At 45.3% G+C, this 285887-nt stretch overlaps 18 protein-coding genes across 32 annotated transcripts; 6 read left to right on the top strand and 12 right to left on the bottom strand.

Annotated features, from left to right (window-relative positions):
* Positions 1–46045: 46045 nt before the first annotated feature.
* On the bottom strand, positions 46046–102200 carry LOC118502528 (protein Optix). The gene is made up of 5 exons (XM_036034793.1): positions 100472–102200; positions 98070–98188; positions 95826–96075; positions 49367–49650; positions 46046–49228 (listed from the first exon to the last, which is right to left on the bottom strand). The coding sequence occupies exons 1-5, from the start codon at positions 100762–100764 to the stop codon at positions 48357–48359; spliced, it is 1818 nt and encodes a 605-aa protein (XP_035890686.1). The 5' UTR covers positions 100765–102200; the 3' UTR covers positions 46046–48356.
* A 4576-nt stretch (positions 102201–106776) lies between these two features.
* On the bottom strand, positions 106777–107922 carry LOC118502527 (THO complex subunit 7 homolog). Its single transcript, XM_036034791.1, has 3 exons — positions 107769–107922; positions 107578–107698; positions 106777–107502 (listed from the first exon to the last, which is right to left on the bottom strand). The coding sequence occupies exons 1-3, from the start codon at positions 107776–107778 to the stop codon at positions 106911–106913; spliced, it is 723 nt and encodes a 240-aa protein (XP_035890684.1). The 5' UTR covers positions 107779–107922; the 3' UTR covers positions 106777–106910.
* Positions 107923–108141: 219 nt separating this feature from the next.
* Positions 108142–110445, top strand: LOC118502526 (mediator of RNA polymerase II transcription subunit 28-like). Its single transcript, XM_036034790.1, has 4 exons — positions 108142–108352; positions 108437–108847; positions 108932–109172; positions 109268–110445. The coding sequence occupies exons 1-4, from the start codon at positions 108293–108295 to the stop codon at positions 109297–109299; spliced, it is 744 nt and encodes a 247-aa protein (XP_035890683.1). The 5' UTR covers positions 108142–108292; the 3' UTR covers positions 109300–110445.
* On the bottom strand, positions 110197–112551 carry LOC118502525 (centriolar coiled-coil protein of 110 kDa-like). Its single transcript, XM_036034789.1, has 2 exons — positions 112317–112551; positions 110197–112244 (listed from the first exon to the last, which is right to left on the bottom strand). The coding sequence occupies exons 1-2, from the start codon at positions 112374–112376 to the stop codon at positions 110583–110585; spliced, it is 1722 nt and encodes a 573-aa protein (XP_035890682.1). The 5' UTR covers positions 112377–112551; the 3' UTR covers positions 110197–110582.
* Positions 112552–124793: 12242 nt separating this feature from the next.
* On the bottom strand, positions 124794–128648 carry LOC118502407 (cytosol aminopeptidase-like). The gene is made up of 4 exons (XM_036034630.1): positions 128599–128648; positions 125900–126286; positions 125295–125819; positions 124794–125214 (listed from the first exon to the last, which is right to left on the bottom strand). Exons 1-4 carry the CDS (start codon positions 128646–128648, stop codon positions 124794–124796), a joined length of 1383 nt encoding a protein of 460 aa, XP_035890523.1.
* On the bottom strand, positions 126410–136308 carry LOC118502523 (E3 ubiquitin-protein ligase COP1-like). Of its 2 annotated transcripts, none has more exons than XM_036034786.1 (4): positions 136170–136308; positions 135825–136073; positions 135415–135530; positions 126410–131632 (listed from the first exon to the last, which is right to left on the bottom strand). In XM_036034786.1, the coding sequence occupies exon 4, from the start codon at positions 131137–131139 to the stop codon at positions 128704–128706; it is 2436 nt and encodes an 811-aa protein (XP_035890679.1). In that variant the 5' UTR covers positions 131140–131632; positions 135415–135530; positions 135825–136073; positions 136170–136308; the 3' UTR covers positions 126410–128703. The 2 variants fall into 2 exon arrangements, with proteins under 2 accessions (XP_035890679.1, XP_035890680.1); XM_036034787.1 differs by having other exon boundaries at positions 135415–135527.
* A 119-nt stretch (positions 136309–136427) lies between these two features.
* On the bottom strand, positions 136428–137410 carry LOC118502524 (alpha-ketoglutarate-dependent dioxygenase alkB homolog 6-like). The gene is made up of 2 exons (XM_036034788.1): positions 137245–137410; positions 136428–137181 (listed from the first exon to the last, which is right to left on the bottom strand). The coding sequence occupies exons 1-2, from the start codon at positions 137272–137274 to the stop codon at positions 136531–136533; spliced, it is 681 nt and encodes a 226-aa protein (XP_035890681.1). The 5' UTR covers positions 137275–137410; the 3' UTR covers positions 136428–136530.
* A 227-nt stretch (positions 137411–137637) lies between these two features.
* On the top strand, positions 137638–140831 carry LOC118502521 (gamma-tubulin complex component 3). The gene is made up of 3 exons (XM_036034782.1): positions 137638–137801; positions 137951–138135; positions 138206–140831. The coding sequence occupies exons 1-3, from the start codon at positions 137717–137719 to the stop codon at positions 140495–140497; spliced, it is 2562 nt and encodes an 853-aa protein (XP_035890675.1). The 5' UTR covers positions 137638–137716; the 3' UTR covers positions 140498–140831.
* Positions 140832–140952: 121 nt separating this feature from the next.
* On the top strand, positions 140953–141463 carry LOC118502522. Of its 2 annotated transcripts, none has more exons than XM_036034784.1 (2): positions 140953–141041; positions 141124–141463. In XM_036034784.1, the coding sequence occupies exon 2, from the start codon at positions 141150–141152 to the stop codon at positions 141378–141380; it is 231 nt and encodes a 76-aa protein (XP_035890677.1). In that variant the 5' UTR covers positions 140953–141041; positions 141124–141149; the 3' UTR covers positions 141381–141463. The 2 variants fall into 2 exon arrangements, with proteins under 2 accessions (XP_035890677.1, XP_035890676.1); XM_036034783.1 differs by having other exon boundaries at positions 140954–141041; positions 141096–141463.
* Positions 141464–142270: 807 nt separating this feature from the next.
* LOC118502519 (SH2B adapter protein 2) lies at positions 142271–157918 on the top strand. 2 transcript variants are annotated; one of them, XM_036034779.1, is made up of 5 exons: positions 142271–143604; positions 153169–153300; positions 153389–153622; positions 153696–154904; positions 157156–157918. In XM_036034779.1, the coding sequence occupies exons 1-5, from the start codon at positions 143077–143079 to the stop codon at positions 157438–157440; spliced, it is 2388 nt and encodes a 795-aa protein (XP_035890672.1). In that variant the 5' UTR covers positions 142271–143076; the 3' UTR covers positions 157441–157918. The 2 variants fall into 2 exon arrangements, with proteins under 2 accessions (XP_035890672.1, XP_035890673.1); XM_036034780.1 differs by lacking the exon at positions 157156–157918 and having other exon boundaries at positions 142272–143604; positions 153696–155337.
* LOC118502520 (peptide deformylase, mitochondrial-like) lies at positions 157586–158880 on the bottom strand. Its single transcript, XM_036034781.1, has 2 exons — positions 158324–158880; positions 157586–158261 (listed from the first exon to the last, which is right to left on the bottom strand). The coding sequence occupies exons 1-2, from the start codon at positions 158702–158704 to the stop codon at positions 157947–157949; spliced, it is 696 nt and encodes a 231-aa protein (XP_035890674.1). The 5' UTR covers positions 158705–158880; the 3' UTR covers positions 157586–157946.
* A 4323-nt stretch (positions 158881–163203) lies between these two features.
* On the bottom strand, positions 163204–178412 carry LOC118502517 (proline dehydrogenase 1, mitochondrial). 9 transcript variants are annotated; one of them, XM_036034774.1, is made up of 12 exons: positions 178262–178412; positions 176191–177346; positions 170795–170916; positions 168247–168333; positions 167975–168165; positions 166133–166197; positions 165886–166064; positions 165651–165825; positions 165403–165564; positions 165123–165314; positions 164863–165040; positions 163204–164788 (listed from the first exon to the last, which is right to left on the bottom strand). In XM_036034774.1, exons 2-12 carry the CDS (start codon positions 176641–176643, stop codon positions 164583–164585), a joined length of 2010 nt encoding a protein of 669 aa, XP_035890667.1. In that variant the 5' UTR covers positions 176644–177346; positions 178262–178412; the 3' UTR covers positions 163204–164582. The 9 variants fall into 9 exon arrangements, with proteins under 9 accessions (XP_035890667.1, XP_035890661.1, XP_035890662.1 ...); XM_036034768.1 differs by lacking the exon at positions 170795–170916 and adding an exon at positions 170191–170312 and having other exon boundaries at positions 178253–178410; XM_036034769.1 differs by having other exon boundaries at positions 178253–178408.
* On the bottom strand, positions 177231–181279 carry LOC118502518 (beclin-1-like protein). Its single transcript, XM_036034778.1, has 3 exons — positions 179959–181279; positions 179697–179892; positions 177231–177346 (listed from the first exon to the last, which is right to left on the bottom strand). The coding sequence occupies exons 1-2, from the start codon at positions 181116–181118 to the stop codon at positions 179781–179783; spliced, it is 1272 nt and encodes a 423-aa protein (XP_035890671.1). The 5' UTR covers positions 181119–181279; the 3' UTR covers positions 177231–177346; positions 179697–179780.
* A 186-nt stretch (positions 181280–181465) lies between these two features.
* On the bottom strand, positions 181466–188744 carry LOC118506263 (ubiquitin-conjugating enzyme E2-17 kDa). Of its 3 annotated transcripts, XR_004905495.1 has the most exons (4): positions 187717–188735; positions 183875–184160; positions 183510–183798; positions 181466–183407 (listed from the first exon to the last, which is right to left on the bottom strand). XR_004905495.1 is itself a non-coding variant. In XM_036043164.1 (3 exons), the coding sequence occupies exons 1-3, from the start codon at positions 187758–187760 to the stop codon at positions 183673–183675; spliced, it is 456 nt and encodes a 151-aa protein (XP_035899057.1). In that variant the 5' UTR covers positions 187761–188744; the 3' UTR covers positions 181466–183672. The 3 variants fall into 3 exon arrangements, 2 of the variants coding, with proteins under 2 accessions (XP_035899057.1, XP_035899058.1); XM_036043164.1 differs by having other exon boundaries at positions 181466–183798; positions 187717–188744; XM_036043165.1 differs by lacking the exon at positions 187717–188735 and adding an exon at positions 184485–184647 and having other exon boundaries at positions 181466–183798.
* Positions 188745–189233: 489 nt separating this feature from the next.
* LOC118503324 lies at positions 189234–190760 on the bottom strand. Its single transcript, XM_036036467.1, has 5 exons — positions 190567–190760; positions 190279–190427; positions 189954–190214; positions 189838–189888; positions 189234–189655 (listed from the first exon to the last, which is right to left on the bottom strand). Exons 2-5 carry the CDS (start codon positions 190390–190392, stop codon positions 189572–189574), a joined length of 510 nt encoding a protein of 169 aa, XP_035892360.1. The 5' UTR covers positions 190393–190427; positions 190567–190760; the 3' UTR covers positions 189234–189571.
* A 3844-nt stretch (positions 190761–194604) lies between these two features.
* LOC118504868 lies at positions 194605–273317 on the top strand. The gene is made up of 19 exons (XM_036039912.1): positions 194605–195117; positions 199216–199891; positions 249812–249965; positions 250445–250755; positions 252174–255115; positions 255493–257882; positions 257955–258612; positions 264852–264929; positions 264999–265181; positions 265258–265448; positions 265534–265884; positions 265949–266040; positions 269637–269859; positions 269935–270282; positions 270349–270881; positions 270957–271096; positions 271181–271302; positions 271369–271583; positions 271660–273317. The coding sequence occupies exons 3-19, from the start codon at positions 249895–249897 to the stop codon at positions 271941–271943; spliced, it is 9132 nt and encodes a 3043-aa protein (XP_035895805.1). The 5' UTR covers positions 194605–195117; positions 199216–199891; positions 249812–249894; the 3' UTR covers positions 271944–273317.
* LOC118504869 lies at positions 266046–268232 on the bottom strand. The gene is made up of 4 exons (XM_036039913.1): positions 267918–268232; positions 267652–267846; positions 266641–267100; positions 266046–266575 (listed from the first exon to the last, which is right to left on the bottom strand). The coding sequence occupies exons 1-4, from the start codon at positions 268085–268087 to the stop codon at positions 266123–266125; spliced, it is 1278 nt and encodes a 425-aa protein (XP_035895806.1). The 5' UTR covers positions 268088–268232; the 3' UTR covers positions 266046–266122.
* A 3522-nt stretch (positions 273318–276839) lies between the features above and the next one.
* LOC118504867 (keratin-associated protein 19-2-like) lies at positions 276840–285288 on the top strand. 2 transcript variants are annotated; one of them, XM_036039910.1, is made up of 5 exons: positions 276840–277006; positions 284360–284435; positions 284611–284643; positions 284787–284897; positions 284966–285288. In XM_036039910.1, exons 1-5 carry the CDS (start codon positions 276992–276994, stop codon positions 285112–285114), a joined length of 384 nt encoding a protein of 127 aa, XP_035895803.1. In that variant the 5' UTR covers positions 276840–276991; the 3' UTR covers positions 285115–285288. The 2 variants fall into 2 exon arrangements, with proteins under 2 accessions (XP_035895803.1, XP_035895804.1); XM_036039911.1 differs by lacking the exon at positions 284611–284643.
* Positions 285289–285887: the final 599 nt, after the last annotated feature.

Below are 285887 nucleotides of genomic sequence, written 5' to 3'. Positions count from 1 at the left end.
TCCACCTGAGAACAAATCCTTAGATATTTTTGCTGTTTTAGATGCAAGTTTCGGAAAATTGGTTACGACGCTATTTTTTTTATTCGTTTATTTATAGAGGCTTTGGGTCTCAGAAATCTAATTCGCCTCTCTTTAGGATAGTCAGAAGCCCAACGAAATGTACAGTCTTTATCCAGAATAATTTCTTGTTTTTTTTTGGCTTTGAATCCTCGAGAGGTCTCAGTCTCATTTCTGGCTGCCTTGAATTAATTTTGCGGCTCTAGACTAGACTCAGATTCGATATTGAGATTGGGTGGATTTTAAGCTTGAGAACTACTAAGATCTTGTAAACCTCGGGGGGGATTATAAAAGACAGAATATGCCTCACTATTTCTCACTTCTTTGTTCAGGGATAAAGATCCGAGTACAAACAAATCTTCGTGATCCCTTAATCAATCCTTAACAGCTCAATCGAATGAAGAAACTGAAAAACCCATCTTTCAGAATTATTATTGATATCAAAATAATACACAAAACATTCTCCTCACGATTTCCGATAGGTTTTCGCTCAATTCTACACACCGAGTATGTTAACCATTAAGAAGGATACGTTGTTTAAAATCTCCAACACCCAACCAACACGCACCGGATCACGTATTGCGCCATTGCTTCCATTCAATCCTGGCATTATCTCATTATTCGATTTACTTTTCTTTCTGTTGCGCTTACGCAAAGAACATTAGCGTTAATTTGGTAGCGTCTGCCGAATAAGGACGAAGGAATAAGTCACAAGCAAACAGCCCTTTTGCAAACCGTCGGCAGACAGTTGCCAAGCCACACAACAACCAAAACCGTTTCCCGCAGTGGAGGTTTAATTCAATCACATCCCAAATTTGGCACTCGTATTTCAAGGTGCACTCGCCTGGTGAAAGCAAAAGCTTTTCATTCTCGATGATACGATACAATGCGACCGTGTAACATGATTATCGGTATGGAATCTGTGGACCAAAAAAAAAAATGCGGCCGAGAATCCGGGAGGCCGGCCATACTTAAAATCCCAAACTTCTATTGCAAAACCACAGAGAATGCCTCGAGGCAGCTTGTGCTCCGGCCTGGTACACAATGGACTGCAAGAAGAATGACGCCGTTCGTCGGTTTCGGTAGCGAGAAACGTATTTCATATTTTAGAGTGTCGTCGAGTTCACACGTCCTGTGAAGGTGTGCGGGTTGTTTCTTTCTTTCCGAACTAAAGTCCCTGGTGCCTGTGGGTGGAAGCGATCGCCTATCGAGAGGATTATCCCGTTAAGAGGGACAGAAAAAAAAGATTGAGACGATACACGAGGGCAGCGATCTTTTGTTGTTTCTGCTGTGAGCTCTATTTCAGGATGTACTTTTGAACAAAACAGAATTCAGTTGGACATCCGAACGAAAGCTTCCCCGGTGGTTGTGTAATGGAAGCGTGAATTTGATTCTTGGTATTGGAACTCGCCGTTGACCATTTAAGCGCCCATTCTATCCATCGAGTCACATTAAGGCCCGAGGATTTTCTTTCACACCAATTAAGCATTTCTTGGAAGTAAGCACACCTCACCAGAATCAATTCAATCCCAATATGCGTAATGCTCCCGTTGCATTGTCCTCGCACCGCACAACGGATCGCCATCGCCCATTGCGCGTTCAATATTTTGAATGAGGGCACTCTGACTTCATTTTGTAAATGGAAACCATTTCCGACCGGCCGAAGTAATTCACTGCCGTTACGTACCGAACAAAGTCAGGAAGTTTCCTAAACCATTTGGCTCCTAATCGTATCACAGGACTCGGGCACAGGAATGGCTTGCCGGCAGGGAACGCAAATATCAATGGCACAGCCAACAGTTGGCGGACACGAAGGGTTCGGGACGTTGTTCAGTCGGGTGCTGTCCGTGCACTATCCATTCGAGCCCCGGGACTCACTTTATCCACTAACCCGCACCTCCCGGTCGACTGACAGCCCCCGCCCCAGTGAAGGCGTCCCGCGATAAAACGCCGTCGCGCAGACTGATTTCGGTGTATGAATTCGGTAATTCAATTTACGGTCCAACAAAAGCCCTGCCGAAGGGCTGGCATTGCGAGACGATGGCCGTTGATATCGGGCGGGGCCTGTATGGATGGCGCAGAAACGACTTGGATAATTGACATTCGTTTTCCGGTAGCGTTTCCTATTACATAAATTTGATCCATTTTCTTTCCTAACACGCGGGTCCCGGGCCCCGCTGACTAGGGGCGATGTCGGGTGACGCTGGGAAGGGGCGGTGGTAATCGTTACGCGTCGTGTCGAGGTAACGCCGAGGTTTTTTTTTTCGGGTCCTGACATAACGGGCGCACGAGAACGTTGGTGATGGCGGCCAGGATTTTCGGGATGGAAATGGTTTCCTGTCGGGCGCTTGTGGTGCTGCTACCGGCTCTCCATAATATCCTACTCCCGGAGAGAGGTGCCTTTACACACACACACACACACGTACACTCCACATCCTTCATGTGTCCCGGCGCCGGGAGTGGGAATCGTTATGGTTTAGATAACGAAATTATCCTTCGCAATCGCTCGCAGCGTTCGGCCTTTTTTTTTTTGGTGTATTAGATCAACGCCCCGGAACGGGTACGGAATTCCCCGCGGGACAGTTCACTGACAACGTGCCGGTTTTCTTCCTTTTTTTTTTGCGCCACCGGGAGAGAGAGTTCGTTAAGCTGCTGGTGTAATTAGACTACTTTTTTTGTGTTTCTCCAGTATGGCACATCCAGTAACGGGCGTTCATGTTGTGCAGTAATCGATGAGAGATTGCGAGGCAACTGTTAAGATTAGAAGCGGAACTCGCTCATTGGTTGCTATTTAATATCCTTGCCACCAAGCACCACAATACTTGCAATAAATATCTTTTTTTTATTTTATACGTTTATGCTTAAATTTAAATTGATTTTTTTTATTGTGATACTGTTTCATTTTTGGAGCGAAAATATAAGTTCAACTTCCGTTCAAAAAACCTATTTGATAACCTTTACCACCTACTCAAATCTTGGAGTACTTTTGTTATTTCAATTTGATTTTATAGGAACTAAATTATCTAACAAATAAGATTGGATAATGCTTCATCGAATGCTACTACTAAAATACTTAAACAAACTGGTTTCAAAGAACCGGGAAAACAGAACAGTGACCAAGGAATGGAACAGCCATTTTGGGCCAATAAAATATAATAAGCCATATCAAAAATAAAATCATATTATATTTTCTCCTACTTTATTTAAATGTTTATTTCATGAATAAGTATTGTCATGTTTTTTTATAATAAAAGAATAAAATATAAAACAGTTTTCTACGATATTTTTTTATGAATCTAGAATTGGTTCTCGAGACCTTTGTAGAATTCAAAATGCTTCAAATTTTAATCTTTGATTGAGGTACAATTATTTTTTAAATATAAACCTGTTTTAGTTATGCTGATTGATTCCAACGTAGTAGTTATGGAAGCCGAAGTATAGTTGCTAATTTTATTTATTTATTATTTTATTTTCCCAGGATGACAGTGTGTCGCTGAACTGTCAACACCGCATGTGCTGAAGATTACAAAGTTCAAAAAAATTAAAAAGACCATAGTAAGGATATAAATAAATGAATAAAATGTTATTTTAAATTGTCAAACTATTCTAAATTACCTCGAAAGGTCCTACGATCATTTAAGCTTAAACAAAAATCAACATTGAGCTGATAAGGAAGAAGAGCTGATTATACTTTTTCGATTAATAGGTGTTGTCGTGCCGAGGGTTCAGTTACCACTGTTTATATCAGCACTTATACTATAATACTATAATTCAATTCTTATACTATGATTCAAAGTAATTCATTGTGCCGTTGATTGCATTCATTTTGGCGCATACAGTGCTGTAGATTTTAAACTTTTTCATCAGTGGATCATTTTGGGCAGGAAATTTGTCATTTTAAAGTTTAATAAAATACCCTAGGTTTTAATTTATTAATAATCTGATCTTTATGTCGTTTGCATAACATTTTTATGTTTAGAAATATTTTCAAAGCTTTTGGTTTTTCAATTTTAACGTAGAAAGACTCAACAGGCCCAGGCTGTTATCGAGACGAGGAACCTTGATAATTTAATGATTTTGGCAACTAACACTAACCCTAAAGATAAAATCTGATGCAAAATAAAGCTAAACAATAAACAAACCAATACAAAAACATATCCACTAATATTAAATGCTTTTAATAGCAATAAAGTAAGAAGGGAAATTAATTGATTGATTTTGATTTTTAATACCAATTTTCGGGAATCTGAGTATTGTATAGTTTAAAGTCTTCATACGGTTTTCTTATTTTGAAATGTTTATTTTTAGATTATAACTTCCATAGCTCTATTCATAGTTCTGTATTAGCCTATTTAAAATAAATAAAAGAACAGGGTAAATGTTATTCATGTCTATTCTAACATAGGATATAATAAAATTGTAAGGGTTTGGCTTGTTTTGGAGTTGAACTGGCATAAAGTACTGGCATAAACGATTTCGGTTCTAGAGCTGACAGTAGCTGACAATACGCCGATAAGTAGCAACCATTACTGATCAATAAATGCTTAATTTGATGAGTACAGCTTGTTCTCCTCATAAGGCATATTTTCATGTAATTTAGGAATTAGCTTCAAGAAACATCACACCTAGAATGTTTCAGCTAAAAGTTAATTCGCTTCATTACCCTCAATTCATGAGAAAAATGTACTGATGTATTGCTTTTTGCTCTCATCTAGTTTACCCAACAGAAAAAAAAACAAAATCCCCCAGATACACTAAAACATGTCGAGGTTGCATTTTAACGTCACGGCAACCATAACGTAATATCCGATCACTTGCTCCACAGATCGCTTGCCTGTGCACAGCGACGTACACAGGCCGTCGTAAGAAAACATTCCGCGAGAGGTAAGAAAAAATGAAACAACGCTGCTACTCTTTGACTTCTAGCTTCACGGTACAACATTCTGACGTTTTAATTTAGCCCAACTGCTACCGACGCTCGAGTACTCTCGTACAAGGTCCTTACACACCCGTACGCTACCCTGAAGGACGCGGGTAGTAGGGTCCTTGAACATGTCTGCCATACTGACGAGTGGATTAACGTACTGGAGGCAAGCACCGGTAGCTGAAGTTGCAAAAGGGATTGGGTGATACGGGAAGCTGGCGAACCTACTTCAGAACGATACGGATGCTCAATTACTGGTCCCTGCCCGACGGACGGGTGAAGTTTTGCTACCGTTGACTTACACTTGACTTGAACCATGATTATTTTCATTAATTATTCGTGTGACGGTTCAATCGGTTTGAATGTTCTTACAACTTTATTTTAGCAAATGAATAAGAAACTGTGGTGTAAATTTTTGCTTTTGGGTTGTAAAAAACTTTTCAAAAAGAATTTTTCAAGTATTGAAACAATGAGGCTTAAGACTAACGCTTAAAAGGATGCTCAAATCGGTTCTCAAATTGGGTCTAGTAAGCTCCTCACCGTTGGCTTAATTTAACTAATAATTTCTTATCGCACCGGCACCATCAACGTCCCTCGCGAGTTGCCGAAAGAAGACGATAATTAGAGCCACGACTCTGGCGACGATGAAGTGCCATCGTCGGCTTTCACGTGAACGATGAGCTCGTGACCGTGATGCTACCAGCTGGAGTGACACTAAATCAATCATTTTTAATTGTCGTCAAGACACACGCTGAGATGCTCTTCATCTCGGTTTTCTGCAAACTGCTAACGAGCCGTTAATTTACGCGAGAACGTACCGAAGAAACGTTCAGTTGGGTCTTGAATCTTTTTTGCTTGCCTTCTGTCTCAAAAACCCTGAGTGATGGAGAGACACTTTGATATATTCAAGATTCGTGGTCGTACATAGCTAAAACCAAATGAGACTCTGAATCTAATACACCGGGGACCATTTTTTATTCCTTCCACACAATAACGAACATATCATTGTAAAACTAGTTTCGTTCCTATTCTTGTACAACAGTATCAAATTGTCTATATCATGTTACAATATTACAATAGCATGTGTCAATATTAATACCGATAGCTAGGTGTGAAGGTCATACTGTGGAAACGAATGGAAAAACGACGGCCATTACAGTCCCGCTACGATGGGTGAGAAAAAAACGGTGAGAGTAAATATGTGTAAGAGAGAGAATGCAAAAGGTTAACGAAAATGGCGACATGGCGATAAATGGGCGTGGTCTAACACGAACGAACAATTTGCCTTGGGAACAAGTAAACGCTACCGAGAGTGAAGATTCAAAGAATAGTATTGAAAATAGCCGCTAGAGTGCGCAAGCATCCTTACAGAGAGTGCGGATTCAACATAGGTCTAGATGGCGCTACTCTGCTTTAAAAGAGTTTAGAGTTGATGCTTTTTACTCTAGATTCATATTTGATCCTTTTAGTATCATAAAATACTCTTTTTTACTATTTTTTTTTACAATTTACTTGCTCCAAGTGAAGTTCAAAATATGATTTATTCCATCTTATAAATGAAGTTTAGTGTTGCACATCATTTCAGGACAGATTTCAAATGCTATCCGGATGGTATCGTCATGTGTACTCATTTGTTTTCAAATGCTAGCCGAATCATCTGATGTCTTGGACTCCAATTTATGGCTTCCTTGATCTAGTTCTATCCACGATTAGAAGGTCAGTCATGCGTATGAGAAGGCGATCCGGACTTAATTCAATATGCGGTTCTGGCTTGTTTAGGCCGGCGACTGAACAGATCTTTGAGCCATGAATCACTCAGTGAAATGTTTGAAAAGCACAGTACTTCCCTGTCAAACTTTTTATTCATACAGTGGAATTAAGCTATGAATTAGGGACGATTTATTTTGACCAAACCCATCCCAAACCAAAACTGAAAAATTGCAAAATGTCTTTGCATGATTTTTTTTTTACCTGATAACGCCCTGTCATCATGACATATTCAAACGAAATTGATGGACAGACTATCCAGCTACTATCTAGCTAAATCATGTCACAGGATGCCAGAAATGACAGGCCAAGACCTTTCGAGGTTGTAGCACAAAGGAAGAAGATCACATTCTTAATCCATAGCCTTTTGCAAAATTACACAGCTGTTTTGCAAGTTTCCCTTACTGCCAACAAAACTCCACTGTATGATTGCAAAGTTCCTCAGTAGACCTTGCAATATTCCTCTATTCATATGAAACATTTTTCTGAGTGATTTAAAAAAAAAACAATAATTGGATTGGATAGCCTATAACGCTTTGATTTCAGAGTATCCATGAACAGATCAAAAAAGTCACGGGTTCTGGAACTGGCCGGATACTCCAGCCAGAAGATGTAACAGTCTTAGTCTGTCTGCTACTTCAACTATATTTTCAACGATGGTTAGTTAATTTATATCCCTTCCGCACAGTGGCGGATCAACCTAGGAGTAGAGGCGGATCAACCTAGGATTGAAAGGAGCGGCCGCTCGGGGCCTCGTAGATTAAGAGGGCCTCGTTCGCGAGGGAATTCTTGCTTTTTCTCTCTAATATCAAATTAAAGAAGCCTCAACTACCAATCCGCTCGGGGCCTCCGAATATCTTGACTCACCACTGCTTCCGCATGGCTGAGAATTGAAGTAAGAGAAATCTTTTACTTGAGGCCAATACTTCTCGAGGTTTTAGTGCCAAAGAAGTAGGAGTAGCTTTAATCACCATTCAAGGCTTTACTTCAAGATTTTGGAGTGAGAATAGCAATAAAGAGTAAAATGTCCTTTATCCTCATGTTAATTCTGTGTCCATTACACAAAGTGTGAAAATTGGAACAAATAACGACATTCCAAGACCTCAAGAGGTTGTACAGTCAAAGTCAAAGCAGAAGAAGAGGAATATCATGAGAATATGACATGGTATAAATTTACGAAATATGCAACGTTTCCCTTCTCTCTCTCTCTCTGCTAACTCCTGTAACGACAATCAAAATATACAATACAGTAGCAATTTACAACCACTTTTTTCTCTTCCTGTTATCTTTGATCATACCTGCACTTGAAGCTCAAAACAGGCATCGGACAAATTACCCACAAACAATCGTATTAAAATTCGTACAAATAAACACCACGAAATGAACGTATCGAAATAAGACCACAGACTGTTTGCCTGTCCAGCAAAAAAGTGCATAGTCACATAGTTTGACGTGTGTACCCAATACGATCATTAGGTAACGTAAACAACACCTGCCCGACGTGGAGAGACGCATTCGGAAACGAACCCCGGGGACAGGTGAAATTCACTTTAAACACTTCAGAGCAGACAGATCTCCGCAATGGTTCTAACCTTTTCCAACTTCCGGAAGCATGTCCAAACATCAGGAAGTCATGATCGCGCAAACGATCGCATCCAGGATGCGTTGCCCCGTTTTCACAACACAATTCGTCACGGAGTTTTAAGAAGAAAGGCGTAGCTAATCGGATGAACGATTGTGTTTTTGAACTAGGCTGACTAGAAGAAGAAAAAAACCTTCATCATGTCTAATTTAATTGTCTCGTAGCTCGGAAGAAAAGGCAACTCCGGGGAACCGGCTTTTCACACATCGCAGCGCACTTGAAACAATCCGACTAATGCGACACTCCTGTCTTCTGCTGTTGCCCCCTACGCTACCTTAATTATTGTCGGCTCGTGCAGCCCCCAATGGCGGGTGCAAAAGTGGCGACATAAAAGAAACGACCGACAAAAAGAAGACACATAAGCAAAAAAAAAGCATAGAATCAAAACGAACAACAGAGCAGGTTGTATGATATACAGAGCTTTTTCTGTTGGTGTGCGTTTGTACCGCTGCCTGCCGGTTCACTTTGACAAATAACGATAAATATTTCCACCTTCATTCCATTCATCTCACTGGACGACCGTCCATTAATCATTTTGTCCACTACCGGTACGGGGGAGTCCTTTTTCGTCGGCACCACTGCTTCTTCTCACGATTCCTACCTCATCCTGCCGCCCGGAAAGCTCGGTGTGCCAGAGCAGAAGCAGATACACGGAATCACACCAACTCCTCAATGAACGGCGCACCTCGATGCACAAGGATAATGGTGGCGTGCAACGGGTTGCTCGATTGAGACAAAAGCCGACAATATTAGTCCGGCAAATGACATAATAAAACATACGGCACGGTGTCGCGTACGGCAGCATAAGACCAGTATTAAACAGTGTAATGTGCCACAGGCCAGGGTGAAGAAGTAAGCGAAAGAAACGAGCTGCTTTCTCGGGTGAAACAATAAAAAAAGAACATCCCCCCCGAGCACGTTGATGTATTAATAAATAATGAATCATCGGGACCGGGTCCCGGACATCCACCGAGAAGTTTCTGGTGGGTAGTTTTAAAATAATAAACACTGGAAGGCAAAAGCTTAGTCAACTCGGCTCATGGTTTGGTTAATTGCGCGATGTTTTTGAATTCCGGACAACTTCATTTCGTACGGCAGCTGGGAGTCTTGGGAGGATCCATTGGTCCCTTGGCGTATACGAAGACACGAAGAAACAAAACACCTCCAGCGCTGGAACTCTGGCGCAAGAGTCTTTTTCTCCTCGGATCGGATTCGTTTCCAGCCTACCATTGCCTCGAAAGCAGATGTCGAAAGGCGTGGAGCCCGTGAGTGAGTGAGTTCGCTCACCGTAGACTACCGGATGATGAAAATGAGCCATCGTACTTCTTCGTACGCCGCTTCATTGTACTACGGCAGCCCATACATATGGCTCTCGATCTTTCGACATACGGCTACACCTAATGCATAACTTATGATGATTATTTGACCCCGGTGGCCAATGGTAATTAGTTTTTCTTTCCCAGAGCGGCACAAACAACACGCGAGACATTCTGACGGGCGCTTAAAGTTCAGCACCGGCTCCATTTGTTCTTTTAAAGTTTTACCGCCATACTAACACGTTTACACCCGCGGTCAGTTTCATGTGTTCAATATGAGGTACCGATGGGTCGCTTTTTGGAGCTTCCCCATCTCGTCCACAGGCTAAACGAAACAATCGCACCACGAAACACCATCGATTTCCTCCTTGGTTGGTGGCAACCGGTGGGCGAACTTTTACCCGTCCGTTTCGGCGTAAACACAGATGCTCTTACCGGGCAAGGAGAAAAATGTGGCACTCTCGGCAGGAAGGTTAATTTGACAGAATGATAAACTGATATGGATGGGCATCATTAGGATGACGTATGGAATCGGTTACCGGGTGCCGGTTCTGTTATGAGCAAGAGTCGGGGTTTTATGTGCTTTTCGCGCTTCGCCCAATCGTAACTCATGCGCCGGTGCGTCGGATGGGTCGGCAAATTTTTGCACTATTTGCCACCGGGGAGGAACATGGAACAGGCAATGAACGGATATATGGGGGACCGTCGATTGATGGTCAAGATGAATCGTACTGAGAGCTTTTCGGAGATAAATAAGTACATTTTTAGATTGAAAGGATACAGTTTTATTATTATATACAGATCTAGATTCTGCTTTATTAGTATAATGTGTGGTCCAGTAAGTTAAGTAATACTTGCTTTTAAACTATAAGTCCAAGCTTCGAGATAGTCCTAATCTCCATCGAATCTGTGCAGGATTATACAAAGCAAAGACTCAGACCAATAGCAATTAAATGTGAATCGACCACAGAAAGGTGAATATTTGGAGCTGATATAATGCAATCGAGCGTCATCGCTGTTTAAGTGCTGCTTAATCAAATGTCGTGCCTAGACAAAAGCTTTGAATGCTGGAAGCGCACATTACGCTCGATTGTATATCATATAACTCTAGGTTAAGTGATCGCATTACCTTCCAATATAACTACAGGCTTGTAATGATTGATCCTCTGAGAAACTAGTTACAGCAACGAAATCAGGGCATCAGGCTTCAGATCATGATTTTCATTCCCAAATCGATTAGAATACATGTATAAAGCCTGTTAGCCAGGGTTAAAAACATTCTCAATTTTTCCTAATCGTATAGAGTTGATAAAGCTCGATCAGTTATCGAGAGGATCATGCACTGCATAACGAAACTGATTAAGAACTTGCGGATATCACCAGAATATGCAATTAATATCATAAATAGCTTAAAGTAAAATGAATCTAAAAATATTCTCGGTAGTTTAGATGGCTTTAGCTAAAACACTAGAAAATTTAGGCGATCCCTGTCAAATATTCTAGCAACTTTAACACAGACCAGGTAATCTAATTTCCAATGAACTTTTCCCTCCCTGTACGTGGTAAAAACTTGATATTTATTTACTTTTTTTAATAATTCATTTAATATAATTAAATATCATTTATTCATTTATTTATTGATTAGGAGCAGCCGCATTAAAAGGATTAACAAAGTTAGATTTTTAAAATCAGACTGAAGATATACTTATCTCTACCAATAACTAAGCCCTAGTTATCGCATCAAAATCTGAAGGAGATCGAAATAAACAAAATCGAAGCACATCACAAAGCGCTTAGGTAAACATTCATCGAACGGATTCTTTTGCTAATAACATTGATTGTTGTGTTGAAATGAAAGTGTTGATAAAGATTATTAAACTGTTTGGACATGACTATCATTGGATTATTCTCTGTTGATAGTTCTCTGTAAATAGCATCTAAGATGATCAATTGTTGTACCTTGTCGAAAAACCGAGGCTCTAATAAAGAAACTCAGATCAACAATTTTGGTGTATCTATTTCACCTTATTAAAGTGTTGCCATGAACAGAACCTGATAATAACATCTTCAATCAAGTTGGGATCCTTAGTAAAAGAATGCGCATATTCAGTTTTTGACAATTGGGCCAGTGTTGTCGAACTAATCGGTGACGAGTCACTGTACGTTGGATTGTTTTAAGCCGTTTGATCCAGTAATTGACACCCATACTGCTCCCTAAAAAAATAGCAGATATTTTCTAGTGCTGTTAGCATTGTTTCCCAGTATGCATGACAGTATTTCAACCGTCAGGGATCAACACACAAAGAAAAACTAAAAAGTTTAATTAACATAGACCCATCAGTTATGGCGAAAAGAAACAGTTTACAGAGACAGGCTGTAGTATAAGACCATCTTTATTTTTGAACCAGTTAAATTGAGGTAACCATTTCATTAAATTTTTTTACGACGCCAATTTGCAACGAATTAAATTAGTATTTTTCTACAAATAAGTTGAAGTTGTTGTGAAAACCATTCTATCTTTGGATCAACTAAGAAATCGAATCTGAGTTCTTTTTATTCTTTTTGAAGAATATGTGATCAAAACAAGTAATTCTATAAAACAGTTTGATGAATAACCATCAAGTTTGAAGATTGAACTATTTTTTTCCTTCTTCAAACTATTCCGAACCTTCTTTATCTATTTTTTGGTTATTAAAAAAGTTTGATAATTTAATAAGCCTCTTTCCTGTTTATTTTCCTTTTTTTATTTTTACGCAAGGATTTGGACATTTTTGAACGAAAACAAAATTTAAATAGAAAATAAAAATAGGGATGATGCTTCTTCCAAATTTTGATATTTATAGGTAGTAGAAGTATCGAAAGCAATTATTAAAAAGTGGTCTTATTGTGTATAAATGGTGTATAAATGACACAACTGCTCCCAACCTTACTTAACAGTACAACTTTATCTAAGAAAAGTGATTGAGTGATTTAACAAATTCCGAATTTTGCATACGTGAACAATCTCCTTTTTCTTTCGCTTTAACCATTGTTTGTTTGGTTTAGCTCAAATTTATCTCATTGCCGTTGCAGAAGGTTAACACAAACACACAATAGGACTCCCGATCAGACCAGGGACCCCTTTCCAATGGCTGATCCTTTGCCAAAATGGGTGAACCATCGATGGCCAGAGCGGCTATTAGTCGGATAATGATGCAGAAATAGCAACACGCTCAGGACGAATGTTTTGCTATCGGTATACTGATCGGTGAAGTGTACGATGCTTTCTCTCTATCTCTCTTTCCCTGTTTGTATTGGTCAACAACTGGCCGCCTCATCAATGCTGCAGACGACCTTTTTTCCCGTAGCGTATCGAAACGCACATTTGTCAACAGTGCGATCGGTGACGACCAGAAGCAATCCTACATTATTGACTGTATGATGAGGGTGAAGCAGGGAAGTTTTGAAATATTTTAACAGATTTAAAAACTTCCCGATGAACTTACCGGTCACAGATATTCAGCCAGCACTCACACAGCATCGGTTTTTGACAACAATCTGCGCCCAAAAAGGAAACAAAGGAGAGCGAGAAAGCGAGAGATTGAGGCTGGTTAAGACAACAAGACGAACGAACGAACGAAAAAAAAACCCTCCCGAAGCCCGAACCAAAATAACAAACCTTTGGGATATTTTACTGCTTAAGAGATAATCCGGCTCAAAGTAGCACCTTTGCTTTGTCATATATGTTTTTAATAGAGTGATTTTTGTGGCTTAGGCCCGGGCCCCGTCAGCCCGTCAGCCAGCCCGCGTTTCCCCGATCTGCGCCCGAGGATTTTCGTTGGGTAGGTTTCGGAATCTGGATCAGCCTGCTGACGCGGTCCGAATGCATCCGACGTCCGGTATGCGCATTGGTAATAGATACAGACCGAGCGAGCGAGATGCACCGGTGACGGAGCCGTTCTTCAACGGAAGAAGAACTGTTTTGGTCCTCCGTCCGACATCCGACAACGGCGACTGTTGGTCAGCTTTTTTAAAAAAAAGGTAAATGTTTTGCTTTCTCTGTCCGAACTGTGCACAGGCTGGTCGTCTTAGGGTAATGCAGAGGCTTTCCATTCAATGCAGCACACACACACACACACACACACACACTGACGGGGATTGTTTTGGTTTCGCCTTAACACGTTAACACGCTTTTAGGCTCATCGGCTAGCGTTACTCGGCGGGCTGGAAGGGATGCAGACGACCGACTGAGTGTGTTGCAGTTGGAGAGATAATCTGTGAAACGTTTCCGGTCCAAATAACCTGGTGACATGGATTGAATGGAGTTTTTGTTGCTTCTCCTGATGCACTGTTTTAAATATTCATGCCACTATCGTATGATCAACTGTCTCGTGCCTATAATTATTTACTTTATTGTAGTGAACGTCTCGATCGAAATTTACAAAAATCTTCATTTCGAACATAAGTTCTACATTTTGGAAAATGTTGGCATTCTAAGAAAAGGATTATTGTACAGTTTATTTTAAATAATTAGCTCGCATAAGACATTTCGTAGTCACAAACCAAAATAACTGCTTAAAATTAAGGCACTCAGCTTTAGATTTCAGATGACAAATATAATCAGATTCCAGTAGTGTTTGCGCCTGTCAGCCCAAATCTAGAGTCAACGAATGGAAACATTTCAGCGGAAGGCTAGACGAACTGCAAACAGATTCCTCCAATGGACATACAACGACGTACCTCCAGATTATGCCACTCAATGTCTACTATTTAGACTGTATTATAGCACTACTTCGGGGCTGGTTTAAATAGTAACTAAATTGATGAACCGGCTCTCCTTAAATCCTTGTTTTGTTTGATTGCGCCGTCCAGGAGTTTAAGGCCACGGGAAATATTTCGGAAGATCATTTCAAAACATTCTAAAGTTTCTAATTCAAAAACTTTTTAACATCAACACATTATAATAGTCCCAATACTAGAAAAGAGAATAGAACAGCTCATAGTGCAAAACTCAAACTGGAGAAACAAGATTCAATTTAAAAACTCCTCAACGGTTAGGTTCTGTCTTCAGCCACGCATTAATGCTTCTACCGCTTACATTTCCGGATAAAATTCCTTAAAGACCGTGTTGAGGCGATGACATGCGTGGATCATAGAATCACGTGAGCCAAATGAAGTTCGACGGTTCCGTGACTGAGAGCATTGTCTGAGACTGGAGCGATCTAGCGGAGCAAATATAGGCCCACCATCGAGAGGAGCGCTGGACAATCGATGATACTGTTGAGGATTCAAGCAGTCAAGGCGGGGCAAATTGAATCCGTTCGTCAAGCTCCCGAAAAAGTTTGGCAGGCAAACCCAAGCAGCAGACACCTGGTGCTATGGTCCAGGCTACGATCCCAGCAGCGTAGGGCAAAGCACGTAGTTCTACGTTGAATGAGCTCGAGCAGCGTCAAGGATCGGGCCGAGGAAGGCCACCACAATGTGCTCGCATACTCCATACTTGGTGCGGAGTGGACCTTGGAACTCCACCAGCAATTGTTCATGTCCGTCACCATATTGATATACAGTGTAATCAATTGAATTCGAAAAGCCATAATCGACGCATTTGAAGTTTTATTGCTAGTATCGGAATTTTAATCCAGGGTGTAAAATAATGAAATTGTGGCAAATCCTGACAACAGAGTAGGAAAACATTGAAACAATATCTTCTCCTGTCTAGAGAAAAGAAAAGGAAAGGAACGAGGACTGTGGGCCAAAGGCTCGAACATCTGGCAACATGATAGGTCCAATAGGGCACTAGAACCTGATGAGGGAAACCCACAGGTCTGGTGACTTTATCAATCCGTATCTTTAGGCCACAAAGACAGAGAACCTTTTCATGTGTCAAATCAAGATCAGACGTGTTGAAAATAAATAAGATGCAGATGAATAGAAGCACGTGAAACCTATGAGTAATAGAAGATACTCCCCCCTCAGTAGCGATCAATACAATTGGCAGGGTTTTACTTCCTGTTCTTTGGCTCAAAGACCTCTGAAGCTCATTCCTGCCATTTCTTGTTAACTAGACTTAATGATACCACGTCGTTGGATAGTGAGTCCTAACTATGGGAGAACGGCCCAGATGGGATTTGAGCCCCGGTTCTGGTGTCATTATTGCCTCTAACACCGGGCCACCTTTTCTGACAACTCTATGGGCATTACCGACGAGTTCAACTGATTAATGAGGGCTCTAACATGTTTAAGAAATGCTAATTTTATTTAAAAATAACCTACCCACCACTTGGACATATCACATCTGACTCGCTGTTCGTTCGGGTTCCTTGTGAGCTTGTGGAAAATAGCTATGACTTATGCAGGAGGTAACTGCCAGATGATCACCCTCAAAAAGAAGTCACACTATTTGTTCGAGAATGTTGATAAAACGTCAAACTCGAGAAGCATTTTTGTCCCTTAAGTAAGGGTTTCGTTTAAAACTATCTATTATAAAAAAAAGAAAATTTTAATTTCCAAGGTCGCCTTTCATTTTCTATGAACCTATTTGCCTGAAAAGCTCGAAAGAAAGTTCAATAATTTAGCAGCTCAAATTTTAAAACGAATAATAACACTCACAAAACATTGAAAAATAAATTAATTGCGGTGCTGTTTCATCACAGCCAAACCGCCGATCGCTGCTTTCTCAATTAAAATTTCCAAAAAACCGTGCAGCGCTCACAAAGGTAGACCAAAGTTCAAGCCAGCATACACACACTCTCACACAACACTTTCACAGGAGCCCGCCGGATTCATTTACCAGGTGGCAAAGGTCGTAAAAATGTCGCGCTAAATATGATACTTAAAAATGAAGAACAAATTTTGAGTTCCCTCCCCGACATTCCGACAGTCGCTTCGCAAAAAGGACATTAAAATCCCAAACCAGCTTAAAGCTCCACAATGAAATGAAAGGAAAGTGTGCTGGATTTTAGTACATCGTTCGGTGTTTGTGCGATGAGCGGTTTCGCTTAAATGGTACTAAACCTTTCGGAAAGGAACGAACGAACCGGATGGTGCGGCAGCGACGAAGCAGAAAGAAAATACCGGCAGCCACAAAAGTATTACATTCCGGAATAACTTCTCGTTTTACGGCAAGCGTATAATTTACTGCACTTTTATAGCCCTTATTAACACCCATTTCGCGGTCCGGATTTGCACTCGACGTGGCCGATATCCGTCGAACCGATATCTGGCCGGCAGCAGCAGCGGTGTACTGTTGCAGTTGCAGATAATTAAAGGCTACAACCGCAACACAAAGTTGGCTCGAGAATGGATCAGGGGGCGGCATTCATATTTTATGAGCGTAGCGTCCTCAACCAAAACAAGGAAGAAGATGAGGAAAGTGCATTCCCCCAAAAAAAGGTTCTTGAATCTCTAAGACAAAGATTTGGTTACATTTGCTTTGAATTTAATGGTGGCCCTTTTTTTCTTTGCTGGAAAGATGAAACGAGATGTCGTTAATCATTCGGTACGTGCCAAAACTGATGCTGCTCCTGCCCTCTACAAACCTGGTGTAGATATCACGGCCTCCATCCTTTACTCTCAACCCGAAGTCCATCTGGTCCGGGAAGCACACAACCACAAACCAGCTCCACCTTCAGCTAACCCCCTGCGGTGCTTCGATTGTGTCTCAAATGGTGGCACGATCGCGCCGATTATGATGTTACCGAAAACATGTCCGCCCAGGTCGCCACCGCAAACCGGCGCCGTCCCTAGAGATCAAGAAATGTTCGAGTGGCGTCGCTACTTGCCGGAGGTACCAGCCCGGCACAAAACGCATAAATTATCTTAACGCACATAAACCGAGTGTCCGAATAGGGGCAAATTAGGGGTGCAACGAATGCATTCAACTAAATATTACAATCCAGCGCACGGAAAACAAACCGAACCCGAATGTGCGTAGTATCGATTCCGGCAAAAGTAACAAGATTAAGGAGCCCCGAGGGAACGAACCGGCTCAGATTTGCTGGCCATCGATCGATCGCCATATCGTATGCCGGTAAGGTGTGGTATTTCTGGGGTACTTTCTGGCTAATAAGTAGGTAACAGTAACCAACTTGTCGGCCCTCTTGCTCGGTCTCGCTCGCGAAACGCTTCCAACGCTGGTCAGTGTGAAATCATTTGTCTCGGTAATTAATGGTGGAATATCTCAATTAAGCCAACGGATTGGTACTGTGCGGTGAAGCCGGGTCCTACCTATCTTTTGAGATGTTTATGAGCCTGAGTCGTGGCTTCACCGAGGTGGCTGACAGTGAGCGTGTTTCTTACACGTGTACTTAATCGGTTACGCGTCTGGTGAGTTTGGCGAAATTATGCAGATAAACGGTGACGTACCAAAAGCGGGTATACTGGTTGAAAGATTTAATTTATAAAACAGTGTTGATCGTCATTGGACTTCGGAAGCTTGAATGGCATATTTTAGTTTATAAATCGGGCTGATTATTATTAACAAAATTATAACGTACTGGAAAATCTTGTAGAAATTTGTAAATTATATAAATGTAATCATTTATATTCATTAAAGATCATCTCTTCAGGAAAGTAGCCTTCGATAACGAACAGAACCGCAAAATTAAGCTCGAACTATTTTTTGATGGCTCTTTCTACTTCCTCTTTTGTAACTTAAATCTGATAATTATCCTGAGAACGTTCCGGATCGAGTTCCATATCCGTTCAAGTGGTATTCCAACGAAAAACTGGTCCCACAACAATCAACAGCCTCCGGACACCCTCAATCCGTAATATTAAGTTTGAGAGCCAACTAAGATGTAGATTCAACAGCAAGAAAAGCTAAGACGATTCATCCATGTTCGTTGTTGATATTTATTTATTTATTGTCACTATCAATAATAACGGTGGCCAAGGCGACTGTAGCGTCGGTCTTCTCACGCCAGCACCGGGTTTCAAATCCCATCCAGACCACCTCCCGGTACGCAGGTCTGACTACATTGCTACAAGTATAATCAAGTCACAGAAGGCCACAAATGGCAGGTGGTGGGCCTTTCAAGGTTGTTAGTGCCTTGATAAATAAGGATCTTTGCACCATCTCTAAGTGTTTGCCTGTTTTATAGCAATGCAGTATTCTAATTACTGTAGGGTTGAAAATTGGCATTTCGAATATGGCATTTCTTGAATTCATTCTATATGCGTTAAGAATTCGATGTTGCTGTTTAGAACAAAAATGTCCTCTCTGGTGCACATTGAATCTTAAGTTACAGGAAATATTTTTCTTAAATTTTATTCTAAGAATTTGTTTTTCAAACTCTGTTTGAGATTCATGTATTATCTATTTTATTTCACGATCATCAACGTTCAGACCCACACATTTGAACCCAAACTGTAGATTGAAACTGATCATTTTCTCCCGTAAGCCTATTTTTTATGCGTGCGTGTATCTTGCCTTTTTGCTGCGTCTGCCGACCCTCTAAGGATCTTCGGTGTCTCGTGACGCACTCATTGCTTAAGTTTCATCCTTATTGCTTAACTCCTTTGATATCTTAAAACGTGATCTTGCGAACTGTAGTTTCGGTTTTTAAATTAGTAATCATGGAAGATCAAGTTATATGAATGTTAATGGATAGTAATAGTCTCGTGTATTACGACGTTCATAAGCGAAAGGATACGATGGCTGGAGCGCGTGAATGCACCCACCAGGAAGATGCTCGGTAGCGATCCGTTCAGAACGACGCGTGGAGAAGTACAGAGAGCTCTTTGGCTGAATCAGGTGAACCCTGAGTAGGCAGCAGCATACTTAGAAGAAGACAAATCTCGTCTATCAATAAGTTCCACTTTGACAGGACATTCCTGAAGAGTAAAACAATCCTGTCTCAATATAATTTCTCTATATTATTATGATGCTTTGTAATGGTATAATATTAAGCATATTTCCTGTATTACAGCCTAGAAGTCTCACTAACCTACAGGCTCCATCTATTGGTTATATTGCAAATGTATCTTGTAAATTCGACAGTCTAAACAAACAATCAAATTCATCTTTGACATAATAACAATTTCAAAGAATTTCTCTCAGCGAACAAAAACAATCCAACGAAATTAAATATCCATGCCTAGCTCAACAACCTAAAAACTAGAACACATTTCAATACCACATCGGAAGGAAGTGCCCAACCTAAGTCCAGGCGCAAATGAACCAGACTTAGGAAACAACCCAAAAACCCCGCAAAGAATCATCAGCAACCCCACGCGGATACCCGACAGGGGGAAAAAACCAAACACACCACAAAAACATATCGCATAGCACAATGGGGCGGAAATTAATAAGGGTTAATAAAGTCCTTTTGATTGCGGATTAACTGGCACGCTGGTGTGTGTGTGTGTGTGTGTGTGTGGAGATTGCGAATGTTTTGTTTTACAATTCCTACGCATTGTGTGACCATCGACGCACATTGCAAAACATATCCGCCCGGGGGACGCGTAACCTGACATCCTCGGTCTCGGAGGCTTGGAGAAACAAAACGGAGGAGTTTTTCCTTGCATGCGCTTCTTCTCGATGTGTGTTGGTGTGCTCAATTCATTCAAGCATATGCTCAGTTGGAGCCTTTGTGTGCTAGCCTCAGCCAAATTGAAATGACACTTGAGAGCACTTGAACGGTGCCTAATTCATTTATGGACCGGTTACCATAAATGAGCTAATGTGGCGCGTTCGCGATCGGCGGGAGTGTGTGTGTGTTTTCCCCCTTCTTTGACTAACTCAAGCAGATATGCAACGCTTTCCCGGGGTGGATTTTCCACGTTGCTTTGCATATCATTCCGCTAACACATGCAGATATAATTGCAGCGCTTTTTGCACGGTGTGAAATGGTTGCACTGGTTAGTGGTCAAATTAGATCAAATTCAAATTCAATCTTTAGTAAGATTAGCATTTTTATGTTTATAAAAGTTATTTATAAAAACCACTCTTTATTGCTAGCATTTTTCACACGTTATACAGTGCTTAGCAAAACCATAAAAAAAACAGCAGTATTTCTAAGAATCAAGGAAGAAGCTATTTCTTCTTTCTTTCCTTTCCATGCGGCACCCTTCTGGTAGTACTTCTAGAAGCTGTTTTTGAAGAGGACCTAGCCGAATTCAACTATGTTATTAATTGTTATGCATGCTTCCAATATTCTTGACCTTTCTGGAAATATAGATTGCCTTATTTTTACATTAGGTTTTCGATTGTATCTATCAACGCAAAGCGAAGTTTGTCCGACAACTACCATCGTTTCTCTCAATTTCTTGCACTACTTGTAGGTGTCACTACTTCAATATAAATGCATATTTCGAGAAATTATTTAAAAAGGCTTCAAGCCGTTAAAAAGAGGAAACTTTTCCCCTCCAAATGCCAATCCCCATAGACAAAACTGGAACTGCAAAGAATATTTATAGTCCCAATTCCCTCGTTCTCCTGTGAGACATGGTGCAAAACTGACAAAACCCTGTTAGCCGCGTGGAAGATTGCAGTGGAATGGTAATGTCTTGAGAATGGGACCGAACGATCCAGCTCATAAAGTCCTTTTACACCATCCACAGAAGCAACGAGGTAAGCCCATATTGACATGGAGTAATGACATTGATGCGTCCCCCAGAACGGCCAGTCAGATGACGGCGCAAGGCCGTGAGCGGAACCGAGGATTGTTGCACCAGGAAGCGTATAAAGCCTTATAAATAATAAAGTAAGTAAGTCGTAGCAAATTTGAATGAACACAGCACATATCAAAAGTACTAGAAATGTAAATACGAAAAAAAACATAAGTTGCCAATAAAAACTGTATGACAGTTTTGACAGTTGACAGTTCTGTTGAGGACTCTTCTATTGAATTCTCCGACAGCAGACAGCAGGTAGTAGTACCGTCAATGGACAATGTTGAGGAAGTAATTTTAAAACTTAGGACAAGAAAATAATCCACCAATTTTCAGTATCCTTTTGATTTTCTTTTTTTGCCATTAAAGTACCCATTTTCCCCTGTATCCGTTCACCGTTCGCGACGGCTCTTCACGACCAATTACTTCACAGGAGACATTCATTGTTTTGTTTGGCTCTCCAAGTGTGCCGAGAATTACCAGGGCCGGGGCAAGCGTTTTTTGTTTTGTTTTTTTGCCCAATTGAGTATGATATTACCAAGACAATGGATGGTGTAAATCTTTCTGAGAACACAAAACAAACCCCTTTTTTGATGCTCCTCACACACATACACACCTCACCTCACCACGGCTCAGTCACCTTCCAACACCTCATCAACGGTGCAAACACATTCCGATTCCATACCGGATGCCAGCGGCAATGAAGATGATGATGATCGCGTCAGCTGAAGGGATGCTCGGGTAAAACGTAAATCCGATCGGAGAGGATTCAATGTCACTAGGTAGGAAACGTCCGACAAAAAGAAAAACTGCGATAGTACGATTTTGATAGCCGATTCTCATACGGTTCTGGACAACAAACAAAAAAGTACGCAAATACTTCCTCCGGCGTGGTCGGCGTGCTGCCGTACTTGCCCGGACGCGACTTCCACTGGTCCAACTAGGGACGGAAATAACGTCCATGTGTGTGTGTAGGGGTCGTTGCATATTATTTTCCCATTAGGCAAATTTATCGCCTTCGCGATCCAGAGACCACAAGCAGGCAGTTGGTAGTTCCGGCATTATTGGGCTGGAAGGCGCATGCCGACTGCTCGCTGCGCCCGATGAATGAAGGAAATTTAAGCATCACTGATATTTGATCTGATCCTTGTTTTGCTCAATGCTGGAAGCGATGTATCGTACGCGGTCGTATCTTGTTCTCGGTGCTGTGGCCGTGGACCATTGGATTTAATGAATTAATTTGACCGAACAAAGGATTTGTTAATTCTACTCAATTAGAAGTGACTGTCGTTCGTTTCCTTGGCGGATTCGTGCTCCCGCGCAAACGAGGAAATCCCACGATCTGCGTGCCGAACTGCGCGCGCTTGTCTATGCGAGAGCTGTGAGTGCGTTATTTGAGACATTTCTGGGAATAGGTAGGTTAATTTGATGCTATTACGCTGCGAGCTGGCGTACCCAGTGTTTGCCCTCATCTTTTTGACTTAATTTAGAAATGTTTAAAAAAGTGCAGTACGATGCTTTCACATTGATCTGAGACGAAGTAACGGTGACAGTACGCGATCATAGAATTACACAAACGGATTGATTAACTCGTTAATTGATTAAATTGCTTCAGAGATGTTTGTACAATTATCTTTCAAACATAATAGTAATTTAATCTACTTATTTACTCAACAATGTTACTTGTGATCCAATTGTTGATTGCTTTCTCAACCCCTAAACACCGGTTGATTTTCCCTCAGTACAGTAGATCAACGATAAAAGAAACGCCATAAAAACCTACGATCAAGATGAAATTAACATTTCATTTTCAGCGGTCCTATTTACGCGCCAAACTGCTGTGTGCCCATTTCAAAAGCGAGCGCGTGACTTACTCTCAAGGATACCATCCATCGACATCAGACAGACAGACAGTTACTCGAATGAAATCAATTTTAAAGCTGATGGCGGTGATGGTAGTTGCAATCTCTCTAAACCCTATTAAGCTATTAGCAGCACAAAATGCACAAACAAAAAAGGGTAATTGGGTCCGGGTAATTGGCTCGCGCCCAGATGCTCTCGGTACGCGGGCCGGGGCAAACATGTTCGAAATTCGGTACAAAGCTTGGACCGTAAATCAGAAAGTATGATAATCCAAATCGATCGACATCGATCACCAAGCGAGGTTGAAAGTCGTTCGGCGTTACTACCGTTACTAACATCTTCCAGGAGATGTCCGATCGCGGAGCGCCCGTTTTTTTTTTATCGTCCGTCCCGGTGATGATAATCGAACTGAGAAAGCTTCCAGCTGCTGATCTACAGCAACAAAACAAAACGCACCACCACACTCTGGACCCTGAAACCCGGAATGTCCAGCAGGCAAGAATAAACCCACACCCTAACGCTCTTCGCATGCTCCACCAACGCTCGCAATCGGTGGATCGCAAAAGAAATTGATTCCCATCACAATCGTTCGCCATTCCCGCGAGGTGGTCCGCGAAAAGACCTGAGGTAAGCGTGTGTGTGTGTGGCAGTCCCGGAGAAGGGAAATCAATAACGACACAGAAAACATTTCATAAATTGCTACTGCCACAACGCCATTCCTTCTTTCCCTGGTCAGCCAGTGTCACGAAATGGGATAGGCTTTAGAGAGAGAGAAAAAAAGGACAGGAAGGTCCCGTCGATTGAGAAATTAGAGTCAATTTTCTAGCTGCTTTTATAAATTAAAATTCCAATCGGTAATACTTTCTAATAAGCACACCACCACAAAAAACACGTCGATAGGTGAGAGGATCGATCGGTGTACAGCACGTTACGATCCCATACGCTACGGTCGGGTAGTCCACCATTCGTAAGAGCCACCGTTCCTCGCTGTCGACGGACGGGCGATCCTCCGACACGAAATGGTTGAACACTCAGCAAGTGAAGATCGCTCGGATCCGTTAGCTCGGTGGGATGCAAAAGGGGATTATTTGCCTTGGACACAGCTGAGGCAATCAACGACTCACAAAACCTCGATCGATTGCAGTAATGAGACGTTCGAGGGACGATGGTGGGGTTTTGGGCGATGGTTCCCCCGTCTCGCCCGCCAGCGTACTGCGCGAGAAGAAAATTCATCGTTCGATTTAAATTCCAGTAGCTGAACAAAAAACCGAATCAGCTAAATTGAGAGCTAAATGATTTTTAACTAATAATTTGTCTGTTGTGATGTTTTGACTCGGGGTTTCTCCCGCTGGTCCATCCCATACTTCAAGATGCCCTAAGCGATCGCCAACATCCATCCACCGTTCTTTTCTTGCTTTGGCATTGCTTCTCCTTTTTTTTTGTTGGCCACGGTTTCTGAAGATGTTTCCCCTACTCCCAGGGAATCGTTTTGGTAGTGTGGGATGAGCCTGATGCTCCGAACGCTCAATATGGAACGCGAGCTGGCTGGTGCCACCACCGCCGTGTAAGCAGCAAGTGAGCTACGGGAGGAGCACGTTTATTGCACGTTTCTTCTTATGCCAGTCTTCCAGCGCGCACAACCACCGTGGCACTAAGCGGAATCGAAGTGATCGAACATCGTTGCCTCGAGCCTTAAAATATCATAATCATCTCGCGCGATTAGGTCGAACGGCTGGTTGGCGGGCAGCTGGTTTTTTGGCTGGCAGGGCATCTGGGATGGCCGAAGCGCACTCAGCAAATATCCAACGGGTGTAGCTAGCAAAAATAGTTAGTAGTGAATTATTGGCCCCTCGACTGTAATTATACTGCACACGAACGATGGAGGTCGAAACAACGTTTAGCCTCGATTGGAGCTTCGTTTATTACGGATAGGGTCCTGCGCTACGCGGTGTGGCTGCATACAACATTTAGCCTCTTGCAGGGGGGGATTGAGACTGTGTGCACTCTCGATGCGGCGAGTGGGGATTGCGTAGAAAAGTCGTGTACCTAGCCAGTAAAATTAGGTGATCCTAAAATCGCTCTCGTGTGGAGATGTGCTAGAGAAACTATTTCGTTTGGCGATCGACGTCAAAACTAATTATGTTTATGGTGTGAAATTTTTGGCGGATGTTGGGAAGTTTCGCAATGTTCACCTCTTCAACTACCCGGCGATGTGCCAGTAGAAAGGAAAGGAAAAGGATATTTCAAATGTCAAATGATGGTGGGAAAATTACATTGTTCCCGAGCAATCCAAGGAGCAGTAGCAGTGGCGGGTCAACCTAGGTGCGGAAGGAGCGGCCGCTCGGGGCCTAATCGGTTAGGGGGGCCTCGTCGGCCAGGAAAATCCTTTTGTTTCCAAATAATTTTAAAATTAGAGGGGCCTCAACTACTATTCCGTTCGGATGGATTAGAAAGCTCAAATATAGACGATGTTGTAAGTCGTTCAATAATGAGGAGGACCTTTACCTGAGGTATATCCAAACGGTCAAAAAGTCCGCCTAAGTCACAGAGAACCAGCCATTAGACAAGGTAGACGGACTATAATTGTTTTATGAGCATTTTAGTCAGGTTAAATTGTAAAATTCATAGAAAAAATCTAAAAAACAACAGCAAAAGAGGTCCTAGTTCATACTATACAACTGAAGCTAACATAAAAGATAATATATTAATAGAGTTTATAGTGACTGATTCAAAACTGGGACGGCTCGATGGTGGAGGAGACAGAGAGGCTGGTCTTCACTCTTCAGGTATGGGGTTCAAATCCCATGCAAAACTCCTAGTGGAGGCTGACTTTCAATTCCGTGGTATCATCAAGTCTACCAGAAATGGCAGGCACATCACCAACGAGGTAACTGGGACAAGAAGAAGAAGAAGAATAAGAAGAAGATTTTAGGATTAGAATCCGCTAGCTATTATTCGGTAGTACAGACATGTTGTTGAATAGAATGTTTTGAAGACTAGTATCTCCACAATACTATTTCTAAGACATACACATACAGTCTCAGAACTTCTTCTTCTTCTTCCTTGGCACTACAACCTCGAGAGATCTCGGCCTGCCATTGCAGACTTTTTATGTCTTAATTTTACCCGTAGTAAAGTAATCAGCCTTACGTACGGGGAGGCGGTCTGGGTGGGATTTGAACCCCGGCCCTGCCATGTGAAGACCGGCGCCGCAGTCGCCTCGGCCACCGGACCACCCTCAGAACAGTCTCCGACAGTCGGACAGTCTCAAAACACCAGGTCCAGAAAACGTCCACCAGATAAAATGACTTGTTGGGACCCCTGAGTCGGGAACTTCATGCTAATCTGCAGAGTTTTTGTGATCCGAATGAGGTGATGGAGTTTCCGCGGTTACGGAACTAACTCGTACTGCTCCAGAACCATCCGAAAGTGATGAACCAGTCATAAGCAGGATCTTCGCAAGGACTATTTAACGCTCTGTTCCTGAGATCGCCTTCTCACATATAGGGCTAGGTGTCTAATGCTTGGATTGTCTGTTCTTGATAAGGGCCTAGAGCAGGCAAGGCTGTCTATTATCGCTGAGCTCCTCAACTCTCTTCTATCAACTGGTACGTGGCTGCCAGGTCGCTTCTCACTCGAACAACGCTGGTATGCGCCGAGCCACCGACTTCTTTTAGCACCCGTGAACCAACATCAAAGTTTGTGTCGAGAATGTAATGATGTCTGTGATGTCTTTGAGCCTGATATTCTCTCTGCTGAATTTGTCAATTGCGTCAATGTACAACGTTCAACACTGAACGTTACAACAGAAAACACCGCTAGCGTTGTTTTCTGTTGTAATCCCATATCAAATGCGTCACAACTTAATAAAACTAGGCTGTCGAGAGGGCTAAGCAGTGCTACGGGTAGTAATAAATACAATAATAATTCTATGCCTCTCAAGAACAACCTTAAACATAAGTCACACATTAGGCCCAGGTTACAAGGTTCAAAGGCATATCTTCTATATGAAGTTGAGATAACTCACCACTATAGCAGATACCAAAATCTATGAAAAGAATGAGATATGTAAAATTTAACTTGAAATTGCTTCTTTCTCTTCACTTTCTTTAAGTAGCCGGAAGCCTTTTAATGAAACAATTTTTTATTTATATTAAATAGACAACCAGTATAATATTTTATAGCAATTTTATGAAAGAAAAACTCCAAATTTTCTAAATATTTTCATAAAATCATCTTAACACAACCGAACGAAAATGTTTCCTGAGCTGTAAAACAATACAAATTTTACATGAGTTTTATTTTACACACAGCAGATTCTTCATCCAGATCCTTTGTACCCCTTCCGATTTGAATGTGCTCAAGTTTTGCGGTTTACGGATCATTTGGGATGGTAATGTATTCTGTACAGTTAGCACTCGCCAAACATCATTATTGTAAGTCACTGCGTAAACAATCAAAACCGACGGTGGAACTGTTTCGACCGCACAACTCTTCTCCACGCGACATTGGATTGAAGAGTGCGGAGGTTTTGCTAATCTTTTATCATATCTTTGTCCCGGGTGTGTCGGGGTAACGCTTGATACTCCCGCAAGGACCGTTTGTGTTGAAGGGTGGAAGATGTCTCAATTGAGAGTTTTGAGTCCCAGATGTTCACAGAGGTAATCTTTATCTGCAGTAAAAAAAATTAACTCCAAATGAGTAAAACAGGACGCTTAAGGGTACAACAAATTGATGTAGTTGTAATTGAGTAATATCCAATAATCTCTCCTGCAAACTTATAAAAAAGTAGACTGACGGACGTATAGCGTACGTAGAGCTATTGCACTCACTGTACACAGTCTCACAAAATAAACACACACTTTACAATTCAAATGTATGCACCCCAACAAACATACCGAGCACGGGAATAGAATCCCCTGTTAGAAGGATAAGAAGCTGGCTCTAACCCCCGACACCGTAAACCACAAACGTAAATCGACCGAATCAGAGTCGAATGCTGATCCGGTTTAGTTCTTCACACCCTCGCCATCAAGGGCAGGAAACCTTTCTCCCTAAGCCCCTAGCGATGCCCTGGCACAGTACAATCTACTCTTCCTCCGATGCGCGATACGATCGATGATCGGAACGGAACCACCGGAAGAAGGCAAGGCTTCATCAAGGCTTTCTTCGGTGATGCGGTGGCTGCGACGGCTGGTTTGTTTATCGCCACCGAGCGGACCCCGGGAAGTTGGAAGTTTTGTTTGGCTTGTCTCTGTTGGCCTGTCGGCTTGTGTTTCTAGCGCGAAATCGTGACAGCACTCGGCGACTGCGGCGGCAGGAGCCACACCCGGAGCTTGATGAATATTAAACGCGACCAAATCTTAAAATCAACAAACATATTGAAAGTCTGCTATCTCGCGCTAGATGCGCCAGCTACGGCTCGCTGCAACTACAAGGACTTTGTCGCTGGGTACATCGTACAGCGGATTGTTGTGTACTTAACAGCTGCCCGGGTTCTCTCAACCCGCTCATACCGACACCAATCAGAATCCGGACAGCGTTCAATCCTTTACCCTTCGACTGACGGGGTATAGTAGTAGCAGGAGTATTTTTCCACCGAGGACCTTTCCCGAACCCCGAGGACGCAAGTAACCGTTTCCTGCAACAAAATTTGCTATGTAAATGCGATGGAGGTACGAGACGATGATTTGCGCTTAGATAAAACTCTTTCAAAAACCGCATGCTCAATATCCTCATGCCCGGAGTTGGAGTTGGAGGAGCAGAGATAAAAAAATCGAACTCCATTTTTTTATTTGGCTTTCACTACTGTGTATTGGGAGGGATTTGCGGCTGCGTTGGCTGGATTAAGGATAATGCACTCTGAGTGCTTTTTCTAGTGTTTCTTTTGCTCCGCTTTTATGCATGGGTTTGTGTGGAGAAATGTTGGCTTCCAGGCGCAGGCAGGGACTCGACGAGGCACAACCGGTAACTTTGGAAGCTTATTAAATTAAAGTTCATCAATCCACTACGTAGGAGATTTTCTTGCACAGCTCAACAATCAAAGGAGAGCTTATGGTTCAAAGTAGAGTTAAAACAAAACTTGTTGGTCAACCTTAATTATGAAGTAAAAATTTGATTTATTGATGATTGTTGCAAATTTATTTTACCCTGTTTGGCTGAATAGTTATACTTCCATGTAAAGGTTCACATATAGTTCAGTTCCCTGCGAGAATTTAAATGGAGATGAGAAGACACCAGACACTTGTTTTGTCGTCTAAGGCCAAGTCGATCGTCCGATCTTCGGTTGCCTTCGAGATCCTCTGGCAGTCTTTCTTCAACTCATTGTTTTATCTAGTTTTATCTGGAAGAGACAAACTCTTGCTGTTATTTTGATATGCTGATTTATATTCCTTGATCTGGAATAAGTTTCAGGAATCAAGTTTTGTCATTACTCGTCAAGCTTCGAAAACCATCAGATTTCATTAATTCCTTCAGTTATACATAATCTTATACACACAGAATTCGAGGTATTAGCAGGAAGCGAGCGATTTGCGATTCGCTTGCAAAATTCAAACATGACCCAAGTCCCTCAAGAGACTGGAACGACAGCCGATCTTCATATACCCTTAACTGTGTCCAACACTTCTGGTCAATAGTAGACGATCTATGTTGTGGAATCCGACGCTAAAAGTATTTACTGTTTAGTCAACCTATCATATCAACTAGGGGCTGTCTAGTCTTCACGCGACAGGACCATGGTTCAAACCCCATTCAGACCACCTCCCCGTACGCAGAAATAACAGGCCGAGACTCTTAGCAGTTGTAGTGCCAGGGAAGAAGCGATAATAGACACTGGATATCCACATCCAATTCGAACTAATTGGTTTAAATCCTAGGCATAATTCGAATGCACATGTGATCTCCTGAGATGCAATGGAACCAAGTATCTTGAGGATACTTGGAGAGATCGACAATACCCAAACTCTGACCACGAGCCGTGCAGAAATATATTGGCGCCCGCTAGAGCTCGTCACATAAGATAAGCCTATGGAAAAGGAATCATTGAATTGATTGTTTGTCATTCGTAGCTGTCAATTTAACGATGTGGAGAAACGTTTGCATTAAAAAATCAGGAACCAACTTTAGGCACCTTTGAAAGAGAGTCTTTAACATATAACTCAACGGTTTAAATTGTGTTCGAAGTTTTCCTCTGAGATAACAAAAAACAATATGCCTTACTACCAAAAAATTGCCTCTCAACTCTCAACGGCCTAACTGCAACTAGCCCGGCTTCTTAGCTTTCATTTGTACTAGAATTAAATGATTGTGTTTTTCAACTATTTCTGATCCTTAAAAATCGGCTGCTTTTCCATCTTGGATAATGAATAATTGGATACAGTCCTTCGATGGAAGTTTGCCCAAATAATCGTTTTAGTCGCTGCTGAGATCAGTTCTGAGGCTCTCCAAATTTCAACTGCTCAATCTGAGTGATTATCACATAACTAGCATCGTATAGCAGATCCATCCATCGGATAGCAAAGTCCATCTCTTTCAAGATATTCTTCAAAGTTAGAACGTACTCTCTGACAGAGGTCCTGCTCATTTCTCGATCGTTTTGGCGATAGCTCCTTCATATCTGCTGATAACGCCTTTATGCTTTGGCTGTACATAAAAGACATGATAAAATATGGTTTAGTGGAATGTTAGGACACAAAGTCATCACTAGGAAGTCTTTTAAATCAACCTTATTTAAAATGCAAACATTAATAATCAAACATCAGATATGGAAGGTAAGGCCGGTTATCGAATCTCATCCGTACCGTTTCCTCCAAATCAAGAACTGACTATCCGGTTGCGTAAAGTGAGTAAGCCTAGTAACTTATATTGTCTAAGGTATATAATTCCCTTTGTCATAAAATCGCTTTGCTTGTAACATTGGAAGCTAACAGGCTTCCGATCGATACAGACACATTCAAAAGCTTATAATTTATTCACTTAATTCTTTGTTTAGTTGCTTGCACAAAACAAAAAACCGCTTGCTCATCAAATTATAAATCTTACCCCCATCGTCCCGTTGTCACCCGCGTCCCTCTTCGCTTCCCTCACACACACACACACACTGCCAGTTCCGCACACGGATCACACCATTCGATTTTGATCGCGCTCGCGCGTCTCTGCGCTCGGATCATTTTAATGCGCTGGAATGCTCCTTCCCAAAACATATCATAAATGAAATTATCAGCCTGGGCAGCAGCTCGAAGGCAAAACAAAATAAAACAGACATTATGTTGATTGATTGATCATGTTACCGATATGCTCAGGGTATAGCGCGAATGGCGGTGGCAGGAGTCGAGTCGAGGGTGCCGCGAACGTTCCCCCAATCGGGCAGGACGAGGCACCAAGAACCAAGGGAAAGGTGCGGTGCGGTGGCCAAATGATGTTTCAATTCTTTCAGCTGGCTGGGCGCTGGCAGGCGAACGAGCACAGCACCATGAGCTGGTCAAAATTCGAATTTTCGGACCATCACCGGGCGTCCGAGCGCATTTCTGCTACATCACGATCGTCAGCCTAGAAGCTGGAGGAGAGGAGGACCTGTAAGGGAGGTTCCATGCACCAACCCCACCGAGCGCACTCTCGACAGCTCGCGCTCGACAACTCAATATCCAAAATGGACCTCCACAATCAGTAAAACAAATCTCCACACGCACACACACACACACACAACACAAACTCCCCAAGAAACCCACCCCGGGAACGGTGCTGTGATCCACACCCCACCCGCTCCACCCACTCCCCCAGGGAGCCGAGGAGCCGAGGAGGTTGAAGGACGCCCTCGATAATCTTCATCGAAATTGCGACCGATTCCGGGCGGATTTCGTGATTGTTTTAAACGTAAAACCTCTTGGCGACTGGCGACGATTGTCCGTTTCCTGCGCTCAGAGAGATAAAGAGAGAGGAGAGAGAGAGAGAGAGAGAGAGAGAGAGAGAGAGAGAGGGAGGACGAAAATATACAAATCACTGTCCCTCTACTGTCATTTTAGTTGTGTTTGTTTCCGTGCCTAAGACTGTGGTGTGTTTGAGAAATTAATTTCTTTCCTTCGCTCACTGTCCCCCCCCCCCCCCCAAACCAAGTCCGTTGATTGCCCCGTTCCGACTATTCTTAGATGCTGATGATGATCGATCTGAATTGGAATGAATGTTCAAAATCACGACCCTCCGGGTGATTATCCAACGTGAACTGCTTGATCGGGGAGAAAACGATCGAGGGTAAGCGGGTCGCGACACCTCTGGACATGCTACGGCGCGAGATGGCGCCACGATCGATCTCGGCCGATATCACTCCACCGATCGACGCATCGATGCTGCTGAGTAAGCCTCAGAACTTGGAAGGCTTTCACTGCACAGGGAACGGTTCCAGAGTTCCAGACCGGGAATGGAAAAATCAATTCTTCTGAATCCTAAATCGTCTTCCATCACCATCTTCTCAGGTCCCAGTAGGCTGAAGACCGGAGGAGACCCAAGCAAATGGGAATGAAATACCTTACCCGTTCAGCTTCCATTACGCCTTTTGTCTGACGAAACAGGGACGCAACGCAGCAGACAAACAAAAAAACAACTCTGAGCTGAGCTGAGCTCAATCCTAACACTTTGCAGTCGCTCGGCGTCTCGGGATTGGGAGGGACCCGGGTGCAATTATTATTTACATTGCTTCTTCCACTGGAAATTACCGAGTATAAATAACATATCAATTATTCCATTGAGCAGAATTATTAAACATCTATTTTGTGTGTGTGAGTGTGTGTGTGTGAGACTGGCTACCCCTGGCCAGTCTGGGATCGAAGCGCTCGTTAGGCGCGCTATTTCGAACGTGTGGTACGGTGGTTGCGGTTTTTCGTCCTCTTCGCCACAATTTTTCCCCCGTCCATACTCCCTCCCAGGGATCGAACGAACGATCGATCCATCGTTTGGGTAAATGTAGTTTTGACCGATCACGACCGATCGCGACGTTCCGACGAGGGTTTCGGTTGGGGTTTTGGTATGCTAACGCCAAGCAGCGCAGAATGCAGAGTCGAGCGACCCGGTCTGAACGGTTGCTCGTGACGCCATCACGCTTACGACGCCATGTGTTTTGGCCCATAATGGAATGGAAAAGAGTGCATTAAACTTAAAATGTAACTCTGGTGTTTTTTTTCTCCTTTATGTTTCGTTTGCAAACCACTCGATCACATTACGCTGATCCGAACTGAATGATATGTAAGTTAATTTTCAATACAATCCACTAGCTAGTTATGATTAACTAGTTATGTTACATCTTGAACGAGGCTTAATTTTTTTATTCGGTTGCAATGGCCATAAAGCCTTAAATGACATAAAGCTTTTTATGTAAAAAATAGACTTCAATTGAATTGAAGTTATTATTCTAAAGTTACAAAAACTCTTAACGAATAATACCACAGCTAAGAACAGTAGAGGACGGACTGACGGCCGAGGCGATACTGACGTCTGTCATTCCACGGTAGGCCCGGAGATTGAACCATTCAACTACGTGGAATCAGTAAGCAGAGGCGGATGATAGTAAAAGCAATATATGCAGATGTTTTGGACCTCGAGGTTTCAAGACAAAGGCGTATCTTCCTATAAGCGGACTATGAGGTCCTCTGAGCTTCAATCATTCAAAGGACCCGAACTCCATATGGGACCTCGTATAATTTATTCGTTTAGCCTCTGACTTTGGCCCATTTTATTGGCTGAAATTTCATATAGTAGGGGCCCCCCATTTTCATTCTACTTAAAGTCTTCATAGGCTTCATACTTTATCCGCCACTGTCGATAAGTCTAGTAAGCCATGACTAGTCATATTGCCGGCATAACCATATGACTCTATGAGGTGATAATTAATATTGGTTATGACTATATGAGGTGGCCTATTTTCATGGTATTGATAGGAAAAGGATACGATCCATCCAGATAGCCTACCCGTACACTGGAATGACAATTAAGTCACAGAAAGCCAGAAATAGCAGGCGCAGCCAATAACTTCTATTTACTCCTCGTTATATATGTTTTTGAGACATTGCAGTTGTGAAATAGTAGGTCAACTTCAAGAGAAAAAATAAATAACATATTTTAATCAGAACTTGGGCGGTCCGGTATGGCGCAGGCCTTCACACGACAGGACTGGGGTTCAAATCCCATCTGGGCCGTTCTTCCATTGTGAGAGCTGACTATCCAACTAAGCGGTATCAATGAGTCTAGTAAGTCAGAAATAGCAGCCATGACCTAAGACATCGTTAGACCAAGAAAGAAGAAGAAAATCACTCATTAAAATGTTGTACTTCATTCAGGATATGTCAGTTTCAGAGCCGATATTCTGCACACGATGAGACAAGATACAGATCTCGTAGAAGATAAGAATCAGACTTCAAATCGGAAGTCTTTATAAGTTCAATAATGAACTAGGGTTCAAATTGTAGGGAACTCTGGTTGTATGTCTTAACGGCTAAGATGTCAGCTACGAAAAATCACTAGTCCTTGAACTACCTCAACATGTTTTTGTGTAGCCAATATCAAATACTTTTGTTCAAAATCATTTTGCTTAAAACCAAACATGGCGAAAGCTCGATCATACCGATGCTAGAAATGTGTTTTGGCATAAACTTACTTTGCCAGTAAGGAATCAGGATCAGGACGATCTGTGTTGCTTTGGAGGCTTCCAGTCGATATTTATCGGTTTTATACTGTACAATGGCACGTTTTCCTGAACTCAAATTTTTAAGATTTTTTTTAAAGAATTAAAAGAACCCCTTCACCATGCTTGCAACAGTAAGCCCGAAAAATAAAGAAAAATACTCTCTCTCTCTCTCTCTCTCTCTCTCTCCATATTGATCCTCTTTTCGTACCGTCTCTACACTAATCAGCAAGCAGCTGAGCCCGGCATCCAACCAAACCTAAACCAAACCGTCTCGCACGTATTCATGTCCCGGAGGGTACGGTCGGGTCGCGAACCCTTTCCCAGCAACAACATCCCAGCTACGGTCCCTCGAGGTGTGCTTGCAATAAACAGATTTTACGGATATCTTTCGATCTAATTTAATAAAGCGACAGCGCGACGGTCGGCCACTATGCCCCGGGAATCTGTACCAAGCTCGGTTCGGGCTGAACGCAAACGCATTCGAACGCAACGCGCAACGACCGCCAGGAATGCAGATGGTGTGAAGTCTGTGGTTTGCGGAGTGTCCTGGTTTTTACCTCGCACACACACGCACCCTTCTGTCGCCCTTTATGCCGTGCCTCCGTACCACACAATTGCTTCGTTCTTTATTTATCTTTCAATCAGTGATGCTGGTGGCGTTTTCGCTGTGGTTCGCTGTGGTCCTTCCCCGTGTGTCTCGAATTCATCAACGAGCGTCAGAAAACGAGCATCCGGGGTGGTTCGGTGCCACCGACCCTGTTGGGTGCACAGCTACACATAGATGTCTCATTATTTACGACCCCGGTACGATACCGTTTCCTGTTTGGCATTCGTCACCGAGCATCCGACATGATTGGCTCGGATTGGTTTTTTTTTACGGCTCGCATCACCGTATCACCCGACAAAATGGCCTACCGGGCGAGGTTCATCAGGAAAACTATATGCTTCGGGTAGCATCGTATGATATCGATCAGACGGTAAATTCCACTAAAACTCACACCACCAGCGCTTTTGTTGTGACACACACACACACACACTCGTGTGACGAGACAGCTGGGCCAAAAATTAGGCACAACAGAATTATAGTGGGAACAACGAAAAAAACTCATCCGCTTGGCCGCTTTTTCGACACATCCTTGCGCCAACGGTTTGTTTGCAGTGGATATTTGACATTATTTACCGTGGCCCGTGTTACCTGTTACCCGGCGATGGTTTACCGGTATGGATGGTCATTTGAAGATGGAACGGTGCCAACGTAAGTGTTTAATATGGATGAGCGTAGGACTAAGCAGGTCTAATTTTTGGGGGCTTGTACCACATTTGAATAATTAACTCCCTAGAGCAAGCTGTTTGTTTGATGCATAGTTTAACGTATATTTTGATTACAAAACGAACCAAAAAAACTTCCATTGTTTATGTTGTTTATTAATTTTATATTAAATTAAAGGGAGAAAATTAGTCGAAGACGAAGATGATGATTTCCAACACTCACTGCTACGTTCAATTCAATTATTTATGAAATATAATGAAGCTTGGACAAAGACCTCCTCACAGTTGTGTTGTGTTCAGATGGCTATTTGAGCATAGAGTGCACCTGAATTCATATAAATTCCCGTTTTTTCGCTTAAATATGCCTGTTAGCTTGTATCAATTAATATTTATTTTTGCGAATCGCTAAGGTGTGCTAACTAGCGTCTACAAATATAAGACGTAGAATGTCAATTAATTTGGTACATTTTGGAAAAGTCTTCATGAATAGTTTTGATGCACATCTCGTCCACCGATCTATGTTTTTTCTCAAGTATCCTGATAGATAGCCATTTTCAAGTTTACTTACTTACTTACTTACTTATCAGGCGCTACAACCGCTTTGCGGTCTTGGACTGCTGCAACAATCCTCGATACCACTCACGGTTTAGCGCCGTCGTCTGCCAATCCGTTATCCCGGCCGTTCTGGCGGACGCATCAACGCCATCACTCCATCTCAATTTGGGCCTGCCACGCCTCCTCTGTCCGTGTGGACGGCCTAAAAGGACTTTACGGGCTGGGTCGTCCGGTGTCATTCTCATGACGTGACCAGCCCACCGGAGCCTGGCGAGTCTAATGCGCTGTACGATTGTGAGATCATCGTACAGCTCGTAGAGCTCGTCGTTGTAGCGGCTCCTCCATTGTCCTTCCACATATACCGGGGCCAAAAATCCTTCTGAGCATCTTCCTCTCGAACGCGGCTAAGAGGGCTTCGTCAGTTTTGGACAGAGTCCATGTCTCAGAAGCGTATGTGAGTACTGGGACTATAAATGTTCTGTACAATCCCAGCTTCGTCCGTCGCGACAGGTATTTAGAGTGGACAAGTTTCCTCAGGCTGTAGTATGACCGGTTGGCAGCCAGCACCCTTGCGCGCAACTCAACATCAATGTTGTTGTCGGTGCTGACTTTTGACCCAAGATAGGTGAAGTTTTGGACGACTTTGGACGACATCTGTACTCCTGCGTAAATCAGTGTTTCCATCCTCCTTCACCTGGCATGTGATGTTGGCCATTGTCATTCGTACAAGCCTGGTAAGCTTGGCCAGGATTCCAAAAGAGCTCATTGCGTCGTACAGTTTTACCCTGGCTATGCTGTCATAGGCGGCTTTAAAATCAATGAAGAGATGGTAGGAGTGGATATGCTGCTCTGCCACCTTCTTCAAGATTTGCCGCATCGTGAAGATCTTTTCCAAGTTTATATATTAGTATTATAGAAAGATACACCGTAGATTCATATCAAAGTTAAACAAATTTTCAAATAAGTAAACCTGTGAGTTTGTATTGATTTCTTAATTCGCGTATTTGGCAGGACGAATTGATAAACTCTAATAACCTTTTGATTGAATTCCCTAACTTAATGTAAACATTAATGTAAAAGCTCTTTCACACAAAACACCCGATATGATTGATAAACATAAGAGTGGTAAGCTATTATATTGTCAGCTTGACCTAGCAGAGTCATCGCCTAGAGGAGTGACACTTAAGTTAACCTAAAGAATGTAGAGTTAAGTTCACCTAAAGAATAAAGGGACACCATGGAGATTTAAGAAGATTTTTTTAACATTTAAGAACCCATTTAGAGCCCTGCAAACATCCAACAAGAGTCCTAAATTTAGTCCAGCAAACGAGAGCTTAGAGTAGCCAATCGCCATATTAGGTGGACTGAATGGATAAATAATGACAACAAGTTGAACAAGGTTGCTAACTTTGCTTAAACAGTACAGTAAACGATTTTGCAAACAAAACAGCCGATATCATTTGGATGACGAAGAATTTCCTTTTCTTCGACTTGGTGTACTTAATACTGGTAAGGAGCGACCCGGTGGTACATGCGACAAAGGCGCCAGTCTTCATACGGCAGGACCAGGGTTCAAATCTCATCCGGACGAATAATTATGCCTAGTAAGCCAGAAATGACAGGTATGTCCTAAGAGGTCGTTAGGCAAAAAGAAAGAAGATGTAGAAGTCTGGTAAGCGAAGATATAGTCGACATAACCTAGCAAAGTCATCATGCAATAGAGAGACAGTAAGTTCACTTATTGAGTGTAGAGTTTATGAAGAGACGAAAAGCAGATTTTTCTATTGACATTTAAAAATGTCTACTACATTCGAGGTCTTGAAACTGACAATTGAAGGGTCTTGAAAAGAACGCACATAAGGAACATGCTCCGAACAACTTCAACACCTGGACACACACGCAGACCTGAACCTACACAACCGAGCGTTGACAAAACATGGTTTGTTTAATATGCTTTAATTAAATTTTAATTTTAGTTTAAATAAATTAGAATAGATATCACTTCACGGACCTCATTGAACTCTAGTCTTTGTATTTCTCTTTCTAATTTTTCCTAATATTTTTTAAACCTCTAAATATTTTCTATGCATCCTGCTTGCCTGCTTTAACCAGATTTTCATTACAAAGAATCAACGGCGATGGAACGATATCTGATCGGTCTGTGGTTTCCGTACAAAGCTGCAACTGTGGTTTGCATTTATACGTGTGCTCCAGTTCGCCAGGATATCAATAGTTTCAGCTCGATCTAATCTGCCCGGTCTCCGAGAAGGAAGAACGTTCCAACCGATCCCAGATCTATCTTTCGCACCATCGCACCTTTTCGCACAGCTTTGCGTGCGTGTCATTTTCATCCACAGCTTCCACCGCTCTCCCAGTCTATTATCCGTTCGGATACGCCAAACGGTCCTGCAGGAACGAGGAACGCTCTACACCATCACTGATCGTTATCAGCCATTTTGGGAAAATATGTCCAGAACTTGACACCTTTTCCTTCCTTCGTTGTTCCTTCTTGTTGTTGTTGGTACTCCGATCGTTCATTCAACCATTCGTTCGATTGGATCGTGCTGGATAAGGGTATTAGTTTAATGTTTCCGTCTATTTATCCTTGACTCTTCCCTCCGGCGTTTTCTTTCCCCATGCGGTGCGTTTCTTTCCTTTTGTTCGTAATCTCATATTGTACACCAGGAATCAACGACCCGGTTTCAACTGTGGTTTCTCCCCTATAAGAAGGGATTGTGTTCCGAGGACTCTTTCACTTTATATTACTATCTCTTATTGATTATTTATGGTGTTACAAATTGAATAGCACAAACTGTTCGACAAAGTTTTTAAACATTTTAACAAACGTTTTACAGATCTTCTGGCTTTAAATCGTTACATTTTAAATTATATCTTCTTTATTAAAAAATTCCCAATGCAGCAAATAAACAACAAAGCTTTATTTATTACTTTCGAATTATTACTTCTCATCTAAATGAAATTCAGTCAGCTGCAACCATGGATCGCTAGAGAAAACGACCATTGCGTGGAAACCGTTGGCCGTACACAGCCTGCCACAGAAAACCATTTGTCATTACGATTGTCGTGAACGTGACTCGGCTACAACAAGGATGAGTGAACATTCGGTTGACATTCCCTACCCGTTTTGGGTCACAGTTTTTCCCCCCACACACACAAGTTTTCGCGCTTCGCTTACTTGTGCTTCCCCGTGTTGTGTGGCGATACAAACCGAACGATACCAATCTGAGCCCCGTCTCCTCGAAAATGGAACGAAAAGTCTCGTACGAACAAACGAATAAAATAAATGATAAAAAATCACTCCCATCACAAGACACACACACACAGAAACGGATGGGCTAATTTAGATTGCTACCGGTGCGATTACGGCTCTCGCGGAAGGACGATTTGTAATCTAAGTGATGACGGGAAAATATCTCCCGCCATTGCTGGTGCTGCTACTGAACGCTTGTTACGCTTTCCCGACCGACACGGCCGCTTCCCACCAGTGAGCATCGCTGCCATAAAAGCTTCACCGCACCACCGTGAGCCGGTGAGTGATGATGGTGGAGATTTTTGTCACGCTCCATGTCACACGCGGTAACAAAATGGATCTCGCGCGTTGTATGTTTGTCCACGGGGGGAGGGACGGGGGTGGAGAGGGGGGTCGATTGTTTTCCCGCTTCCAGTCCAGCTTTTCTGGGTGTGTACACACAATGCTTTCCCCGCTGAATGCACACAATAGCACTCAAACGTTGGCGGTGAAGCCATACCTACTACCACTCGGGTTCAGGTGCTTCGGGTGGACCAAATGAATGAATACGGAGTGAGCCTCCAACGGGTCTCCTCCCCCCCCCCCTCCCCTTCCAAATAGGGAGGGTGGAGGGATGATGATGGAAAAGTTTTTCCCGGAAAGCATCGTACCACTCACACCTCAACCACCCTCGAGGTTCGTTTCAACGTCGTGTTGTAAGCATGTTTCACAAGAACCTTTAGATTTGTAGCAATTAAGATTATACGCGTTACGAGGTGCGAGGTTTTTTGGATGGATGATAGATCTGATGGTGGCTGGTGTGAGGGTTGAACTTTCCCAATTTTAGGTTAGAACGGAACTTCTCGGAAGCCAAAGAGTTCCGAGCTTAGAAATGATTCAGCCAATGGTGATAGCTTATTTTATTCTGATTTCAACTAGATCTAACATGAAATTCTAACACACGACAGAACTGGAATATTAAGCTACAAGTAAGCAAAAAGTTGGGACATCCAGAAAAGGGGAGATCAGGACCTGTCAAATAAGTACAGTGATGGACAAAATATTGTGCAAATTATAGTTTATTTAACGTTTATTTTAAGATTCAATTGCAACTATGAGATTTTTAAACGAGGTATGAGTACCTTGAATATCTCCTTTTTTTAGTAAGAATACAAAATAAACTACAATCTATTTTAAATAAACTACAACATGAGCCAAATACAGAACACTGCTATTTAAAATCTTCTTCTTCTTCATTGGCACTACAACCTCAAAAGGTCTCGGCCAGCCATTTCTGACTTTCTATGACTTGATTTTACCCGTAGCAAGGTAGTCACCCTGCGTACGGGGAGACGGTCTGGATGGGATTTGAACCCCGATCCTGCCGTGTGAAGACCGGCGCCGTTATTGCCTCGGCCACCGGACCACCCCGTATTTAGCTCATAATAATTGCTATTTTTTACAGTAAACTTATTGATCTAACAACCAGAAGCCAATCTTACATCCAAAACATAACATAAAACAAACTGGCCTAAAGCACATTTTGATTGACTGATTTAATATTCGATATGCCATTTTTAAATTCACGATGCCGAATTGAGGGTTTACGATGGCAATGTAACAGTGCGCGAAAAGTGTGCTTAACGATTAGCTGATTGACTGTGTAAACTCTGTAAGACCAACCTAATATTTGTTTTTCAATACACTGCTGCCGATATTACTGTTAGATCGAGCTAATAGAAAATATGCAGAAGACATCATCAATTTTTCCTTAAAGTGCTGTACTTTCGTCATAAATCAACTTTTATAGTAATTAAACTCCTCCTTTTCTTCTGCTTTAAGCTCAATAACCTCCGAAGGTATTAGTATCTACAATAACTGTCGCTTTTGATTTAGTTTTACACAAGCCTAAATTGCGAGTCCTTCGAAAAGGCCTTACTAGCCCTGTGAAGACCGGAGTCGCTGCTACCTTTCTAATATTTTTCTTCCTTGGCACTACAACCTCGAAGCGTCTCGGCCAGCCATTTCTGGCTTTCTTTGACTTGATTTTACCCATTACTACGAAGTCCTGTGTATAGCGAGGTGGTCTGGATGAGGTTTGAACCCCGGTCCTGCCATTTGACAACCTTATGTTAAAGCTGGAAAATTGAAAATTCAAAAAAACACATTAAATCTGACATTGATTGAAATTGTAAAACCATCTATTGATCCTATTTTATTGTGTTATGCAGGGGTCGGCAAAATATGACCCGTCAAGAAATTTTATCTGGCTCGTGAGAAAATATTGGTAGGTCCCACAAAGCTCAAAAGATCGCTTACACCAAGACAACAGCTACTGTTCCTATAAATCCTTGGGCGAATCAGCCTGATTGAGACGTATAAGTTGAGCCCAGAGAGCAGTGTTGGGGAGTCGATCCGGTAGTCCAAAAGTCCCGCAACAAATATTCTCTAGGCGTTGCAATTTCGCTGCTTCAGCGACTCGATATCCAAAAGCGCACAGCGAGCGTTGTAGTCCACTTGAACTCTCCAGAAGCGCAAAGCGAACCGGACGAATTTGCGATGGACGGATTCCAAGCTGGCCAGAGGCCGAGCAGCAGATGGCCACCATGAAATGGAGGCATACTCCAGCACCGATCGAACTAAGAAACAGTAGAGCGTTTTTATGGAGACCGGGACCGTGAAGTCGCGCAATCTATTGCAGGTCTACTCAGTCACTGCGACGTATTTTCATAGTTTTGATGCGATCAAGTGACTTCTTCTTCCTCTTCTCGGCTTAACGGCCTTGCCAGACTATTAATACCACGTTGGATAGTCAGTCCTCACTATGGGTGAGTCCTCTCCTCGACCACTGACTCCTGGTAGAGCTCAAGTTAGAAATGTTAAAAATTTGGAACAGCTGGCCCATCGTGTCTGACCCTTGCAGAGAAAACCTTGCCGATCCCTGGCCCTACGTAATTGGGCTGTGTTTTTAATTAAAGAAATAAAAAGCTAATCAGAGTTTATCTCCTATATGATATCACGCGATCTCCGACTAACTTTAAAAAAATCTATCTCAATCTTTACCACAACCTTAAAATTATTTGGTCTTATTTTTTTTGCCCCTCACTGTATGCTCATGTGTTGGGGCTATGTGTTGGGGCGGTCCGGTGGCCGAGGCGACAGCGGCGCCGGTCTTCACACGGCAGGGCCGGGGTTCAAATCCCATCCAGACCGCCTCCCCGTACGAAAGGCTGACTTCTTTTCTACGGGTAAAATTAAGTCACAGAAAGCCAGAAATGGCAGGCCGAGACCTCTCGAGGTTGTAGTGCCACAGAAGAAGAAGAAGAAGTATGCTCAGTGTATAATATTTAGCTCTCGCTTTTACCAAAACTTTTATTTAAACATTGCAAAAATTCGTTTTAAAATGCAGCTTTACTGTATATTTCACTACAAAACCACCGCTTATACACCTCCAAAACGCGAAGCTGTTTAACGTTTGCACGCCTTTTGTGCTCCGTCAGATGTGTGTAATATCACACACGAAACGCAAATAAACGCCCATGCCAAACGTTTGCAAACAAACTTCTTTCAACCCACCCAAAAACCCTGCGTTTCCTCAGTAACCCCCCTCCGGTCACGGGCTTTACAGCGGCCATGTTCGTGTTCGTGCAAAAAAAAAGCCAACAACCCATCAACCCTTTGCTCATTATCTCCGTTCGTATGCACCTTCGCTTCCATCTGTCTGTTATTCTTTCATTTTATTTACCTTTTTTTTCATCCGCTCGCAACCATACACCATCGCTACATGATCTCTCGCCCATCGGTCGTCGAGCCATGAGCTTTTAGAGTGTGTGTGTGTGCGGAGCATCATCTCGTCAAACAACAAACCACGACGACGACGACAACGACTCTCTCGGTGTTGTGACGTTCGGGGCAGCATCATGCACCAGGAAACCCACGGCCCCCACCCAGCGCGAAACAACCCTTCGCGCTACATCCCGCGCCCAACTTTATTGGCCTAATCTAGCTCCGCCCAGAAACGGCGCGCTGCGTATGCTGCTGCCTATGTATTCCGCGGTATGTATTTACAGCGCTCGGCTCGGTACATGCTCCGATACAGTGTTACAACGCAGCACACAAACCCCCACAATCCGCTGGGTGGATAGACACACTTGGCAAGTGATATTTTTACATGCTGTCCTGGTTTGGGTCATTCGGACGGGCTGTGAAGGGCTTTGGCGACGGTTGGAAGTGCTTGGAGGTGATTGCGGAACTGTCCCATACGTTTGTCGTACTGTTAATCATTAACAATATGTTACAGATACTGGCAACGCATACGCACCGCTCGGTGTATGTATGTGTCCTTGAATCCACGTTTCTGTAATGCAATATGTGTATCGATAATCAAAGTCTTGTACAAGCTTTAGGGTTTTTTTAGACAGAATACCTGATATGAGAGCGTTTTTTTAGTAGGCAAAGATCATTTTAAAATACTTAGCTAGAAGTAAATATCTTTTCAAAAATTATGTTTGCAATAGAAAAAGTATTTTCAATTACGTTTCTAAATTATTTAAAACATAACACTGCGAATAGATTACAGCCAGAGTCAAATTCGTAAGCTATGACATATTCCCACAGCCGACGGCATTTCGGTTAGGATCGTCACTTTCTCATGTATCATTTCAATATTCCTATTTTGTATGTTCCTGGACAGTAATCTTTTAGTTTTTAGTGGAGATACCTTTTTTAATGTTAAAACGGTTGTCCAGTATGACAAATAAATTGCCTAACCGATCTTGAGCAATGTCGTGAAGGTGCGTCAGAGTACAATTCTATCTGTAAAATCCCAGTCCAGCAATGGGTTAAACATTAATAGCTCACCTCGCAACCTCTGTAATTATTTTTCCAAGTTTCAAAGTTAGGTTAGGGTAGCAATATTTAAGGCCTCTATTTAGTTGGTTTATTAATATACGAAGAAAATGAATATATTTTGGCGCTGTTCACAAAATTGACTCTTAATCAATTTTTGACTTTCTGGTTACACCATGACCAAAATATGTTAAACCATTACAATACACATTAAAACTTCAAACTATTTTTGTGAGTATTATTGATAATACGCACTCGAGTTATTACAGGGGTTAGATTCATATAATAGAACGATTGAATCACTCGGTGAAATGTTTCAAAAGAACATTGCAATCCCACTGTGGAGAGTGGCAATCGTACAATGGAATCAAGTCTATCAACTGAATACAAGTTGTATTCAATTCAACGCGATTGCAAAATTAGACATCTAGCTTAGGATTTAAAAAGTGATAATTAAAGCAATATTTCTCTTAAATTTTGGCTTTAAACCTGGTCGAATGAGCATGACGGGGTGTGAAAGCTTGACAGAATTGGGCTCGGAACGCTCGGCAGAAATTCCACAGCTGATTGCAAAGGTCCATAGCCGAGTAACAAATTTCACCCCAGCTGAAAGCAACAATCCATCATATGATTGCTTTTTTCTACCATTAAATTTCTACAATCTGTTCTGTTCTGTTCTGTTCTGTTGTAGATGCAACAGCGGCGCCAGTCTTCACACGGCAGGACCGGGGTTCAAATAACATCTAGGCCATTCCTCCATAGTGAGGACTGACTTTCAAACAATGCGGTATCAATAAGACTAGTATGCCAAAAATGGAAGAAGAAGAAGAAGAAAAAAGAAGAAGAAGTTTGTATCTGATTCAAAACCTTAATATTACCCTGGCCACATTTTTTGATCCCGTACGTAAGGCTGACTACTTTACTACGGGTAAAATTAAGTCACAGAAAGCCAGAAATGGCAGACCGAGACCTCTCGAGGTTGTAGTGCCAGAGAAGAAGAAGAAGACATTTTGACGCCGGTCTTCACACGGAAGGACTGGCAGATTCAAATCCCATCCAGACCGCCCAAAGGTATATAATGGTTTCATCTAATAAAAATAAAGAAAACGATAATTTTGAAAAATAAATATTCCAGTGATATAATTGTGTTTTCTGTCACTCTGTATTCATTACATCACAACCACAGTCGAAGCTTCTGCAACGAGTCGCCACACATACAACACGCGATACCAGTACTTAATGCACATCAATCAAATCACTGATCAATCATCTACATAAAAAAACAAAATTGTTTCAATTTAATTATTAAATTTATTTTTGTCATAATTAATATAATTTGATTGCAGCAATGTATATGTACACAGGGTTTTTGTTAGCTTGTTTATTTTAGAGTTTGTTTTTTTTTTTGTTTACCTCCCACTTTATTCTGCCGGCCCATTTTGTTCGGCCACTATTATTACAGCTTGCTGGTTTTGTGTAACTTTATGTTCACAATCTCTAACTGTCACCATTGGTTTCTCCTGCATCGTTTATGTTGTGCAATTTCATTACGTCTTAAATTGTTGTTTAACTGTAGTTCTAGTGCTTACAAAGCAGCCTTATTGATCGCACAAACATATTGGTTTTGGTTTCATTTTTTGCTAGCTTTGTTTTTCGTAACGCATTGGCGTAACGTGTTAGCCTGCTTGCTGATTTTGCTCCAAAATATTGCCATAATTTTCCAACGTGAGTTCTTTGTATTTTGATATTTCACTTGCTATGAGTGAACTTAACAGAACCATTTCTGTATTGCTCAAATCCAAATTTAAAGGTGAACTAGACAGTCGCACCTAGCAAAAAGAAGGTAATATAAAGAAAACAACCCTCCATTTGCGTTTCTGCCATTGTTGCAGTTTTATTGTTTCCATTCGAGCGGGTTTTCCCTCTACATAGCAATCAATCGATGTACGTTGCGTTCCACTAAGTTTGTTTTTTCTTCCCACTAGTCTGTGTGCGCTATAATTCATGCTGCCTGCACGTACTAATAATAATGATATATTACACAATATTTTAGTTTAATTTATTTATGTCTTAGTTTGGGGGTTTTTTTGTTTGCTCTCCCATTATTTATATTTGTTCAATTTCCTCTAAGTATTCTACAGTGTCCCTCAAAAAGCCTGCCAGCGTGAGTGGTTCCTTAATTATGGTTTGCCGTCTTGTAGATTAGGGCCTCCCGCTTCACACTATTTTACCAAGCAGCGAAGCTATGATTGTTGATAGTATAGTGCTACGTTTATACTGCTTTTAGTTTCCCAAACAACACCACATCCGAGTTCTCCATCGTCCTGAGGCTTCCTTGATCGTTTATTTTGCTGATTTAGTAGCCGATTGAGATCCCTTGCTCAATTTGACGTTCTGCAGAATTTATAAACTTAATGACTTTTAGCTCAAGCTACGAGTTATCCCAAGTTCCAAGAATTTTTCCAGTTGAAGCATCAACGACCCATTTCCACGAATAGCCGATAGCACCAATAAAATTCATATAAATCTATATTACGAGGCATTCGCAAAAACACATCGCCTCATTGTAGCCGCCAAACCGACAATGGTGTGCGGATGTTTCACGCAGAATTGAAGTCGAAATGAAATTTTCGCTCATTTCCTCACCGATGCTTTGGCGCACCGTCCGTATGCCCAACCACTGCGAAACTGTGCCATACGAGCAGCAAGGAAAGAAACCCGGACGGAATCGCTGGATTCGATGGCGCAAGTGCGCATGAGCTGTTGTTGAAAATATGTTTTACCTGGGGGGGGGGGGGGGGTGGTTTGTATACTGAAATGCTATGTACTATTCCCAACTTTTTCGGGATAAGGATACGCGAGGAGTGGGTCTGAAAAGTGTCAGTATCGTTTCAACGGAACGGAAAACATGGCTTGCAATATAGTATCGCTTCAAACCGTACTCGCGAGCTGATTCCTTGTTTAATACAACGCGTTGAGGTGATACAGCATAATTCGATCGTTTATTTCACTTTTTCACTGTAAATAAAGTACTTGAGTACTAGGTGGAGTACTAGGAGTTTTAGTAGAAAACGGGTAACACGCTACCAGGACATTGTCAGCAAGTGTGATTGATTTAGGAAGCCACTGAACGGAGACTCTAACATTCCCGACTCCAACGACCAAACGCTCGCCGTTCCTGCCGTTGGAGTCGTATATCTGGTGTGTCATGGTATTGCGATTCGTAGCTTGCTGCTGTAAGCGGAAACCTAGAAGCTCACAACGCTCTGCGCCCGTACTGCACAATTTTTGGCCTGCTATGTCATTTTCGTCTAACGTCCCCCCTCCCTCTCTCGCTCCCTCGATTTTTCGGAAGTGTCCGTTTGCGGAAACCTTGCTCGTTTGCCGTTGCGTTACACTCTATAGTTATACACATTCTCTAGTTGCTAGACGGTGACTGTCAACGATGCTGTTGCTAGTGCCTGCGTGCCCCTCCATTAGCTACATCAAGGTGACACTTTTTACCCTTTCATCGCCTGTCAGCCACGTCTCTCACACACACACACACACGACACAGCATTCGGTGCTGGCTGTTGGCGTCGCCCACCGGGAACCGTTTATCACGACGCTTCCTTCGGCTTCGGGGACGGTGAGAAGGGCCGATGGATCAGCGAGGTCGTGGTGGTGGTGGTGGAGGTGTTGGTGGTGCCCGGCACGATCCGCACGATGCCGCTCGCGTTCAGTCCGTTCATCATGCTGGCCGCCGTCAACGCTGCCGCATGATGATGGGCATGCGTCTGGTGATGCGCGTGGTGGGAAAGGTGCGCGTGTGGATGGTGCACGTGCAGCGGGTGGTGCGGATGCAGCAGGGGCAACGAGTGATGCTGGGGCGGAGGTTGGTTGGAGGCTGCTGCAGCGGCCGCCGCTGCCGCCGCCGCATGGTGCAGCAGTTCCGCGTTCAACCGGGACGGTGAGCTGACCCGTATTCTCAGCGGAGACATTGGCTGCATTAAGGAGGCTGGTGCGTTGCTGGTTCCGTTCGCGGCGATAGTGGTCGGTGTACCACCGCTGGCACTATTGTTGTTATTGTTGTTGCTACCCACCGAGCTGGGAGTCCCTGGACGGTGGTCGCTCGTCGACAGATCGCTTGGATGCTGCAGATCCTTGAGCGAGCTACTGCCCGTGCCGCCGGACAGGGTAGGGGTGGTAGCGGTGGCAGGGGCAGGGACATTCGAGAGGGATGCGGTCGTGGCACTACTATTGCTGCCGGGCGAATCGCTCATATTGACGACCGTGGTGAGCACTCCCGCGGACACACCGGTCGCACCCATGGACGCCGCACTGACGGCGAGCGAGTGAGGCAGGTGGGGCTGGGGCCGGAGCACGGTCGGAGTGAGAGGCAGGTGTGTCAAACCGATCGGGGGTGAGTGGGTGTTGATCGGTGGCGAGTGATCGCCCAGACGATAAGGCATGAATCTACTGTTGAACGAACCTGCGGGTTTGGAGAAGGTGAGAGAACCGACCGTTTAGACATAAATCAATTCAAAGGCTGCCCAGTCTCTCATTCCTGGTGACTTCTCACCGTTCACCAATAAAGCTGTCACATTGATGTATAAGATGCGCTACTTACCAGGTAACAAACCACCAGCAAGATGGTCGCCAAAGCGGAAGGAATGCAGCGAGGCGAAACTGTTCCGGAAGTCCTTCTCCCGGTCCCGCTCATCGTGCAGCCGGTCCTCGCTCGAACCCGGCAGCGAGCTGGGGCTGTGCTGCATCGACATACTAGGAACTGGTGAGTGTGTGCCGAGCGAGATGTCCGAGTCGGAGTCCGTGTCCGTCGGTGACAGTGGTCCATCGCCCCGTCTGGGCGTCAACGAGGATGATCCCGATCCGGACAGTGGTGGTTGGTTGTGTCTAATTACGTGAAAGAAAGAAGAAACCACACAAAGAACCAACGGTTAGAAAATTATCGTACATCAAGCGGTTGGAACGGTAAGCGAAAATGTTTCACGTCATTTAATAACCGTCCCACACAACCTGGCCACCGATCGACCAAGTGGGCCTCCGAGCAATGGTTTTAGCCCCTAATTTTGGCCTTTTCGAAATCGGGTAATCTTCACTGTTTGACTGGGTCTGGTACCCTTTACACAAGACTTACTGGTGGAGGGCTTTCAAGGGGTTTTCTTCTCTTGTCTCGCTGTACATCTTTTACGCTACTCCTGCTTAATAGCAATATCTCTGACGTTCGAAAAACACCAAAGACAATAATCTTCCTCTCAGACGAGACAAACAAGGTGCGAGATGGCGGGCAGGAAGCCGACGACGTGGTGAGGCCTCGTTTTCGAACTGGTCAGATGATGGTGCGACCTACAACATGGACGCACGGCGAACAAGGCGAAGTTGCATTGTCATAGACTTTAATACGAGGTTCCCTCTTACTGACGCCATGCTGCACGATTTTCGTACGCTTATTGATTGGCTGCTGGAGTCTTTTGGGTGCAGTTGCTGCACGACATTAAGCATTACACGATGACAGAGTGCACGCGGGTTTGTTATAGGTCTATTTCAGAACCAACATACAGCAAGGTCACACAGGTGGTGACTTACAAAAGTGATAATTGGTCTGGTCCGTGTATTGGTATCTTGAAGATTACTTGACTAGTAGGAATATTTTGACTCGTCTTTACAGTAATACTGGACACCCAGAATGTTTCTAGAAATTCAGCCGTTAACTTGGTGCCAAAATAGAAGATCTGAATCTTGAATACAGTCACGAGGCATCACGCATCCAGCGCTGATGAACCCATCACTAAATACCGTCCCTATCGCTACTCCTAACGTTCAAGCTGCTATCCATCAAGCAGCGTTCCTCGTTTCGAGTTCCCTTAACCCAACAGACGACGGAGGTGGATGGAATGGCGCCGGAAATGAAAATACTGTACGTCTATATTTACACACTTGGATTTAATAGGTGTCCTTTCATTTCTTCCCACTCCAAACTTCCAGTGCCAGCGACCCACGGCCAGTGATGTAGATACCGAGCGCTCGTCCTGGCGCTCATGTTTGCCGTGCGATGTGTAATGTAGCTTGGCCATCTCAGACTTTCTTCGGGAAAAAGAAAGAAAATGCCAAGGGGCTGCTGCCTGTTTCCACAAAGCAGCAGAAGAACTACACATGGTCATCATACGTGCGACACCCGTATGTCAGGATAAAGGTCCTTGAGCAGCCGGGCCAAAACGCAAATATGCCATTGAGAAGCGTAGTTTTGTGGTTTCGTGTGTTTGGCATCGCGCTATTTGGTCAGGACGAGGTGGATATGTTCCTGGAATGTGCCAGAGGAAATTTAATACTTGTTCGTTTGGCTTTCACTTACAATTTTAAACTCGAATGCAGATCGACGTTTTGGAAGATGCTCAGTAATGTCTGAGAACACTCGCCACTTTTTTTTTCTTGGGGTTCAAAACAACTCGAAGCTCAAATTAGTAAGACCAACAAGAAAGAATCATCAGTTCCATCTCGAGCACGCAACGAGGAAGTAAGCTGTCACTGTATCAATGCGACGTCTCCGTTGTGTTTGACAGCTGTCAGCTTCGGTTGAAATTTCCAAATAACTCAACCCGTCATAAAGACGCCACCAGACCCACCACCGACGGTGATGATGCGACTGGCGCTTAATGCATTCTTCCATTTTACATCGCCAACAAAACAGGAGAACAGTTTAAAACCTCCACATCCATTCTAGCGACCAAAGGAAACGCCGGAACAAGGGATACAACCCGGGAAACAAGGGAGAAGAAAAAACAAAACATACTTAGAAGATGCAAGCGCACACAAAAACAGTCTTAATCCTAAACAAACTGTTTCCACTCACCGCATGGAGCGAAGAAAACATCAACAAACACACTTATCCCCGTGAGCCCGAAGGGCAGCAGACAACAAGGGCAGATGATAAGCGGCAAGCGCAGCAAGCAATCAATAGGCGGAGGCTTCGGTGTCGTATGGAGATCCGCTGTCCCATCCGCAGTTCTGACGTTTGATACGGCTCACCCTGCGGATCGAATTACGCGCCGCCTCGGATCACTCGGTAGGACCAATTCTTGATGATCCTCTTGAATCTTTGGGAACGCGGATAGTTTACAGCGCTAAATGGCACAAAACTGCATTATCCCACGCTTCTGAAGACTTCAGACCAGAATGGAGACCGTGCCCCGTCATACGGGAAATCGATAGGAGCTCAACCACGCTTGGCCTTATTATTGTGGGCGCTCTATTTAAATTAACCACCATTAACATTCAAATATGCAAAGTACAAGCGCTCACGTAGTCCTTCTGCTGTTCAATTTTTTCTGTCAACCATCGGGATGGCTTAAATAAAACAAACCTAGCGACTATGAAGCCTATTGCTCTCCTAAGCAATCCGCCACGCTAGTCGCGCCGGTTGCAATTAATGGTGGAATCAAAATAAACACCAACCGCCACAAATTCAATAAACTATGCTAATTTCAGCCCACCATCGTCAGCCACCCCACGGCACGACGAAAGACAAATGAGCCACAACGGTAAACGATTTGGGCCGTAGGGTGCGAGGACTTCTCTTACCACACGCCGGGCATGACAATTATGACAAATTGATGCTCCGTTTATGATTCTTGAATAAAGCGGGGCCAGACAAATATTAGGTCCGGTTTCGAGTGTTTCATAACCCCTTTATTCGGCAGATGCATGCAAGGCCGTTCAAGGTCTTGGTGCTGGATGGGTTTTATCCCCCGATTTTCCTGCACATCAAAATCGCGCGTTGGTGAGTTGGTGAGTTAGCTTCCTGTCAGCGAACGTTTGACGTGTGAAGATTCCACCGCTAATACCTTCATGCGGTTTTGCTTGGAGTTCGTATTTACCAACACGTGGTTTTATCACGTTCGAACCCTTTTTGGCGAAACGAAACCCTATCCGGATAAGTTCCCGTTTGCCACCACCCCAGTTTGGGCAAAGTTTCCACCACCGTTACCGCAGCGCCTACATTTAATGATAATTGAATTGAAGCGTTCCTTGCATATAGCCCGGCCTCTAGCAGGACAGACAACGCAAGAAAAGGGGTTGAAGTTTGTTTAAACACACCACAAGGACTGTCGCACAATGAGCGTGCGTTACAAACAAAAGGCAGCCGAGTCGTCGGAGTCGGGGCCCGCAGCAACGACGCATAAAATTGCAAGTGAACAGCACAAACAGGCAAACAGCAGCAACCCCACAAATGGCAGCACTACCTCCGGCATCCTTGAAAGCAATCCGTGCGAGTACGCGTAAATGGATGGCCAACTCAAGACAAAACAAACAAACAGATGGAGGGCCAAAGCCTGCCCGTGGAACGATACTGTCGTGGCCCGGTTCAAGGCTCGTTTGCACACACCCAGGGCCCATGGCTCGCTCACTTACTTACCGGCTTTCAATGCGCAATTGTCTCGCTTGTGTCCCACCGGTAATGGGCAACACATGTTACATGGCTATCGATCAGAATTGGATTTTATGATAGCGCTTTAATCAATCGGCCCTACCAGAGAATAAGAAAAATAAAACCTGTTCTGTTGGCGACTTTTGAGAACCGCAGCTCCCATTATGCTACAAAAACTGTCCCGAGATCTGATCAGGAAGCAATAACCACTTATTGCTGGTCATATTCCTGGTCCCCAACCAATCACTTCCAATTACAGCCCTCCGGCGGGAAGGACACAACTATCGGCCAGACGATATTTACGATTGCAGGCCATTGATTTGCTGATGATGACTCCCGCGCTACACAGCGTCGTACAGGTTATGTTAACAAAACATGCCACCAAATATTTGCTCACCCACCAAACCAAACTCGCTTCCGGCTATCACCTGTGCCTGCGTGCCCTGCCGCACGAATCACTAAATTCATTGCAAAATGGAGCGAGCAAAATGTTTGCCAACCCGGGGTGGAAACTTCGTTATTGGACGTTAAGCTTTCACTGGAGTAAGGAGGAGAAGAAAGAAAAAAAAAAACCCCGGTCCCGGTTCCAGGATTGGCTGGACGGATATTACTTGCACCTTGACCACGTCTCGGCGGCGAGAAGGATCTGCTTGCAATCATCATTACTACTGTTCGGGGACAAACAACGATGTTATTGATTTCCTCCCGAACCACAACGAACGGAACGCAGGGCCTCGTCGAGTGGTCGATTGATTGTCAAACCATGCTCGAATCAATCAACAACACACGGCCGTTTAATGGGTCTTTACAATTCCGAACGCCCGAACGATTAGGTTCTCGAGTGCGTGCGGGTGTGTGTGTACGTGGCTTGTTATACCGATTACATGTCCGACCATCAAGGCATGCAAAAGTGTCGTTGCTTTGGTTGAAGTGTTTACTATTGGTGCAACAACTTCATAGCTAAACACAGACTGGATGGCATATGGTCGATTTAAGAAACACGGAATTACATCCCAGCGTCGGACATACGCCTCTGAGGCATTGACTCCGTCCAAAATGGATTTCAGAAGGATTTTTGGCCCCGTATGTATGGAAGGACAATGGAGGAGCCGCTACAACGACGAGCTCTACGAGCTGTATGATGATCTCACTATCGTACAGCGCATTAGACTCGCCAGGCTCCGGTGGGCTGGTCACGTCATGAGAATGACACCGGACGACCCAGCCCGTAAAGTCCTTTTAGGCCGTCCACAAGGACAGAGGAGGCGTGGTAGGCCCAAATTGAGATGGAGTGATGGCGTTGATGCGTCCGCCAGAACGGCCGGGATAACGGATTGGCAGACGACGGCGCTGAACCGTGAGCGGTATCGAGGATTGTTGCAGCAGGCCAAGACCGCAAAGCGGTTGTAGCGCCTGATAAGTAAGTAAGTAAGTAAGTATGTATGGAAGAACAAAGGAGGAGCCAGTATAATGATGAACTCTGTGAATTGTGAGCAGGTCATGTCATGAGAATGACACCGGACGACCTAGCCTGACACATCTTTTCAGCTCGTCCAGATGGTCAGAAAAGGCGAGCTAGGCCAAAACTGATATGGAATAATGAGGTTGATGACAAAACATCGATAGCGGACGGGATCTTAGAGGCGAATGAGGTCTCAAAGACCCAAAGCCTCTGTAAACAAATGATATAGAAGATAACGGCCTGGATAATGCATTGGTAGACGACAGGATTCAACTGGATGCAGAAAAGACTCGAATTTCGCCAGATTATCCTAAAAAACCCAATCGTCTTATAGGTTATCCCTATGGATATCATAATAAAGATATAAAACTGTCTCAAACTTATACATTTCTCCTCTAGAGCGATCTGCTATAATTCATTGCTACAATCGCCTAAAATTTTCCTTATCCAAGGACCATTCCAAGTATTTTCTAACCAACATTTCCCCGAACCATCTCTACTCTTTACCAACAGTCAAGGAAAGCCCTTCACACCCTTCAAACCTTTCCCGCCCTTAAAAACTGGATGAGATATCAAATAACAAAACTGATCCACACAGCGTACAGCGTCGGGGAAGAACACATCATCGCCCGGCTCATATACTCCTGGCCCGACCGGTCATGTTATTTCGCACGTAACAAAGTTAAGAAAATCTTTCCATAGCCCGGCGAACCCTTCTCGTACCGGTCACGATGGGAAAAAGGGTAATTGAATATCGAAAGTACGATGGGCTTACGAAAATATAAACCAGAAGAAAAAAACTCACCACGAGGACGGGGAGAGAGAGACAGAGACAGAGACAGAGAGAGAGAGAGTGAGACTTGGTCACGTGGTTCTTTCACTGATCTCCGGTTGATTGTTACGAAATTTCATCCAGCTTTGTGGCACGTGTGATGGAACACGGTAATGTGGCTTCATTTGAATGATACCTTTGCGATTCGAAATTGTCTTTTAAAATTGAGGCCAAAATCACACACACACACACAGTGTAATAAGGTTACATTAATACCCAGGAAAATGAAACAATCATGAAAATAAAAAAATCCAACTCATCCAACTGGTCGAAACTCATCAAAACTAAGCCAAGCTATGGGGGGGGGATTTGCTCCACATCCTGCGGTATGGCATACATACCGAGGAAAAATAAGAGAGTGCCAACGGAAACTCAATTCAAACAAGGAACGGAACACACTGCGCCATACGTGACCGAGGAAACCTTCCCGGGCCAGATTTGATTCAATAATCATAATATTGTTGATTCTCGCTTTTTCCCCCTGCATTTTATAATACTCAATTGTTCCGCTTTTTTTCCACCCCTGTTTTGATGGCGTTTTGGGATGAACTGCCACCCTCCGGTTCGTTTTCATCAAAACCATCATCATCAACAAGCGGGCTGATGTCTTGACAACTCGAGAGCGACTGCTTCCTTTTGGCGGTTACCATCCGGTTAGCCAAATATTTGAATATATTTACAGCCAAAACTTAATTTGTACAACAATAGAACCATTATTTCACGCCTTCAGCCCCGCTGGAAGGTGGGGTTTTCTGGCACCTGCAGCATAACACGGCCTACGCACGGGCATGCCCCTGCCGAACCCCGAACGCGCGTAATGGAATCGAATCGTTAAAGCATTACCGAATAATGAATATAAATTAGCGTGAAAAATTAAAATCCCAGCTTGTTCATTTCGACGACGGTGGGGGTGATATGGTAGGGTGTAGGGTGCCGTTGCTGACGGAAGTCATCACTTTGCTACCTTCGGGGCTCGAAATACCGGTGTTCGGAGCGGCCGCGCGCGCGACAATAATCGTGCGCCGGAAGTTCTTCCCACTCATTTACCCTCTCGTGCCGTGTGAGTGTGTGTGTGTGTGTTTTCGATCTCTATGAAACCGGAGCACTCCCATTCCACCTGCCACACCGAGCATTCCTTAGAATCCTTCAATCGAAAGCTAACGGTCCAGGATGCCCGCAGGCAGGCCGTCGTGCAACAAAAACCGTCCTCTACCAGACATGGATCCGGCCGTGTAAACAGGGGCTTGTGATGATGCTCGAGAAAGGTTTTGCAACCCTGCCGACAGCACAGGGCTTGGAGACAAATTTAACCGTTATTGAATTAAGCCACAAACGAAGTCGAAACCGGCGTTGCTGCAGGGCGGAACATCTAACCGTTTCACCGCATTACACAGGAATAATGAGTAACGAAGTTGTTCCGAAAGGATGAGCTAGATGACTTACTTTCCCGGGAGCGGTATCAGTTTGGCTTTCTTCTCTCGTTTGAGCTACAATTTCTGCTTCCACCACACCATCTGGTGGTCGTGATTGCTGCTTTCTGACCGAAATTTCAACCGTGTAACTAACCTTGAAAGATGGAATTCTGATAGAAGCATAATTGCTTTTTTGGAACAACAAGAAAGTAGAGTGGACTTGCATGTTGGGCATGTTGTTAAGAGTTGGATATCATTACTATTCAACTAGAAGTGATTAGATAATGTAGAAACTCAACAACATTCAGAATATATCAGGACAACAGATTAAGCAATCTCGAAGTTCTACTCTAAGTACTAGGTCTAGAGGATATTGGATGTTAAAGAAACTGACATTTACATCCTGTGTTTGTGAAGTCTAACAAGTAGAAAAGAGACTTTGAACATCCTTTTAGCTATGGAACCCACCATAACTAGGTGACTAATCCCATTCTTGACATAATCCATTGTACTTCCTTAACTCCTTAACGTTTTATGAAGAAACGATCAGAACTCTATGCTCCTAGTAGTTATCACAAGCTAGAACACAACGATCTTCTTGCACATTAAAGCCCCTTAACACCGGCACGCATCACGTGTAACGGTGTTGCGATACTCCACACCGGCCACCAGAGCTACCTTACGCGCATCGCAACCATCCGAAACGTCACACTAATGACTTTATTATCTTCGGCGCGAAACGCTAACAAAAGCCGGGGCCAAAGGGTTAGCCCCCCCGCCTCCTACTTCAATGTGGCCATACCACACAATGTAACGTGCGGCGAGGTACAAAAATCTCGCCGTTGCCAGCTGCGGTCGAGACCCTGGCCCACGGTCACGGTTAATTCACCGTCACTGACGCTGCGCCGAGGTATTACTTTCTCGCCCGGATAGTTTCGTTGGCGGTTAGGGTTTTTTTCTTCTCGCCCTCCTTAGCCGGAACGTTGGTCTCGAGTTGGTCGAGACAAAAAAAGGTGTTAGTTCACCTGTGGGGGGGTTAGCTGCCTCCGATTACTTCATGCCCGTGTGTGTCATCCCATACGTCCAAACCACATCGGATCAATCATTCGCGTTTCGGTCTCGCGCGACTTTCCTCGCGCAGTCATTACCAAACCGGCCAAACCGTGGGGCGAGGACGAGCCGAGCATCATCAGGAACCCCTCCGAAGATCTTCCTGCACAGGCGCAAGCAGCAGAAAACCGTGAAGACACACATCCATCAAAACCGTCGGACATCATTACGGACTGTTTACTCTTGAACGCTCTCCCGTGGGGATATTGGAAATTGACCGGGGCGAGCGAGCCAGCGGTATCTAGCAGGATCACTTTTCTCCCGTGGTCTGTGCCGATGCTCTTCCCCAGGAGCCCGTTTGCGGTCGGGCAATTGCTGTATCGAAACGTATATAAATAATTAATTAAGTTATTGTTACACTTAATAAGATAATTAGCCACGGAGCCGGCCTCGAAGCCGGCGGACTGATACCTGCCGCGTGTTCGCGCTCGATCGGATCATTATCTCGATGCGGCACAAATCGAAACCATGGGAACAGGGAAGCAAAGGGCGTTGGCGCCCCCCCCCCCCCCCCCCCCCCCCCTGCCCGCTTTGGAGTATTGAGCCTTGGGACAACCCCAGGCTCTAACCAGGGGAATCGAGAGTATCGAACTCGATCGCTGGTAGGAAGACGATCGACATACATATACACACCGCCAAAGGGTTCCTGCTGATGTCTTCCTTTTCAAGAGATACAGTGATAGAGAGAGAAGGAAAGAACGAAAGAACTTCATCACACACACACACACAATCCGCTTCATAAAGTTATTACTGCTCGCGCGGCAGCGTAACACCCGTCTGCAACACCTAGCGCCGCGAACGTCGTCCGAACCCCCGACAACTCAACATTGTGGCCATCAAAAAACAACGTGCGCGCCGCACCAGAATTCACCGTACTGGTGCGCACTCCTATTGTATCGTGTCGATGCGCCTCTCGCAGGTATGCAGCACCAGGCGGGAAAGCAACGCAGAAGAAAAGCCGCGGATCCGCAACACCTCGCCACCGGGCCGATGTCGGCGCGCATACTTTGCGGCCGATGTCGGCGCAACATAAAACGCGAGCTGTGGAGGGAATAAAAAAAAACGAGCAGCCACACACACACACACATACACCTAAAACAACTTCACACGGCGGCAGTATAAAGGAGTGAATTTGAAAACGATACCACGATTCGCCCGGTGTGCGCCCCGCGATTCCCGCGGTCAGTTTTGCGGGGCCGGCTCTAATGTCGGGTAATTAACCCTTCGGTGGGCAATTGGGGAGCTGCTGGAGGTGTCTTGGAAGAATTGCTCCGAAACGCGCTCACACCTTCGATCACGGGGATTTTCCACCGTGCTATTAATTGGAGGAGGCTCAACAAGACGAACGAGTTGCTGATATGATTTGAATCTTTGCGGAAAGTGCTGTGAGCTGGAATGAATGCAGACGACATCTTGAAGACTTGCTGATCTATTTGTGTCTATTATTAATAACTGAAGTCCTTCAAAATTCCTCCCAACCGTAAAGGGTTCACTCAAATTCACCGATCAATTGTAACGTCAACAGCCCCACTGTCTTGTTTACCGTCCTTCCATTGTAAAAGCTCAATAAAGATGTTCCTCGATTTAGTGTACAACAGCAACAGCAGTAGCAACTTCAATAGAGGGAAAAAAAGATCGACCACAATAAAACAGCCGGCGAAAGTATTTAATTTCTTGTATCACTTTTCTTGTGCTTCTGTGTGGAACCCCTGCTTCCTGTTGTCCGGGGCTGTTTTTTGCCTCTTCCACAACACAAACTTAGCTGCAACGACTACTAACTGACTGGCTGGCTGGCTGGCTTATTATCGCTTATGCACCTCCGTACCTTCAATGTTACCGCGGTCGATAACCACCGCCGTAGAACATGATGCGAAAAATTCCTAAATTCCACCGATGCAGCTTGACTCGATCGGAATCGGTCTGATGAAACAAAAGCAAAACAAAAACAGTGTAATAACTGGCTGTATTTGTGCCTGTGCTGCGTGATGAAAACAGCAACAGTTTAACGCGATAATTGAAATAAATTCTCGCTTCAACGCTAGCGCTAAGGGTTTGTAGGGCGTACAGGGATACATCTTTACCCTTTTAGTTAAGACATCAAGGTTTTTGTTTTTTGTTTTGGTTCAGTCGAAGAAACTATTTGTAATTTTTTAATATATATAAAATTTATTTGCAGCTGTAAAGCTTACACTCTGTTGCTGGTGCCACGGCCAACTAGCTGCTGGACGTGACCACGGGGATGCACCGTAAACCACAAACAAACTCATTAACGTTTCGCTGCCCAAAAGCCGTGTTCATACCCGTTTTGCGAGCCAGCTTACACGAGCCCTCCAAAAGGAACTTCTACACGTATCTACAAACGACCTAATTTACGACCGGCAAAACAACATCATCAATCTAAACGATGGCGACAATTGCGACGCATTTGCCTGTTGCACCGAGCAAAAACCTGCTCTATAAAGCACCCCATCCGATGGGGCCAGACCTAGTAGCCTTATGCACCCGATCATTGCCATTTCCTAAACGGGACTAACGTCTCGGTACATCGGGAAGGCCGCATACATGTTCGGTAAACTAATAACTATAACATAAACTTTTATTTTCCTTTTCGAATTCATCAACTAACGATGTCCTGACGATTCCGTACCGTGCAAGGTACAGCGCGAGACCATCGGCAAAAATTCAACCAACCTCGCATCCAACGTACATGGCAACTGGAACGGCAAAGTAATTAAAACGGAAATTCATTCCTTGTTCGCGCATTCGCGCGCCAGGATACCGAGTGCGAGCGAGCTGGCCCAAAACATTTCATTTGCTCGCCATAAACCGCTCCACCAGAGCTACGTCGAGCTTTCCATCACGAAGCAAGGAATGTATCTCCGCATTTATTTGGCAAAAGGGAGAGACTGCCCCGCTTTTTGAAAATGATGCCATCAAAATACGGCCGAACCACACCGTTGACGTTTATGCCTTTTTCCAAAAGGGTTAAAATTATAAAGTGATAAAAATATTTTAAACCTTGTCCGCCTGCCAACCTGTTTTTGAGCATACCGCCAATAACTGTGGCCACTTCTGTGGCATACAGCAGCAGAAAACCGCATGACAAATATTCTGGCCGCAAGGAATGCTTTTCGCGCTCGCGATACTGCTTCAGGATTTTTTGTCGATGCACCACCGCAAAGAATTCGCTCGGGTCGAACGGGCTCGGAAGATTATTTGTAATAATTATACCCTCGAACGTACGGACACCAGGCGAGCGAGTGCCATCTCCATCTTTCAACGGTTTTGGCGTTTTGGCTCATTTGTGACAGACGTTTTTGCTGGGGTTTTGAGCTGTTTTCTTCTCGCCGTTTTCTTTGTACCGTTTGTGGATCGTGTAGCTGCAGTGACTTTTGACTTCAACAGCTCGAACGTTTCGCCATAAGTAATAAAGTCATATGAGAGTCGTGCTTGTACACAATAATTAAGCGAGCCAGCCAGCAAAGAGCAGCCGAGCGAAGTCTTTGAACTTTAGCTTTTGAGAAATCCCCCCTAATTGTTTCCGATGCACGATTTTGTGATCATAAATGCAACAAATTATGAGAGTTTTATCTCCATGTGGCAACACTTGGGTTATAGTCCTGGTTTTGTTGTTTGTCCACAATACACAAGTTAAAAGTCCAATTATGTACCACGGAGCTGAGGTATTAAACGAAAACCAGATTTTCAAGAATTTTCATACATTGACTCATCCGCTTGGCCATTAGCCGACAACTGTATCAAGGTTTTAATTGTTGTTGAAGACCTCTAAATAAGACGCCCAGCTAGGACCGCTTCAAGTATTTCCACATCTTCTCACTTCTGGAGTAAGATGGACACAGGTGGCACGTGGTAGATCGAAGAGACTACCAAAAGACCTCAGCTGGGACCAATACGATTTTGAGCAAATCCCTATCGGAGGATGCTTAGGATTTGAGCAAATCCCTATGCGGAGGAGCAAAGGATTGGATGCGGATCCAATCATTCTGAATACAAGGCGGAGTAGTTTCCAATAACTAAAGATCAGACAAAGTTGGGAAAAAAGCTGGGACGTTAATGTTTAAGACAACTCTCATCAGGATATCTCTTATTAATCTATTCCTGTATATAGTTATGCCAAGCTATTTCTAGAAATCTTGAGGATTAGAGAATCTTGAACTTGAAACTGCGTATAACATACTTCCAGCCAATCCACCTCTCATAGATTTGATTTTGCATTCTTGTCGCTCGCCATTTCCATTAAATCTATTTATCCTACAGCAATCACTGACCTAAATGTTCAACAATCTTCACTCAAAGTATCATCACACCTCCCTACGATCATTGTCTACACTCACTCACACGCAGCAACCAAAAAGGTGCTTCCTCCCTTCTGCTCACATCCAGCAACACTCAAACAAACTGGACAATAATTGTTTCATTGTTCATCAAATGTTGTACCAAATCACTTTCCTTACAAATTTTCCCCAATACCAACAACCAAACTTTTCCAAAGGGATCGACTTCCCCTTATGCAAACAAACTGACAGCCCGGCGTAGGGGGCAGCTACACGATTCTTTTCACTCACCCCGTACATCACAGACGATACAGCTGTAAGCCGGTGAGAGATCCCAGCCACATACATACAAACCAGAATCCCCTCTGTATTGCTCGCAGTCCACCACAGCTACAATCCGAACCCAGAAGAATTGGGAAACATTTTTATCAAATAACATTTCACTCTGATTTGGGCTATTCCCTGTAACGATCCTGCATCGTTCGTAAATTCGTTAGCGTTAAAAGTCGATTCTAGCGTTGTGACTTCAATTTCCATAACAACATCACCCGCACATCCCCAGTCGCTCCCCCTATCAACCTATAATTCCGGTATTGAGTATGTCGTAATCTTGACTAGCCGGATTTGCCTGCTTTCTTCTGCTATTGGAAACAATTCTTCCAAAGTTCTTCCATTTTACCACCAACATTGCACAAAACGGGAACGGAACAAATGTTTTCCTTTGCCAAAAAATCCTTGGATTGGTTGTCGGGTTTTTGTTTATTAGATTGTTTTTTGGTGTTTCGGAAAGTGGAAACATTCTCTACCACTTGCTCGGCTGGCTCAAACGCTAATCTTTTAGGAGTGTAACGTTTACCGCACATTGTACGCTGTCGGTTCCGTTTGGACCACCTTTCACTGCTTCCTGGTAGGGGATGATGGTGAGAATGGATCTAAACATGGGTGTAACATAATCCGGTGCGTACAAACAATTTGCAGAGCCAGATCAGAGTGTTTGTTTTGTTGATCCAGAGGATTTTCATGCTCATCCCCTGGTCTGCATTAACCTCGCTTTGGTAGTAGATGTACGAAACGTATAAAAAAGTGGAGAATTTTTGTAAAATCATGTTGTTCTAGATGATTACTCATCCTGTTCTAGAATATCCTCTCGATTTAAAGTCCTTGTGCAACTCCGGTAGGGTTGGGGTCCTTGCCCAGTTTTGGGCGATCCGTTAACTCATAGAAATCATCTAAGGATAGGCAAAAGGATTCTACCATCTTACTGCCTTTGTTTTTGTAGAGTTTTTGGTTGATTCGCTAGTAAAGACAATTTTTAAGATTTTTTTTTTTCTTCTTTGAGATCACTGAGAAGTACAGGATTCAATGCTGTCATATTGACTGATATAGAGATTTTTACTCAAGACAATAGGCGGAAGTTTGGTCCTAACTATTTGATAAAAATAAGATATTCTAAGGAAACTTGCTACATTCGATTGCTTACTTACATATTCTGAACTCCCAAAATGTAACTCGCCATCGCATTCACTTAACATTGTTACTCTTATCAATCACCACGCTAACCAAAGTCCTGCATTGGACTGCATCTCCTGCGATTGACATCTTAATGGAACGCACCATGTCTTCACGCAATTCCACGCAATACAACAACAAAACACAGAAACCTCCCATTTTCCAGAACCAAAGTAAAAAACTAGTATTCATCCATCCCATCCAGATACGCGATCAGGCCGCGATAACGATCGGGCAACCGGCAGTGCATGTGCATGTAGTTTGTCGGTGTGATTAGACATATGTCAAGCGTGGTTCGCGGAATGTCAGCTACCGTACCCATACACACTCCGTCCAGATGACAACAAAGCATCAATCAATCCAGCTGAGGTCCCCAAACAGTGTCAATGCCGCCGAGTGGCAACATTTTAACGCAAGACAAACTGCGCCAACGATGATGAGGATGGTCGTGCTGCAGAAGAATGTCGTACCGAGCGCGAACGTTGCATTGATTGCTGGAAGTTTAGCTGAAGGTGGACGTTTATTAGTTTTCTTGCCATACCGCCCTACCCGATGGGTTCTGCGCGTGACCGGCTTGACATCATCTCGCACAACAATGTAGGTGAGCGGCACGGATCCGAGCAACAAAAAAAAAGCCCAGAAGGGAGAATGCATTTTGGACGACCGGAACGTTCTTAGCTCTCCCGCCCGGGTCATCAATTTTGTTGTCCGCCGAACAGCGATCCCATGCAGTGTCGTAAGGTCGCACGCGAACACTGTAACGACCTTTCCCGAGTTGGCGTCTCGAGCCTCCCCGGTCGTTGCCAATATGCTGTGACATTCCTGCAGCGTCCTGATGCGTCCAGCTTCAGGCATACAGGCAACATAAAAAAGTGATTTATGCATAACCGATTGGAAACGTTCGGCGGCTTCCTACCTGCCGGACAGGGGCTGACAAACTATGGTGCCGGTTCGGTGGAAGGCGTTTTATGAAATGATTTATGTTCCTTTCGGTTCTTTCGGCTCGTTTGCTGTGTCGGTAGCAATCAAGTAGCTAAAACATCTTCCTTAGAGTAGAACTAAGCGGCTAGATTTGGTCAAGATTTGGAGTTAGTCCTCAAGCGATTTTCTTCTGAAGTTTGAAATCTTTTTACAAGCACTTCCTACCAAGAATAACAGTAGATTCCCGATATCAGTGAAGAACACAGCAATCAAACACTCTACCGTATTGACTGGCAATAGCTGTCAACCCCTCAGCTATCATAGGGAGAGCTTCCCTAGATCGACAACCCATCGTCAGTACTTCATTAGAAACACTAATCATTTCTTCCGATCCGTCCGCAGACCGTTTGAAGCAGCGACACCAATCTCCAGCCCAGACATTCCATCACCAGCGCCTGGGTTATTATGTTGCTGACAGTTGCTTCATTGATCTCTTTCTTACCCCCCGGCGGGTTAGCTGAAAGCCTGTTTCCCGTTCTTCGCGGCTCTAGTTCCGGTACGACCGGTAACGGGCTCCGGGGGCCAATTTGTAGCTACTTTGTCCACCTGCAGACAAACAGTGTGCGAAGGCATCAAAGGCATCAAAAGCAACACTGACGGCAGGGGGCATATTGTTTTTATTACACCAACTTTTTCGCACCACATCATCGGTAACCTGCTTTTGGTGCGTCCTCCTTCTCGGAAAGGTGTCTTGGAAACGCGTTCAACAAAAACACGCACACGGCGAGAAAGAAATGTTCACACCAGTGCGATGTCGCGATGCGCGTACAGGAATTTTCCTTCCAGCTTCCGTAGCATCCGTAACGGTGAGGAGGGAAAATGACTGTTTTCCCGAACCTTTCATCACGCTGCAGCACAGACAGAGCAGCAGCAGCACCATGCTGAGTTCGCGCGTTTTGTCACCTTTGTTCTTCCGCGATTATGGGCGGAATTGTGTTTTCCCAGCAATTTACTAAAGCTGCTAAATGCGATCGCACCCAGAACAGTGCTGGTCGCTGTCAGCACCATTGCCGAGGAGCGTGAGATCGCAGCGGGAATGAAGCATTGGCAGTGTCAGAAAAGAATGATGGCGGATACAGAATTAGTGGTGCGACTATCAAAGAAAATTGAGATCCTGTTCCCGAAGTAGATTTCTTCAACTTCAGAATGTACTCTCCAATAGACTATTGATAGAAGTCAACTAAGACTTCAGGAATTTATAACACAATTTAAGCTCTCTCTCTTATGTCTAAGCTCTATGTACTTCAATCGTCACCTTCAGCGCTATTTCCTAACTCCCCACATGCCATCGGACGACTGATGGAACTTCATTCGCGCTTGTGGTACAATTTCTCGGAATCTCCACAACGAACTGCCAAAAACCAACGCGTGAAAAGCGCGTAAATGGAAAATGTAATGCAAACAGAGTGACAGAACCATTCCAGTTCCATTCCGCCGAACCGTTCCGCTGTGAATCGCTTAAAAATCGCCGGTTCATCAACGAAAACGTCGCGTCCACCCGTCCCACCGAGACCGAAGCGAAAAAGGATAATGATTTAGACAAATTACGGCCCACCACTACAACCCGGACGCCCCTAACATCGCACGACTTCCCATTCGAACTATGTCCGGACGGTCGGAGCGCAAGCCAGAGACACACCGTCGACTATCGAATTTAAATTGTTGACATTGTAGCAATTCAAATTACATGCCTTTTCTTTGGTGTGCCCATCGGTTCGTCAGCACGGCAAGGGTGACTCGGTCCAAATTGAGCAGCGATGTGTTTACCCATCGGGTCCCCCACCCCTTTGACGCCGCATCCCTGGGGGAATCCATCACGAACGCTCGGTGCGTATTCAATTCGCCTTTCAACTCCGACCGTAACCCAGTTATGCCACCCGTGAAAAGTGTTTTTCAAACATAATCTCTGTCCCGCGCCGGTGCGCGTCCGTAAGGATAGCTTCTCCTGCCAAAAGAACGAATGACGGGATCCCTTTCTCTTTCGACGACTGTTCTTATCACAAACGGATCGCCTAATCATTACTCCTTACCGACACGTTCACGTACCCTCGCTGAGCTGAGCTGAGCACGATGGAGGGGAGAAAAAAATCCGATCCCGGTAAGCAACACGCAAAACAAAACGGTACGACAGCAGCCTCGCCCAGAGGGTGAAGAAGGATTTACGCCCTTGGTATACTTGATAAAACTCCAGAAGCAGAACCGAACGTGCGGCAGATTGTGTTGCTGAGTTGCTGATTTAAATGGCAAAGCAAACATTACACCTTCTCGTTGATTCTTTCCTATCAGTCTGAAAGAGTTTCGGGAACACTCCCGGAAGTCAAGTTACTGATCCAGTCGTCGGGGTTGAAGGCGAGGGATTAGCGATTGATTGATAAAAGTACTACAGCGTCTTGGCGTTTGAGCACGGTGGGTAAGACGTCAGCAGGAAGCTGATCTACATGTAGGACACGTGTTGCCGGCGCTGTTGGGCTGGGTCCAATTTAAAATTATTTGCCTTAAAAGAAATCAACTTCAACTCACCCATCGCTTCGATGCAGCGTCTCGCATTGTGAAACGAGCGCACAAAGCTATAGCATCCAATCATCTCCAACTAAAGGATTGTTCAATTCTGAACGTGGAGTAGGCAATCTACCCCGTATCTCAGTAGAGCTGGCACAGCAAAGAAAAAGGGGTAACATTAGCCAGTCCAAGTCTACAAAAAAAAGGAAGAATCATTTACGAGTAATTTGAACGCAATTTGTTCCGCCCGGTCGGTCGGTAAAGATATCTCAACCCAGCTAGACCACGGTCGCCGGTCGGGAGCAGGTCGAATGTCAATCGCCATGACATTAGCGAAAACCCTCCTAGCAGAATCCTAGGTAAGCGTCGGTACCTCAGCTGATTAGGCTGGGGAGTTACGAGTTTCGAGATTCGCTAATGACAGGGTTGAGTTTGCCTCAACCAAACGCACCGGCAGTGCCCAGGAGATACTCGGCTATTAGCGTGCCGTGTCTGTCCTGCCCAGCGAAGGCAAATGATACGAGGGTGTCATGCTACGGTTGAAACAATGTGCGGAACACTAACCATTATGCCTTTTGATTATGTTGATTTTGATGTACATGATCTCTCCGTACCGTACTCCGTAGCTATTAGAAGGTGGCTAGAACTCAAATTCGCGCCACATTCAAGTTCAATCTCCCATCTGGGAACTCTCCGGACATTGCAGATGCATTTTGCTACCGCCTCTTACCGGCGTTGTTGACGCGTAATCCATTAATGAACATCAACTTTGTGCTGAAAAGGTTCATCAATAGCTCAGCTTCACACGCACCACAACCACTAACACTGTTTAATGTGTTCCTTTCCTCAAAGCTGTCAAACACACCCGGCCACCGCGGTGTAACGATATTAACAGATTATTGTGTAATATCTCCCTATCACACGACTCTCTCTGACGGGGTTTCAAGCTGCAGTAGTTGGGCTGAATACAGTCAGCATTAGCAGCCCGCATCACGAAGGGTCGGCAGCAGATCCCCCCGGGAAGATCAAGTAACCGGCCAGACCAAAAAACCATCCGACCGATAACTCTAGCTAAATCTGGCAAATACTTGAAACATGATCCACGCCACCCCTTCACGCTCTAAATTACCTGAATAACCTTTGGCGCGGTGTACATTTCCCTGGCCTACCGCGGATTTCTAACGAGCGAGCTACCATCGTACGCATATGGCCAAGAACTTTGCCACCACGGCTAGATACGGTATGCTCCATTGAAGCCATCATGCCATCATCGATGGGCTGACGCTAAAAGCATAATCATTCGCTCGGAGCTAACGGTAGCACGAAGCAGAAGCTGAGCATGCTGGAGGTTGCCCTTACCCTGCTGTTGGTTCTGGTTTCAGCCGAAAGCTGAAGTCCAACCGTTCGAATGTCTCGAAAAAAGGTTCGAATTTCACCGTTCCGTAGACCACGTCTACTATCGCAAATGCCGTCCAGAAGCGGATAGCCGTGTTCGGTACAGTTTTAAACCTCCCCAAACCTCGACCAAAAACTACATTATAGACCACCGACCTACGTTCCCTAGTACATCATACATACACACGCTGTTCTTCCGTGTTTCTTACCTCTCTTGAGACTTGAGACGCATCATCAACTGGCCTTTTTCAAACGGGGGGGAACGAAAAAATATTAAATCCCATCAACCCAAAAGCTAAGGTTCGCTACTTTTATGTGCGTTCCCCCCCCCGGTCTAATCTGGCGCTAATATCCTGAGACCATTTGGCTTCCCGTGCTTCCGTGGTCTCAAAAGTCTACACCATGCCGTCTGACTCACTCGCGCAACGCCTCGATAAGCCCCGAAAGTCGCCCCTATCCTTTTTCTTTCCCTAATGTGCGCTTCATCTGCTTCCATCCGTGAGCGGATTGATTTTAATTTTTAAACACCAACGTCTTAATGCGCGCAGATTACTGTATCTGCCAGCTGTAGACACTTATTACGTGTGGAGTTGTCGATGGTTTAGATTTTTTTGAACCACAGAATGTCTCGTCGACCACCAACTGCGCTGATTTGGGACAAGCTTTTTCTGAGAAATTGATAAGCAAATCTTACTTTTTCACACATCCACTGCTCAGCGAGATTACGCTTCAAACCTAGCCCACACCTTCGGCGTTAGGTTTAGTTGTCTTTTAGCACTTTAGCATCCAGCGCGGCTCACACCACCGACGCGATAGGTAGGTGTATTCAATCGGAAATCTGAGACGCTCGGATTTGAAACCGCTTCCAGATCCCGTCCCGGACCGGAGGCACGTTGATCATAAGTCGACAGGTATTAAATTAATAAATGAAAAGGAAAAATGTTGAGGTTTTAAAACACCTGGTGGGTTAATGGTCTTCAGGGAAAAGTATACTTCGTAGTTGAAGAGAATATAATTCCACTATCACAATAAATTCTAATAATCTTTCTAAACTGGTTCTCTCGCTAGTGTTGTTGCGTGTACCAGGTTGGGCAGGACCACACCGATATTCAAACAGCATTGACACGTTGCTCAGTAAAAGCCTAAACTAATCTGTTCCTCACGACTTCAGTGGTCAAGTAACAAGATTCAGATAAGTTTTTTATGTAAGGGTTGATGGATTCAACCATCATTATGAAGTTATTATAACAGCTCTTGCTACGTAGCGTCAATCATATCATTCCAGTAAAAGTTTGAGTTGGATAAAATATTTGAAAGAATATAAGATATTAGATATTAAATTGAATATGATTTGGAACGCGGATAAGTCTAGACGAGACGGTTAAGTTAAAAAGACTCAACATCTCTTAATAAGAATATACTTCTCAAGAATCTATACAGAAAGTTGAAGTCTCTCTAAACCAATCAACTTCCATAATGCCTAGACGTGAGTAGAGCGTTAACTTCATAGTCTCTGTAGTACACATAATAAGTCCAACATTTAAGCTGAATTCATACTATCCTGTCAATAAATCCTCAAAAGATTTTGGACTACCATTTCCGGGTTCCTGGACTTGATAAAAACCCTTAGCTGGAAAATCAGTTCTGCTTTTGGGCAAACTATTATAACATTGACAATAACTTCGGAAGACTTGTGAAGAAGCATGTAAATATAAAGCATGACATTATTCTGAAATACGTGTCAAACAATCAGATTTAAGCCAAGTAGCGGTGCAATATACTAATAACCGAACAGTTCTTTAGAGCTTCCGATTGGCATAATCATATCCTACCATAAAGGTAGTCTTCAATAGTGAACTGCATTCTTTGGTCCTTTTGAATCAACTGCGAACTTTAAAGTTTTGCCACTGAAACTGCAATATAACTTTATTTGCTGTCCGCTTCGGCATAATCATCCAATCAGTACTCTCGCTCCTTAACTTTGAACCCATACCGCCATCACAAAACCCATCGATAAACTACCCGTAAAGTAATCGCAACCTTTGATTCGATCCTTCCTTTATACCCATAAACTCCTTCAATAAATATTCTCGGGGCTCTGCAATAATCGTAAAACTTGCCTGCCCAAGAGCAACAGGATGTCACGTCCGTGATATCGTGCCCGTTTACGGAGACGCTTAAAATCGATACCTAGTGGTAAGCAATCGATCTGGCTGATGCTTCCGTTCGGCCACAAAATCACGTTTTACGTACCTGTGAAGAAATAGAGAGAAGGAAAAATAATATTTTAATCCAAAATTCCAAGTAACTTACATTATTCCGGAGCGTAACTATTTTCAATTCCCCGTAGCTTTAGCCCAAATGACACCATTTTGTAGCGTCCTGCAGCTGCCACCTGTCGCTTGTCTCTTGTTCGACCATTCACCATTACAACCATTACACTCATGTACTTCCATTACCCAACGATTCCGGTCAACTTGTAATAATTGTCTACCGCCCCTGGGGGATGTCCCACACACACACACACACAAAAAATGGTGCACTTTGCAAGAGCAGTGCAGTGCAGTCACCGTTGATCCGGTAGCGAAAAGATAAAAATGCATTAGCAGTTTCTTTCAGTCCCGCTGCTACACGCCAGTGTCCCCAAGGTACCGCTGGTTCACCTGGTTGCAAGCTGATTGCGCCATACTTCTAGCAAACCATAACCAAATGTGCAAATGGTGCCCCCGTAGCTACAACTGTACTGCGCTGTTGGACTCACACGGCCATACTCACAAGACGGCACGTGCAACTCTTTTCACCCTCGTCATCCCTTTAGGGGTTATGACCAGCGCTGTCATTAAGGTAAAAGATCGACAGCTTACAGGCGACTGAAATGAATACTAATGTGTTTTGTGTGCGAGCGCATGAAGGTCGGTGTAATATCGCCAGCCGCACACACACACACAGACACAGACCGCGCGGATCATCATCGTCTCGTGCGGTTAGAGTGAAATGTAAAATTAATTATGCCAAATATTGTACAAAATGAACTCCAACTGCTTTCATTCGGCACAGCGGAAGGAAAAGAATGAGAAAAGGCTATAATTTTTACCACACACTTCCCACCAAGAAAACACCATTCTCGGTCAGAATTGTGCCAATGTGTGTGTGTGTGCCAACAAACCTGCCAATTCATTGCCATAAACCGCACAAAAAAACTCTGTGGCTTGTCGTTTCTTTTTTCTTGCCTGCAGAAGCTCACACCACACCTGAACGATGATGGTCTAAAGAGACCTGGGTACATCATGCTGCTCATCACCTCCATCAACATCATCATCATCCTCACGATGGCCACAAAAACCAACAAGCGAGATGGGTTGATGCGAATTCATAAATGATAAATCCTATAATACTGCCTTCAATTATCACATAATCATACTAATGCAGCACTTCCTACATTTTGGACCCGTACAACGACCACTCAACACGGGCGCAACTTCAGTTAGCAAATTGTGCTGCACTTCGGCCACTGGCACCGGGACCATGGCAACCTGGTGCCCGCTCGTTCACCGTGTATGACTGACAGTTTTGCTTCCCCATTTTGAGCTTCTGTGGAGCACACAGGCCCCCATATCCGGGACGTGGTCTCACTGTGGACGAAAAACAGCTCACCTCAGCTCACCAAACGCTGCAGCCGCTGTCGTTTCGGGCCCCATTTCACTCGGAACCCACCAGCAGCGAGTCAATCGTGTATATAACTCACCACGGGTCCGTGTACATATGCCCCGTGTATTGATCCACAACATTCAGCGACCGCGCCCGCACCGCTGCATGATTATTCGCTTACAACGCTCTTTGTCATGTGATGCATTATCAAAATGCATTCCCATTAGCAATTAATGAATCAACGCCAGACACCGGATCGCGCGGTTGGTGAGCAGGCATGGCCCGAGTGGCCGTCTGCAATGTCTGCTAACCCGCACAGTGTGGACACGATCCTGTGTTGGTGTGGATGGCTGGTGCTGAAAAAAAGTTCTCGCTCCCCCAGCCACCCCACCCGACCGGTGTGTTTAACGACCATTGTGTGCTACTTCCAAGCTTAAAGCCTCCATTCGTCCGTCATGAAGTCCACGATGCACTCATCGTCACTCTGGGCACACAGTTGTATGTTGCGGTGTTGTCGTCAAAGTTGCTGCATCATTCAATTGCACTAACCTGGTCCCAAACGCGAACGGTGGTGATCCTATGGAAAGGGTCGCAAGCATTTCTTGGCTTTAAAGAATTAAGCTACGGCTCGGTAACTTGCAAGCAAAATAGCTGATTTTAATGATCACCGTAGAGAATGCTTGTTGCAACATACGGCTCGTGGCAATTGTCACACTAACGGCGTGACAAGTAATTTAAGTTTGAAGTGACATGAGTCTTTGAGGTTACATTTTCAACTACTTTTCAAACTGATCAGAGAGCTAATTATATTGTCTAAACATCGCTAAAACTGAATCGTTAACAATGTAACGAGACATACGGATAATCATATTCTGTGGCTGAAGCTGAAGTTTGAATAAGAAATGAGCAAAGTAGGTTTTAGTTCACAGCATTGAAGCATTTCATCTCCTGTTTTGATCATTTTGCTATAATCAATTCTGATAGGTCTCATAGGGATATCTGTTTGTAACTATTCTTGCTCCGATCTTACACTTCGCAGGACTGGATAAATATGACGACTGTAGGTTTGAGAGAGCCTACTACAGGAATACCTTTGGGCAGGACTCTTGAAAGTTTTAACACAAACAAGCTTTTTCGACGACAAGTACTCTAGGTGCGAGATCTTCGTCGACGAGGTCTCTTGGTAAATGAAACTCCGAGGTATCTTCGATTGTTTGGAGATGAAACATGGGTGACGAGGCTTCTTGGACTACGAGGTCTCTTGGTAGATGAGGCTTGCAAGATGAGGCCGTTAGGTAGAAGAAGCCAAGATGTAGTATTCAAAAGACAGCCTTCGAACCTTAGAAGGTAAGATTCCTAGTGAAGCAAGTTTGTTTGAAGGATAAGGCGTATCAATCATACTGGTGACATCCTCTGGACTTCATCTCTGGCCATCCTCTATTAAACTAGCATCTTAAAGGCATCAAATCTCATTCAGATAATAATAATATGGCATTCGGACGATATCAATAAAAATGCTTTCAAGCTTTATACCCGATGAACAGTCACATTTGAAACGGAAAAATCATTTTCCCCATATTCTAAACTTATTTTAACCTGTTGGAAGCATTTTTTTGCCCATATTTTACCTTCCATTCAGTAAAAACATTCCGCGGTTTCGGAACCACATTCAGCGATAAATAATTCAAACCAAACAAACACTTCAACCGGTATCCTTCAAACTGCGGTGTTTGTGGAGAAGGACAACACTTACCTGTGTGTTAGGGTATCAATCGTGGTTATGCCATTGAAGTAGCATCCGGACCACTGCTGCCGATTACACCGGACCAACAACGGTCGGTACCACGGCACGAATGATTAATGAAGCAATAGCGTGTGCCCGAATGGTTCGAATTAAACCTGCGGTTACACCACACGCCGAATGCCGCCGTCAAACTTATCGCGCACACTGGTCGCACTGACAGGCTTGCGTCCGGGGAAGCATGTTGAACGTTGCGCCATGTGTTTTCGTTTTCACGCGATCTGTCCACAATCAATGTACGCGATGTAAGTTTATTATTTTGTATATTATTCTCGACGGAATCACAAAACGGTGGTCGGACAAGTGGTCGCTCTAATGTGTTGCAAGTTTTCCCCTGGCCCTGGCTCATCTGACACCTTGTGCTGGCCGTTCCATCATGTGCCGGACGATGATGGAAGTGTTGATTGCTGTTTCTCTTGCACTGGAGAAAACACGTGACCCAACGGTACACCGATGGGAAGCAAATGGTTTATAAACAAAAGGACGACAGCAACAGCACGAATTGTTGCCTGGTCCTGGCAACTGGTAAATGGGTAAATGATATCATTTATAAAATTCATCTCTCGCCATACCACCAACTGCTGCTGCTGCTGCTTCCGTCTCTCGTCAATCAAAAAACGGATCGAAACACTGTAATCGAGCGAAACTCATCACCAGCCCGGTTCCGTACGAGATGCAAACCCCTTGCATGCGGGCATGATTGCTAACATTAATCACGCCCTGTGTTGCCGAACGTTTACAAATTACAACTAATTAAGCGCACAATCGGCTGATAAATGGCGGGCCGATTGTGTGGCCAGTTTTCAAATGCCAAGTTATTGCAGTACAAATACATGCAAAATGTTGGAAAGATAGAGCATTTTGAGCAGATTTTTTTTTAAATAAAATGATTTCTTCTTAAAGCATTAAGGTTTGTTAAGGTTTGCTATATTCTGGACCACGTGCTTCCAAGGAACTCCGAGCTTTCCAAGGACCCCAAGGTTGTTAGGTCGTGGGAGCCATCTAGAGGACCTCGAACTCCATACAATATTTTTACTTGGTCTCCGACACTGGTTAAGCCAGCAGATTTGACATGTTCGGCGTCTCTAACTGCCCTCCAAGGGTCTTGATCCGCCACTGGACAACCCTTATGCCATCTCATTGCACACAAAACAGTAGTCTTCATTTCAGTTCACTCTGCCCTCTAATTACGCGATAACGACATCGCCCATTCTGATAGTTCTACTCCAACAAAAGAACTGAGCTCAGGTATGATTTACAAAGACATTGTCTCGTTTAATTAGGCGTAATGCTATGTGGTTAAATGAGACGAATATTAAACCACCACCGCCGTCTAAACAAAAACATATCTCCGTGTGCAACGAAACGTAGCAAATTGAGCATGTATAACGCGAAACAGGACACAGATCATTCCTCATGGATCCGTTATGTTGGTGGTGACTCGTTACGGGGCATATTTATCAACGTTACCTGGTGCTTGTCACATGGTGTGTTTCGATGCCAGCTGTCGAAGCGGACTTTAAAGCTCTCCACCTCAACAACATGCCCGGTATAGTATCATCTAATACGAAATGCCGGCCAATCCCAGCTCTGGTTTGAGGCATCGAATGGGATGAAATGCACGCGTTATTAACCATAAATTACCGGTGGCCACAAATTTGTCTTCGGGCCTGGGGAACGTGTCATTTATCTAATGTATCACGTTACCGACCGACGGTGTAACGTGTTATTTAAGCTGGACGTGAGCAACAAAAACACACACACACAAAACGGTCCGCTAATCGAGCCACCTTGAAGTACGCTTCTTCACTTCACGCTGGGAGTAGGCTCGAGTGATGTGATTTATGAGACGTCGCCTTTTATCAAGTGAACGGTACGGAACGAAGTGCCTTGATCGAGAAACAACACCAGCTGTCGATGCCAGCTTCCAAGAAGACGAAACCCTTTCGCCAGAATCCTGAGAGATCCTAACGGTTCCTCAAGATTCTGGGAGATCCATTTGGCTCCATTTTCACCTAACGCCGCCACATGTGCTCCACATGTGACGCAGGCGATCGACTGACGGCTTCCGAACGGTCTTCAGGTCTTCCTACCTACCGCACGAGTACCACACGCATGCACACGCAAGACGTAAAACAATATTGAAGGCACAGAAGAAAAAAAACACCCCCCACACCTTCAAGGGCACTGATGTGCATCTGTCGATCGAAGACAGATACTGCGCCATAATTGCAATCCATCGCAGGACCGCCAAGTCGCGCCAAGATAAAACAACAAACCACACTTACAAACCTCCACCAGCTATCGATCAGCTGTCGCGCTAGCAGTTTCCCATTTCGTGACGACTTCCCTCTTGAAGCAACAAAAACTCAGCCAGTGGAAAATCTAAAACGTCATCACGTCAGAAAAAGCTACTCTCCCCGTTTGCTACCCATTTTCACGCCCTGTAACATCAACGCGTCATCAGCGTCTTGAGCGCGATCCCTTATCAAGCGATCGAACGCTTCTGGACCGTGACCGGGTTGGCCTCCTTACCGCCAAGCATAAGAAGACGAAGCAAACAACTCCTCTAATTCAATTGTAACAAATTTGTGAGTTCATTTGTTTATTTATTTTTTCGCTTATAATGCCCACCCAAGAGAGCGAGGCCCAAACAACGGCTAGAACAACGGAGTGAGGCAACGAAAAAACAAGACGTCGACGCTTTTCCTAACGAAAGTACTAGGCATTGGGGTGAGCAAAGTAAAAATTTTCCCTAACCCAGCCCATGTAAGACAACGGTGAATGCATTGCCGTACAACGGTGGCTCGAACTGTTTCCCTCTGTTGGTGTTGCCTGATGCAAAGCAAACAGTTTGTGCATCGTTTCACCAAAAAAGCACTGGAGAGAAAATGGGAAACGAAAACAACAAAAAAAAACATCCGCACGGAAACCGGAACCAGGGGCGCTTGGCTCGAGAGTCGAGCCGTCCGGGTTCGCTAAGGAGTCAGTCAAATTGTATGCTCAAATAAAAATACGCTTGTCATAACAAGCGAGACACTGGAGAAGGCTCTGGGCTGTGGTGATTGGTGACAGAACTGATAGGGCCGGTGAGTTTTGCGATCAATGACGACTCAATTCTTCGATGTTTACCTGCAACTGTTAAAACGTTCGTGATAGAGCGTTTGGTAGGAACAACAATGGACTTAACTTTACGGCTTTCGTCAAATATTTATGCCACGACAAAAGCTGCTAGAATTATTGTAGCAAGACTCTTAAGATGCAGAATTGATGGGAGAGTAAAGTTTTCCCATGCGAACTTCAACTTTTCTTGAGAATTCCCTTGGGGTCTCAGGACTCAATTCTTGCACGCTGCAAGCCTCAAAAGCAGGCCCTGGAGAAGAGTCATTGTCAAATGAAATTGTTACTAAAATCGATTGCTTGCTACTCCCGAAGTACCTCTTATGATGCTTATTGTGATGCTAGACCAACCACCACGAAACCACACATCCTGGGAAGCAGAGCTCTGTTTAAAGTAAAACAACAAAAGAGCGGTACATTCCCGTACCGCTTTCTCACCCGAAGCACCATCAACCCTTCTTCCTTCATTATCGCATCCCGAATGCAAATGAACGCCTGTTAGGGTAGACATCTTGACCGTATCCTTCATCCTGGTGCACTTGAATGCAACGCTTTTTACGCGCGCTGAAGAAGGCAAAATATTTTCCCCTAAACCCTTTTTTAGCTCGCTCCGTTCGGGGGGGGGGGGGGGGGGGGGGTTAAAACGATGCAGACGATCGAAATCTGCCAACGCCAACCATCCATCGTCACACCACCAGTTTTGAAGCCATAGCGCTACGCTGGTGGACAAAACACCTAAATTAAAGGAAACCCGCACCGTCAGCAAGCGTCAAGTACGCTTGACGGCGGCTGCTTGACAAATGTTGCTCGAGTGCCCTAATCAATTAGAGTTAAGTTTTACTTAAACCCCCTTCGGGGTAGGAAAATTGAAGGCCGGGGAACGAAAAATTTGTTTGGATACTTTTCCATTGTGGTGTTTAGTGGCCATTTAGCGATCCACTTCAAGATTTAGTTCTTCCGTTCCGAGCCGAGAGAAACGCTACACGGTTGCAATACTGCAGTCGTGGGAATATATTTTTGGGTTCTTTGAATTATCGGTTCCATATACAATATTCTGAGTATATGTCCCTATGCAATAGGTTTCAGACCAACTCGCAAGAACAATTAACACATTAACACACTATCAACGAATGCTCACCAAATCTGAACACCGAAGCTCATACTCATCCGACGGCCACTACATGACCTCGCGGTTCATCGCCATGTTTGCTCAGAGCCCCAAGAAGAGCGGTAGCACCAGCATCTCCAATGCTTCTAGTGCTCGAAAATGACAGGTATACCGGACCGTACCGCCCGTTCCCGCACCCCCTGGTTCATACCATTTTCTCAGTCCATCAGCGGTGTAAAAATCTTCATTTGTCAAGATCGTAATCTACCCGTCACATTAATGTAATTTTAGACACATATCCACGCATACGCCCGCGGCCAGCTCAGCATACCCGCGAACGATATGGGAATGCGCCGCTACGCGCAAAAGTTCGTCGAGTCCATGACTCTGGACCCCCGACCCGGGCCGGTTCGACATCCGGGCCGAAGCGAAGGAAGGAAGACAGTCGACAGCACCCCACAAAGCCTCGAATGCTTGCCTCGAAGCTTAGAGACAAATTACTGTAATAATGGGGGCAGCACAGCAGCCTTTCCAGCCTTCCAGCCAACACGTCCCGTTGATGACTTCAACGACTTCACGCTCGCTGAAAGACGTCGCTCGTTGTCGTCATGGATCATTTCCAGAACTTCCATCATTGCCTCGCGCTCAAGTGGGACGGCTGGTTGGTTTTGTTTGATATTTGTTTGCATCTGTTTGTGCGGTTCCACTTTCGTCGACTGGCTCGGGTTGGCTGGACATACCGGTGGGGTTGCCTGTTTCTGACGTTGTACTTGCCCATTGCTCACCTATGGAGGGTAGGCGTCCCGGTCCATTTGAGATTCGTCGTCATTATCGTCGTGCACAAAACTGCACTGCAGTAAATACATCGGGGCCAGTAAGGGAAGGAATCCTCTTCTCTGAACGAACAACAAAAAACCCCCCCCCCGGAGAATGATGCCTGACCGGGCCGGGGGCTACGTCTTGGTAAGGTACAGCGAGAGCATTTAGGGAAAATAGCCAACCGAGCTACCGTTGCTTGAGCACTCTAAAACACTTTTCTTCTTTCTCCACACATTCCGGCATGGAAATAGTTCCACTGCCATTGCCTCGGAAGTCTACACACACACACACGGGAATGCATGGGCTAGCTGGGCGTCAGTGTTGTGATTGAATCGAGAGTGAAGCAGACGGACAAAGATGTACACCTCATTCTATTTAATCGTTTCTTCATAATAATAAAGTTGTTTGTTAATTTCCATCTTCACAACCATCGCTTCCCATCGCTCGCAGTCCGGTGGTAACGGTGGGCGATCGGTACACGCTTCGGACACATGAGGACACAAATCTACAAGGTAATCCAAGCAAATGCCTGTTTTCTCTCTCTCTCTCTCTCTCTATCCATCCAACTCCTAACTGACGCAAAGTAAAAAAAATCCCTCTGTTCCCTCTGCAGCTCTCAAGACTTCTCAGATACTATGACGACGGGCTCCCAGGTATCCATTCTCCCTTCACGTGCTTCGTCTGCAAGGCATTATCATAAACATGTATCATAAGTCAATGATTGATGAATGATTTTCTTCCCCACCCCCCCAACATCCCCCGGCAGAAAGAAAGGCACCCGTGAGTGCTGGAAGAAATGTCAGAACGAACGAAGTCTGACCTGGAAAGCGCCCAATCCCAATAGGCGCATCTCCATCGAAGGTATCAGGAGACACACGAGCCCGGCAACGTGTATGCATCGTCCCGGACGAACGTTCAGAACGATCGCTCAATTTGTCGAGACGTCGGGGGAAAACATGATTGCGTCCGCTTCAGCTAGCCTCGCGTCCAATATGTGAGATTTGATTAACAAGATTTCCGTCCACCCCATACGGCGTGGCGACCCAATAATCTAGAGGCGCAGAAATGCTTCTAGCGGATTAGCTCACAAATCCCACCACCACATTTCCTGCCGATCGTCACACACTCATCCGAGGAACCGAATCGATCTGTCTTGTGGACTGTTTGTTTTCTTCCTGGACACGTTTTCTGGAACGTATGCTAAGGAACGCGATCAACCGTGGAACTGTTTAGAAAACACACACACGCATAAGGTTGAGGCGCCAAATATTCCAGATTCACAGCTCTTACTTGTTGTAGCTCGCGCCAATAATTGATTGGCTGTCAAGATCATTCGGATCACCTGCCGTTTTGGTGCAGGGGTGAATGGAGGAGGACCCAAATCTAGCCCGTCCCTGGGAAGGTTAGAAATGAGATATATCTTTATTATTCATCATCATCCACCTCATCAGCAATTGGATGACACGAGTAACAAATTTGAATACTCTTAATATGCAGCACGGTTATCGGTTATCTTCCGCTGTCCGGCGAATGTCTCTCGATCGCGGGCCGAGCTCGCATGACGTTGGGCTGCGCACACAATGGCCGTGGACAAACAACCGACTCCACACGTCACCCTCGACGAAACCAGTTTCTGTGACTTTTTGTTGTCTTCTGTGTGTGTGTGTGTGCCTGTGAACCAACATTATATTCTGGCTGTCAAAACGTACTCAAAAAAAACGGTACAGAACGGTGAAGGAAGGAATCGTTCCCGTGCCACACCAGACCGAGATGATGAATCCATCTACGCCGATGTGTTTGTTAAGTATCGTTAATGATTTATAAATGCCTGTTGAAATTTTGACACATCCTGCCTCTTTTTTTTCCCCTGATCCTGATGAACCACTCGCACCGAGTCTGAGTCCGCGCAGCAATGTTGGTTAATTTGGTGATCGATACGATCTTGTCACGCGCTGCCATACGTCTCCAATGGACGTTTGATATGACAGGAGAATCCTCCGTGCTGGGTGTGCACGAACGAAGCGAACGAGCGTGGAGATTGTAATACCGCTCGGATCTGATGCCAAGATCCATGTCAGTGAGAATTATTTGCATTATTTCACGACTTTTCAGTGGAAGAAATTTTTGCTCCACAGTGCCTATCTATGGGTGATAGAAACATAAAACTACCCAGAAAATCTTTACCAAGATCTTCAAGCAACCGTAAAGGACGTAATATCTTGTTAACCTCCATTCTGCAACCCTGTTAAATTATCTCTAGAACACACTCCGAAGGTTCGTCGCTTATCCCCTCGTTGGACTTCAGTGAGCATTGTGCATTGATCGAATCCGTCTTCTTAAGCTTCTGCGGTAAGACGGTAAGATTAAGCCCCCAAAAACCTCTCGGCAGCATTCACAAGTGCCACCGAACCAAACCAACGTCCCTTTCTCGTTTCGGGCTGCTTCGCGCGCTGCGGGCAGCATGCGTTCGAATCGAAGGATGTGGAAAGCGAATCGATGTGCTGAAGCTGCTTAGTCACCGTGGTGGCTGCTGCTTCTGGTACTTCTCGCATGCTCTTATAGCTGTGTTCAGTCGATACGCCGGCACGCCACCACGGTGGACCACCACGTTCCACGATTCAGTTCTGCACATCGTCGTACCAGTTGAACCGCTCTGTTGTTCTCCGGCAAGCACATATTTGTATTCATTTCAACGACCATCCTTATTTGTTCTTGGCTACACTTCTTGGCACCGTATGCCGCCGATCTTGTGATTGTTATTGCTTCCATTGTTCAACACCCTTCAGATCGATACTTCATCGACGCACACCGAAACCCAGATCCTAACTGCGCGACTGTGCTGTGTCTAGCGTGACAAATAAATGTGTCTACCAGCGTACGCTTCAACAGTTCGATGGTGTGTGTGTTTGAACTATTTCCTTCACGCAAGTCCTCAAACGGTACTGAAGTGATGTGAATGCTGCTCAAAGAACTGCATTGTCATCATTATCATGAATGGGTGGCGCCAGCCGCTTGCAGCGAAACGAATTCGACACTTGAGCACGAGAGTTTATCGATACGCAAGGCAGTTGAGCTGATTGAAAAAAGATTGTATCACTCGTCTTAATCGATTCGGAGAGCATAGTTTTTCGGTTAGCTCAAGCTGGAGTACAGATAGTTGAGAACTTTCAGACTTCACATAGTTCTACTCATATTATCAATCCCACACAACCACATGAACAGCAGCACAGCTACTCCAAATGTAACCTTCGCTGATATCAAATTACTACCTCCCAAAAACGACGACCACTTCCAAAATCTGTCAAACCCTCGACGGAAATGGAAGACCTCCGCGAATAATCTGCAGACGGTAGCATCTGTTGATTTGCTGCCTGTACGCGAACTCGCATTGCATGTCATGTCGATACGAACGGTACACCGGACCGAAATGATTAAGGGCGCCCGGGCCAAGATCAGACACACACGTACATATCGTCCTTCAGTCCTGGTCAACCTCAACAGGTTGGTGTGCAAAAACCCGAGCCCCGCATGGCTTTGTAACCGATCCGACTCTCCCCAATCAAGTCACTTTTCAAACCAATTAAGGCGACACCATTCCCCAAAGCCCGGGGTTCCGGCGGTTTCTCCTGAGGAACGACTAGCTCAAGGAGCCGCATTCATTGCTACCAGACAGCAACTAACCGCACCGTATGCGACATTGATTCGCCTGTGTGATACATGATACGCGAGAACCTTATTAGAAATCGGACCGATCGGGCTGCAAACCCGGTGCCTGGTGGCCGGCCCCCTTGACCAAACACCAGCCAGATACGCCGTAACGTTCTATCCCCAACCGTTCGAGCGAATTTGTGGTCGAGCGCGTTTTAAGGCTCCGTGTTTCTCGTTTCGCTTCCCTCCCCGGAGCTTAAGCCACTCGCGGTGACTTACCTCGCCCCGGGGACACGTCCTTACTCGAAGGCGATCAAACTAAATGAATATTTTACGCCTCACTGGACAAAAGAAAATTTACCGCACACGACCGATATTGTATTACGGGGCTTTTTTTTTCGGTGTATCCACCCTGCGGGTACGCCATACGGTAATATGGCGTTTTTTTTGCCGTAGAGTGGCTTCTATTCTTTCCAAACCAGCAGGGTGCTGCGCTACATACAATCGGTGGCATAGTATCGATGACGTACGACACGAAAGAAAAACATTCCCTCACTAGTGAATGAAGCGTCAACGAGCACAATTCCGTTTGTTAGTTTCATAAATCATATAAGTAAATAAATCTTGGATTGTCCACAAAATTCGCCCTCTAAATAGCTGCATCCACACCATCAATAATCTCGGACGAAATCGCAAAACCCTCCAGCCGGGGTATCGAATGGCCTCCGGTCCGATTAATTCCGAGAATGTGAAATCATTCTCCGCACAGCTAATCGTTAATGACGTGATATTCTATCTCTTTTTGCAAATGCCCAAGCCTCTCACGGTCATCCCATTAGTACCGCAAACCTTGCCACGGGATCACGGGAAGTCTCGCTGCCGACAGTACTAGTCCCAGCAGCTAACTTTGTTTCTTGTCCCCCGGCACATAAACGATACTCCAAGCAGCTACCGGCTACACCGGTAATAGCTAGTAGCCTGACAGTCACTGTTACTGATCCGCTTTTTTCGGGAGGTCTCAAAATTTGTCCCTTATCAAATGTTTCCACCCTTACGAAATTGGTCCTGACTGGCCGTCCGAACCGGCACGAAGCTTCTAATGTGTACACTATTGAGACATCAAGTATGTCGTCACATGAAGTGGCTTCACGCACCAACGGATTCGTTCCGTAGATTTCGTCGTACCTGCCGGCCTACACGCTCCACACGGATCAGAACTTTAGCTCCATCGGATCCATCATCATCATCATTTTCGCTCGCTAAGCCACAGCTCAGATCGAGGGACGGACGGACGAACTTCACCGGGTCCAGATCGATGATAAATGGACGTTGCAGCAACAAGCACTTACTTCGTTCGTGCCGTTACAAAGTGTCTACAAATTAGGTCCCATCACCCGGTACGATACTGATCCAGTACCTTCGCTGGGCGAGAATTATTGCGCACCGCGAGCGTTGAAAAGTGATCGTATCAAATTAGTCACCAATAAAAGCGGGGAGGTGCATGGGGGAGGAAAATGCTTTTAAACCATTCCTTGCACCGGATTGCACCCTCTGTCTGTTGGCGGCATGATCGCACACTTTCATGGAGTGTTTAATTACTCTATCTGCCGCCGCGTTAAGCCCAGCGGTTGTCCGACGGTGGAAACGACGTGCATTAACGATGCAAATCTTGCCCCAGCCGGATAATCAATCACACCGGGGGGATCGAAACGCCACAATGTGCGCGAGATGTAATCAGCAACAATTTTTACACCTTCGCCAGCTGCAGCTGCATCAGAAGTTTCGAGTTTGTTGTGTTAGAACTGCAACTCTTATTCTAACATCCACCAAGTGTGGAATTGTTTCCATCGAAAGTGAAGTCATTTGTTCAGCTAAACCCTTCTAGTGTTCAAGAAAGCATCAACCAGTAGCCGATTGCGGTTAGACTTTAGGAGTGGCGGCCGTTTTTGCTCCCTATCGTTCAACCATCACACCATGTTTTCTGTTGCTTCTGAACGCACTCTTCAGAGGGCGAACACTGGCGTAGATAAAAGTGCCGACACGGTGTACTTGAGCCATATGATAGACAAGTATGCAATAGCGCTACAAAATAAACTTCGCAGACGCATTCCGGCGAAACGCGAAACGCCCTTGTGTGGACCCCATACCTTTGCTCCGTTCGATGAGCGCTCGTGGAGTTGGGTAAGTTGCTAAGCCACGGATAAATATGGAAGAGCAACACTCGATGGGTACGCCAACTTGGCGCATCAAGATACCGTGAAGCAGTATAAGGATGCCTAAGTCAATGATTACTCCCGCCGTACGTCGGGAGGTTTTTGGAATGGTAGCTTTGTCCGATGCGTTTTACGAGATTATCTTGGTGTTCAGGAAGGATGCTATCATGTTGTCTACATTTTGTTCTTTCTTTTACGCCCTACACACACGCACCGATCGTGAGCCTTCAGAGATCGTACCAAAACAACGATTTCTCGGTCCATGTTGCTGTTTCCGGATCCTTAAGCACCACGGGTTTTGCGTGCCCGCCCCAAAAGCCACTCAGGACCGTTCTTAGCGATGGTTGGATGCACTCGCAAGACAACGGGCGAGGCGAGTCGATCCGCTCGACTCCCTTATCCTAGCAATTAAAGTAGCATCAGCCAGAACCTCAAAATATCACAACAATATGGTTAGATAGATATATCGGCTACCGGTTCCGACCCTCACACATCGGTAATGAGCAGCTTGCTGTGGTGTGGCGTGCCCATTGTGATTGCTCTATTGAAACAAATCAGCTGAGGTTTACCGAGAAAGGGAACCAGCTGATAGTTTGAGCGGCACATCACCGAACACACAGCCGTTTGACACCCTGCCATTATGAAGTTGTCGGATTTTGAGGTACGGATGACTGCTTGATCACGTCGTTGATGCCCGCTGTCAACCGGCGAAAAACCAGCGTAATGTCTTCATCAGAAGGTGATTAGTGGAAATCCACCGAACTGCGTTGAAGGTGAAGAGAAAATTGAAAATCCCTTCCAATATCGGGGAAGCTATGGTCGCTGTGGCGGGCAGAGTCCTGTACTGCGCCAGCAAACAAAGCATTTCAGGGGTGTTAGGGCAAAAAAAAGGGATCAATAGGGTATGTTTTGATGGCGAAGTAACAATCAAAACCAACCCATCTCACCATTTTTTTCCGGTCTCTAACTCTGCGGGGTCGGAAGGAATCGGACAAAACGAGTACGGCATCCTAATCTGTGTTCCATACGATTTTGGGCGTATGTAATGGCAGTTGTCAAGGATACGCGTGTGACAAAACGGAGGCAGTGAACGTGCTCATGTTCGACCATTTTGCTTAACGTGACATTTATGGCTGCGGCAAAGCCGATCGGGACCATTAAAGTTCCGATTGATGGTGACACATATTGTAACACTCGCTCGGGCGCCTTTACAGCGGACATCCAAATTGAGTATGATAAATTCTGAAACTCTAATAAACTGAAACAAACTGGCAGTACATAACGATCGTGAAGAATTATGAGCCATCATCGAACGAACCCCGTCAGCTCAATGTGCAAATGCACAAATTATACCTAATGCTGATGCGTTACGATATCACACTTGCGAACCCGGTGTCACTTTGTGTGCCACCTAACCGCTTATTATAATTTTAAGCCTTGTCACCGATATGCAAGCAAACTTCCTGCTCATTATCATCCCCTTTCCAGCCGAGTGTCCTTCTTTTCGCGCTCGATGCTGCCCAGTCTGACCAAAGCAAGGTGGTGGAGTGTGGTGTGTGGATATCAACGTCCCACTCTAATGGTTCATCGCCCACAGCTCCTAAATTCAGCTGATTGCACTCCTTGCAATGTCCCTGGTCCCTAGACTCATTATGTGTTTGTTTCTACGCCTCAACCTGCCCTGCTGGTGGTGTTGATCGCGCATTATACCCATAATCAAATAATTCTGCCAACACAACAAACAGCGATAATAACGGCCCAATACCAACCTTACCGTGCAGCAAATGTAAAGAAGTTTAATGTTGCTTAATGGTAATGTTTTGCGTTTTTCTTTTTTTCTTGCGCAAAAGTCTTTCGCCGAAAGCGTACGAAACAAGCCTCACATCAGCAAAAGCAGGGGGCGCGAAAAATTGAAACAAATGTTCTAACATGTGATCGTGTTAGCTTACAAATGCGGGCCGTCTCCGTCCATCGTAGCCGCTGGGCAGCTAAGTGTTAGAATCATCATCATTAGCACTGGAAATGTGCATTTTACCCAGGAAAAGTGAAGCGAAGAAGAGCCCTGAAGTATATCACATTTGGATAAAAAGCGGGGTTAATGTTGTGAATTTTGAATTCGTCAACTAATTTAGCTCACTTCATGTGTAACAGCTACTTTTTTGTAGTTAAATTTCACTCTCTTAACAGTTCAAGGGTTTTTAAGACATCTCATACTCTGCCTGCAAACAGTTTGACTGATGAGTTTACAAGAGTTGCGCCTTTTTGGACAATGTTAATACAAAGCAAATCGGCATTAATTGATTTAGCAATCAGTTTTTAAACAAAACCTTCTCAGATGATATCACAATAGCGGAACATGATTTTACACAGACAGTAATACAGCTCCAGGGAAGTACGCAGCTACAGCATGGCAGTCACACGGTATTGAAATGGTAATGGTTACTACCTATTGTCCATAACCACTTCTAATAAAAGTCACAGGGATACCAATACTATCGTGTAGCGAATAAGACTCTACGGGGTCCAGTGGGCAGGTCATGTCATGAGAATGCCACCAGAAGACCCAGCCTGTATTATCCTTTTAGGGCGTCCACATAGCGTGATAGCCCCAAACGGAGTTGGAATGATGGCATTGTCCTGACGTCTGGTGGAACGGACAGGATAATCGACTGCCAGCTGACGGCACTAGACCATGAGCGGTATCGAGAATTGTTGCAGGAGGCCAAGAGCTCGAAACGGTTGTAACGGCGGATAAGAAATTAAGTAAAAAAGTAAGCTTCACTACTTACTTAATCACTTGTCAGGCGCAAGAACCACTTTACAGTACAGATCGGCTGTAGAAGTCCTCTGAACCGATCGCGATCTAGCTCCGTGATCTGCTTATCCAAAACCCTCAGCATTTCTGGCAGACAAATCAACGCCATCACTCAAACTTATTGTAGGCCTAAAACGTGACTTGGTTGTCCGGCGACATTCTCATGACTTGAGCAACCCACCGAAAAGTAGTATAATCTTCATACAGTCCATGGAGCGCTTCACTATGGAGACTCCTTGATTGTCCTCCAACACATTGAAGTATCTCTGAGCTCCTTCTTGAACTCAGTTAACAAGGATTGGGACAGTGTTTTACGCAGCTTCACTACTAGCTGTGTGATATTATGTGCTCCAACTTCAATAACCTCTCAGCTCGTTTTCTGAGACCTCTATCCGGTGCTATCGTTCCCCAAAATGGTATTATTCTTGTGAAATCATTTGCAATACCTCCACGCCATAAAAAAATGACGCTAATGAACGTCTGCACTGCTACAAACGGTCCACCAGCTACAATGTCCAAAAGCTTTTGCTCCACCGGGTTCGTTGCACGCGTTATGGGGTACCTTCCTTGCGCACACGTCCAATCACACCTTTTAGAATACTTTGAAACACACATCCCTTCTACATGCCACTCAACCTGCCCCAAAACTCGGCGATGATGCGTTACAAATCGTTAAAGCTTCATTTGCGGCAGCTAATGAAAAGGTTTCATGCTCTAAAAATATTAAAATATCAACCGCTCGCAAACGGCCAACGGCACGCAGACCTGGAGCGACGGATGCGAAACGAAATGAAAGTGAAACAAACCCGTACCGCCGTTGCTGATCTTTTTTTTTTTTTTTTTGGCACGGCCGCCGGTCGTGAAAGCCGGTTTGGTGGTTTGAGGGTTTTGCTTGCCTCCCATAACCACCCCCCCACCCCCCAAAAAACCATTTGTCAGTAGCCGAGGTACGACAACCTCGGCGGCTGTTCTAATGACTTTTGTGTTGTGTTTTTGTTGCTGTTGTATGTACGCTAAATTTTACGCTCATCAGTAATATAAACTGCCAAAAACCAGCCGGGGCGAGAACACATGTGCAGCCTTTTAAGGAGCAACCGCGCAACGATCGAAGTGCTGTGGACCATGATTCTCCCGAGCTTTCGAACGAGCATCACGGACCGAACGACAAAGCAAATGATACTTTAATGTCTTAAGCGTCGCGAAGTAAGTTGTCACAAGTCACAGGTTCGGGAGTTCCATCTATGGGCAGAGTCGTCAGTCAGTCCTCAAAAGGGATCACACGTTACCGGCAGAGCAAGAAGCAGAATTAATTAGCACGCTTAATTATCGATATTTTGCGATACGGTGGTGGAACATAGTTCCTCGCTCTCCAATCTCCAGCCCATCGCTGTTAGAAGCTCACTAAAGAAAAACACTGACAAGCGTAAACACCACGATGTCAGCTCATCTTTTGCACCGCGGGGAGCCTTTCCGTATGGGTTCGGAAACTGTCACCAACAGTTAACGGAATGCGCAGAGTAGGTAAAACCTTACCGCAAGCCTTCAGGACACGGATTCGACGGGCGCCATACGCCGACCGACAACAACAACAATGGACAAATAATTGAACAGATATAAAAACTGACCACCTCATACATAATGCATGAGTGTCGATATTTCGCCCAGCACTACGCACACATCCTAAGGGAGTATCCCGGTCCCGGTCATCGGACCAAATCGGGCGGAAAAGCTCCCCGGCAGGTAGCTCACGCTGCGAGACTGGAACCCGGAGCAAAAGGGTCAGAATTATGAGTACGATTATTATTATTATTTTAGCCATAACTGTGGCCATATTTTGCTGCAACCATCCAACCCTGAAAGCACGCAGCACACGCTTGACCGTAAACTGCCGGTCAATTATAGATGTTGAGCAATTATAGTTTTACCTCATTAGGAGTGTTGGCACGGTGCATTGGGCCGCACTTGGCGCTGATGCTGCGGACGCTTCCCGATCCCCGTAAGGACAGACATGTTTTGCAACACTTTCGGCACCCGGGAATGCGTGTACTTGTTGCGGATGGCCATGTTCCTCTCAGGGAGCGCTTAGCAGGTCGCATAATTAGTAGTGACAGTTTTCATTCATTCAGTACAGGGGTCGGATGAAACCGGTCCGGAAGAAGTAGCATGTCATGTTTGCGTTGTAATTGGGCGTGTCGTTTCATACTGCCGCGGCAAAGAATGCCACCCAAGCGAGACTGTGGCATCTTTCTTCCTAGCGCCATAATAGGGACTCCTTCCCGGACCAGTGATTACTGGCGGCTACTTTAAAGATTTTCGTGGAACACATTTATTTGAAATCAATCAGTTTGGTGGTAGTGAAGCGAGGAAATGTTTGCCATTTCTCATCAGAATCTCCATCAATTTGATGTGCACAATCGCAAGGCACAAGCAGGCCAGACTCAACCAGATCAAATTGATCCCACCGTTGTTTGACCGGCAGCAATCCGACATTTTAAACATGCTAAATTACCAATTGAGCTCGATTAAACCGAAGATCACCAGCTTGCTGTCCGCCCATGGGAGGGATCTGGACGAGAGTTTCCCGAGATCGACCAAAACCCGACCCGGGACCCTTGGAGTCAATCACGAAGGCAGCTGCGCAGATGCGTCGGCCCCCATCTTGTGGGAGTCCGTTGCCGTTTTAATTAACTTACACCAACCAGACGTCAGCAGGCGGTGGTACTCAAGTTGCTGAAGCGATTGCGCTTTTATCGTGCCATGGGGCCAGCGAAAAGCCGTACCCAATCACTCCAATTACTAGTGCGACCCACCGCTTCAAACGGTGCGAGAGTCCAACTTGCTAGAGTCACCGAGATATTGTGGAAAATTCTTTCCACACTACCTCACGTTGATACATATCTTTGGCAAGGGAGAGAGCGAGGGATATGTAGATTAAATTCAACCACACACACACACACTCAATCAATGACGGACCGATTTCCTGGGAAAATTAATCCCTTTCGAAGGCCTATCGACGATCGCAGGAGGTCGCTGCCTTCGAGGTCGAATTTCGAAGATTAATGATACTCAGACCAAGACACACGTCTCGATCAGAAGTGTGTATATCCTGCACTTACTAAACATACGCAAAGATTTATCAAATGATTGCAGCAACTGCCACTGGAAGTATTCGGGTCTTTCTACGTCCAAGCGAAAGAAGAACACGTTCACACACGTGGCGAGCGAAGAAATACAGTTAATGGTCAATCTTCATAAATTTGAATACTAATAATTTCATGAGAAAATTGCCGTCAGACCATTCAGCGCTCTCGTACCGTTCTCCATTGATTCGTTCCTCCATTTTTAATGTTTTCAATGGCCGGAAGGAAAGTCCGGCGATCGCCAGTGTGCCAAAGCGCGGTAGCACAGCGAGAACGCTTAAGGCTATCGTATAGAGCCGTGGACCCCGGCAGCAACGGTAGCAAGGTTACTTCCATTCCGCTCAATGCTCAAGAGAAGCATTGCGATGAACATCGGACGGGGCATACACCAACAGGAGAAAAAAAATCTCTTAAAACGATAGCTTGTTTAGATTATAGCATTTAATGAGCGCCGAGCGTTTTCAACGCAACGCAAACATCCACCAGTCATCGCGTCGATCGGGTTATTATCGCGTCATCGACTACGGCCAAGCACCGGTCCGGTCGTCCAACACTCAGCAAACCCCGCCATTGAATGAACCTCCGTTTTTGGACGCTTTCGCCTGCATTGCTCTCCGTCACAGGGTTTCCCAGGGATTGGTGAGCTTTAACGTTATCCGGAGTTTGAGATATGGTGTGTGAGATCAGATCGCTGTCTCTAGACAAATATATTTACCGTAAAAGAAGAAACGGACGAGAAAAAAACACACACACAGATTGATACATATCGCTACAAATAAGACAATGCCATACAAACAAAACAATCAACTCATTCTGCATGGGAGTGATCACGGCATCGGGCCTGTGACGGGCTCTACACGAACATCAGCCCTGATTTCCCAACATCAGATAAGCTCATCCTCCTAATCAGCTCTTAGCAGCAGTTCCAGATCAATCGTGAATCATTCACGAACCGATTACGCCACGGCCCGCTGCCGAGGATGTCAGCCGTTCAGCTTTAACTTTGCCACGGAATGCTGGATTACACACCGTACACACGGTTGCGCTTCATCCACATCCGTTTGTGGATCAGCCATTCCCGAGTCCACCTATGGTTTCCATTCAATTTACCGGACCGTTTTGCTTCGCTACCACCCAACACCGATATTTGTGATATCGAAAATCTCGCCCCAAAACAGCGAGAGAACCTTTCGGGTCCCCGCCAGGTCCCTGGAGGGATGAGTTTCAAGATTTTAAAAATCTTCTCCTCACCACACGGAATCGGATGGCTGGCTGCCAAATTGCCAAACCCATCAGTTCGGGGGCGCACGCTCGCACACACGCACACGCCCTGGACCTCACGTTTTACCAGATCTACGAGCGAGCAGGAGATTCCAACCTCCGTATATATACACACACAATGGCATCATCACGATCAGCGCAACCAAAAACCCCATCTCGGGCTGGAAAGCTCGACACGGAACGCTTAGCCCGCCCGCTTTGGATGATGCTGCCGAGCAGACGGGGTGGGTTGTCCGTGATGCAGAGAGGCGATCTGCCAGTAATTCAGAAGCTATTTCCAATCAATTATGTTACACAAAATTGAGCTGTTGAAGAGTACAAATAAGCAAACAAAAGGTAAATTAAGCTCGTGATGCCCGAGATGGATGGAAGCTTTCGGGTTGTTGAGCCACTGGGGCAGGCTCGTGCACCCTCCGCGTGGCTGTCATTCCAGGGCCCATCCCATTCGCCCGTCGTCGTCCGGACGTAAAAGCTTGCCCCGAAGACGAGGACGAAGTGAAACACACATTCGCACGAACTTCTCGTAGCCGTTTTGTTGAACGGCGTACCCTTGTCTGGGGGCCGAATGAATGGACGAAACACATCAATATCTATCATCCCTGATAATATCATAACTATCGGATGGAATCAAAATAGTTTACCGAGCGTCACTCGTTGCAGCTGGCAAAGCATCATCTGTTGGGGGAGATTTCGCAAAACTGCTTGTACTACAAAGCCGAAATGTCTGCCTATTGAAGAGTTTGTATGACTGTTGCCACGTTTCTTGGATAGATCTTCATCATTGAGCGGGTCGATATGGTCGATACGGCGAACTGTGTTGAAGTATTGACTTGATATTTTTAGATGAGTTTTTTTTCTGCTGTACGATACGATTGATGTTGCTAAATTGAATTCCGCATCGTGAACGGTGAATAGAAGGTGAAAGCTGAGTAGAAACACAATAATGTCTACTACATCCCGAGACCTCAGTAACTGCCATTTTGGCAGCATAACGAACTCCTCCTTGCTACCATTTTGTACTGCTGCTAAAATGATCCAGAAGGCCATCTTTTGCCTCACGTTTGGAAGCTTTCGTCTAGACGACAGAACACACCAGGTGACGAGGTCCCTTCACCAACATTCAACCTATGCCCGATAACGCAAGCGATCGGAACGTAGCGATAAGGGAAGAATTCGATAATCCCCGACACACAATAATGTCCACCATCATTAGTTTCCTCAGTGGTCGTCGTCGCCCGGATGGGTAAAACCACAAATCGTCATAATAATGCACAATCAAAACATCACCCATTTGCTTTCGCCATCATTAGCTTTAGCTCGTGAAACATTGTGTCCCTGTTGGGACCAGGTAGAAACTCATGGTGTCTAGCGTGCAACACCAACAGTGAGACACCTTTCCGATTCTGTCCGACGATTGACCACAAATGTCTTGTGCCTTTCATTCACAACACAAACCTCTTGCCTTGGTTGACTCGGGACGGCTCGGGAAGGTACCCGTGGTATTCGATCGATCGATCGATCGACCTGCCCCGGGCCCAGAACTGAGTAGCCGCCCCCCGGGATAATTAGCCGTAAAGCTGCCTTAATAGTCACAATATTTACAGCAGCGAAGCTAACCTTAATCCGGACTTTCCCAAAACATTCCACCCATTCCGGGCGTCGTGTCGCGCCCGGCCCGCCCGGGGAGAGGAAATCAGGATTGTGGCGGATTTTTGGGACCATTTTTTTTCTGGGGAGGGATCAAGATGCCTGCCTGGCAGAAGCTAGCAGGCCATGCTGCTTTACTGCCGTCCGAGTAGGGCAGCAGATTAACGTTTCTGCGCACACAAGTCAGGCCAGCGAGCGAACTGTACTCTTCCTTGCGAGAAGCAAAGGGAGTGTGAATGATTTGCGGTTTTTCGGCAGCCCATGGACTCTGACCGGAGTCATAAATAAACAACAGCTTCGTTTGCCTACCCCCTTATCCTTGAATGGGTCGGAGTCCGGATGTGGTCGTTTTGCCCATATCCTATAACCACACACCGTTTGTAGCTAAGCAGGCCCTTAAACACCCGGTAGCTGGTTTGGTGAAGATGGGTCAGATGTACCTGAATGCTGAATGAAAACTCTCCCAGTGAATCAAAATTAATTTTCCCGGCAACTTGAATTGTTATTTCCCTGCTAAAAGACATTCGGACAGCGTCCTGACTTCGCGTATTGAAGTCATCCGATGTAAGATAACAATAATAAAGCGTTTGCGTCAGCTGCTAGCTCCGTTAATTATGCAAAATGTGATTAAAATACATCCAGTTTTTCTCGACTTTTTCAGCTCGTTCATCAGCTCGCCGTGATTGGCACACACACACACACACACATTCCAACTTGATAATGAAGATTTCACGCGCCCGAGAGTTGTTTGCACTACTGTGATGATTTGTTTACCAACGTCCAATGGCATCTCCTTTGGATGGCTGACCGGAGTGGACCTACCAACCTACCTGGCCTACTACGACAACCATCTAGTACTTCTCTATCTCGAGTGATTGTTTCGCACGCTACTGTCAACAGTGTTGTCACCTTTTGCTTTTTTTTTGTTTCGTTGTATAATTATGCAGATTTTTCTAAAAGTGATGCTTATTTTTCGTCCAGCAACATCGTACGATTTCGTCTTAAGTAAAAAAAAATTTTAGGAATTATATCACATAGCCTTTTTACGAAATTAAAGACGAACTTGGTAGACGGTTTTTTAAAACTTATATAAACACAAAAGGCATCCAAATTTGAATGAGCATTGCCATTGTTGGAAGATTGCTTTAAACTCCCAAACTCGTCTGTCTCACTGTGTCCGAAACGAAAGATTAGACGATGGGCGACATGGAAATGAAATTCAATTATACTCATTTGCACATTTTGTTCATTCCGGCGACTGTGACTGTGGCGCTCGGAAATGGGTCGTGTGACTGCTCTCTACCAAGAAGTCACTCAAACACACACACACATACAGGAGGAGTTTAGTTCCTTTTTTTCGCGCTGTGTGCACACTAACCCAAACAATGGAACGTTGAATGTTAATGAGTCGCTAGACTTAAATCTTTTTACCATTTTTTGTGAGGCTTTTTAATTATTAAAAGCAACTCGAAACAATAGCAATAATAAAGGATGTTAAATGTTAAATAGCCAGGCAGGACAACCGAGGACCAACTTCATCGACAGTCTCACTATTTCGTGGCACTAGATACACATATCGATTAAAACTCTATTTTCTGTGCTGCTTCCACGTAGCAATTTGGAACCGGGGCAGGGCAAACCCTCAATATCCTTATCAAACACTAAGCCGCCATGATAGACTTCATGCACCGTATCCGTTCAATTTCAATTCTTCCTTGCACAAGAAAAATGGACCGACCGAAAAAAGGAAACTGCCCTTCACCGACAGTTGATTTCCATTCCCTCCATTCGGCCAGGATATATGCGCGAGTCCTTGACGAACGTTCCTTCGAGCAATCACTGGCACGTCAAGTGAAAGGACGCAAGCAAGCAAAACAGAAAAAAATCGATCGCGATGCAAAGACTTACCTATTTTTCGCTGCTGCCGCACGGTCCCGCTGGCGTCGGTTTTTAAACCAATTTCCCACCTGCGTCGGGGTGAGTCCGGTGGCCTGGGCCAGCTCGCGCTTCTTCGTCGGGTTCGGGTACGGATCCTGGAGGTACCATTCGCGCAGCAGGCTGCGCGTTCGCTCCTTGAAGCAGTGCGTCTTCTGCTCACCGTCCCAGATCGTACGCGGAAGCGGAAATTTTTTCCGGACGCGATACTTATCGACCGGTCCTGCACACACGTTTGTCGAATCGATTTTTTTTGGCGCGTTACACCACCAAAGGATAGCCACATCCGGTTTTAACGGATATTGAGTCCGTCGGCGAAAGGACGTTGTCGCGAACGTTGATGACGACGATGACGACGACGATGATGAGTCGATCCATTTGCCAGCAGCAGCAGCAATCAAATCCACGGGTGTGAAGTCACGACGACGTTGTCGATTACCGATTTCCGAGGTTAGCGGTAAAAGGATCACCCATGCGACCGGAAAGTGAAGAAGAGAACGGACAAATTATTACTTTTTTTTCCAACTATTCAAGACGTGTGTCGGTTTCGAATGTCAAATGTGGAGCAAATAAACAACAGCACTGAGCAGGGTTTTGTCTTGTGCCGTGGAATGTGTAAATGGATCACTAGTGTCGGAGAAAGTTTTTTTTGCCATTTGGATTTAAAACACAATTTCCTATCTTCCATCTATGTATCGGAATATCGTCTAGTTGCTCTTTCAAACAGTGGCATTTACGGCGGCTTTATGCAGTCTTTGGTATGGAAAGAAGAGGAATATAGTCTACGACTGGACACTTTAGAAGGAGTAATCCAATCCGACAAACGGAATTAGTCAATTATCTTTAGAGGAAAATTTTCAACTAAAGACAAAAAATTGAATGTGTACGTCTGGAAATGTAGAACTGAGTTTTAACGAATTTATAAGGTTATTTGAAGCAATGCGGCCAGGCCTTTTCTGATGAATAATAAAAATGAGGTTAAGTAAATTTGAATAATAATTACTTGCTACGCTGGTGGGCCATAATCTTCTTAATTCTACGACATAGATATTATAGAATAATATATAGAATTTATAGAAGATATTTGAAATATGTCAGATACGCAAGATTGAACTCTTCTCCGAGAATCTTTACGAAAACCTATCTTATTATTTTATTTTATAATTTCTGGAGGTTTGCATGAAAACATATTTAATAAATCTAAAAATTGTTTAAAAAAACAAACACTTCAGTTCAAAATACGTAAGCCTCTTTGTGAACTTTAAGTTATCTTCTGGTTGAGGATGAGTACATCAGATACAAAATTCTCTCTTCAGTACAAGCAACTGTTGTCTAGAACAACTTCAAGGATTGGATAACATAAGCGAGGGAAAAACTTGGATAGGATTGGATAACAGAACATAAGTGAGGGAAAAACTGTGCACCGAATGTAATTATCATTGGCTTCAGAAGATAATAGTTGTCAAATTCAAGGAAACAGCCTACATCAGCCTTAGAAATTCCCGAAGACCTCTGCTACATCCTTGCGGATGATTCATCTCTTGGAGACTCCTGTTTGCGTCCAGTCTGTTAACCTCATATCTATGTACTGTTCTTCTATAGAATCAGCATTCTCTCCCATCAAATGGTGATGTTTGGAAAAAAATCGAAAATCCCAATATTTGTCCTAAATATCTGAAGATCAGTGGTGGGTCAAGATATTTGGAGGCTCCGAGCGGAATGGCCGTTGAGGTTCCTCTAATTGTGATATTAGAGGGAAACAACTAGATTTCCCTCGCCGACGAAGCCCCCCTAGCCGAAGAGGCCCAGAGCAGCCGCTCCTTTCGCTCCTAGGTTGATCCGGCACTGCTTAAGATATCTTATTATCCTTAGGTTTTTTATTTAACAAGCTCGTCTTGGCTATATTGCTAACTTGATGTCAACAAACAATTTTTTTTATGGTTTTCTGAATATAAAAACTAATTTTACCAGATATAACATATCCGAACCAAATACGATATGATTCAAAGTCTTTATAAACTAACCAAACAACAACATCCGATGAGCGAGATTTGGTATAGAAATTCAACGCATTCTGTTTCTTCTTTTAAACGCGATTTAGATGAATTAAATGCTTTGTCAAGACCAATGGTTGCAGCCACTTGAATTCGATCCCGAAAACCCCCCCACAACTACAGCAGGAACACTTGCAACAGGAATACACACGATCATGCTTACCCAACGGTCGTCCACGCAGCTTTTCCGCCTCGTGATAGTGCGCCTCCAGCCACATTGCCTGCAGTTTGCCATGGGACGTTTTCGTGAACTTGTGCCGTTCCAGTATTGAGTAGAGTTCACTGGAAAGGAAAATATATTTATTCTAGATTAAAACCACTGCCACACCAGCTCATCAACTCATTTTGTTTTGAACGCGAGAAAGACAATTGTTTCGCTTTGAATGCAATTGTACCACCAAAACGTAAAAAATAGCGTGCCGGTGTGTGTGCCTGTCTATAAGTAGCTATAAATTACAATTATCCACAACGATTACAACCTTCCAATCTTTCGTTACAGTTCGTTTTACGTGTATCATTTCCACCGTGTTTTTGTTTTCCTTTTCTTTTGCTCGCTGTATAAAACTGTTCTCCGTCGAATGGAAAATCTTTCACAACCAGCCCAATGATTGGCTTGAAATTGTAACCACCGCGAAACGAACCAGCCAAACACGACCAGCTGCAACAATCGCAGCAACCACACGCATGCGAGCAGGCTAACTGGCTAATTAAATTATTTATCGAAAATTGAGCAGCCCCAGCGCACCCAGCTCGCTCGTCAATCGTAACCAACCAGCCCGCACACATTGGTGAGGTTTTGCTACGATTTTGGGGGCCGTTGTCGTTGCTGGACTGTGGGCCAGCTTGGGCTAAACAAAAATTGCTCCCCCAAAAAGTCAACACTAGAGGGTTGCACAGGGGAAGGAAATGGTAATCTTCCGATTTGGAGATCATTATTACAAATTTCATCCTTCGATTCGGACTCTCCACACTCCCAAACCTTGTGTGCCTGCAATACAATCCGGGCTGATCCGCTCACTGTTCGCAGCGAAATGATTGGAGCACGAAATTGATCGATTATCGAAACGGTTGGTTTTTCCCCAGGCTTTCCCGTGCAAATCATCGCTCGGCCCTCGTGCGTTGTCCACCGGCTGACAATGGCAGCAGGCTGGAAATTGGCTTTGTTTTGGGAACACGTTGGCCGCCCGGGATTTAATGCGATCTTTGGCCACGTTTCCACGTTGGCTATGATACCTCGCTATCGGTGCCTAGCGATCGTCTGCCCGGGTCGACGATTGCCTTCGACGCCAGACGCGAAATGATTTTATAATGCCCCACCGGGTGTAGGGCATGGTGGTGTAAAGTATTTAATGTGCTTTTGTGTTTTTTAAGTGAGTTTTAGATGAGGTCCAGGGCATGCTCAGCTGTGCTTTAGATTTGGAAGTAATTTCAATATTTACTAGGAACAGAAACCTACAGACAGAGCTTTTCACAACTTTTTAGGTAATTAATTTAACCACAAGACTGACCCGATTTCTTCACTATTTGTCCTCTTGGATTATTTATTTCAGAACTTTTTTCTCCTGATGCAAATTTAATTTGAAAAAAATTGAAAAAATCTAGAAAATTGAGAAAACACGTTTATGTTAAATGGAGTGCTTTACAAAGCGATAGAACTACATATTCAACAGCCTGATTTTACTATTCAAAACTGATACTTTTATGTGGTAGTCTCCAACAATTTCCAACAAAAGATTTTCAAACCACGACCTTTCATATGCTCAGGACGTAATTTATATTTAACTGGCATAACGAACACTCAAATGAACCGTTAAAAAAAAAGAAAAACAAGACAAAAATTACAGTTTTATTTTTAAGAGTTCGTCATTTGTATGAATGAATCGTTAGTGCAGAAAGTTGTAGAACAAAAATATAATGTTGGAAAAATTCTGCAAAATGTCTCGAGATCTAGAGCAGCTATATTAGTCATTTACTTGTGAAAAAAACATTACTTTTATCATCGATAAATTAAATGATAATTTTAACGTATGGATTCAAAATCGTGAGAAAAGCCTCAATGTTTGACTACAATAAATTATAAATAGATCATCCTCTAAATCTAGTCTATATATACCATAGCCTGATATACTCGCTTTGACAAGACCCTGATTTAAATATTGGACTAGAAAAACACGAGTTTCCTCACTGTAACCACACTATTTTCTCCCTTTACATACAACAACCCTTGGTGGTCTGTACTTCTTTATTAATGCACCTTTTTTGGCACTTTATAACATTTCTGATATCGTTTTGTTGACGTTCGTTGCCTTTGTGTTATTAAGACACTGTGTTTGAAACAATAGACAATTTTTGATGAAAGAAAAAGAACAATATTTCATTCAAGCTCTAATATCTATCGCTCAAAATGTTATTGTATTGATTGTAAGATAGCTGATTTAAAATAATATTTAACAAAAACACGATTGAGATATTCGATGATCGTCAAAGTATCCACACACACTAAAGTCTTGCAACTTTTAATAAAGCACTGCTTCCAAACAGGCTCCCACCAACCACAAAACCTACCGAAAGTGTCCGGTGTGATAGGCGACGATGGCCCGCGCCCGCAACACCGCCTCCGACCGGTCGAGCTCGGTCACGTTCGGATGGGCGACCGGCAGGCTCCATAGGAACCGGGCCAGCCGCTCGATGTCACCGGATTCTTCCAGCGTTTCGCAAACGGTCGCGACTTGCGACGCGGTAAAGTTCAGCGTCGGTAAGGCAAACAGTGGGCTGGGCGCGAGTATCGGGTGCGGTTGTACCGGCGGTGCCGGGTGCGGAGGATTGCCAGACCCTCCCGTCGGTGGCCCGACGGCCATGGATGGTTGTCTGACCACCGCCAGATTGTTTGTGTTTGGCGCAATTTTGGCGCGTTATCCCGCGGCCGTCGTGCTGGTGCTGTTATAGGCGTGCGTTTGTGACCCGGTGCTGCAGGAGAAGCTGCCGTAACTCCTGCCCAGGATCTCCCAAGGTTCGGCGAATCGTTTCCAGCTGCTTGTTAGTGGGGTTCGGTTTCGGATATGAGTAGCTTACAGTCGACACATCACTTGCTGCTTCACTCTTTGCTTTTTGCACACTTAAATCACCGGATCAATCACGGCAGTACACACCGGAACACAAACACCAGTTTCATCACACCAACTCATACTGGGCTTTGTTAGACTAAATCGTACACACACCATTTCGTGTGGCGATATTAACAAACCCGAACCTTTTGTGCTTGTTGCAATTCACTAACAAACTGCCACCACTGTCACCAACACTTTACACGAGTTGCATAAACACATCACTGTTTCATTTTGTTTACAAACACGGTTAGTTGCGTTTATAGGCGTAACACACTTCCATCAGGTGACATTCATATCGGACACGTTTTGCAGCATTATAAAGCTTCAATACAATACAGATTGTAACACCGCCGGCAACACTATACATACACACACAAACAATTGTAACGCGAGGTAACCTGTTTACGGTAGCAAATCTTTACTTAAGCCTCACGACCGTTTCCAACTCCAACCGATGTTCCTAGTGTTCTGCTCCACTAAACCTTCAAAGCCTACTCTGCTGCTTAACTCTGGCAACTAAATCGAGCAACTCTGTCCGCTCGGGCAACAAATTTTCGCGATCGGTTTGCTGCTACACACCAGTAAGAAAAACAATTCAGCACGTGCGAACGCGGATCCAGTTGCCTTCCAGCAAGAACTTTCTTTCGCAACGAAAGCCACGCACACACGCCGCAAAACACTGAACAGCGACGCGCAATCAACCTTCCGTACAGTGTGCGAATGAGAATGAAACTAACACACCCCGAAACGGGCTCGCACGGACGGTGTGAGATGTGATTCGACGACCACGACGGCGACGCCAATGAGCGAGAGTGAGAGCGAGAGAGAGAGATAGCGCGCGAGTGAGCGTGCGAGATGCAGGGATGCTGCCCGTTTGCTTGGGTGCGAAGCGTGACGACGGTGAAACGGCGATACATGCTCAGCTCGCGTGTTCACTGCCCTCTATTCTTCCATTGTGTGTGAGTGTTTGGACCGTTGCTGCACCTAAATAGGGTGTATTTATTTTGACACACTCAATCCGCGTGCGTTTCGCTGTGATACCGTGTTCTGCTCGGTAAAAGCCGCTGCTGGCTGCGCTATCATCGGACCGCGGCAAGCGCGAACCGTGTAAAGCTACTGATATCTTATTTGATTTCCAAGCTGTACATAACAACCCGCACAACCCCGGGCACAACCGTCCACCACCGACAAAGGGCAAGATAGGAAAAAATGGTGCTGCCGTACGGTGATTAGCTAGCAGAAAGAAGCCAATCACCGGCCACCAATCCCGGGCACGATAGGGGGTGCAAAGCTTGCTTTGAAATGTTTCACGGCGCACACGGCGTGAAATATTTCGCTTACATCGCTTGTCGAGGTTTCTTCTGTGGGGCACACTCGTAGCACACTGCGAAATGGGCGTGGCTTATGTTTTGGAAGCATACGATTTTTCAAGAAAAAGCTAAAAGAAACGCCACTTGTTTGTGTATGTGTGTGTTGGTGTTTATGTACAAATGTAACTACACATATGCTAGCATACGTATTCCGACGACGGAACGGAACGGTATCAAGGATCGCTTACAGCTTCAGGATCCGTATAGTTGGCAACGACCGGAGTGTGTGTCCTTACGATAGTTTTTTTTTTGTTCTCCCCTTTAAAGCGCACCCGGTCCGGGATCAATATCAATGCGAGTTCTGGCGAGCCACAGATTTGCGAACGCCACGAAAGGACACATCGTCCGGCGGGGATAGTTGCAACCGGGTCGAAATTAGCCAGCACACACGCACGGCAGGCGAGCGCGAGGAGATCGACGAAAGGACAATTGCGGTCATAATACACCTCCCAAGAAACTAGGAAATACGATACGAGCTAAATGTGGTGCAATTTGCAAGGGTGTGACCAAGGGGGGTTTTTTTGCGCATTTGGAAGTTCAGAATCTTCAAGAATTTACTATTTACTGCAACTCTTATCATGTAAATTATTCTTGAGCACTCTAAGAAGGTAAGACTTCTGGTAGAACAAAACTAACTTTGATAAGAACCATCTTGCCCGTGCCGAGGATTATGTTCGCGGTAAGTTACGAAGAGCTCTTTTGCAAACTAGCTCCATTATTTAGTTACCACTTGTCACCACTTTTTCGTTTAATGCTCAGCCTGGTCCTTTCGAATTCTTATTACTTAAACCAAATAAAGAAAATATGTATTCTTTTGACAACTCGGAAAAGCGACGGCATTTTCCACACTCCGGCACCTGGTTACTATCTAGCACCGGTACGATAGGATAGGAAGTCTCAACGCTTCACTCCCAGCGGGGTCCTTGATTTCCTGTTCATCAACGCAACACATACCCAAACTCACCCCTAAACATTAGGTAGCTCACACACCCGACCGTGGCACCCCTCCCTGTGGGCAGTAGTAGTGAAGGGGTGGGGTGAACCACTACCACTACCGTGTATCATGTTGCCAGCACACACAAAAAAACGCCAGTATCATGCCAGAGACTCTTCAACATATACTTCGTGCGACAAAGTGCGAACCAACGACGGGCCATCACACTCAAACCCTGCTCATGTGGATCATGTGTACAAGTGAACAGATCGATGCAGCTAACGCAAGCCACGCGGATATACATAGCGGTGAAGCTTTCCCTTCTTTGGCCCTTAAAGTGTGACGAGTGTATGCGTGTGTGTGTGTGAGGGAATGAGAATGGGTAGGTAAGGTACTTGGAAAGTGATCCGCACCCTAGTATATATACTGTAATACACTACACTATCGTTAGGGGTTTTTTTTGTAGGGGGATTGGGTATCTGGGCTAAAGCTCGGAGAACGAGGCAAGGACACACAAATTGATCTTTTTTTTTGCATTGGTGTACGATATTTTCGAGGAAGCTTTCGAATAACAATCCGATGGGTAATTTCATCTGGTATGGTAAGCTATTGAGAAGCAAGTATATAACTCCCTTCCCTCGGAGTTCCATTTCAGTGTCTATCACTTGCTATATACTACAAAAAAATCCTATTTTTATGACCCTTTTATTCGCCCCTTTCTTTGTGCATATATATTTAATTCTGTGTCATGCTTTCAATCTGTCTTAAAATTATTCGCCCAATAATACGTAAACTCCTTCCGTCCACTTTTTTTACTTCCGACCATCACATCCAAGCAACCGACGCTCGCTCGTGTGGCTGTCTTCCGTGTTGCCAGCTCTGTCAGTCGTTTCTATGTGTGTGTTAGTATTGAATATACTACAATTGACTGTATTAGTGTATTTACTTTACATGAAGAAGGACACAACTTCTTAACTTTCCTTCTTGAATGCGATATTAGTTCTTTCTACACGCTTTTTAGGTTCTCAAAAAATCTCAAAATGGAGCACAAAGTAGGATTGTAGAATGGGAGATGTTTTGTAAATTATTTGTTACTTAATAAATATTACCTGTTTTTTGGGAGTATACCACAAGCTGAGAATAAAATTCATTATTGCGTACCGATTTGGTAGTATCAATGTGCTCAGCTTCAAATAGAACAGCCAGTCTGATACCAACAAGAAAGTTTTCGAGCTGCAATGAGCAAGCTAATTATTAGGAACTCTTCTCGATATCTCGATCATGTTAGACTATGGAGACTCGAATTTAATAGGACCGAATATCCGCCACGGTCCCTATTGGTTTTGAGCCTAATAACCTGGATGAGGACCCAAGCACTAGGACCTCCAAGCGGATTAAGTCTCTACTGAGGATAGCAAAGGTGACTTTGGAAGAGGATCCTTATATGATAGATGGCCCTTTAAATGAGATCCCTCGGGCGATGATAGTCCACTCGCTCTTTAAGTTTACCGAAGTAAGACTAATTATAACTATCGATAAACCTTCTTAGCCAGAATACACCAAGAACGCACTTTCCTTTACAATTCTTCTACAGCCAGGCAACCAAAAAGGTAACCAACAGACTAATTTCCCTGCCTGCTTAACTCGCCCATTCCCTGGGTGAGCCTATCCGTATGACCTCAAAATGTAAACGAGACAGGGCAGAAAATTGTCATCCTTCATCCTTTGTCCACGTCAAGACCACCGCACCGTTTCGCGCGGCGCCATCCAACCATCCGTCGGTGCCCGGGTTCGACATCCGCCAAATCAAGCCAAACCAATCATTCTAAAATATGTCATAACCCTTGCCGCCGCCACACAACAGTTGGGACGATTATTTTTAACCTTGCCATCGCATCACGAACGCCGCGCCACCGAGTGCTGCCGAGGGCATACTGGGGATGCCCCGTTTCACACTTTTGTATCGAGTTTCAAAGTGTTTTGCTTCAAGAGCCGAAAGCCAACCGGCGGTGGCAGTAGTAGCAGTAGTACGACTGTTGTGGACTCGCGTGAACCTCAAAACAATCCCTCGCAAGGGAGCAACGCGAGGGGCACTAAATGTGTCAGGAATAGAGCGGTGGTGAGGTTGCTTGTTTGCTTGTTTGGTTTTGTCACGTCAGTTCCTGTACCAATTTGACACACTGCGCTACACTGGGTGAGATGGACGGGTAAGTAAGTGGATGGGTCAAAAGATCTCCGGCAGCCGACAGCGCACAGCTCAGTTATCTCCAGCGACAAGAGACGACACGAAACATCTGTACGGGTCGATGGTGAGCAACCAAGAGGGGACAAGGGTTACGGTAGCCAGAGTTGGTGTAACGTACCAGAGATGCGTTGCAGATGCACAGTAATGAGGGTTTAATTATTGAGTGCATTTCGGTTTGTATCAATATATATCTACATTCTTTTTCTGAGGTCTTACATGTGGCTATTTAAAGTTCGATGTCAAATGTCGGAGGAAAGTTGACTTGTTGGAAGGGATTAAAACTAAATCCCCACATGTAAAGCATATGCGTGTAGACATCCGTGACACTACTATCGATGACCAATTACCATTAGATTTGGATGTGGCTTAAATTGTAAACCTCGACTTCCGAGAACTTGCAGTGCACTTGAGCAACATGCTGGGCTGGCTACCATTTTCCACGAACCAGGCAGGCCCACGATTGCTCCACCACGCAACAGATTCTCTTCAGCGACCTGAAGTGCCCACTTGCCCGGCGTCAGCCCTCGCTCTCCCAATCCCAAGACGCTCGAACGCGCCAACTGGGGAGGAACGTTCAAAGAACGATCCCGGCTTCACGAAGCCAATCGGTTTTGCTTCATCGAGCTTTTTTACGCTGAAAAACGCTACTCCATCGTCTTCGTTTCCGACAGTGTGCCCTCGTCCCCTTTCTGCCACTGACTGTGCACCACCGTAGAAAGTACTTCAAAACAAACTTCTTCAAAAAGTTCTCCGGCGACACGAGTCGAACGCCGACAAACGGGCTGCTGGTGGTATTAAATCTCATTACATCGGAAACATTCGACCGACCACAATCGAGTGAGCCGGATTCGGATACCGTCAAAGCGCTACATGATGGTGATGATGATGGACTGACCGAACGACCCATTGGCCACTTCATTCAACAAGCTTTGCTACAAAGTTCCACGAGTGCGTACCGTCGGCTGCTACAGGCACGTAATACCGAACAGTGCCATATAGGGTTCACCAACACCGGCCCAACGCGAGCTACCCGAACTGGTTCTGAAGAGATACATCTTCAGGTGTAATAATCCTTTTTAACTACTGTTTTGCTCACATTGAAGGCAACGCAACTTCCTACGAAGAGAGTAGTAACGTTTACTGAACTTGTGCGGGTATATACCCTTTGGCGATTACTTACTAAAGATTTAAATTTAATTTAAAAATTAAATGTATATTACAAAAAAAAGGTAATTTTAATGTGGCTCAAATTTATATATTACATACAAAAGTGTGTGTGTTTATTACAATCGTGACACACAATTATTACACACAAAATACGGCAGTATTCACTTCTCTCCCAGCTAAATCAAGTCAGTTTTTCGGGCGATGATAGAATTACCTCATCATTGTCCGAACTGGCCGCGTCGTCCTCCTCCTCCTCCAGCGCCAACGGATCATCGCAAGACATCTTTTCGTCGGCAGCCGGAACCGACGCTACGTCCATCGCCTCGTCATCGCACACGCTCGTGCCCGTGACGGACATCGTCGGATCCAGCTTGTTCTGCAGCTCTGCGATCGCACGCATCAGCACACTGAAATCTTTCTTTTTCGTTTCCAGCTTCCGCTCCAAATCGGCCCTACTTTCCTTTAGCTGGTCCAGATTTTGCTTTAACGATTCCAGCTCCTGTACGGTATTTTTACGATCCGGTTGCTGATTTATCGTTTTCGCCAGCATATCATACTCCATCCGGTTTTTGCGAATCTTCTTAGCGAGCACCAGATTCTGTTTGCTCTGTACGATCTGTGCCTTTGCCGTTTCGATGCCCGACTCTATCGTGTCCGAGATGGTGGCATAGTTTTTCACCTCCTGCTGCATAACGCTGGCGTAGAAATCGGATTTCTTCATGTCGAACTCGCACTGGGCAAGCTGGGCCAGCAAGCGGTCGTATATTGCTTGGCTGGAAGGGATGGAATGAAGCAGGAGGTTAACTAAAATTGCCACGTGTGTGTATGCCGCGTTACCCGTTTGCTACCTGTTATCGGATGCCTCGTTTGAATTGCACCATTTGATGAACGTTTTCAGCAAATCGTTCAGGCGTCTATCGTCACCGGTTCCATCGCCATCGATTTGCAACCGGCGTTTGATGACTTCCTCTGTGAAGGGGACAAACGCAGGACTTTATATTCAAACATTCAGGTTTGAGAAACAATGTTAGACACTTACCGTCGGACATAGCGCTAGTTTTATGTGAAATTGAGAAAGATTTTACCAAAAAGCTCTTTCGGAGGCAAGAGCAGCGCGACGCGCTTGTTTTGTTTTATGTCAAGCTTGTCAAACTTTGTTTACCCGGCAACTCCCTTCAGAAACGACATGACGATTTAAAGGAGAGTTCCGCATGGAATTACGTTTCCCTTTTCATGTTTAGCCTAAATCACATATCAAGCATAAATCCGCTACAAAAACTAGCATTAAAATGTGTAAAAACAAAGCTTTTGCTTTATTTTACGACCAAAAATACATAAAACTCCTTCATTAATTTCGGTCATAGCTTTGCTCTATCAACCTTGGCTGTTTCTTACCCATCGAGAGATACCTTGGCCATCCAAACGTCAACACAATAACACAATTTTTTGTTTGTTTCCGTGGACGTTCCTCGGCACTGTCCACAATCGATAAAGGAAAAAGGATAATTTAGCTAGTTTTGGTGCATTTTTTCGTTCTGACCTGTCCGTAGTCAGGTCGCTGAAATGGCATCCTCGTCGAACGGTAGCGGTAATTTAGTGGATGAGCTCGAGGAAGCATTTCAGGTAGGGTGGGAATGTGCAGCTACGACAAGGTGCTTACTGTGTGGAGAACGTACTTAAACCCACTCCGTGTTGTCTCTCCCGCAGTCTTGTATACATGCCCTCACCAAGGAAGAATCGGCTACCGGTATCGACAAGGATGAAATTAAGGTGGAGGTCGATCAAACCACACTCAAGTTCATCGACCTGGCCCGCCAGATGGAAGCATTCTTTCTGCAAAAGCGATTCCTGCTGTCCGCCCTCAAACCGGACCTACTGCTGAAGGAGGAAAACTTTGACCTGAAGCAAGAGATAGGCCGCAAGGATGAGCTGATACGCAAGCATTACGAAAAGATCGAATCCTGGAAACAGTTGCTGTCGGATCAGCAAAATTTCAACAAACCGATACAATCGATGCCACCGGATATGCGTGGCAATCTGGCGGGTGGTGCACCGGGTGCCCCGGCCGCGCTGATGGCTAGCGGTGGCATGAATCTGCCAATGCAGGTCAGCAAAACAGTACGTACAACCGATTAAAAAGCTTGTGTTACAGTATTAGCGAACGGCAAATACAGTACTACGCGCGTGCCTCTTTGTTTTTAGCTGCAAAACCAACACCAACAGCAGATGCAACAAATGCAGGTGCAACAACAGCAGCAGCAACAGATGCAGCAGCAAATGCAACAATCCATGCCGATGGGTGCATCGAACGCGCAGCTGTTCCAGCAGGGTGGGATGCCGCGCGGTGTAGGACCGGCGGGGTCGGGTGCCGGATTTCCGCCCGGTGCCGGCCCGAACCTGCAGGGCCCGTTAGCGTACCTGGAGAAAACGGCTAGCAATATAGGTGAGCCACCTGTCCGGATCGGTCCTACTGCAACTGTACGCTGTGGCGCATCGCGGTGAGGTGACTTAAAACCGGCCCATTCTTTTGTTTTGCAGATCTAGTGGGCCTTGGCGATGGTCGAAGGTGACGCGGGCGGGGCAGGGGACGCGGTAGAGGTCGGGGCCGAGGAAGAGGTCGTGGACGCGGCAGTGTGGCCGAGTTCCACAGTGGCCCACTAACCTGAGGCTGGGGCATGGGCGGGATGGAACAGCGGGAGGGCATTGTTTGCCAACCCGGCCCGGACAACATCCTCCATCCAACCATGTCCCCCCTCGCCAGAGCTCGCGTATTTCTTCGTCTACCGGTTGTGGTGCATGGTTAGGGGCCCTCGGCCGTCAATCAACCGTGGGCGATAACACTGTTAGGAAAGAAGTTTAGGCAACAAGGAAGGCAACACAGGCAACAGTACAGCAGCATCGTGCAGCGAAACATGGTTCCCCCTCTACAACAGAAATGATCCAAAACCTTGGACCGCGCGACGGTGCGGCCACAAAATGCAAATCCTCCCACTCTGGCGTGGCACCACACACTCACTCACTCACCAGCACATGCACGTTTGGCGCACACATCTAGAAATTTCTCTTTGACCACTTACGCCAAAATTGACCCCCTATTTGTTATCTCCATCGCATCCCCCAGCATCCCCAAAACTTTGAGCGTGTAATGTAATGTAATGTGTACAAAGCAAACTTACACACATACAAACCGTGCGGCGGTCCCCCGGCGCTCTGCGGCGACGCCACAGAGGACCGCCCACGAGCTACTTTCTTCTCTTTTTTGTTTGTGTAAAACCATATTGTATAGCAAAAAAATTGTCTACTATCAGCGATCGGTGCAAATCGATGCCTTGGCATTAGCGATCGTGTGTAAAATGTGTGCTCGCTTTCACTCACACTCCTCTCAATTACTCTCGATCCCCAACATTGGTAATCGATCAAAGGCGGCTACGCGCTTGTTTGAAAATAAGACCACGAATCACGTTCTCTTCTGTTCCGCTGTTGCGGGAAACAGCGATACTTCCCTTCTTTATTCCATAGTTTTCCCATTCCCCCAAACTGTTTGTTCGAGTCTTTAGGAACGAACGCTTCCCAGATCGCTAAAATTGCGCGCTGCGAATGACAAAGTAGAACCACCGTTTTCACTGCTTCCGAACCTAGAGGCGGTACACGAGCAGACAGAAAAGTGGACAACAAGCCAATATCGTAATAAAGAATCGGAAATAATGTACGGAAAACGGACGTCATTATCTCGTTTGGTGGCTGGAAAGAACCGCGACATGAGCTACTGGAAAGGTACTTATATTCCAATGTAAAATCCGAAGCTAAGCTTAATCATAGGATCGTTTTGTGTAAAGGCACGGTAAAAGTGGAACTAAACGTGTTGCTTGCAGTGAACCTTGGTTGGCAGCGCGGAGGTACCCTTTAAAGACCGATCCCGACGGATCATCTGCAACCGGTCGCGTGCCGTACTGGTTACGAATATGGTGTGCAACTGGTCCAGACAGTACGCAATCTGTTTGCCGGCATTACGCCGTAGGGCGGCCAGCTTTGCATCTTCCTTCACGCCTTTCGCTTGCGTTTGCTGCGTACTGATGATAAAGCACACGATATCGGCGATCGTACGCTTAATGTTTTGCACCACGTCCGTTTGAAACAGACGGCGCGTTAGATAGCCGCGTGCGTACGCATTAATGATTGTGGCCGCTCGGGTTTGTTGGACTTCCGTCATGCGGCGTGGAAGTAGCAGCCGTATAACATCGTTCCCATTATTGTCCTGACCGGTGTTGTGCGTACGAATAGAATCGTTTCCCAGCGATGGATCCTCCGTAAGCGTGCGCTCACTACGGTTAACATTTTCCTCCGACGTGCCGTTGGCGTGGCAGGTTTGGTAAGCGGCATCGTCGGTATCGGTACAGGAATCGTACGACACGTCGCACAGCGACAGTTGGCTCACGCTCGAAGCCGTATGCATGTCCGGTGTCTTTGTGCGAGTGACCGCACTAGCGGACAGCATCATCGTACCGCTCTCGTTGGCCGACACTGCCATCCCGCTGTTGTCCTCCACGGGAAGGGATTTCGCACAGAGTGCCACCAGCTCCTGTGTCTTTTGGCGAAAGCTTTCCTCCAGCATTAGTCGTTCCTCTTCCTGTCGCTTTAGAAGCTCCATCATGCGCTGCTCGTGTGTGGTTAGCGCTTGGGCAACACTTTCGAATGCACGATCCCGCTCCAGCCCGGTGGAAGAGTGGCTTATCTTGCGCGCGGCAGTCCTTCTTTTCGATCGTGGTTTGGCAACATCCGCGCTCGGGATCGCTTTTTCCTTGGGTGATTTTTTCGGTTTCCCGATTGCGGCTGGGAAGGCTTTTACCGGTGTGCTGTCCTTTCCCGTAACTACAGCAGGATTCAATATTTTCTGCTGCCTGCTTGCTTTGGGCCGTTCGTTTACTTCATCCGCAGATCTTTCTTTGGACCGATCGATCACCGGTGTAGAATGCTCAACTCGCTGAAGATTCACGAGATCAATGCTGGGTTTCTCGAGATCGAACGTGTTGGATCGAACCAGCGGAAACCATTCCTTCGATTCTTCCGAGTTTTCGTTCAACAGTGTTGGGGTCACCGTTCTGGTGGATGACTGCCAGCTGGAGTATATCACTTCGTCAAGCTTCATTTGGTTGGCAATGGGATTGCAATCATTGTTCGCTTGATCCACCTTCTCCGTAGCCTCAGTGTTGATGATCGCGATCTTTTCTTGCGGGACTAAACCACCGGAAGGAACTGTAATTGTGGATTGTTCACTTTGCAGTGAAGTGTCCTCCTCTAGGCTTGTTGTGATAGTTTCCAGTTCCTTCTTCTCGCCCGACAAATCACCATCTTTCTCGTCTAATCCTTGCTTACCGACCGAACTATCCCCATCGATCGATCGTGAATCAACAGTCCCAATTGCCGCCAAGGTCCTTTTCCGTTCCTGCAGTCGTTGCTCGATTTCGATTGCCTTCTGCCGGTAAATGGCCACGGCAGCACGCACCTCATCGTTAACCTAGTAAAAGTGAAGCAGGGCGCAAGTTGGTTAAACTTTTCGCATCAGCAGCAAACAAAAACAAGAACTTACCAATGGCGGCAGTATGGGAACTCCGTCCAGCTGAAAGACCGACACGAAATTACTCTCCATGCTAAATGGAAAATAGTTTTTCCGACAAGCGGTACGGGGGAAACGCAGGAACTAGACAACTTTTTCCACGCTCAACAAACTGCCTGCTTTCGGTTATTGGCGACAAACCGTGCTCGCACGTACGTTTCCTAGGCGACGGTGTGTAAACAACGTAAACAACCCGTTTGACAGTGTTACGCTAACGGACACATCGACACACCCTATTGGCGCGAAAACGGACGGCAGATGACAAGCGATGGCGGTGCGAGATATTGAGATATTTAAATTGATTTTATTTAGGAAAATTAAACACATGACTTTACTTTGAATTGATAATAAATAGCACGGTGGAACGCAAACATAAAAAATGTTGTAAATTATCTTGGTCTGCTGCAGAAGTCCTCTGAGGACTGATTGCATCCGATCTCCTTCAAGGCTGACTTGATCCAGCCAAAGAGCTCGCTGTGCTCCTCTACGCCTTGTGCCGTACGAGTCGCTGATGAGCACCTCTGCTGGTAGGGCATGAATCCGGCAACCTCATCACGTGCCGCAACTTCCTGCTTTGGCAACTGTTGCGGCCGCGACAAAATATATAAAACTATTATAAATGGGCATACAAGGTGCAAGACTCACAGATGGCGACCTCCTACCAGGAGAAAACGATAGTATGGTGCGTTATTAAAAATATCGGAAAAGGGACAATATCCAGACATATGGGAAATCTGTTTCAGCGACTCGATACCCAGAAGCCCCCCGTCGTAGTCCACTTGGACCCTCCAGAAGCGCAATGCGAACCGGGTGAATTTGCGCTGGACGGATTTCAAACGGGCTAGGGGCCGAGCAGCAGATGGCTACATACAATGGAAACATACTCCAGCACCGATCGAACCAAGGAGCAGTAGAGCGTCTTGATGGAGACCGGGTCCATGAAGTCGCGAGTAAGTTGCTTAAGCAAGCCTATCAGCTGGTTGCCCTTGGTGACGACATGTTCGAGCTGTTCGTGGAAGATCAGCTTCTCATCGAGGAGTACTCCTAAATCTCTAACACAGCTTTTGCGGACAATAGCAGAACCGTTTAATGTGTAGTCGTACACCAGAGGACAGCGCTTTCTCGTGAAGCTTATGACAACACACATCTCAACACACAATTCAAGACCATTCTCTGAACACCAGGATTGGAATGAACAGAGTGTAGCTTGAAGGCAGAGTTGGTCGGACCGGTCTTGGATCGACAGGAATAGCTTCGCATCATCAGCAAACAGTAGGTGGCTTCCAGCAGGGAGCACCCTAGTTACGTCATTGATGAAAATGACGAACAGCAGCGGCCCGAGGCACCCCTGAAGAAGCAGGAATACAACGCGACAAATGGGGTCCCATTTTCACGCGGTACGATCGGCCGGCGAGATACGAACGCATCCAAGTTAGCAATTGGACGGGCGTCCCTAACACCTGGAGCTTGGCGAGTAGCAAGGAATGCGGGACACTATCAAAGGCAGCTTTGATGTCCGTATATATCACGTCCACTTAGGAGCCGGAGTCGATGGTCCTGTGGCATTGGCTGACAAATTCAACCAAATTCAACAAATTCAATGTTATACCTATGACGAAATTAACAGACCTCCCCTACACTAGCTGACGCCAGGCAAGGATCAAACGCATCGACATACCGCAGTAGGATGAAAAAGATCGATGTAATGCTATTACATGTTCTTTTTCCCACAGCATTTTAGTATGTAAGACAGGATTTTTTGAGAATAAAATCATTCCATAGAAACAAACGAGTTTCCAAATCCACCGCTGTCGTTCTGCTGGTCATCGAGAAGGCATTCGACAACGTGTGGCACAACGGGTTCATCCACAAGTTGTGCAGGTTCGGGGTTCCAGCTCACCTTATGAACATCCTGCACAACTATCTACAACAGCGAACGTTCCGGGTCGTCGTCTCTTCAACCTCTGGTGCTACTACAGTACCAGCCGGTGTTCCGCAGGGCAGCATATTGGGGCCTTTGCTCTATTTGCTGTACACTGCGGACCTGCCGGCCCTTCCCGTCGGTGCGGGCATGTTCCATCGACTGTTCGCAGACGACATGGCCATCGCGACGAACGGTAGGACGTTGGCAGAGTTGAGAAACGGCGCTCAACGTTCGCTGCCCATTATCGGACAGTGTGCTTCCAGCTGGAAGATCAAAATCAACCACTCCAAGACCCAGGCGATGATCATCCCCCATCGCCTGTCAAACCAGCTCATCAATCCTCAAAGCCATCACATCACCATCGACAGCATCCGGTTGCCGTGGAAGACGACGGTGCGATACCTCGGGATCACCATCGACAACCGTATGCTGTTCCGTCACCACACCAAGGAAACATCCATCCGCTTGCTCATCTTACTGAGGAAGTTATACCCACTTATCAACAGACGCTCCAAGCTGCACCCATCCAACCAGATAGCCATCTACAAACAGATCGTCCTGCCCAAAGCAACGTACGGCATTCCTGTCTGGCGTACCTGTGCCAGGACGAACCTGCTGAAGATACAAACCAGTTGCAATAGAATCCTTCAACTCACCCTGGACGCTCCTTGCTGAACACGGCTTGAGGAGCTCTACGATTCAGCGAACACAGCACCATTCGACGTGATAACAGAAAACATCATCAACCGGTTGCAGACTTCAGCAGCGGTTTCATCACACCAACAGGTGAAAAACCTGATATTTAGAGAATATGGTACTTAGCTAGTTTTAAGTTAGTAGTTTGATTTAGTTCCTAAGTTATTGATTAGTTTGTAAGTTTAAACTAACAATTAGCCTTAGTGCATTCAACGCTTAACAATTTACCAAAAGAGCTGCCTCTTGGCATACACCACGACAAGAGCGCTGGAAAGCTTTTTAGCTGCGTCTCGCAAAATATGTAAATAATGTTAATTCTAAGCCATCTATCAATAAATTCTTTAAACTTAAAAAAGAATAAAATCGACTCGTAATTCAGACCTGAACGGAGAAGCTTGTGCGTTTTCATTAGTAGGGTTTCTTTTACAGATCCGGGAAAGTTTCAACTTCCCTACGGATGTTGGTCCCGCACTTCTTGGGTGTTTCCCCACTCCGTCGGAAGAATTAGGCGAAACTAGCCAACCTCGGTCCACGGTTAAATACTTCTCCTGATCATCCCGGAAAAAAGGCTAACCCGCTTGACCGCTAAAACTGGTCCTTCCAGTTGTCCAAGCACGAGTCCGCCGTTAAAAACTTCTCCTGGTTATCCAGGACAAAAGGTTAACTGCCCAACTCCTATCGATTCTAACAAAGTAAAAGGAATCTGCGCGGAGGTTTCCAAATCGACCATTCCTTCGCGTGGTTGGGCAACCGTCAGGATGACTGCATCGCCAAACAGCTCAGCTAGCTCGTGGTTCATTGTCGGTGAGTGCATTGGAGACTTCCGCCAGCATAGTCCAGGACTCGTTCCCGTAAAGGACTGCCGGTCGTATCAGTGTCCGATATATAGTTACGCATAATAAGACACCGTCAAGTCGCCACGCGCGCACTTTCCGACGCGCATGTCAACAGCGAGCTGGCAACCGGACCCGACACGTGGACACGCGCTTCCGCTCCACGACAGCCGCTACCAGCGAACCAGCCAGGTCAGCTTAACGCCAAAGCGGGTCATTTTGAAACATATTCCAGCCGATGTTAGTTAGTTACGATTTAGAGATCAGGGAATAAAGTAAGCTTTTTGTAAAAAGTACTCCCACCGTGTCGTTTCTATAACTGGCGCAGCCGTACGGAGTCAGCTGAGTGAAAGACTGTGATAACAGTGGAAAAATAACGGACAAACAAAACCGTTGTTAAAGTGTTCCCGCATAAAACAGTTTGTGTAACGCAACCTGAGCATTCGCGACAAGCAGACGTCTTCGTCGTCGTGGAATTGAGGAACCCCCTGCAGACTTCACCTGGAGAACCAGCATCGTCAGCCCGGCTTACGCTACACGACAGCAAAACAAATCGTAAGTATTTTTTTCTTTTCTTTGCCTTTACGAAAAATCGTAAATCGAAAGCGCACTACCAGATAGACGCTTCGATTGGAGACGCGTACTACCAGAAAGACGCGTATTCAGCAGTGAAAGTGTTAAAATTATTTGCGTCCCTAAATATTTAGGTAGGGAAGTGACAAGTGTTGTGAACTTCCAACAATCACGTTCCGCACTACCAGATAGACGGAGGTGATTATCTTAAAGCCACTACCAGATAGAGCTTTAGGTTTCAATCAATAATTAATGCCAAACTTCAAAGACAAGGTGTTTAAGAAGGCACAAGCATTGCTTCAGGAAAAAGGTTTCAATTCTGAAACTAGTTCAGAATCAGAAGAAAGTGCAGTGTCTGGAGAATATTCCCACATACCCATAGAAAATTTGGATTTGTCTCTTGATAACCTTGATCTCGCAATGAATTCTCAAGCTCAATCTATCCCAACGGAGAATTTGAGTGACCAGTTGGCTAGTATGATACAAGTTATGGAGAATATTAGTGCAAGGTTAACGCAACATGATTTACAATTCCAAAGTATCTGCGAAAACCAGCGAGTAACTACTCACCCAAATGAACCTATCATTCGGGGAGTGACAATGGCAGGTGATCCGTTCCGTATCCCTGACCCAATTAAAATGTTGCCCACTTTTAATGGCAATAAGAGACAACTGTATAGTTGGCTTGAAACAGCACAAAAAACGCTAGATTTATTCGGAAACCTAGTGGCACCCAATATTTTTGAAATCTACGTGACTGCTGTTATAAACAAAATTGAGGGGCATGCTAAGGATATACTATGCACAAATGGGAACCCCAAAACATTTGATGATGTAAAGAAAATTCTAACAGGGACTCTTGGTGATAAACAAGAGCTTTCTACCTATAATTGCCAACTATGGCATAACAAAATGGATAATGGCAATGCGCATAAGCATTACCAGAAAACAAAAGAAATCGTTCACAACATAAAATCATTAGCAAAGCAAAATCCAAAGTATGATCAACACTGGGATGCCATAAATGATTTTATAGACGAATACACCCTAGCAGCATACGTTAGCGGGCTGCAAAAACCATATTTTGGGTACGTACAAGCTGCAGAACCCAAAACAATAGAAAATGCGTATGCATTCATATGCAAGTTTTCCTCAAATGAGTTAAGTAAGAATCTCACTGAAGATAACAAACAATACTCTCGAGCTTCGAGTAGCCTTCGAACTGCAGTGTCTGAAAACAACAAAGGTCTACCCGAAAAAAAAATCTATAATGCAAAAAATGTACAACCCCTGCGACAGGATTACAAACTTCAAAAATCAACTAACACAGATCCGCCTACCGAACCTATGGAAATAGGGTCATCTAAGAGCAGATTAACTTTAAACAAGAAGCAAATTTTTAATGCAGAAATAACACAGCCTTCTGATAATGACGATTCCGAGACTGAGGAGGGATTGGACATAAATTTTTGCTTAACTCTCCCAGAACTCGAAAATACATAAATTACTTACCTTACATTACATCAAGTAATCAATCAAACAAAAGTTTGAAAATTTTGATTGATTCCGGTGCAAATAAAAATATAATACGACCAGGAATACTATCAAATGTTAAAACAATAACTGGCACTAAAATAAACAACATTGCTGGATGCCAATACGTTAATAAGAAAGGAAGTATCAACTTACTAGGCGATAAGCTTCCAAACCAAATATTTTATGAAATGCAGTTTCACGATTTTTTTGACGCACTGATTGGATCAGAATGCATGGCTAAGAACAAAGCCAAAATAAACTTCGAAGACGAAACATTTGAAATCGGAAACATAAAATTGAAATACGAAAAATATTTTCCTACACAAAAATTATATTCGCACCATATAGAAATGGAAACGACAGTTAATGGTGACTGGTTAGTACCAACATTTCAAAAACTTTGTAACGGAGTTGTGATTGAGCCTGGCTTATATAGAGCCGATAATAACAAAACAATCACCAAAATATTAAGCACACAAAACGTTCTACCTATTATTAAAGGAAAATTGAACTTAACAGTAAACAATTTCGAAACGGTTTCTCCCATTCCATTGCAAAGAGAAAGGGGAATTACAAAACAAAATCTGAATGAAATAATACGTACCGACCATTTATCATTATTAGAAAAAGATAAATTGTTTGAAACAATTATGGCTAATCAAAAAGTTTTATTAAGAGCTGAAGAGAAACTTACAGCAACATCGGTGGTAAAACATAAAATTTTAACCACTGATGATAATCCAGTCTACACAAAGTCATATCGATATCCACACGCTTATAAATATGATGTAGAAGAGCAAATCAAGGAATTACTCGATAACGGAATCATTCAACATTCAATTAGCCCTTACTCATCACCAGTTTGGGTTGTTCCAAAAAAACTAGATGCGTCCGGAAAACGTAAGGTACGCGTTGTTATTGACTATCGTAAGATCAATGACAAAACGATAGATGATAAATTCCCTATACCTCAAATAGAGGAAATTCTAGATAACCTTGGAAAATCTGTTTATTTTACCACCCTTGATTTGAAATCAGGATTTCACCAAATCGAAATGGATCCTGATCACCAAAAAAAGACAGCTTTTTCAACGGCTCTAGGACATTTCGAATTCACAAGAATGCCTTTTGGCCTGAAAAACGCTCCGGCAACATTCCAAAGGGTTATGAATAATATTTTAACAAATTTTATCGGATCGATTTGCTATGTGTATTTGGATGATATTATCATAATCGGGAAGAATCTAGAAGATCATCTAGACAATGTTTCAAAAATACTTAAAAGATTAAGTGATTTTAACCTAAAAATTCAATTAGATAAGTGTGAATTTCTTCGCCGAGAAACAGAATTCTTAGGGCATGTCATCACTTCAGACGGCATTAAACCCGATCCAGACAAGATTAGAAAGATTAAAGATTGGAAGCTTCCACGAAGTCAAAAAGAAATAAAACAATTTCTAGGACTCGTTGGTTATTACCGACGATTTATCAAAGACTACTCAAGAATTACAAAACCTCTTACCAAATACTTACAAAAAGATAAAGAAATAAATGTAAGTGACAAAGAATATGAAGAGGCATTCGAAGGATTGAAAAATATTTTAGTCTCGGATCAAATCCTATCTTACCCTGACTTTCAACATCCTTTTATATTAACAACGGATGCAAGCAATTACGCTCTTGGTGCCGTTTTATCACAAGAAATTGATAAAATCGAGAAACCCATTGCTTTTGCTAGCCGTACCCTGAACAAGACCGAGTTGAACTATTCCACAACAGAAAAAGAGGCTTTAGCCATCATGTGGGCAGTAAACAAATTCAAACCCTACCTTTATGGTAACAAATTCACTTTAGTTACTGACCATAAGCCCCTAGTTTTCATAAAAAATTCAAACAAGAATGCTAAATTGCTTCGATGGCGTTTAGATTTGGAAAATTATGATTACGACGTTGTATATAAAACAGGAAAGACCAACGTAGTGGCTGATGCGCTCAGTAGAAAAGTCGAAATAAACGCTAACGAAATAGAAAATAGCGTTACGATAGATGAAGTATCGCTGGAAAATAATTCCAGTTCTGCTGACACAATACATTCAGCCAGAACATCCGATGATTATTATTTACATTTAACAGAAAGAGCCATCAATACTTACAGAAATCAAATTATTTTCAAAATTACAAATTCAGAATCCGTTGTCAAAGAGCAAATTTTCCCAGGTTACACGAGGACCACTATTTGTTCAACATCGTTTAATACTAGCAAAATTACAAATTTTTTGAAAGAGCATTCAAATGGAAAACAGAATGCTTTGCTAGCCCCTGAATGTTTACTAAATGTAATCCAACATTCATACAGAAAAAGCTTCTGCAATTCGAACTGCCATTTCGTTATTACGCAAAATATGGTTGAAGACGTGACATCAGAGACAAGGCAAGACATTATTATACGAAAAGAGCACGAAAGAGCACATAGAGGTATGACAGAAGTTGAAAGACAACTTAAACGCTCTTACTTTTTCCCAAACATGATTAAAAGAATCAAACAGCTAATTAATTCATGTACAATTTGTACTCAACATAAATACGAGCGAAAACCATATAATATAAAAATTTCCTCACGCCCAGTAGAAAACGGTCCGTTTCATAGAGTCCACATGGATATTTTTGGAATTGATAAACATTATTATCTTTCTTTAATTTGTGCATTCTCAAAGCACCTTCAGCTTATAGAAATCAAATCCAGAAACATGACGGATATTCGCAATGCCCTTTCACAGTATTGCAGAACTTTCAGACCACCCAGAAAAATTATTTGCGACCATGAAGCCGCTTTCACTAGCATTCAATTTCAAGAATTTCTATCTAACTTTGGTACCGTCATCGAATTCGCCTCGTCGTCAGAGTCGAATGGTCAAATAGAAAAAACTCACAGTACTATAATAGAACTTTTTAATACAAACAAACATAAATTTAACGACAGTCCATCGTCAGAGATAGTGCAAATAGTGAACTCTTTATACAATGATACAGTGCATACAGTCACTACTTTCACTCCAAACGAAATCATTTTCAACCCAGGTTATACGACGAATCCTGCAGAAATGACTGAAAATGCGAACAAAATTTTTCAAGAAGTCACAAAAAGGCTTCAAGAAGCTGCTAAAAGAATGGAAAAAAATAACGAAACAAAAGAAAATCCTCCTGTTGTAAATGAAGGAGAGGATGTGTATATTAAGAAAAATACAAGAAAAAAAATAGACCCACGCTTTTCAAAAGCAAAATGTTTGCAAAATCAAGACAAAACTATCAAAATTGCACCGAGAAAAGTAAAACGTAGCAAAAATAAAATTCGACGCATAAGACATTAATTATACATGAAACTAATATTACTTTATCTTTACAGGAACAAAATAAGGATTGGGACCTAACACTGAAGGCATACCAGTACCATAACTATCTTTTTTCTCTTTCAGCATTCTTCCGAAGAAGGCAATAGTCCGGACGATAAGGAGTCTTATTTTTATGAAAACAAATCAGTTTAATATCGTGAAACATAACCATTACAACGAAAAAAAAAGGTAGAGAAAATGAAATTATTAGGGGTAGAGAAAATGAAATTATTAGGGTTGATTTTCATTTTGATGCTATGTAATACAAATGCACAAGAACTAAAAATAACAAATTTAATAGATCAACCAATTCTCATACTAGAAAAACATCCATGTAAAATGCAAATAGGTAACATTAACGTAGTTCATGAAATCAACTTAACAGACATCGAAAATACTATAAATCAGTTAACTCAAGTTGTTTACAGACCAACCAATAGTTCCCTATCCATAATCGCGAAACATAAAATCAGTAATTTGCATTCAAGTTTAATTCACATAAAACCAAGGAAACGTTTAACTAGGAGCATAGAAGCTATAGGGTCGGCTTGGAAATGGATCGGAGGAAGCCCAGATGCTCATGACCTGCAGATTATTAATAGTACAATGAACGAACTCATTGAAAGCAACAACATGCAATTTCTCGTCAACGAACAACTCGGAAACAAAATTAAAGCACTTACAAGCGAGATGGAGCAACTCATAGTACGGAAAAACGACATCGTTCTGAATGAATTTGACATGTTGATGGCATTGATCAATATAGATACGATCAACAATATACTAGACAATATACTAGAAGCGATATCGTTGTCTAAAATGTCAATAACAAGCATCAAACTATTGTCTCCTCAAGAAATCGCCATAGTAATACAACTTTTAGCAGATCAAGGAGTTAAGACAGATGTTCCCGACGAAGCCATTACTTACGTTACACCTAAAATCGCAGTTAATCGTGAGAAGCTGTTGTTCATCCTTAAGGTCCCTGAGTTACAAAAGGATGAATCAAAAATAATTGAAATCTTTGCGCTCAATCACAATAATTCCACAATTAAACGATATCCGAGGAACCTTCTGCAATACAAACAGAAACTATACACAACAACAAAACCAGAAGAATACGTGCAAAAATACGCCTATGCTTTGGAATTTAAAGACGAATGCATTTATCCTATGGTAATGGGGAGAGAAAGTAATTGTATAGTAACTCCGCAATACGCAAACACGTCCATGCTAATAGCAGATAATCTCCTGTTGATTGAGAACGCAGACAGACAGCTCATCAAATCCGATTGCGGCCCTAATGATAGGATACTGACAGGAAATTTCTTACTCACGTTTTCAAATTGTACAATACAATTCCAAGATAAGAAATTTACATCAAAGGAAATTCATGTAAAAAATCCTTCAGTATCTGGAACAACGTTCAACATCGCAATCCATCGGAAAGTTGTAGAAACACCTTTGGCGTCCCTAGACAATAGAACATTGACAAATCGCAAACACATCGAACACATCTACTTGGAACAGTACAAAAACGTTACTTGGAATTGGAGCCTGTTAAGTGGAATTGGAATTTCCACTGCCGTATCTATAACCATGATCATTATTGCCTATGTCTATTTCAGTCACCTCGTCTCTGCTATTTTATCCCAAGTCGGAAAAAGGAAACACCGCATTCGGAATGAGTCCCGTAGCCATCGTAGTGCAGATGATACCGTGGGAAGTTCGAACGCGTGAGGGCACGCTTTTTCACCCCCCGGAGGAGTTACGCATAATAAGACACCGTCAAGTCGCCACGCGCGCACTTTCCGACGCGCATGTCAACAGCGAGCTGGCAACCGGACCCGACACGTGGACACGCGCTTCCGCTCCACGACAGCCGCTACCAGCGAACCAGCCAGGTCAGCTTAACGCCAAAGCGGGTCATTTTGAAACATATTCCAGCCGATGTTAGTTAGTTACGATTTAGAGATCAGGGAATAAAGTAAGCTTTTTGTAAAAAGTACTCCCACCGTGTCGTTTCTATAACTATATGGCGGCCGTGTGTATGGATCTCAGGAGTTTGTGGAGCTCGTAGTAGGCACGATTTCTCTGAACAATGCGCCTTCAGATTTCGCTGCTTACGTTGTCGTTCGAAGTTACGATCGTGCAAAGGTAGCAAAACTCCTTTACTACCTCAAAATCATCGCCCTTCATCATGGTCAGAGCATCCGGCAAGCAGGTACTTTGTCTTCTCATTGATCCTCAATGCGACTAATCATATCGACCTCGCACACCGCCTCAAATGTCCGTCCGATGATGTCGATTTCATCCGCGAAGCCAGCTTCCCGTGTCCGCTTCTCAGGGATACCGTACTGCCGCATGCTGTTCCATAGCTCGGTCCGATCTATGGTATAGTAGGCTGCTTGAAGTCGATGAACAGGTGGTGCATGGGGATCTGGTGCTCCCGGCGCTTCTGGAGGATCTACCCTGGAGTGAAGATTTGGTCAATGGTACATTTCCCTCCAACAAATCCAGCTTGGTAGCTTTCGACGAAATCTGTAGCGTGGCGTGGCGCAAGTCTAGATAAAAATATGCGGGATAGGAGGCAGCTAGTAGGCAGCATTCAGGAATGTGATGGCTCGGAAGTTAGCACAGTCCAGTCAGTCGCTGGACTGGAGTCACACTGGGTGAATGATACCCAGCTTCCTTTCGTCCGGTAGTTCTTCCTGGTCTCATATCCTAGCAATCATCAGCCGATGGGATTTCAGCTGTCTGATGTATTGTAGTGCTGCTCTCTTCTGCTTTCTGCGTCTGGTCCACTGTTCCCTGCATCGGCTCCGTTCAGGTGTCGTTGAAGTAGCACTTCCTCCTGTCAATCTCCGCTCTCTCGTCCGACAGAATATCTCCCTCCGCGTTGCGGCACATGGCGATCATGGGAGTAAAACCGCTTCGTGCCGCATTCAGCATCCTGTAAAACTTGCCAATTTCCCCCGACTGAGATAGCTGCTCTATCAGCTGGTCATCCGACTTCTTGAAGCTGCACTTCCTGGAATAGTCGGCTCTGCTACCTTCTCAGTCGTGTGTATTTCCCCACGTTCTGGCGGGTCTAGCGCTGGACATTCTGGTCTTCTTGGAGTTTTTTTCCGAATTTCATACAATTATACCTATGTCATCCAAGAAACACTTCCGAATACGGTAAAATGTTACGGTTTGACTATTTATTTACCAACAACTTTCCTTTTCCACATGCTTAACAAACAAAGCGATGCCAACCGTGAATAGCACTCAAAATAAAAAACAACTTCCTTTCTTCCACTAAATAATGTATTAATGCTTTATAAAGTGATGCTAGTACTGTTATCGATGGCAAAACGAATCTAACTGATTGACCGAACACGGGAGAGCAACATAATTGCGCGCAAATGCATATACTGGATTAAAGCATTCGCCAAATGCTACCTTTCGTACACTGACGTTGTGTATGTGCTAGCCCAATATTCCCCGCCCCTCTCATTTAGGCACTTCCGACCTTGGTAACGAACTCTACCAGCGTACGCATCGGACGGCCCGACATTCCCTTCGACCCGGTATAGCTCTGATCGCTGCAATCGCCCATCACACCGGCAATGTCCACGTGCAGCCACGGCGTATCCTTCGGTACGAACTCGCGCAAGAAGGCAGCGGCGGTACAGGAACCGCCACCCTTGCCCTTGCCCAGATTGTTCAGATCGTACCCGTTGTGGTCGCACATCTGGTCGCTGTAGTGCTTGAACAGCGGCATGCGCCACACACGGTCGCCCGTCTGCGAGCCCGCCTCGTGAATCGCTTCCCACAGCTTGTTGTTGCTCGAGAACACGCCGGAAACGCAGTCCCCGAGCGCCACCTTAATCGCACCGGTAAGCGTTGCGATATCGAGGATGAACTTTGGCTTGAACCTACAAACGAACAGAAAAGGCAATTGATTTTGCTAACAAAAAAGATCCCAAGAAGGAACTAGCGTGATGCAACAACTTACGTCGATGCGTAACATAGCGCATCGGCCAGGATGAGCCGACCCTCGGCATCCGTATTGTCGACGCAGATGCTCTTGCCGTTCATTGCGTACACCACATCGCCCGGCTTGGTTGCCGTGCCGCTGGGCATGTTTTCGCACAGTGGAACGAACCCCTTCACGTGCACCGGGGCCTTCAGCTGTGCCAGGGCCAGTATCGTAGACACCACGTTGGCCGCACCACCCATATCGGCCCGCATCTGATCCATGTTGGCCGACGGCTTCAGGCTGATGCCGCCGGAATCGAACGTAATTCCCTTGCCAACGAGCGCTACACACTGCTCGTCGGTAGAACCGCGGTACGTCAGCTCCAGAAAGCGGGCCGGTTCCGTCGAACCGTTCGTGACCGACAGGAACGAGCCCATCCCTTTCTCCCTAGCCCACGCTTCGTCGTGCACCACCACCTCAACGTTTGCCGCGCCCAGCCGCTGCTTCACGGTGTCGGCAAATATACTGGGCGTCATGTGATTGGCCGGTGTTTCCATCAATCTGAATGAACACGAACGAGGAGCGCGGGTTGGAAAATGTATTGAAAACACATCAATCCCACCCAGCCCCGGTATACTCACACACGAGCGAAATTCTGCGCCTCAGCAATGATCACACCCCGCTCCCAGTCGGCCTTCCCGCTCGCGTCCTCCGCAAACATTACTGTTGGCAAGGGCGTTTGCTTATCCTTGCTCTTGAACGCCTGAAACTTGTAGTTGGCCAGCGTTGCACCTTCGGCCGCCTGCTGAGCATGCGCCTCCATGTCCTCCACCACGATGTCCGCGATCTTGTTCGCCGACAGTGCCCGGACGCCGGCCGCCGCCGCTATGCGCACGTTCTCCTTCGCACCATCGATCTCGTCCAGCTCGTCCCATTTCGATGCGTCGCCCAGGCCGGTCACCGCCACGGCCGGAAACTTACCGAGCTCCCAGAAAATGCGCGTCTGTCCCGCCTTCACCGGACCACAGCTGGGTTTGGAAGAGGAGCAGGTGCACACGATCGATTATAGTAATGCAAGGCACATCTCCAGGGAACTCCCGCCAGGAACGAAATGGTAGTTGGAGAAAGCATAAAAACCGAACGACATCAAGTACGAAAGAGATTTGAACGGATTCTTTATTTTGTTTGTGTCGTTAAGGAAGGAAACACACGTTCATTTCCAACTTTGCAATAAGAAATAATCAAATACGAGCGTGGACGAAGAAAAGGGTTCGCAACGAAGTAGTATTGGTAGCAGCACACCTTTACAGCACGTCCTTTGCCAGTAACTAAAGTGTTGTGGGTAGATAAATGTTAAGCAATTAATTCTAACGTTTCCCTCCCTTTTGACTTGATCACCGGTTTCGAAAGCCACATGGTCCTTATTTTATCTTTCCCCTTTCACAAAAATAGCGGGTCTCTTTGTCTCTCCCTTCTCTCTCTCTCTCTCTATCCTGCTTGCTTTTGCAGCTTTAAATATATCTTTATGGAGAATGTGTTCGAATGTCCTTCTCTTCTTCCAGACACTAGCCCTTATTGCAGTCTGTTTCCCTAACGTAAAAGCAATTGTTGGCATCTCTCTACAGTACAGTTTAGTATAGTATTGGATCAACCTGCGTCAGTGGCCCGAACGATTTTTTTGTGACGACTCCTTATATTGCAATGTTCTCAAACTATAATGCTTAAAATGACAGAATACACCCAGGGTGATCCTAAAGCTTGTTGCGATGTCCCTTTGCTGACTACGGTGGATCGAAACGAAAAGACCTACGGGATGGGTCCAACCAATGTTTATTGCGGCTAAGGTGCATGGTAAAAAATCTTGCCAAGTAGGACCTTTTGCGAAGTGTACTTAACTTAAAGAGCGTGTTAAGGAAGAACGAGACTAGTGATGGAGCCTAGCCACTCAGTAACGTGAATTAGTTAGAAGAGTGAGCTGAATCTTATACTCCCTGTTTAACAGTTTAATCTTGAGCTAAATGATTTAGCCCTCCGAACCGACTGATCAATCGTTCACAGTGTTTTTAATTTACTCATGAGCTAAATAACTCATTGGTGCTTGAACGCTCCGTACTCACTCATTACGATTCAACTCACTTGCTTCGTTTTAACTCACTCTTGATGTAAATATCGCTTAGATAAATTAAAACACATCGGCAAGATGATTTTAGTCAATCAAATTTGTGTATGAGATAAAATGTAATGTATTGCGATGTTAAACTCACGAGTGAGCTAAGTCGCAGGTAGGGATGTAAAAACGCAGTGAGTGAGTTAAATCGCATTGAGTGAGGCGACAGTCAGTAAAATCAAGTCACAGAAAGCCAGAAATGGCAGGCCGCGCGACTTCTCGAGGTTGTAGTGCCAAGGAAGAAGAAGAAGAAGGTGATTTAAATCATCTCAGCTCATTGCTAAGATTTAACTCATTCACTTATTCTGGCTCAGTTTGCACATCACTCGTACGAGACCTCAACTACCCGCTATCCAAAGCATAGATTGTTTGATGTTCGCGGGAAGGTGAAACTTGCTGTAGTTTCAAACTAACTGTTTTGAGCTTGGAAAATATATGAAGATCAAACCCATATTCCTACGACAGGATCCGAAACACGCAAGTGGCAGTACATTTTGGACGACTACGACTAAGTGTTCTAGGTTCGGGAGTCATCTTGAGGATAGGTGAAACAACCTAGAGCAATTCTGTCTGAACCGATCCTTATTAAAGTAAGTACACCCAAAAACGTTGATAATATTGCTTTTCGTGATTGGTTTCTATACCTTGTTTCCCTCTGTAGTGAAGTAGTTTGCCTGTTTGCACAACGAATGATAAGTTGGTTGAGAATTATTAAAATTCATAGCGAAACAACACTATCGACAAATCTGCACAAGTCAGCAAATGTATCCGTCTAGGGTTTAAAACAATTCTATTAGTAAAGAACACGAACTCGATTTTTGTTTTTACTGTCAACTAAATCAACTTCAAAGGAATCGCGTCCCTCTGACGCTCGCTTGTTGACGTATAATAAACGAATTTACATACATCCGATGCAATATGCATCATCGTTTCTAACAACTATATGCTTATACCTCCAAAACTGGGATGCTGGCGCATTGGAAGATAAAACCACGATTTGAAATATAAGGGCTTGTTAGCTTGGCTGTTCTTCTCCTTAGAAAAATTCTCCCTACACACACACGCACACACACTACTGGCATGGTGTGCATTATTCCAGCCGTGTCCCTTTGCCCTACCTACAAAACTACAATCCACCCTCCCTGCTTTTGGGGTGGTTGCAAAAGTACTCACTAAATAACGGCACTTTCCGCCCCTTTCTGCACAGCGCCTGCTCGTACCATCGTTTATTGTGCAGCGTTATCCTTACCACGCCCCGTTGAACCTGCCGGACCCTTTCTACACTATTTCCAGAATCTTAATTACACCCTCACTGTTTCCCGCAATGATGATGTTGCTCTGCTTGCGCCAACAAACCGCCGACACAAACTCGTTCCCTTCCGAGTTGCTGCGCTCCATATCGGTCGACTGGAGGCCGCTCGTGCGCGAGCTACTATTGCTACCACTTCCGGTACCGGCGGCACTTCCCGTTCCAGCGCCACCACTACCACCCCCACCACCTCCACCCGTGCTGCCACCGGTGCTCGAAAACTTCAGGTTAAACAGCTGCTTGGAAAGGCCTTTGTAGTACACGCACAGCGAGTTGTCCTCACTGCCGCACGCCAAATAATCATTGTTCGTCGCGAGCCCGGCAAAGTTCTTCTCGTTAATATGGCCGGTAAAGGAGCGCAGACAGAACGGGGGCGAGTTGATGTTCCACAGCTTCAGCTGCCCGTCCGTGCTGGCCGACACGATCTCGTCCGTGTTGAGAAACTTGACGTACGATACCGCCTTCCGGTGTCCCTTGAACAGGCACAGCGGTTGCTTCAGATTGCGCAGATCGTAATAGTTGACGCAGTGGTCCGCCGTCCCGAACGCCAAATGGCACGAGCTTTTCGGATTGAACTTCACGCAGCACACGTTCGCCCGGGCCTCGATCGTGGCCACCGAATGGTCCACGTTCAGCGACCACAGCTTCACCCGCGCATCGTCCGACCCGGACGCAAGCAGCCGCGTGTCGACCTCGTTAAAGTCCACGCACCAGCACCGCTTATCGTGCTCCTCGAACGTTTTCGTGCGCGTGCGCGTCTGCACGTCCCAGATCGTAACGATGCCTTCGTAATCGCTCGACGCCAGCACCTGCTTGAAGTAGCTGTTCCAGATGACGCAGGAAATTTTGCTGTTGCACGTCATCTCGTTGATCGGATAGTTGATGTCCACGGCCGCGTCCCGGATGGCGGTGTAGTAATCGAAGATTTTGATCCGCTTCGTGACGCCCGCGATCGCAAAGTACTCACTGTCCTTGTCGAACTCGATGCTCGACACGATCGTCGAGACGAAGTTCGAATCGTTCGAGTAGTTGAGCGTGGCCAGCGGCCGCAGCGCACTGTACTTGGAGAATTTGCTCAAACTCTCCCGGAATGTGTCCAGCGACGAGCGTCCGCTGGACCGCGTATTATTGTCGAGATTAGACTGGCTGGAAGCGTTCGAGGCGGTGGCGGCACCCATTAACCGGTCGCTGCTTAAACTGCCGCCCAGGCCACCGCCGAGACCCGTGCCCGTACCGATGCTAGCACCGCTCGAGGTGGATCGTTCGCCAACCCCGAGCGAATCGGAGCTGCACGAACGATCCTTCCCGAAGTACAGATCTTCGGACCGAGCCGCAAAGTAGCACTGCACAAAGTCGTCAAAGTGTTGGTACATCCGTTGCTTTCGGGCCAAAAACGAGGACGGCGTGGACGATAGCGAACCCGCCAGCGATCCCTGGCCACGGTGTGCGCCGTGCAGATTGAACCCTTCGTACGATTCGCTCGCGTTCGAGCACGTTTCGTCGATCAGCGATCGATTCGACGGCACCGTAATATTATCGATCGTGTCTATGATCTGTATGATCTGCCGCTTGATCGCGACCACATTCTCGTCTTGTTCGTCCCGGACGCTCTGCTCTACCTCCGCCACCGTCGGGCAGCTGCTCTGCACGTCCTTCAGCACCTTCTCCACGTCGAGCAGATCGTTCCGGATCAGTGCGATCTCGTTCGCGATGTGCTGCTGCTGCTGTTCCTTCTGCTTCAGCAGATGTTTCAAGAATTCGTGCAGCAGTCGGTTTTGCGCGGCACACGATTCCGCTTCCAGCAGCGTTTTGCGCTGCGTCAGTATCTCCAGCATCACGTTCACGTCCGACAGGGAGAGCTTTTTCGATTCCGTCGCCAGAAAGTGCTTCAATGTGTCGCCTTCACCGCCGGGCATCGCGTCACCACCACCACCACCCACACCGCCCGCATGCAACTGGGGTGAGTTTTCACCGGGCAGGGATTTGTGCCGATGCAGGAGACCACCACCACCACCACCACCACCGCAAATTCCCGCCTTCAACCGGTGCTTGGTGATGAGCTCGTTTAGCAGAAAGTTCGGCACAATGTGCTCGTGGGACGCGAGCGGATAGTTGCACTTGGGGCACTTTTTCGCGACGTCGATCGATCGCGCGATGCACTGGTGGCAGAACGTGTGGCCGCATCGCGTGATGTACGCCTCGTTGATGATATCGAAGCAGATGGGGCAGAGAAAGTCGTTCGTCTTGTCGTCGACGCTCGCCGGGATGCCGTTCAGCGTGGCGAGCCGCTTCTTGCTGCCGCTGGTGCTGCTACTACCGCCGCTACTACTACTATTGCCAGCCAGGCCGGCTCCACCTCCTCCTCCGCCACTTCCTGCGCCACCTCCCGCCGTTCCTGAGGACATGTTTCTTACCGGTCAATCGCCGGGCTTTTTGCTACTGAGGTAGTGGCTACACACCCCACGACACCAACACTTTGCGATATATTATGATCAAAACAATCAAACAGCGATTTTAGGTCACAGATAAACCGGGCAACCGAACACCACACAACTAAATATGCCCTTAAATCCCCCACGTTTTACGACACTATATTATGCTTGAAAGTCAGCAGCTCGTCAACTAAACGATGCGATTCGGGATGGGTTTTTAAACGAACTTGCCCTACACACCATCCTCATTCACAGTTCACACCGGACACTTGGCGATGTAACCTATCTTATTATACTTTTACAGACACACAAACACACACACACACTTCACAAGTAGTTGTCCTACGAATCTACAAGCTCGTAGCAGGTTTGCTTCTACTAATATTGGCTCTACTGGCCGCATTCAGTTTCAAAACGGAGTACACCACACTCAGGTGTAAGGGGGGCTTAGAACATAACAGTGGATCTGAAACGAAAACACAAGGCGAAAATAAGGACTTTTGAGCTATTTGCTTCTGCACACATCTGATTTCTGGTTTCGTGAAGGAATATACTAAGGGGGGGGGGGGGGGGGGGGGGCGGTAGTCATCCGAATCTAGTTCTTCTAAAGGGGGCGGAGGAAGATGGTTACAGCGACGCGTGGCAAGAGATGGGTGATATATCTCGAGTGATTCTACTACAGCACGAAAATCACGAACTGGCTCACGCACTGTATGAACGTCCAGTTCCCACAGCTGGCGTAGAAAGGCGTTGGCGCTGAAAGATCCCCCACCTTCAAATGCGATCTTGCTTGGTACAGAGAAACTACATTAGTAGCAGAAGAAAGAGGGAAAAGGAGCGTTTTAGTTTTGTTGGTGTACAGATGATAGAAACAGATAGCACAGTGCAAGGCTCAAATAGAGAATCACATATTTTCGCTGTATTTACGTTACCGTTGATCTCACTGTTAAGGGCTCAGTTGTAAGGATTAACCCTGCCTTGATCGATCGATGGGCGGACGCATCGGATAAATGTGACAACGAAAGGTCGAGGCTTCAATTTTGGAATTGGAATGGATGTGTGTTGGACGTTGAACGTAAATAAATAAAGTAGATTAGATGTACATCAATTCGGCTTGAGCAATTTTTCAATAAGTAGGTTTTAAAACGTTGCTTAAATCTTGAAGTGTATGATTGAGATTTCCCGGCATTCCGTACAGCTTAAAAGTCTATTAAAACAGTTTTTATCTTTAGATCTTCCGATGGATTTGGACTACAGCTGCAAATATTTGAACTCTTTCCTATCGCGAAGAAGGCGAAATTCTTAAAATTTCACTAAAAAAATGACTTTTTTAAGATTCTATTTTTATACGTACGACTTTCTAAGATGGTAGCATTTATCGTAAAAATACCGTTACCGAAGCGAAAAAAAACATGGAAGCAAATTCGTGATGCAGCGATCTACGGAAGGTGGTGATAGAGGCGACAACGCCGTTTCTCTTCATACAGCCACCAGACCGGGGTTCAAATCCGATCAGGACCGTTCCCCCGTAGTGAGGGGAGACTAACTATCCAACTGTGTGGTATCATTAAGTCTAGTAAGCCAGAAATAGGAAAGGAGAGACCATGCCATGTTAGGAAAAGAAGAGCCGGCACGATGAGGCTGCTGGATTTGATGCAAGAAAGTGTTAGGGACTGCTTTCGCACTAAATATTAAAACAAAACTACAGTAAACTGCTTGAAGAACATTTGAAGTTCATCTCAATGGCAATGCTTCATTTGCCAGATATCATAAAAGCAGATAAATATTTCAGATCATACTTCGAAACTTATTCTAAACGATGGAAAAAGGACAATAATTGCAGCGATTGCATTCCAACTTTCAGCTGAAAATAACGACAAGTGCTAAGAGTTATTAAACTTATTAAAATTCATCTTCAATTGGGCCATTGGCAGAACGGCAACGGCTTTGAGATAAGCTTCTTCGGTCGGTCGGTCGGATTTTTGTATAAAGCCCGGGAGTCATAGTTGATATTCATTATCATACGATCAAGATAGAGGTAATGGATGAGTGGAAAAGCGTTAGAGATGTAGGAATAGAGAGGACAGGAAAGAAACACATTCAAGACATTTAAACAGGCATGATAGAAACGGAACGGAACCAGGTTCAAGAATCCCGGTATCCTGATAGAATAAATGATGGCAACCAGGTGCAATCGCAAGATTCGCATGCCAAAAAAAGTAAATGGCAATTGGTAGGTTGATGATCTACCCTCGTCCCTGGCACACGGATCTGATGATCCTTTGCGGCTTCTATTGCTTAAACCATAAGCCACAAACAACCCAATATGCCAACCCGGTGCAATCCGGCAAGGCATCAACGTGTTTCTCTCTAGGAGTGCAAGTGCGAAAAGAGGTCAAGTAGATAATACATGAATTTACAATAAATCCCCTTTATCCACCGGTAAAAGCATATGTTTGTCGACCTCCAAACTCCGAAATCCATGCGAAATGGTTTGAATTGTTTCCAAAAATCGCTCTCAAGAGAAACCGTTGCACATGCGACACACACCATGATCTGTTCTGCTGCATCGGGAGCCGGTTTTTGAAGGGTTTTTATATGCAGATATAAAATCGATTCGTACGCGGATATTGGTGCGAACCTGCAGCCCAATGGTGGTGGAATGGATGTGGTATTTATTGTGCTTTATAATGTATGTGTACCACCACCGGGGGCTTAATAATGCAACAACATAATATTTTTTCCCCCTGAAGCATAGAGAGCAATGTAGGTCTGTGACTGCTGCTTTAAACGCTGTGCCAGAGTGTGTGAAGAGTACACCGGGTACACCGGGTTGCTCTATGTCCATACAAAAAGGCAAGCTGTCCCTGCTGCTGTCCTCGGTTTGAAATTGAAAAAAGGCACTTTGTTGTTCTCGTCACTCTTTGCGAATTTCCCGCAAGCAAGTCACGAACTGTCCTTCAACTGTGACTTTTCCCCCAAAAGCTAGCAGGCTATCGTTACCGGCAAGCGAAACGCAGGGCATCCGGGAAGCGGCAACCGGATTGAATGGTGGTTGAAAGCTTCTTCGGAAAATTGCCAACGGGCTTTTCGATATTAGCAAGAGCGACCATAAGGACCATAAGGACAACGGACAATCAAGGTAGAGAGCGTTGCTTTTAGTACAGCCGTTACTAACACACACACATTACCAGCTGCTGTTGGCTGATGTTGGTACCGACGAACAGAGCAGTCAGTCCGTGTGAATGCAGCAGCAGCAGAGTGAGCACACGGCGCTTTCGTCAGTGTGTTGCAAATACGGCGACGATACGGTGCATATGATGATAACGAACGAACACCACAAACGGAATCACGGATGGAGTGCGGCGTTGTGTGACAATGTGGGGGGTGGGGGTTACAGAGCAGACTATTTTTAGGTTTGACCCCGGCCCGGCATATAGCCACGGTTTTTGCGGATCGATATGCAACGACAACGAGTTTGCTCTTTATCAAATTCGCGACAAACGATTTCACTTCCGAAATGGTGTGTTTAAATGGTCTGTCGCTGTGTTCTGAATGTTTGCTGGCTGCTAATCCCACAATGGAGTATATCCGTGGATGAATAAGACAAGCAAGTGTTGCTAACCGTCGTCAGTTACCATGACGATTGAAGCGCAGGTAGCTGCAATCTAATGCCCTGTTCAAGTTGAACACTCATGTATGATCCGGAAAGACTCTTCCTTATCATATGCTCCAAAGCAAAGCAAGCAGGCTGGACAAGATTAGATATGGCACAGCGCACCGGGTATCAAACAGCATCCTTAAGTAGCGCAATGTTGGAGCAGTTGCAAAATTTGTAACACTACTCGTCCACAGAAATGGATTCTATGGTTTATGGCAACGTAATAAAACAAAAACTCTAAACCGATCATATATCTTTCCGGCCACTTCCCGTACTCAGGAGACTCAATTGAACGTGCAGCAGCACACAACGGACTATAAATCTGTTTCGTTTTTCGAGATAAATTGCACGGCTGGGAATTGAGTCACAGCAGTGTTCATTGTTGCACCAGAACAAACAAAAACTGCCTAATGGGAATGAGTCTGGTGAAGATCGAACGAAAGCATATAAATTTGATAAGAATGACGATGCGTACACTACCTACAGGACAGACAGACAGAGTGAGCGAAATGGAGCATAGAACGATAGGATAGGATTTCGTGAAGAAGAAAGAAAGCGCCACCAGGACGCACTTTCCCTTTACTTACATGTTAATTTGCTCGAGCAACTTTCCAGCTGTTGATTCGTTGTACTTCTGGGCGTAAGGGGTAAACTTCACCTCATCCTTGCCGTCCGATGAGTAAACACCCAAAACCAGACCCTGCTTCAAATGGGGGAGGGCACCAAGCACCAGAACACGCACAGTCGAATCCGGTCGCAGGTTGTGGGTGGCAACCGTGGCAACGATAAACCAGGCAGGTATGACGTCGTCGGCAGTGCCAGAATTGCCGATTCACATCGCCGAAAGATGGTTATGGCGAGCGTACGCGGAAGGCGACGCGTGAGATCCAGCCGAACCCGACGATCGTGGTGAGAGATGAAGAAGACGAAAAAGTTAGAAACAACGCGACGGTACACTGCACAGGACGATAAAAAAAAAACCACCCGGGATACGTACTTTCTTCGACATTGATGCGTAGTTGCGACTAAACCGTACCGAACAGATGCTGCTTCGAACTAAAAATGCCATTTAACAAAATTTTAGATAACAGCACAACAGATTCATCCAATATGTGCTTCTTCTTCTTCTACGCGAAAAGGTTATATATCCCCTCTACTACGCTACCGCTAAAGCCAATCTCACTTTCAGGCGTGCGTTCTCTTCTACCGGTAAACACTGCTCACTGTTTGCGAATAAGTTTGCGGCCTGAAATTATAGAAAAAAAACGATTGTTCAATCTTGAAGCTGCTTTTGATGCACTTTCCCAAAATTATTATACAATTTACAAGCTATTTCCTTTACCTGAAGCGAGCCTGCGAAAGGGAAGGCGCAACGGAAAGAAGCGATGACAAAAGAGGTGGTCTCTTTTTCTCGCGAACGTCAATATGGACCAGGTTACACCATCGTGAGGAAGCTGTCAAGTTGACAAAAGGGGAAAATTGAATCAATTTGACAGCTGGTTTAAATGAGCCAATTTCAGTTGGAATTTTTCTGATTTTTTCATTTGATTAATTTCATAAAGAACAACATTCCTTTGTTTATGCTTTCAAAAAATCCTCATTTTAACATTTTTTTGATCAAATTATTATATTCATCTCGCTCTCTCACTTTTCAAACCGATAGCATAACAAGGATTTGGTCCGTCTAGCCAAACTTCCATTGCCTAAAATATTTTTAGTTTCATTTTGCTTGTTTTCGGTACATGCCGAATCGTTAAGGATATCCGTTTCGTCCGTTGTAAAACGTCCCCTACACTAACACTGTTTAGCATGGACAGATTCGCTGCCTTATCGTCGATCACATCCTGCTCTAGCTCAGCTATAGCATGAAGGTACTTATGGTACATATCGTCCTTTACTATCAGCAAACTACGCGGTTCCAGCACGATGTTCGCAACATGGTGGCGAACTAATGGTCCGTTGCTAGGGGACTCACTGTCCTCGGTTTGGTCATAGTACTCCAGCACTGCGTGTGACCCACAGGAAATGGTTGTTATGGTAGGATAAAACAGGGGCCCATCCAGATGGGGCATTATGCCTTGTCCCGGCAGATATTCGTTAATCAGCACATGGTTAGCCTTGATCCCGTCCTCGTACACATTCAGCTGATTGACGCGCTCGATGTAGCGGGTCAACCAGGCCGGTATGTCTTCGGCTATCATCCCCTTCGGATGAGGCACTCCACCGTAATTAATCAACCGTCGATTTGATAGCTGTGTCCAGCGGGGCTTTGGAGTTTTGTCGATCGCTTGCATGATGGAACATTCTTCCTCCTTTGTAATGAAATCGGGAACATAGTAAACACTCGGTGGGCACTGGAACAGGAGAAAACATGAAATCAGTACTGCAACGAATTGATGAAACCAAGCTCCACTAACGTTCGGCACAGCAAAGTCCTTCAAGTTCATGGCACAGAAACAGGTTATTCAGTTGATGGCTGTGTGTTTTTAGAAATTTAACAATTTGTCTTGAACCGTGTGGCACATTTCTTTGAACTCGAGGAAAATGCGAGGAATGATTGCGTGATTGCAAATTCAAAACAAAGCTCTGTCATTGATTTACCAACAGAGTTGCTCAAAGTGGTTTGGGGCACTGGTCATTAATTTAAACCGCTACAGAAGAATAGAAACATTTTAAATTTTAAAATAAATGCAATATTTAATTTATCATTTAAGAGATCGTAAATTATAGCAAAACATATGATGTTATATGAAATACAAAATTTTTTGCATAACATTCGTAACAACAAACGTCACTTTGAGCATCCCGCCATTTCTGACATCGATACCACTGTACAGGAAAAACGGCGTAGTGCAGCGAGTCGCCCCCGATTAGGCGATCAATACAAAAATGAACCGAAATCAACAGCCCAACTTTCCGGTCATTTACGAACTCCTCAAGCAGCTGTGCCAGAATCTCGCCGGAGACCGTTCAAGTAAGTGATTTCGTGCATCGCGCAAAACCCCAAGCCTCCACTTTCGACCCACACAAAATATCAACCCCATCGGGGAGCGTCTTGTTGGCAGCTGGTTTGTTGTTTTGTTTCGTTTTCATCAACGCGTTTGTTGTTCCTATTTGTTGTAGACGATGTGTTAAAAGAAGTGACCCGGCTCATCAAACACAAACCGAACTCGATCGTCAACTATGGTGCCACATCGGTTGCGGCAAGTGAATCTATGATAGTGGCGCGTATCAACCGGCTGCTAGCCTCCAGAAGCCAAGCAAGCGTGAACGTTTTCAATGGCTTTTACGACGAGCTGGTGTCGATGGTAAGTGTTTCCCCCTCGAAACCGTATTGAGGAAATGGAGATAAATGGTCACGTTTGTTTACACTTTTAGACCGAAAGCAAACAAAGGACACCTATTTTGGAGTTCCTGTTCCATCTCGCTGATTCCGACAAGAGTGCCTGTGCCAGCGGTCTTAAGGTAGATTTGCGGAATGATGCAGGCTTTGCGGGGACGCTGGACAGTGTGTTTTCGAAGCTGAGCGTAGACTCGGGCATCGGCGGCAGCGAACGGTTGATGAAATCACGGTCCGGTGGCACCGTGTCCGGTTCGACCGGCAGTCTCTGTGACACGAAAGCATTGGTAGCGGATGATGCACAGCTTCAGATTGCCGATCGTAACGAGCTGGAGGATCTGCTGATACAGGACGCCATCTATGCTTGCACGGGCATTGAGGGCAAGTACTTGCGCAAGAACTTCGTGACGGGTGAATTCAAGCTGCACCACATTCACGGGCGAAATCTGAACGCCTGCGATGCCGGAATGTTGTTACGGTTGGCCGAAGTCGGCTACTTCTACAACAAAGTGTCGCGATTCATCAACCCCAAAAGTGATGCGTACTTGATGGGCAACTTTGGGCAGGGATACATCACGGCGTTACAGAAAGAGCTGACCAACTATTACGGGTTGATTGCGAATCTGCAGGAGAATCTGGACCGTCAGCGGCAGACGGGCGACAGTGCCGAACGGATGACGCTCATCCGCACGATGGTGTGGCTTGTCGAACCGATGGAACGTCTGCAGTGGTTGGCGGTAATCTCGGAAGCGTGCCGTGAGGTAAAGGGAGGCGCACTCGCTTCCGCTATTCACAAATTTATCTGGCACGGCGACCCGATGGTACGAACGATCTCGCGTGAACTGTTGCAATCCGCCTGCATACCGTTGCAACAGATGCTTACACAGTGGCTAACGGATGGTAAGATCGTTGATCCGCACTGTGAGTTCTTCATCGAGGAGCTGACGGACGTTGGGTACAATCGGCTGTGGCACGACGAGTTTCGCCTGCGCCCCTCAATGGTCCCCTCGTTCATCTCGGACACGCTGGCAAAGCAGATACTGGTCATAGGGAAGAGTATTAACTTTTTGCGCGAAATTTGCAAAGACCGTGCCCCCGTACCGGAGCGGACCGATTTGAAGAAATGTCTCAACGAACATCTGGACTACCTGTACAGCGCGCACAACAACACCGAGCTGCACGTGCTTATCGACAGTGTGTACCTCAAAACGTCGAAGCGTGTGCTAGACATCGTGCTCGGGCCTCACCAACTGTTTGACCATCTGAAGGCGATGCGTGACTATCTGCTGTTGGGGCAAGGCCACTTTGCGGATGTGCTGATGGAAAATCTAAAGGAGGAGCTGGATCGCCCGGCCAAGGACATCTATCAGCAGGAGCTGTTTTCGATTGTGGCGGCTGCGGTGCGCAAATCGGCCGCCGAACAAGAGGAACCCTCTGTGCTGAACTATCTGGATGTACACTTTCTCAAACCCTGTGAGGGTGATACCGGTTGGGATGTGTTCTGCCTAACGTACAAAGTGACGGGACCGTTGGTAACAATCTTCCAGCCTGTGCAGTGCACCTATCGCGCCCTGTTCAAGCAGCTGTGGAATATGAAGCGCTTCGAATTCATTCTGTACGGCATCTGGCGCAATCACATGCTGAGCACGAGATGCTACAAGCCCATCGCGAACGACATTAGCGTGGTCAAGCAACACCTGCAGACGTACTGCTCGAAGATGATCAACATCATTACGCAGATGCAGTATTACATCCTGTTCGAGGTGATCGAGTGTTCCTGGGAGCAGTTCAGCGCACGCGTCAAGCAGGCAAAGGCGCTGGACGATGTGCTGGAAGCGCACGACAAGTTTCTGGAACGGATCCGCACCGGCATCTTCTCGGATCAGTCGACAATTTTGTTTAGCAACTGTCTGGAGAAAATATTCAGCTCCGTCCGCAAGCTCGACGAATGGCAGATGAATTTCTACAAACTGTGCAATCGCGAAATGGACGCGCGGAAAGCGTTCGACGAGTACATCAAATCGAGCGAAGCGAAGGGTACGTACGGCGTAAATGCGGAACGGGCGCTCGAGCGCGACGAGGAGCTGCAGGACTTTGAAGCGAAGTTGATGCAGTGCCAGCAGGCGCTCGCCGAGATTGGGGTGGAGTACGAAAACTCGGTGGGCCACTTCCTGTACCAGCTAGCCGTATCGCCGATGGAGTCGTTACCGCAGCTGTGCATGCGGCTGGACTATAACGAGTATTACAAGCACCGGGATGAGCGGTTAAGCGTACCGCTCACGTTTCAGCATATGCGCAAAAGCATGGCCAATAACTTTGGTCGCAAATGATCGAGCGAGACCGAGGAGCAGGTGTGCCAGGAATGTTCCGTGCAAGAGCCAGCGCCGGCCGATGTACTGGACCGGTCCGATCTGCTGGTTGTGAAACCGTCGCGTAAGCATGCGCTCGACGTGCTTATCCACAATCGTTCGCCGTGGTTAATGAAATACAATTGCTGCGATCTTATGTAGGTGCTGTGTTTCCGTGCGATGGTAGCGAAGGTATTCGCTTCATTCGGTTTTATTGCGCAAGAATGCAGTTGTGTCTGTGCCAATTAGCGCTTTCTTCGTTTGTTTTTGTCGTTTAGAGGTTAACACACAATAAACAATGTTCTGGCCAATTTTATACATGGCTTTTCGTTTTATTAATGAAATACAATGCGAAAATCTGTGTGATTCAACGTATTCAATTTCAAATTGCAAGGTAACGGAATTGTGCACACCTTTGGCAAGAATGTTCTATGCACCTTGCTGAATAGGCGTACCGCTGTCACTTTGACAGCGTCCGAAAGGTGCGAAATATCGCGAAAAAGCAAAACACGATTACGTGAATATAGTGAGTAGCAAATGTGTTTTGGAAGAAATTTACTACAAATAGAGAAATTTTCAGCCTCATTTGCTTTCCGTTTGCGGTGTAGATCAGCCGTGCTTTACCGACGCAAAGATGGCAGCGTCGTCTCAGGCTAGCCGCGGTCTTACGGCCCTTTTCAAGCGCGGATGGAACGAGATCCCCGAAGTGGTCGGCTCGTCAGTGATTGCCCTGATCGGAATCGGTCTCAGCGTGGTCGGATTGACCAACTACTACCGCAAAGACGCCGACAACCGCCGCTACAAGCTGACGTACGTTGTGATGCGTCCGGACGATCCTCGAGCGGCACGCATTCGCCAAGATTAGAATGTACGTTCTGGTTGGTTGCTGCACGGTTCTAGATCATAAATAAATAAATTGTGTGCCTACACATGTAACAGGCTCCTGTACATTGCATTTATTGTATTGTGACGTTGTGATAGAAGATGACTAGTGCTCTACATGGTATCTCATTGCATTCGCGCCTTCCGTACAGCATCAATCTTATCCAGCAGCACCTGTTTTGCTTCCAAGTCTTCCTTGTTCAGGCGGTCACGTTCCTCCTCCAGGCCGGTCATGAACTTATCCCTGTGCAAATAAGAGCTGTGAGTGGCAATGTACGTGTTGAATCTATGCGTGACCACTAACCGATTGTAGAAAGCCAATCCAAAGCCTAGCAGTATACTCCCAAACAGAATGGGAAAACGGAGAGCGGTTCCAGCCGGATAGGACATTTTTATTTATGCTAAATGCAACACAACCAGTACGAAAACAAATCTTTTGACAGCTGGACGCATAGTGGGCTGCGGCACGACCCACGAGCAATTTGCTGACAAGATAAATAATACTATTCAGCTATTTTATTTGCAGGTGTGGATTGGAAATATATGCTAAAAATCACATAAATTCACACAATTCTAATGCACTAACATGTCTAGGATGATAGAAAAAAATGAATAGCCTGATTGGAAGTTGTAATAAAATTTTCAAAAATGTTGTGCAATCACCTGCGGAAAGCTGTAAAATGATTGAAAATTCTCGGATTCCCTTTGCAATAACAAATAACCTATTTGAAAGCGAGTTAATAACATACAAAAACGAATAGAATAAAACACAAAAAACCGGTTTTTATGATGCGCATTTTAAGTTGTAGTGCGCCTTGCACAAGGGTTATTCAGGCGCGGTAGTTCGACAAATGGTCAAACCGCATGACCACCGGACACTCCACAGTGCCAGTGTAGCCACGGGCATAGGAAAAAAGTTTACAACATCACGGGAATAGACAGAATAATAAAAAATCTACACTGAATTAAGATTTCTATCACGAGTTCAATGCATGCAGTGTGTGTGGTAGTGCGCGGTGCGGCCAGTTAAAGTGGGCAGACACACCAGCAAAGTCGGCCAGCCCGTTTGGTGCGTTCGGTGAAAGAGAGCGATTGGAAGTGCTTCCCCGCGGTGCCAAGAATCTAGCCGACAGAGCAGTCTCCTCACATTTCGGTAGCGCATATTCTGGTAACTCGTTTACCAGCCCAGTGCCGCACGTCGCCGTATCGCAGCCGTGTTAGGGCGAGCGTGCCGTATTATCATCCCGTGCCCGCCCCGAGGCCAATGATAATTTGGGCCGGAAGAAGAATGCTTTCGCGTGTGTCCGAAGATGAAAATTGGGTGGAGATGGTTGTTTGCGAGAAGCCAAACCCCGTGCAGTTCGAGTGAAAAGTGAGCAATCTGTTACGATTAGCGCATCCCATGGTCGTCGAGACACCATAATCGAGGCCCCAGGTACCCGCAGTGAAGGCACAGTGTTCGCGTGTGTGTGTGTGAGTGAGTGAGATTTTTCGTGCCAGTCAGTACTGCATCGTGTTCCAGTGTATCGCTGTTATCCGGAACCGGGGTGAAAACCGTGCCCGAACCGTCGGGCAGGTGTTGTGCAGTGTAACGCGGGGTGGGTGAAAGGAGTGCCGTGTGAGGAGCGCGTGTGTGTGTGGGGGGGGTCTAGAGCAGCGTGGGAGAAAAATAAACAAAAATGATGGCCAATTTGACAGATGGTGGTGATCAAAGTTTTTGCAATGTGACAGTTCCGCAGCAGCCGCAGCAACAACAGCAACAGCATCAAATATCAAACGTTGGTGGAGTGGGCGGTGTGGGTGGGGGCGGTGCCAGCGGGAATGTGTCGCATGCCGGCAACGCCTTGCACGTAGGCGGCATGGGCGGTGCGGGTGGCGGTGTGGGTGAAGGTGAGGGCGAGAGCGTATTGGGCAGTGGGGCTACCACAACAGCATCGTCGATGGCGCTGATGGGATCGATGACGCCGACGGCATCCACCACGACGCTGACGGCAACGCCGACCGTTGGAACGTGGACGGAATTTTGCGAGCGTCACGCACGGGCGGCCGCAGCGGACTTTGCCCGGGCGTGCGTAAATTACGTCACCAACAATCTGCCGGAAGTGGCCCGCCACACGATCTCCCATCGGGATTTTATGCGCCGGTTTGTCCACTGCTTCGAGTCTCGCTTCGAGGACGAGTTTCAGCGCCGAAAAGCGCAACCTAAGGTGGGTCCTTTTTACCAGCGTGCTTTCCTTTGTAGCCTACTAGCCCAACATACATTGCCGTAGTCGAGCGAAGGATGTGTGGATGGGGAAAATACCGTATCGCTGTTTATCGCGTCCGAATGGGTTGATAATGCCGGGGCAGTCGCGTTAACAAAGGCACACACACACGAAATGCGTATCCAGGATTGAAAACAGATGAACTGCTCGCGAGCCATAATTGAGGCTGCCGCAGGATATCGTTGTTAGACACAACAAGCAAGATACAATTATAGAACAGACAGACAAACAGACAGTGTGGCAATGAAGATTGGTCACTGAAAGTGAGTTCCCTTTTTGAAGTCCTTTTGCTAACTCTTGGAAACTGTGTGTTCGCCAACAATGAAGTAGCGCACATTCCAACCAAACAAAACAGCAAAACAAACGCCAACACACAGAAGACCTGTTCTTCTACTGCTTGTGAACAGCAGCCGCCAACGTCATCGATCACACGAACTGTGCAATCAAAGCAGGCCATGCTGCTGCTGACGCATACATGTATTTGCAACCTGACCTGGGGCGATGTCAGCAGCATCCATTGAACCTCCGGTCCACCAGTACCGAGTGTTTTTAATAGTAGCGCCCGACGCACGGGTTCATTCATAACAATTTTCGTAACTAATCTCTCCTCGCTCTTGCCGCCTCCGGATCTTGCGAACCAACAACACAAAGAGCAGCAGCAGTGTTGTGTTGGTGTTTGTTGACTGCTCTTCGCGTCCGTTCTATCTCTCTCTCTCTCTCTGTTCACGGCTTTCCGCTCGGTGTCTACTTTTCGAATCGCTGCCTACCAACTTCATTTCATTTGCGTAAGGGTTTTAGCCATCCTTCGACGACCACTCCACCTTCAACGACACATTCAACCACGGGGGCGTTCCATTCCTTCGTGGAAGATCCATGATGGTCCATTTTCCGGAACCCCCCCCCCGGCCCTTCAAAGAAACTTTCCATCGCGAATCCCACACGCATTGCAAAATTGGTGCACAAATAATAGAGAAAATGATCTGTACCAAAGGAAAGCAGGCACACACTGTTGCTTGGGCATACTTTGGTATGGAGGAAGGCAGGTGGACACCGTGTAAATGGATTATAAATGTTTTCTTATCAATCGCTTCTTCTAAATTGTACTTTATAGTACGATTACGTTTCTTTCACATATACAACACTAATACAGTATGTGCTACTAGAGTCTGGAAGCTGGAGCCGTGCTTATATTGGGATATTATAATTTAAGCAAACGAGCGACATCTTCTTGTTCCTTGGCACTACAACCTTTTACCCATCGTCAGTCCTGCGTACGGGGAGGCGCTCTGGATGGGATTTGAACCCCTGTCCTACCTTGTGAAGACTGGCGCCGTTATCGCCTCTGCCACCGGACAGCCCCAACAAGCGACATCAGCGAGGAAAATCTGTTAAGCCATACCTCAAAAACAGTTGACACGTTAAAAACTGTATGTCCTAGATCTTGCAATGTTGTGGCCTTCGACAACTTGCTTCCTTGACTTAGTTCCCACGCATCAGGATAGTCAGTCCGGCGGGATGAAATATCGGGTCCTGGAGTGTGTATGTCCTGTTTGAAACAAGTTGGTTAAATTGGCAAATATGTAGCGAAAATAGAGAGATATGTTCTGAGACTACCAAATCTAGCAAAAAATGATAAAGAAAATAGAGGATTTATCCTTAATGTCCTTTATCCTCATTGCAACTTTACCACTCTAAAGCATTGATCCAAAGGTTATGGCATCCGTATGAACGGCGTGAAAAATATCCTTGGGCAAGATATACATCGTTGTCATTCTGTGGCCAAGAAGGGGTAGCAACTGATTGCTGAAGCTTAGAAAGAGCTAAAAAGCTATTGTTAAGGACCTATCAGACTGAAAAAATCTGCTCGAGAAGGGCCCGAGTATGGCAATATTTTTGTAGAATACTTCTTGGATATAGGATTGAAGTAGCATTGAACTAATTAAGTTATCAGCTTTAGTTTTATTTGCAGTGCCGTCCAAAGTAACACAATTTTTTTAGTGGACATACCTTTTTAATTTGTTTAAGCTATGTCTCTTCCTTGTTTTAAATATGCAAATTTTCGGTTGCGTTTAGCAAATTCTAATCAACGAAACCAAAAAATCAATTATAATTCCAAGAGCTATCTAAAAATTAAAATAAAAAGCATTGATGGTCGTCACTGATTTGTCGTAGAAACTTTAAAAAAGCTCGGTAATACTTCGGTAAAACATTTCCTTTTGATTAATCAAATTCTTCAGGATCTTCAGATCAACAAAAATCCTTATAAAACAGATTGAAACGTGTTATTTGCTAGCATCACGATTATATCACGACTATATATATTCAATATTTACATAAAAAAAGAATTAAGTACATGTTTATGATTTTCTTCACGCCGGTAGCCGATTCGCGGCGAACCAAAGACAACACAACACGTTCAACAAAACCAAGCACCTTGACTAATGCGCGCCCGGATGTACTCTGACCGGCGGCCACTTATCAAATCATTTACACAAGACACACTCTCCTCATTCCTTGGTTACAAGGAAGGGAGCAGGGTAAGGTGTGATAGTGTGAGGGACCCGATGGGCGGTATATGGGCTAGGGCGAAAAGGTGTCTATTTTGGTCTCCTTATCATTGGGTGCATACTTATTTCGGAGAATGCAGTCATACTGTTGGGTGTGGGCAACTTGAACCACCTTTCATACCACTCAGTTTGAATGTAATGAAATCAGATACACATTTCATTGGAATCCGCGATGAGATATGGGAGTTCCTGGTGTTCCTGGACATTGGGGTTTGGGGTCTATTGCTAAATACTAGCACAACGTTTTAAATTGATTAGTATGTGGTAAACAATTTGTTTGGATGTTTGGGTTTTATGAGGCATGGCGTTTAAGGGTGTTTTCTTTACTTTAACACTGTTCGGCTCGATTGACAGATTTTAATTGCCATAGCATAACTTCAAAGTGACGCATGAGAGAACCGTGTACCATATAGAATCACTTCAACAATAATTTTTACCATCTTTATCTATGCTATTTACAATACGGATTTGTTTCTCGTATTTATAGGTAAAATAGATTAAGTAAACTTATTATTTGATAGTAGATGAGCTTACAATAAGTGTTCCGATGGTATGTGGCATATGCGACAGGGTATTGAACCACACCTGGAACACCTCTCCTTACGGCAGGACTGATCCAACTATGGGTAAAATCAAATCAAGGATGCCAGAAATAGTGGGTCCAGGCCTTTCGAGGTTGTCGAGGCTAAAGAAGAGGTTTTGGTAAATATTTTTGAATTATTTAGCACAGTAAATGTATTCGTTTTTATTATAAAAGTATCATTTTTAAACCGAATTATGAAAAGATTTTGGTGGAATAATCAAACAAGGATAGGATGTGCGAATTCGTTTTAGCGCCATCTATTGGTTGGTGCAAGAACTGTTAAGCTGTTGCTTTTTCTATACATACTGCTATTAAATGTGTTTAAGCATTTGTTACGCAGTTTTCTGTCGTTGTCCTAATTTTATTACAGTTTTAAATGTGTACCACTTATTTTTGTCCTATTTTTCAGTTGGTTTCCGATTGTAACTATTAATGTACTAAATCATGTTACATCGCATATTTGTCAATCCTAGAGTTACACTCACATTATATTTTTCCACATCTTATGTATTCACTGTAAATCGTAACAATTTCCTCTGCTTGGTTTAAAAACCTCCTAAGCTTTGCCTACCGTTTCTGGTTTACTACACTTGTTGATACGACGTAGTTGGGTAGTCAGTCCTCACACGGTTTTGATGGTATTTGATGGTAAACATCTCCTGCCGTGCGAAACTAGCACCTCTGCGGGCTGCACCCTAATATATTCGGACCGTAAAATCCTCAGTATTATTACACCAAGGATACTGTAATAGAAGTACCTTAAAATAAAATATAAATCATCTCATGTTTGGAATCCAATGAAAACTGCTTGACTGTGAACAAAAACCATTTTAAAATAACAATTAAACACATGTTTTTACTACAATACATAATGGATGGATGGTGGAATATTGCAGGTCCGTTGTGGAAATATGCAAACGTATAATTGAATTTTTCCTACAGCAAGAGGATATTTGCAATATAACAGTAGCATTTTGCAATCAGCTAAAGACCTAAATAATAGTAATTAAATCAAGGTTTCCAGCTTATTCAAGTTAATCACGTTTCACTGTAAACAGTACGGTGTGCAGAAATAAACAAAAAATTCGATGGCATTCCAAAATTTAACAGTTTTTGTAGGATTACAACTACTTCTTCTACACCTTCGGCACTACAATCTCGAAATCTCTTTCTGTATCTTTAATTTACGCCCGTGGATTTTTAGTCGGTTCTGTTTATAGGGAGGCGGTCCGGATGGGATTTGATCCTCGGTTCTGTCGTGTGAAGTCCGGACCGCCGCTATCGTCGGTTTTGAACTTGCCCACAATTTCGTCTCAAGTGTCCCCTAAGTGAATGCAAGATTCCATTATATTATTGCAAAGTTCCGCAATGGATTTACAATATATTACTATTCATTTGCATAACTCTCCTTAGATATTCAAAAGAACCGGTACCAGTATATGGAAAGAAAACTTTTTAAGGTCGTTTACAAATAGTCAAAATTTTGTAACGAATTTTTAAATATTTAAAGAGACTGATAAAGATGAAAAACCCATGGAAGTTTTCGTACGTAGTAGGAATTTTGGCGTCTCGTCATAAATTATATATGTCTATGCGGGCCGGTGGCCGAAGCGACAGCTGCGCCAGTCTTCACACGGCAGGTCCGGGGTTCAAATCCCACCCAGACCGCCTCCCCGTGCGTAGGGCTGACTACTTTACTGCGGGTAAAATTAAGTCACAGAAACCCAGAAATGGCAGGCCGAGTCCTCGCGAGGTTGTAGTGTCAAGGAAGAAGAAGAAGATATATAATTAATTAATTAATTATAGTCTCGTCAAATTATAGGATTAACGTTTTCAGAACCTATAAAAAATGCCCAAAAATAATTACTTAATCTTTCTACAAAGAACAAAACCAATGCTTCATTCATCCCTATGCAGCGCAGTGCTCACTCGAATGTTGCATAACGCAATGTTTCTACCGGCATTCCCCGTTGGCATAATTACTGTTCCAACCAACACCACCGCAGTACGCACGTTCATTAGAATGCATCACTCAGTCGGTAGTTCGGTAGCAGCCATATTATTCAATCCGGATTCCAATCCAATATATATGTATTGCTAACGCGATGGCAGTGCAACCGACCGGCCCAGCAGAGAAACCCGTAAGAAGCCGCCGTTTCGATTCCCATAAAAGACGCGGATATGCGTGTCGGTATGCATGCAAGTCGCGACCGCAAATAGTGGAACCCCCCCCCCCCCCACCTGTTTGTCTGGGGTCTGCGGGTGGCCTTTTTCTGCCGTTGGCCTTGGCTTTACGCGTGCATGCCCTTCCCTTGCCGGTGTTGTGATTGTTGCTGCACGCCGGTTTTAATGGCCGCCAACACAACGGCAAGCAGGACAAGGGTAGGTGGTGCCCACCGAATGGAACCGTTTTCATTCATAAATTTCAAATCGCCACCACCGAACGGGGAGTGCGGGCCGTTGTCTGCCCAGTGCGTGTGCCCCCCCCCCCTTTTCTCGTGAACCACCCCCCAACCTTCGCATGAATGAATCGGGGTGGTTGTTGTTGGTGTGGTTTACCTATTCCCACCTCACCTAGCGGCCATCTTTTGGGGTTTCCTTTCACACGAAATGCTTGTTTGTGCAGTGCGCAAAGTGTGGCAAGGAATAATATGTGTTTGGTGTTTGGTATGGGAGGGGGATGGACGGCCCACCGATGCCTTTCTCGGCTATCGGCGAACGGGCGACTGTGGCGAGGAACAGGCACTCAACAAACTCTCGGAGATTAGTAGCCTGGGCGCAATACAACACCGCTGGTGGTAATGAACTTCGAGTGTGTTTACGCTTTGTAATAAAGCCACATTCATTCGTCCGGTCGTTAAAATGCTTCGGGAATGTTATCATCGCCCGCGGCGGCCGGCATCGAAATCCGATCTCATTGCAAACAGAATCGACGATGATCGCCGCCGGCACATGACAGACAGATTGTTTGGTGTGTGTGTGGCAGGATATTTCTTTTGTAGGCTTTTTGTTTTGTTTTGCTTTGTTTTCGCATATGATAACGTGAGGCTCAATGAAGTGATCACGTTGCATTTCGTGAGCGTTGCTGTGCACAATCGTGCTAATGGGGGAAGATGAACTCGGAATGAAACGTGGACCGTGCAGCAATCTTTGTTTTGCGGATGAATGAAAGAATATGCACCACTTGCAAGGGGGTGGATTATGCAGAGCTTAGGAGTTACTAGTTGAGTAGGAAATCCCCAACCAACATCGTGGATGCTGGAGAATCGGTATCTGCAACGGAGGATCACATGAGCTCATGATGTGATCTTCGGCACTCCTTCTTTGGCTCTACAAACTCAACAGACTTTGGCCTGCCGTTACTGACTTCTTTGGCTATGTTTAACTCTACGATGTATGGAACAAACGATACAAATCCTTAGTTTAAACTTTTTTGAGAGATATTCTGGGTTCCTTGCGAGTTGGAAGGTTCCTTGATGGAACCCGAAACCTTTAGTGCTTCCAGATCAAACGAAGAGACAAATCCGGATTCGGGCTGCCTCCCCGTACGCAGGACGTAACGATCAATGTTGAGCGATGTTAAGGTCATGTTAGGTAGTTCCGAACGAAAACGTTGTGGCAGGGACCTTAGCGAACCTGAACCTTCCCTGACGATAGGTTGAGCCTCTATCGCCAGTTGGAGCACATCGTTACCAGGATCAAAACCCAGGATTAAACTGATCCAACTTCGGTCAAAACGCTCTTCTGCCCGCTGTTCGATCAGTAGAAGAGCATACATCCCTAGTATCCCCCTCGGAATTGTTCAGGTCGTATTCCTAGTTCCAACGTATGTGGGTGGATCCGTGGGTGTAACGAGTCCCGGTCGAGCCGTATGTGTAGCAAAGCAAGCGTGAGTTCGACTCGTAGGTTCGGGTCGACTCGGGGGTGCAATGCGTTCGGGTCTAATCCATCAGTCGTCCTGAAATTGCTACGGGTCGATCCGAACTCGTTGCTCCCACGGGTCGAACTCGATTCCTGCAGGAATGAACTCGACTCCTGGTTGGTTCGTACAAGAGTCGGATCCATCACGAAACCTTAGTGTGATTGCTTACGGTGGCTCGGCCTCTGACGAGTCTGGTTTCCATCCAGCAACAATTCGTGTGATTTACTCTGCGGAAGTGGGTCTGTAACAGTGCAGTGGACAATTGGATTTGACTTGCCAGTTCTGCTCTCCGCGATCAATTGTTGTGTCCCGGCGAGATCATATATGGTCAACATGGCAAAAATCTTAAATTTGGGGAAAGGAGGAGATTTTGGCTGAGGAGGTAGGACGATTCCTTAAGGAACCTCCTGTTGAATAAACACCAGGTACACACTCTACAACAACTTAAGACCTGTGTACTTCCAAAAATGCCTAACGATTTTAATGTATCGCAATTATCTTTAGCTATGATGTTTAATGCCGTTACACCGAAGCGATAGCCATGCTTCTAAATTCTTTTGGCGATCAATCGCTTTTTAAAATTTCTGACGATCAATCGCTCTCCTACTTCTGGTCAAGAATTAATATTGAAGAAGAACCCTTATTGGTCCATACTAGTGATGTGCAAACTGAATCAGAATGAGTGAATGACTTAAATCTTAGCAATGAATTAGATGATTTAAATCATCACGAAGAGTTATTTCAACTCACCTCGTTTTAATTCACTCACCTCGTTTTAATTCACTCACCTCGTTTCTACTCACTAGAGAGTTAAATATCGTATTGGAATATCGCGAGTTCATTCCGATGCTCATTAACATTTTTTTTTTTGCTTCATTAACATTTTGCGATGCATTAACAAAGGTTTGCCCAAAGATCGCTTCGATATCATATAATAACTGACGAGCAGTATAGTTGAAAATTTTAGTGCGGCCGTATACACACAAGCGAAAGATCTACATAGTCCCTTTTAAAATATTTTTTTTTTATGAACAATCTGCCCTTCGGCTCGTTACCGTATTGTATTTTCTTAAATCATCGTGTGATCGTGACCAATGCGATATGCCAATACGATATTTAAGTCTCTAGTGAGTAAAAACGAGGTGAGTGAGTGGTTAGTCGGCACGGAGAGTTAAATCACCAATGAGTTATTTAACTCATGCGTGAGTTAAAACGCAGTGAGTGAGTGGCTAGTCGGCATGGAGAGTTAAATCATTATTCAAGAATAAACTCTAGTAGCGTGCCATGATCCGGTTCCTCCAAACACACTCATTTGAAGACACTTTTCGATGGAGAAGACAAAATGAGCACCGAGGGACAGTTAAAGCTTGTCTTCTTGAGACAGTACATAAAGGAGAACGAACAGGAGTTCTATACGTTCAGCAACGCCAGCTTCTCAGACACGATTGGGCACTACTGCCGATAGCCATGCATTGTCCAAGTATGTTTTAACCGTTTACTTGATTCTTTAACTGCGGCTCTCTTCTTCTTCTTTTTCTTCTTTGGCACTACAACCTCGAGACGTCTCGGCCTGCCATTTCTGGCTCTCTGTGACTTAATTTTACCCGTAGAAAAGTAGTCAGCCTTAAGTACGGGGAGGCGGTCTTGGATGGGATTTGAACCCCGGCCCTGCCGTGTGAAGACCGGCGCCGCTGTCGCCTCGGTGACCGGACCGCCGCTGCACCTTCACATCTTAAATAGAGATACTCACACGGACGGCTCATTATGTCCAACTTCTTCGTCTGAAGATAGAACTCTTCGGCGATGAAATGTAAAACCCGCAGCGACACATTTGCTTTCCAAAACCCATTGGACTTCAAACTTGGCACAACAACGGACAAGGACTATTGGCCTTGCACAGCAGTAACACGTGCTCAATTAACTCTCATCCTAACATCATCCTTCCGTCCTTCGAAAGTTGATTTTAGAATGGGTTTGTACGCAATACAGGCGAGTTGAACAAGCTCTGCTGCTGCTCCGTTGTTTTGTTGTTTGCTTTAATTTGCCCAGCCGTGGCCGTGAATGTGGATGATGGCAATGGTTGTGGCGACGCTGCGTGTTACAAATAGTAGATGAAATAAATTGAAGCTGATGGTTTTATTGGTTTACTGGTGTGTTGTCCAGTTGGTCGGTCGTTGAGTGGTGGTGGTGGTGGTGCACACGTTTCGCGGTTTGCTCTATCAGGCGATACCCAGGCCAGTGGGATATCGTGGTGGGGTGATGTGTCGTATGTGTGTCACTACCAACGGCAGGACACGAATTGGAACTTCCCTGGTATTGAGCCTGGTGTGAGGACCAGTAACGCAAAACCAATTCGTAATTTAATTAACTCTTTTAGATTAGATCATACTTGCTTCCACTCAAAACAATCACTTACACAATGCCTTCTTCCACAGACTGGAAACGGATCCGCTACGGTGCCAGAGGAGAGCGATTATTCCGAGGACACAGATTCGCCAAAAACCAACCACAAGCCGTTCTTCCGACGACTATCGTTCAAAGGGCTCCGAAAGGGCAAGGTGATTCATGTAAGCATCCACCCGGTGATGAGTTCCGCAACCGCCACGATTCGCCCATTCGGCAAACGTTGATCCTCTTGCTCTTGGCAATTTTCAGGCATTTTTCCACAAACAACACTCCGACGAGGTGGAGCTATCCGAGCGGCGCGCCAGCAAAACGAAGCTCGCCAAGATTGTGGTCGAATGTCGGAAGGAGGGCAACGTGAATTACCTTTCGCCCGAGAATCTCGACCAGCCCGGTTCGCAGAAGTGGGAAAAGTGTAAGCTGGTGCTAGTGAAGACGGTCTCCGGCTATATGCTGGAATTCTACTCACCACCAAAGTCACAAAAGGTATGGGGCTGTACGTGTACGCCAGGAAGCGAACCGGTGTGTAATGATGTCCTCAATAACTTACCTTTTCCAGCCCCGCAGCGGAGTGTTTTGCTTTATGATAACGGAAGCGCGCGAAACCACCGCCCTGGAGATGCCCGATCACGAGAACACGTTCGTGCTGAAGGCGGGCACCAACATGGAGTACGTCATCGAGGCCCGCGACACGGACGACATGCGCAGCTGGCTGGCCACGATACGCTACTGTATGCGTAGCACGCAAACGACTTCCGAACCATCCGATTCGACTGCCACGGATTTGATCACCAGCCTCAGCACGTCCATGTCGCACGGTGGCACCGGTATTCCAGCGACCCTGGCCGCCAGCGCGCTCGCCACGGACGTCAACAACCTCAGCCTAAATCAATCGCTAACGGGGGCGACCACCGGCGGCCCGACCGGCCCGTCGACCGTCGGTGCATCGAACGCACTGCCGGCCGGTAATGCCGGTGGTACGGTCAATGCAAACAGCAGCAACAGCACCACCAACAACAACAACAACTCCTCCCTTGCAACCGGGGCCAGCGCACCGGAGTTGCCACCCCGCCGGCCCGACGATCGGATATCGTCGTCCAGCAACTTCGAGCTGACGGAAAACGATCTGGATCTGTCGCACGAGCACGACACCGACCTGACGGCAATGATGCGCGAGTACCCCTGGTTCCACGGTACGCTGCCCCGCTTCGAAGCTGCCCAGCTGGTGCTGCGCGAAGGCATCTCTAGTCACGGCGTGTTCCTGGTCCGGCAGAGTGAAACGCGCAAGGGCGAGTTTGTGCTCACGTTCAACTTCCAGGGCAAGGCCAAACATCTGCGCATGACGCTGAACGATCTGGGCCAGTGCCGGGTGCAGCACCTTTGGTTTCCCTCGATCACCGAAATGCTCGAACACTTCCGGCAGCATCCGATACCGCTCGAATCGGGTGGTACGGCGGACGTGACGCTGACCGGGTACGTGCTTACCCCGCAGCACCAACAGTTTACCCAAGCCCAACAGCAGTCCCAGCAGCACCAGCAGCACCACCAGCAGCAGCAGCAGCACCAGCAGACCGGATTGCAGGCGGGCCCACAGACGGCCACCAGTAACAATTACTCCACCACGCTAATCGGTAGCAGTAGTGCGAACAGTAGCAATGCGAACGCCGGCGTTACCAACGTATCCTCCAATGCGGCCAGTGCGGCTTCCGGTACGGCAGCGGCCGGTAGTGCGACCGGCAACAGCAATCCCCAAACCAGCCCAAGACATGTGAGATATTAGAAACGTAAAACTGTGCGAAACACGCAAAAAAGAAGGGGGGGGGGAGGGGGGGGTGACGCATTACAAGAAATGCAACTACTATACGGGGTGGGAGCAGATATGGCGGGCAGAGCACTACTCTGGAGCCACAGAAAGGATGTCGATCAAATGGAATAAAACAAACAGAAAAAACATACACAGCCAACCAACACCACAGACACACTCACACACACACACCCCAATGCCCCCGATGCAGAGGACATTTGAATGCCGGAAGAAGGAAAAAACACACACACACACACACACAAACAGAAATACATTTCTATAAGAAACAGTGAGCGAACTGTGAAGCATTGAAGCCAAAATCAACAAAACATAAACAAAAACGAAAACGAATGCTTCCAACAAGCAAAAACAAATTTGTCTCTTCTATCTTACCTTACCTGTTTTGGTTGTTTTGTTTTTTTATTGGTAATTTTTTTTTTCTCACGCTCGTCTTCTGTACTTACCTTACTTTACCTTCGTGCTAGTTGTTGCTCGTGCTGTTTCTATATGCTATCGTTTTCTCGAGTTTGTTTCGCTGTTGTCGTTGTTGTTAAATTGCGAATGTGTATGTGTTCTTCTCGATGGCGTTGTGTTAGTGTTTTCTTTTTTCTCGCTGCATTATTTTACCATCAACCATCTCCGACGATACCCACGATGACATCGCTGGCGCCGAATCAGTTCACTAAGTAGTAACTGGCCCCGTGTTGTTTGGTATGTTCTATGTCTTCTTCTTCTTTTTTGGTTGTTTTAAATATTAGAACTCTCTCTCTCTCTCTCTCTCTCTCTCTCTCCGATCACCGAATAATGTTGTTGCGTTTCGTTGCGTACGGTCGTTGCGCTGTCTTGCGTTGTTATGTTGTGTTGTGCCAAGTGCTTGCTTGATTTCTCCGTTTGCTTCGACCGTTGCAGAAATTGGGAAGACGGTGGTTGCTAGGTAACGTAAGTTTTTTTTTCGACTCATTGTCCTTCTTTCAACAAAATATTTGTATCGTTGTTTGTCATTGGTTGCGTAGGGTAGTTCTCATTTATTGTTTTTTCTAAAAAATCGGTGATTTTTATTCCAATTTTTATCCAATTTCCAATTCTATCATGATTGTGTATTCGTGGATTTATCTATGTATTTTAAATACAGTGTCTCAGACGAAAATCCGGACACCTCACATTTGAATAATTTAACGTTTTTGTGGACCCATCACATTTTCTTGCTAATTATTAATAGAAACAAACATCAGGTCGAAACTGTATTGCCAAGAGGCTAAAATAGGCAAACGAGTGCGAAAAGAAGGCAAATAACGTTTCCAGGAGAGATGTTCTTTAGAGACTATCCAGAAAATTGCTTAGGAACTAGAGCACGGCTTTCTTTGGTATATAAAGGTAAACCAGAAAGTTTGAGGAGAAACTTTAGGTATTTCCCGAGTAATTGCTTATATTCTTTTTCTTCTTTGACCTAAACAACCTCTTAGTTCATTGCCTGCCACATTTCTGGTTTACTATACTTAATGCTACCACGTAGTTTGATAGTCAGTCCCTCGCGACGAAAGAATGGTCCGGATCAGATTTGAACCCCGGTCTTGCCGTATGAAGACCGACAGCGATGTCGCCTCTACCTCTATTATTGGGATAATAATCCAGGATAATTGAATCCAGATAGACCTTCCCAATCTCTTTCCTGTTCTTTAAAAACTCAACTCGTATTAGGTATTAGAGAAAAACAAATCAAAATATTAGCATCTTTTTAAACTAATCTAATTCCTACCAGTTCACCCTTCAATGCTATTCCTCAGCCAGCAAACTTCGGCGTTCACGCTCATTCACGCTCAGCCATTTGGAAAACGATTTTTGATCATTTTTTTGTGCAGATGATAGCATGAAGGTATCTTCAACGATAAGGGAACAATTTACTTCCATCCCTATGATAAGTAAATCGTCCTCAATTTCCGGATTTCCATTTGAGTCGCTGTGTCTTTAGCATGATCTTATGTGTTGAATGAATGCAACTACCCCAAAAAAAAAAAAAACCGATACAATCGCGCAACCTACACAAACACACACACATATACGAAAACGTGGTCGTGGCTTATCTGCCCCTTCGGTCTCCCCGTTCGCCCGGACTACCGAGATGTCCCGATCACAGCCTGATCAATGTATCTCTTTCTCTTTCTCTCTATCTTTCCGCTCGATGCGCATGGTCTGCTCGGATGTGTCGCACGGCAAGCCAACGCAAGCGATCACGCTGAACGGAAGCGTGCGGATCAAGACTTGTGATCTGGAGCTGTCGCTGCAAACGGTTCCGGTCGAGCAGATGAATTCGCATCTCCATCATTCCCATCACCAGCAGCAGCAGCAGCAGCAGCAACAACAAATGCATCTTCACACATCGTCACAGCAGCCAGGACCTAGTGGCGGCATGGGTCAGGGCACCGCTGCATCCGGTTCCCAGCAAACCGGCACCGGGGACGATGTGCAGCGGGCCGTCGATAATCAGTACAGCTACGTTTGAACGTAGTTTGTCCACGTTCCGTTTTAAGGCTGTAGTGTAAACTGTCGAACTGTTCTCGGTAATGTGTTACCCTTTCTGGTCTAATGCTGTGATATGATCACGTGCACCTCCTGTTTCGTTTAACTACAGCCTTAAAATACGCGTGGCGCTATACTCCAACCACTGCACAATGTCGCCGCGAATCTCAGCGTGGCAGGCGAAGCCAAAGGTGTGCTTGTTTTTAATTGTTGGCCAACAGAGACGATGATGCTAACGATCGCGTATCATAGCGAAGAAAACCCTACATGCATCCCATACCCATCGTGTCTAAATTATCTGCCCGGACATTGGTTTACCTACTCCACCGCCGCTATGTAATGATGTTTCCTATGTTTCGCGCCAAACAGTTGTTTCCGGTTTCCGTTGCGTATGATAAAACTAATAAAATCCGATCGTTGTGTTTGACAAAGCCAAACGCCAATGACGCACAGGCGCGTTCGCTGCGGTTCTTACCCTTTTACTCCTTCCTATTTATTTGCAAACGATAGCTTAATGCGTCCACTGTTCGCGTTCACCGCCTGCCAGCAGGTGCAGGTGAAACTTTTCCTATTCATAAGATCGGTGTAAACGACCCCGTTCAGGTGGTCCATCTCGTGCTGGGCAATGCGTGCATTCCAGCCTTTCAAGCGCAGCTCCTGGTGCCGGCCGGAAGCATCGAAGCCCGTTAGCAACACCTCACGGTAGCGGGCCACATCCGCCCGATAGCCGCGCACACTTTCGCACGCTTCCGTGTGGGTCACCTTTTCGTAGTTGAGCACTTTCAGTTCCGGATTTAAGCAAACCTACAATCGGGAGCGCGTGGTGATTATATCGAGATCGAAAGCAAGTTATCTCGGACATTTACCGTCAATGGTAGTGGTTCCATTTCGCGCAGCTTGTAATCCGCCTTGGTGTACTGGTCCCGCAGACCGTCCTTAAACTCCATCACGAACGCACGCAGCGAGAGTCCGAGCTGTGGTGCGGCCAGCCCCACACACTTGTAGGCACGCATCACCTTCACCAGATGGTTGACTAGATACTGTACTTCCGGTGATTGAAGCTCCTTTTCCGGGATCGGATTCGCTGGAACGCGCAGAACGGGATCACCGAGCTGCACGATGTGGTCGTACGGTGGTTCGTTGCTCTTCGGCTGCCACAAACTTTGATACCACTTGGCAAATGATTTGTCCAGCCGAACGCCGGTAGAAAGCGGTCGTATGCAGGATCTCATTCGTAATGAAACCATTTTTCGCTCTCGAAATCACTCCACTGTAAAGGAGTAACACTTGCACGACCGGCACGGACCTGTTGTTTACATAATGTTTACGCACATGACAGCAGCTGTCAAAATCAGCTGGTCCGGGCCCATGTGTGTGTGGGTTTTTTTCTTGCTGCAGGGAATGTTTTGATGGCGATTGAACGGCACAAGCAGGAGTACGCTAGAAGGCTAGAAAATACAGTGAAACACAGTCACATAATTATAAGTTATTAGACTTCTAGTTCTGTGCGGCTAGGTGGTAGAACCGGCACAGGACCGGAGTTCAAATTCCATCCAGGCCGTTCCCCCACAGTGAGGACTTGACTATCCAAATATACGGTATCAATTAGTCTAGGAAGCCAGAAATAGCAGGCCCGACCTATAACCGGTCGTTGGGTCAAGAAACAAGAGGAAGGCTCTAGTTACTGCTGAGATCTGCCATGGACTGCGCACCTGATCCGTACCAAATACCAGCCGACCTTGGGATTCATTCTAGCTAAGGCAAATGCGCTAATAAACTTCCTAACCACAAATCTATCTTTTCAACCAAAGCAAAAGATGCCGACGATGGACTTCGGACTGGCATTCCGAACGGTCATATTCACTGAACCGTCCCAATGTTCTGACTTGAAGACCCCGACCTGCAGTAGTTTTCTGTTGGATTCCGGGTCATTCCACAATCTACGGTAACGAGAAGGCTGATTTACTGGCCAACGGAAGGTCGGTCCCGTCCAGGATGTGTTGTGATAGGCACACTTTCATGCTGAGACGCCATCCAGCTCACAAGCGCATTAGTCGCTCGACACTGAATGATCAAGTTTCACAACCTGGTGCACTTCAACTATATGAAGGGTTCCGAACATCTGTTACATACACGTTTTGATATTCACAGGTATAAATGATCTTGTTCTTCCTTGACACTAAAACCTCGAGAGGTCTCGGCCTACCATTTCTGGCTCTCTGTGACTTGATTTCACCCATAGCAAAGTAGTCAGCCCTGCGTGCGGTGCGGGACACGGTCTGGATAGGAATTGAACCCCGTTCCCGCCGTATAAGGACTAATTGTTATGGAAGCACATCAGCATAATGACGCTAGAATGCCACATCCTTCTAAGAAGCAGGTTCACTATTCGTTCTTGTATCAAATTTATAGTGTGTGTAAAATGCAAGCCATCAGATAATCGTTTCTCCTTTTTCTCTTGGCTGAGTAAAGGAGAACGAGCGGATCATAATCAGAGAGAGGGCACACGGCTCGCTCTAATAACCCACAGCTCATCACTTGGCTTTTACTATAGAACCGTCAGTTTACGGCCTACGGTGATGTGCAACTTCTCGACGCCGCTCGGACCCCCTTATGTCCGCCCGATCTGCGTGCTGCGCTAGCGATGTTTGACACGCACGCACGTGGTTCTGGGCACCGAACAAGCGAACGTCATTCGTGGAATACAATTGTAAACATACGGGTACAGATAGTCGGTTGCCGGTTTTGCGTTTTCTTTGGAATTCTGTCTTGCCATCAATGGGATAACAGGTGGAAGTTTTACAATGGCCATTCATTGACAACTCGGTATTGTACGGCGTATCGTATGGAGAAGCTTTCATTCTGAGCTTTCTTGTGTTTATAATACAATTCATTTGTGTTAGACGTGTAGGGGGCCATGTAAATAATACGAATAAGCGAGTAGTAATAAAGAAACGAGCATCGATTCATTACAATCCGTGAGAAGAGGTGTAATAAATCCTGTTGAACCATTCCGGGTCGAAATAAAAGAGGATTTATGCATATAATTTACATTTTTAATGATGTTTTTGCTTGAGCGCCGTTATCGCTGTTAGCCTCCTGCACTTCAATATTTTGCTTTACCGCATGGTGTGGTGGTGTGCACCACGTGTTAATAGAGCGCTACAAATGTCACCGTACAGTGGCTGAGTTAGGGTTCTGCGCTCTTTCAAATTGACCGTTATTTACGATCGCCCGTTCGGGAAAACTTTAATTGTTTTAATTTTTATAATTTAGTTATTTTTTTACTTACTTGCTTACTTACTTTTTTACTTACATTATTCATCATCTGGCGGACGAATCAACGCCAACCATTCCATCTCAATTTGGGCCTCTACGCCTCCTTTTTCGTGTGGACGATCTAAAAGAACTTTACTGGTTGGGTCGTCCGGTATCATTCTCATGATATTATTATTATTACTATTATTATTTATTGTCCGCCAATGATGATTTAACAATTATCTTCTACACTCAAAGGAAGAGCGAGGATGACAGTGGCATTAGGTGGCAAGGAAAGAGGCTTCACGTAGACGGACACGAAAACGAGACAGGGGGACATTATAGTCGAACAGGTGATAGCACTTATTGAATGCCGATAAAGCTCGTAGCAGAGGACCGTTCGAACCGTAGCAGGTGTGGCGGGATGGGATATAAAGGGGAGGTCTATCGCGGAGGCGACGGTAAGGAGCATAAGGGATGGTAGACAGGAGGGAAGGGACATCAAGTTCATTTAACAGGAGACCAGCAATGAAGCTACGTTATGAAGCACGGTTATGGAAATGCCTTTCCTCAGTGGTTTCTAGCCCAAGAAGACGGCAACGGACTGGATAGGGTGGGAGCAAGATGATAACCGTTAAGGAAGCGCCGAACAGCTACACGAGTGAATTTGCCCTGAACACTCTCCAGTCTGGCTAACGCAGTAGAGCCTAGAGGAGACCAGACTACAGCCGCATATTCCAAACGCGGATTTCAGATGCTAGCCTAATGATCAGACCCAGTGATTTGTTAGCCTTGCTGATAACATAATCATCGTGGGAACTGAAGGACAGCGTCTCGTCGAGCCACACACCTAGATCCTTTACAGAGGATACGCGACGCATAACTGTATCACAGATGGTGTAGCTAAACGGAATCGCAAGGGATCGGGTAAACGAGATCACACAACACTTATCGGGTGACAGGAGTAGGCCATTTTTGCGATACCAAACAGAGAAGGAATTTAGTACAGATTGGAGAAGACAACAGGCAGCAGATGAAGACAAAGGAAGGAAGATCTTGAGATCATCTGCGTAAAACAGAAAACTTTTGGTGGGGAGGATGGAAACACAGTCATTAACAAACAACAGAAATAAAAAAGGACTAAGGACGCTACCTTGAGGAACACCCGAGGAACCTACGAAGGAGTCGGATAGACAAGACGAAACTCTAACTCTATACGATCTCGCAACCAGGTAAGTCTTCAGCCATGACAGAAACCGACCCACGATACCAAGTCTCTCAAGTTTGGCAATCAGCAGATCGAGGGGAACACTGTCAAAGGCAGCACTGAAGTCGGTGTATACGACGTCAGTTTGACGACCGGATAACATGTTCGATAGAGTAGAGAATACAAGACACATAAGGTTGGAGGAAGTTGTGCGTTTGGGAATGAAAACATGTTGGTTCGGGGATAGATGGCCAACAATGGTAAGAAGGATGGAGGGAGAATAATTGATTCAAGGATTTTGGAAATGGGGAGGAGTAGTGAGATACCACGGTAATTGGAGCAGCAAAGCAGACTTCCATATGGTAGGAAAGGAACCCTCATTGATGGATCTGACAAAGATGCGAGTCAAGAGGGGAGCAAAAAAGGAAGCACACTTCTTAAGGACAGAGGAAAGGGATACCATCAGGACCTGGCGAGTAGGACAACTTGTGCTTAGACAGCGCAGACAGTACAGAGGAAACATCAACATGAACATCATTTAAGGAGAAGACGGCATGGCCAGAACACCTAAGCCTGGCTAGTCTATTTAAGATCACCGTATAGCTCGTAGAGCTAGTCATTGCATCGGCTCCTTCCACACATATGGGGTGTGGAAGGCCCAAAATCTGAATCCGAATATCTTCCTCTCGAGAGCGGCTTCGTCAGTTTTGGACAAGGTCCATGTCTTACAGGCGTATGTTAGTACTTGGACTATAAATGATCTATAAAGTCCCAGGTTCGTCTGTCGCCAGCCAGAACACCCTTGCGTGTAACTGAACGTGTCTTTGTTGCTAGCGGTACTGACTTTTGACCCCAGATAGGTGCAGATAAGTGTTATATTTTCTGAAGGCCTCCGATTCGGATGCTTCCTCAACATCAAACGGGCGCCTCTGTTTTCTGATTCAGTATATTTATTGTTTTGTCTCAGAATTTTTACACATCTTACGATCAGAGTTTTTGCAATTAATTAACAGACAATGCCAGTTACACCCAGTTGCGCCGCCAGGAAAGCTGCTGCTCTCGTATCATCGAGCTCAATTGAGTATCAACGGTTCCACCGATGGACACGGGATACGTTCAACCGGGGGGTGGTGTTTGTGGTGGTGGTGGGTTTTCACCACAACATTCCTGTAGGTTTTTGTTTGTTTAACTTAACCGCAATTACACCCATTCAATACATGTGAACATTAACTTTCGTTTTTGCGCCCTCCTTTCCTGGTGTGCCTTTCGTTTGTTTTCCTGGCTTTCCTCGCCCTGCTGTTATATCCTGTCCAATATCGGTTATCCAGATCCATGTTTTTTTTTTCTCTTTTTAATAATATTCATCACTAGCTTCGGTAATTATCATATTTTTTGTTTGTTTGTTAATCGGCTTCAGTTCCCTCCGTATGCTGCATCGACGGAACGTATGGAACATATGTAAACATTTACGTTAAGAACGACGGGTTTTGTTTTTCTTTTGTGAAATATTTGTATCGCGATACATCGTGTTGCTTCTGCTTTTGGTTTGTTTGGTATGTACCGCACACACACACACATTTAAATATGATTAAATTCTCACCTAACATTTTGTTCTATTTAAACTGGCCACTGGGTCACACTGGATATTACACATCATGATTGAACACCAGCCGATGATGATGTACTCGCGCACTACGCAACGGTTCGGTTCACATTTAATTGAATTTTCATATTCAGTTTATTGTCAGCACTTTTCAAAGTGTGTGTGTGTGTGTCTTTGAGAGTTTGCTAAATGTGAGTCTGTTTGCTTCCGTTGCTTTCCTTTTCCAACCATCGCGGTGACGGCTTTATTGGTATCTAAAATTTGCCTACCTTGCGCGTTTGTCTTTCCTTCTCGAAATAAGCATTTATATATATGTAATACTAACATTCAATGATGATGTCGTTTGACTCGTTCGACTCTTCTGGCAAAGAAGCATACATATAGATTGCCGCAACAACGGACACACACACAGGCACACGCACGCACGTAAGGAGTTGAGTGTTGATAAAAGAAGCAAGTCGCTGCAAGGACTGCAAAGCAAGTCAACTGTATAAATTACCCCTAACACAAAGGAGCATAAATAAGGAGCGAATGAATCCGGACGTAACAACGATTGTAATTCGAATTGTCGATCGAAAAAGACAACAAAGCATCGTACCAACCAGCCTTACTCTGGCTGACGTCGAACGTTATAGGAAGATATACCGAAAATCACTGGGCTTACAACAAACACAGCACAAACATTATTGTGATCGTCAGCGTCAAACAAAACAAACAAAACTATGTACATACATTTAAGAGCGCATTTGCGCGGGACCGAGTAAGAAACGGCAGCAGTCAACAATACGTCGAAGATGAAGACGGACAAACACTACCACCATGTAACACATCACGCGAACACCGCCGCCCCGTATCAAACGGGGTCTTTTAAAATCACATTCCACGGCTTTGATCGCAGAGTATAAAAATGGCGCTCTTTGTTCTGAACAGTGAGAGGAGGATTAGCTTCACAGGAGAATGTTGCTGAGTGTGTGGATGTGAGTGTGTGTGTGTTTTTAGTGCGATAACCCACTAACTGCCTGCCCAGCCAGGACGCCACGTACGCAAACGGGGACATTTAGATAGGAACGTATTTGCCCTTCGGTTTGTAAAACAGCTGTCCCTTGGCTAGCCGCTTGGTGATCTCGGACAGCAGCAGGCGCTTTTCCTTCTTGATCTTTTGCAGCACACCCTTGTTTTCCTGCGCTCGTCGCGACAGATATGGCAGGACTTCGTTGACCGGACCGTACGGGATGTATTTGTAGGCCGAGTAGCCTGCTTGACCTGTGGAGTGGCGCAGTGGCGCAGTTAGATTAATGCTCTCTCCGGCCATTTGCTCATGATTGCCATTTGCTTACCGAGCGGGAACGTGATGTAGTCGCACATGCCCAATAATTGACCGAAGCAAATCACCTTATCCTCCGGATGGATACCAATCTCCTCCATCTTCTTGATGGCAAACCGGACCGTATCCTCGTTGTGCGATGCAACCATGATGGCGATCTTTTTCGGATCGACATTAGCGTCCTTGAGAATCTGTTGATCCGAGAGAGGGAGAGAGAGAGTTATGGGTTTTTAACGTTACGTCCGTCTGCTGCCGCTTACGGAATAGCCTTACCCTAATGCGTCTCAAACACTCGGTTAGTGTTTTGTGGTACATTTCGGTAGTTGCTTCAAAGGAGGGATTGGTGGGATCTTCATAGCCGAGGGCGGCCGCACGGGCACGCTCCTGCTCGATGTACGCACCGCGTACCAGTTTCGCACCGAAGTAGAAGTTCTGACGCTTGGCCTGCTCCAGATCCGTGCAGACCTGTCCGATAGTTCCCCCCCAAAGAAAATGGAAGAACATTTTAGTATGAATATTGTAACAAAATCACAAACATTGGATCAAATCTTACCTCTTTGTAGGTGTCCTTCAGATAACACTGGTAGGTGTTGAACACGATGGCCTTTTCGGTGTTGTACTTTCGCATCATTTCGAGAGTAATGCGGGAGATGGCTGGTTGGAAGTAGGTTTGCTCGGCGTCAATCATTATACGTACGTCAAGGTCTTGAGCAGTCTGTCAGACAGAACAGAACAATAAGCAGAAAAACAGAGTAAAACAAAAGCTATCCAAAAGCAAATATTCATCCAAGTAACCCCTACCTTAACAATAGTATTCAATCGTCTAATCATGTTACGGAACATTTCCTCTTCTTTGGGTGGAATCTTTGAGATCAAGCGGCGCATCTGTCCCGTAACCGGATCCGGCACGCGGAACGTTTCACTCAGCTGACAGTCCTCGTTGATGATACCGGTCCACGGGAAAAGATGGAGAATGCTGTAACGAGTCACCATGTCAGCCGGGCTCGACCCCACACACACACTCGCCGCTACCTACCCATCTTTGTCCGATGTCACCTTGGTCAGAAACTCCTTTACCTCCTTCTTGTCGGCCACGTTGCCGAGATAACGTTCGAGATCTTGAATGGTTTTGTGATGTGTTAAAATGTTACCGGTACTGCCGGCCAAATCCATCATGTATCGGCGGGCTTGCATAATTACTTCCGACACTTGAAGCTGTAATAATAAAGCGTGTGATGTGAATAAAATTCTGGAAGCATTTCCAAGCCAAACCAAATACGTACTAGCAGCTGTGGTCTACCGAGGGCAGTCAGCTTAATAGCAGTGATACCTGTACCAAATGTTGCACCTGCAATGAATAAGGATAATATTAGTAAAGTAATTTTAAATTATTTAAAATCGAGAACTCCGTTGAAAAAATAACTCCTTTATGTGTTCCGACTGCACAGGTAAATTTTAAGTACTAAAAAAACTCCCAGCTGGTGGAGGTGGCACTCACGGGAACTCACGGGAAGCAATGTACTAAAAAGCGTAAACGTGAGCTCCCCAATTTCCAGTGTGACGCGCGTACATTCGATTCGCACACGAACACACACACTCATTCAGAATGAAAAATTTCCCGCCGGTTTATCCACCCGGGTTTCCATTCCCCCTACCAGTCCACATGCACCACCGAGCACCATGATTTCTATTTGAACACTGTTCGCACACTACTAACAGCTTTGCTCTGCCCACTCTCTTGCTGTAACTTAAATAGGCCAACGCAGTCGGAGGAAAAACACGACGCTCAAGCTATTCTGTGTATCATACCACCCTGTTTCTATCCGTATGATGGACAGACAGGTGCCGTACTGCAAATCGTCGTGTCGTAACATTGTAATTCCTATAAATCATATCCCTTTGTTGCGTTAATTGCGCCTACAGGCTACATGATGGTGGTTAAAATGACAAATAAAATATAAAATAATCTATAAAAGGTGAATGATTTTATGACACTTCTCGTCAGACGAGAATTCGCATAAAAAGAGCCACATAAGGGAATTGCATGTGAAGCAGGGGACCACAAAACCCGGCCACAAAATGGTATGTTAGAAGGTCAATGGCAGAAACGCACTATCTCACAATCAGGTTTTGTTCGGCGAACGGACCCAGACGAACAAAAAATCGTGTTTTTCGGTGTGGAAGAATATACAAAATGTATCAAGAAAATTGTGGGTTCTCCGTTGTCCGTCGCCTGACCCCTCCCCAAGGGCATTGTCTGAATTTGGCGATCAAATGGCTACCGCACGCAACCCTGCAATTTCTGCCTGTGGCAAACAACATAAAGGAGCAGATAGAGAGAAGAAACATAGGGGACAGGAGCAGTGGCGAAATACATAACATGTTTGAAAGAAAAACTCGATCCCAAACACCTCTTCTTACACTTTAGGGTGAGTGCCGGTTGACTCCACACAATATCGAGCACCACCACCGATGGTGGTCACCGGAAGGAAGTGAAGCGTACCAGAAGACGATGCGAGACGACCGACAGTAGCTACTTCAGTTCTTTCCGTTGCAACTTGATTCGCTCCGCCAGCAGCCACATCGGTGATGAGCAATAAATAAAATTCCAAAAAACCCGGGGCGCGGCAGACCTGCTGATTGCAACGTGGCCATCGTTTCACGATGTGGGGAAGCGGTATGCGGCAAAAACTTCAACCTCCCCCCCCCCCCTTGTTGCGGTCCGGTTCTTGAATGTCAGCGGCAATACGGCAAATTGAAGAACGTGGCTCGGCGCGTTAGTGTGTGAGCATTCTTCTCGCTGCAGCTGTGTACCCGAGAGTGCATCGTTCGAGAAGAACCGCTTATTATGCAACCTTAGGCGCATACAGCGTGCGCCTGGTCAGCGTATATTTGCAACCTGACCTGAACTCATTTTTAGCATGACACGTTTTGCCAAACCCGTACACTGTTTTGCACCAGCGGCACAATTGCCTTTTATTGGGACGGTGGCGGTGCCATGCAAAATGCCGTACGGAAATGGGTTGTATTTTTAGCGAAATTTCACTTTTGTTTTAATATTCTAGACGGATTGTAGGATGTCCTAGAAAAGAGTCTTTCGCCTGCCTTTCTATCCACATACGCACCTTTGACCGCGTCGAGACATTCGAGGAACGTTTCCATGTTGCGTTCGCAGGTTGCCTCATTAAGGTAGAAGTAAGTCCTAGCGCTCTGCACCTTGTACCGCCGATCGGCAAACGTTTTGTCTACGCTGTACTGGGGCAGCGAGTCAGCACTATCCTCCGATAGGTTAGTTCCCGCGGACGAAACAGAAGCTCTAAAAATAAAGCAAAAATACCGATATTGTAAATCAGCTGTTTTGAACATTCAAACTAGGACGATCGATCGATTTACTTACTCAACTTCACGCTTCTCGGCCTCCTCTTGGGATAGATCTTCCTCTACCGAGTAGTCAAGAATTGGTTTGACACCGAACGAACGCAATCTAAAAGGTGTGTGTGTCGAATGGAACATTTAATTATTGCCCATACTCATCCACTACCAATCGCTACCACTAATCGATGTCTAGTTTTTATGGTGAAAAAAAAATGTTAGTAAAAAATAGTTGTGTGAAATTTTGTATGGTTTAGTTAAACTATAACACACTATTTGCAAAAATTCAAAATCCAATTTGTACATTAAACACAAGATAGGGTAATGAGCAACAAATGGAGGAATAAGACACTTCCGAGGCCACAATCCAAGAGCCCATGGCTGCTTTCGTGTGACAATCTGATCTCTATCGTCGAAAGAGTCCTAACTTTCGCAAGTTTATATTAATCTCCCGCAATGCCACCGGATGTTGTGACAAACTTCATGCACTAACGGACATTTGATTCGCTCACTGACTGCATGTAAATTACAACTTAGCTTGTCTATATAACCGCCAATGTGTGTAATAAAAATAAGAGTAATTAATCAAAAACCAATACCGAAAAAGGAACGGTCGTTCTAGCTTGAAAGAATATCCCGAGACACTATCGTATGCATTAAATTTCTGATGTCAATAGCAATAAAACTATTACCGAAAACTCCGTTTGCTTAAATCCCTGAAATGTGAGAAGCATTACAGAATAATATTGAGAAGCCATGGATATCGAAGGTTCCATTTCTTCCAGCATTTCTGGAACTTGATGATCGGAAGGAACTCCTTTCTGACCACAGACCACATCTTTTCCAAGATATGTATTCTTCCCCTTTTTGGACGGATACATTGAAGCCTATAACCTAGAATCTCAACTAATGAGCCACCAGACGATAAAGCCTCAAAGTTCCTCATCAGTTTGGGTTGCATTTTTTGATAGCTGAAGTTACTAAAATCCCACAAGTCTAAGAAGCATCATAGAGAAATATTGACAGGACTTCTCGGGTTATTCGGCAAACAGGCGGGAACAGATTTTCAGCTTTTCTGGGCCTAGATGATCAGAAGCTGACCCCTCCTGTCTACTTTTTTAAAACATTCATCTTAGCCAATATATTATTCACCGTTTAGACGGATGTACTGAAGCCTATACCGTAGAATCTCAGCTATAGAGCCACTAGACCAGAGGCTTATTCCTCAACAATTTCGGTTGCATTTTTCGATCAAACTTCACTCAAAGCGATTAAAACCAAAACATCTTCAAACTACGCCCCTTATAAAACATGATACAAAGCGAACTATGCACAGTTGGATACATCTCCAGAAAAAGTCACAAAAATCAGTCCAATTTGTTTAATGCATACGTTAGAACACTCTAAGAACTCTATTCTCACTAAAACAACGAGCTTTCCATCCATGGAAAGAGCTCAAAAAACGACTAGTAAGTAAGTATGTATGGTCATGTTCTGTACAGACTGACTGTGTGTAAGGGCAGTGTGCAGGAGCAAGATGAAGCTGCTGGTGCTTGGTCAAACACTGTATCGGCTCAGACGATTCAATCTTGCATTACACGACACAGATGGCAAACAACCAGATGTACAGCAAGACGCACGGACGGACGGACGAACACAGACAGGACAGGGATGGACACTTTAAACAGATGACCTGGGGAAGTTGGGAGGAGGGATGAGTTTGGTGCTTCGTCACAGAAAATTTCTGCTGGAACACAGAAACACGGGAAGCGACTCGGAAAGAACGGTGTGCAGCCAAGAGTTAGCCAAGAGTGGGTCCAAACCAAGAGGAGAGTGTGTTTGTGGGTTTGGTAGATGTTCGCTTGGATGCAACGGGGGGTTTTTCCTTCTGTATGACGCGCCTTTCACAACCGGGTAGAACGTATAGAAATAGCAACAGCAGAAGAAAAAAAAAAGAAAGAAGAGACACCTTTCTAATGTTGGCACGATCCGGATACGATCCTCGCCTGCCACAAAATGCCCATAGAACGTTTGCTTCATCAGATAGATAAACAGCCGGTCGCCCATTATGGCTCGCATCAGTTTCATGAGCTAGCGGGTGCGCAGTGCATCGGCGAGGAGGATCCCACCGGAGTTCCCGGATTTCCAGCAGCCCGATACGACCGATTCGTTTTTCCCGTAGGGTTGTTCGGTCCGCCGGTGATCCATGATCGGTCGAGATTGCCGTTTGCGTTAGCACGTTTGTGTGTGTGTATGTTTGTGTTTAATCCGTCATAAGTGAGGTTGAATTTTTGTGTGAAATTTTACATTTAATATGTTTTGCAGAAATCGTAATAGTAGAACGACCCACGATGACGATGCCCCCCCCCCCGGCCGTTAAAAAATGTAAATCGGTTATGTAGCAGTTTTTTTTGGTTTATAAGAAAAAAATGTATACATGAGTAATAGGGGAAAAAAAAGAAAGAGAAAAAAGAAATAACACGATACAAAAGATACAAAAAAAGAAGAAGGAGGGAAGAAAAGAAAACACAATACCATTAGAAATACTACTAATCGCTAGCGGTTACATGTACCTTTCCAGTGTTGGGACAATCTTGAGCTGATCTTCACCAGCGACAAAATGGCCATAGAATGTATACTTCATGAGCAGCGTAAAGAGCTTTTCGCCGAGTATGGTTTGCGCGACTTTCATCAGCTGTAAATCCACACCAACGCAACGCAATGGTCGAATTTTGCACAGGCCGGGAAGATGAATTGAAGGTGTGTGTGTGTGTTTGTTTTTGCGTACGCGGACAGGATTCATAGGGGGGCGGTTTTTTTTACATGCATACAAGGATGGCATCACACACAACGGAGCCACACACACATCATCATCATCATGTTGTCCAATCCAATTTTTGTTGGGTAGAATAAGTTTTGTTTTCCACCCAATTTTGCGCCAATTCCAATTTCCGTTGCGTACGATCGATGCCACCGCCACGTGCGCGTGTGTGTGTGGGTATTTTCAAATTTTGAATGTATGGTGGCGAATTCCAATTTTGATATTCACAAATTCCCGAACATTGTGATGGAGTAGGCAGCGTTTGGTGTAATAATTTTCGGGACGCATCATTTTGCAGTTGGTCAATTCCAGGCGTTCCAATAATGATGAATGAATATAGTGCGAACATGCGAACAATTTTGGCATCGGATCAGGGCACGAGATGGAGGCGCCCAAATAGAAATTTTGTTTCCAAACATTCGTGGTTCCAGATTTGATTTGCGGCAAGATGAAGGGGATGTTTCAAACGGGCAAAACAAGCCAACAAGTGAGGCGAGAAAGAGACAGAAAAAAGAGAGAGGAAAATACACATTTGGTCAGTTGTTAGTTACACAATATTTTCACAGTATGTGTTGGTTAGTATCGTATGCAGGTGTGATGTGTGTACAAGGGTTCTATGAGTTAATGTGATGTGATATAAGGAGCTACAGGGACAGAGCAGCTAACAATCGACCACAATAGAAAGCAGCAAAAAATCTATTCCTTGAACTTGGCGACAGCCTCGAAATCTTTGCAATCTTTACCATTAGGACATAAAATCAACTTCTTCAACTTGTGCGAATTTTCGTGTTGTCTATAGCCTCGTTCCTAAGCTAGCCCCGGTTCGCGCTCAATGTCATCCCAAGATCAGGGCAATTTGTATTCCATCTTTGTTAAGTTCGGTCCGTTTCGCGATGACGCTCAGATATGGCCGGCCGGTGAAATCGTAAAAGCAAATTCTGGACACTCGTAAAATTAAGTAACAGTGGCTAGGAGGGGGAAGAGAAGAAGCAACAGCGAAACAATCCCAACAACTCTCAGTCACGCGATTGTCACTGCTTTTCAAAGTATGTCTAACTTAAGTCGTCGAAATGGGTTGCAAAAAAAGAGAGACGTCGATCTTCTTATCCGAGTCTCAAAAGTAGCGCAACAGTGCTACCTACTATTTCGAAAACGGGACCAATTTATTGCCAGCCTCAAGTAGGTGAATCATTGAACCGGGCAGCGGAATTTATGGCCGCACTTTGCAACGCGGCTTGACGCACGTGGCAGCCACTTTTACCATCCCGATGCCGATCAATACCAGCGCAAGGGGTGTGGTGTGTGTCAGCTGAGCCAGCTGATGGGAGATAAAAAAAATACACACACGCAGACACACACACACACCCACCCAATCTCCCACACATCGGAACGGGCAACGTGCAATATGCATTATGCAAGTAAGTTGTACTACTGGATGGGATTAAAACTCGAGGGCCAGGGTTGTTGCAATGCGGGCATGTATGAAGGCATTGTGCGGGCGATATCGAAAGGAAGCAAAATGGCACACAGCAATGACGGGTGTCGTCGCGGCGACGATCGACGCCCCAGCGACCTAATCGTACGAGACCCGCGCACAGCCGGTCTTAGCGAGTCGCCGTCAGTGAAGGTTCCGCATCGTCGACGCTAACCGGAACGCGCCTGCCGAGCATTGCCAAGGTCAGCACTAGTTTATTGCGCGCTGCACATGGGACCAGCGACAATCCAGCGAGCAGAATGATGATATCCCCGGACCGGTCGACGATAATGATCGCCCGTACCGATCATCGTCATCGCATTATCAGATGTTCGTGCTGTGTAGCTCTTGCTCTGGTAGATCTTGCGTTGTTTGGTAAGATTTGTAAATAGCTTAAAGATACAATGTGTGGCTTAGCACATTGCCGCGGTTGCCAAGATTTTCGCGCAAAATCCCGCCACACCGTGAAGGTGTGATGTGGCGCGACTGTGCTTAATGCCCTTTGCCGCGCTGAAACGTGGGTACACGAGCGCGCTCTCTTGTTTAATTAGCGCCATTAATGCGATCGTGAAAGGACGGGTAAGGACGGACGGTGGAGACACGACGTGTCCTAATCTACTGGCGTCATGGAGCAAATCCCACCACTGTGCAGCAGACGGGGCCTTACACCGATTGTGAAACGATAATGATAGCAGCTCACAAGACCTACATTTCAACTCCAAACCTTGTATCAGAGAAACGTGTTTCGGTCGTGCAGCTTAATGTGTCCTCTCGCTTCTGTTTGCAGATTTGTTTATCGGTTGCTCGTGCTCAGCTGTGTGTATGCATAGCAACCTTAAAAACCTAACCGCTTTCAATGCATCATAAGATCACCATCATCATGTGACCATGTGTCACCGTAGTAAGATGTCAATAATTGTGCTAAGTAACGCTAATCTAACGGCCCGATTTTTGCCGGTTTAAAGTGGTTCCGGTTCAACGTGCTTTGTGCAACATCCTTTGAGGACACCACCGGGAGCAATTTCGCTCGATAGCAAATCAAAAACAGTGTGGCTGCTCCGTTCTCGCTTTCATTCGGGGTCGAAGATCAAAAGTGGTTGCAGCTTTGAACCTCTTCTCAGCTGTTAGTTGGCACGACTCTAACTTGATCTTCTGGCAGCACCAGCAGTTCACCGTTCACCGATCATCGGTGCATCGGGTATAAATATAGACAAAAACCCACTTGACAGCTCGCTTTTCGAATCCATTTCCTTACCGATCGAACGGTTCGTTAGTTTTAGATTGGTTTTTTGGCACACAGTTGGACTGGTGTGCAGCTCAATGTAATACAAGCTATAAGCGGCACAACAATGTTTGTTGCCGGTTGCACATTGCGCTTGGCAAATAGAATTTCGATTGCTGAATCAATCTTTAAGCATCGGCTAGGGATACTCCCAAAACTAATTATCAGTCCGCGTTAGCTCTGTATGGCTTCCGGGTAAGGACATGCAAGAATCTCGTGTTAACTGACGTCCACCATATGGTTACTCCTTCAGTTTTCGCCACACCAAAAATAACTCCGTTTTCCGGAGGTTGTGTGATGTCTATCACTGGGTAGTTGTCCGTTGGCCAAAACAGAAAAATGAACTCTTTGCCCTGTCTGCCCTGGCGGCCTGACAACACAGGCATAAAAGCCACCACTGCCATCCACTTGCCCACAGTGTGCGCACAGTTTTACACAGCTGAATGATTATTTCGATGGGATCCACGACACACATGTAAATGAAGTCTGGCCTAGTTTTGTGGTAAGGGCGCCAGACATCCTGCGTGGTTTTTCGAATGGAAGGAGAAACAAAAAATGGACATACAAGAAAGGATAATTTTAACATAGTTGTGTACGTCAGCCTTTATCAAACTCACGCCATCAACCCCTGTTGATAGGTGTGGCCGTTCGGATACAGGTGTGGGTGTGTGTGTGTGCTTTAACAGAGCGTTTAATGCGTCAGAGCCATGGTCATTAAGCAATTTGCTATCATGGAACACGGACAATTACAGGTGGGCACATATGAATGGAAAATGGATCAATTTGTAGCAGGTGAGTTTCTTTCCTAAGATTAGAATTAGAAGCGGTAGGATGGTCCTGGGCATAGTTCCCACCGCTCGCATGCTTGTACCGAAACAAGCATCCCAACTGCCGTCCCATTAGATCCGAAATGTCTCACATGATCCGCGACTTTCTGTAATCGCGTGACGTCTAGCGGCAACCAACACAGCATGAGCCGGTTTTTGTTCGCAATTTCCTGCCCACCCTCTAAGTGGACCACCGAATATCTAGGCAAGGAAACAACAACCCACGATGTGCCAAAAATACACCCGTGTGGTTGGGTTCGGTCTTTCGTTCAGTGAATGTTGGAGTGAAGCACCAACAAAAAAAAAAGGTCATCCTGTTCATGCGAATCACCACCAAACATGAGCACGAGACTTTTAGCACGGTTGTGGTGTGGGATGTTAGAGTATATGGATTGCCAACGGTTTGCCCACATCCCTACACAGCTGTGCACGAGTTAATGTTTTGTGAGTCGTCGATTTTCTTTTTTGCGATTGCGTGCGACCACACTTTAGAATCGGAAGATAGATCATCTTTTGTGTGTTTGCCCTGAATATCTGTGCAAAATGCTTCGGAACTAAAAACTCAACCAGTGTTGGATAAAATTAGCTCTTGCAAGTGGTGGTGGTGGCCACCGAAAGGTGGAATTTCGGTCTACACACGCACAGGTAGCTGCAAAAACAACTGTCACTGCACAACAGTTCGGTGGGTGTCTACATCTGACCCTCGATCTAGTGGCGATACCAACAGGATCGCAGCTTCGAATGTTTTTCCAAGCTACCCTACCGAAACTGCATAACGTTTTGCTGCTTCTTTGTAAGCGAAGATCGCACGCGCAAGGACGATTATGCAACCGATCGGCGGTGCAGTGGCTGTTGCCCTGGTAACAACCACAGGCGGGGAATCGATCGTAGCGTAAAGCCGACAACGACAGTGATTCGTTCTGCTTGATTCTAAATGTGTCGCCGAGGGCCGGTTAATGCATAAATATCCTTACGATGCCGACGATCACATGCATAACAACAAGCGGGATCCGGTTTAAGGACGTTATGACATCCACTTCTTTAGGGGCAGAAGAGAACATTGCGCAAGTTGCAGGGTGCGCGGTCCGCGAAATGTACGTCACGCTCTATTATCTGTTCTACTTTTCTACAACGAGAAGATGAAATTACCGTCAATCAAATGTGGATATGTGCTTGTTGGGGTGGCTTTCACAATAGCTATTGAGCTCTATAGTGCCATCAAAGCAGGCACGCTACTAAAATGCCTTCTCGGATCCTTTTCTTACACCTCTTGACGTAATGGCCTTTTCTGCTTCTGTGTTTGGTCGATTGCTAGCTAACACGGACGGAGTCGAGGATTTCGTGTGCATGCTTTGCGATGTCATGTGTGTGTGTGTGTGTTTGGGGAATGGGGTGACATGGGAAAAGAATGCTTCAGTATGATTAAGGGTCGATGATTAACGGGCAGTCGAAAGACAGCTGGTCGCCTTTGCAAACACTCTATTTGTGGACGGGAACGGGTTCGTTTTCCTAAGGCCTTCGGATGCCACGAAACACTGGACCACTTCACCAGCGCGTGCTCTTACCTTCATGTTGTTCTCCACCAGAAACTCGGAAGAACACAGCACGTACACAAGGTACGCCCGTATCAGCTCGAACGTCGTTTTGCTCTTGAATGCCGCATGCGGATCGTTGAAGCTCACGTCCAGTGGATCCCGCTGCGGGGTAGAGGGATTATTATCCTGCTGCTCCTGCCGTTGGCGGGTGCCGGTAGCCACCGGTGATGCAGCCGCCACCGTGGTCGAACGCCAACGGCGGGCTCCATCGAGCGAGTGTCCTTCGAGCGCTAGCCGGTGGTTTAGTGCCGCTAGAATGGCGCTCGGCAGTGGGCCCCGGTTGCCGGCCGCATGAATACCGTACTGTCGCAGAAATTGCTCCGATTTCGAGTACGTCAAGCACCCGCTGCCAGTCGCCGATGGGGACGTTACCTTGCGCGGTACCAGGCTATTGCAGCGCGAAACCGTACGCAAGAAGGCCATGCCGCGCGGAAAAGCACAAACTGGTACAGTTATGGGACAGGAAAATGGACTGAAGCGGTTGTTTATAACCGGAGAACTCTCGCGTGATCAGAAGTGGTCCCCCACGGGAACCAGTTTGCTCACTCACTTACACACACACAAACAAACGCACGCACAGGTATAGTCCACACAAAACCCGCGTCAGAATTTCCCTCTTTTTCCCGTTTGGGCGGATGGACTATAGAGAAAGGATACAGCTGCTGTGCTGCCCCGCGAAACACACTCACTACAGCAAGCAGGTGCTCTCACCACACAAACACTTCCACACGAGCGTAAGCACCGGTTTTTGCTTCTTCCTTCCTGCTGCACACAGGTCAGGGAGCTAAGGACGAACGACGACGCCACAAACGACTCGACACACCACCGAAGCACACACTTTTGCTCCAAAATATGCACACAAACGCACACAGTAGCAGCTCACAGCGCGATTCTTCACCGGCAAAGTAGGCGACGAATCCTTGCTGTCACACGGCAATACACTTTTCAACACCACTACACAACACCGTTCTGTCACTCAGCGTGGCAGGAGCAGAATGCTGGATAGGTGGTGGGGGGATACACACACCGACACGGACGGGGACGAGTTTTCTTCCCTTGTTAGCTTCCTCGGTTTTTTTTCTTTCTCGCAAGCCCCGAATCTGCTTCTGATGACGCTACCGGAATTCTGTGGACAAGACGGAGAAGAAGCAAATATTAAAAATGTTTACCTTGCTTGTTACAATTCTATCCCCCCATAAAAGTACAAGCACGTGCCAAGAAACCTAGCTGCGACGCAGAATGTAGGATCTGCTCGAAGGAATCGGCGGTTTAACGTGTGCCCACAGTTGGATATAATTTTAGGGAAGAAAATGCGACCGCAGCGAGCAGAACCCGGGAAGCAGGAAGCGCAAGCAGGGTTCAATTGGCGATGGAGTGGTCAAGAATATTCTCACCACACTCACCGGGATTACACAATCGCGTGCAAATTCACTCGCTCGCAGGCATGCACACGGGCAGACACACGTGCACACATGCGCAATTATACACAACGCACACAGCGGAGCGACAGAATTACGTAAATGAAACAAATTTTCCAATATTTCTAGCCGACAATGGAAATGCACCAACGGGAGACCCTTTCGGGGGTTTTGCACTCGAGATAAACGGAAAGCAAAATGGATAATCTAGGCCCCGTAAAGGTAAGGTAAGTTAAATCTCCTCTCTATGCGAAAAAAACCAGTCACAAAAATTTTCATTTCGTTCTTTTTTTCACTTTCCGCAGAGATTTTCCTTGAAACGAGCGCAAGAAGCATCAAATCCGCCCAACTATAGCTTCATTGCCGATATCGAACCAACCAATAACCGGGCAAAGCAATACCAAAAACCGGCAACCGATTAGCAACTCAAGGAGTCAGCAAATTTTTAACTGTCTAAAATTACATTCACTGCCACCTGTTCCAGTTGCGCTGGCTGGTTCACAGCCGACCGCTGTTTGCCGTGGTGACCCGTATCTACAAAATTCACCCTAGAATGGTACTATTTGGGATGCCTGCTCTACTATACAACTGCACCACTATCTTTTGCTACTAACAATTTTTACCGCACGCACTGAGGGAAGCAGAACAAAACCGTCCAGATTGAGCAGACTCGGTGCTAGGCCACGGGCACACGGGCGACTGATCGTCTTATTCTTTCGTTCTTTCCGCTGCGACTTAACGAAGTACAATACTATCCCAGCGCTTCGCGTTTGCGGTATCGACCTGATTGGTCGGGGTCTGCCATTCCCTTAAGCGGCCTGTACACGACGTGCGACGGTAAGACCGTCGTAAGAACGTCGTAAAATATCCCTTCGTTCAGTTAATGGCACGAATCTTCATTCAAAGATCGCTGAACATGGAATGGTAATGATTTTGGCGAGCAACATTTAATAATTGAATAAGTTTAATAATTTAAATAAAATAACATCATTTATTTAAATATATTATATTTTTTATTTACTAATAACTGTTAAACTGAAATTGAATCTTTAGTAAAAGACTCGAGAAGGCCCCCCTCCCCTGACAAAATTTGTTAGGCACTGTAGGATTTACGCCTGAATGTATGCAATCCGCAGTACACGTTGCGAAAGCTTCACAGTGTGCTTTCAGCGTGGTCAAAAATGGTTGAATAAAATCGAATAAAATATTGCTTATTATTCGATTAAATTCGATAGATTCGATTCGATTATCCTGACCATTTATATTGGCTAACAGGAGCTACGTAATAATTTTTGGTCGCGCTAGGAGTGACCAATCAGGCTTACAACATACACGGTGTTCCCGGACTGTAACGAAACATTGGTTCGATGGATACTTGTTAACGTAATATTCATAAAAGGACGAAAAATAAGAGTTCAAAGAGTTATAACTATTTAAAAATCCCACTGTGCAATAAAAATGACAGACCACAGTGGTGCACACAAAAGATTCTAGGGAGGGCCGTCTCGAGTCTTTTACTCACATAATATTTACGATTCTTTTCCCATTTATGCCTAAATGATTGAGCACACAAATCGCAAGCGAGAATAAGACGAACAAGATATCGTTAAGGACAAAAAAAAACAATTTAGATGCTTTATATCAATGATCTATATTACTTTGGTGGACTTTGAAGTTAGTATGCTACTAAAATTAATATTTTTCTGCCTTTTATCTAAACTTTTGTAAAATGTTGTCCGTTTGCAACAGCTCGAACAAAAATAACACGAAAGGGCCAACTTAACGAAGGCTGCTTTTGCTTTAAAAAATAACCGGTAATTTAAGGGACATTTTGCCACAGCCAAAATTACCCTCTTTGTTCAAATTTATCGAACGAAGGAAATCTCCGGTGAATCATTGCGCAAACCAATGAAAGATGAAATTTGCATTCTAATAGCGCTATTTAGATAAAAAATATAATTTCAGTATTGTTTTATTTACTATCAACGCAACAGAGAGTTATGTAATACATAGAGGATGTATTTGGCTATAATAACTATGCGTACTACTTCGTCTTACCAATCGAATAATATCACGACAGTTCTGCAATTTGCTAAGCAATTTCACACGCCCCGGAGGTCGTGCGTATGATGATATTGGGTTCTACCGCTTGTCCTCGGTGAACTGGGACGATACCCACGTGAGTACCCATTTCAGATTCGTTAGCAGATATTTCAACGCTTTCGTCCACTGTTCCTCCGAGTTGAATTGGATCCTGCAAGATAAGATTATCGTGAGAGGTAGGCTGATCAGCGCTTATCTTCCTTAAGTTATCACTTACTTTATCGAAAAACTGCTTCCCGTAGACGCGTCCTCAATCTTTCCTTTCTCCATCAAGTACGGCAAACAGAAGTCGGGATCTCTCCGGACGATTTCCTCCTTGAATTGCTGCAAGCAGTCCAGGAATGCGACCATCGCCGCATCATACTTTGAGTCCCACAGGAAACGGAAACCTCCGTTACCGTACAGCGGCAGTTCTTTGCCTTCGCCCAGCACCTCAACATACGAATGATTACCGTACGGTACCAGTCGGTACTGCTTGAAGCTAAAATTCAACTTGCGCGCCAGTGCCGACAGCAGCAGGCACGTCTGTCCCCAGGCAGCATTGATTTCCGACCAATCGACCGGTGCGGACGGTAGTCGCCCCAGCCGAAAGTTGTTTATCGTGCCGAAATGTCCCGAGTGCCAGATATGAAACGTTGCGTTAAATACGTTCGTTTTCTTCAACTTTTCCAGCTGGCTCTGGGCGTACGCCATCTGGCACTCGAGCGAACGGAACTCGTCCTCGGTGGTTATTACGTCTCGGCGATGTTTCGTGTACTCGCGCCAATATTTGTTCTCTTCCCGCTCGAGCCTTTGCTTTTCCTTTTCCTGTTCCTCTACCGCCTGGCGGATCGACTGCTCTTCGCGCGACAGATTGCTCAGCTCCTCGAGCAGCCGTGTCTCGTCCAGCTTCAGCCCGTCCAGTTCCTTCTCCAGCTCCTCAATGTTTGGCACATCGTCCGTCATTTCTAGCTTCTTCAAATAGTTGTTGTAATCGTTCCATTCGTCTTCCGCTATCTTCAGCTGCTTGTCCATCAGCTCCAGCAGCGTGTCGGTGCACTCGTCGCACAGCGGATGGTCTATTTCCGAGTTGTTTGACAGCGCGTCGAACAGTTCCGCCTTCACGCGCAAACTGTGACCGAGTGATTCTTTGTCCGGACCGTCGGAAAGCAGCATGAAGCCGTTGGTGTCGTTCGTCGATTCGGTCACCCGAAACGGAGGCACAAAGTGATCGAAGCTGGCCGATTGCGATTCCAGATCAACCTCCAGGTGGGAGTTTATCGGCAGGGCAAGCTCCGCCAGCGTATGTTCGCCCAGGCTGGCGAACGTATCGTCGACATGGATGGGCTGTAGGCAGCGCTGGCACGAAAAGCTGACGCTTACCTTTGCATCGTTCATTCTGCACACCGAACTGGACACAGCGCGGGACTGAAGGAGTAGGATTTGTAAAGTGATTTAATGGTTTGATTAGATTGCAGGTTCGTTTTGCTACGATTTTCTCTTCTAGCTTCCGTAAATGACAATGTTGTTGTGATCGTTTCGATTTGACATTTACCATCAAAATGAAAACAAACGTTCGACACATTTACCATCCATGGTTGAATACTTCTTCCCTGTGACAGTTTTTCCGCGATTTGCGTCGATTCCACGAAAAACATCTGTTTTTGATTGCTTCCGGACCGCCGTACATTGTGGCCCACTTTTTAACACGATCCATATTTAAAATGCAATTACAAAACAAAAAATTAAGGTTTTATACGTTTTATTTCTTCTTTGTTTAGTTTCGTTATAATTTCCTCGCTTCTTCATCTGGTATCCAGCGGCTGGGGGCTGTTTTCACAATACAATTGCTATGCTGAGAGAGTAGTAGTGTTGCTTCACAATTCATTAAAGGTGCTTAACCCCCGCTTGTGCACGCTTCCTTTCACCCCGAGCAGCTAATTGTTGTATGATGCACATTTGCACTTAGCTCCGTTTCCGCTTCCTTCCGGGCTTCTCTTCCTGCTTCCCCTCCCACCTAGCACAGTAGTAGTTTTTGTTTTGCTTAAATTTCGTTTGATTAATTATTATTTTATTATAATTATTACACAGTATCAGGTCGAGTTCATGTATATCTTTTTCTCTTGAGTTCCAATAGTGGTGCGGATGTGGCGTACCTATAGGTTCTTTGATGCGTGCGCGCGCTTTCTCATCTCTGCTCCTCAAATGTAATAATTAAATTTGTTGTTGTCGAACGTGCGCCCGCAGCACGGACCATACATTCAATTCATTGCTATCTTTCCCTGGTTTGTTCGTCGAGTGTGTGTGTGTGTGTTTTTGTTGTTGGTTTGCTTGCTTTCGCAGCGGTATATATATTATGCTTACAATATTATCGTAATATTTCTCACCATAACCTCATGCTCCTACTCCACCACCTCCTCCTCACAGCGAACCTCATCCCAGTTTTGCGCGAACCTTGTCTTGCGAGTTCCTTTTTTTGTTCTGCTACAACATCCGTATCATGTATCTTCCTATCCTCGAAGCGGTAGGGTGTGTTTGAATCTGTGCACTTAGTTTTTTTTTTCTGTCAGGCCTGGCCGGCCTGTTGTGTGCTCCGTGGTGTATACGAGAGACGAGAAAGTTTAATCACCGAATAATCCAACTCACGAAGGTGCGAGAGAATAAGGGGACGCCCAAAGTAAGGTGGTAAGAGGTTATTGCACCGCTCAACACACGTTGGGGACTGATTGATTCGAGGTACAGAGCAAAGGGACCAACCGTATGTACAGTCGATTGAAAACGAAGAAATGGATGGCCGATCGTTGTAGATATTATTAAACCGTGTAGAGTGTATTTTATTTCGTAATCGATCTACTATGATAGCGAACTATTTGCTCATCAACGCTCGTTTTCCCCAGCGCCATTTTTAACCTCTATTGCAAGATTTGTTAGAACAATGGTTTCTTTTTCACTTACACGTTGTGTTGAATTGTTTTTTATCCTTCAACTATCCCTTGTTCTCTTGATCTTCAACCACACACGCACCGATTTAGGTACACAGGCGCATTACGTACATTTGCGTTCATTTTTGACATTACACCTCCTCCCCCGGGGTTTTGTGAATTCAATAAATATACTAACATGCTTTCAAACCAGAGCTGCGCCACGATTGCGGTTCACACACCCCCTTTTGACGCCTTTTGGGCATGCAATTGCAATGGACAGAAGGGCTGGATTGCAGCCAGCTGTGAGAATGGAGAAAGCCTTTTCCGGCTGTTGCTAAGTAACGCCGACGCGCTAGGTTCCAATTTCGGGGCGGGATGTAAAATTCTATTTCCACCTCTTCTAAGCATGAACGATGCACACTGCTAGCATTTGCATTTGAATTGTATAGTTTTAAATTTTACTTCACTTCAATGTGAACACAGAAACAAAAGCAAAAACAAAAAATTGTATCTAAATAAATCATTCTCAGCCTAAAGGGTCGGAAGCTAGTGTTGTGCATGTTGGTGGTAAGTATATGCTCATTCATCATTACTTACAGTGCGCACTGTATGAGCTGTAAATACACACACACGCGATCTGGAATCCCCAGCATAGTAGTGTGCCATATGATCGCAAAGGCACACCCCTCACACACACACACTTCTCGATCGGATAGGAACGCGCCACTGCGGAGGGCAGCCGCGTGCAATGGGGGCTGGCTGACTGCCGGGTGGGGAAAAAAAAGTTACCGAAATATCATCAACCGTCTAGCATGGGGTAAATTGTGGAGCGTAAGGAGATCCAGCAGGTTGGGTGCCACCGTACCTTGCACAGTGACGCCGAAGAACGTGGCAGCAGGACAGCGATGATGATCTCGGTACACCGGTTCGTAGCGAAAGGCGGCACCACGGTGAGGGTGGCGGTGTTGATGGTGGTTACGACAACGACAGCGCAGACGGTAAGGACAAGGACAGCAACGGGAACGGGGCTAGTCGATAAAACTCTGCTCGACGCACGCTTTCACTCGTTTCTCGTACTCCCGGCGGTTTTCTTTGTAGAGCTGTGCGGCCATCGAGTTGGCTGGCGAGTTTGGATTTGGATCGCTCAATAACGACTGCAAGAAGGGCAAACGAGAAAAGGAAGGAATTGGTAAGCGTTTACCGTTAACGGCCCTGTGCGGACAGACGTACCTGAATTGATGTTAGTATAGCCGACACATCGTATGTGGGGCTCCATCTGTTTTGCAATATGTCCAAGCAAATGCCACCGTCGGCGTAGACGTTCGGGTGGAACATCTTCGACACGAACCTCACCGTGGGCGGTTTGTTGGGATACTCCTCGGTGAACTCTATCGTTAGCTTAAACGTACCGTCCTCGAAAGGTGTGTCGTGCGGTCCGAAAATCACAGCATTCCAGATCATAATATTGTTATCGGTCGGTGCACCGGACACGCCGGTTGGTGGATCTTCCTGAAGCCTGGAAGCGCAAGAGAGCAAGAACAAAAATGATTAGCGATCGATGTTTGAGAGTGATTCACCCACTGGAATCATCCAGAAGCGTATATGAGGAGCAAGCAAAAATGTTGCTTTTTAGTGCAGCCAAGCCGCAGAGATTTGAATACTAAACTAAAAGACTCAGATCGTCCTGGTGATCGTACAACAGTCTTATTAACATTCCTATAAAGAGTAATCGTTCCCCCGTTGGGTGTCGTCTGTCTCCTTAGGTCTAGAATTTTAATCTCACTTAGAATAAGCGGGGCGTTGGCGATTCCCAACCAAAGCACGGTGAGGTCATTCTTACATGTTGTAACGGTGTTGCAAATGCAACAGGCAACAATCCGCGAGAATAAATGAACTAGACGCCTTCTCTACATCCGTGAATAAGTGTATTTTTTTTTGTAATTTTTAGTTACACTTTTAGCAGATAAAAAACTTAACGTCTTCCTTCTCTCGCTTTATGGTTGTTACTGCCGTGTGTAAAGCGGTCATTCGCCCTTTCCCTTCGCTCTCTTTCTCCGGCTCTCTCTGGCTTGGTTTTTTCTCTTCGGCTGCGCTCGTGGCTCATCCTTAAGTGGCTGCGTACTTTCGCGGTCGGCTGTCATCGCACTTGACGTTGACGTTGTATTTTGTCAACAAACGGTTTAAAAGACCAAAAGTAAAAAATAGTCTAATAATTAGAATAATTGAGGCGGTCCGGTGGACGAGGCGACAGCGGCGCCGGTTCTTACACGGCAGGGCCGGGGTTCAAATCTTATCCAGACCGCCTCCCCGTACGTAGGGCTGACTACTTTACTTTACTTATCAGGCGCTACAACCACTTTGCGGTCTGATTGATCCTCGATACCGCTCACGGTTTAGCGCCGTCGTCTGCCAATCCGTTATCCCGGCCGTTCTGGCGGACGCATCAACGCCATCACTCCATCTCAATTTGGGCCTACCACGCCTCCTCTGTCCTTGTGGACGGCCTAAAAGGACTATTCGGGCTGGGTCGTCCGGTGTCATTCTCATGACGTGATCGGACCCACCGGAGCCTGGCGAGTCTAATTCGCTGCACGATGGTAAGATCATCGTACAGCTCGTAGAGCTCGGCATTGTAGCGGCTCCTCCATTGTCCTTCCACACATACGGGGCCAAAAATCCTTCTGAGCATCTTCCTCTCGAACGTGACTAAGAGGGCTTCATCAGTTTTGGACATAGTCCATGACTACTTTGCTACTGGTAAAATTAAGTCACAGAAAGCCAGAAATGGCACACCGAGACCACGTAGTTGAATACTCAAGTCTTCACTACGGGGAGCGGTCCGGATGCGATTTGAAGCGCGGTCCTGCCGTGTGGAGACCGGTGCCGTTATCACCTCTACCACCGGGCCGTTCAGGATAGCACATATTGTTGTGTTAATTTAGTCTAAATTGCTTCTAATAAGACCTCCTGCCTTGTTGTTTTATTGCTTTACGAACTAAACCAAAAAAATCCTTAAACATGCAAATACATTGTAAGGCCACCCGATCCTTGTTGATCATGTGCGATCATTTGACCAAAACCCGGGGTTGCACAATAATGATGCAATGAGGAAAAAACGCTCATAATAAGATGCGTTACTGTAACGATGATGAATCAGCGGTACGTCGTATCATCACGAACGAACTGATGATGCCCGGATGGCGATCCTCGGTTAGCCAGAGGAACCCTATTCCTTGACACAGTAGTGTATCAATGATGCGACCTCCTTTGCCACCCATTCCAGCCAATGCAAATAACATTCAAGGGAACGGCGACGGAGGCGCACATTGATAGAGATTGAACTTGAAACCACGTAACGCAGCCTCAGACTAGCTCCCGATTATAGCAGCTTGACCGATAAGCAACCAAGTCGACACTCTCAAATTGTATCAATCAACGGCGCGTACGAATGTAAACAAAGCAGTGCGCCACATGTGCCTACGAGATCAAGGTCAGATGAACAAGTCGTAAAAGTGTTAAATCGTAAATTCTAGGATACATTGCGTAATGAAGTTATCCGAAAACCATTTCGATCGGTTTTTGAACTCGGAGTGGGTGTTTTTCGCCAGTGAGTGAACACAGATGATTTCAGGGAAAGCAACGATGTCCTTGTAAAGCACACATTGCTCCACTTCCAGTAGTGCCGTTTCCGGTAGCTGCATATGACACATATGTTGTGTATCGTGCGTATTTTCCTCCGCATCATACAGCACACAATTTCCCTCGAATAATTCGCTCTTACTCTAACGCCTTTTTCCCCACACCCACTAGTGGCTGGTGTGCTAAAACTACAAAAATAAACTTTTTCAACGGCGTCGTCCATGTGAGCCAATCATCTCACCGCTGGCCTGCTGCAACGACGGTGAGAGTGAATCGGCAAAGATGTGCGGTGTGTGTTGTCATGGTTGCTTTGGTCATTCTTTTCGGACCGGTTGCTGCATGCACATACGCGGCTCCCTACGCTGATGAGTATGTACCGCCGCGCGTCATCGTACTTCCTTGACTCACTGACCACCCTCCGCCTCCGTCTCTGGGTGTCTTCAAGATCACACACACACCAAAAAAGCGGGCCGAAATTAGTTCGTTCTTTCGGTTTCGGTGTCAGTATGTCTTTGCCAAAAAGATGGATACGTCTCGCGGCCCTTTTGTGTTTACTTTCGGGCAGACAAAAAAAAATCGTACTAAAAATTCACAAAGGTTTGCTAAATGTCGCTGTTGAAGTGGCCGTTGTACCTTGAAAGGGAAATAAAATCAGTCGACAATAAAAGGTCCTTTTAACTGTGATCCATCCAAACTGTACCCAGCTGCTGCAAAACCTACAGCGGGACGCACACAAGGCGCTTTGTTTTATCCCGTTTAGTACGATGTGCAAAACCGCGGCACACCGGCCGTTGTTCGTTTGGCCCAGCCCAAGGGCATCCTTTTTTTGTGGCGTTGGATACGATTTGAGTGAACGAAAGAAAAAAAAAGAAAGACGGTTACTACAAGGTCGTCGTCACCACCCCAGTGGGGCTATTGGTTTGGTGAGTTCGCTGTGACTGTGTGTGCGACGGTACGGTGTGGATATTTTTATCATCACACCCAAAGCACACGACGGTGTTGGATCGAATCCTTCCTTGGAAGGAGGCGGGTTCGCTGCAATTCTAGGCTCAAGCAAATAAGGATTTTGCTCGCAGCAGAGGCACCTTAAGCCCCGTTTTTTTGAGCGAGACGCGATGATTAAGTGTTCCGTAGGTCGAAGAAGACCAGCGATAATAAGCGTTGACACACTGCTATGACAACGGCGATGAACGGTGAGTTTGTTTCGTGTGGCACGATTTCTCCTTTCCTACTAGCCATTGAGCCAGGATGAGCAGGCTGATTTGCATCAAAAACAGCATTGGTCCTTGAGTCCTAATTTACTGGTTTTTTTTTGTAATTCCCTCGTCTCGTATTTGATGAGTTGTTGCGTTAACCCCACTCTTGTTGTTGCAGCGCACTCGCGAAAATACACAAACACACATTAGGGATACAATTATTGCAATGATGATTACCTTTTGAAATCTCGCATCAAACGTCTGCGAGCTGGAGTGGACATTTTCTGGACGGGGTCGGCCTACGGATCGGCAAACCTAGGGATCGTTATCCAGCAGGATTTTCGCCCTGTGTCCCAGAAGAAAACCCTTATTTTTCTTCGAAGCTGTTGCTTAGATGTGTTTCTTTTCCGGTTCGGCGCTACTGCTGCTGCTTCTCGAACAGTCTCTTTCTGTCTCTTTCACTCGCGTGTCACGCTGCTGCGAGCAGTGTATTGCTCTGGCCTGCTCGGAAGTTTTCTTCCTATTTAGGTGAGGCCTCAGTCAAAGTCTTCCGAGGGGAACGAGGCGACCCAGGGGGGGAGGAGGAGGAGGAGAAAGTCAGCGAACGGGCTGGTCCGTCTGCCTCAATTCGATTCTCCGCCTCGGATAAGCGGTGGATTTCGCGTCAACCAGCGGATCTTATTTTTGAACACTTGCAAGTCGAGCTTCTTGTTTTATGTAAGCACCTGGCTTTTGTGTTCGGGACAACCAGAGCGCACAAGGGAACACTGACGCACACACCAACACGCGCGAAGAGAGCTTTCGCGCACGACGATTTTTGGTACGGAAATTATGCACACGCGAAAAATATCACACGGCCACGAGACGATGGAAACGCATCGCACATACACGCACGCACACACACATACACGGGAGTCAATGTCCAAACCGATGGTGATGAATAGGCCAACTACCACCTCTCTCGCCGCGGCTTGTATTTCCCGTTCGACCCGTTCGCATATATGCCACACGTATATGACCTGGCTCGGCTGCGCTGCTGCTGCTTCGATTTTTTTTACACTACTCGCCCAATCTTCCGGTTTGCTTCTAAACGCTAAATATCACAATGTGTACCACGCGCATTCGCAGCCAAAGGCAAATGCGAGCTCGATAATCAATCAAACTACCCAGAATTCTCGCGTAGAAACCCCAAACGCGTAGATTGTTTGCCAAGTGAGATGTGTTTTTTTCCACAGCTCAATGTGTGTGCCAGAATGGGGAGCAAGGTGCTGCTTTCGTAGCTTTTTTTACGACGCCATATTGGAAAGGAATTTGACAGGTGTGGTTCACAGGAAATGACAGCGCGGTGCCCTTTGAATGTGTCAGCTGGTGATTTGAGAGATGAGCGCGAGGATTGTTTTTTTTTGCACACATTTTAATGGAAAGTTTAATCAAAATTCTTATTAAAATATTTTTTGCTTAGTTAAAGTGGATTTATGCTTTAATTATGGCCGTTGGAAAGAAGTTTTGGATTCAAAATTGTTTCTAGTTTCGAAGCGATGCGTTGTGGGGGAGAGTAGGTATCGAACATATGTGAAATGTAGTTTTTTGTAAACCCAATTTTTACATACAAACATTTGGGTTAATAGTAAATAATTCATGTTTCAATGCTCCAACACACGTTGGAATGCTATTCATGAAGTACATCATCACCTCTTTAAAAAAAGTTTTGAACAAAATCTGTAACTAACCATGAAATACTTGCAAATACTAGCTTATTGTTATAAAAAAGTATCTTTATTTCGAAATATTATGCATGATTTGCTACACGGACGGCTCGTTTACTTCTCAGTCCACCTTCTACGCTATTTTGTATATCTTAATCTTTCGAGTGCTTACAGTAGAACGATATATTCCTAATACGTTTGTACTTTCGTAAATGGAATAATACAAACCGTCATGCTAACAAAAAAATCATATCGAGGAAGATTCGAGAACAGGAATCGGCTACAAATACTAGATTGTTCTTACTGGAATGATGATATTCAAAGTTAAAAAAAGGTGAGGTCTTTCTGTAGATTCTACCAACTATTGTACGCTTGTTAGGCGTACTCTAAGGCATGAGAAGCTCGATGTTTGGTGATTGGAGGTTTTCGAATATTTGATACTGTGAGTAAACGCACATCCAGCAGTAGATCTGTGAAGAAAAAGGGAACCATGTTAGAATTACTGTCGCGGAAGATTTTTTCTAGCATTAAAGTCTTGAGTCGAATGCTTAGTCTTGCTAATAGTCTAGGGGAGTCTAGCGGGGTTTGATTCCGAAAAGTTTATGTTAGAAGTTAATAAATTCGTCCCTACAGCCCTATTGCTTCTACTTACATTGTAGGCCATCCATACCCAAAGAATCAGGCTCGAAAGAGTTTGCTCCAACTGTGGGAAAATTGAAATATTCGATTAGATATGTGATCATTACCCAACAGCGATCGATTACGCACGTAAATGTAATAGCCTCCAATTAGCCACAGGCCGAACACAAATTGGAACAGTATAGCGATTCCAAACAGCGACAACCACGGCAACATCCAACCACGGGTGGTGGTTTTCAATGAGTAGCAAACTCCTCCCGCAGACAGTATCAGCAGAATGAAGTAAAAGATGAAAAATCCTCCGACAACCTGCATCGAGTCACGAATGTCGGTCTCAAACAGAGGAGAGTATAGTTGGGATGAATCTCCGCCCAGCAGGTTGTATGTGGTCTGGAAAAAGGGGATTGAAATGCTATTACTACCGCACAAAAGGAAAGTTTCGCTTTCTGCTTACCATCGTTATCAGCACGATAGAGATGGCAACGGTGTATCCGGCCACAGCATAGCTTCCCGATTTCACGGAATTTGTCCAAATGCACGGTGACCAACAGGATTCTAGCCAAACCATGTTCGCTGCAGAAGTGTTGCAAGTGTGACTGGGAACTAAAAACAAACAACGGTAAACATGGCATTTTACGTTTGGTTTGAATACAACCACCTCCCCTAGCGCCAGACGTCATTATGGTTAATGGCAACGAAACGGCACGCCCATGGCGTACGCACAGTGATGCAGAATACTTACCGAAAGGAGTGGAATGCAATGAATGTGAGCTGATATGAAACACCGATCGATAAGGCACTTTCGATCTTGCACGGCGATGGTTACTATATGGTTTAAAATAGCTTTTTCTTGCAAACAAACAAATGCAATTACAGAGGCAGAAAGCACAACGCAAACAAACAATTGAACTGAATCGAAGCTGTCAGTTGAATGTTGACAGCTCAGCGTGTCCACGCTCGAGGGGTAGGAAAGCGATGTTTTCAATGTCGTCTGCACAATGAGATTTATATTGTTTTAAATTTTATTCCAAATAGCGGTTATTAATTCAAATTCAATGAAATTGCGTTTAGAAAAAGCTTTAAAATTTTATAATTGTTTATTCTTGTTCTGCTCTTCTAGCTAGGACGGTAAACGTTGCTGTTTCTGAATTCTGTTCCAATCCAAAACGCTTGGCTGTTCCAATCCAAACTGTGGGGTGATAATTCGGGTGGGATTTGATATCGGCTTATTCGTGAAAAAGCTATTGAATGAAATATTAGCCTAGGATGAGCGAGGCGTACACCTGATTGTAGCTCGAAGTTCATACAATTGGTTTGAGGAGTTTGCCAGAGGCTTTGACCGTCATAGAGTCCACCTCGGAAGCAGAGTATCAGCTAACGGCAACGATCATGAGGAGATAGATAAGTTTTGCTATCATGGTTCGATCACTATTAAGGATACCAATGTAAACAGCGAAATCCGAAGGCGCATTGTTCACGGGAATCGTGCCAAATAGGCACAAATACTGCACTAGGTCCTGCGATCCAGAAGATCTACCGATAAGTTCCGCATTCCTCTACGGGAACGAGTCTTGGATTATGCAGGCAGAGGACGCCAATGCACTCGCCATTTTCGAGCGGCAGGTGCAAAAGGCTATCTTCGGCGGTATGTGCGATTAAGGCGGATGGAGAAGGAGAATAAACCACATGCTCCTGCTATCCCGACGTAAGGATTCATTGGCTGGAACACACAATGAGGATATCGGACTCATGCCTCACGAAGAAGGTGTTCCTCAGTGATCCTTTGAGCATGAGGCTCAGGGTTTCAGATGCAGGCTTCAGGTGGAGTCTAAACTGTTGGAGATCGAATGCAGTAGTGGGTGGAGGAGTCATGCCCGACAAAGAGTTTCCGGGAAACGAATTGGCGAAGTGACCATATCTTATACACACGTACCATACCCTGAGCGGGGCCAAGTAGCTGAAGACCCTTGGGGAAATCCAGTGGCAGAGTTTTTGACGGCACCAGACTTTTACACTGGCCTTAAAATATCTAAGTGCAGCGATCAATGCCGATCTTATCAAGCGTCTATTAAATGAACCACTAAAATAATGTTAATTTACCAGCTAAACCTTGTTACTCCATTAATATAATACATTGAAAGATCTCGATTGTTTCCTAAAAACCTCCATCTCTTCCTGGACAGCCTCGACACACGGTATTTGTCACACTCTTTTCTAAACCGACACCAGCACAGCACTCCACTTTGTGAGCTATATTTAATTTGTACGCACTTTGGAGTCACCATCCGCATCGTATGTGGGCGGATGCAACATTCCAACGAACCCCTTTTTTGTGAACATGTGTGAAGTCGTCAGTGTTGATCCAATTCCAGCTCCTACTGTTGAAGGTGTGATGGGACAATTTTATCTATCGTGGCGTTTGTTTTTATGAACTTCTCTCGCTTTGTCACGCGCGCTATTCCGTCCCCGAAGCAAGATGAATCACGAACCAAACAAATGGAAACTACACTTCGGCATCAACGGGCTCGGCAGGTTTGGGACAAATCAATTTTTGAGATGAGGTTTTCGAGAAGCAATCCGAACGGTTCGAGGCGATAGCTCGACCCCGGGACCATCGGCGTCTAATCGGTGTGCATGTCGCCTGTGTCGCCTCTGCACGGCACCACGTGACTGGGGCCAGAGTGGGAAGTAATTTGAATATTTGAAGTCTGCGCGACGAAGAGACTTTAAGCACTGGTTAGCGCACGGTCATTATCGTAAACGAAATTCCGTCCTCCATTTAGAGCCACACGGTGTGTACGGGTGCGCCTATGGCCAGAGGGTTCGCGAGCTGGACCCCAAAAATGGAACTCGTAATGATATGATTGAGAGCGTTGTTTTTTGCGCACTTCTTTTTCTACATGGCACGTTCATGGATTTCGGATATCGGTTGGGATATGGTGAACGAAAAACAAACCTTCCGTGAGATTTAAGATCACGGCCCAAAAGGGTTAAGGATAATTTCGGGGCCACACAAATCCTTCCAAGGAACTGCCGGAAAGGATGAGTCGGGAATAAAAAGCATCGAAGTATTATGGGAGTGTGGCTGTCTTAGTACGATCTATCCATGTGCTCATTTCTACCAAACTCTTATGGTTCATATTGAAATATCTCACCGTAACGATCGTGATCCGTTAATTCGTTATTCATTTATTTAATTAAATCCTTTTAGCATAACAGCTAAGCCTACGCCCTTGATACAAGCTTGTAATAATGATAAGAGTGTAGACAAATCTATTTCCCATTTGGATGAATCCATTTACCTTTCTATTGGGTGTTTCGCGGGGGGAGTTTTGTTTGATAGCGACATTATGGAAATGTAACATTCACACCAGATTTATTATAGATTCCCCTTTTGGGGAAACAGGTCTTCAGGGGGGATTTTTATGTTGCTCCGGTTGTTCATCGAAGAAGCTGGAATCCAGCATAAAACCGCCTAAAATGAGCATACGAGGAGGCACAAGAGGAACAACGACCGGATCGGATAAAGATTCTGTGTGCACATGCACTTTGAGATGCATTTTGTGCATTTTTCTTCTTCACTCTCCCAGGTGCAGCGATTGAACCGGAAAAGAGCTGGCACAGGTTGGTGCAGAGCATTCTCTCCCGCTCGCACGCTCTCTTGCGCTTAGTGGCAGGGGTTGCCATCGATTATCTCTTATGTTATATGGGTATGGAATAAATTTTACTGAAACGATTCTTTTTACATAAAATAGTGATACATTTTCTCTGCAATACATAATACATATATTTTGTTGGCGCAGCTTCTTCACAAAATCATGTCAGGGATATTTATACAGCTATATAGCGATAACATATAGCTATTTTGATCCAAACTCCGATTATACTAACTAAGCAATTTGGCCAAGCAACATAATTTGATTATCATTAGATTAGGGTTTCTGGACAAAACAGTTCGAATAACTGAAATTATCATACAGAAAATACAGAAAAGAATGGTTTCGACGGTAGATGATCTTAAATGCTAATAATCAGTTTTACGATCTCAATTTGGCTCATTTGAGTATTTTTCATAGAAAAGTTAAATATTCCAATGACCTCCAAAACGTTTAACCATCAAAGTAAAAGTTAAAAAAAATTGAGACCGATTGTGGTTCTAGAAGCTGGCCGATAGCCTGAAAATTGATTTAAACTAAATTTAAACAATAAGTACACTTTCAACAGCTGAAGAGCTCCCATATGCTAAAAATAATACAATACAATGTGCCCTACTGCGCTAGCATGCCTGAATTGAGCAACTCTAAATTTGAAACTATTCTGGTCCATGTAATGTTCGTATTTATAAGTCAAACCAAGCGAAAGGATAAAATCATTTACGTTTATTTGGACTTGATTGTATTTTTATCAACTTTCTAGTGGAATTTTCGACGTCACGCCGACCATCGAATGACCAAAAAACAGAGCATAACTATTGTTAAAACCAATGCATTGGATTCCAAATTTTGGATACATTTTTCGGATATTGAATATTAAGAATAATAAAGCAATGCAGAAAAAATGCTCGTTAAAATATTGCAATAAATTTTTGAAAATCATCACTAGCTGTTAAACACATCCCAAACGAACCCTGCCGCACGCCACTTGCGCGAGCGCAAAGAGACGACGAAACGCGCGCGCGCGCCCGCATACTCCCAGCTCAAAGAGCGGACGCAGGCCATCGCTCCAAGAGCAGCTCAGCGCGATCGCTCGGAAACGGCTCTGGCTCAGTTTTATCGAACGTTTCTTCGCGGTTGGTAAGCCGTGCGGTGACGGTGTACTATTCGGTCGTCTGATGCCGGTTCGTCCGTTTTCTGCCTCAACTCAGCCACAGATCGAGCTGCTTCTGGGCTCGATTCAAAATCGAAATAACATATCGAAATAAAAATATCGCCTCGCAAGGTACGTTAAAGTGGTTCGGCTTCGATTAGCGACATACCGGCGGTGGTTGTTACCTAAGTGGAAGTGGAAGTTGTTTCTGAAAAGCCGGGGTTGGAAAAAACTCAAGCCCTGCCCTGGTTTACCGGTCCCCAAAACGCTGTTCGAGTGCGAGTCTCGGTCTGGGATGTGCAAGATCGGCTGGTCTGGTCGTTAATTGTAAATTATGGTGTTGAGTGTAGTGTCTGTGTACGTGTGCGTACTTACTATTTTCGATCTCGGTTTCGGAGGATCGGCGTTAGGCGGTGCTTAACCGGCAGTCGGCAGTGCGTGTGATTTGCCCAAGTGTCTAAATCCTCGGCGGTGGATATAAATCGTGGTACGGTGGTGATGAGCTAGCAATAAAACGTATCCCATTTTGACAAAAGGAGATCATTCGGTACGGAAGTTATTGATGCAGTGGATGGGCCGATGTGATCGATGTGTGTGTGCTTTGTTTTGGTGAGACTGTTCCGCGAACTTTAACTTTGGAAACTACAAGTTGAGACCCAACGCACCAATAATTGGGGCAGTTTTTTTTCTTTCTACAGAATTCGTGGAAAAATCATCTCACCGTTCCCTCGGTGTGGTTCATTTCGCATAAAAATCGCGAGCTAAGATGAAGAAAAAATCCGCCCATCCGGAAAAGAGAAACGGGCTTTTCCTTCACAAAAAAAAAAACGAGGACAAGAATTGGATAGATCTGATGAAACAAACGTAACGAAACACACAGAGGGAAAAAAAGTCAAAACAGAACGAAGCGAAGCGAAGACAAAAACGCAACCTTAAAACGAGCTCGACGATTCCCTCCCCCGGCCCGCTGGGTTAAAATAAAAGTGAAACAATCGACATCGTCCTGCCCTGCCCGCTTCACGTTCTCGCCAGAGACCGTTGTGTCGCGGCACCGGGGCGCAGCATCTTTCGCCAGTCGGTTAAGATTTATGTAGTGCACCGAGCCATCGCTGTACGGGCTGGCTCAGGTTCCACGATGGTCGTTACATCGGCCCGGTAACTGCATCAGCCGGCCGTTTACTCTTCTGATGCTGCGGCTGGGCTGCCCTGAGTTTTTGCTGAAGTTCTTGTCGTTTTCGTGTTGTACCGAATTTATTCCGCGTTGCTGCAACGAAGGTGTACAACGACGAAAAACACACGACGGAACGGTGGTTTAAGCCAGCACGACAAGAAACCTGATGACTTTGATGATGATGATGATGATGTTCTTGCTGCCCTAAGGGGAGGGTGGTGGTACGATGGATTCTTATCCACCGTTCTGGGCAAAACGGAGCAATTTTGAGATAGTTCGCTGGAGGTGTGCTTAATGCAACTTCAGCACGTGTGAGAGGTGTCGCAATGTCTCAAGGCTTTTTCGTTTGCTTCTGAAATGTAGATTAACGAATGGACTAGAACGATCGTTTTGTTATGGTTCCCCAAAAACTAAATATAAACGTTGATGAATTAGCTAATTGTGCATCAAAATTGAAGTACCTTCCAAAGTGTAAAATAGGCGTGAAACCTAACCCGTCAACTACAAAGCACGTGAAAACGGGGCCCTGAAAACCCTCTACAGAAGCCATATAAAGCTAAAAACATCCAGCGGGAAATGGGCCCAAGGTAGGGGCTATGGGGTTGGGGGGTACGGGGCAAAAAAAAAAACCCGGCAGAATCAAAAGTTTCCACGTAGACGAAACCGAATCTGGGTTGATCTCATTCGTCAGCACATTGTGACCATGGGCCCCGGTTGTGCTGTTGCGGTTTGGAGAATTGATGGGCAAGTACGTGAAATAAAGCAGCAGCAGCAGCACACCAGACCAGGGCAGATACGAAACACAGAAGCACAGAAATCATCACCGCAATTCATCGCCCTTGTCGCATCGCCATCGAACTATACCACCGCAGCATCCAGCATCGTCGAACTTTTTACGGACCGCGCAAAGTTTGGAGTTGCAATTGTGGTTAAGTTTTTCTTGGTAGTTTTCTTTTTCGGTAGCTCCGAAGTGAACCCTTTTTTTTTTGGAGTGGACCAGAAGAAGATCCCAGTCTGCTGGGGGAGATGTCCGGGGCATGAGGGAAGAAAGCGGAATTGATATTTCCCCGACGTTAGGCAGAACATCATGGGAATATCCAGGGCCTCTCGCGGCACAAACCAGGGTTGATTATTGTCGTAATTACTGACCACCTGGTGGCTGACGGTGGTGGACGGTAATTATGTGGTCCCGATTTCGGTGCGCTGAGAAAGGTTGGGTGGAGTTGTGAAAATTCGTACCGAGCGTGGAGCACCAAGCGCCGATCCTGAAACCCCCACTGCAAGATCACGTGCTTACGCAATTGTGTTGTGAGATCTGGGGTTTGTTTTTTCTTCTTGTTCTCGAAGCCCTGGCGTCAGGTCAAGATGTATTTATTGAAAGGGTAGACAAACATCTTCCTTCTAACCTGGAACCTACGGCATACGTATCGCGTAGTAAACTTGAAGCTGGAGAGCTATTTCGGTCAGTGAGAGTGGACTGCCAGAAGATCTACGCAAGTTCCGCAAGGTTGCTGTGCGTTAGATGGAACGATTAATCCATTACCCATTTACACCAGCGATCGCCCAAAACAGCGCACACATACGCAAGGGCACAATTTGGCAACGAAATTCATTTTCACTTGCTTCACGGAACGAAAAAAAGGAAAGCAGAAGGTTGCCGCTGCTCACTGAATCTTTGTGCACCGTTTAACATACATAAGTACCTTTTTGGCGCTCGGTGCATTAATTCTAATCATTGTCCAACGATCATGTGGAGCAATTGCACCTAAATTTGGCCCAAACCTCCATCGATCGGTCTCCTGCGCTTAGGACCGGAAGTAATTGACCGTGCTGGCGCTTTGGAGCTGGTTAATCCACCCGATTGGGTGCAAATAATCACCAGCATCACTCATTAGTAGCAAAAAAACAAGGCTGACGCTGCTCTACAGCAATTCATTCGATGGCAAAACCCGCTGAAGTAACGGAGAAACTCCGAAGGAAAGAAACAAAAGCCCAGTGAAAACTAACGGCTGCCAATCAATCGGACATCGATTCGGTCCGGTCCGGGTGCAAGGTTGGCGCGTTAAAGCGATTAAGTACATTCATGACATTCTGCGGAGCAGTAAACAGCAAACCAAACACACACACACCACGGTCCTCCACGTTGATGAAGACTGACGGGAGCGAGGGTCTGATATCTTGATCGCGATATAAGTTTCAATCGCCAGTCCCAAAATGTCGATCGATCGATCGGAAGCCAGAATTTGTCTCTCCAGAGTTCGGGTTGCAGCATGAATGGGAGGAAGAGGATCACAACGGCAGGACATGAAGTAGGGATGATAAAAGATGTGCGAAGCGAGTTAACCGAAACCAGCAAACGAAATCCCTGATCAACAGCAACTGCGCTCAAGATCAAAGATGGATCGCGTCAACGATTGGCTGGATTGATGGCAAAAAGTCCCCGCCAGTCCCCGTGGAAGCTTTTTTTTAGCTTGTTGTTGCTTCTTCTGATGTGAATCCTGACAGGCCCTCCATTCAATCCGGATTGTTTTTTTTTGCGCACATGTGAAGTGTCCTCACTGGTGGCAGTGAAGAAAGACAGAAAAAAACCGGGAACCGAATCTAACTTATCCCATGCCATTTGCATCCACGGGTTGGAGGGATTCTGGAACAGCCGGGACAGCTCGTTCGTGAAAGTCGTGAACTGGAGTTCCAACTTCCACCGCCAAAACCTTCAAAGAGACGGGACGTTGACTGACGAATCCATACATTATTAATATGCTTCTTGTATGCTTTATTTGTATAACCTGAAGATCGGACCGATCAGTGTTGTGGGATTACTTTAAACCTCTCCCTTTAAAGTGTGTGTGTGTCCTTCAACATGTTTTGGTCGACGTATTCTCACCACATTGTTTGGGCCATTGCTTTACAGTCATCGTATCGCTTCCATGCCAATTGGCCCCGAGAAGCATTGGCGTTGAAAGGTACAGGAGTGTGTCTTAATGGCGGGATTAAGAAATTCGCAGGGCGCGCGATTCGACAATATGCCAAAAACGTGTTTCATGAGCGCTTCTGTGGGGTTGGTGAGCTTCAGGGAAAGATAAATAATGGCGGACGAGAAATTCGACGAATTCGCGGAATGCGTAATGTGGCAAGGAAGAGGTGATGAGCTTATTTCAATAATAAATGGAAGGGAATCAGATCATGTGACAAGGGGTGCGTGAGTTAAGATATATTTTTGTGACAAAGATATTTTTAAATGAAAAACACATCGCGTAGTAAACTAGAAACGTCATAAATAACTGGGAACTCTACAGGTGACATAGTGCAATGGGTTTCAAAATGGCGGTGTTAGTGCTTAGAATAATAAAATATTAATTATCTCGTTACATTTTTGTGTGTAATGCCTTCCATATATTTCAACTACCCTGCCAGGATTCAGTTACAGTGCAGTGAAACATAATAATAGTGACCTCAGCGGTAGGAGTGACCCTAGGAATGTGGCAGCAGATCGTGCCGGAGGCAGTCCGAAGCATTCGCTGCACCGTGGTAATGAGTTAGTGATGTGATCTAGTGGGCCGTAAGCTGGTGATGATTTTATGATTGAGTTGCATGCAAAGTGAGCATAAGCGTATCGTGTTGGTGTGTGTGTGAGAAATGGTCAAGCTTCAGTGGGCGAGAGCAAGTGAGTGAGTGAGAGATCACAGTGTAGTGAGCGTGCCCAGCGGTGAAAGGGCCAAAAGGTGAAACAAAGTAGGCGCAAGAAACGGCCGCACTCCAAAAAGTCAAATCAAACGGGGGCTGTAACTGCTGCGGTGTTTTCGTGTGCAAGAGCTGGCCGTTTTCCACCCGGTGGAAGCGGAAGTGCGTCAAGGTGTTCACCATACAACGGATTGTTCGGAGCAATCGGAGCGTCGGAGATCTGTAACGTGTAACGGCGTGCTGGCACGCGCATGCACGCCAATTTCTCGCCAAGCCTAGTTCCTGGTGGTGCCTGGCAGGTTCTGATTTTTTTTCCGTTGGTCTTCACCGTGAACGTGCCACCAGTACCGATTGGGAGCGAGCAAAACGGGAACGTCGTCGTCGAACCGGTGCGGTGCCTGGTGTCCCGGTAAGTGGATAATTAATTTTAATATTCAATTATGGGCGGAACGATTGAAAATTCATATTAATTGATACGTTACTATCGGCCCGTCCGGATCTGTCCAACACGTTTTCGATTGCTGTTCGATGTGCCCTTGCTCCAGCGGGAGCTCTCCGTTTTGTTTTTTGTTACCTTTACGACCGCACGGCCGCAAATGGCTTAATCGTGAGACAGCACAAAAAAGGTCTGACCTTAGGAGTCTGCATCGTCGTGAGGTTATGTGATCCATTTCTTGGCGGGCATCTAGGCACTTTAGTGTCTGTGCTCGATGAGCAACGGAGCAGAAGTTTCGTTCGGTGACGACGCATTGCCACATTCGATCGGATATTCCAACCGACCAGGATGACTTTCATGAGCATCGGCCGTCTGGACGATCGGAGACGTCGATGATGATGATGATGATGAGTTGCATCATAGAGGGGGGGGGGGGGGGAGAGAAGAGGCGGGTGCACATTTGTCTGGAGTGTGGAGTGGAGAGTGTATGGCAAACCGTCCTCAAAGAGAACTCTTCGATGTTGTGTCTGTGTTGATTGAGCTCGAATTGACTGAGCGCTCACATGAACGACCTCGCGAGGGTGATCTTGTTCCTACGCGGGATCGAACCCACGATACGGTGTTGCATGAGTTTTTTTTCCCCCCGGACGAGACACATTCCCCGGCTGCTTTTGCTTTTCTTTCTTCGCTCAATGAACTATTTATCCAACTTTGCTTTTCATGCTTGGCACGCGGTTGTCCCTCTAATCCCCGGCTCTTTCGGCGCACAGCTCTGAGACAACTCCCCGCATAGCCGGCTTTGTGTTGGGTTGTGTTGGCAGGAGGTGGATTTTGTTGTCGGTGTGTCCTACCATTCACGTTTGCCATCAATCGAAGCCGTCTCTCACGGCTTCGCTGTGCTTAGATCGCGGTCGAAAGACGGGCACCAAATCGCATCTTGGGAAGTTCATTATGCACTCAAATGGAAAGGGAGATTACGAAGGGACGATTATCCTACTGCGGTTGTGTGGTGGTGGATATGGGCCCAGTATTGATCTGGTTTGATTGAGTAGCTTTCGATGTTTGTATGCGCCCGGAAGACCTGTTAGGTAGTTGCAAAGTGGGGCTTTTGATGGAGCTTTAACCATCTGGAAATAAGATTGTAAACCTTTACAATGGGTTCTTTAACTGGTGAGAGATGTGTGAAGATGGACAACTGAGCTATTGTGAAAGGAATAGGTCAAAAGCGAAATAATTGTTAGAATTGTGATTTAATCTTTACTTGGATTCAAGATATCCAAGTTAAAAAATTAAACAATTGAATAAAACTGTTTAGTGAACTTCAATTCATCTTGACTCGATCGTAAACATACATCACTTAGGTCTCACTCACTGTACCACTGAAGTCTATAGGAGTTCCGAGTCTATCAAGTTGAAGTCTATCGAGTCCCTCGGTTAGTGTGGTCCACACGGAACGAAATGATTTAAGGGATTATGCTTCTAATTCTCCCCTCTCGTTTCTCTCTCTCTCTCATCATCTCCACCTACCCCAATCCATCCTGGGACAACACGTTTGTTTACTCCTCCCGTTGAGCCGCGTGACGTGGGATCTGCGGCAGAGCTCCAGATAGTGACAGAAATTTCCATTTGAATGACATTCGAAAGCATGGCTAAGCCAAGAAGCTGGGGCATCATGCGCATGAAGCGCGCACTCACTCGGCTTCACAGAAATTAATAACCGGTTGATCAAACAACGACGTCACACACCGGAGATCAAAGCAACAGCTCGGACCCAAGTGGGTTTACCTTGTCGAGCAAATAAACCCGATGGATATCGATCAAAACAAGATGTTCGCGCTCGTGGCGGGAGGTTGATTTTGTTACCCGGTTTTTGTTGCCGTCGTTTTTGTTCGGGTTTGTTTAGTTAGCAAATCGTTACCACCAGGATCCGGTTGTTCCGGGTGTGTTGTTGGGTTTTGTCAGATGTAGCCGGGAGATTTCTGCATTAAATTAATGTGTGTGAACCAGTGCGCGCTCGAGATTTATCTCCGACCTAGAGGGTGTTCCTAATATTGTATGCAATACTTCCATTTTCCCAAAATCAGCGGGACATTAAGGATCTCGAAATGTTGTGGGAGCGAACGCCTCGCTTTGGAGTAGAACTTACTTGCGTCCGTTGATTATTGCACCTTTGTTGGGGTGCATACGGCCTCCCTGTGCCCGGTCGGCACTATTCATCAACATTTCATCCAACCGGGAGCGCGATCCGCTGATTGCACTACCGGGGTCCACATGGGCGAATGTTTGCCGCCTCGGCGGCATGTTCGACCGTGGTAATGCTGACAAATCTTTAACTAAGAACGTTATTTACAGACCTCCCCTGTTGTGTGTGTGTGTGTGTGTGGTAGGTGAAGGAAGCAGAAAGGAACTGTCGGCTACCGCGCGCTGCTGGCATAGAGTTTCAGTGTGCTCCAGTGGGGGCGCTAACTGGTGTGTGTACGTGGAATGCGGCGGATATCACTGGAGACGTCGCGAAGCTCTTGCCGTGTGGGTGGGCGAGCAGATGTGGCGCTGGGCGGGTGGCATTGAGACATGTGGTAAATATCCTTATTTATTGCGGTCAGTGTCATCTGGACGATTTGTGTGCAGTTCGGCGGTCTCACGGGAGCAGCGGCATCTCAACTCGCTCCAAAACGACCGTGGGACCGTAAACCTTGGTGGTAGGCAATTTTCCTTTGCCGTAATTTTGTGTTCGTTGTGTGGGGAGAGAAATGTCCTTAATACTTTGCCGGTGATTTTATTTCGCGGTGTTTTGAGGTTGGAACAGATTTATCTCGCAAGCTGGAGATTAACGGCTGGCTGTTGTTACGAGTATTGACAATTATAGTTTACGAGTAGAGAAACATTACTGTAGGTTAAGCATGGAACTTATGCGGTGGATGATGGAGCTGTAGTTTTTTTTTCTTAATGATACATTCTAATCGCAGTACATATGCGCTAATTTGCAAAATTAAAAAAAAAATTGACGTCAGGCACTACAATTCCTTCGTGCTTATGGCCTGCTGCAATAATCATCGATATCGTTCAAGGTCTAGCACCGTCTTCTACCAGTCCATTGTCCCGGCTGGTCTGGTCGACGCATCAACGCCATCACTCCATCTAAATTTGAGTCTACTAAGCCTCCTCTTGGGGCAGTCCGGTGGCCTAGGTGATAACGGCGCCGGTTTTTACACGGCAGGTCCGGGGTTCAAATTCTATCAAGATCTCACCTTCCCCGTACGCAAGGCTGACTATCCAGCTACGGGCAGTGGCGGATCAACCTAGGAGCGGCAGGAGCGGCCGCTTGGGGCCTCGTCAGTCAGGGTGGCCTCATCGGTGAGGGAAATCCTGTTGTTTCTCTCTTATATCACAATTAGAGGCTCCCCAACTGCCATACCCCTCGGGGCCTCCAAATATCTTGACCCACCACTGGCTACGGGTAAGTCTCAGAAAGCCAGGAAGGAAGAAGAAGAAGAAGAAGAAAAATGCTCCTCTGTCTATATGGATGGGCCTATAAGGACATGACGGGCTAAGTCGTCCAGTGACATTCTCATGACATGCCCAATCCACTGGATCTAGGCGAATCTAATTTGCTGCACGATGGGGATATCTATCATCTATCAGCTCGTAGGATTAGTCATTTTTGGCTATGGCTTTTCCATAGTCCATACACAAAGACGGGTCCAAAAATATTATCTTACCTGTCTTGGACAGAGTAATCATGAATCAGAAGCCTTCATGAGTACTGGCACTTTAAATGTTCTGTACAGTCTCAGATTCAGGGTTTTTTATAGCTATCATAATATTTAAAATTTCCTTATTTAAATGTTTGTTTAAAAATGGGCAGATAAATGTTTCTGATCTTTGATGTGATGGTCCGGGCGACCCACGATCCTTTTTTTATATTATGTCCTCGTCTCTTGGTCCTGGAAATCTGACAGTGTTATATGACAGTATAATGTAGCGAATTCTACCGAAAGGCAAGGAAAAGCCTGTACCTTTAGCATTATCGGTACGTATCTTAAGGCCTAGGTTCAGTGTATACGTCCATATGGCGAAGAAGATCCTGGAAAAGATTGACATTCCAGTGCGACAACAGATCGAGTCGGACCTGCCCATGTCTCCTCAGCAGAGAACCATTCTTTTTGTCACAGGACCTCTAAAGGTGCTCTTAATAGACTCCGTGATTTCATAAGCAGCGGCCAATACATTGTTTTGTAAAACCCCTGACTTATAAGAACTTTTTCTTACATTTGGTAGCATCGTAAACGAAAATCTAAAATCTCTGAAAAAAGGGAAGGATTCGTTTTGAAGCCATCCATGTCTGACGTCAACATAAACTGTGTCTGGGAAGTGATGGTCATATGTTGGTATAATTGGTGAATGATTTTACCAATTTAGCTGCCTGTAGAGTTTTCCCCATTTTTTAATGAAGTTTTATTAATATCTATCTGCCAGGTTAATTGCCTAACCGTTCTTGTGCAAACAAAAATCATCCTTTAAGGTCCTCTCTGTCGGCTCACGCAGGGGCTAGATGATTGCTGACCGTTAGGCACCAGCAGCATGAATAATTAATTTTCCTTTAGTAGTGCAAACATTTATTTTATTACATGACTTGATTTTTGCATCAAGAAATTTTACTCAACCCGTATAAGGCTCACGTTGTCCCGGCTACATTGTATCTGCAACTGCAAGAAGCTATTATTGTTATTCTGTTATTCCAGAGTGCTCCTTGCTGCAAATTGCAACAGGAGAAACTACTGGGCAGCGAGAGGTCTGTTAGTTTCCCAAACATATTCACTAACAGCGGGCGCCGGTTGGAAAAGAAAATAAACAAAATTATTGAGCCGTACTACGCGCCCCCAACCCACACACATCGTGCACATAGCTGCAACACGTTGAAGATGCAACGTGTGTGTGTGTGTGATTGTATATTTTAATCGCGGCTTTTGTTGATCCAAACACTTACATAGCGAACGCAATCTTGCTGCTCGCGGCGACTATCAATTGCGCGTAGCACCGCTGCAACGCGAGATCCCTGAGAATGGGCGACCCTTACCCACCAGGACCACACTTGCCACATTAGTGTATGTGTGTGCCACGCCTACACGACGCCCTTTCCGGCCGCAAGGCTTCCAGAAGTCCAGCAGTCAGCGACATTCAGGTGTCCCGCTTCGGGTATGTGTTGTTTGTTGTCTGTGGCCCACGCAGATGCTGTTTGCCCGATGCCCAGTGCACACTGTAGCACCGTTGTCAGCATCGTCAGCATAGGTTGGGAAGGGGACGCGAGAATATGCCTGTTGCATAAAATTGCATATTGCGCCAACGGGGTACCTCTCTCCCTCGATTTTGCGCCGGCTTTGGAGTTCCTGGTGAGATGGTGCAACAATGGGCACTTACCGGTGAATGGTGCAGAAGCACTTGGTTGGAAGTTTGGTGTAACGACTGGCGGCAAAAAAAAGGGAAGAAACCGGAAAGGATGAACTGCAAACCATGAACATGAATTCCCACAAAACGCACGAGCCCTCCGGGGGCGAAATCCCTTACCGAAGAGGTCGGTGTGTGTGTGTGTGCATCGATCGCAACACGATAGGTCGATGAGACAAAGTGCACCGTTTTGTGTCGGTGGATCCGATGCACCGGCAGCACTAGATCGGATGCAATCATTACGAAGTCATAAATAGTAAATTTGAATAAATAAATAAATAAATTATTCTTCACCGCTCGCTTTCCCGCTGCCCGCTGGAAGCAATCTCCGCTTACATGTACTTCGGATGCTACTTGTCCGCATTGGAAGAGGTCTGTCTGGATATTGGAGGCGGGGAACGGGCAAAGTGGAAAAGCCTGTAGTTGCTGGGAGAGTTTGTAAAGAGAGTCGGGTTGAGAGATGAACAGTGCAGTTCATGCTTTATACTTCACAGCTGAGGTCCATGCAGTTGTCAGATGGTCGCTTCAAGTTGTATGGAGACCGTGGTATCAGTAATTATTTTTTGAATATCTTCTTCAAGATTTTGTCTTCTGTTATCATAAAAAAGGATGCTGTAAAAATGCTGATCAGTTCTTCAAATGCGATCACATTCTCGTCAAACGTTAGTTATTAAAAAGCCCTCAAAACAGTACAGGACTTGCTCTGTACCGCTCTCATCTGCATACGGACGGACACTGTTTGCGCTGGAGATGCGCACTGGAGATTCCCGAGTGGTTTTGCTCTGTTTGTCCGCCGGGGTTACCTTCCAGCAACAGCAAGGTGGCAGTGGCAGAAAAGAAGCAGCATAACTGCAAGTAAGTAATAGGCCATCCAAAACCCATTCAAAACAGAAGGAACAGCAGGAATGGTCGCAGTAAATAAAGTGCAAGTCAAAAGGGGCGAGAGAAGCAACGGAGAATGGTTAAAACAAAGCCGCAGCCTTTGGGCACTCGGAGGCGGTAGCAGGACAGGATCGGTGAGGGATGGTCTATTGCACTGCTGCAAGCCGTCTCCAAAGGAGCACGTCTCTCGGTCTGCCTCTCTCTGTGTGCAAATGTTTGTAGTTAGGCCACTTTCGTATAGAGCAGCTTCGCAGGAAAAGGGCAAACGCAAAGCGTCCGCTGAAGTTGCAACGGCAGTAATAATAATAAAACTCCACCGAATGAAATATGATCACGATGCGGCGGAGGGACGTGGCCGTGTATGTACGCTATCATTATTATTTTTATCTGTTCCGATGCGGTGCCGATTCTTGCACAATGCGGAACGGGTTGCTCTGCCTAGATCGGCTGGAACCGAAGCCGTCTATTTAGTATTGATATTTGTTTATTCAACAATCTAACAATGATCATCTCCCGGTGGGAAGGTAGGCCACAAATCCACAACGATTGTGTAGATCGATCGAGTAACGTTTGTACGCGCTAGCGAATGTTACCTGTCGCACCGGGGGAAAGCATCGAAGCAGAAAAAAATCGCTGGAAAAGATTTATTTTTACTTGTAGAGGTTCTTCAGGTCTTCAGGAAAACTTGCACCGCATCGTTTTGAATGTTCCGAGAGATATAGAGAGCAGATCACAAAGACTGTGGAATTGGGGCCATGGGGAGGAATATCGGCGAGTCTTAAGAGCCTTCTTCAACAGACGATCTCATATACTTCAAACAAGACAAAGTTGACGGCCTGGAACCGGGGACTCCGCGCCTTTCGAGACGATCACGAGTGATGCAAAAAGAGTATTCCCAGTGAAACCGAAAGTTCCCGGCTCTCTGTTCAAGGACCACCGTCTGTCTGCAGCATCCTTTCTATGGTGTGCCGGAAGCGCGTCCAAAGTCGCGCTGCGTTTCAGACTTCGACGGGACCCCTTGAACTGGCGGCTCGGTGCGTTTGCTTGCCCCTAAACAACATGCATCGTTTAATTCCGTTTACACGTCTGCTTGATGTTCCGCATGTTTGCGAGAGTGCTGTCCCTGACGACGACGTGGAACTCGAGGGACAGTGTTCGCACCTTTTCGCCGGATGTCATCACAGTTTGGCAATAATTGCTTTTAAATGAACAGTAATTGACACCGAGAACTCGGCGTCTGTGTGTGCGCCATTGAGCGGGCGCCTTTCACGACTTCGAGTGCAAAGTGTGCCATATCGGGGGTGGAGTGTGTGTCCGTGTCTGCAGCGATCACCTGGTGCATCGTGGAGGACGCGAATCGTGTGGGGCTGCGGTTTTTATGTATTAATCAGCAGCATGGAGCTTGCGGCGTCATGTCTGCGCGTAGGAGAAGGTTGGTATTTCTTGGAACCTCCGGGAGGAGGTTCTTCAAGAGTTCCTGAGCGATCTTGTAAGGAATACATTAAAAACTCACATACACACACCTCACTTTTCCTCGATATATCGTAGTGACAGAACTTTGATGTTGCGCAGTACGTTGCGAGTTGACTTCGTTAGTACCCATTCGGACTGGACAAGCACGCCGAATAGCTTGACACCAGGAAACACATCGTCGGCACCGTCGGGTTCGAGTGTCGTTTCGGATCCTTCCCGCATCGGGCGCTCGAGTCCCTGATGGCGTTTGTGAAGGCCACCGAAAGTAAAGGAACGAGGCGGCTGAAAGGCACTTGTCCTCAGTAACTGCGCGCGATCGTTTAGCCAGCCGCCACACTTTAAAGGCTACACAGGTTTAAGATTCACAGCTCGTTCTGGCGTGGGTTGCCCACGGGTCCTGCCGGGTCTGCCGAAAGTCGCCGCCAACAAATCTGTGTGCAATTGCACGTCAACACGTGACGTGGCCGGGGCTGTGTGGCGCATGAACTGCGGCATGAGTTCGCATGAGTTGGAGGGATCCGTCCACCGCCGGGGACTCCCCAGGGATGGTTGGTTTTTAATGCAAATAATTCCCCCCATCCCCCCCCCCCACAGCGTTTCCTTGGTGCGGGAGGGGGGATTTCGGTTTTAATGGGCATTAGGACGACGGCGTCGACGACGGCACTAGGAAAAATGTACCGCTAACGAGTGTGCGAAGTGTGGCAGTTGATAGCAAAAATGCATCACATAGTCATCGTCTACTCGATCGTCGGTTACGGTTGATCTTGCGGGGCAATACGCTTCAAACGATACGGACAAGGCACGTTTTGCGTCCTAGCGTGATTCGGAAGATTCGCGTGCACCGTTCGGTGTTCGGGAGGTGTTCACCGAAAGTGCATGGGATCTTTGAACCCACGCGCATGAGCCAAGAGCGAGCCGGAGCTTGGGTCCCCTGCCAAACGCTTTTCCCCATTTACACTATCAGATGGTCAGTGGAAGCTCCGCGCTGAAGCTTCGTTCACTTCACAGACAACCGACCTGCGTCAATGCCAGTGTGTGGAGCACGTTTTGTTGTTTCGCCCTTGAAAAGCCTTCAAAGCGTTGACAAGCGGCTGTAAGTTTTGGAATGCGCAAATGTTTGCACGACAAAAAGGGACACAAGCGGGCCACATTCCGGAGAAGGGTGCCTCGAAAAGGCGCATTGTTGGGCGCGAGTAGCTGTTGATTAACGTCTTAATGCATTTGTTTATTAGCGTGGTGCTGTACCAGCCATTGCCGAGAACGGAACGGAACAATTTCTAGAAGTTCATCAGGCTTGCAATTCGTCTCATAGGAATGTGCTGTTTTTGCTCACGCTGCTGGACGATCGTAATGAGGTTGGGGAGGTAATATCTTCACGCTCCAAGTTCGCCACGGGACAGGCGATTAGTGTTGTTTCAGTGTCAGTTAGTACCTCGCGCAGTGTAATAACTGATAAGCTAGTTTGCCTCTAGGTAACCAGCGAAGTGCGATGTGCACTGCATTGTCCTGTCCATTTTATCAACTATTTACCCAGTGGCTTTCTTTGTCTCTGTAACGCCTAATCAGGGCTGCACAACTATCGTTGAGACGCCCTGACGTTGCACGCTTAGCCTTGGAATGGCTCGATCATGTGTCCCTGTTTGGCGAGCAGTGCAATGTGGTGAGATAAGCGGCGATCTTATCGGCCCCCATGCCCCATCCATTGCTGGCCCACTAATATTCGATTTAGGAAAATGGGTTTTCACTCCCCGAGTCGGGTCGCTTTTTTCTGCGACTCACGATCGTGTCTTTGAATGCTATCATCGCGGACAAAGATTCCTGCTGTTACGTTTCATGTTCATCACATGATCATGTGAATGATATCCGACTGACTGAGTTGCGCATTAAAGCCCGCTTAATAGAGAATGGGTGAAATTGATCTTGTACTGTGTTCGAATGCCCACTGGTGCTTAGAGCTTGTTCTACACAGCCGGGCAGTAATCGATCAACAATCCTCATACCATTCGTCCGAGCGTATAGGATTCGGATCGTATCCGATGTACATGATTTATTGCACTCGATCGATATCGTGGGTTCGTGGTGCTGGCCGATCTCCATGGCGTTCCTTTCCATTTCGATCGCGCTCAATCACACTCCAAACACACCTAGCGTGTCCGAAAATGCTTTCGACCGGTTAGAATATTTTAATGACACGGCAAATCACAACACACCGGGGGAATGCCGGTGCCTGATAGTTAGTGTTAGTGCGGCAGCCCGAAGCATCGTGGTTCTTCGATGACTTCAATACCCTCGCACATTTGGTTATTAATCATCCGAAGGAGAAATGGCCAAAACATGCGTTCAATCAATTCGCTCGCTCGAATGTTGATTTTTTTTTCTTCGTTTACTTTAAGATATTTCCACTCCCGCCTCGGGTTCGGTTGGGTGTGTGTTTGTTGTTTTTCCATTATGAAGTTGATGATGATGATGATGTTGATGCGGCGAGGATCATAACTCGACCGAACGTTAATTTTCTCCCATAAGCACGTGCCACGTGGAATCGTGACAAGCGCACCTCAGTGGAGGGTTCGGCGAAAGGGGTTGAAAGATCTACCAAATATTTGTGCAATTTGTCTCGACTGGTTTGGGCTGAGCTGTCGGGTGACTCAGATGCAGGCGACCAGGTTGCATTCTAACAGGCCCTAGCGCCGGCGGGGTGTAACGAGCAATAAATTGTTGAACCTGACGCAGGGGCGTGATATTTGGGACGAGAATTTCGTTGCAATCCTTAAATTCCATTCCGCGAATCGGGTGCAAAATAGTTGGAAGTAGGTTGAAGCTGTATTCGTCGTGTCTGGAACAACTTCACAGCCCAACGGTTGTGCCTCGCATTTCCCATCCTCCGCGGGACCCAGGGTCTACGGGATACTTTGTCCGACGCGGTGAACCACTGCGACCGTTTGATTGATGAATGAGCGTCGCAATTGAATTAACGGCCGGCTGGATGAACGACCGGGCCGCTGGAAGTTAAACCCGGCGGGGAGCTAATAAGCTGCCGGGAGTCGCCGCTACGGCAAGGTGGTGACTTTATGGCTCCGTACCGCAACCGGCACCGAACCAAACGCGCGGTCACCAGCGGACTGCAGCCAGTTTGCAAGCGGTGTGCCAGCGACCTAAAACGGGGTGTAAGTTATGTTCAAATCTGACAGCACCGATGAACACGCGAATGATTTATGAGGACAACCTGCTAGTAGGCAAGCGCAGCTCGTGCTCGAAACACAACACAGCCCAGCCTTTTAGTGGATTCTGGCGCTCTGCTTCGCGCCGCGAAGCATTTGCTTTCCCTGCCCGTGCTTCCTTATTTGCATGCTCACCCAAACAAGATCGCGCAGCGAATGGTGGAGTGCACCGGGGCTGTTGTGCCCTCTGCATCCGCTTTTTTTTGTTCCTCCAAACCCACGGCGTTGGAACCGCAACAACTCTTTTGCGGTAAGATGCCACGGTTGTGTCCATCTGTCCCACCGGTTGATCAAGTGTTTATCGCGTCGGGACCGGGGGTACTCCGGGAGCGGTGAAAAAACCATTTCGGTCATTAAGACATCGTTTCGTCCCATTTGACGATCAGCTCAGCTCGGCCTTTTTTATGACACCCGTTCAAATGGAACGGCAGCAAATGGGTTGAGTGGCGATGAAAATGATAATTGCTCACGCAAGCGCGCACTCCGAAAACGCGCCGTCAGTTGGGGCGTTGGGCGGCCATACGGGATCTCCGGATGTGAGCTGTCCGTTGGCTAGTTGGCAAATGAGTATGCCGCGACTCTCTCGTCCGTCTTCAATCCTTGTCCGACCGCATGATGAAATGAAGTTGCCATACTGATCGGCTCCATATTGTGAGCCGTGGTTTAAGTCTCCTTTGCTTGGACGCTCACGTCAGGATTCACGGCTGCCCAACCGACCGGCAGGGTCAACGGTTGCTTGGAGCTGCAATATGCTGTGTGAGAGAGATGCCGTGTCAGACCAGTGTCGCTAACACGCAGCATTCTTTGGAAGGTTAATTTAGACCATGTTTTCTGCATTGCTGCGTGTGTCCCCAGGGGGGAGGGTGTGCTATTTGACAACGGTCCCCGAGTTGATGGCGGGAGATATTGGAATAATTTTGAGTGCTAAATAAAACACACGGATTCGGATATTTTTAGAAGCGACTGCGTGTCTAAATCACATCCCCCACACGAGACACTTTTTAATTGACGCGGTCGAATTTGCTCAGGTGGTGTGTGGATGAATTGCATACGTTGACAAGTTGTACACCGCGCCGATTCGGCTCGTGCGAATTAGCAGTGAAGTCTCTAAGATAAAGAGAGCAATTCATTGAGCCACTCGGCAAGACTTTGACTTCAAGAATGCTTTTGCAGTTCGGAAATGGCCTCGCGTCTGTTGGTGTCGGGCGCCTCCGAAATGTGTTGTTTTGTCGTCATCGCCCCAACTCGCGGTCGCGCAATCACCTCCCAACTTGGGAACCTGTAATGTTGGCGAGTTGACATATTTCTATGCTAATTTGGAGCAAACGGCAACACTACTACGCCACGCTTGGGCAGCAACCGATACGCGCTCGAGTTTCCTGAAGTGGACCTGACAGGTCAGATAATCGGTGGGCCGAGCGACGACGTAACGGCTGATGACTATTTTGGGCCAGGCATCCGGTTGTCTGTATTCGGTCGGTTGGAGACACCGAAAACCAAACCACCGCAAACATTCGCTACAAAACAGAGCGGGAGCGGGACGCTCCCGTTGTGTACGCGCCGGAATGTCTCCTTCGGTGCAATTGTAGGACACCGAGCGGGACATTCATCTTCAAGGCCTGCTGAGCCCCCGCCTGCTGATGATGTCAATGCAGACGGTTTCGTTGTTGTTTCTTGCCAAATGCACGCGGGAAAACAACGTACAGCATAGATCATGATCGTACACCACCACGAGCAGAGAGAGAGAGAGAGTTACTCTCGAAAGGGGACTTATTTTGTGCATTTTTAACAAATTACACCTACCAGCGGGGTTTTTGGGAAACCAGGAGACCAGCAGTAAATGAAATGCAGGCGAAGCGTTTTCTTCTGTTCTCTCTCCGAAAATGGCCACTACAAGAGTCATAATTAACTGCCGCACACTGCCGGCCAGCGGTGGAATGCGTCGGTCGTGACATTTGCACCGTACCCGAATCCCCATGACTAACGCAAGCGACGAATGCATGTCCGACGCGAATGCAACACTGATTCGTGCTGTAGTCGGTAGGTGCTTTTGGTGGTTAATTTAATGAATTATGGAATGCTACCGTGCTTGCAAAATAGCAGGATGCTTTAGCCACCCGGTGAAGATATTGGTGTTGAGCATACCTTCGCTTCGTCGAAAAAATTATGGTATTTATAGACGTTTTTTAGGAGAGAAAAACAACGAATAACACGTGATACCAGGTGATGAAAGATCAAAGCCTTGCTACTGAACACCAGTGGCATTCGTTAGAGCAAAAAAACAGAATGGCATAAAAAATCACCGTTCCAATAAAACACACAACAAAGCATATCCGGATGAAGTGGTGCGACAGGGCAAAACCAAACACAAAAATCCTTCTCGCCAGCGCGGTGAACCAGGCTCGTGTGTGATCGGTCCTGAAGCATGCTAAAAATACGCGAATAATTTCGTTCGCGTCGCGCAAAACATAACAAACATACGCAAACTGTGCGTGTGAGTGTCTGTGTATATGTGTGTGGTGTGTATCTCTATCGGTGTGGCGTTTTATAGCCTTTTTTTCCAAATTTGAAGAACAACCCAAAATACAAGCGAAACATTTTTGCAACATCGGCAGACACTCACATTCCAAGATGTCCGGTCCGGTCGAATTGGTTTGGTTTTCCTTTTAGTGCCGTTTTCGATGTGGCGTGTCAAAAGCAATTTTCTCTAATCTTCTTTCCTTGCCAATTAGAGTGAAAAGGGGGGAGGGGGGGGGGGAGGGCAGCGGCTCCGACAATCCGGCGGCCCAGGATCTCGCCTCGCTGCCTGAGCCTGAGGATACGCTGCGACATTAAGCGAAGATGCTCGCTCACTCTATGGAGCATATCGCCGTTGGAGGATACTGGCAATGCCCCGACCCCGGAGGTACAACCGATCGTAAACCGCAAACAGCACCGGGACCACATTTCCCGCAGGCCCAAAATGGAGTACCAATCCGATTAAACAGTCTGCGCCCTTCGACCGCTTGGCCGGGGTTTATTGTTGGCGGCTGTTGTGCCTAATCCTCCGGTGATCTAAGGTGCATCCTCTGCCCCGGTCGTGAGGTGCATCGCGAATGATGGCGTGCGTTTCGGTTCGGTTGCTTCTCTTGATTGACCGGGTGGTGGTCGCCCAAGGTGGATGCTCGTAATGAACTGGCTTGTTTTGGGAGAAGCTGGTGGCTGGTACCGGCAAAGATTCGCGAGACCAATGCAATTCGCCACGGAGACTTTGGTGGTTGGAAGTCGGTTTTGCTGGAGAGCGCACCTCCCCCAATCAGAAACCCCGTTTCCGAATATGGAGGCAGTGGTGCAGGAGCACAGCAGGTTTTGAGGTAAAATTTTGCGATCACTGGATCACTGCTATCAGGCTCTCTAGGGGAAGTGAGCTGGTGCTATTCCAGTGAAATGTTGCGCCATTAGTGTGGTACCGGTGAATGGTCTGCCCTGTCTGCTTCAATGATCGTTCTAATCAGTCATGCGGAAGAAAGGCTGAGACATGAGTTAACGGGGCTCGCAGTAGTAGGTGCGGGGCCTTGTCTAAAGGGTAACGTGATTTTAATTTGAAGCTAGAGATGTACTTATATGCCAGGGAGAAGAAGAATTGGAGGGGAGACAGTTTTACGGATGATGAAAGAATTACTGGGTTTAAGTTGTGTAGTTATCAACAAGATATTTGAAGAAGACTCTTAAACTAGAATTTTAAATTATAAACTTATTTTATTGGAGACGTAATTCTGAAATGTACCTCCGGTGTCTGAAAGCTCTCACAGGTATGCAAATGAGTCTGGATGGTGCGTTGACCCAGGCCAACGCTTGTGGTTGTGAGCAATAAATTGCATTAACATTAGCAGCCACCCTTCGGACCAGTCTGCCTCTCACACATGTCGTAGTAGCATCGTGATCACTAGGTGCCGGTCGGGATTGATTTAATGCTGACCGTTTGCTGCCTGAGCTGAGTGTATTTCTTTGCTCTGGAACACGATACTGCTACTATTCATGGCGCTCATTACTATGTATTTGCCATGATGATGTTACCAAGAAGAGGTATGATCCTGTGTTTGGGAGATCCATTTTGCAGTTCTGTAGCGAACGTTTGAGTAGGTTTCGCTGAAGGTTATCTAATGTGACGCTTAATTAGCATCTACGTAAGAGATATCGTTAGCTAACAACACCCACCCAAAACAGATGCTAGTGCAGAGAAATCATGTGCCTCAAGAAATTTAGCTCCCTTTCAGAAGTGCCCACAAAAAAAGGAAGTCCAAGGACTTGGGCGTAATGGTATACCCTTGCTGTACGACTTCAAAATGGTAAAATGCAAAACCGAACCGTCGGGTAATATTCATTTCGTTATGAATTTACGATCCCAGGCCGGTTGCAGACCTTTTCGCTAACGGTAACAACGATAGTGTTTAATCATCGAACGTTCTCCGGAGCGGACACGTTTTACTGTCGAAGCCTCCGGTTTCGGCCGTTCCAGCAGCACGGGCGTAGTTGAAATAAATCAGCAAAAGTACTAAAATGTTTTAATTAGTGCAAAATAGCTTTCAGCTACAAACCGCTCAATCTGCATCTGCCATAAGGGAGGAGAAGAAAAAGGAAAAACAAGAGTATGTAAGCACCGTCAACAAGTTGCGCCTGAACCGTTCGTTCGCATCGGTCGAAGAGTTGTTCTTGGTCTTGCGGGTTGTGGCGAAAGCGAATAAGGTGACGGCGGTCCAAATGACACTTGTACAGGGCCTGCGTACGCAGAGCATCCTCCAGACACCGTCTGCAGTGGTGTGTAGCCTGTTGGTGAGCCCGTCGATTTACCGAGGCACACTGACAGCATGCTTCAAAGCCCATCGATGGCCTAAAGTTACAGTTACAGACTTCCTCGGTACGTTCGGCGGCGAGAAAATGCGGGCACAGTGAAGCGGATGTGTTCGTACGCATTGGACTGTCCCTTTGGTTGACTCTGTGATGTGTTTGCAGTATGAAGATGTAATTTCCGTCCAAACGTAACTGTGTCTTTGGAATTGCCATTGGCATTAAGTTATATTGGTGAAGCTTTTTGATTTTGGGGACATAATTTGAAGGACTTACTTTATGTATCTTGTAGCGGGTTATTATCCTAGCAATTCTAACCAACTTTGAACTTTGTAGGATTACGGTTAGGACTTGATATTGATGCTAGTTTGCGAAAGTCTTCTATCAAACCTAACTGACTGCAGTGTGCACTTATGCAAAAGATTCTCTTGTAATGCACTGCGACATGTTTGCATCCCGATGCAACGAAGCGTCGTTTGACAACTGTTGATGCGTATGGTGTTTGTTGCCTTTCCTTTTCCGACAAGCAAGTGTTTTTCCCCCCGGTTTGATGCGAAATGTTATGTAAAAGTAAAGTGATGTGATACGAGTGCCGTGTACAGGTCTCTTCGTGCCCATCCGCAACCGTCCTGAGCGCCTTGGGAATACGACTAGTCTCGGGTACCGTTTCATTTTCGCGATGGGACATACTTCTAGGGGCAAAAGCGTTCGCTGTTTTGAGGTTAGAATTAAGGATTCAATCTGATTTTAATGTGGAATAGTTGTAGTTTTCTGTTAATAATAATATCAACAAAAGAATTTAAAGTTAAGATTGATTTTTTTCATACAAAATTTTTGTAAGACTTGTACTTAAGATCCAAATAAGTTGATTGGACCATTAACGTCAATATGCCTCCCAACATACGACTTTTTAAAAGCCATATTTACTACACGTAACACCGTACTTATCATCCTTTAAAGTGATGTTTTATAACTGCTTGGAGCCATCCGTACACGAACCATATTTGTTCGGACTGAAAATGAATTTAATAGCGACACAAATGCATTACGAATCGGACAGAAACAACACGTTTCATTTCGTATGAAACAGAACCTCCCCAAAAACTGCACTTGCCTGCCCTAGATGGGGCGAACGCAAGAAAGGAGTGTGAGTGCTAACCGGTAAAGAGATGTAATTTTAATTTGAATTAACCTTTTTAGCTCGTTTTGGCTGCAGGTACGTGGTTGGGATATTTATTACCGGCATGCGATGCAACGACCCTGACAAAAGGTATTATTTTCAGGTAGTTTTGTTTTATCTCCCCCGTGCTTGGAGCGCCCTCTGCTGTGGTGGTAGTGGTAGAATCAGTGCATCAGTAATGGATGCACTTCGATGTAACAATATCTTCTCCACAACACATCAACCTGTGGTTTTTTTGTGTGGGATGGAACGGATTGCAGTTTGAGGTCATAGATTTGAGAGATGTCTGAACGAAGTGCGTGGTAATGGTGGAGGGATATTGAGAATCCTTGACACTAAAAGACGTTAGTCATCTTCAGAATCATTAACTAATTTTTAAGAGACTTCCTTTAGTAAGGATGTTAGCTTATAACTAACTCTGAAGGACTGTAACTTCACTTACTCTTCCGATAAAAAGAATGTTGAATTTTTGTCAACAAATAGCCATGAGCTGCGAAAGTATCTGCCTCCGTCGTAGATTACGTTGTCGGCTTATTGGTGCATCTCGGAGATGTTGCGTTTTACGTTGGACACGAGCCTCAAGATACCAAGCAACAGGAACATCGCCTTTAGGGGCGCATGTTTTTCATTAACTGTGTGCACCATTGTGAATCAATCATAGCACCGTATCTTATCTGAGTCGTCAAGGACTCGGGGTCTCGGGAGGTAAAACTAAGCCGCACACACTATCTGCTAATCTGTTCCTCCTCCGCTTCTGTGCCATCATCCGGTAGGTGGGGGCCACTTAATGTGTAAAATTTCACACCCAATCCAATCAAATCATGATGGTTTACATGCTTCCCAGCCTTGGACCTTCTTTCCTTTTTATGATCTGCAATATAGAAATAAATGCAGGCAAGCAGAATCCGAACACGTTGGCAGCCGGAGGGAATCCACGTTCTGTCTCGTCATGTCTGGTGCGATGATTTACAACTGCATCCGTGCATCAAGTGGGATCGGAAGGTTCTACCCACTGTTCACCAGCAGCTGTGGATCGCTGGGTGGATGGATTGATTTCAGCTCTTCAGTAGTACGGCCCCGGGTACGAGATGCGAGCGAAGGAAAGATAAAAATGTCTAGAATCGCACACGCAAAATACACCGAAACCGCAACTACACGACAGCCCTGAGTGCCTTGAATTAACTGGTTGAAGGAGGGCCACTGGTTAGGATTGACACATTCAATTAGAATCAAGTTGAGGGGATTAAGTTTGATGTAGATTTTACCACGGCTGACAGCAGCCTCTGGAGGTGATTTTATTAGCCGGGGCGGTTGATAAGATCGAGCTACGTCAGGACCAGCCGGGTATTGGGGTGATGTGGTAGATGTCCCATGACTGAGACGCTACAAGGAATTCTTTCTAGTGTTGAGAAATTCTATCTCTGTGTTGCTATAAAAATTGCTATAAGTATTCTACTGTAAATACTAAGTCGCTATAGAAGTTTAGTTTTTATAGCAAATTTATAGCACCAGCAGTGGTATTATAGAACACATCATTTGAAACTGACAAGTAATTTATGGCTCAGTCGAATTTTGTTGATTGGTTCATCAAAAACTTTCTCATAGCACATAGCAAGCAAGCACATAGCATAGCAAGGGCTGGTGCAAAAATCTCAGGCATGATCTTTTAACATCCGTATCGAGGGCACGATCGCGCATGTCTTCTATGGATCCTCTTACCATCATTGTCCAGTCGAGTTGAGCGTTCGATGGTTCGAAAATTGAAATGTACTGCCTTGTTTTATTCCCCTTTCCATTAAGACTCGTTCCATTGGGGTCTGTGCATCGCCTGTGTGTCCACCATCGCCATTTCACCGAAACCATTCGATTCGTTTACCCAATGCATCAGCATTTGCGAATTGACTTCTCCTTCACGATTGCACTCTGGTTAGTGGATGTGCTGAAGAAAAAAAAATCAGAAAAACCAAAACAAAATAAAGAAATGGACAAACCCCGCGTGCGCCCCGTGTGAGCTGCAGGTCGGGCGCGCTGAGTGACTGGCATCCGTGCTGGCTGTGCCAGTGCTGCTTATCTGTCCATAAAATTAATAGCTCTATTAAGATAAAATAAATGGAAAATAATTGCGGAAGAAAGTGAAAAATAAATTTTACTACAAATTGAGAAAACATACTGTTTCGGGCCGTTGGTGCGCTTCTCGCTCTTTCGCTCCCGTTGGGCGCAGAAAGAAAAGCAAACCCCGTTTGAAAATGAGGAACCGGGAGCCGGGATAGAACAGGAAAACGGCACTGAAACTGAGTGCACTGACATCATCACTCGATAAGTTTACCCGTGCTGATGTATGCCGAACAGGCTTAAGAAGCTGGTTTCTCGTACGTTCTTCACCGCACTGCCAGTGCCCGCGATGCACTGCCCCGTCGTTCGTTCGCTTGAGACCCACGATACACGGCAGCCTAACTGCCTGCGAGTGCACCTTCACGGAGCACGCGGATCACCGCTCGGCGATGAAGTTCGAATTTCGCGGTGGAAAGTGTGGCAGGGCAGGCAGGGGAGGCATTGGGGGTTGATATTTATTTCCTCAGATTTCTAACACTTCGCGATGTGGCTGCACGGTGCACACGGGAAAACATCGTCAACGCATCGGCACGCTGACGAAACACGGCCTAGGATGGTGTGCGTCAACGGGCATGTGGTTGAGATTAGTGGGTAAGATGAGCGTAAATATCGTGTGGCGGCTTGTGGTTGAATAAGTTTTCAAAAGATTTATTGAACAAAGAACATTTTTAAGCTGCTTTAAGGGCAGATTTGAAGTAAGTCGTTTAGAAGTAATAATAGTCAGGAGAGGAAGCGATCATATAGGTGGACGATAGCCTGCGATTTGTTCCTCTACAAGAATTTATGTTCGAAACAGCGACTTTGACAAATTCCTACTACAGATACGTTGTCGAATCCAAGCTTACTTTATTCGTATATCTAAGAGGCCTATACATGGCTACAGTAATATCGCCACTATTTCCTTAGCGATTCATCGACAGTTGGCTAGATTCTCCACATTTTGTTAAAGTCTATGGGCCATGACTTTTAGCTGCTACTCCGTCTTGGCTTCACAATCATTGCATAAGGTCCTCCAAAAGATTTTAGCGTAAACATTCTGTTACTAAGGACTTCCTAAGCCAACATTGTGTTAAGGATTTGGCAGTTCTCTTTTGGTACGAGGCTTTATTCCAAGGAGTAACTTGATTACGTCGTAGCAAAATGATGCCGACTGCCATGACTGATCTTTAATATGAAGCACAAGTTTCGTACAGTTCCTTTGGGTACGAGGATGCTGAGCTGGTCCCTTAAGCAGTTGGTGGTGCAGTTCGCCAAATATATTGTGGTGGCCTCTGTGGCAGATTAAGCTCCTAACAAAGGAAGTTGGGAGCAAGAGCTCTATATTCAGTCTTCGGACTGGAAGAAAGGATCTTTGAGAATTTGGGAACCCATGCATGCTTGAAGTTAAACCCACAGCTAGGTCGCCTATCCTACTCGGGATCTCCTGGGACTGGAGTACAGAATATTATGTTTTGAGCGCCTTTCCAGGAATCACTAGTCTTGAGTTTATGGCTGAATGTTTGATGCTTAGGCTGTTTCTCCTTGATAAGCGTATTGCACATGCACGCTTGTCCTTCATGACTGGGATCCTGAATACAGGTTCCTCAATACTGTCCAGCCTTGCTCTCGAAGATCAATCTGTAGGAGCCCTTAGGAATGCTCTGTACGAGGACAATTTTATCAATTGTCGAACTTTGTATGCCTTTTGGCCGATCATTATATATGTGTCCCCGATTCTATGCCGTTTGTGATATCCTTGAGCCTGAGATCCCTTTGGCTGAATTTGTCCAGAGTGCTTCCATCTTTGTTCGTAAGCCTTTTTCCTGTTGCAATCTTGCTTTTTGGAAAATAAATTATAGAATTATTGTTTTATGCTATAAAAATCTATGCTACAAGTATCGAGTGTCGTACATTGTTTGTGAGTGCCTAGATTATGTAGGTTTTTGTTTTTCACTGAATGATAAAACGAAACGTCAAATATAACAAGTCGTTAGATTATGCCTCACTATTTCCAACTTTTTTGCTCAGGGATAAAACTGATAGTAGGAGCAAATCTTTAATTGAAGTTTCTTACCTGTTCGCCTTAAGAATATCTGTTTTAAGTGTCTTAAAATATTTTGTCTCTATAGAAAAGACTAGAAACAATAATGTGATTTGCTAGGACATAGGGAAATTAAAAAAAAAATCGTTAATGCATCCGTAAATTAAAAAAATATCTATGATAATGATAAGTTTCCTAACGTCTGTGTGTGTGTCCTATGCACACGTGCACACTTGACGGACACTTGCATAACATGTTGCCCCGGGCTTGACCCCATTCGCTGTGTCAGGTTGATCTGATTGTTTATATATTGTGCCCGGGACGTACCGCACAGAATGTACACAGTCGTCGAAAAGCGCTGAACCGTGTCCCACCGTGAGTGTGTTTAATTTATGGCTTTTGCTGCAGCGTACAACACCACAAAGGAGCAGACGTTAGAAGTTCGGCCCTATGCTACGATGGTGGAAAAGAATTGCATCTACCGTTTCACGGGCAAAGTTGGGGATGCTTAGATGGTTAGGGGGCTGTCAATAACGGAATCGAAGCGACGAAACGACCGTTCGAGAGTTATGCCAACCGAACGGAATGCAGAACAGCAGAGCCTGTTCGATCGAGACGTTCGATGCCAATAAAATCATAATTCAATCATTTCGGTACATGCTTATGTGACTTCCCAGTGACATGGATTCGTGGCATTCGTGGTCGTTTGCGTTGACTGCGCTATTTTTGCATGCCGTTCATCCGTTCGGACGGACGGGTCCTGCCACCGATGACGGATGTGGAACGAATGCTGGGAGTGGGGCAAAAAATGTGGAAAAACCACCACGATCAGAGGACGATCGGCAACTTTCTAGGCAACCGATCGAGCAACGCAAACGAAAGATCAATGAAGAACGTCCCGTGTTTTGCCGGATGGCTGGCATAACTCTCGGGTACGGAAAAAAAGACGGCCTGTTTGCCAGATTCAAAGATGGATGCAGATCGATAACGTGAGGTAAATAAATAAAAGAAGCAGTGGGGAAGAAATGAAGCGAATAATACGAAAAGTATATCAAGCGGAAGAGCTGCATGTGGAGTCCAGGGGTTATAGGGAGTCCCAGGGTGGAGTGGAGAAACTAAGAGGGAAAGAAAAATGATCATCGATACATGCACTTTCTATTTCCATTGGCAGTGATCTAAATAATTGTCACTGAATTAATAATAATTAGCCACGACTTCGGCGGCGTCGGCGATCGTACGGCGATGGTCAAGCATTATTTGCATACGTAAACTGCATCATTTCGTCGAAGGTGTTTGCTGATTGGTTCGATGGCTGGGCTGGGTCGGTGGTTCGCGTGCCCAGGCGCGAGGTGTGTACTGCTGCCGTCTCCTAATCAACCATCAGCTGCAATCGAGCTCGCAAATCGAACTTCTCGGTCGCACATTGCGCACACACCGAAAGTGAAATCACATTTGCTACGGGCCTGCCAATCCATTATGCAGCCACGCTGCATTTGTCTCGGATGGGGTCCGCTCTGACCACCCACTCGACGGGACCCACGCGTGTGGGTGCCAAACGGGGCAAAGGGTGACTTATGTGCCGCCCTGGGAGTTGGGGGGTAGCTTTTGTCGTGCGGTGTGTGCATGCGTGCCGATCCAGAGTGGATGAATTGCAGAGTAAACACGCTATTTATTGTCGACCGCAATTGGCGCACGAGGGGTGTGTGCACCGGTTCCATTTATCAGGGCGCTAGTTAAGTGAATGCGGAGCAAAACCCGAGGCGCCTAGCCGGTGAACATGTGACACACGACACGGCTAGTGTCGGTGAATTCTGGGTGTGTGTGTGTGTGTAGAAATGGTGCGTTCATAATTGCTGACGTGTAACTAATGAATCCTTGTCGATTCACACCCTAAAGGAAGGAATCGTAGTGTTTAAGGAATTAGATCCAATGTTTTGGTTTTTGCTGGAAGATACAGGAGGTCTTCTTCTTGAAGGTAGGAGGTAGCCTGCTGCCATAATCCTCAATACCACGCACGGTCTAGTCCGTTTACCAATCCATTATCTAGGCCATTCTGGTGGAAGTATCCATACCATCACTCTATCTCAATTTGGGCCTACCAAGCCTCCACTGTCCATGTGGACGGCGGAAAAGGACTAAACGATCTGGGTCGTTCGGTGCCATTCTCATGACATGATCAGCCCACCGGAGCCTGGCGAGTCTAATTCGCTGTACAGTGGCAAGATGACTGAATTTCTCGTAGAGCTCTTCATCGTAATTCCACACAAACACGAGGTCAAAAATCTGTCTGAGCATCTTCCTCTCGAAAATGGCTTAGACGGTTTCTCCACTTTTGGTCCATGTCTCAGAGGCGTATGCGAGAATTGGAACTATAAATGTTCAGTGTTCCAAGCTTCGTCCGTCGCGACAGGTATTTAGAGTGGAGAAGTTTCCTCAGGTTTTATTATGACCGGTTGGCTACCAGTATCCTTGCACTTGACTCCACATCTATGTTGTTATTGGAGCTGACTTTTGACCCCAGATAGGTGAAGTTTTGGACGACTTCGAAGGTGCAGTCACCTACCTGTACATCACCCCTGCGTAAATCAGTGTTTGACCACCATCATTTTGGTTTTCGCCTCGTTTATCTCCGATCCGAGGTTTAGTGCCGCTTGTTCGATCTTTTGGTAAGCTTCTGCTACATAGGAGAGCCTCAAACCAATGAGGTCTATGTCATCAGCGTATGCTAGGATCTGGATCGACTTATAGAAGATGGTCCGCGAAGTTTCCACCTCCGTGTCACGGATGGCTCTCTCTAGCGTCATATTGAAAAGAAGACAGACAAGCCCATCTCCCTGGCGCAGGTCCTCATTCCGACAAGCCTGGTAAGCTTGGCCGGGATTCCAAAAGAGCTCATTGCGTTGTACAATTTTACCCTGGCTATGCTGTCATATACTGCTACGCCATCTTCTCCAAGATTTGCCGCATCGTGAAGATCTGGTCAGTGGTTGACTTCCCGTTTCGGAATTCTATCTGATAATTTCCAAACTATCTCTTCAACGAATGTGATCTTGTAGTATTAGGAAGAGAATCTTGTAGGCAGGTCTTCTTGCAATAGCAACCATACATTGAAGTGATCTTTTTATAGTTCGTCTACATATTGAGTCCATCTTGAGAGGACCTCTGGCAGGTAACGGACCATATTCTCATCCTCATTCCTCAGGTTACTTTAGGTCTGAAGTTATTTCGGTGACCTGCTATCTCCTGGCAAAACTTTCTTCTATTTTCTTGAAATTCTCGCACCTACTGCTCTTCCCAAAGTAGTTTGTTGGTGCGGTGAGCTCTTTTTTCTCCTCTTCTGAGCCGTGAGTTTTCCTCTGCTTAATCGTGTTTTACTTCATTTTATAATCCACGAGTAAGAAACGCTAGGAAACCTGTATGAAATTCCGTACATTTCTTACTAATTTCATAACCTTTTCTGTGTTTGACTGAAGTTTAGCTCAACGTTTAGGGATTTACGGCACAGGACATAATTTATTAACTCTCTTTTGATAGATTAATTAAATCTTTTAAGGCACTTAGTTGTGTATTACGACTCACCGCATTATCGTAAGCTATGGAATTTCATGTAAAATAAAATAGGTAATAAACCACACCAAACACAATAAACACGGACGCACTTTCCCAAGGTTTTGTTTACATTTACATCGTGCCCCGTTGCCCATGTAACAGTCGCAATATTTTGAGCGTCGTCTCCATACGATCGGCGTTAATGCGTCTATTTATGGGAGCCGGGTTTGAGGGCATTCGCAATCGTTAAAAATGAGCAAAGAGGAAAACCCTAGTGCGGTTCCGTTTTCAGCACCCCATAAAGCAAGAAATTATTTAAGCCTATCCAATTAACACAAACCAAACACTGATGATGGTGATCGGCGAAGAAATGCCCGTTGCCTGTGGGGATCCGATCCACGCGCCCTAAAGTGCGTCACCGAGGCGATCGTGGCCCGTGTTTAACACATAAATTTAACGCTACTTTCAGTTAACACGGCTTATCTTGTATCGCAGAAGAGAACGAAGCGGGTTCGACGCTATAAACAAATACAAAGCAACAAAGCAAGAAAAAGGAAAACGGGGGAGAGGAGATTCGAATTAAAAAAGCCACAATTCACACACACACACACACACGCCATCATCATCGTCATCATCATCGACAGCACCACCTAATCGGTCGGGGAGAAATTTATTGACAGGATTGGATGCACCTTAAAACTACATCTCAATTTAAGGCTTCCCGAACTTCTTCCATCTTCGGCGAAGTGTTGAAATTTTATTGCAACTCAAATCAAACCCGATCGTGTGGCCCACAAAGCCATTTGGGGAGGAGAATCCCAAAACGGGGGAAGAACGGACTGGCGCGCGTTCACCATCTGCTGGTAGCAGTCCCGTCACTCGGACAGGTGGAATTGAATTTAATGAGGGAGAAAAAATCGTATCATTTCCAGCCGATCGATCGTTTTGTCGACCAGGGGGTGCCGTTGTAAAGATCGTAGATTACGATTAAATCAGTGCCGCACTGATTGATTGATGGATCGCGTACCGTTGGCGGGGTTGGCGCGGTTTTGCATTTGAAGATGCAGTGGCAGTGGCAAATGATGACGGGTCTTGGAGATTGAGGTTGTGAAGCGTCACGGGGTGAAACCGGGAAGGTGGATTTGTACGCACCAGATACTTGTCGGAACGTTCGTCAGCAAAATGGACACATGGGCAGAGAAGGTTAAGTTGTCAAGTTAAGGCTTTCGCAGCAATACGCAGATACTGAGTATCTATCCGCCAGAAATGGAAGATCTCTGGAAGCTGTAGTGCCATGAAGAAGTTGATATGTTTCAGTCTCTAGTAGCCGTTAGTTCATCAACTACTCAATCTGGAAGGAATCTTCGAAATATACTCCAGGCCATATTACACAAATATAAGAAACGAATATCATGTGTGTTAGCAGGATATACACCTGATCAGGTATCTTGCAAAGCAAGCAGACCTTCACAACCTGGCGTTTGTAAAACCAACAAAAGAAGTGTTGAGAAGTTCCCTGAGATTTTACGGTTGATTAGCATAAACTCTTTAAATTTTGTTGTGCACCTTTCAGTACTGGAATCGAGGTAGGGGCTTGCTTATCAGTTCTGAGAAGATTGCCTGATCTCTCAGAATACTCCTTTTTAGCTCAACGAACTGAGTGATTAAGACGTCGACATAAATGCTTACTGGAGTTAATGATACCACGTAGTTGGATAGTCGGTTCTCACAACCAACGGGAAGGGATTCGTATCTCTCAATATTTCTGAAATCCTAGACGCCCAACGCATGTTGTATGCTCATTTTAAATAGTTTAAGTACAGCTTATTCTAAATTTTAACGACAGGGATTTAGGGAGTCGGTTCAAATTAGCTTTTGAGTGTTGCTGGAGATTTCACAACTGTTCATGCTTGGAAATGGGGTTCAATTAACAACTTCTGGACTCTGTTCAGAATGAAAATCTTATTCTTCTTCTTGTTTTGCTCAGGATATGTGCTCGTCTATAAGGCATAGCCAGGTCGCCAATCCATTTCCAGAAGCTCGGTTGTAATGTAATCAATCTCCAACACGCTAGACTCTACCTGATCATATCCAACGAGCTCACTGACGAGCGTCTTCCTGTTGGAGCATGAGGCCGACATTCTCATCGGGTTCCCTTGGCCATCGAATCTTTCCGGGTTTGACGACCGTCCGAATAACAGTGCCACTAAACAACTCAGTCAGCTCGTGGTTCATTCTCCTTATTTAAAGGACTAGTTCAGTCCTTTTTATCGATTCGATTGAACTAGTCCTGATCGCCATTATTGATGCACCGACGTAAAAATCCCAACTTGATAAAATTTGTGAAAGAGCAACCCAGTTTAATATGAAATCGCTTCACGGTATTTTGAACCGAGACCAGAAATGACCTAAACATCACTTGAGTTCTTCACGAAAATTCTTCAAGATCCTTTCTCTACCACATGCAGAAGGAAGTGAAGTAGAAAAGCAAGCATTTAAAAGTGACATTTGATGCTTGTTGGAGATGGTTTACCAGCTTCACACACATCTTGGTCGATGGAAACCATTTGCATTCTCTGCACCCCATCCATTTCCCTCGGTTCGTTCGTTTGTGACATCCAGTAAGCAGTAGGCAGACCATAGACAGGTGATTCTTATAATTCATCTGTACAGGTGAACCTGATCGTAATCGGATTCGGTCCTGAGCGCATCTTCTCTCTTCAGCCACAAAGCTGATCAAACCGGACGTACAATAGAGGTGCCCCAGTGCAAGCAGCGTCATAATTGATTATTCCAATGATGTGATGCTTGTTGTTCAACCGTGCAGATGCACCCACGTGATCGGCACTTGCCAAGAGGCTTTTCCCAAAGCTCCCCGTAGCAATTCCTGGATGCGAATGCCCGTTAGCGAATGTGTTTGTGATTGAGTTATGAGTGGGTTTGCTGAATTCACCTGACTTTCATCCGCTTTGGTAGTTTGCTGTCTGCCGGACGCTTCTTCCCTGGCTCGTTATAAAGCGATCGCAAACACTTCACAGTGGAGCGCGATTGAGATGGAGGAGGAGATTCTAATAAATTATGATCCTTCGCTGCAAGTCTGCACGTTACCTTTCCGATCGTTACGGGTTCAGTACTGTAGGCAGACAGTTTTCCACCACGGGGTCGCGAGTAGTAACAAGAGCGCAGCTTCACCTTCCGTTCGCTTCGATGTTTGATCGCGCTGCCTGCGAAATCTAATGTAGTGTTTTCCATAACTGACACACTAACGGTACGCAGCACAGTCGGTTGAGTACGGATCGCAGATGCGCGGATTGTTCCTTTCAGTTCAGCAGGACAGGTAGAATGGAAAGAGATGGATAGGACAAAAGTGCTGAACTTCGCCGCGCAGCACGTTTCTATCACCTCCGACAATCTGCGTGCTCCGTGGACGCGCTTCCTCCACCATTCGCTGACAAATCGATTGTGTTAATTTATTTTATTTTACTTTATTACAGGTTTCGCACTTTGGTCACGGTTAATCCTCCAATAAAACGGTTATGTATACACGCATAAAACTCACCCTCGGCTCTCGCTCTTTGCATAAATCCTATGCACATGCGCGCATCTGCTCGCGATGTGCATGTTTCGAGCGCATTCGTGCAGCCGAACGCATCCATCCTGCACACACACACACACACAGATCTCGGTTCTCCGCTTACAGTTCGATCGTGATTGTGATCGTGGAAAAACGGGCGTCCTTCACGCTCGACCCTATTCGCTGATGCTTCCCTGCAAGCCTTCACCAAAGCCTGCGTACGATTGTGCAGGAGGCTTGTGTAGTGTAAACATCCCATAAACCTATTAGTTGTCGGTGACGCCTTCCGAAATAGTGGCGGGCCAGCAACACCAGCCAAAACCGCCCGCCCGGCGTACCCGTGTGTGGGAAACAGGAACGGCTGGAAACTGGCGACCTTCGTGGGCCAGCGACTTTTGGATCGCGGTTTATCGTGCGATCTTCAAGGGTTCGCGCCCGGCATGAATCGATGTGTGTTGCGTGCGTAAAAATGTGCCATCCCCTTTTGTGTTGTGTGGAGGACGGGGAGGGGGCACAAGGGGGGTGTTGATGCTTTCTAGTGCTGACCATTGAGAAGCCATTTTCCGGGAGGTGCGGGAGAAATGCGCTTAAGACCGCTGGGAGAGTCTTGGCGGTGTGGAGGTTCGACGGCTGTCGTGATGTTTGCGCTGCGATTATGTAGTCGCTCGGTGGGAACGACGAAACAATTTGCCATCTTTCATTCGCGTACGCTGAGTTCTGGCATATTTTAGGTGATAAATGTTACCGATAATTCACCGCGATCGTTAAAAATAGGATGTATGCTGTTAGTGTGAGTGTTTTTTTTGCAATGAAGTTTGCTGTGTTTCTGTGGAAGAATATTGACATAAGTTTATCGGAAAAATGTTATAAAGTTTTACCCTAATGAGAGAACTATATTAGTGATATGAAACCTTAGACTATTTGAAATAAATTTTTGTTGTGGGAATTTGGACATTTGATAGCTGAAATATTGTCAAACTGGTAAGGAAAACGAGACTCAAACATTAGATTTCGTTATAGTCAAAATCATAAGCCTCCCGGCCACCGGAACTGAAAAAAACGTTTACAGGCGAAAACAATATCATACAATAGGTAACTCACCCTGGCGAGGTTCTGGTGAAAGGCTTCCTCTTTCTCACTTACTTTTCACTATGGTTGCAGCACTAACAACACTTTCTTATTCAAAAAAACATATCTAAAAAAAATTCAACCATTTTTCGACTCTATCTACCATTTCTGAAAAAAAATCGACATTCAAATCGTGAAGAGGCTAGTGCCGAAAATGTTTTCAACTGTCGTGGCCGGGAGGCTGCAGATTCTTTGAAGACTGTTTTTGTTTTGTTTAGCTTAACATTGCTGAAATCTTAAAAATCCTGGAAGACTCAAGATTCATCTAATTTTTAAAGATGTTGATGAACATTTTAAAATTAATACATTAAGTAAGATGTAGTTGAAGGATTAAGGAAAACTATCATAGAATCAATAAAGAAATCGATTGTACACATCTTTCCACATCTTATTGTCATTTTTATAAAAAATATGGCTGAAACATGTTGTACACATTTTTTTAACTGGGACCGGTTTATTCTGAATTCTAAAAACATCTTAGCTCCTGGATCTACTGATCGTTAAGAGGCTTGCAACTTCTGAGGCCAGACTTCAGAAATAAAACATTTTATATTTATTCTTCTTCCTTGGCACTACAACATCGAGAGGTCTCCGCCTTGCAATTTCTGGCTTTCTTTCACTAAGTTTTATTCGTAGTAAAGTATAGTCAGCCCTATGGGAGGTCTGGATGGTATTTGAACCTCGGTCCTGCCTTGTGAAGAGCGGTGCCATTATCGCCTCGGCCACCGGACCGCCCATTTTGTACAAGCGACCCGATTATTCAAATGGATTACACGAATAATACACCATAATTCGAAGTTAATTTTTATTCGGTGACTAATTAACTTAAAAATAGTTTAAGACAGTTCCTTTCATAATTCATCAATGTTCTTTGTAGCAGCTTAGTAATTTGTGCGTTTCAATCCGCTGGTCCGCAGCTCCAGGTCTTCTTATAGAAAGTCAGATATGGCTAGCCAGGACCTTTCAAGGTTGTAGTGCCAAGGAGTGAAGGTCCAGGTCTCCTAGTTCTTAATGTTTGTTATATTATGCATTGTTTTATGATAGGTGACAAAGGTAAAAAAGAAAGACCAAATAAATATCTCAAAACGAACAAATATCCAGACTCTTCCACTTATGTGGCTTTAAAACCTCGAGAAGTCTTGGCCTTCCATTCCTGATGTCTGTGACATGATGTTACTCGTAGCTGGATAGCCAGTCGTATGCGTACGGGGAGGTGATATTGGATGGGATTTGATCACCGGTTCTGCTGTGTGAAGCCGATATCGTTTTCGCCTTATCTACCGGACTGCCTCCAGAAAACATTAACTGAATATTAAAGGTTTGTGTAAAGCCTCTTAAAAGCGTTTTAATCATGACTAAAATTGGATCGTTAGCTGAATAAGCTATAATGTGATCTGAGACCATCGATCGCAACCAGTCAGTGATGTCTAGTTAAGATACGAGGAACAGCCATTGGAAATCTGAACAACAATCTTCAAATGCTACATTGAGAGTTTTATTATCTTCGATTGTCTGAGGAAGTAAATTGCGCTAACTTATATGGATAACACTTTCATACTTTTCTTGCTGCACATCTTGCTGCTCACTTTCGTTTTTTAACCCAAAACAAATGAACGAAACTCCGGGACGAAACGAAACCATCCAGCCCGTTGTTGAAAAACGAAACCCAGAAAATGGTCCCAAAGCAGTGCACGAAATATCTGGCGACCACTTAAAATGTGCAGCGGTCGCGAATATAAAGCAAGGACAACGCGAGAGAAAACGACCTCGTATGCGATTGCAGCTCGTACGTCTTTCACGAAACTTGCGCAAAGTAAGACATTTTGGGGTGTACGATAATTTATGTCCTTGCGCACAATGGACGGTATCAGCGGCGGCAGACCAGGGCCTCCGTATCTTGTTCCGAGCCCCAGTTTTCATTTTTGGCGTTCTCCGCATCTTGGACCCACCGAACAACATACATCAACAGCATGTCCCAGACCCAGTCGGTTAATGTAATCACGATGTAGCTTGGTTTGGTGAGCTTTCTTCCGTGGAGCGTTCTCTCCTTGACTCTGAGGTTCTCCGGACGGGGAGGTTTTTTTTGGAGGTGCAAGTTTGTTTCGGTGAAATATTGCGACCAACTGCAGTACTGTGTATTTGACACGCATACATGGCTACATGCACGCGGATCGCTCCAGTATTGATGATCTCGTTGTTGAGGTTGCGGTGCATTGTACGAGCTGTGTAATGAGCAGTGGTGCACGTTTTGGGGGAAGAAACCGTCGACGGACGCCTGGTGGTGGTAAAAAGATGGAATTTACTTATTTTCTTGATTCCCTTTTTTTGTGTTCATTTAAGTCGTATATCTCTCCCATATTCTGTGACTCTGGTGCCCCGGTTCGGAGAGTTCACCAAGAAGTCGGGAGAGGTCCGGTACCTTCGCGGGAAATGAATATGAATCTTAAACGAATACATAATTTTGGCTATCCACGGGTGGTGTTGGTTGTTTGCTCCAAAGGTTGCAGCCAGGGAACGGAACTCGTAAACTGTCCGCGTTGCAGCAAATATGCAGGCACGGCTGCGGTGCTGCAGCTCTCTCTGGCGTCACCTCCGCACAACTCGGCCCGGGTCGGACAGTAAATTGTGGTGTGATTGCTTGTGCGGTGGACGATGCGATGTACTCAACGGTGCGTATTAATTGTTATAAATGCATAAAGTATGTGCAGCGTATCCTGTTCCCGTCCCGTACATGGTGATGATGTCCCTGTGCCCCAACGTTCCGAATCTCTCCCGGCACGACCCCACTGTAAACCCTTTTTAGAACTGTCGCAGTCGTAGTCCCCGGGTGTTCCATGTTTGCTCGGGCGTCGTGTTAAAGGCTCGTCGCTGGGGTTGCTTCCTGTCGAACCGGGGTAACGCCTCACGCCCTTTCAGGGAACTGTACGTGCGTGTGTGTGTCTGTGTGTCACAAGCGACGACAGCAAAAATGTTATCGAAGTTTATGTTTATGTTTTATGCTTGTTTGATTACGGCTTGCAACGCTAAATGGGTACGTGCAACATATGCTAATTTAATAATAGTGTGGCCTGGAATGGCTCTGCCGATGGGCACGGCGTGTGGTCACTGGGCCGGCGTATGGTGCTGTGATATGGGTTCTAAATGAAGCAATGGAATTACCGACCGTTACAACCGCCAAGGGATAGGACGGAACTTTTCTTTGACCTAGAAATGAAGATTATTGAATTACGGTGAGGACTTCTTTAAACTCACTATAACCTTGTGGGAAAGGATTGAAAGCAGCAGGAATTTAAGTATACACTTCTTAAAATTATAGTACTTCAGTTCTTTGGACTTAGATAACACCCAAAGTTCTTTGGAACACTGTACAGGAAACAAAGTTTAAATCTTAGCATCTTAGGATCTTAGGATCCTTGGCCTAAACCAACCCTAACCTAAGGTGCTGGCCTCATCGTAAAGTTGGTAGACGGACAAGTTGCTAACAGGGAGAGAATGGAATCCAATTCAAATTGTTTGAACACCCAGCTACGGTTAAACGAATTTAAAGAATATCGCGAATGGCAGGATAGACAGTACTTCTTTACAGTGGCTCAAGTGGATCAAGTCTCTTGGAGCCCCTGAGCAGAATGAAATTTGGAAGCCCCTAACCTATCAAATCTGCTGAGTGGGCCAGAATCTGAGGCAAAGCATTATCCATTAGACGAGACTTCTCACGGAGTTCAGAATTTGAGCCCTCCTAATGATCGGGGCTCTCAGAATCGCACTGCTTGCTTATTGAAGGAAACGCTTCTGTTCATATGAATGACGCCACTTGAAAATTTGGGACTCCAATCATCTGCTTAGTTTGCATATACCATAATCCGACTCTGATTCCTCAGGAAAAAACGGTTCAGATAGGATTCAATATCCGTTCCTATCGTTTGCCATACATTAGGGGTTTTTCTTCAAGGTTTTTTTGTTGTAAAAAGCGACAGAACTTAGGGCTGAGGCAAAATTCTCTCATAAAGCGATGAGTTAGTATAATCTTCTTTGAATTTGTTAGATACATCACATAAAATTCTGATGGTGCATTATTTAGAGAGCATAGCGGGTTATCTCCGAGAAGAATTTCCGATTCTGGAGAATCCAGCGAAAGTACGGACAGGTCAAGAATAAACCTAAATGTTTCCATAGACGTTATTACATGTAAAGTTACCTAGGATTGATCCTCGTCTCGTAATACCGTAAATTCAGCATCAGCGATTACTTTTGACCTTCCTTCACGATAACTGTCGTCTACGGCGAGAACTTTCTTTAGGGATGAAACCCCTTCCAACATCCCGTGACTCTTGGAGTAGCATCTACATACACGTGTGATGAGCTGCGGATACCGTTTTGTACGATTCAAAAAATTTCTCCCGACGATTCTCCTGAAATACCGACGATTTCTACGCTCGACTTTTGCGGTATTGAGACTAGCAAAACGATTTGGGGCAATAATCAAGAGACAAATATCTCATTACAGTTTCTTCACCACATACCTCATGTTTGGATGCATCAAATTCAGTTCTATGGGTCCAGTTTCTATAGGTCCTGTAATTTCCAAAATGCTTGGCACTCTTACCTCGAGAGATGTCGGCTTGCCATTTATGACTTTCTGTGACTTAATTTTAACCGTGGTTAAGAAGTCAGCCCTAACTACCGGGAGGCGTTCTGGAGGGGATTTAAACTCCGATCCAGCCGTGTGAAGACCGGCGTCGTTATTGTCTCGTTCACCGGACCGCCCCAATTTCCAAAATGGTTGCCACATAATTATGGATCCAATATTTTGTAGTTTTATTTATTGATACCCTTACAAGGAAAACATCGTCAAATAAAAGCGAGAACAAGTTTTAATTATTAATTTAAATATTATTTAAACGAAAAACCGGACAAACACAACCGATTTCCAATGCTCTCCATACATCGAGCACCATGGATCATAAAAAAAACCGCTCAACTGTCGACGGTAGCAATTGAGTGCAAAATTACGCTTCTTGTCATACGCCCAAGCTCGCCAATCATCGACGGTCGTACCGGGGTCGCATTGGAAAGCTCGCTGGGAGGTATGGAAATAAAGCCAAGAAAGGAAATTGGTCTAGTTTGGGCCCACGGTAGCGCAGAATGAATTGGCAAAAAAACGGGAACCACGGCACGGCGGGAGGAGGTCGCATCGTTTGCGACGCGTCCGTGCCGGGTGATGATAATTCAGTGGCAGAGTACTTGGCCGGGTTTGCTCCGTCCCTGTGGACCAAATCTTGGGTGGCATTTTAACGTATTTATTTGCTCGCTTTTTTAATCTCTTCCATATGCACACACACACACATACATACATCGAAACATAAGTGTGTCCGCTTTGGTTTTATGCTGATACGTAAGTCTTTCACCTGGCAGGATTGATCGTAAACTCGGGCACACCGAACTCATTGACCGATTCCCTTTACACCCTTGGTCCGTAGACAGCCGGACCAAGCGGGAGCCAAACTCCACTGCAAAGAGACCTGAATCTGATCATTAATGGCTTCAGGTTTGGCCTTTTGCACGCATTCTGTCTGAGCGCGCGAATCGGGAGGCGTTTGTGCGAAAGAAACGCATTGTTACCAAATATTCGTCTCGGAGTTTTACCGTTGGTGGAGGGGGACGGGGTTGGTCCGGAAGGGTGCTTCCTAAGATACGAGGCACTTGAGCCGCTCACGGTTCCCGGTGTCCCGCCGTACTGTTCGGGCGCCTTCGCCTGTGTCCGTAAATATGCCAGCGCCGCGGTGTGCTACCGGAGCGAACGTTCCGAAAGGGTGCGATTCATTTTTCGGTTTTATTTATGTACCATGTTTTTCGATTTTTATCGGTGTTAAGGCAATGTTGGCGGGTAAATGGAACGATTTATTATTTCCCCGCTCTGTGTGTGTATGTGTGTGTGTCGCTCGCGCCCTCTGCGGTACGGTAGTGAATTTTCAAAGAGCTTCGTGAATCAATCGGGACTGCCAGTGTGGAGCGTGCTTTGTGTAGGACCGTTTTGCTGGAAGCTACTTTACACAACTGTTAAGGTAGTGCCGATATCTTGGTTGATTTCTTGCCGTTGTTTGGTTGTTGCTGTTTGAGTTTTGCTGGCTAGCGAGCGAACGCGCACGGACGAGATTAAGTGATCATTTTTTGAACCCGTTGAAAGGTTGAACTATATTTTAAACGTCATCTTAGCGCGCCCTCCACTTACTGACGGGACGGGACGACTGTTGTAAGTGGACCGAAAATGGGGTTTGAAAGATAATTAAAAATTGTCTATAGAGATTCTTGCAATTGATAATAGTTTATATACAAAAAAGAACTAATTTTGAGTTTTGATGAAAATGAAACTAGTAAAGTTAGCACAATGTATTAAATTTTGATCGAACTCTGCGATTAAGGCAATAAGACAGAAGAGCGATACCTTAGTCAAGAATTTCTTAAGCAGAGGTGTAGGGAATTCTTCTGTGCTCTCTGAGCTTAACCGATCGTTTGCTACTTTGTCTGAGATCAAGCGGTGGGGGCGGTTTGACCTAAGAGGTCGTCAGACTAAAAAGAGAGTGAGAGAGTCCTCCAATAAAGGTTGTCCTCAATGGCGAGTCCGTTGGGAGTCTTAACGATTGACAATATACTCTTTCTTTGAAAGATATTTTTCACCAATGTCGTTTTCTGGATCTTCTGGATTTTGTCACATTAACGGAATGATCGCTTGTTCTGGATAACAATATCAGTCTGGTCTAGGATATTCGCCGCCGTTTTGACGAATCCTCTGGCACCTTGATAGTTGATAGAAAGCACCTGGTTAGCATGGTTCTTCTACGGGACACGGGTCAGGAAATTGCTTTGCGAGAATTGACAAAATATGTCAATATAGTGATATAATTCAGTCACTCTCCTCATATAGTTCAACTTGAAGTAACGAGTTTTCTTGATCATTATTTCAAGATTTCGTCTAGTCCAGAAGGGAGAAGATTCAGAAGTAACTCAAAACTATTGCTATTGGTCATCAGGAAATGTCCAAATATTTAGAATTTCTATTCTCAGAGATTCAAGTCATACTACGAACAAATCTTCAATTACAGTTCCTCGACTGTGTTGGCCTTAACTGCTTCAAATCAAGTGAATCTAATGCTATACGTTTTAGATATCGGTGCAGATATTCGTACTCCGCAAACTTAACTAGAAATTGCAAATGTTAACGGTAAAATGATTTAAACCCCATTTTTTTATTTACTCATTTGCTTCACAACCCCTCCAAGCCGTCACGGCACCAGAAATTATGAATCCTGAAATCGTTCAAATCAAATAAAAAGAGGCTAATAAAATATCTTAGCCGTTTGGCGAGCAACAACAACCGTACGGTTAGACAGACCTTTTACCTGACCAGATCACATAGGCATAGGCTTTAATGCCTTTGATGTTTTATTCATCTTCCGTGCAAAGATAGCAGCGCCCCACAGCAAACCTTAGACCCAATCTAATGGGTAAAGTGTTTTTGCTTCGCATCGGATCGCGCTTCTCCTTCGTTTGATCGGGTACCGACGACTTTACGACTTTTGGACGAATCCATCACTCGCGATTTAATAGCTCAATATGATCCCAACATTGGCCCGGCGATCAATCACGAGCGGTGAGTGTAGGCGAATGCAAAAAAAAGCCGTTGAAGGAAAACTCTTTTTTTACGCTGGATCCGTACCGATTGACCCATTTCTTCATTGGTGGTCAGGAATGTCTTAAGCTAGCCGTATGATTTAAGGCTCCCAAAACTGGTTAGAACGTATGGGGCAGGCTAAGTGAGACCAATAATCTATAAAGCTCATACGGCACTGCACGGGCAGAGAGATAATGTGTGCTTGGCCACTCGATGTCGTTAAATGTTTGCGGTCCTTCGTGGCGCTGATTTCGTATGATTTTATGAGCTTGGATCCGTTCTAACTGGTTCATCAGAATTCGCGTTTTTAGTGATTAAAACAAACCCCTCAAAGCAGTGAACTCTTGGCTTCTTGCAACAAGGGGAAATAAATCAATCGAAGTTCATCCCTGTGCGGTGTGAGATGAATAATCCACCTTTGACCATCCGGTGATCTGGAGCTCCAACGAAGGCAAGGGCCCGAATGTGCCAAAGGCGAGTGAGCGAGCGAGAAACATCTTTATTGCGCTTTTGTGCCATGGCGAAATTGATGTTCCATGATTCGGTTCCAGGTTCGATACGGGCAACGTTTTTATCTTCATTACCAGCAAGATGGAAACCAATCAAGCAGAAAAGAGGCAATCGGGGATATCGGAGCTCAGATAAGGTCCCGGGTGATGGGTGTATGGGAAGAAGCGGAAGGCAATTGGCGACGAAAATTCGTGCAGGAAGAGGTCAGTTATGATAATAAAAATCCACCAGCAGAACACACGCACACACAAGCCCTCGATAATCAAAGCTAACTGATGAGAGATCAACAACATGTCTGAAGTTGAAGTCGCTGGAAGTGAGTAGTGAAATCGTAAGCACAGTTTGTTTGCACTCGCAAGTAATCCGCGATGTCTTCAAGAAGCCGAGGACCACTCCTTACGGACGTTGAAGGGCGATTTTCGTACACTTCGAGGTAAAGCCATGCCGTCTAGGCCATGGCAGCGTGAAGAGCTTTTCTTCGTTCCCGCCGAGTTTGCAAAACTCCTCTGGACGGCCGGCAAAGATGATGAACCGCGGATATCCCACAGGTGGAAAGAAACAGTTCGAAAAATTAATATCCCCGCCATATAGATGTTCGACATAACTCATTTGGCAAATTTTTAACGACTCCATCACTGTTGAGGCGGTGTGGTGTTATTGCTTTTCCACGACGGCATCCTCCCGACCCACTGCTCGCTTAGTTAGGTTAGTTGGCTGGTCGTCGATCTGAGGGAGGCTTTTTTTATTGCTCCTAAACAGGCTAGACAAACTGGTCGAGGATTGCCCAACAGGACTGTAGGTAATGTATCGGGGTAGAAAGAGCTGATGCGATGCAGGAAGATGGTGTGAGTGTGAAAAAGACCCCGAGAGTGGAAGGAGACGGGTGTGAGACGTCCGACCGATCGAACGAAACCTAAGGGATGTGAAAAAATCGAACACGCCAAAGCTCGGTAAAAAGCTTTTCCGGTTTAGCGAATCACGCTTGACGGATCGGCACTTGGTCGGTGATTTGACCGGTGAAGGTTTTTTTTGCACGTTGGGCTAGTTTTAGTAATTTATTGGTGCACTGCACTGGTGGTGGCGAGAGCAACAACGAAACGAAAAGCGTCCGTGTTTATGTTGTTGTTTTGCTATGTTGTTCTTTTGCTTCTCTCGATAGCTTCTTCAAGATTTTGGGCGAGAGGCGAAAACAAAAACTTTAGCGGGATGTTGCTTGCCATGGTGGAGGCTCGTGCCCGATTGATCGCGGTTCGAATCGCGGTTTTGTTATTGATTCAGGTGTGAAATGCCCATTTTAGTTTTAGGTGTTCGTTACAGTTAGAATACAGTTGTGCGAATTCGTTACGTTACTTTGGTTTGGGTTGAAATTGTTATTCTAAAACGCAAACTAATGGAAGTTTTGTAAAAATAGAGGTTTGGTTGAATGTTGTAGGAACTAGAAACATAATTAGTTTGTATATTCTGGAACAATTTCTTATCGTGGCATATTCAAAATCAGATTAGCCAATTGTCAAGAGCAGCACCAGTTGCTAACGCGAATGTATCGATTTCTCATCCGTAATTATATCCTCCTAGGCAAGACTGATTATTGAGCTGCGGGTAGTTCAAGTCCTTGAAAGACAGAAATGTCTGATCATCAAGAACAAGAACAGTTTCATTTGATTCTTCTTCTTCCTTGGCACGATAACCTCGAGAGATGTCTCGGCGGTACGGGGAGGCATGGGATTTGAACCCCGGTCTTGTCGTGTGAAGACCGGCGCCGTTATCGCCTCGGCCACCGGATTTAATTAATTAGTGCAAATAAATCGCCTACTTCTACTATGAGACATAAAGCGAGTGTAACAGATGTATTTGGAAATAACCTTAACTACTTACACAACTCCTCAAAACTGATTTAAACAAAAAGGAACTTTGTCTTGATCTTTTTATTCCAAGACCCTTTATCCCAGCAGTCTATCAAACTGTCCATTATCTTTTTCCTTGACACTACAACCTCTAAAATCTGATCTAGACAAAGCGCAAATCCAAGCGCAACTACGAAGCAATCAAGTTGAAAGATTTGAAGCCTATCCTGTCGACTAGTCCTATGCCTTTACTGGCGATACATATTTACTGGCCGTACATATCTGATACGAACCGGTCTATTTGGACAGTTTCACTAAGAATAATCCAGGAGGTGGAAGTAGTGAAGAATAACTTTGAGGTGGTTTATGGTTCCGATCAAAGAGACTTCAAGCTAACTTCAGCATTTTTAGCTGTTATCTCTCAGAATACCCTATTCAATTCCGAACCTAATTCAATCATAATTTTCAAAACCCAGAATAGCTTAGTTTTCAGCTAACAAGCAAAAAGCACTAGTAGTATACTATAAAAAGACCACAAAATACTTTTTTGACTCGAGAAATATTTAATCCATTTAGTTATTACTAGTAGGTAAATAGTCAGAGCCATCTTTGATTTGCATAGATTATCGCCACTTAGAAGTTATGAAATATTCTTGGTTGCTATAGATTGTGCGACTTTTGATTTGTTTTACTTGAAGATGTGCGTGATGTACTGTTCTTAAGTGTTTTCGAGCAATGATTGAACATGGATAAAGTAGTCATACAACTACAGAACGATATCATCTGTTGAAGAGCGTTATGAGTAGTCTTCCTATATTGGCGCCACTTGGGAGAAGTGCGATAACTAAAAGTAGAATTGAAGTGTTTGATATTTGTACACTTCTTTAGAAGCGTGTGTGCTTTGGGTCAAGTAGTTCCGCAGATTGTATTATTGAAGTGTTAAATAGCGATGGATTAAGTAGTAAATAAAGCAGTTTACAGGAAAGAAAAAGATAGAATCATTTCCTTGAATTATATTTTATCCTTCCCGTAAGGAAAAATGGTTCCTAATTATTCACATTACTCTTGCACACCCGGTCAAGCTTGTGGGACATTAACTCTGACTCATTAATGCTCATTAGAGCTTTTCTCACGTTAGCATGCAGAATTTTCTGCCAAATCGTGACCGACTCTCGGCAACTTCAATACACCTACCCGTCCGTCTTGTTATGGGCGGCTAATGAACAGGCTGAAGAATCACATAGCTGCTACCAGCGCGCTAGTCTTATCATTCAGGTCCTATCGGACGCCCTCGCAGCACGAACCAACTTTGTCCAAGGGGTAACCTTACCATTGAGAATGAAAAGGTAAAATACAAATTTTCACCCCGTTAGTCCACGAAACCCATCCGTCACCAGCACCGTTCCCGTTTGCCCGGGGGACCTCGAGTTAGGCGAGTTCCTTCTCAGAGTTCGAGCTACATCCGTCATCACAGTATGTAGCAGGCTGGAAATGGAAATGCTCTACAAATGCCATTTACCCGAGGGCAGACTCGCTGTAACTCGATCCGACCCGCTTTCAACCATTCTCGGGGCTGAATCTTGATCACCTCATGCGAACCGTAAGCGAAAGAATGTACCACCTTATAGGTGCGATAGTTGGTGGTGGTAATTGTCAAAATTCCAGATCCCTTGTGGGAGATCTGTAACATCGCATACCGTTGGGCATCTCGTGTTCTGGAGGAAAAGAACCTGAAGAAGGATACATCATGTAACAGCAGGCGGCATTAAGCGCGCTGCGTCATGAGGATACGTTATATGGAAGAATCTTGTCAGCAGGCAACTCTGATGTCAAATCGTAAGAAACTGGTACGAAGCGTTTTGCGTTGTGATTTGTTACACACAAAGTTGCAACGAGAGTCCACTAGAGGCGGGCAGAATTTTGATGTGCTCACCCCATCCCCTGTATGCGTGTGTCCCTGGGACCGGCCAGTGACTGCCCCGGGTTAAAGTTACAATGATGAGTATGGTGGGTGTGCACCGCAGTAAACTAATTGAAGTGCAACAATTGCGCTGACAGATTCGTGTCAGATGCTGCTTTCAAGATGCGGTGGTACGGTGCCATGCTCGCCATGAACGGCTAACGGCTTCGGAACGGTTACCAAACAAACTGGCAGCAGTTGGCACGAACTTGTGCCCTTGCGGCTTTATTATGCGTGTTTTCTTCATTTTGTGTAATAAGTAAATGAAAGTGCATTGCATGCTGTATAATCGGATAGGAACATGTTTGCAAATACTAGTGAGATACCAAGGTTTTATGTTCAATGATCAATTCCAGATCTTTTGGAATAAAATAATTGATTTTAGCTCATTTTTACTAAAGTTATCTGATTATGTGATTTTCTCCCAAACTGTATAAACTTTTTACTGATAGCTACCAGTTCGTTAGATGATCTTTTTAATTCAGATGCGTAGTTGAGAGTTCACATTCTGTAGATCTAAAATCTACAGGATATCAGGGGAGTGCATTTGGCCCGAATTCTTCATCCATCGAAATATTGTGCAAAAATGCTGCAAATAATTTTAGCAATCATTCCGCAGTCCCTGATGCAGGTTTATCGTAAAAAATACACGGTACAGTTTTCATTGATCGTGATCAAAAAGGGACTTGTGATATTTGCGCTGTATGATCAAGGGTATTGTGCGCTTGGCTCTCAGTTAATTGCTGTCTATCCTTGGGTTAATTAACATAATTCATTCCATGCGGAACTCTTCTTCTTCTTCTTCTTCTTCTTTGTTGGCCTGCTCCTTTGAAGCACGTCTAAAAAACATGGCCTGGTGTCCAATACGTCCATCCCTGGCTGCATTCGATCTCCCTCAGTTCTGGCTCCACTTGATCCAGCCAAAGAGCTCGCTGTGCTCCTCTACGCCTCGTGCCGAACGGGTCGCTGACGAGCACCTTCCTGGTAGGGCGTGAGTCCGGCAGCCTCATACCGAGCCCCAACCAGCATATCCTTCCGGCTTTCGCAACCGTCAGGATGTCTGCATTGCCAAACAGCTCACCTAACTCGTGGTTCATTCTGCTTCTCCAAACGCCCTGCTATGGACCTCCAAAGATAGTCCATAGCACTCACCGCTCGATAAATGGCGAGTGCATTGGAGTCCTCCGCCAGCATAGTCCAGGACTCGTGCCCATAGAGGACGTCTACCGGCCGTATCAGTGTGCATTTCGTGCATTGTAAGAATCTTCTGGATCTCAGGAGTTTGTGGAGCCCGTCTTCGGATTTCGCTGCTTACGTTGTTGTCCGAAGCTACGACCCTGCCAAGGTAGCAGAACTCCTCTACTACCTTAAGATCGTCGCCGTCAACTAATACACTGCTTCCGAATCTATCACGGTCAACACCTCCTTCAAGCAGGTACTTTGTCTTCATCGCATTAATCCTCAATCCATTCCTATCGGCCTCGCGTTTTAGTGGGGTGTACATCTCGTATATAACCGTCCTATGATGTCGATGTCACCCCCTAAGCCAAGGAATTGGAGAAACCGGGTGAAAATCGTGCCCTCCATGCGGAACGGAACTCATTTGGTGTAATATTATACCAGAGTTCATTTTATAGCTCATGCCTGGAGACTGTCAAAGGACGTTGCAAAATAAAATTTAAATTTTACATTACATTTAACAACTACTGAACTTTTGATTGATACTAGTTTTTAAGTTAAATTAATCCTAAATTAAACTTCCCTCAAATGCCAACACATTCGTTCTCATTTTTCTAGCCCCTTCTGCACCTTCACAATCGGATAAGGAGTTGGTGCCCCGACTTAACCATAGACCAATTGGATAGAGTCCTCTTATAGACATATGTCAACGAAAAAACTCTATCGGATTCTGCTCAGTCGGCAATTGCGTCGTTCGACGAGATAAATCTCATCGACGGCCTCATCTTTGAAAAGGATGACGTATTTTGTGTAACCATGTCCACCTGGTCCAAGGATATTATAGACGATTTAGAAGGACGCTCTGAAACCTGAATCATAGATTTACGTTGTTAAAGGAACCAGGCAAGATATCCTCGATTTCCAGCGTTCTTTGAGGCATTTAAAGAGTCTAGCATTTAAATCCGTCCCTTATAAGTGCTTTGTTGCAAAACTCGAAGTGATTTTCGATGGTCCTCAGGATGTGCCCAATATTTCTAATTTCTTTACTTAGTATTTGCTACTTCAGATCATCGGTTGGCTCTGTCTTATCGACATAGCTTATTAAAATCAATCGATGACCCTCTAATGTTTCTAATAATTTGTGCGTAAATTCAAATTATTTATTTATTTATAATTCCAGTATTACGGCATGACGCCGTATTGTCAACAAATACAATGTAAATACAAATTATCTTACAAAACATAATGCATAAGGACTTTGAATATCTAAGACAAAGGGTTATATAGTAAAATATTTTGCAATAGGTCTTCTGTTTTTTGCGCATAATTTCTTGGCAAATTTTGCCATCAAACCTACACTAAACAGAGCAAAAAGATTGCTTTTGCTTCAAGCTGTTTGAAGTAAACAAACTCCATTTAAAATAAGCTCAATTCCAGCCTATTGTTACGATGAGCAGAGGCTGCACACAACATTTTTTATCGCCCAAAATTTCACTAAGCATCGAAAAACAAGGCGGACCCAATACACTCGACACTACGCGCCCCTTCTGCTCTGGTTTATTTTTTCTTCGTGAGATGCATTTTTTCAACATTCATAGCCTGCACCACGTGTACGTGGGTTGGTACGTGCAGTGGGGTGATGAAGAAACAAACAAAAAGGCAAGACAGTGAGAGAGAGAGAGAGTGAAGAGGAAGAAAAAAAATCTGCAATAACAAAAGGTTCGTGCCAGCATAAAACAACTTACGAACAACTTGTAAACGTTGGCTCGAACAAATCCGTTCCTTTCGCGCGCTCGCAGCCCGTTCCTTACACACGTATGGCGCAGCCGCAAGTGCCGATCGGTGGTGCTGGGTGGAATGATGCGGTGCACGAAAGGTACAGCACAATAACAACAACAGAAAACAACACCAACCACCACCGGACCAAGGAAACGGTAAACAAAAAGCTAACGCTGACGACTCGTTGGCGGCGATCGATGGTGGCAGCTTAGTGACGGTTCAACATGAAAACTTCGAGGTGGTCAAAAACCTATGCTTCCACCGTGTTCCCGCACGCTGCATTTGGGCGCACGGTTGAGCATTTGAAGTTTCGCAACGCCAAAGCTCTTGTGACAATACCTTCCTTGCTGGCCGGGCACCCGTATGCACAAGCTGGGAAGAGCTCCACGAAGCGGGTTTGCGCTTCCCACAGCAATACCACGTTCGATACACATTATTTATGTGCGGAAAGTGGCGTCTAGGGCAGCCCCGGGTGATTTATAGTTTATGGGCAAGATTGATTAATTTTATCGGCGATTTAGTGCCAAATGTTCACTACATTGTTACTTAAGCGTTGCGCAACAGGGCTGTGGGTCTGTGTTCGATTTCGTGCGAGCTCATGCGAACGGGATGCGATCAAAATGCCTGCCGGTGGTGCCTGGACGATATATCCGAGACGAAACAACAGCAAACAAAAAAATACTGTGGTGATCATCGTACGGCGTCGTCCGAGAGGTGTCGTCTACTCGATGTTCTACGGTTAGATGCCGGAGGGCGTCGACGTCGCATTGGTACCTGTTGCGGTAAAAGAGAGCGCAACGAAATGACTCAATCAGAGGACGCATTGTTGCAAATAATGGGAAAACTTTCCAAAAATGGTAACAGTTTTGTTTTGTAAATAAAATCTGATCGGGTTTTCTTTACACCAATGATGTAAAAAAGGTAATTAAAACAAAATATAACAACCGTGTCCAAACAATATGTTGGGAGCTTTTTGTTAAGTGTTCGATCTTCAGAAATTAATGTAGTATTTTAAAGAACCACAACAATATCATTTAAGTTCTCAGCTATATTATATTTATATGAGCTACGATCGCTTCCGTGGCGATCGCATCTGAGCAATGTACTCCTTCTACAATTTCTTTTTATTCTTGAGAGGTCTTGACCAGTCCTTAGTTGCTTCTTGATCGGATTGTATCAGTATTTAGATAATCAGATCAACGACGGTCTCATGGCGGTATTTAGCTTTAGAAGGAGTTTACCTCCAGGTTTCATCAGTTGTATCAGCTCAGCCAATAGATCTTGGAAATCAGAGCATAGCATAGCGAGAAATCAATATCAAAAGCCTCACGGTCTCTAGAATTCGTACATACAGTGATGGAAGAATTTGGCAGATCTAATGTGCCTCGAGACTCTTTATTGTTGCTTCGTTCGCTTGATAACTGAGAGCTTCAAGGCTCTCGTCTGGTGTCCCGTGGCCGATCAAGACCCTTGAAGGTCCTAGACGGAATGAAAGTTGGAGATCCCAACATGTCGAAGCTTTTGACTTGGCCAGTGTCAGAGGCCAAGTGGGGATATTCTTTGAAGTTCAAGATCCTCTAAAACATCGATGTTTCCAGGACCTAACAACCAGACGAGAAGATACTCCTTAGAACCCCTTGAAAGCTCGGGTCCCAAACATCTCTTAGATTGCTAATACTATGATCCGCCTTTGCTGAAGTCCATGCCACTATAGCTCTACTGAAATCAATACTAGAATCGATCTAACGCTAGAATAGGCAGATAGGCTTTGAAGCGTCTTAGGCTGACCCATTTTTTGTTTTCATTTTATGAAACTCGATTTCGAACCTCGTTGCCTTTACCAAGAGATCAAATTCTTATATATTAGAAGTCATCTTTGAGTAATAGTTAAAAATAAGATTCACCAAGGTTTTCTGTCTATAATTGCTTCACCTGCACCCAGTTTCTCAGACTTTTACAGCTGCTTAAGATTTTCAACATTCCAGCCATGGTTGGAGGACAATCTTCTTCTTCTTCTTCTTTTTCTTTGTCACTATAACATCGAGAGGTCTCGACCTGCCAGTTCTGGTTTCCTTGACTTAGGTTACCCGTAGCTAGATAGTTAGTCACAGCCTACGGGGAGACGATCCGTACGAGATTCAATATCCGGTCCTGCCGAACTAAGACTGGTGCTGCTATCGCTGCCACCGGAACCACCCTGCACATTAAACAACTAAATGCCACTGTTATTATGAGCATCACAATTGAAGCTAATAAATAATATGGAAAATTTTATTTGAAAGCTAAATTATGATCCTAATTGGTCGGAATGTTTGATGGAACGCCACTCATTAAACATAACACATGTCATACAATGGTGCAATACTACTATTACTTGCAAGCTGCCCAAAGTCATTCATATTCACGGCAGAATAAAATATGATGCAAATCACAGCCAGAATGGAACGTTAAGCAGTGCACTTCATTTGAGAAGAAAGCGCAACTGATTGGAAATGGTGGCCGTTAATGGTCGATCGGATCGTGCTGATCGGACCCGGGTTCAAAACATACGATCCACTGGAATGTTGAATGGGTTGAGGTTGACTTAAGAAAAAGAAGAACCTCTCAAAATGTGTGAGAGAAAAAAAGAGCAGTGCACCAGTGGTCCATGATTCACCTGGCCTCCAAAGATGCCTTAGATTTGCCCAGTTACGCTTACCCATTTACGCCGAGCGAGTAGGACGCGTTGAGATGTGGTGTGCGCTGTGCGAAAGCAATGCTCCACCATAATGAACCGATTATTTCCGACAACATCGCCCCGGTCGTCGTCGTCCACTGCTCGGCAGGTCATTTTTATTGAGCAGTCAACACCATTCCATCATCGTAGCAGGGGCGCTTAGTGTAGCCATTAATTTCAATTAAATCAAACATTCAATATTTGTCGAACGGGGTGGGTGTGTGGGACGCGCAGGGAAGGGGAGTCGGTGGGGCCTCGTTTTTTTTTGTATGCGATCCTCTGAGTCGAGTGCCTGTGAGTCGGGGTACGTCCGGTCGGTACTCACAGCACATGGCTCTTGGGAGATGGGGGATTTCTTCACGCACCTCACCACTACTGCACGATGGCGGCGGCGACGTCGGCAATGATGCTGATGACGGGGTGCGCAATAGGCAGGAGGCAATAATTCATAAAATTTGCATCCCACATTATGCATGTGCGCGCACCGTGCGATTATCAACATGACAGGCGGACATCTTTTTACCACCGGCCGTAATCCACCGGCCCGGAGAGATTGGGAGCGAGTGAGTGAGTGAAGCCTGCAAACGGCACGATCGACATATAACTATGGACACTCAGTTCACCGAGTCGTTGTAAGTGGAGCATTTCTTGCTGCTCCGGCACTACGGCAGGCCGGGTATCGTGAGGGCGAAATCTGAGCAATTTGGTAGACATCACCCAGTGGACGGTGGGACGCGAGCGCCGGACGGTTGCGTTCGGGGATGAAATTAATAATTGTAATGAGTGCTTCTGACCTGCTAGGACCAACAACGGTTCCCGGCTCGGCCGGTCCGGCGTAAATCCGAATCCGGGGCCCGGTTTGCAAATGTTTTGCGCCGCGCTGAGGGTTTTTTTTGTTGTTGCTATGAGTAGGATATTGACCAGCCGTGTGTTCGGACACAGGCTGGACGCGGTTCGGTGGTTTTTCTGTTCGGTGGATTCAGGTTTCTGCTGTACGCTAGCAGTTGGATTTCCATTTCCACCCGTCGGACCGTCCTAGGTGACGCAGTTCCGCGCCCATGATCGTGCTGCACGTGGTGTAGAATTTCTGCCCGGGGAAGGGTCTTTGAAATTTGAAGAAAAATTGTGATGATTTGTCGGGTTTTTGTTGAGTGTGTGTGTGTGTGTGCTGTTTGCACACGATTTGTTGTGTCTGTTTAGTGTCTGTTTTGTATCGCGAATACAGTTTCAGTGGCTGGTTTAAGGAGACGCGCAGTGGCTGAGATTGGTTGACATTAAAGAATAAAGAGACAGTAATACCTTACAGACAGTTACAGTGCTTCTTAGGTCATAAAACAAGTGTCTTCGTGTTTAAAACGATGTGTGATTCTGATATAACACACAATCTTAACACACATCTTAAAGTTCAAGTCTTGCTTGAACTTTTTACACTGACTTTTGAATTGAGATTGTCAATTAGTGACTCAAAAGAAAATCTGGACTCTCCATAATCCCTAATTCACAGGACTTTGAAGTGGTTTTTCTTGGCTTTTCCTAGACAGTCATCATTTTTAATCATTCATTTTGCTTTAAACAACCTGATTGAAAATTGGTTATTAAATGGCCGCAAGGGACCAAAGAAAGCAGATCGGCCGAATTTCGCAAATCAAACGAAAATCCGATCAACAGCCTCTCTTAGCAATATTAATGAAATGGGTAGAAAACTCAATATGAAATTATTAGTATAGTGTAGTGCTTTGAGTTATTAAAAAAACAAGCGATCAGGATACATTAAAAACTGCGTCAACTATATACTTGATACTGACAACATATTAAATTTATTCATTTTAAGGTATCCAATATTCTGCTGGAATATCAATGGTTAATGCCGATCTATCATCGCTTGCACAATGAAACAATATCAGAGTCTTAAGACCAAGGAAAATGGTCAAGGAATATCTCCTTCAACAATTAATAATTAATATTTAACCAAAACCCAAGACAGAATTTGATATAAAACTACGCTTTATTTCTGCAGTATGTTGGTTAAGAAAAGATACTTCTTCTTCTTCCTTGGCACTTCAACCTCAAGAGTTCTCGGTCTGCTATATCTGGCTTTCTGTGACTTGATTTTATCCGTAGCAAAGTAGCCAGCTCTACGTACGGAAAGGCGGTCTGGATGGGATTTGAACCCCAGTCCTGCCGTGTGAAGATCACATTAGAATACATAAATTAATGACCATGACCAACAATAGTGGCATCCACTGCATGAAATATTTGTCGAACGAATTATTCCTTTGACTCATCCCAAAAGAGGTACGGTTGGCAGTTTGATTAAATTTAATCTAAAATGCTACCATCCGAATTTCCGTTTGGATTAAAATAAAATCTTTTTTTTTTGCAAAGCATTGCCTGCATAAAAAGATGGAAAAGGTGAGAAAGGAAAAATAATGATGATTGACCAGCCCTGGGCCAAGAAAATTGGCCTGAAAGTCCAGCAATTGTTTATTGCTAGGGTGTCCGGATATTAGTTTGACCCACTGTATTTCGAAAAGCAAATTTTAAATTTCTTACTGATAAGGAGTCCAATAAACCAAGAAACCTTGAAAGTCCGAGAACGATTTTGGAAAACCCTCATTTTATTTAAATTAATAAATTTTCTTTCTTTCAAATTCACATACACACTCTCACACCATAATCCGTATGTAATTAACATATTTCAATCGGGTCTGACACAGTAATTGCAATCCACCTACGGGTGTTGCAATAAATTCAATAACTCCGCTAACTCCGGTACTGAAATGTATTGTTGTAAATATGTGTGTGTGTTTTTTTTCCTTCTTCTTTAGGCAATCATCAGCATGTTCCGAATTTGAAACCCGCCACCACCGCTCTATACCGTAATGACACAAAATGCAACATTGCTTAAAATATGACCAGCAAACCGCAACCAGACAAATTGGGAAGGAACATGAAAGCGCTGCCATCGGCTATGTGGAACAGGTGAGTGTTTGGTTGTTTGGCAGACGCCTTGTTTTACGGTTTGCTTCCGTTGCAAGTTCTTGAGGGGAACAGAAGCGTAAAGTGAATCAAATTTTACATTAACAATAAACTTAAACTAAATTGACTTTTGTTTTAATAGTTATAGTAAATCGAACAGAACGATTATGAAATATGTTTAAACTTATTCATGTGTAACATGCACCGAAGTTTAAAATGTAAATTAAATTTTACAAAAATACTTCTAAAATTATTTGCTAACAGTTATCGTACAACTATTGCACAAAAAAACACCAAACAATTCAAAGCTAGCTTGAAACGGAAAAACTGCTCGAACACAGAAAAAGCGTGTAGTGCGGATTGCATACTTTAAGGCGTATATACGCTCTCGCTTTGAAGTAAAACTGGCTGCGTACGTTATTTGCTAAATGAATTCTCTCTCTCTCTCTTTTTCACTCTCTCTCTCTCTCTCGCTCATGTAGAGCAATCCCGGAAAATGACTACATCCAGCTCGGTACCCTGCGTTACGGCGTTCGCCTATCCAATACGGGGCTGCTCGATGGCGGGAAACCGGACCACGTGACCGATTTGACCGAGGCAAACTCCCGCGCGTCTGTTACTTCTTCCTACGAGCTCACAAACGGTGACAACAGCGTGCACAGTGTCGGCGGTACGAGCAGCATTAGTAGCAATGGCGATAAGCAGAACTGTTGCTGCATCGGCTCGGGTGGCGTGGAGATGCCCTGGACCAACAGCTTCGCCCGTACCAAACTGCCAGTTCCTAGTAGCTTAGGTGAGATACATAGTCAGTTGTAAATCACCACACAATTTGTTTTAACCTCAACAACCTCAGGTAGCCATTTTTCCGGATCAAACAAACACATATTTTAAGGGGTTAGAGTTGTTTTTATTCCAGTTTCCCGATCAGGACGCCAATCAGCAACGTGATGCTCCTGTTGATGGTGCGCGCTAAATGCTCGCCTTTGCCGGGTTCGAACGGAAAATCCATATCACAGTGGATGGAGCGAGAACTAAAATTAAATTTTACGATCCATGCGTCCCGCGCGTCCGTTTATTTCTTCCCGACTATTTCCATTGCTCTTTTGGGGTTTTGATTTTTATATTTATTTTTCCATACGCTTTCCCGCGACCGAGTGAGGCGATGTTTATCTTCTTCGACGATACGGGGAAAAAAAGGGAACACAGTAATGATTGTCTTAGCAGAGCAAAAGCGGCAAGGCTGGGAAATACTACACCACACCGATCGATCGTTGACTAGCGGCAGGGTCGTACGTACTGTGGAGAACACGTTGGTGTAGTAGGTGTTCCTCACGCATGTTGATGTTTCCAGTGGGTGGGTTAACTTTATTTTTAATTTGAAGAGTGAACGAGCGAGCGTTGTGATGCTCCTGGTGGGCTATTAAATTCACCGGTTTTTTTTTACCTCGAGCTTCCTCTAGGAAATCCGGACAAAGGTTACGCTTTTAAAGGATGCTGCTGCTGAGCTGTAGATGGTAGAGAGTACATAAATTATTGGACTGGTGAAAAGTCTATAAGTTCCCTTTCATACCACGCTCTTTGATGCCTAGCAACGAGTTCTGTTAGATTGTGTCTAAATCTGCAGCAAATGGTGCGTTAAAGTGGGCCGCTAGTTGGCGACCCATTTGCGTGTGACATTGTTTCAACAATCAGGTGAATCGCGCCCGGAACAGCTGCACCATGTAAAACTGACTCAATGTCTGGTGCAGCGGTGCACCTACCGAGAATCCGCATTCGGTGGCATTGAAGAGTAAATATAGCGCAAGTGAAGTGAAGCGCAACCCGGATCCCCGTAATGATGCACGACCTTTTGCTCCAGCGGAAGATTTTGGAAGCCGGAGATCATGCAAGCAACACTGTTCTGCTCTCTGTTCTCCGAGCGTTTCGTCATCACTTGGACTTTTGCATGCCAAGAATGGGAAAACACATTCTTTCGGCGAAGACTAGTGCAGTCGGTCAATCTTGTTAAATCGTGGTAGTAGTCGCCGTGGATGGAAAGTTGTTAAGTAGGAGCATTCCGCATATGTGCACCGTACCCAGTCCATGCTCCAATATTGAAGGGGAAGGGTGGAAAATGACCGAAAGAAAAAAAAAGTAAGATTTTCTCTACAATTTCATCGTTTTCTCTCTCTTTCTCTGTCTCTCTCTCTCCCGTTTTGGCTGTTACTCCAGCTAAGAATAGAAAATCATCTCCCTTCGCATCAACATCGGTTGGCTCGACCGGAGCGGACGGCCATCATCATCATCATCAGCAGCAGCAGCAGCTGCCGAGGTATCCAATGTTGGCGCCTGGTCGTACCAACAACAACGGGACCAATTTCAGTCAGTCAACGCAATCGCACGACCACGGAAGTGACGGTTACACTTGTAGAACAGATCCGGGGATCGATTCGAGCTACAGGAACGGCGTCACGCACAACAACAACAGTAAAGGTGACAGTGATCACAACGGCAGCAACTTTGGCACCATCAACAACGGCAACGGTACGAGCGATCATCAGCAACTGTTCGAGGATACGGTACGACAACTTCAGCAACAGCAAGCCGATTCTTCGCCCCGATGCTCAACCGTGGTGTGCTGCTACAGCAACAGTTTCGGTTCCGGGAGCACCAATAAGAAGCGACACAACGGTCGGGAAAAGCATCAGCTTCAGGAATCACCTCTAAAGCAGGAATCGAAGCAGGTTCGAAGCTATCGCAAGCAGCAGCCACCATCGCATGACCGATCGATCGGATATTCCACCAACGCAACGCTAGATGTGCGCCATCATGAGGTAGGAAGCCCGGACTATCCGGTCCGAAGCAATGGAGCACCGCCCAGCGCTGCCAGTGCCCGGACGTATGTAAGGAACGAGTTTGATGATGCAAATGATGCCGATGTTGATGATGATCTTTCGGCACTGGTTATTGTTGGTGCAAACGGTGGACACGACACGGTCGACGGTGACGGCGTAATATCAAGTGGCAGCACCGGTGGTGACTATCGGAATGGGGGTGATGATTTAAATTTAAATTCGAAAAACGCACTACGACAGCAGCAGCAGCAGCAGCAGCATCTTGTACCGCAGCACGGTTGGCCGGTGCAGCAGGGGCAAGGCGGAAGAAAAGATGTGAACATAAATAATTTCGAGAAAAAGAACATATCATCTGACGGTGGTGTTGGTGTTGGTAGTGGACCGAACTCCACCAGACCTATTAGCTCACGGTCCGGTGATGGTGGTGTTGGTGGTGGTAGAAATAATATTAGGAAAAAACATTCCTCCTCCATTGGGAGCGGATTAGGTAGTGATCTTGGTGTGGACGAGCTATCCTCGACGCCTCCTGTATCTCCTCGGCCGTCATCAACCTCTCCGCAGCAGGCGGGTTGCGTCCTGACGCATTCGACGTCAGAGAGTCCGGTTGGTGGATCTTCTGCCAGCTCAGTGCAGGCACATCCACCTCCAATTGCAACTCCGTTTGGCCAGCGGCGTCGAATATTGCAACCTCCGTCATCACTGCCGGTGGTGAAATCGTACAGCTTCCATCGAGTCCCGTCGGACGCTATCGGCTACTGCTCGCCAACGATCGCATCCAGATCACCGATCGCTGGTGACTGTAGTCAGCAGCTGTTCGACAGCTCTCCGCTACACACTGCCACCGGTAGAAACCGTTCGTTCCGTAGCGCAAATCACGCTCGACGCTTACAGTACGGATATTTGGATGATTCGTTCCGGGTGGAGAAACCGAACGGCTTTCTGAAGGATGAAATAGGTGGTGAAGCGTTATACTTTCGTCCTAACGTAACGCGCAAATCATCCCTACCGGTGTTGGGCAGCGGTGGCAGTGCAGCTGGCAGCATCCGCAACCACAAGTGCAGTGACGCGATCAACGAGATCCGGTTGCAATCGCTGAACAAGTACTGCAACAAGCTGCTGAGCGCGGCCACAGGCACGTCATCCCGGGCGGGCAACGACGCCAACCTGCCGACGGTCATTGCCGGTGGCACCCACGGTCGAGCGCGTCCGATCGATGAACTGGAGGATCTTAGTTTCATTGACTCGTCCGATCTGTCGTCGGCCGGGGACGACATCCACCACAACGCCACGCCGCTCGCCGCCGACCACGCCGACGATTGGCCGGATAAGTGCGGGCACGAGTGTAGGCCGCAACGCAAACAGTATCGGCCGTCCGTCATCGCCACCGGTTCGGCGCACCACGGCACCACGCCAGCTGTTGCGAGCGAGGGTGATGGCACGCTGCCAGCTGCGGTGGACGGTGGTAGCAAAGCGCTAGCCGCATCAACGGTGGCCGCGCGTGTTGGTGCATCTCCCGCGAATCGTAACAATTACATCGACTCGTCCTCGGACGAGCTGAACAGTGTGTGTAGTGGTGTTGAGCAGCTAACGCTCGCCTGTGACAGTGCCGAATCGCACCGACGCAATAGTGAGGAACAGTGGCGATCGGCGCGCCCGTCCACAGTCAAGTGCCGTACGCAGTGCAACCGTAACGACAGTAACGCTAGCGACGACTATCAAGCGGCACGCCACGGTGCTGAGTTGCGGTTCGGTAGTGCTTTACAATCGGTAGCAGCTATCAGCACGCTACTGTCCGCCTTGGACAGCGCGGGTGAGCTTGGTGCGGGCAGTTCGGTACACGGCGAAGGTATTGGAGGATCGCAAGAAGTGACAGTCGGTGGTGGTGGTAGTAGACGCAGCGATACCAACAACAATTACCACCGGAATAATAGTAACGGTGATAGTGAACAGCATCAGCAGCAGCATCATCAACAGCAACACCAGCAGCAGCAACACCAGCAACAGCAGCAGCAGCAGCAGAAATATACTACTGTGTCGTCTAATAATAGCGCTGAGAAAAGTGTCAGTGTCGGTGGTGTTGGTGGCGAACCCGGACGACCACCAGGTGGTATCGGCGAGCAGACGCCGTTGGGCCGCGCGGCGACGGATGATAGCTACCCATCGGCATCGTCGCCTTATGCTACAGCCAAAACGCTCGGCTACTCGGGTTCCGCCTGCTCATCGCCGGACAGCCCGTCTGCCCATCACGCAGGGCTAAACTGCTTTGGAAGGAGCAACACTCAGTTCCATGCTGCGAGCAGCGGTACCAACGACAGATCGGTGAGTTGTTTTTGCGATCGTTCGCGAATTTCAAGTGTTCACAGTGGTTGGATTGATTATGGCCAGAGTAGCCATATGATCGAGTGCTCTGATGGCCGAGTAGTGATCGTTTGAAAACTGTTTACAAGCGGAATGACACAGTGCGGTGTAGTGAGCCGTTGAAGGTGTTTGATGGTGATATGTTCGCTGTATTATGTAAGAACATATGATTTTGGGAACGTGTCGGAGTGTGTGTAGTATGAGCAACTCAATGTTCTTAAAACTCTACAGGAACTGCTGCATATAAGTGAATCCTGTGTCTAAACTAAGTGTAGCGAGTAGTAGGCGACGAAGTTTTCTGCCAGCCCATTACTTATCCCTTGCATTTCTCTTTGCAGATAATGGAAAAGCGCAACAACACACTGGATCGTTTGCAAAGATTAGTGAAAAAGACCACATCCAGCTCGTCGGACAAGCAAAACAGCAGTGCACCGGGAACCAGTGGCAATGCTGTTCCACCACCAGGCGCAACCAAAACGGAACGATTGCGTGAGCTGACGGAGCTACTGAAAGGCAACCGAGCTCCACCAGTGCCACCGCCTCGACGATCGAAACATGCGAACAGTGTCGAGCGTACCCTGGATCGTCGAAATACGGCCCTGTCAACGTCTAGTCTGAACGATACCAGCTTCCTGCATGGAGCGGAATCGAACCTACCCGAGCTGCTAAAGGCGAAAGAATCACGGTCTGTTGACATACCGTACCGGTTTGCCGATGGCAGTGGACAGCGAATGTCTACGCCCAGCTCACCGCTCGCCGAGCACAAGCCGATCAATATCCGGGCGAACGTAAGCACCTCCAATCTTGAAGCACTGCACGAGCTACCACCGCCAGCCAGCTCAACTGCTGCCGGGGAGGAATGCAAATCGGAAATGGCGTTGAAGGATGATGATGAACTGTTTGCTAAACTGTCGCGACCCGAGTCCCGCACAATAGTCGGGTCGTATACGCAGAAAACGATACCCTTTCGCAGTGCTTCCTTTTCGCAGGTGGACTACTCGTCCGGCAAGTATATACGGTCGGCGCTGGGAGCGCTAAAGAACAGTATCATGAAGAGCAAAGATCAACAGCAGACAAGCGTTGATAGTAATACGATACCGAGACAGTACTGCAAGGTGGTTGAAACTGCTCGAAGCTGTAGTCCTACGGAGCTGTGTGGAAATCAATTGGATCGTGAAGTTACCGGAGCACAACCCGACGATACGGATGTGGCGAAGCTGACGATAAAGAAAACGGAATTAAACATCAACTTGGCACCGTTGGATGATTACGGAATCGATGTGAAGGACCTTTCCTCGAACCGTAACTCCGACATTGAAACGATCGTAGAAGACCCAGTAGCGGAGCATAATGAGAATGTGGAAAATGAGGGTGGCAGCGTGTCGCAGCAGGCAAACATTAGTGTGATGCAGGCATCGGAAATGGTGCTGGAGTCACTGGTGGAGGAAGGCATTCCAATCACGCCCACCTCCCTCTCCAAGGATGACGAATGTTTGCAACAAGCGACGACATGTTTGATTCCGGTGCCCGTGTACGATTGTGTGGTGAGCGAGTGGAGTACGGCACGGCCATCCGAACAGTGGATAGACGCTTCGACGACAGAGTACGGCAAGTTTACCGATTGCTTAGGAAGCATAAAGGAAGTGAACGAGAACGCGCTCAGCGAGACACCCGGACAGGTGGATCTGTTTCCTGCCGAGCTATCGGAGGAAGGATATCACGCGGAAAAGATCACCGTAGAAACACCGCCCCGAATAATCGAACCGCAGGAAAGCGTTGAGCTGTCGGAGGATGGCGTTGGGTCGGATGGTGCAGGTGATCTGAACGAAGGCAGCAATGGGTCCGACGAGGGTATGATGATCTGTACGCCACCCGTTTCGATCATTTGTACCGAACCGGAAAGCAATGAGTTTACGACGATTGTAGATGGAAGTGCAGCGACGCACAAGGTGTCCGTAGTGTTGGGCGATGGTAACGATGTGGTGGAGGTTGTGGAGGTGCGTAAACGTCACAGCAATAACGAAGACATGGGAGATCCTCAGAACTGTCGCCTATCGAACGATGTGGATGAGAAGCGCCGGCTGGAGTCACGTAAATCGCGCCGGAAAGGCATCTACATCCAGTGGCCCGCGATCGATGGAAATAATGAGCTGGAATCGGACCACAACGATAATGGTGGTACCGCGGGTGAGGAAGGTACTGTTGCTTGGAACCCGCAGCATCTGGGACAGGTGGTGAACGAAAAGGATTCGAGCTTGGATCTGAGTGGCGATAGTTTTACCGATCTTAGCGGAAAGGACGTGGTGGAGTATGCGAAGGAGCGTGAGCATACGGTGAACTCTCCGGAGCGTTATCTGCTCGATCCGACCACTCCGGACTCGGATCCGGGCAAACCGATCTGGCCGAAGGGTAATCGGCGGCAGAGTCTTACCTACCAGAGCTCGGATGAGAAGGATGACGCTGTGCCTGCTCCAGCGCTACCTGTTCGGACGTTGAAAACTTTGTTGCTACGATCGGACTCGGTTTCGGATAATGAGAGTGATCGAGCTTCTTCCCGTGATCGCACCAGTGCTTCGCCCGCACCTGGTGGAGGTGATTCCGATTTCCGGCGATACTCGAAGCGTCCTCTGCGAGGACCCTATGGACAGATGCTAGAGGCAGAGATGAAGAAACCAACGAGTAAGGTTCAGTACAGTGAAATATTGGAGGAGCTAACGCGCAATGAAGGGTAAGTATCGGGATAGAATTTAACCTGAATTTGAGCCCGTTCTAATGATTACTCTCCCCCCACTATGAACAGCAATCACAGTCCTAGTCCAGGTATGTCAAGAAACCGCGGCGCTGGTAGCCAATCGATGGACGAAACTAACGATCGACATGCAGCGAAGGCTGGTTCGAAACCTCGGAAATCAAGCGCCAACCTACCAGTACCGACCCACGTCCGCACTGCGTCGAGTCCTTCGAAGCTGTCCGATTCGTCCAGTTCACATTCCGCCAGTCCATCGAAGCGTTACCTTTGCAACATTGAACAGCGCAGCACAGACTCGGACAAGTCGGAAAAGTCCACTGGCGGTGGCGGTGGTGGTGGTAAGCTGGAGAACAAAAAGTTTTCGCTCGACAGCCACCTTACGGACAAGTCGCTGAAGCGCGGTGGGTCGGATGTTCACGAAAAGTCCAACAAGCAGCGTAGTGGATCGAGTGCCAGTGATAAGCAGCAGCAGAAGCGTAGCCTGGATGAGGTTCGATTGTCGCAGAATAGTCGTACACCGTCGGAGCGAAGCTTCACACTGTTGAACACGCCCGATACACCGAAGGGTTTGGCCGCTTCTCCGGAGCTGTTGGCGGAGTTGCTGAAAGGTTCGAGTGAAAAACTAGTCACGGAGCAGTTGACGGGCAGCGGAGGCAATAGTGGAGGGAATGCTAGCAATGCGTTGCCGTCAGCTGTGCTGAATTGTTTGGTAAGTAGAGGATTTTATTACTTATGTATTACTCATTTAAGCGCTGGTGTCGCTTGATCGTTATGTAAACCAAGATCAGCGGCAAGACATATAGTTCAATTTTTAAGATACTTTGAAAGATCTTTATTAGGTTCTTCTCAGTCAGACTGTAATTGCATAAGTCCTCAAGCAAACGGAGTACCAAAGGACATTGCCACTCGGTAGTGAGCTAAATATTTCATTCAGTATATTCGCACACGGTCTGCAAAACAAATACTACCTCGTCTCGTACAAGAACCTTACTCATCATCATTATCGCTACCATTACCGCTTCCCATCATTTCACACTATACCAACGGTCGTTATACCGATGGAGACGCTTGGTCGTTTGTACAAAAAAAAGTGTTTGCGAATGTGTTGCTTTGCTTACTACACTTGCGTAGCGAATGCGTAGGCATCGTGTGCGGTACGAGTCCATTTTTACTAAGTCACAAAGAGCGTTTAAGCGTTTCATGCGCAAGTTCGTTAATATTGTGTTGTGTTCAATAACTCTTATTGCCCGCTGGTGAACGCACCACCATTACCAGTGCATTGGGAACCACCTGAAGTGTTTTGGTGAGAGTGATTTGGAACACACACACACCACCATCTCGAACAGTGTTTTGCGTTTTTGCGCGTGTGTGTTTGTGTGTGTACAGGTCTTCCTCGAGACACATGCGCACTGGCAATGTTTTCATGTTCAATGGAGAAGGAACGCCTGGCTCCAATCAACAAGTACTGACTAGGGTCGGTTTCGTCAAGCGGGTTTTTTTCTTTCTTTGACAAATGCATGTATCTGTCTGGACTTTCAAGTACGGCGGTACTTGCTCGGGGACCGAGAGTTGGCATTAGCTGGCTGTGGAGTAAACTAGAGAGCTAAAGCATCACCCATCCATCGGCGTGTGGAAGGAAGGTGTCTGTGGACGACGATTTTCCCGAGATCGAAGTGCGTAGGATGCCGCAGCTGGTAAAGCACCAGCAAAGCATTAGAAAAGGCGAGACCAACGAGAGAAAAGAAAAGGAAAATTTCATTGATGGTTTCGTACGTCGTTACACCGGAGGTATTTTTAACGTACCACCGGCCTCCCTTAGGCCCCGTGTGCCGAGGGTGCCATATTGTGTACGTTGTTGAGGTGAGGTGTTTTGTTGTAACATATTTTTATCTCCACAAAGAATGTTGATTAGCTAACGGGTGGGTTTTCTTCTACTTGCACAATGGAGGTTTGTAGGGTGAGGAACAGTTTCGTCGGGAAGATTTCGAATTTTCCTAGCTTTCCTCACATTTTTGATAATAGTCTTTCGGCATCGTCTAGTACGGTTGGCCCTTCGCCGAAACCTCCGCGGGTCGATTAGCGAGTATATTAAGCCCAAACACACACGCCAATGGTTCGATTGGTGTTGGTAGTACGCTCTGTGTACGATTAGAATGAACATCAACTGTCAGTTTGGGCAAACAAACTGAGTTTGTAGGCCTCCATCGCCCGTTTTGAGGTGGAAAACTCCCAACCGTATTATCCTCCAAGAGCACTACTGTGAGAGGGGAGCACAGGCAACCCAACAGAGTGGATGCAATGCTCTTTCAAACAATGAAAGACCTGTCCATCTGTACGTGTGCGTGCGGAAAAGTAGCGGACATAGCAGTTGATGGATGAAGTTGACTAATGGACAAGAGAATGCCACCTTCGGGTGGTGAATGGAGAGTGAGACGTCAGCTGGTGAGCGTAGGAATGCTGTGTGACTCTTATTGTATTTTCAGTTGAATACTAACACAGTGGAAAATGGTATGAAAAATTTCATTTAAAAAAACGTCTCCCGAGGTCGTTCGGGATGAAGTGAGCGTGTGTGAGTGAGCGATGGAGCAAGCAGCTTGAATAGCAATAGGAGAGTCAATAACGTTCGAGCTTACGATGGAGCGTTCAGTAAGATAGAAAGAGAGCTCCCTTATTCTAGCATTATAAATGGTCGAAAGGGAGCAGAGAAAAAAAAAACCCATCATCGTGCGCGTGTGTGTGTGATGATGGAAGCTGCTGGGAAGCGGGGTAGAGAGATAAAGGAAAAGCGCAGCGCATTACCAGCAGCCCGGAGTCGGAGTCGGTTTGGTGAGTGTACGGCAAGCCGTACAACGCAGTTTTCACGAGTTGCTCCTCGATCGTGGAACGTGTGTGTGTTTACGTTGCGCTTGCTGTAACCAGGCGGAAGTAGTGTGGTGCCAAAGGAACAACCGGAACACAAAAGAAAAAATGGCGTGAAACAATTCCGCTTTACAAACGCCTGGACGGAAATTATTCTGAATGCCTCCGCACGCGCCAGAAACGGAATTTCACAGGCGAGTTCTGTTTGCGTTAATGTTTCTGTGGCTGTTGCTGTTCGGTTGGATCTATGATTTCTGCTTTCCCGATGCACGCATCGACACGTTCCGACTGCGACGCACGGTAACAACCAGCAGTGGGTGGATGGATGGGTAGCCAAGGCCACCGTCAGCATTCCGTCCCGCGATGGAACCGCTGCTCACAAAACCTGCGGATCGTTAAGCTGTTGCGGAATGCGGATTATTGTTCGAAAGACTTCCATCTTCATTTCCGTTTCCTGGTGTTGGGTGCTCTAATCTAACCACCATCGCCATAGTTACTGTAGTGATTAGGGTGATAAGTGACCGAGTTTTGCCCCGCATCGGTCAAGAATCGGTACCCGGGCACATTTCCCCAGGTGAAGTGACAGTCACATCCGACGCCATATTTTTGCTAATGGAAAGCTACCATGGACTTTGAACAGCTCATCTCCATGCCAAACTATTCGCTACCGAGTGCTCAGTGAAGTAGTGCGATGTGATGTGATTCCCGTGTGTGCTGGAGGGTGGGAGTTTCTCAAAAAAGGAAACTGGAACCTGGAACTCTCCATCCTTCTATTCCCACCAGAGCAGCGAGCAGTCGCACGGGGATCGTTCAAGGTTCCTAATGATGGTTGCAGGGGTTGAGTGTGCACGGGCATACGTTTGTGCCGTAGCATTTTAGCTGAAGCTGACCCGAGATAGAATACACCTGTGTGCCAAATGGAAGAAAAACAACAAGTGAAAAGAAAAACGACACGGGGGACGTTCGTCTAGCCGTGTGGGTGTGCGTGTGTGTGTATGTGAGCGAGTGTGTTTGTGTGAGTGGCCTGCGCGGTGTCAACGCTTCCAGCATCCCGAGTAGCGACGACGACGACGACGTTTGCAAAACGTGTTCACTGAACGCCATAATGTTGGTGGTTTTTGTTTATGCAAGGCGACGTGTTTGTTGTGAAGCTTCGACAAAGGCCCTCAAGGCTTTTTAGCGCAAAAGAAAAACACAGAGAAAAACTTCCTTTAAAATGCGTCCTCGTGTGCGTATGTGTGAGCGTGCGACTGTGAAAAGTTGTGTGACGGATGTATTGCAATGAATTCTTAAGAGGGAGAAAATATACCGATCCTCCTCCTGAAGGAACAGTGTGTGGCCATAGTTGATGCTAAGTCTGTTGCTGCTGCTTCATCCTTTTCTGCTACTTGGAAACTTGGTACTTGCTTTCTTGACCTACCGCGCGGAATAAACCATCACCTGCAATGATGCCACTCAACTTCTGCTCCGATTCGGAAGATGATCCGGAGCGGACACCGAAATCCGTGTCGGAAAACACCATGTGGCACAACGTTATCAGTTGTTATAATGTAAGTGAAGCGGTCGAAAGGAAGGATAGTGCTTTGTGGAGAAGCTGAGTTGTGAGTTGCCATTCGAGTTTTGAAGCTAGTCCAGATCCGCTTGCGATGCCTTGCACGGTGGCAAGCGACAGGTGAAGGTCATCACAAAGGGTTTGACATAATTTGCGCTATTTATACAGCAAAACAGCAAACCACCAGTCAAGTTGAAAGTCGTCACCCTTGGAATGGAATGGTTGATATTGTGTAGTTCGTCAAAACTGCAGTACCACCGCATGGTACTGCATCAACAAGTGTTTGTTGGGGTTGTTGCTGGTGAGCATGTTATGACGTTGCAATCGGTCTGTGCATAGTGCCGAGCAAACACATTGTAAACATTATTGTTTTATTGATCCGTTTTGGTTTGAGTTTTTGAAGAGGTTCAATAAGGATTTTAACAAGTTCGTCGTTTTTCCACATGTAGAACCTGTTGCACTGTATCAATTCTTATGGAGATTAAGAGGAATCTGTTCAAATATTTCTTGGTTTCTGGAAGCTTTTCAAAACACTGATACTTCAGCTATGACTTTCTTAATTACTTACTAACTTGTGAGGACCCTACAATTCCTTAGTTCGCCGTCGTCTGCCTATTGATTATCTTTGCCGTTCTTATTATCTTGGATGCATCAACGCCATCACTCCAGCTTAGTGTGGGCCTACCACGCCTCCACTGTCCGTGTGGACGGCCTGAAAGGACTTTACGGGCTGGGTCGTTCGGTGTCATTTACATGCCATGACCAGTCTACCGGAGTATGGCGAGTCTAATTAGTAGCACGATGGTGAGATCAGACAGTCTGTAGAACTGGTCAGTGTAACCGCTCCTCGATCACCTTTCTACATATGCGGGACCTTACATCCTTTTTAACATCTTCCTCTCGAACGCGGCTAATAGGGTTTTGTAAGTTTTGGAGACGCTTCACGCCATGTGAGTACGGGGTATATAAACGTTCTATTGAATCCCAGCTTCGTCCGTCGCGACTGATATTTAGAGTGGGGGCGTTTTCTTAGGCTGTAGTTGGATCAGTTTGTAGCGTATTCTAACTTCTACTTTGTTATCAGAGATAATAGTATAAGCAAACTAAGCTGATACGGAACTTCGAGCTTTCAAGGGGAACCAAAGGGTTTCTTCCTAAAAACAGATTGCTCAATTTTGGGATCCTCGACCATTTAGAGGGCCCCGAACTCTATCCAATCCAGATCGTCTCCAACGCAGCCAGAAATGGCGCGCCGAGACTTTTTGAGGTTGTAGTGCCAAGGAAGAAGAAACTCCATCAGGGGTATGATATCTTTACTTGACAGTCAGCAGATTCGACGTGTTAGGGGCTTCTAACTTTCATTTTGCGTAGGGCCTCCAGCAGCTTTGATCAGCCATTGGTTGTTATATGTGCTCTATTTTGAACCTAGATAAGTGTAGTGTTCTAGAAATCTAGAAATTTCACAACTCATGTATTTCAGTTCTGAAATGTTTTAAACGCGATTTTACTGTGTCTTGAAAGCAGTCAAGATAGTGCAATAGATTCTAGTTCTGTTTGAACATAATCTACTTTATCCTGAACGTAATCTTGGCGTGGTTCGGATATTGTAATAGTAATCGTCCCGCAATTGCTGTAAATTTATTTCGAAAAAAATAAGCCATTACCAAGCCAGGTTTCCTTTTGTAGACTTTACAGGATTAATTTTTTTTTATATCCTGCAAAATTAGGTCTTCAGAAGAAATTTAAAAATAATCATGACCAAACACAAATTAGAAGTGTTATAACGGCCGGTCACGTTAGTGGCCTTTTGTTTCTTTTATTAATAATCTACTTAAGTTCCCAATTACCCCATTTCACGATTCTGAACAGCGAAACCCAACCATAACGACGAAAAATGGCGTGGCTGCTTTGTGAGTGCATTTTGCTTCTGTTAGCTACCCTCGGTGAGCAACATTATCGACATACCTTCCCGCCGGATGATGTCGCTGGCAGCAGTTTACAGCACCACAACCATGGGCTTCCTGAACACCAAATCATGCATCACCCTATTCTTCTTCTTTAATGCATCCATCCATCCATCCGATCGATCTATTCACATCAATTCACTCAACCACTTCCGTCCGCCTTCGTTTATCGGGCCGGTAGAGTTTGTTGCCTCGAGCTGCCTTACTGGCAGCGTGGCACTCTGGGCGTTGCACTTCGCATGCCGTCCGTGTCCTGGTCGCTTTACGGTCCTCGGGGTCGACCACTACCCCCCTTTGCGAAAAGTTGGGAAGGAAATTCAATTACTGCAACATGAAAAGCTTTTAACAGGAATGAGATTTTAATTCAGTTACCGATTTTACCGTTCCGCACATCGGACACACGGGTGACACGAGCTGATGTATTGTTGGCCTCTCGAAGCTCGGGATGCGGATCCGATCCGACGGGTCCTTGAATGAACTTTTTGTCCAATCATAAACGGTGTTGACGGAGAAGTTTTTGCTACCGAACGGTTGACCTAATATGTACCGCACTGGTTGGTTCCTATTTTCCAGGATACGCGAACTCACGTGGTGGTGGAGCTGTTCAACACGGAAAAGTCGTACGTGGAATCACTACAAACGATAGTACTGGTAGGTATTAAAAGCATGCACAAACCTGAACCGCTGTAGCAAGTCTGCCATCTGATTTCTTTTTTCCAGAAATATTTAAATCAACTAAAGTCTCCCGAAAATTCTGGCCTCGTGGATGTGCAAACGGTGGATGAAATATTTTTCATGGTCCCAGCCATTCTGAACATCCACGAGCGATTTCTGGAGGAGCTTCGACGTCGGCTAGACTCCTGGGACAAGATGCAGATGATTGGCGATGCGTTTGTGGACGTTGTAAGTAGCCTCGTTACATGGTGAAGGTTTCTCTATTGACAGTATGCTTCTCGTTTCGACCCCAAAACAATCCTAGTTTTCCCGCCCGGTTATCCTCGACACGTACACCGCGTTTGTAAATAACTGGAACAGGGCGAAGGACGCTATCCGGAGTGCGAGACAAAAGTGTCCCGCCTTTGCGAGGTTTCTCGAAGCCATGGCCCGGGAACACAAGGGTAAACTATCGCTGGACAACCTGCTGATCAAACCCGTACAAAAGTTTCCAAAGTATGTATCGGTCCCGGACAAGGACACCCGATTTGTGACTTGGGTTGGGATAATACAATGTTGGGTTGTGTTGGTTCCATTGCAGCTACGAACTTATATTCACAAGACTGATTAAGCACACGGACGTGACACACCCGGACCAGAAACCGTTACAGGAAGCTTTAAAGCTAGTGCACGACATCCTTATGTTTCTGAACTGCAAGGAGAAGGAAGCGCTGGAGAATGGGCAACGCGAGACGGCCCTGCGCGAGCTGGAGGGCGTGATCGAGGGCATGAACGATCTGGTAACGCCGGAACGTGCCTTCCTGCTGTTCGATCTGGTGTCGATGCCGTCCGGGCAGGTGACGCGCAAGGAGCGAGGCTTTTTCCTCTTCAACGACCTTCTAGTGATAACGAGCATCAAGCGAAGGAGTGGAACGATTCGGAAGACTAACATGTAAGTTGGGGTTGATCACCATTTCAGGTAATGGAAATTAACAAGGAAATTCTCGTTACTGCAGGACCTGTCCGGGAAGCGTAGCGTCTACGTTGGATACGAACAAGTACAAGTATCTCACGAAGATCTCGCTGGACGATTTGGAGATAGTCAAATGTAAGTACACGGAGAACCTTAATACGCTTTTTTTATTCTCACCATTACCTTGATCGCAACTGAAACCTTCCTTGATCGGCTGTTAACGCTGGAACCGTGACATCAGGCCCTTGATTTTGCTTTCGTTTGCACCCCAGTCAAGCAGCCCGACCATTTCGTACGCCTTTAGCTGCGCCACAATGCTGGGCGCGTGAGCACACAGGACCTGCTTAACGTTCACCGATTGTTTAGGATTGTAAAGCGTTGGCTGCATCGGTGGCGTGTTGTGTGCATCCTTGGTGCGCAAAAATGGCGAAACGGTTAGGGCATAGATCACCTGCAGAGCTCCGTGCTTTAGCAGCTCAACCTGCAACTCGAGCAAGGATGAGACGGCTTTCATGTAGCCCATCTTCTGTAGCAACAGTACGAGCGTTTCGTGATAGATGTACACCAGCTCGTCGCGATGCTTCTCCAGCACGTCGTAGGCAGGTGAAGAGGCCAAAAAGTACACCAGATCGATGATCGGTGACCCGAGGACACAGTTTTGGAAGTCAACCTGATTGTGGGAAAGACATTGTTAGAACAAAATCCTTTAGCAACGATAAGGTGACATCAACTTACGAAGATAGCATCGACCAGCTCGTTACCCTGGTACTTGAAGAGAATGTTGTTGGTCCAGAAGTCACCATGGTTGAGCACCTTCAAACCCTTAAAATCACTCTCGTACGCTTCGATGGCCTTCTGCAGCGTTTTGGCCGGCAGCTTCTGAAGCTTTTCCGCCATGGGCTGGCTAATGCCGAGCTCGGCCGCAATCTCACCGGCAGTGCGCATCGCGTCCGGGAAATAGCTCAGCTTATCCTTGTGCTCGTTGTGGAAGGTACCCTTGCTAAACTTGGCAAACAGTGGCCCATTCTCCGGCAGCAGGGCAGCACTGGCGGCATGGAAGAAGGCCAGCTTCTCGATCGCCATTTTGCTTTGCTCGTAGGACAACCCGAGGGTTTGATTTTCTACACTGTAACCGCGCGCGGTGAGATCCTCCAGCACGACCAGATCCGAAGGTGTCTCCGAGGAGTAGATTAGTCTGAAATTGTATTTAGATAAAGATTGATTTAGGAGAACTAGTGATTCATTAAAATGTAACTTCTCTAATCTAATAGTGGAGGTATTGCTAGATCCCCACGATCAATCCTGCCCGCCCAATATGTGTTAGTCATGTTAGTCATCGGCTGTCAATTGTGAGGGCGCCCCAAAACACGCTTATTCATTTTGATACCCGATATGGTGCTGGGCCCATTATCAACGGCGAGGTAGTTTTCGAATTGTCGGCTATCTGTTGCTGCAGATAACGATATGCTTGTACGTAGGTAAGGTACAAAAACAGCAACAACAAAAACGAATACCCTTCTTGTCTGCAGACACACCGATACGGTTTTATGACCTCTTGTTCGGTGTACTCGAGCGATTTCCGAGCCGCAGTCGCTAGAGGTACACACGACCATATCGTACGTCTAATCACCCAAAGAGTTCAATTCAATCTGCCATTATATAATGGCTTCTGCAGAACGCATCAGCTGACCCACGACGGTCGTCAGCATTCCAACAATCGATCATCGATGAAAGTGTGATACTTACTGGGGCGCCAGTTCAACGACGCTACCGAGCTTGGATATCGCCGTCACCATGCTGGGCAGTACGGACTTGTACATGAGAATCTCCTTCTCGAACACATCCGCCTTCTTGAACTGGTCCACCAGCAGTCCTTCGGTGGGTTGAATTTTCGCCACAAACGTAATGACCGCATCGGTGGGATTTTCCTTGGAGGTGTATCTGAAGGAATGGTTGTTTAAGACAGTCGTGAATTACCAATAGGAGGACTCAGGAGATACTGGTATGCTCACTTGATAAGGATCCGGTTCATAGACGATCTGGCGTACGGATCGTTAATATCGGCAGAGGCCGGTTCGACATCGTACGCCTTAATTTTCACCTCCGACTCACCGTACTGCGATTGGATGAGATTGGTCAGGAAGAGTGAGTTGACAAACTTGGTTTCGGCAGTTTTCGGCATCTTAAGATGGCGCGCGCGACACTGTGGACGAACTTTAACTCCTCGCAAAGAACGGACGCGGGTCCAGGTGATGACGGTCAGAGCGTTGCAGACGGACTGCCGCTGGATCGGCAATGCCTACTGCCGCAGAGTTCCAATGGCACAAATCGGCCAGTATACTATCACCTACAAACTAGACTTAGATAAAGTAACGATGGAGCGGTACCTACCCTCCAGTATGGTGCTGCACAGCGCGTACGGTACGTGGTTATATCAATGGAATTGATAACGGATTTTCGTGGTAAACGCGGCGCCTGCCGTTATGACGCGGTGTGTGCATAATGTTACCTCGCATGTCGCATCTTGATATGCAGCCGTCTTCCGTGCGTAATGGTTGGAAGTGCATTTTTCAAATCTACGTACACGCACACACACACTCAAATTCTTCGCAAGATACTAGATTTATGACGCTCGTGGTGACAGTGTTTAAAGTCTATTGGTTATTTTCACCCTTTTATCGTGACTCGCGTCGGGTTATGTGAGACCGCCGATACGAGGGTTTAAACACGAAAGTTAATCTTATCGTGTTATGTTAAGATAGTTGCTTACTTACTTACTTATCCAGCGCTATAATCACTTCGAGGCCTTATCCTGCGGCAGATGTCTTCTAAATCGCTCACGGTCGAGCGTCGGCAAATGTCAATCCATTATCTCGGGCTTTCTGGCATTAAGATGAACGCTGGCGATTTTTCTCAATTTGGATCTAAAAATGCTTTACGAGCTGGGTCGTTCGGTGCCATTCGCATGACATGACTAGCACACCGGCGCTCGATAGTTTTTCAACAAAAATTCATGCCAAAAATCGAACTGAGCATCTTCCTTTAGCATGTGACTGGTGGCTTTTTGTCAGTTTTCAGAGATGTCAGGGTCCATTTGTAAGGGATGTATGCGCGAATTTTAGAGCCCTAACAGAAGTTTGGAGTGGAGAAGTTTTCTCCGGCTACATGCAGGCTGCAACTGGTTCGCATCCAGGACCCTTGCACCCACCTCGACGTCCGTGTTTGTTGTCGGTGGAAACTTTTGATCCTAAACGGGCTCATTTTCACAGATTTCGAGCGATCACCTATGTCCCCCGGACTTTTGTGTCACTTGCTCGACCTTTTGGAGAGGCTCTGCTACAATGATGAGCTTCACGGGTCTCAATTATCTGCCATAATCTGAATTAATTGCTTGACGATGGTCCATGTAGTTTCCTCGTCAGAGCCTCTCAAGGTCCAGATAGGAGAGTAGACAGAGTATTCCATTTTCTTTGGAGGCAGACGCTTTGTGATAGTAAAGTTTAACCGTAATTAAAAAGGAGTTCATTGAGAGAGTTCAATGCTGAACGATGCGGACTTTTTCAATCCTAAAGCCTCTCTGGTGATTTCCTTCTCAATAGTTTCTAAGCACAGGACAAGTCAATCTTATTACATCATGGATAATGTTATGACCATGTAGCCGAAGTTGAATGTACGATTAGAGTAACAATCAGTGATTCTAACAAGTAACAATTGTTTTCTCATGATTGTAGCTAAAGATGAAAATGTACGACGAATCATGAAGGAGATAGAGCATCTTTCGGAGGACAGCAGCAAGCTCATACAGATCACAGACCTAGCCGCCAGCTTACGATGTCCTCACGGAGTCCTGGAGGAAGCGATCCGTGAACTGCAGCGCGAAGTTCAACGTCAGCTTGCGGAACGCCAAACGAACGATGCGCAGCTGAACGTGCTGGAGTTAACGTGGAACACGTCGTAAGTGAAAGCTTGCCACAGTAACTCCAGATGGTGGTAGCAATTATAACCCGCTTCTCTATCGTTCGATTACAGCAATGGTATCCAAAACATGACGGTGGTATTTTCGAAACCGGAAAAGCGCACCCAATGGGAGGAGATATTTGCGGAGGCAAAGCAGAAGCTCGCGAACAGTATGGAGCGATGCCAGATACCGGACTTCTTCGTATCCGTACCGATAAGGAAGACACGGGCCGGTCTTCAATTCACCTGTGCCTCACCGACGCTCGGTGTGCAGAAGGACGTTTGGGTGTGCAATAGCGATGGGTACGTGGGGCAGGTGTGTGTGCTCAGCCTCGTTCCGGAACCGTCCGTGACCAGCTGCAACGGGGTGTGTAATGCGCGGATACTGTGCGTTGCCTCGGTACCAGCGAACGAAGAACGGTAAGAGAAGCTCGGTGGTGACTTTTTTCGAATTGAAGTAATCAATATGTACTACCTGGATTGTAGGGCCTCGAATTCATCGTTGATGAATGTGAATATATCAATCGTGGACTCGGCTATGAACAGTGCCCCGACCAGACCGAACAATTCCGTAGTCAACTCGCCTTCCAAAACGGCCGAACGGAAGGGTTCGTTCAAGTCAACCGATGGCGGCAGTACGCATCGATCGCTGCCGAACAACGAATCTAACGTTCAGCTAGATTCGGGCAGCTCGAGTGAGGACTCCGATGCCGAAAGTCAGCCCGATAGGGTTGTGTCCACTGGATCGTGTACGAGCTCGCTGACGGCTAACCATCGGCAGCAGGACTCCACGGCCAGTACGAACGCCGGGGACGAGTCGGAGAATCAGCAGTCGACCATGTGGCTCGGTACGGAGGACGGATGCATACACGTGTACAACTGCACGGATAACATTAGGATCAAGAAGAACAAGATAAAGATACCGCACGTCAGCGCAGTGTACTCCATACTGTACTTAGATAATCGTGTGTTTGTGTCCCTGGCGAACGGTGATATTTGTGTGTACTCCAGGGATCGAAGTGAGTATGGTGATCACCTCTCTGAAGGAAGGGTTAAGGCTTACTAATGCACACTCGTGTCCTACTACACTACAGGTGGATGGAACGTATCCTCTCCGCTGACGGTGACGGTTGGCACGGTTACCAATCCCGTGGTAAAGCTACTGAACGTACACGGGAAGCTGTGGTGCGCAATACAGGGAACTATAAAAGTATTAAACACGAAAACTTTACAAGTAAGTTGATCAATCATTCGCGTGACCGCGTCCGCCCTTTGGGAGAGGTTGTCTTAACTCGCTTTTCGGCTTTCCTCTGTCCAGATCGACAGCCAGATACAGATATCGAACGACTCAAAACCAATCACTAATATGACAGTATTAAACGACTACGTGTGGATTTCGGTTCAGAACTCGGCTCACATCAAATGTTGCCACCATGAAAGGTAAGCTGAAAGGTTGTTGCTGCAAAAAAGTACAAGTGACTCTCATGCGCCATTTCCGCTTTTCAGCTTTGAGATAATATTTGAGGTAAATTTAGCACCATCCGTCAACAAGATGCTCTCGAACTGTGATGATATCATCCGGCAGCATAAAGCCGCCTGTCTGCGCGTTACATCCCTGCTCGCGTGCAAGGATCTGATCTGGGTAGGCACGAGCGCCGGTGTGCTGCTCACGATAGCGGCTCACAACGTTGCCAAAGGGTCATCACTGCCGGCAGTGACGGGTATGGGGTCTCTTTTTATTTCAGAGTTACAGAGAATGAGAAGTTTCTGAGCCCATATGTTCCGTTTTCTTTACAGGACTTCCTCACGGACATACGGGGCATGTTCGGTTTTTAACGTTCGTTGAATCCCAGGACGGTGAGACGGATTCGGTGCAAGAGGGAGGAAGCGTATCCACGTCCACCGCCTCCCAAAACCAAGCGGGAGCCAACAAATCGAGTAATCGGACGTCCCACCAAGAGCTGCTTGTTATCTCCGGCGGTGATGGATACGAAGACTTCCGCAGTGCAGGCAACAACACACTGAGCGAGGTGGCTGGTCGTGAGGACAGTACGAACCATTTGTTACTTTGGAAGGTGTGAAACGCTTTTGGACGGGGGCGATGATTGATTCCTGCCCCACTCACACTTGGGCAGGATAATGTTGTCCTATTGGTTTATTTGCTATATTTGTTTTTGGGTGAACGAACACCTTTGGAAGCCTGCAAAGCATCTCAAAGCATCTTTGGGTTAGCTTGCGGCATCACCGGTGGTGATGTGGGTGTGTTTAGGCGCAAGCTGGTCTTGCAAAAGCAGAAAGGAACTTGCACTTTTTTTGTTGCCCCTATGTTTTATCTCAATTTACACCTTCTCGGAACTCGGATGCATATAGCGAGCTGTTAACACGATAAGACAATAAGAATGGATTGGCGCAATGCAGCATTGCAGGTTAGGGACAGATATTTGAGTAACATTTGTACGTTTAACGACCCGACTCCCGAGATGGGTGGGTTGCAGCTTTTGTTTAGTCCAGTCGCCACAGTTGGCCACTATTCCAAAGGTACTTACAAAGCACTGTGTACGTACATACCGCGTGTGTCCAAGGAATGCTAGCGTTCAAGGCAACGCAGATAATTCCGCTTTTCCGATAAAACTGTTCTGGCCGCATCCTTATCCGTTTTGTGTATGTGTGTATCGAATTTATCGCCTGAACTTACGAAGCACGAGTCACTAACTACTACTATACCTAGTTTTGTAAGACCTCCTACTATCAAGCTACTAGCCTAACCCCTGCGACCGTGAACCGCGATCGCCAAGACTAACCAAACCCTTGTTGTCGTCGTTGTCCCATACCGTGGAATCGGATTGAATCAGTTAACAAAATTGACGTGTTTTTTGGTGTGCTGTCCGGGCCTTCCACCGGCGGCACAGCACGCCTACCCCAGACATCCCCCCATCCCGTAGTGTAAATATATTTGCATGCTAGTCGAAAACAACACGGAGCCTGTCGAGGGATGAGTTTATACATTCGCAACCGAAGTAAAATAAAACGGAAAGGTAAATATAGGTAGAACATTCGTGAACGTAGATGTGTTGTTGAAAACCGTTGTGTTTTGAAAATTCAAGCAGAGAGAGAGAGAGAGAAAGAGCATGGCGCGCAACCACGAGGAACAGCATGGCTGTTGCGGTTGCTGTTTGGGGCGGCGCCAATCTGAGTCTGCAGAAGAAGGGACAGTGAAACCAAGTATTCCAGAATGAATCATGTTTTGTATGCCATACCGTTTCTAACCCAGCGCAAGCCGGTCCCAGACGACCATTACCGATTAAACCGGACATGTGACTGGCAAAATATGGGCGCCGTTGGGCGCTGTGTAAACTTATTTATACATATGCATATAAATATAATATATTGAAAAAATCCTCCCCCCCCCCCAACGCAAAAAAACGGTAGCTAAGAACCAGCTAAAAGCGAAACACTAGAAGAAGACTTGCGAGCGAGCGGCAGGCAGAGATATAACACGTGGGTCATGCTGCTCGTTCGGGAAAGTCTTTGCTCAATCGGGGGAAAAATCGACCCTCTCTCCCTGGATTAGATTGTTTGTTTTCCTTATTGTTTCTTAAAGAAGTATTTCGTATCGATAGAAATGCCCCTCCCCACACACACACACACACACGCAGTCATACGTTACCGAGTACTTAGCCACCGTACTTACTTACAGAAATCGTAATTTCATTTGTAGTTTTGTTACTTTTGCCACGCACTAGAGCTGTAAGCAATGAACATATATGCGTGGCGGAACATTGTACACCGTGAAATATGCAGCACCACAGTACGATTTATACATACCGTAAAGCAAGCAAGAGAAAACCGGCTGGACGGCGAAATACACTGTTGTCGAAATTGATCGCGGTGTTTTGATTTTTGGGTTGATCTATTCTGTTTGTATGATGACAATTGTATGGCGCTTTGTGATGGATTAGTAAAAAATGCATTCAAGTCTCTTTGTTTTAATCGGTCGGTTTACTGCGCCGTACAACAGTGCAATAAGAACCGACGCGCATGTTTACCGTGACATCATTCGACGAGAGAGAGAGAGAGAGGTCACCACCACTCTGTACTAGAACTAGGTGGGTAAGAAGGGGGCTAGGTGGGTCTAGGGGTGGTTGTGGTCATAAATATACTCCACACCCCGGTGCGCCGGGTCCCACATCTTGGCGCGAAGATTTAAGCGTGTGAAAATGCAGTATCAGGGTAATTGTTCTGCCGATTGTGCGGCCAACTATTTGTCGAGCGCTTAGCGCAGAGCAATTGCATTTGCCATTCGGTGCGTACAGGAAAAATCAAAATGAAAGAGCTTACTAATGCTCTAGTGGCTCAGTATTATTGAACAATTATTCTGGCTACTGTTTTATGGTCACCTTACCTTATTCCAGGTGGGGGTGTACGAGTGCTGGAATGCTGTGCCATTAACCTAGCCTGACCTTGTACGCATGAAGAACCGCTTCGAAAACGGTTTCTGTTACATCATTTCTATTGCCTCTTGCAAATGGTCCACACACGGCTTACCAATTCTCCCCATAGCGCCGTCTAGCAGCGGTTGGGTGAGTTCTCTTATGGGTCTAACACGTGGGTGTTGTTTACTATTTCCATAATTTCAAACGGAGATAGACTGAGAAGGTGAAAGAACTGGGTCACAGGCTAACGTGCTTTTGACGAGCAAATGGAAATATATGGTCTCAATGATTTAAATTTTTATATTATATTTTGAAGTAATATTTTCTTTTTTTTTTGCGTGGAAATGGCGTTCAAGAAGATCGAAAACTATACCAAAAATGTTGGTTTTTACAAAGTCACTCGATGCAGGAAGAAAATGTGCAACAAGACGGCTTGCTGAATGCTATTTGATGATGGGGAGATTGTCAGCCATTGTTTGACGAAAATCGAGCATATCAAGGCCATGAGATCATAATTTTTCCTCATACAAACGTATTGCCTTCACAAAATCTAGCTTGACAGTAGGAATTTATAAGACATTTGAGACTATTATGGTCGGCCATATTGATATATGGAAGAGTAAGTTTATGGATTAGTCACCAATTTTTGTTGATGAAAAAGGGGCAATTCAAATGGTCCTGTCAGATGTCTCAAATTGAATATGGGAATCTTTGGTGGTGAATTATGTATCATCTCAAGAGAATAGTGGTTTTCCAGGTCAGTGGGCAAGGTGAAAGCCTTATCCCAGGAGATTTGTTGTCTAGATGCCTTGAACTTGATCGATGATCTTTGTTCAAGGTGCCACATCTTACTACAGTATTCCTCCCCTGAAGGGATTCACTTCCAGTCCAAGAGGCATTGTTGTTCACAAGGACTTCGTGGTCCAAGCTTCTTCTTTCATGACCCAACGACCTCTTAGGGTTATGCCTGCCATTCCTGCCCAGATGAGATTTGATCCCTGGTCATGCCGTGTGAAGAACGGTGCCGCTGTCGCATCTACTACCAGAGTGCCTCACGCCGTTATCCTCAAATTTAAAGATACCTCGTAATCGAAAAGGCCTCATTTTATCTTGAAGGGGAATCTCGTAGTCAAGGTGACTTTGTTGCCTATGCCTCATCTATCGAAAGACCACATAGTCAAAAATATGTCGTGGTCAAGGCTCGTCTAACCAGAGTATAACAAGGACCTTGAAGTATAGAAGGTCCTTTAGCCCAATGGACCTTGTCTTCCAAGTGACCCCAACGACCAAAGAACCCAATCGTCCAAAGCGCCTCATCTACCAAAAGGCTCCTCGTTCCAGAAGCCTCATCTACCGAGAGATCTTGTCGTCAAAGACTATTAGTAAGATCGTCAGTGACGGACAATAGTTTAAACCCACTTTTATCCCCAGTTTTCAATCTTCAATATCTTAACTTTCTACATCGATTTTGGTTTCGTTTAAAAATTATCATATTGTTGATTAAGAATAAAAAACTTAAATAAAGTTAAATAAATGTTGTGACATCAAAAAAATCTAACTTTTTAAAAATTAGAGATTTAAAGCTCGACTAAGTTACATTTGAATAGCCATAGTACTAAGAACACAGCGTTTGTCCAAAGACTTACAGAGTTCCAGCCAATGTTAAAGACTCAACAATAATTTAGCTTCCACAGCACTAGGAAGTTTCCCTGTTGATGTCTCATATTACGCAGCCTCTTTACGTATGAATGAGTTTTTGTCCATTTACATAAAATCCTTGAATTAGTAAAGATACCAACATGGTATGGAATGTGTACAGAACAAAGTGTGATTAGGCGTCGTTGTCAACGGTCCAGGTGTTCACATGTGTACAGTACAGCTCTTTGAACTCTCTACAAAAGCACCCCACAGAAAAGAAGAAAGAATTCAGGGAGCAGCGACAAATCATCGGACCATGCTTGTTTATGGTACTGCCGGTGAATCCACGGTGAAGGTTACAGAGAACTGACCCTGGACACCAATTTGTTTCTCTGTGGAGCAAACCCCCAGTTTTCGCGATGGATGTGTTCCGTGCCCTGTCCGATCGGTACGGGCTACCGAAGCAACCGTCCAACAACACACACTGGCCAACGACGAGCCTCAAAAACAATGACCAACGCACGCTGATGATTCATTGCTGCAGGAAGCGCAGTTACTTGATGCGTATACGCAACACACCTGGGCCACGTGGAGAATCGGCTTGAATCGGCCACCATTGAAAGACACACTGCGAACGAAGTGACAAAAGCCCCTGTCCATGTGGTGTCAACAATTTGGGCAGGAAGTGAAGACGGTGAGCGCTTTCTTGGGAAAAAAAGCGGGAGAGCTTTACGTACGTTCGTTTCCGTTTCGGTTTCGGATCTGTCGCGACATTACCACAACCCCGCCGTTCATCTCATCGCTTTCGGATCGCTGTCGGTGACGGTTCTGCAGCAACAACAGCAACAATGCAGCATGGCGGGAGTTTCGATGATGGGTGGTGTATAAAAAGCGAAAGCATTCGAGCAGGTGGTGCTTACTCGAGATCGAGCTGATCGAGTGAGTGCAGTGTTCAGGTGGAAATCAGTTCATACTTTACACTACTGGGACCAGTAGCACGTATACGAAAGTTGTGAAGTGATTAAGTGGTTGAAGAAAAATCTGCAAAAGATTGTAAAATGCTGCGCGGTTCTGTAAGTGTTACTAGCTAAGTGTGATTTAGCGAGAGTGGTTTAAGTGACTTGTGCTTCAAATGATAATTATTGCAAATGTTTTTATGTTAATGCTGAGTTATGTCAGAACTTTGTTTTGTTTATTTTTCGATTTTTTATACCTTTTAAATTCCCTTTTTTTAAACAAGCAATCGCTTTAAGGCAATTAGTAAAATCAGTAAAAAATAGTTCATATTTGATGGCAGCCCGTAACCATGGGTTACGGGCATTACTGGCTGGTGCAGCTAGATGAACCAATTAGAATGTTTAGCTTCGATCTTAACCTCGTGTGCCGTCAAATAAGTGAAACTGTGTTTTTTGCAAGCGATCTGGGTAGCTAGCAACTTTGGTGGATTTAACTTTTTAATGCGTAATTTCTATTCAATGTTCTGATGAAAATTCAATTAGCTTTTCTTCTTTCCATCGATGTAAATGTGTCACCTCAATTTTAACCCAATGTCATGTTATGTTTCTTTAAAGCTAACATACTTTTTGTTAACAAAATGGATTAACATGAAATGTAATGTTTTAAGTACCACGACAGTACTGGAGTTCGAATTTTATCTGTGAGGACTGACTATCCAAGTATGCGGTATCCAATAAGTCTAGTAGGCCAGCAATGGTCGGCATTACCCTAAGAGGTCGTTGGGTCAAGAAAGAAGATAATATTTGGAGTTCTTTATAAAATTGTTCACTACAAAATGCCTCCCATAGTTACTAGAACTTTAGACCGCGAGTACTTTTCTAACATAATTTATTTTAAGCTATGTTATTGGTGACAACTGGCAAAAAGTTTTTGGTAATTTAGTTTGAATTAAAAGCCGTTACAGAAGACTAACCTGTCTACGTTATTTATACATTTAAATTGTGTTTAGGGTCATTAAATAGTATCGTTTTCTTCCAATATAAATCTGAATATAATGTTTATTTGAAGATTATGTATAATTTTACTTCGTTCTGTATTTTAGTACGAGGAAGAGCGCGGTCCTAGCAATACGGCCAGGCCGTTCTTTATGAATAAAAAAAAGAGCGCGGTCCCCTGTAGAGATCTTTATTCAAACTGAAACTTCAATATAGTTCAGATACCTCGAATAAAAATTCTGAAAATTTCATGTCAGACTTGGTAAAAAATCTCTAATAACTGTGACTAAACAATTTCTTTTGTGAAATTTTTTTAAAGTACATAAGTTACAATTCGAAAACGACTAAGTGTTGCGGTGACATAACTGCTTCAATGGAAAATAGAAAAGTTATTTAATGATTTTATGATTTTTGTTAATTGAATAACGTGTTTAAAATGTAATAACGTTCAATGTTGCTGGCTTACACGGATAGCCCGGTTGAATACTAGTTAAGGCATTGCTGAAAAATTTAACAAAATTTTCAGATAAAGTTAGCCCGTAATTTACTCTCATACAATCAATCGGTTTGGCTAGCTGGTTGCCCTATACCGGGTTACAACCATACAATAGAATGTTGTATTCAGTCAGGGGAAAACTTTCAATTAGATGTACATTAAGGAAGCGGTAATTAAAAGCAACATTTCCCATCAATTTTCTTTTTAAATCTGCTCCAATGGTGATGACGAGGTGATTCAGTGCAAGCATTCCACCAAATGCTTTAAAAGTTCCAAACTACAGTATTAACACAAATGGTTGGAATATTTTTGTTTCTAAAAATTCTGATAAAAAAATGAATATTTGTTTGTTTGTTTGTGAGCTTTTACAATAAAAAAAGAGAGAACATTCCAACAATCATTCCAAAGTCACCGGAATACAACAATGGGCTATTAGCACCGCCACAACAAGGGGGGAATGATAGACGTTTGGGGAAATATATAATTATAATTTATTGATAAGCCTAACCTACAACTACATCTAAACTAACTAAACCTAACGTTAAAAAACCCTAATTTTATAATAGCTCTAAGTATCGCAATCTAGATGTTCACTGTTTGGCGTTCCGAGAGAGAAGAACGTGCAGCTTTACTCGCTTCGAACGCGTACCTTCAACTCTATCACTCTAACTCTGCTGGTCTTATACCAGTTATACCAGCAGCAACGCTATACGTTAAGTGCGCGTGATTATACCACATAATTCGTCCCCGGGGCGAAAGACGGACGTCCTCGGACGTATTCCTAAGCGGCTTTAGTTCTTTTGATCTTATTTTTATGCCTCTTAACATGTTTTGAGTTCTCGAAAGTCCTATCTTTTACATTTTGTGCTGTAGTTATTTTAGCTCTTTCATCTAATTTTTTCCTGATATTCGGTTTAACATAAACGTGCTGGCCTTCCTGTATCAAAGGTGGTTCTTCTTTGTTATTGTTTCCTTTCATTTGTTTTTGCCTTGATAGTTCAATTTTCGTTTTCACCTGGCTAAATAGTTTCTCTGCTAGTTCTTTTATTACAATAGGATTTGTATGATTCAATTGATTAAACAATATTTCATTTGGAGTGTAGTCTGTTGCAGTATGAACTGTTGCGTTGTACAACGAAATCGATATGGCGATAATATCTGGCGTATTCATGTTCAAAAACTTGTGTTTGTTCGTGTTGTAGATTTCTATTATTGTTGAGTGCGTTTTTTCTACCTGTCCGTTACTTTCTGAGGATGATGCGTATGTAAGAGTAACGCCTAAACTGCTCAAGAACTGTTTTAGCTGTATGGATCTGAACGTCGTTTCATGATCAGTAACTATTTGTCTTGGGATTCCAAAATTACTGAAATATTTTGCCAGTGCACTTTTAACGTCTATCAAGTTTTTCGTTTCTATAGGAATCATTTGAGCGAATTTCGAAAACGCATCTACTAACGAAAGGAAACTATTCGAGTTGATGGAAAAAATATCCATGTGGACACGTTCCATTGGCTTTTCTGTTGTCGGTCTCGGCGATATTTTGATGTTATATGGCCTCCGTTCGTATTTGTTTTTATTGCATACAGTACACGTGTTGACTGCGGATTTGATTTGCTCATGCATCTTGGGGAAGAAGAACGATCGCTTCATTTGGCTTTCAACTTCATTTATGCCACGGTGAGCCCTTTCGTGTTCCTTTGCTATAAGCTGGTTCTGTTCTTCAACCGACGTCACATCTTTGACTTGTGAGTGTGTCATGATCATGTAACCACAGCAACTAAAATGATTCTTGAAAGAACTTTGTATTAATGATATGATACATTTTGGAGCTAATATGGCCGTTTGTTTTCCGTTATGGTACTTCTGCAGAATATTAGTGATCGTATTTTCATCGTATTCTCTTCTTTTTATAATAATTCTTCTATAATGTGCGAACGGTGTTTCTATTAAATCTTGATGTTGATTGCCCTTTTCAAATATTATTTGGTTGCGGTAATAGTTTAAAGGCCTTTCGCTTGATTTTATATAAAAATGGTCTGACGTATCTGCTGAATGATTTGTATCAAGGGTAGTTGTGCTGTTGGCATTAATTTCATTTGGAGCCTCTATTTTTCTACTAAGAGCGTCTGCTACCACGTTTGTTCTTCCCTGCTTGTATTCGACATTGTATTGGTAATTTTCTAGCTCAAGCCTCCAATTTAGTATTCTATTGTTTTTTAAAGATGTTTTAATAAACGTGAGAGGTTTATGATCGGTAAAAAGTTTGAACTCATTCCCATAAAGATATGGTTTATATTTACGGATTGCCCAAATAATCGCGAGTGCCTCTTTTTCTATAGTAGAATAATTCGTTTCTGCCTTATTCAATGTTCTGCTAGCAAACGCAATTGGCCTCTCGATTTTGTTTTGTACTTGTGAAAGTACTGCTCCTAAAGCAAAGTTACTGGCATCCGTAGTTAGTATGAAAGGTAGATTGAAATCGGGATATGCAAGTATTTGATCTGACGCTATTATTTCTTTTAATTTGATAAAGGAATCAATGTATTCTGGGTCTTTGATATCAATTAACTGCCCTTTTTTAAGATATTTAGTTAATGGTTTTGTAATCTTTGAATAGTCTCTAATAAATCGACGATAATATCCAGATAAACCCAGAAATTGTCGGATTTGTTTTTCGTTTGAGGGCAATGGCCAGTTCAAAATTTTCTTTACTTTATCAGGGTTTGGTTTTATCCCGTCAGGAGAGATTGTATGTCCAAGAAACTCTGTTTCTCTTTTTAAGAACTCGCATTTGTCCAGCTGAATTTTTAAATTAAATTGTGCCAATCGTTCTAATACTGTTGAAACGTTTTCCAGATGGGTTTCCAAACTGTTTCCAACAATTACGATATCGTCTAAGTAAACATAACAAATTTTACCGATAAGCTCTGCTAAAATGTTGTTCATTGTGCGCTGAAATGAAGCTGGTGCATTTTTTAGCCCAAAAGGCATTCTAGTAAATTCGAAATGACCGTAACTTGTGGAAAATGCAGTTTTTTCTTGATGATCGGGATGCATTTCGATCTGGTGGAAACCAGATTTAAGATCCAATATCGTAAAATATTGTGATTTACCCAAGCTATCCAGGATATCTTCAATTTCAGGCATAGGGAATTTATCGCTAATCGTCTTCTCATTTAGTTTCCGAAAATCGATTACAACTCTAACTTTTTGTATTCCTGATGCATCTTTTCTTTTTGGAACAACCCAAATAGGAGATGCGTAAGGACTCTTTGAAGGTTTAATTATGCCCGTTTCTAGCATTTCTTTAATTTGAGCTTCTACGTCTTGTTTGTATACGTGTGGATATCTGTAAGTTTTAGTGTACACCGGGATATCATCTTTTGTATTTATTTTGTGTTTTATTATGGTGGTACTCGTGAGTTTTTCATTATTTTTTAAAAGTACTCGATGATGTTTCAAAATGGTGTTGATAACTTGCTCTTTTTCAAAATTCGATAAATGATCAGTTCTAATTAATTGTTCAATCATACTTTTGTTTGGAATGGTATTAGAATCAAACGGAATGGGCGAAATCGTTTCAAAATTATTTACAGTTATTTTAAGCGTTGTAATTTCTGGAGGGATCTTTTTTGTTGATAACACATTAATGGTGGATTTATTGTTTAGTGAAGAATACATCCCAGGTTCTATTATTGTATCTTGATCAATTCGTTGAAAAGTTGGCACAAACCAATCTCCACTGCGATCAGTTGTTACTGTTATAGTGTGATGAAAATATTTGTCAGCATAATATTTTTTGAATTTGGTTTTTATACCTTGTATAGTGATAGTATTAGTATGGTAATTTATTACAGTATTAGTTTCGGCCATGAACTTTGAGCCTATAAGTCCATCAAAATAATTATGGAAATTGTAAATGAAATACGTTTGTGGTTTTATTTGTTTTCCTAACAATTGGCATGTCGCTTTCTTGCTCGTAGCATGATTTCCAAAAACATTCGATATTGTAGCAGAGCAATTATCCTCACAATTGGAAATAATTCCTGGTTTAAGAATATTTTCATTTGCTCCACTATCAATAAGTAACCGTATAGTTCTGTCCAAAGAGCTGTCGTAAACAGTTATGTATGGCAAAAAATTCAATGATTCTTTCAAGTCAGATTTTCTATCGAAGTGGCCCGTTGAAAATTTTGAATTATTTTCACTGTTATTCGTAGTTTCAGTGTTATTGACCGTTCTATTGTAGCTAGTGTGTTTTGTTCTCATGGAATTGTCAACATCCATTGGTTGCGGATATTGATTATCAGGCTTTTTCAAATAACCCGATTGTGCTCGTGAATAATTACCAAAATTTGGTCTGCTTTGCTGAACCTGCTTATATGGTGAACTGGGAGGTGGTTGACTGTTCATTCTATTGGAATTTACTTCCTGCGATTTAAATTTGCATAGAAAATTGTACGCATCTTCTATGTCCTTTGGGCGAGCTGCTTGAGCATAACCGAAGTATGGTTTTTTCAACCCTGCCACAAAAGCTGCCAAACCATCCTCATCGATGAACTTATTGATCACTGTCCAGTTGTCCCTATAATCTCTTTCTTGCTTTGCAATTGATTTAATATTCTGAATAATTTCTTTAGCCTGTTGGTAATACTTATGTATTGTCATTCCTTCTGTCATTGTGTGTCGCCACAATTGACACTTAAAAGTCGAAAGTTCACGCCTATCTCCAATGGCATCGATTAAAATTATTTTAATTTCATCGAAATCCTTCGGGTTACCAGCAACACAAATTGTGTCTTTTGCCTTTCCTTCGATTTTGTTGCAAACAGCTGTTACGTACACACCATACACTTCACTATTCACTCTGTCTTTGAAAAGGTTCAATGTGCTCTCAGCAGTATCAAGCCATGCGGTCAGTTGCTTTCTGTTACCGTCATAAGTAGGAAGAGATTTGATCGGATCGGGGATCCTATAAAAATCTTCAACCTTGCATGTAGTGGTAGGTTCCACGTGGTTCACTTGATGAGCCTGAGCACAAATTTGTTCCTGAGTGCATTTAATAGATTGTTCCTGAATATTAAGTCTCTCATTAATTTGAGATAGACCTAAAGTTAACTGCTTAAGTTGTTCAACAATTTGATTTTCCATCGTTACGGATTTTATGGAACTGTTAGAATCTGTTTCTGTGTCCGAATCTGACCTAACACTAGGTGAACGCCAGCTAACGTGTTGGTCAAAATGTTCTCTTTCTCTTTCGATCTCTCTCGGCATCTATTATCACGAGTGATAATACTAATGCCAATGTCCGCTCAGCCTATCTAGTAGTACTGGTTGGATGTGTGTGTGGAGAAGACTCGATGAATTGTCTCGCACCACGTGTTTATAACGAAAATAACTACAATTATAAACACTTTTTGCAATTATCGACCTATCTTGTAGTATCGAGTATGCGTTAGTAAAACTAATAAAAAAGTTTTACTTACGTGTGGTGCAGGTTATGCCGGGGGGTCCTCGAACCAAACAACGGATTCAATCCTTTAGCTGCCGGTGCAAATTGCGGGAACCACTTTAGAAAGGATTATTAATCCAATTCTATTCCACTGTTTTTAAGCACTTCCTGAACTGTCTACAGCGCCAATTATAATTTATTGATAAGCCTAACCTACAACTACATCTAAACTAACTAAACCTAACGTTAAAAAACCCTAATTTTATAATAGCTCTAAGTATCGCAATCTAGATGTTCACTGTTTGGCGTTCCGAGAGAGAAGAACGTGCAGCTTTACTCGCTTCGAACGCGTACCTTCAACTCTATCACTCTAACTCTGCTGGTCTTATACCAGTTATACCAGCAGCAACGCTATACGTTAAGTGCGCGTGATTATACCACATAATTATATGTATTATACTAGAGCGTTTGTGTGTGTGTGTGGCTGCATGGCTTTTCTGATTTCTGATCTGATTGTGTTTGCAGGTTGCGCTGTTCGTTTTGATTGCGATTGTGTCCGGTGCTGCAGCGACCTTTGGATACGGTCTGCTAGGAGGGTCAGGTAAGCGTTATTGATTTGAGATGCTGAATTCGTATCTCCGTCAATTGTTGGCGTGTGTTCCTTTTTTTGCTCCTTCTGCGTGATTTTTTGACTGCTACATTGTGTTTTTTGGGGTATGAATTCAAAAAAAAGACATCCACGAATAACAGATTTCTTGTTGGATTCTTTTCCACAGGAGCATACGGTTACGGCGGTTATGGCGCTCCATGTATGTGTGGCTTACCGACTAATTTGAATTACGTGTAGAGTAGTGTGTTAACTAACTAGAATAAATCGTCTCTGTTGATAGATTACTTGTTTAAAAAATATATTAAAATTATCTTATCTTATGTTTTCTGTTGTCTTCAAAAGGGTATAATGGCGGTTATGGTGGAGGCTATGGCGGATACGGTGGATACAACGGGTATGGAGGCTATGGAGGCTACGGAGGAGGTTATCCATCATCGCTAGGCTATGGATATGGTAAGCAATATGGAAGACAGAACTCTATCCGATAATATTGATCTGTACTCCTTAACCTCACCTCACAGGATATCCAGGCAAATATGGCGGCTACGGAGGATACGGCGGCTATGGCGGTTATGGCAGTTATGGCGGATATGGTGGCTACGGAGGATACGGAGGAGGGTACGGCAGTGGATATGGTGGATACGGAGGTTTCCGACCTTACTTCCGATAAACGATCGGCCGGGCCCGGGTCACCAATTAGCAGATAAGCGTCTAGTGTTAATATCGTTTACAGTTTAAATGTGATAAATCCGTTGCTGCGTCTGCTACAGTAGCAATAGTGTTTTCATTCGCGCATTCCATCACTGAATTAACGAATAAACTATTCGTGCTCCTCAAACCCAAACATTTGTTTAATCTCTTTTCAATCCGAGCTGTATTACCTATATCGGGTTCGGTCCGCTTTACTCTTGCGTGCGTGGGCGCACTCCAACACGTGGCAATGGCGCTGCTTTTGTTGGTCAAGGTCGATCAGTCGCTGATGGAGATTTGGCAGCTAGTATGGCGGAAAGACTGGACTGGGGATGGGAGGAGAAGAGTTTGACCATGGAACTACTTTTTACGCTTAAGCTGCGTGGAGTCAATGAAAGTTTGAACTTGTTATTTGCTTAACGGGAAGACCGGTTCGTGATGTGGTGCGAAAGAACGGTGAATATCATTTGGTCCAGTCTGTTTGTAGTGTCTCGAAAATCAATACAAGGATTGTCCATTGAGTCATGGGGAATCTAGCCTGTGATCGAATAGTGAGGAGGTAGTTTCGTTATCGATTTTTTTTTTTTATTTACAGGAATACTTAAAAACTGCACTTCCCCGTAAGTTGATATAATTTTTTGTTCATCTTTGAAAGATCTAGGATTTTTGCATAGGGGTTCCAAACAGATCCAGACCGCCTCCCCCGTACGTATGGCTAACTACTTTGCTACGGGTAAAATCAAGTCACAGAAA

This window comes from Anopheles stephensi, chromosome 2 (assembly GCF_013141755.1).
Source record: "Anopheles stephensi strain Indian chromosome 2, UCI_ANSTEP_V1.0, whole genome shotgun sequence".
Lineage (NCBI taxonomy): Eukaryota > Metazoa > Arthropoda > Insecta > Diptera > Culicidae > Anopheles > Anopheles stephensi.
Note: the sequence above shows the minus strand (reverse complement) of the source record. Positions and strands in the feature narration are given on the sequence as shown.

What these genes read in the sequence shown, in the direction of transcription:
- LOC118502528 (XM_036034793.1), bottom strand. Translation starts at nt 100,764, where the DNA reads ATGGCCGTCGGGCCACCGACGGGAGGGTCTGGCAATCCTCCGCACCCG. An exon ending in TATCACACCGGACACTTTCG is followed by an intron (nt 98,189 to 100,471) that starts GTAGGTTTTGTG and finishes TTTCCTTTCCAG; the next exon opens with TGAACTCTACTCAATACTGG. An exon ending in GCTGCGTGGACGACCGTTGG is followed by an intron (nt 96,076 to 98,069) that starts GTAAGCATGATC and finishes ACGTGTGTGCAG; the next exon opens with GACCGGTCGATAAGTATCGC.
- LOC118502527 (XM_036034791.1), bottom strand. An exon ending in AACGAGGCATCCGATAACAG is followed by an intron (nt 107,503 to 107,577) that starts GTAGCAAACGGG and finishes CATCCCTTCCAG; the next exon opens with CCAAGCAATATACGACCGCT.
- LOC118502526 (XM_036034790.1), top strand. Translation starts at nt 108,293, where the DNA reads ATGGCATCCTCGTCGAACGGTAGCGGTAATTTAGTGGATGAGCTCGAG. An exon ending in AGCTCGAGGAAGCATTTCAG is followed by an intron (nt 108,353 to 108,436) that starts GTAGGGTGGGAA and finishes TCTCTCCCGCAG; the next exon opens with TCTTGTATACATGCCCTCAC. An exon ending in CAATGCAGGTCAGCAAAACA is followed by an intron (nt 108,848 to 108,931) that starts GTACGTACAACC and finishes CTTTGTTTTTAG; the next exon opens with CTGCAAAACCAACACCAACA.
- LOC118502525 (XM_036034789.1), bottom strand. Translation starts at nt 112,376, where the DNA reads ATGGAGAGTAATTTCGTGTCGGTCTTTCAGCTGGACGGAGTTCCCATA. An exon ending in TTCCCATACTGCCGCCATTG is followed by an intron (nt 112,245 to 112,316) that starts GTAAGTTCTTGT and finishes CACTTTTACTAG; the next exon opens with GTTAACGATGAGGTGCGTGC.
- LOC118502407 (XM_036034630.1), bottom strand. Translation starts at nt 128,648, where the DNA reads ATGGTACGAGCAGGCGCTGTGCAGAAAGGGGCGGAAAGTGCCGTTATT. An exon ending in GCGCAGAATTTCGCTCGTGT is followed by an intron (nt 125,820 to 125,899) that starts GTGAGTATACCG and finishes GTGTTCATTCAG; the next exon opens with ATTGATGGAAACACCGGCCA. An exon ending in GCGCTATGTTACGCATCGAC is followed by an intron (nt 125,215 to 125,294) that starts GTAAGTTGTTGC and finishes GTTCGTTTGTAG; the next exon opens with GTTCAAGCCAAAGTTCATCC.
- LOC118502523 (XM_036034786.1), bottom strand. Translation starts at nt 131,139, where the DNA reads ATGTCCTCAGGAACGGCGGGAGGTGGCGCAGGAAGTGGCGGAGGAGGA.
- LOC118502524 (XM_036034788.1), bottom strand. Translation starts at nt 137,274, where the DNA reads ATGAACTTGAAGGACTTTGCTGTGCCGAAC. An exon ending in AGGACTTTGCTGTGCCGAAC is followed by an intron (nt 137,182 to 137,244) that starts GTTAGTGGAGCT and finishes CTCCTGTTCCAG; the next exon opens with TGCCCACCGAGTGTTTACTA.
- LOC118502521 (XM_036034782.1), top strand. Translation starts at nt 137,717, where the DNA reads ATGAACCGAAATCAACAGCCCAACTTTCCGGTCATTTACGAACTCCTC. An exon ending in TCTCGCCGGAGACCGTTCAA is followed by an intron (nt 137,802 to 137,950) that starts GTAAGTGATTTC and finishes TATTTGTTGTAG; the next exon opens with ACGATGTGTTAAAAGAAGTG. An exon ending in ACGACGAGCTGGTGTCGATG is followed by an intron (nt 138,136 to 138,205) that starts GTAAGTGTTTCC and finishes TTACACTTTTAG; the next exon opens with ACCGAAAGCAAACAAAGGAC.
- LOC118502522 (XM_036034784.1), top strand. Translation starts at nt 141,150, where the DNA reads ATGGCAGCGTCGTCTCAGGCTAGCCGCGGTCTTACGGCCCTTTTCAAG.
- LOC118502519 (XM_036034779.1), top strand. Translation starts at nt 143,077, where the DNA reads ATGATGGCCAATTTGACAGATGGTGGTGATCAAAGTTTTTGCAATGTG. An exon ending in GCCGAAAAGCGCAACCTAAG is followed by an intron (nt 143,605 to 153,168) that starts GTGGGTCCTTTT and finishes CTTCTTCCACAG; the next exon opens with ACTGGAAACGGATCCGCTAC. An exon ending in GAAAGGGCAAGGTGATTCAT is followed by an intron (nt 153,301 to 153,388) that starts GTAAGCATCCAC and finishes GGCAATTTTCAG; the next exon opens with GCATTTTTCCACAAACAACA.
- LOC118502520 (XM_036034781.1), bottom strand. Translation starts at nt 158,704, where the DNA reads ATGGTTTCATTACGAATGAGATCCTGCATACGACCGCTTTCTACCGGC. An exon ending in TGGAACCACTACCATTGACG is followed by an intron (nt 158,262 to 158,323) that starts GTAAATGTCCGA and finishes TCCCGATTGTAG; the next exon opens with GTTTGCTTAAATCCGGAACT.
- LOC118502517 (XM_036034774.1), bottom strand. Translation starts at nt 176,643, where the DNA reads ATGGCCTTCTTGCGTACGGTTTCGCGCTGCAATAGCCTGGTACCGCGC. An exon ending in ATTGTCCCAACACTGGAAAG is followed by an intron (nt 168,334 to 170,794) that starts GTACATGTAACC and finishes CACACCTTTTAG; the next exon opens with ATTGCGTTCGTTCGGTGTCA. An exon ending in AGTGTTTGAGACGCATTAGG is followed by an intron (nt 165,041 to 165,122) that starts GTAAGGCTATTC and finishes TCGGATCAACAG; the next exon opens with ATTCTCAAGGACGCTAATGT.
- LOC118502518 (XM_036034778.1), bottom strand. Translation starts at nt 181,118, where the DNA reads ATGAACGATGCAAAGGTAAGCGTCAGCTTTTCGTGCCAGCGCTGCCTA. An exon ending in GGAAGCAGTTTTTCGATAAA is followed by an intron (nt 179,893 to 179,958) that starts GTAAGTGATAAC and finishes CTTATCTTGCAG; the next exon opens with GATCCAATTCAACTCGGAGG.
- LOC118506263 (XM_036043164.1), bottom strand. Translation starts at nt 187,760, where the DNA reads ATGTCCACTCCAGCTCGCAGACGTTTGATGCGAGATTTCAAAAG. An exon ending in TTGATGCGAGATTTCAAAAG is followed by an intron (nt 184,161 to 187,716) that starts GTAATCATCATT and finishes TTGCGCTTCCAG; the next exon opens with GCTTCAGGAAGATCCACCAA. An exon ending in CTATACTAACATCAATTCAG is followed by an intron (nt 183,799 to 183,874) that starts GTACGTCTGTCC and finishes CCCTTCTTGCAG; the next exon opens with TCGTTATTGAGCGATCCAAA.
- LOC118503324 (XM_036036467.1), bottom strand. Translation starts at nt 190,392, where the DNA reads ATGGTTTGGCTAGAATCCTGTTGGTCACCGTGCATTTGGACAAATTCC. An exon ending in TTGGAGGCTATTACATTTAC is followed by an intron (nt 189,889 to 189,953) that starts GTGCGTAATCGA and finishes ATTTTCCCACAG; the next exon opens with TTGGAGCAAACTCTTTCGAG. An exon ending in GGGTATGGATGGCCTACAAT is followed by an intron (nt 189,656 to 189,837) that starts GTAAGTAGAAGC and finishes TTTTCTTCACAG; the next exon opens with ATCTACTGCTGGATGTGCGT.
- LOC118504868 (XM_036039912.1), top strand. Translation starts at nt 249,895, where the DNA reads ATGACCAGCAAACCGCAACCAGACAAATTGGGAAGGAACATGAAAGCG. An exon ending in CCATCGGCTATGTGGAACAG is followed by an intron (nt 249,966 to 250,444) that starts GTGAGTGTTTGG and finishes TCGCTCATGTAG; the next exon opens with AGCAATCCCGGAAAATGACT. An exon ending in ACGATTCGGAAGACTAACAT is followed by an intron (nt 265,885 to 265,948) that starts GTAAGTTGGGGT and finishes TCGTTACTGCAG; the next exon opens with GACCTGTCCGGGAAGCGTAG.
- LOC118504869 (XM_036039913.1), bottom strand. Translation starts at nt 268,087, where the DNA reads ATGCCGAAAACTGCCGAAACCAAGTTTGTCAACTCACTCTTCCTGACC. An exon ending in GTCGTTGAACTGGCGCCCCA is followed by an intron (nt 267,101 to 267,651) that starts GTAAGTATCACA and finishes ATACAATTTCAG; the next exon opens with ACTAATCTACTCCTCGGAGA. An exon ending in AGCTGGTCGATGCTATCTTC is followed by an intron (nt 266,576 to 266,640) that starts GTAAGTTGATGT and finishes TCCCACAATCAG; the next exon opens with GTTGACTTCCAAAACTGTGT.
- LOC118504867 (XM_036039910.1), top strand. An exon ending in CGGTCTGCTAGGAGGGTCAG is followed by an intron (nt 284,436 to 284,610) that starts GTAAGCGTTATT and finishes TCTTTTCCACAG; the next exon opens with GAGCATACGGTTACGGCGGT. An exon ending in CGGCGGTTATGGCGCTCCAT is followed by an intron (nt 284,644 to 284,786) that starts GTATGTGTGGCT and finishes TGTCTTCAAAAG; the next exon opens with GGTATAATGGCGGTTATGGT.